The 288,358-nt window shown below is 27.1% G+C and overlaps 10 protein-coding genes across 10 annotated transcripts; 5 read left to right on the top strand and 5 right to left on the bottom strand.

Annotated features, from left to right (window-relative positions):
* The first annotated feature begins 28,614 nt into the window (after positions 1–28,614).
* LOC132925176 (uncharacterized) lies at positions 28,615–29,252 on the top strand. The gene is made up of 2 exons (XM_060989594.1): positions 28,615–28,861; positions 28,930–29,252. Exons 1-2 carry the CDS (start codon positions 28,615–28,617, stop codon positions 29,250–29,252), a joined length of 570 nt encoding a protein of 189 aa, XP_060845577.1.
* Positions 29,253–34,675: 5,423 nt separating this feature from the next.
* On the bottom strand, positions 34,676–38,281 carry LOC132917728 (uncharacterized). Its single transcript, XM_060978608.1, has 6 exons — positions 37,423–38,281; positions 36,769–36,862; positions 36,489–36,588; positions 36,037–36,162; positions 35,496–35,654; positions 34,676–34,944 (listed from the first exon to the last, which is right to left on the bottom strand). The coding sequence occupies exons 1-6, from the start codon at positions 38,162–38,164 to the stop codon at positions 34,879–34,881; spliced, it is 1,287 nt and encodes a 428-aa protein (XP_060834591.1). The 5' UTR covers positions 38,165–38,281; the 3' UTR covers positions 34,676–34,878.
* Positions 38,282–42,607: 4,326 nt separating this feature from the next.
* LOC132925166 (uncharacterized) lies at positions 42,608–46,317 on the top strand. The gene is made up of 6 exons (XM_060989589.1): positions 42,608–43,355; positions 44,000–44,096; positions 44,646–44,745; positions 45,231–45,356; positions 45,787–45,945; positions 46,252–46,317. The coding sequence occupies exons 1-6, from the start codon at positions 42,608–42,610 to the stop codon at positions 46,315–46,317; spliced, it is 1,296 nt and encodes a 431-aa protein (XP_060845572.1).
* A 4,500-nt stretch (positions 46,318–50,817) lies between these two features.
* On the bottom strand, positions 50,818–54,943 carry LOC132925160 (uncharacterized; the record flags this gene model as incomplete). The annotated part of the gene is made up of 6 exons (XM_060989582.1): positions 54,112–54,943; positions 53,475–53,571; positions 52,862–52,961; positions 52,383–52,508; positions 51,840–51,998; positions 50,818–50,868 (listed from the first exon to the last, which is right to left on the bottom strand). Coding segments are annotated over exons 1-6 (1,278 nt in total), but the record flags the coding sequence as incomplete, so codon positions are not given.
* A 25,901-nt stretch (positions 54,944–80,844) lies between these two features.
* LOC132918705 (uncharacterized protein CG43867) lies at positions 80,845–170,452 on the bottom strand. Its single transcript, XM_060980127.1, is given in 24 exon segments — positions 80,845–81,850; positions 81,913–82,140; positions 82,223–82,352; positions 82,475–82,608; positions 82,669–82,908; positions 82,983–83,138; positions 83,221–83,398; positions 83,457–83,515; positions 83,517–83,750; positions 85,515–85,688; positions 85,762–85,874; positions 85,943–86,048; positions 86,145–86,312; positions 86,393–86,554; positions 86,629–86,793; positions 87,003–87,271; positions 87,364–87,601; positions 88,404–88,690; positions 89,302–89,522; positions 89,878–90,146; positions 90,223–90,330; positions 104,712–104,774; positions 153,853–154,083; positions 169,968–170,452. Coding segments are annotated over 23 exon segments (4,059 nt in total). The 5' UTR covers positions 154,039–154,083; positions 169,968–170,452; the 3' UTR covers positions 80,845–81,679.
* LOC132932164 (polyprenol reductase-like) lies at positions 110,010–111,083 on the top strand. Its single transcript, XM_060998403.1, has one exon. It carries the CDS (start codon positions 110,120–110,122, stop codon positions 111,017–111,019), a length of 900 nt encoding a protein of 299 aa, XP_060854386.1. The 5' UTR covers positions 110,010–110,119; the 3' UTR covers positions 111,020–111,083.
* An 8,714-nt stretch (positions 170,453–179,166) lies between the features above and the next one.
* LOC132919028 (tRNA (32-2'-O)-methyltransferase regulator THADA) lies at positions 179,167–189,036 on the bottom strand. Its single transcript, XM_060980384.1, has 24 exons — positions 188,539–189,036; positions 188,392–188,462; positions 188,182–188,303; positions 187,885–188,109; positions 187,176–187,407; positions 186,960–187,123; positions 186,681–186,886; positions 186,438–186,610; positions 186,109–186,290; positions 185,820–185,973; positions 185,556–185,711; positions 185,152–185,487; positions 184,950–185,074; positions 184,249–184,407; positions 184,004–184,131; positions 183,655–183,904; positions 182,226–182,349; positions 181,924–182,157; positions 181,489–181,749; positions 181,180–181,368; positions 180,376–181,083; positions 180,155–180,308; positions 179,856–180,079; positions 179,167–179,791 (listed from the first exon to the last, which is right to left on the bottom strand). Exons 1-24 carry the CDS (start codon positions 188,651–188,653, stop codon positions 179,498–179,500), a joined length of 4,986 nt encoding a protein of 1,661 aa, XP_060836367.1. The 5' UTR covers positions 188,654–189,036; the 3' UTR covers positions 179,167–179,497.
* Positions 189,037–189,124: 88 nt separating this feature from the next.
* Positions 189,125–191,949, bottom strand: LOC132919047 (major royal jelly protein 1-like). Its single transcript, XM_060980402.1, has one exon. It carries the CDS (start codon positions 191,872–191,874, stop codon positions 190,699–190,701), a length of 1,176 nt encoding a protein of 391 aa, XP_060836385.1. The 5' UTR covers positions 191,875–191,949; the 3' UTR covers positions 189,125–190,698.
* A 3,966-nt stretch (positions 191,950–195,915) lies between these two features.
* Positions 195,916–203,762, top strand: LOC132919038 (gamma-aminobutyric acid type B receptor subunit 1). The gene is made up of 14 exons (XM_060980393.1): positions 195,916–196,271; positions 196,925–197,059; positions 198,345–198,515; positions 198,581–198,797; positions 198,876–199,027; positions 199,826–199,958; positions 200,025–200,152; positions 200,210–200,351; positions 200,514–200,664; positions 200,754–200,997; positions 201,064–201,271; positions 202,029–202,285; positions 202,338–202,475; positions 203,127–203,762. Exons 1-14 carry the CDS (start codon positions 196,044–196,046, stop codon positions 203,385–203,387), a joined length of 2,565 nt encoding a protein of 854 aa, XP_060836376.1. The 5' UTR covers positions 195,916–196,043; the 3' UTR covers positions 203,388–203,762.
* A 23,827-nt stretch (positions 203,763–227,589) lies between these two features.
* Positions 227,590–229,504, top strand: LOC132925151 (piggyBac transposable element-derived protein 4-like). Its single transcript, XM_060989575.1, has 3 exons — positions 227,590–228,139; positions 228,276–228,375; positions 228,484–229,504. The coding sequence occupies exons 1-3, from the start codon at positions 227,590–227,592 to the stop codon at positions 229,502–229,504; spliced, it is 1,671 nt and encodes a 556-aa protein (XP_060845558.1).
* Positions 229,505–288,358: the final 58,854 nt, after the last annotated feature.

Below are 288,358 nucleotides of genomic sequence, written 5' to 3'. Positions count from 1 at the left end.
TTGTATTTCATTCGCCTACAACAGTACTACATAATGTACGTTCAACAATATAAACATATATCAGTGATGTAGCCAGAAGCGAATGGTGGGCCGCAAACTTTCCAGAAGTTTAAGGACAATATTTAAAATACGTTTAGTGTTCTGTGATTGAATTTCGAATGACGTAGGCCGTAGTGGTTACGCCCATGTGTATTAAAATTATAGTTTTTATAAAGATTGCAACAAAATTTTAAAATATTAAACATCTACGCCATAATTATAAAAAACTTTTAAGGAATCCTAATTAAGTCTTTTCTGTATAACAAAATACCAGCTTCTTATGAAAAAATAATCAAAATCCTGCAGGTTACGTCACTTAGTTAATAGTTATGTACCTTATTTATAACTTACAACTTGTTGTATATATCGTGAATAAGTAATACAAGTTATTACTAATAACCTAATAACCAATTCAACATTATAATATCTAAGAATATTTTTGATTAGCAGAGCCAAACTCTCAAACATAATAATTGCAACGAAATTAGGTCATGCCCAGGCGAGCATGCACAGTAAATAACTACTTACTGATAGATACTGATAAAATTAATGAAAATCACGCAAGACTCACATAATATGCCGGTGGGCATTAGTTTCAATTTTAAAACGTTGTAAGCATTTTTCCTTCGTTTTTTCTTGGGGGAAAGAGTACTTAAAAGTAAATTTGTGAAAAAAGTGAACATTTTGTTTTTGTAGAGACTGGTATTTTTGTTGAAAAAAACATTAATTTTTATTTTTATTGAACGAACCTAAAAAAATATACAAACAAATTATTAGTATTTAGTACTTATTAATACATTCATTAAATGGATATATAACGAATATATGATAATAGTTATTAATTTATAGATTTATATATTTATTATTTATCCAGTCTAAAACACTTCATAAATATATTTTTTGTTTTAGCGAGTTCTTTGATAAGAATAAAATACATAATACATAAAAATAATCGTTTTGTATGAATGATACAGTTATATTTAAAGTTTAATAAGATAAATAATCGTTGTGGTGAAATATTTGCTTGGATATAAAATTATATAATAACAAACACAAATCAGTGTGTGAATTTGAGTAAAAGTATTTAAATACTTTTTTTTTTAATATTTTCAGCATAAAAGTATTAATTTAAATATTTGAAATGTTTTTTTGAGACACTGCCACAATAAGTATACAAATACTCCAAATGTACAATAATTGACGTATGAATAGAACATGTATAAGTACTTCAGATTTGTACTAATTTATCAAAATTTTCAATAATTAACAATAAGTGTCGAACGGATGCTTGCACCCCTGCATATTATGTTTTCATATTTAAGTACAACGACGTAACGATCAAAATTTTGGTCACGCCATTGAAATAACACTTAATTATTTTGCTTAAAAATGACATTGAACCACAATCGACCAAAATCTAAAATTGAAGGAAACGTGTGTGAAGCAGAAGCATCGAGATCGTGTAATCCGAGATGAAATAATGATATCATTTCGGCAGCCCTCCGTATAAGGAGTGTTTGCAGTGTTTGCACACGTTTTTCGAATTACGTATAAGTAAGTATAGTAGTAGCACCATATCAGGTAGACGGGAAATAAATCTTTGAAATATTATTGGAAATGTTGGAAAAACACGTATGGAGTTTTATTCGAATTTCTCATCACGTAGGGACGCCAATAGTTCACGAGTACGCGTAAATGTACAAACGAACACAATGCGGTCTGTTATTAACACACTGAACTATAATGATATATATATAATGTAATACCACAGTACGGCAGCTGTCCCAAGAAATACGAACAATATTGCATCATTAGGTAGTGCATTTTAAATTTTTTTTTTTTTTCGTTTTACTAGAATATTATAATAATGATTATTGTTATTATCGAACTAATGGAAGTATATTTGGATCATCGACCACAGTCGTATAAATCATACTGTTATGTACACTAATATATACACAGGAAGATTTACTGATCATGATAAATCCCCCCTCCCCGTTTTTACTTTAATAACGAATTCATTTGAATAACAATTTTTGGAATTTTAAGTACACTTTCAGGACTATATTTCTATTTTTTCAAATGAGAATCAAATTTATTATTGTAAATTGTGAAGCAGATTTTTTTTTAAATGTTGATGCGCTATAACGATAATAGCTTCCGCGAGTTGTCAAGATATATACATTATAGGTAATGGTACTAAAAATTGCTTTATTAAACTATAAAGTTGATGAATATTTAATCTAATAAAAATATAAAATTTTCATTAATTAATCAATAACAATTCCTGCGATTTTAAAATCATCATGAACCTAAAATTATCTTTAGTATGTAAGTAGGTATAATAAAAAACTACTTTTTCGAATTTTAATTGAAAAAGATAAATAGAAATTTAAAAAAAAACCAATATAATATATATACAAGAACAAACATAAATATAATAAAAATGTTGAGTTTAATGTTTTTATAATAACAAAATAATTTAGCTATTACTATGTAACTAAAAAAAATTAAATTTAAAATGTTGAGCTATTTTTTTCAAGCGCTCCAATAAATTATAACTTAATCATATATGAGCCTTTGTTGCATTTCTTTTAATCATAATATATTGTAGGGCTATACTATTATTATCTTATATAATACTTCGATTATTCATTTTTAATAAGATACGTTTGTCAATTTTACTTCGATTAGTTCGATTAAAAACCTACACGTTTGATCAAAAAAAAAAAAATGGACTATTAAATATTCGACCATACTATGTTTTTTCAGTTTTTTGACTAAAAATAATTCAATCACATGACATCATATCGATCACTAAACCTTCGACCAAATGGTTCGCACCGATTATATAATAGTAGATAGTAATAAAGTACGTGCAGCTCATATGGAGTACTATTTGTTCGGCTGTTGATGAAAAATATATAGCTCTTTATTTTCTATTAATGTGTGTTTCGCCTATAGGCGTTTGATGACGGTGGCAGAAGAATAAATCACCCGCCTCTGCCATTTTCAAAGTGTCACTGAGTCAGTCGAATGTCAAGAAACAATTTATATACCCGAATTAATAGATAATAGTCAAATAGTTTTATATAATATCTAAGTCTTTGTCTTTGTATTATAATTGTAATTGGTTAGTATATTAATCGGAGCGCCGGTAAATCAATGACACAGTAGCAGTGACAGCGACAATGGCAGTAGTGACGAATCCGGACGACACGTTCGGGAAGCTGCAACTCGTAACACACACGGTGTTGGTAATATCTTTCACTGATCTTTCGGATACATTTATATATTTTATGTAAACAAAGGGAGAAAAAAATAGAGAGAGTGAAAAACCCATAATATGCAATTTACTTTTATATAAAAGTATATATACGTATAACAACTGCTCATTAAACAGATGAAACGATTATATGCGTGGTCAACTTAAATAACATTTTTCAAATAATATCCGATTATCAGTAGGTACTGTTATAACATTTAATTGTATAATATCTTAAGTTTATCTGCATCTTACAACAGCCTTTGCAGTGCGCAGTTCGCGAGAAACACATTTATGGTGTTACAGCTTATAATACATTATACATTATAATATTATTATATTACTGGAAATAGAATACATCGTCTGCACGAGGGTAACACGACGAAGACGTGTGAACGACACTTTATTAAATTTGTCAACTAAAAGGTTAGGGGTTTTATAAATACATTTGATGTAATAACTAGTTTAAAAACAACAATTTAAAATGTATATTTCGTAAATTTTAGAAAAAAAGTGCAGGTTTCTTAATATTAGATTCTGAGTGGAGCGATGAGTATATTGATTTTACAATCAAATGTAACACATTCGTTATAGCGAATGACTCGACACTGTACATCAAAACGGTACCGGTTTTTTAAAGTTGATTTTGTTGTAACACGATATGTAAATTACTTAATTAATATATTACTTATAAATTCGATTGTATTATATTGCACTTTATAATTATAAATAATAACTACATTTTAATTTATCATTGGACAAATTAATTTCCTATATAGGTAGTAATACCATTGATAATAATAAGCTATATGCTGTATGAACCAAGTTAAGCGTGGACGAAGTGACTAAGCTCTCTTTAGCGGTTTGTCTTGTACCCCAAAGCCAATGGAACATTTTGTACTGTTTAGTGTTAGTTGAAATAATGGTTAAACTTCATCAATATTTAAGTATAATAATATAAACATATAAATAAATATTATACTATATTAACTTAAACATGTATATTTATATAATATTTTACACACTAGTCGTAATTACTTTAAATAAATCAACTTAATTGTTATCGAAAATACGGTTTTATTATGTTAACAAACCACAATATAATAACGTTAGGTAGTATCTGTTATACAAAAAAAATTTACATGTTGCAACATTAAATACTAACATTTCGAAAAAATAATGGTATTTATATATTTATATACAGGGTGTAACTCGTCTATTTGACATTATTGCATTTGCACTATTATTGAATTTGTCAAATAGATGAGTTGCACCCTGCATATATATATATATATAAAAAATATAACAATGTATAAACGATTTAAATAATTAATGTAAAAAAATATAGGAAATATTTCAAAAATTGAAAGTTAGACATATGATGTTCAAAAATACAAAAATGTACATTAAAATAATATATATATAAAAAAATAATAATAATTCTGGTTATAAAAATAATGTGGATTCAATACAGTAATAGAATAATATTAAATGTTTAAAAAATGTTTGTAGTTTTATAGCTACAAATAAAAATAAAAATAAAAAATTATAGCAATATGAGAGAATAAAAATAATTTACATTTCAAAATATATGTAAAATAATCAATCACGTAACAAGTATTTATTAAGAAAAAATAAATAAATCCAATAAATTATCATGTGAAAAAAATTATGTATATATAAATACATATTATATTAGTTCGTATTTGTATGGGTATGTGTAATAGTTCATAACTCAAAGAAAAAGTAATCTATAAATCTACAAAACTATAAAATTTATAGACTTGAACATGAAAGTTGCAAACAAATTTAGAAATCAAATAAATTTGGTTTGATAGTGAAAATTGGGAAAAACATAGAATAATATTACTCTGGTCTTCTTGATCTATGGTAGATAATATACAGAAATACAAAAAGACAATTTGATATCATAAATAAAAAAAAATATAAAAACACATATTCAGCGTTATTTGTCGACTCGTTGGTATATATTATATTATAATTTATACATCGGCTATAACCATGATAGTATATCTATTTATACTGAGCAATAAACTTAATAGGTGAAAGCGTGATTTTCCGAGTTATAATAATTATTATTTTTATTTATTTATTTTATTTATAATTTGTGTTACATCTTACACGGCACAATAAGCAACTAAGCAAGCATGATAATTTATGTACATTTAAATTTGTAACTGTGAATAATATGAGGAGGGAGGCTATTCAGTGATGGAACCCAGTGTAAAAATTATTTGCATTTAAAAATACATATAAAATAATTAATCACAATGATATTGAAAAAAAAATAAATCCGATAAAATTGTTATATTTAAAATTATGTGAAAAAAAATGATGTATAATAACATACAATATGTTAATTTCAATATTTGGTGGAAAAAAAACAAGTTTCTACGATTATTATTTTTTAATCAATATACATTCATCACTCTACTCAGAATCTTTTATTTTCCTATTTATCAATGTTAAATATTACAATAGTTAGTTTTTCAAAAGCATATTCATGATGTCTGTGTTGTCATTCATCATTTAAAAAAGTGCTGTTTCCTGCGTTCTATTTATATTTTCAAACTAAAATAACTTTTAACAGTTTAAAATTGCCCATTTTGAAAAGAAATGTATTATGCAAATTATTGTACTATCATTTATTCTTATAAAGAAGAACTAAACAATTTATTTTTATACGATAGATTGATTGGTATGAAATCCAAACTAATACTGACAACGAAAATGTTGTTTTATTCGCAACCGAACGTAAGTATAAACATTCAACAGACATCTCCTGGACAACGAACAAATTATGCAATATGAGTTATATAATCAACCTATTTTTTTTTCAATGGAGAAAATATAAAATATACATACATGATACTTCATATGAAATTTTCTTTGTCTTCAATTTTTACAAATTTTGAAAATACAATACGTCACATATTATCACAATGATACGATTACGTATATACTTTATATAATTTATTGGTATGTATTTGCAATTGTTCGATTATTGACAATTACAGTTTGTTTAATTTTTATAGATACGTTTTTCTGTCGGAGACAACACATGTGGGCATGCGGCTGTGCAAGCGTCTTCTTATGTATTAATAGATATTCAAAATTCTTGACATTTTTTCGTTATATTATGTTGATAACAATTTCGTTGGGTAATCATTGCTTTCACTGGTGTAACGTTCAAGTTTTTATTATCAAGCTAAATATATTACAAGTCAAATAATATTATTTATAGTTGAGTAAGTAATAATTTTAAGTTTGTAGATAACCGTGTAGTCCGTACAACAATATACTGCAGCGATAACCATTGATAACGGCAATAACAATAGAATACGCAGTATCTTTTAATTATGTGTTTTATAAACCTGGCAATACTTTTTTTTGCGTATAAGCTCTTGAAATGTAAAATTATTGATTTCGAAGAACTTTTATAAAGTTCATTATGTGTACCTACTGAATATCTATACCAATAAACATACCTTCATATTTTACTATTATAATATACACGTATGTGTTAAAAGACCACTGCAAAATAGCATTATTGTATAATAATTATGTGTAATTATATATTGTATATATGTGCCCGAGTGCTGAATTTTATAAACTTTAAAATTATTATAGATATATCCGATATATGTTTATGATGACGCAAGTTACCTACTTAAATATTATAAATATTATATTATATACTGATAATATTATATTAAATACAACAAAATTGCTCTATAAAAATTATACAATTATAATTATTACGTTCATACGGAATAATAATAAAAACAAAAATACCGTTGAAAAAAAAAAGTCCCGTGATAATAATAATTTCACTACGTCGGCGCTATATTATAAACATAATTATATAGGGCGCAAACGCGTGTATCTTAAACGCCATCGAAATTTTATTAAACTACAAAATATACTACAACATTGTGAAAAAAAAAACGAAATGTTCAGTGGACAGGTCCCGCGAGCAATTATATTAGATCATGATTTCGTTTTGCTATTAGCAGAGTAGATAAGTCGTGTATAATAATAATATTATTGTTACGCGTCATTTTATAATTAAGTTTTATATGAAAATATATATACTAGTGTTTTTAGGGCATATTTAAAAGCTAACGTTCCTGCCAATAAAAATAATACATTTACGAGTACTGAAATATTTTCACAGTAATGGCAAAACAGTACATTTTTTAAACATTTAGAATCTTTTTTAACACTTCTCTGACAGTCTACAAAAATATAATGTTATTCGCACAATATGTTACTTTCTGTAAACATTTTATTTACCGCAATTGTACGTCGGCTTAAAATAATATTATCTATAAATATTAAACACAAATTGTCTCACTTTTGTAATGCGCAATATTTCTACTGTTAATTTTTCGTCAATAGTGTTTAGGTTATGTGTAATATGTTAAATACATTTTTTTTTTGCGTATTTAATATTAAGCGAAATTGCTGGAATTTTATTTTTTTTTATTTTACAACGCAATTATATGGTTTTAATAATAATTCCGAAATGTTATTATAATAATGTAGAAATAACAGTCATTGTTATACATTTATAACTCCAATATAGTTCTAGTTTTCCAAAAAATAATATTGTATATTTTATATAAATTTCATTTTACGTTCACGTGATATTCCGTTGTTAAAATAATTAAACATAACATTATTTATGATTTGCATAATATTACTGCAGGGTGGAATAAAATTTTTTTTGGGAAAAATGTATTAAGAAAATATTTTTCATTTAAGGACCGACTTTCATAAAAATTCAATTAATATGAAAATGATCAAAAATTCTTATGAATTATCTACATTAAACGTATAAAATAGATTCTAACAAAGAGACCTAACCGTGTGAAATCGATTGCGCATATTACCATAATGCAGTTTCGACAATGTTATAATACATATTCTTCAACGTCAAATTGTAATATTCATTATATGCGTGTTACTACAATAAGTATAATACGCTCATAGTTTCTATCTTAAAAAATTATTGAAGATTGCATACGTACGTTATAAAAATTATATAATATCAATATTAGTAAACACTAATGGTGTATTTTCAGTGTTATTATTTTGTCCAATCAATATGGTCATAAAATTATAAATACTCGGCTACCAAAGAACTATATATTTATAATATAATATTATGCTACTATTTTTTCTCTATATAAAAACTATTAATGTACGTAAATATTGTGGTGAATTGTAAATACTAATAATTCTGAAATATTTATATATGTGGCTATAGTTAAATACCATAAAACAAACAAAATGATAATGTAGCCTTATTGATTACAATTTTACGTTTTTATTATCAATGTTATTTGTGGTTTGATGATAAACATTTTTGAAACTAAGTTTTATTCGTTTTTTTCGAATAAATAGTTTATTTCGAGTAAGTCCAAACTCAAAATATATGTAGGCACTTTGTGTTTTTGTCGTACATGGTACTTACTACTTTTCATAAAATTCTTTAATTGTATTAGCTGTAAAATTTATTTTTCCTGTTAAATAATATATATGAATTATATGAGGGGAAATAATATGTGTTACACAATATCGGATAAAGCACGTCAATAAAAAAATCATAAAAAAAGAAGTTTATTAGATTGGTGACTTTACTACTATTACTACTACTACTACTACTACTACTACTACTACTACTACTACTACTACTAATATTAAATAATAATAATAACAAGTGTCTTAATTTTTTTTTTAATATTTAAGAACTTGTATACGGTATACCACTTATTTAAAAATAAATAATCCCAATAAAAATTGAACAGCCTGAATTCAAATATGCTTTAGTGTATCTATTTAACAATCTCAACTCTCAATATACATATTTTGTTTAATTTAAAATTATTATTGGCTTAAATGTGCTAAGAAAAGTAATAAAGATATATTTCAACTTCTGAAAAAAATGATAAAATGTGCATATTATAATGTTTTTATATTTTTACACTCTTGACCCCTATTTTTTTTATACTTTTAACATTGGAATAAGATAAAATGTTGCACATAGTTTGAGTTAAGATAACAAAAAGTGGTTGACTATAAATATGTTTTAATTCAATTTTTAATCAATTTAATTTATTAATAATGTATCAGTCAAAAAAATAAAATATTTATACCCGAAGAAAAATCTTTATAAACTTAAAATGTTAGTTTACATAAAAGACATTAAAAATGTTGATTTTTTTTGTACTAAGTAACACACTCGCTCCTGTTTACTGTATACACAACTGTTTGTATTGGCTGTTTTTACACTAATCCCGCGAAAATGGCTATAGAATATATAGCTGCGTGCACAAGCACCGTGAATAACTGCAGAAACATTGATTGATTTCCGATTAACTCACTGTGAGCCATAATCACAAGATCGTAATATAGAAGAGGTATTTTCAATCAGATATAGGCGTGTTATTTACAATGTATGCATTTATATATATATATATGAATAGGTCAAGTTTTCCTACATCAAACTATTACTGCGCCCTATATTTTAACCTGTCCAAGAGTACCGAATTTCGACGTCACTATTTCAACACTCGCTGGTTTTGCAAATTGATTGACAAGAGTATCCACACGTGAACATTATAAAATGGCCGTATATGTTATGAAAAATCTGGTCGTTAAGTCACAGCTTTTTGAATCAGCCTGCAATTTGACTTATGTTCTGAACTCACACAAAATAATCAGCAATATGTTGTACAAATTATAGGGACGAATATAAATGTAAATTCCTTTTTGTCTCGAATGTCTAAAAAAATTATTTTACAAAATTTTGCACAAAATTCGTTTCATAACTCGAATAGTGAATGCTATGCACGGCTAACAAAATTAAATTTTCACCATGTGTATGCAGAAATATAATATATAGGTATTTTAGGGTGTCCCTTATTTATCAATAGGGTTCGGATTTGTAGGCAAAAGCCTTTTTTTTAATAACGATGATAGAAAAATATTTTTTACATAAAAATGTGTGTCATTTAATATTGAAGACGATGGATGTATTTTTCTTTTTGCCTATTTACTGATAAATGCTTTTTTTTGGTTTTTATACTTATTAATGAGCATTCTTGATTTATAAATGCCTTTTTTGTGTTCAATTTTAAATTGGTTTGATAGTTTTATACACAACATGCATCTTAATGGTATAAAATATAAATCGATAAGATCTTTTGAAGACGGTACATTGTCGTTTGTCAATTATTTTTAATGGGTTTTTTTATCGGCGATGTTTATCAATATCGCTAAATACTTTATTGAGTATTTGGTATGGTCAGTTAGTTTAAAATTTATAAAAGTACCTATACTACCTTTTTATAGATAATATGTTCATAATGCATTGGTACTAGATTCGAAATTGTTTGTCAGTCCACATTTATTTTTTAATACAAACTATAGTTACAATATACAAAGATACAAACTATTTAATTTTTTACTATATTTTGTAATTGCTCTTTTTTTAAATTAAATGCTTTTTTTAAATTTTATATGTTTTTTTTTTATTAATTATATTGCATTGAAATCCGAACTCTATTTATCAATATCAATATTTCTTCAGTCTCGCATTATAAATGTGTATAAATAGTGAAACTTCTGAATAGCAGACACTCGACATCACTAACATTTTTTTCTGCTATTCAGATATGTCCGTTATTTAAAAGTGTCCTCTATTCAGAGGGGGTACATTTTTGTAATTCATAAAAGTGTAAACATTGAATGTTTAAAAGGAAAATATATGTACTATGTTAAATTTAATTATAGTTAGTGTTATATTTTAATTTTCTAATGATCTATGTAATAATGTATGTATAATAATAAAAATGTACATATATTTTAAAAAATTCAATCCATAAACTCAAGTAATCTGTTTAGCTTTTTCCTGTATTGATGGACCCAAAATATCTAAACTTTCCCCCCAAACTTTACTTAACCAGACCAAATTTTTTTTATCAATCACATTTCCTTAATTTTGTTAATTTGCATTCGTTATTTTCATTTTAAGCTCCATTTAATCTTTATAAGACAAAATATCTACAATCTGTGTTTCCTTACATGAACTGATGGCTCTAGTTTTACCCTAATTTTGTTTTATTTATACATTTATATGATATATATATATATATTAAATCTGCAGCAGATATATGTTTATTAGCCTACTTTTAAATAAGATACAGGTTAATTTTTAAAACTAAATAACATTATTTACAATTTTCGACTTAAGTTTATATTATGAAAAAATAAATATCTAGCTTCTATATTTTCTTCGTCAAGTGCATGTTGGAGTGAGGTCGGGTTAATAATAATATATTGCATGCTATATATTTATATTTTGATATTTACCGACTTAAGTAGGTACCATAGAGCACAAACATAAAAAAGATTTATATAATATATAGAAAATATATTAAACAAAATAATTTTTAACATAGGCACATAAGAATTTGTTTAATAATTTTGTATAAAATACAATTGAAAAAAAAGTTTTTTCATAATAATACAATGTAAATAACATATTTTCGTTGATATTAAATATTGCAATGTATAATGTTGAGTTTACCCATCGGTTATCTGGTAGGATGGGGGAAAAGGACAGAACCTCCTTCAGCTTTGTCAGCGTTACGTAATTGCAATATTTTCAAGTGTTGTACTCTAGTTGAGGCATTGCAATCGCCATCTGAGAAAAAAAAGACTATAAATTAGTAATTTAGTATTGTTTTATACTTTTATATAATGATGAACTAATATATACATCGGAATATTATGATATTACGTTGGTGTGCTAAAATTTCGAAAATATCGCACAAAACATGAATACTCGACGATTTTGAGCTTATGTTATCTATTTATTCTTTGAAACTATTTTCACTGTTTTACGGTATCTGCAGAAAGCTAAAATGATTCTGAGTGATAAAAACTGATATATTATAATATTATATAAATATTAAATATATTTAACTATAATAATTGAATACTAATAATATATGAATGTTATAAATGCAATATTTTCGGAAAAATTATTCCAACCAAACCGTAATATTAAAAGTAAAATAAATGACTTTAATAGTCATTAATTATCAAAAACCAAATGTATATACTATTGGACGCATAACTTAATATTGTTCGATTTTTTTATTTTTATACGAGTTTGATGAAATAAATTTTAATACTTACATTAACTGTTTCAATGATTTTATAGACGGGCCTAAAATTATAGAATATAAAATAAATACTGATGAACATGTCATATTTAACAAAAACATTAATGTAAAACAAGATCCTGTTATTATTTATGTCCTTAATATTTCGTTACATGACGTTTAATATTATGTCAAAACTTGTGAAAAGAGTTTTAAAAGATATTTATTTTTCCTGATTACATTTAGCGTGTGAGTCTCGTGGTATTTAAACACAATATTATACTTTTAAGGCAATTGTAATTTGGTGTTGGATATTTTTATATTAATTTTTTCATTACGAGATACCAAAAAAATAAACCGCGACAGGTGTGTAGTCAAATTGCCTATGCAAGCAGCCGTATTATTATCATATAATTTTATTTCGTCGAGGAGACGTATAATACGAGTATATTATTATTATTATTCTACTACCAAATAAGCTTCATCAATGCGAGTTACTATTGGTCATATTTTCGCAATAAAAACAATGAAGTTTAATTTAATGGCCTAAGTTCACGAACTTCATCTTCGATTTACCGGTAATATATGTAATTTAAAAACATCTCAATAAAATAAATGTCCTTACCTTTTATTACTTAAAAACAATAATTTTACTTTTTTCCCACTTTTATTAATATAATATAACTATATTAACACATTGAGAGATACGATATTTTTAATATTATACCATAGTTATTCAAATATTTACATATAGGATATTGGAAAATTAACTATGATAATCACAGTGAATAGGTATATGATTTACTACTAAAGGTGATAGAAATTTAAGATGTTTTTTATTTAATTTCAGGCGATTTAAATATATTTTTGAAATGTATTTAAGTCGTGAAATATTTTAAATATTAGATTTTTATACCTTTACCAGGTAAGGTAAGTCATATTTATAAAAGCAAATTTATATTTTATCCAAATAAATTAAATTAATTATCTTTCTTAATTTTAATATAATATTTAAATTATATGTAGCAAAAATAACAGTCTTAAGATGAATAATGTATGATTTGTGTGTTTTTTAATCGTGGATGACGACGCACTTTTCATTACATCGGTGTTAAATCGTTTTCATAATAATATTATTCACATTTAATTGTCTTAACTTAGTTAGGTTAGATTAGAGTTAAATTTATTTAAATAAAATATGTATTAAATATTAATATGTATTCATATTTCCACAACATCTGAAAATTAATACTAAAATTCACATCATAATATTTGTTATGTCTAAGCTAAGTTACATCATATCAACTTACTAAATTAATAAACTGCCAAACGTGATCAAAACAAAACATTCTACGCATATTATATCTTATCCTTAGTATAAATCTTACATACTATGTATATTTAAAAAATAATTTTATAGATTTAAGAACAGCTTATGATAAATATTTTATGGATTTTATATTAATCATTTTATCGACCATTATCATTTATATCGTGTATACAGGTGACGCAAAAAATGAAAACAGACTACTAAAATCGATACATTTATTGTTCAGCCACCTTCGATCTAAAATTAATCATATTTGCTTTTTATACGATTTACCAAAACTGATAAAATTGTGTAGTAATCATTCACTGCCTATTATAAAAGAAATAATATAAATAAATAAATATTTTCGAAAAAAAATTGTTACATTTTAATTCATATAATATGAATTATGATCTATGGACAAGATATTGTAATAAATCGTTAGGTTAGGTAAGTTTATTTTAACATACTATTATATTGTTAAAAATATGTAAATTAGTAGTTGTTTTCATATTACTACTCAGTAGAATTTCTGTAGAGTCAGAGGTTTCTTTTCAGATTTTCTTATAGAAATATTAAATAATAATAAAAACATACTTCCAACATTAATTTTATAAACATTTATGAATATTTATTATTGTTTCGAATGTCTATTTTATAATATTTATTACTTCTTTACCTTCAATTTTCAATGCTATATAATCATTATTCCGACCTATATTATTATACAAATGCAACTTTTATAATTATATAGTAAAAAAATGTATAGAATTTTTTATTTTTTATTTTGAATGATGCATTTTTATTGGTCTTATGATAAATAAAATATACGGAATTTCGATAAAATTTAATAAAATACGTGTTGTGTGTTTCATTCCATAACAATAAATTTACAGCACCCAAGTGATATTGTTGCGTGCCGCAACCGGTGTGGTTTTTCAACGATTGTACCACGCGTCCACGTCACCAACCAGCCGGGTTAACCGCCACCTATTTACAAGACAATCGACGAGCGATGAACACATACAACTCATCAAAGCGTTAGGGTTCGAAAACCGATTTATTTCGAGTTTCGGCGAATACATAAGTAAGTTTTACGTACTATTTGTATAAACTAATTATTTTTCCAAACTCATTTTATCATTATTATTTGTGTTTTCGTATGCTATAGCATACATGCCAAAAACACGAAAAAGAAAGTTCAAAATTACACAGTTAATACAATTAAACGGCTTTATTGTCTTATAACTTATCAATAGAATTTTCTATCGACAAATAATCTACTTCGCAGTTGTAAGTTGTAACGGACTTCCTATGTATTTTCACATTTTGTAGTCTCACATTTGTATTCTTATGTAAACTGTATACTCGTGTAATATTGTATTTAAAATGGAACTTACGCAAAAACGTTTTTAAATTTAAATTTAAATTTAAATATAATTCCAAAATAAGTGGTTATTCGACATGGATTTGCTCAAAGAAAACATGCAGAGCCAAATTGGTCGTAAACAACAAAAATATTACTCTACAAGAAAAATCATTTTTGGTACATAATCTATAGCTATACTTTAATATATATATCTAATTAAATGATTAATGTATATGTGTTAACGTATCGGTTATTATGTACAAATAGTATATATATATATTATATTATATAATATACAAAATAAATCGTCGCAGTTTGTATAATGTATCTTATCGGTTTTGTCGCAGATTGTATAATGTCAATTTTTTTGGCGCAGTTTACAAATCGACTTTTAGAAAAGATGTAATTTTGTCACAGTTTACCATCTCCCAAATTGTTAATATCGAATGTATTAATATTTTGAAAGTCGAATTTTACCAATTTTGAATTTTCTATTTTCTTAAATTTGTTAATATTGTATTAAACAAAATTCCTAAATCCATTTTTCATTTGAACCGTTGAAAATATTTAGGACAAACTGTTGAAATCTTGCGATTTTTTTTTGAATTGTATTTAATTGTATTATTAAGGTAGTTTTTAGTTTTTAATTTAGAGTCAATTTCGTTATTATTATTTATTTTAGTTTTTAATAATTATAGGGAATTACAGTGTTCTACCTTCAAATAAATTAACAGTCTTTAAACTATAACACAAGTTTCACAATTTATGTAGCCAACATGCATTGTAATAAATGTAATTTTGTTAATTCTTCAAACTTGAAAACAACCACAAATACCTATACACTAACGCACTATAAACTGTTGAAATATAATTGAATTTAACGAATCATAGTATCACAGGTTTAAAAATGTTTTAATGGATAATTCTTCAATTTTACATTTTATTTATTAAAGAAAGATTCAATAATATTCGCATTGTACAGCAGTAATTGGGCTGAAATGGATATGAAATATAAAAAAATGATATTATTTATATTGAAAATGAATAATGCTAACAACAAAAAGGTAAAATTTACAAGTACAAAAATTATAAACTTGGAAATGTTTTCTAAGGTGAGTACATACTAATATAGTTATTATTTTACCATTATATTAGTATTTATAATTTTAGTTTTATTATAATGTCTACGTTATCATATATTATATCAACTATTTTATACTTCAATCATATCATAATATTTATCATATAAATATTTCAAGTTTCTACAATTAACAAATTTTAAAAACAACAAAATAATAAAAATTATTGGATTTAAAAATAAATTATGTTAGAATATTAAAAACTTAGAAAAAATAATGTGGTTGTATATTTTTTTAATATTTTTGAAAAATGTACAAAGAACTATATACCTAATAAATTATAAAAACTATGGTTTTGATAAAATTGAAAACAACAATGTGCATATTTTTTTTAAATTATCGAATCATTATAGTTTATTATGAATTGCTAATAGAAAAATCAATTTTGTTGAAAATAAGTACTTATTAATGTGCATTTTTTATTTATTTCAGACAGTGGGTAATTGTTATAAAATTATTTCGGTTTTAATAAATCAGATTAAAATAAAGAATGAATAATGAATATGGAAATGTTGTTCCTTTAAGTTTTACCTTGACGTTGATCTAATTATTAGATTTATCTAGTTATATCTGTTATCTATATTAATTGTGGAAAGGTTGTCGGTACTGAGACTACTACCTTTACCCTCCCACCACCTGTATTCAGCCTGACAGACAATCAGTTACGCAGGAGCCGTCGAGCAAACGATCCGTCATTGTTCCTGACATATGTGTAGTTTATTTGTATATGTTATTTTCTAATGTGTAAAGAATATCGTGAAACAGTGTTATACAATTTAATAAAGCGTTCAAATGATAATATAATTTTATCAGCGTTAAATTTGTTAAACATTTTATACGTAAAAAGTATATAACATAATATCTAAACGAATCTTAATAAATATCTATACATTTAATTATATTATAAGACTAAATTACTCATTATTAATAAGATAATATTATAATTAATATTGAATGAATTATTATGAAATATAATAATTTACGTAAATTTGACTATAATAATTGTCAAAATAGTTATGGGTACTTACTTTATTTATATGATTTTGTCTTTAATAATTTAAATTCAATTTGATAAATAAAAATAATTAAAATGTTAGTATTACTGAATACATTACAATATTGAAATTCGTTATAAAATAATAATATATTGTATTTTTCTAGTATTTTAGAGATTTCTCATGGGAATAACTAATTATTATTATATAACAAATAAATAAACTATTTCTGTTAAGTATAAAAATATATAAGCTTATTGATTGAAAATGATGTTCATCACATTTATTTTATTTCAAATGATGGTGCCTAAAACAATATTTATATATGTATATATTTAGTTTTATATTAAAGGATTTACCTAAAAAAAAAACAACAAAATGCATTTATTTATTATATTACTAGTTGTAGCCGCACGGCGTCACCTGTGAAATGAATTGCAAGTCAAATATCTTTTAGATTTTTATTTTTAAATAATAATATGTATTCAACGAAAACAAATTATATTGCCTCTTACCAATAGGAAAAATGATACTTATTGCTAATTTTTATATCTGAGGGTATAATAGGCACCATACCCGTTACTATTATGCACTCGATCTATAAACTTCTCAATTTTGGATTTGTAGTCTTATACTCTCTTTAGCCTTTTTACTCGTACAAAAAATAAATAATAAAAAAATCGGGAAAAAAATGTTATAACAATGCAGAAATCAAGCACAGAACTTATACCGAGGTTTGAACTCGAGATAATCTCTATTAAATCATATTAAAGTATCGTTGCGCAAGAAGATTTTCAATACAAAGTAGTCATTTCATTGCTTTTTAAATAGCGATAATATAGCCTATGTCTCCGAGGCACAAATTTGATTGTATCATAGAAATTGTATTAATCAAGTTATACGAATAAATTATATACCTACACATAAACCTTCCTCGGTTGATTGCCTATCTGACAATGAAAACCGCATTGAAATCCATTAAATGTTTCGGAGTTTATCACGAACAAAAAAAGCTTCTTCATTTCATACTATGCATTGATATTTTATTCAAGTTTTCGAATAAATCGTTTATTTTGAGGAAGTACCAACTCAAAATGTTTTAGGCACTTTGTGTTTTTTTCGTACATTTCATAAAATGATTAGATTATATTAGATGTAAAATTAATTTTCCCTGTCAAATAATATATAAATATATAATATAATGTACAGAAAAAGGGTGTTGCATAATATCGGAGAACCACGTCAATAAAAAAATAGTTTTATTAGTTTGGCGTTCATACTAATAATAATAATAAATATCTTTAATTTTTTTTTTTTTTTAATATTTAAGAACTTGTCTATTATTTGTTTCAAAATAAATAAGTCGATTAAAAATTGGAAAGTATGAATACAAAGGTGCTGTAGTCTACCTAATTACCAATTTTGAAATACAAATTTTATTTGATTTAAAATTATTATTGGCTTGAATGTGCTAAGAAATGTAATAAAGATATATTTCAACTTCTGAAAAAAATTAGAAAATGTGCATATTTTAATGTTTTTATATTTTTTAAACTCTTGCCCCTTTTTTTTTATACATTGGAAATAAAATAAAATGCTGCACATAATTTGAGATAAGATAACGAAAAAGTGGGTGATTTTTTAATTTCAATTTTTAACCGATTAAATTTATTACATATTATAACGCATCAGTCAACTTAAAAATAATTAATACCCAAAGAAAAATCATTGTAAGCCTAAAATGTTAGTTAACACAAAAAAAAATGTTGATTTTTTTTGTATTTTAATAAGTAAAACACACTCACTCCTGTTTACTATATACACAACTGTTTGTACTAGCTGTTTTTCATTGATCCCATGAAAATGGCTATAGAATGACTGCAGAAAAATTGATTAATTTCCGCCTTTCCAGTTAATTTCACTGCGAATCATAATCGCATAATCTTAATAATATAGAAGCGACATTTTCAATCAGATATAGACGTGTCATTCACAATGTATGTATTTATATATATATATATATATATATATATGGGTTAAGTTTTTCTTTATCTAACTATTACCGCACCCGATATTTTAACCTGTCCATGGTAGGACAGAAAGGAGAACCGAAATTCGACGTCACATTTAACACACGCTGCTTTTGCAAATTTATCGATAAGAATATCCCACACGTAAACTTTATAAAATGGCCGTATTATATTATGTTATGATAAATCTGGTCATTTAGTCACAGCTTCTCAAATCAGTCTGCAATCTGGCTTATATTTTGAACTCGAACACAAAGTTACGAGCTATATGTTGTACAAATTAGGGATGGATGTAAATGTAAATTGCATTTTGTTCTGAATGCCTAAAAACATCATTTGTCAAGCACAAAATTAATTTCATAACTCAGAGAACTTAAAAAAAAAACTTTTATTTTTTTATTTTGGGTCATTTTTTATGTGTTTTATTAGAATAGATAACATATGATAACAATGTATACAATCCATCATATGCCTAAACTATTCCACTAAAAAATTATTTATTTTGCTTCCTCAAATTATTTTTTATTGCGTATTATGATTTTACCTATATTATGTAGGTACCGGACAAAAATGGTGGTAACTGTACATCTGAAAAATGAAATTTTCATAACGTGCAGGCAATAGGGTGTCCTTTATCTATCAATATCAATATTATATACAATATATTATATGGTGATATTAAATATTTTTTCTCTAACTCATTATTAATATTAATAGATTTATAATAAGAAATAATATTAATAGTTAAAATTGACGAAAACACATTATGAGTATAATATATAATAATAGGTATGGTTTATTTATCATCAAAGTTAATTTATAATCTAAACAGAGAACAATTATTGTTCTAGATTCTGAAAAAAGATTTATATATATATATATAGAAAGAGAGATAGAAAAGTGTCTGAGTTAAATTAGTTAAAATATAGAACTTTTATATTACTTTAAATAATATGCTCTGCGTGCATTAGTATACACAAATATATTATATACATATGTATTATATGTGTATATTATAGCTTATATATAAGACATGAAATATATATATACAGGGGTTTTTTTAAAAAAAAAGAACATTCATTTTATCGAAAAATGTTAATGTTTTTTAGGAGTTTAGGAGTATATATTTTATAACATAATTTGAAGTAAAAGAATAAAAAAAATAATTAAAATAATATCTTGTATACTTTTTACTATTCTTTATTGTTATTATTTTTTTTTAAGTTTTTACCTTTTCAAATAACGGTATACATTTTTTATTGTATATAACAAATCAAAATATTTTATAAAGACTTTCGATTAATAAAAATCGAATTTCGAAAGACCTAATCAATTAGTTATAACGTATAATCATAAATCTTAGACTAATTAAATATCACACCAAATAGGTATCTATAATATTCGATATTTAATACATACCTCAGTTATTGTTAATGATAGATTAATGCTAATAATTTTGCAGTTGTCGGTCATTACTCATTACGAGACCCGTGTTCTAGCAAAAGTACCTACTATAAAGTTATTTTTTATGAATTACCTTTGATGCATATTGATTTAGAAGATTGAAAAACAATTTTCATAGGGCCATCATGACTCACAATTAGTACGCATATATTACAGCGACCTCATCCCTTTCAGAAACACCCTATATAATGTATGTTTTTATAGTATTAAAAAAAATGTAGTTACATTTTTGAGTTATTTATAAATTGATTATTATGATATAAATACAACAAATTTTAATAATTGAATATTGATAGTAAGTAATGCAATATGTTCTGAAAAATTATATCAAACGTAATATTGTAAGTAAAATTAATGAATTTAATAGTTATTTATCAAAAAAGCTACATGCATTTGCTGTTAGACGCGTAATATACTGTTCGATTTTTATTTTTACGCGAGGTTAATGAACGATGAACCAAATTGTATGCTTATAAAGTTATAATAATAATCACTTCAATAATATTAGGGAGAACTAGAGAAATAGAATATATAGTAAATATCTAATAACATATCTATCAAATTTCCTAAAATCATTCATGTAAAACAATATCCTGTTATTAATAATTGAAAATATTAATTTACTAGCAATTATTATATCATTTTATAAATTCGTATACAACTCAGTAAAAAAGTTGTAAAAGATATTTATTTTTTATTATTACATTTAGCGTGTGAGTTTCATGGTAGTTGAACACAATATTATATTTTTAAAGGTGAGTTACGCTGGCATCCGCAGGTTGGAATAAATACTCAAAACCGGTACAAAAATTTGTAATATAATTTGTACGAATTTGTAATCGTATTTTGGAAATTTGTACACCCCCCCAAATGGGGGAAAAACACTTTTTCATCTCGGATGCTAGCGTAACGTTACTCCAGCATCCGCATTCATGATTTTTATCTTAGACACTCAAAACCGGTACAAAAATTTGTAATATAATTTGTACGAATTTGTAATCGTATTTTGGAAATTTGTACACCCCCCCAAATGGGGGAAAAACACTTTTTCATCTCGGATGCCAGCGTAACGTTACTCCAGCATCCGCATTCATGATTTTTATCTTAGACACTCAAAACCGGTACAAAAATTTGTAATATAATTTGTACGAATTTGTAATCGTATTTTGGAAATTTGTACACCCCCCCAAATGGGGGAAAAACACTTTTTCATCTCGGATGCCAGCGTAACGTTACTCCAGCATCCGCATTCATGATTTTTATCTTAGACACTCAAAACCGGTACAAAAATTTGTAATATAATTTGTACGAATTTGTAATCGTATTTTGGAAATTTGTACACCCCCCCAAATGGGGGAAAAACACTTTTTCATCTCGGATGCCAGCGTAACGTTACTCCAGCATCCGCATTCATGATTTTTATCTTAGACACTCAAAACCGGTACAAAAATTTGTAATATAATTTGTACGAATTTGTAATCGTATTTTGGAAATTTGTACACCCCCCCAAATGGGGGAAAAACACTTTTTCATCTCGGATGCCAGCGTAACGTTACTCCAGCATCCGCATTCATGATTTTTATCTTAGACACTCAAAACCGGTACAAAAATTTGTAATATAATTTGTACGAATTTGTAATCGTATTTTGGAAATTTGTACACCCCCCCAAATGGGGGGAAAAACACTTTTTCATCTCGGATGCCAGCGTAACGTTACTCCAGCATCCGCATTCATGATTTTTATCTTAGACACTCAAAACCGGTACAAAAATTTGTAATATAATTTGTACGAATTTGTAATCGTATTTTGGAAATTTGTACACCCCCCCAAATGGGGGAAAAACACTTTTTCATCTCGGATGCCAGCGTAACGTTACTCCAGCATCCGCATTCATGATTTTTATCTTAGACACTCAAAACCGGTACAAAAATTTGTAATATAATTTGTACGAATTTGTAATCGTATTTTGGAAATTTGTATTCCATTCTAACCTATAGATCTAGACAAAAACTGATTGTAATAATACGTTACCTATTTAAAAAATAGTAGAGGTACACCTTCCTAACATGTGCAAAATCAACATTTAACGTCGGGCGCCAGCGTGACGTTATTTCATCAACCGTAGAGCTGTAGTATATAATCATGATTTATTTCCAAATAATTTTAAATTATACAACAAATGTATTTGTATTTTTACATATTATTACGTACAATATTCCTTATTGATATACTTAGAGATAATTTAAGCAAATAAGCAATGCTGGTAGAGTTTCTTCATTTTTTAAGCTTGTTTAATTTTAATTAGTTTCTAAAGTAGTAACTCAGTTATATCATATTAATATAATTGTATTCTTTGTAATATTTTTATGTATAATTGTTAATCATAATATACTATTTTATTTTGTTTATTTAAAAAAATATAAATATGATAAATATCGTGCAGTTTTTATTTTAACTGTATGGTAATAGTTAAGTTTATGTTGTGGTTATTCACGTGCGACGTGCAGCAGATATTTTGTTGGTTTTTCCTAATTTTGACGGGCGTCATCGTAGCGACCATCTCTATTATTTATTGTTATATATATATAATATATAATATATATATATATATAGACCATCCTCTATTGTTATAAATAGCTATTTTGGTCTATATAATATAAATTAAAAATAATTTTGTAATAATATGATTTCTGATGATTACCGATTAGTATTTTATACGATCATTTGTCGTTTGGATTTCTCCGTGATCAGATTTCCTGATTTCCGAGTTTTTATTTTGCTTAATTCAATTATTTATAATAATATTCAATTTCACCGTCGTTATAATGGTAAGTACCTATTATTAATCATCATAATATAATGTTATAATATATTATAATTACCTTGGGTGAAACTACGGGTAAATACTAGTAATACTGACTAACAATTTTTACATTTTATATATTTTAATAATTATTTAGGCATTATAAATAATATATTTAAATTTACATGTAAACGTATACCTACATCTGTACATTTTATATAATATAATATCAATATTATCATATAGTATATACTATATTTATATAGGTACAAATGAGGATTATAATATAATTATAATATTATAATATTATAATAAAAATATTAAAAAATAAAAAAATATAAATAAAAAATAAAAAATAAAAATATTATTATTTATTTTTTTTTTATTTTTATTAAAATATTATTATAATAATATTATTATATTATAATATTATTATATATACTAATATTTTATTATTATATAACGTACCTAATAAAATGATTTTTTTTTTTAAATAACTAATAGCATACCTATTTATTTAAAATGAATAACTTTATTTTTCGCATATAAAATTTGTGAAATTTTTCGTTTAAATGTTTCTTACCTACTACACGATTATTATACCGCTCGTACCTATTAGAAGTGTAAGAATATGTGGAATTTAAATAATTTCTTAAATTTAAAAATTGTACATACTACACAATATGAACATAATAATTAATAATAACATTGATCTATGCCTAGACTATCTTCTATTTCATATTTTAAAATATGTCGTTAGTGATATTAAATTAATAAATGTTTTATATGTGTAGGCAGGTAGAAAACCAAAAGTCGATCCATCTGTTGTTGATAAAGAAGTTTTAAAAAATAAAAATGAAATTTTCGATGGTAAAAGTAAGTAAAACAATTATTACCTATACTGTTAACAAATATTATTATAATGAAATCAACACAATAGAATTCCTAAAAGCAACTAAATTAATGAATTTACTTTAAGATAAAATATCAATATTGTAAATTATATATATATATGTATTATTTTTTATGTAACGCTAATGGCCTCAGCTGTCGAAGCGGAAATTAAAAAATTTCAAGATCAATAACAAAAAAAAAATATATATTATTATTTCTAACAAATATCTTGTAGAGTAAATACAATTTTTTCGAAGTAAAATACTTTGTATTTTTACGTTTCAATAAAATTGTGTATTATAAAAAGAATTACCAATCTTTTTGTTTTTTTTGAGTAAGGTAGTTATAATTAGGGTCAGATTTAGGGATTACTATATTAGGTAACTATATTTTTCTTACAATTTTAGTGATTAAAGTCTGTCAATTTTGATTTTGTGGGTATATATGGTTCTCTTAAGAAAAGTGTAAAATGTTCATAGGTAGTATATTTCAAACTAAATCTGACACCTTTGCCTAAATCAGACGAGTTTAAGATGGTTTTCTTTAAACGCTTTGTTAATAAATTAAACGTTTACGCCATCATTTGAAATTGGAATTATTTGAAACAAATCAAATATTTACTTGAACATATTGATGAACATTGTCGGTGCCTATTTGTTGTCAGTAAAATTATGTTTTAATCTAGATATTGCTGGTGTTAACGCAGAAGTGTGGCGAAGAATAGCGTCCAGTGTAAGTGAAGGGATTCAAGATGTTGTTACACCAGGATCAATACGTATTCGTGTTACTCGTAATGGTGGAAATATACTAAATATTCTTGGTATTTTACCTGCTAATAAAACAGATGTAAACTCCCCCCACACAGTAAAAAGTAAGTACATATATACATTTTATATACCTAGTTTACATAATAATTCGATTTAGCTTAGAATCATTATAAACTTTATTCTAATTATAATTTTTAGAACATTATGGTATTAACTCTACAACATATTATGATACATCTTCTTCTGATGAAAATAATTTAAATTCTAATAACTATGAAAAATGTATTTTTGATATAACATTTTCTGTCGATGAATGGAAATTAATTCAACCTCGTCAAACAGTGCATTGCGAAAAGAGAGGTTATAGAACTTATAATATACTTACTCCGTATGAATGGAGCAATGTGATCCAACAACACTTTTTTTTACATACAAGATTACCTTGTTGTCTTAAATTTCAAAAAAGGCCGGTGGTCAGCTTTTCTGGTATCGTTTTTCTTACCATACAAGGACAATGTTCAGAATGTAATTCATCATTTAACGGAAGGATAGATTCAGTACCAGCAGCAGATACTCGGTTAGTATAAACCTATTTCATATACTTGTCTTAATATAATATAAGTTATTATTTCATATTATATTTTACAACTATTATTAATAATTTAGAGTAGTTATGAAATGCGTATACAGTGGAAATTTTAATGGAGATCATTTTAAAAAACGGAGACTTATGGGTGCGGAAAAAGAACGTGCTTTAAACGCATTGCTGAGTCAGCGAATGGATCCGTCGATTTATACTCGAAATCAAGCAAATGTTTTAATGAAAGAAGGTAATTATGATATTATATAATATATTATTATAGTACCTACTATTGATATTTTTGGGCAGCATTTATTTAAATAAACATTATACTGTAGATTCTAAAAAATGTGTATAACGTGTACAATTCTTAACCTTATACCTTTGTAAATAAACTAATCCAATTTTAACAAAATTATTTTATTTTATTTTTCAATTTTAAAGGTGACAGTATCCCTGCTCAAATACCTAATGTCAATGCTTTAAGAGCTCTTAAGCACAGAGCAGCATCAGCAACTAGATTTCACAGTGATCCAATTAAAGCATTAGAATTAATGAAAGACAATAGTACATTTTCAACATCCATTCATGGTATTGGTCTAGATAAATTTTTTATTCATTTTTGGAGCCCGTTACAATTACAAATATATAAACAGTATTATAACCAAAATAGTACACCTACAATTTCATTTGATGCTACAGGTGGATGTTGCCGAAAAATTAAAAGAAATAAAACTGGTCCTATATTTTTGTATGAAGGTGTTATAAATTTAAATAATAAAAATTTTACTGCCTTTTCGATGCTATCAGAAGAACATGACAATTTGGCAATATTTATGTGGCTTAAAAGATGGTTAAAATGTAATGTCAAACCTCCAAAAGTAGTAATCAGTGACCAATCTTTAGCACTGATGTCTGGTCTAGTACAAGCATTTACTCAATACTCATCTCTTGACAGATATCTGAATGCATGTTTCTCTCTGGTGGTTAAAAACGAAGACATAGAAATACCTTTATGCTATATAAGAAACGATATAAATCATTTTATACATCTTGTGACTCAATGGGGCCCAATAAAAAATTCTATTTATCCTAGCACAAAACAAACTATTACTCGAACTATGGGACTACTCGTTCTCTGTACATCAATTAAAGATGCCGAAAAGATTTTAGAAGCATTATTCGATGTCATTTTAAGTAAATTTGATGGAAATATAGAGGGGATGAATACGTGGACACCTTGTTATAAAGCCAAGCGTTATTTACAATCATTAGTAACAACCAGTGTTATAGATTTAGTAGAATCTGATGAGTGTAATGAACCAGATCCAAACAATACAACTAGCAGCATTGATGAATATAATACTGATGATGAAAATACATCTAACACCAATACGACTTTCAAAGATTGGGCACAAAGTATTGCTGATAAATCTAGATCAAAAGTTAAAGATGTAAAGGGAATTTCCGATAATGCACAATATCTACTTGCACTCGAACCTATCCTTATAAGAACATTTAAATTATTTCCTTGTTGGTCCGATATAATGAGACAACATTTTGGATTTGGAGAAGAAACTGCGTCTAGTAGCAGGATTGAGAGTAATTTTAATCATATAAAAAATCGTGTGTTCAAAAATAGTCATTTGCCCCTGAGAGTAGATTCATTTGTAGAAGAACTGATTTTATATTATAGAGGCGATCATCTTTTATTACAAGGAGAAAACGATAATAAAACGATAAAGTCACTCGATCAACGCTCACGTAGTAATAATGATAATAACACATATTATGATAATCAAAATAATGTAAGCTTATCCCATTCAATTAATAATGATGACTTAATGGCTTATGAAGATGATTTCTTGATAATAAGCGATACTAATTTTATGAATCAAAATGATATCAGCTTATCTCACAGCCATACTGATAATGACTTGAACACATACTCGAATGACAATGAGCTCTACGATAATTTTAAGTCTAACGAGCATAGTGATGCTACTGCCAATTCTACTGATGATTCATCATTATCTTCATGTATTTCTATTGACGTAAACGAGCACCAAACAAATAATAAAAGTTCAATTTTTGATACTGATTTAAAAAATATTCAATGCCAACTTTGCAGAAATGGAGATATCCCAACAGGTCTTTACAAGTGTATACAGTGTAAAAAAGCTGTTCATTTATTTGGTTGCTCCATTAGAATTCCTAACACGGATGAAGGTTATGGAGAACCAAGAATTTGTCTCGATTGTGATAAAAAAAATTCAACTATAGCTGAAAATAAAGCAACAGAAAGTTGGAATAGAAAAAGAAAACTACAAAATTCACGATCTTCGCGTTCCTATCTTGTTCGACAACCAGGATTTGAATTATTAGACCTCAATAAAAAGGGAAATATAACTTCAATTATACTTTTGAAAAATGGGAATTCTCTACTTAGCAAACCAATTATGGTACCCGATCATGGAAAGTTAATTATAAGCAATACTTGTTCGGTTGATTCGATATTGTCACTCTTAGCAACATCAGCTGCAGACAGTGGGGTTTATCGAAAATATTTAAGCGACTTAAGTTCATCAAATTTGACTTCAAATATAGCATTGCAAATGATTACTGAAAAAAAAGTTAAACAAATTTATTATAATCGAGCATTACTTTTGCTACAATTTTTCGCAAATAAAGTTGAAACTTTAGTAGGTGGTCTTAAATCGATTGATACAACTGATACTGCTGCATCCATGGCAAATAAAATGATGAGTGAAATGCCTTCATTTATAAAAACTAGTAAATGTAACCACAATTTTTGTTCTGTACCTGTGTTAAAAGTCACATCTACACAGCTTTCATTAAATGTGTACGATGGTCGAATAAATATAGCAAATGATCTGCAAGAATATATAAAGGACTCTGAAGAAAATTGCTCTTTCTGTGGAAATAAAAGAAGTATAACAGTGGAATCTACAACACATATAATTATCGAATTGAACTCGATTCCTTCAGGTAAATATTATTAGCTTGAACCAAAAAAAATTTATAAATATTTTATGTAATAAAATGCTTTTATTTAGATCTAGAAGCATCAACTAGCACGGGAAATATTGAGAGTGTTCCACTTCATTTAATAAAACAAAACTACGCACGTCCAATTACATCTAAATTAGATGATTTGGAAAAATTTGTAAAAGTTGGAGATAAAATATTCAAATTAAGAGGAGTAGTAAGTTTTTATGGTGGAGACAGGAGAGGATTGCGAAATGCCATGGGACACTATACAGCATCTGCTTTCAAAGAAAACTGTAAATGGGAAACATATGATGACACAAAAATCAAAGTCCAAAACACACGCTTATCGAGTGAAAATGATGTAGAATTATTGTTTTTTACGGTTTAATTATCATTACTTTTACAGTTGTATTTAATTTACAGATTGGTTTTTTTTTGATTTATTAGTTTATTTAAAAGGTTTTTAAAAGCAGAGAAGCATATGTAAAATTTAATTCAAGTTTATAATTTTCAGTTCATTTAAAAGATTTTATAACCAAATAATCTAATACTATTTATTATTATCTTTTTTTTTATTATGAAAATGTTTACTGTTAATTTTAAGATTGATCTCTACTATTTTTTAAATAGGTAACGTATTATTACAATCAGTTTTTGTCTAGATCTATAGGTTAGAATGGAATACAAATTTCCAAAATACGATTACAAATTCGTACAAATTATATTACAAATTTTTGTACCGGTTTTGAGTGTCTAAGATAAAAATCATGAATGCGGATGCTGGAGTAACGTTACGCTGGCATCCGAGATGAAAAAGTGTTTTTCCCCCATTTGGGGGGGTGTACAAATTTCCAAAATACGATTACAAATTCGTACAAATTATATTACAAATTTTTGTACCGGTTTTGAGTGTCTAAGATAAAAATCATGAATGCGGATGCTGGAGTAACGTTACGCTGGCATCCGAGATGAAAAAGTGTTTTTCCCCCATTTGGGGGGGTGTACAAATTTCCAAAATACGATTACAAATTCGTACAAATTATATTACAAATTTTGGAACCGGTTTTGAGTATTTATTCCAACCTGCGGATGCCAGCGTAACTAACCTTATTTTTAAGTCATTGTAATTTGGTGTTGGATATATTTTTTATATTAATTTTCTCACTATGAGATACAAATAAAATAATAATAATAAACGGACGACAGGTGTGTAGTCAAATTGCCTATGCAGGGAGCCGTGTTATTATCATAATATAATTTTATTTCGTTGAGGAGACGAATACATAATATATTATATTATTATTATTAATCTACTGGCAAATAAGCTTCAAAACAAATTACTACTAATCATATTATATTTTTTAAAAGGTAACAATAGAGTTTATAGTTTTATGGCCCAAATCCATTTCGATTTATAGGTATTATAATATGTATTTTCATAATACCTCAATAAATCGCCTTACCTCTTGTTACTTAAAAACAATTATTTTATTTTTTTCCAACTATCATCAATTTAATAACCACATGTTGAGATTACGATATTTCGGATATTAAATTATAGTTATTGCAATGCTTATAAATGCATACGATGTTTGTATACTTAAAACCCATGAAAAATAATCGAATAAATGATGATTTAATAGTACTCATGATTGAAATTTTAGTTTTTTTTTGTCATTAAATTTTAAATGATCTAATGGCCTTTTAGATTTTGAGGTATGTAAGTCTTAAAATAGTTCATTTTAGATTTTTATCCTTGGTTTAGGTTAAAATAAAGTCATTTTTCTAAAAGCACACAAAATACAATTTATATTTTGTCCAAATGTATTGTATGAGTAATTTATCTTCCTTTGTTTTAATATAATATTTAAATTTAATGTAACAGAAACAATAATGGTAAGATGTATTGTTTGGAGTAACTAAAGAGGATAGAATAATATTCACAAAAATGATGTGTTGGTGTGTTCATTAATCGCGAATTCGCGAATGTCGTCGCACGTTTCATTACATCAGTTTTAAATCGTTATTATATTTCTATTCACATCCAATAATCTTAGTTTAGTTGTATCAATTATCTAAATTTGAAACATTATATAATTCATACTTCTATAATATCTAAGTATTAATATACTTGCAAGTGAACATTTTCAAAAGTTGGTTTATTGTGTGAAACAAAGAAATTATGTATATTAAATAATAATAATAATAATTAATAACCAATACGGATCCAATTAATATTACAAGTGATAAATTAAAAAAATATCAAAAACGTATAGTGCATATTTTTGCATATTTACTATGAATATTTTCTGTGTTTAATCAATATATTATTTCTAATCAACTATAACCGATCATGTTCAAAAGAAGAAAAAATATTTTTCAATATTTCATTGAAATATTTTAAAAGAGTGAAATTTGCAATTTTGAAATGTTTCAATTTAAACATTTCAAGTGAAATATTTCAAATTTAGAACCATAGTTGCATCATTAACTTAATCAATTAATAAACTAAAAGTATGATAATTATAAATTAATAAACAATACATAATATGTATGTTATATATTATATAAATTAAAACATTAGATCTTATAATTAATAAGAATCTTACAATTATTCTTGTATACTATCTATTTAAAATATATTTATACATATTATATTATAAGAATTACTAATAAATAAGTTTGTATTAAATTTAAAATTTTTTATGAATATTATATATTAATCATTTTAAAGAATAGTTATCACGTGCATTGTATACAGATAAAAAAAAAAAATTAAAACAATTAAATGTAAAAACAATACATTTATCACTCCGTCCATTATCTAAAAATAAATTGATAGCGCTTACATGATATTTTTGCGTACTGCATTCATCGTGCTTTTTAACAGTTGTACCACGTGACCAACCAGCCGAGGGAAACGCCACTTATTTACAAAACCATCGATGGACACTTAACTCATCAAAGAGTAAGGGTTCAAGAACCGAACTATTTCAAGTGTCGGTAGATATATATATATATATATATATATTAAGTACGTATTCACGTGCTATTTGCGCCAACTAATTATTTATCCAAACTCGTTGTATTATTATTTGTGTTTTTGTATGCTCACTATAGTATACACGCCAAAAACACGAAAAAAAAGTTCAAATTAACACAAAATAAATACGATTAAACGGTTTTATTGTTTTATAACTTATTATTAATACAATATTTTATGTTAGACAAATTGTCTCTTTCGCAATTGTGACCGTCTTCTAATGCTTTTTCACGTTCTGCAGTACGATTGTTTGATATGTTTATGTAAACTATTAAGTTGACATTACTTATTACAACAAACAAGTTTAACGTTCAACTTAAATAAACATTGTATTTCATTTTTTTTTTTTTAGTTTCAGCATCGTAGTAGCATCATTGACCTCTAATAATAAGTCTGAAAGTATGATTTTTACAACACTATTATGGGTAATAAACATATTGTGTATATACGTTTAGTATTTGTGTATATTTTTTGCAACCACTTATAATACTTAAAAATAAGAGAATATAGAATGTAAATATTAAAAAACCTAAAACAAGAACGAATAGGACCAATATCTGGGTGATTTTTCGTTACACTTATTAGTGCTGGAGAATATAATCAATAATCATCTACTAAATACAAAGTTAAATTCACGCTATTACGTTTCTCCCGATCTCCGGATAGCTCTCGAAGTCTTGTACTAGATAATTTGATAAAGTACGTCGTATGAGAAAATGTGTATACAAACTACACAGTATAATATTTATATGAAACATATAACAATAATGCACTTTACCTGGTTCGCGGATGTATATATGTTACGGATAATGTAGAATACCGGCAATGTGGTATTTCCCAGGCAATGTGCACTGTGAATATAAACATTGATCATTAATTTTATTAAATTGTAATATATAACTCATATTTTAAAACAATTAAATTTTATAATACAAATCATATTTTTATATTATTTATGAAATAACAAAAAAAAAATAATAATAATGACATATATTATTGTTATTATAAATTTAATTCCATTCCATAAAATTTAAAAATAAAAAATGAATATAAATATATAATTTAACTACGCATATCATTTTACTCAATTATCTTCTGCAATTATTTGCATAATTAATTTGTCAGTTCCTAGTACTGACATATTTCTTCAGTAATTTTGAATCTATTTCCTTCTCTAGCTTTATTTTAAATGATTAATTATTTCAAAATATATTGATATACTAAAAAAAGTATATTTGCCTTTTTTTTTTTGTATAAATGTTCATTAAATTTAGATTCTATTTTTAAAAGGATTAACAGCTAAAGAAAATCGCATTGATTTAATACTATATACAGTATAATACACGTGTGAAGTAGTTTCTTGTAAAATACAAAGACCCAACTTGTCAGTTGAAAATATCAATTATTGTTCATATATTATTAACTGAATTTAATAAGATATCAAATACTTTTATCATTTCTTTACGATACTAAAATATTATGGAAAAACTATAATTTTTAAATAGCTTAATAATAAAATTAAGTTTATATAGCGTGTTTCAAGAGTTTTATAGTTTATTATAAACATTTATAGAATTAAATTTACAATAAAAATAAAACAATAATATTTGTTAACTTTTTTTTGTTATTACATAAAATATTATATTATTAAGATTAATAATAAACAATAATTGTTTTAAAATATGCTTAATAATATATTGAAATCTTATAAAATAAATTATCTCTAGTTTATAAGTTAAAAATCATTCGTTTGTAATCGCATATCACATTGTCTAGCATTTCATATTTCCTGTAACATGAGTAACGTAGTCGGGGGTGACCCGTTAAGTATAAAATATTCAGTGAAGAAGTAAGTTTCTTTTGAATCTGTGTTAATCGGAGCTCGGGAGCAGAAGGCATTTAGGATTTTAATAATACAAATAAATTAAGATCGATTCAATAATAGTTAATACATAAAAGTTTATTCATACTTACAAAACAGTTTACTAAAATGTAGGGCTGTCTTGGAGTCCCGGTGAGCGTGATGGTCATCGCGGAGAACTGACGTTATCGTACATATTGGGTTTGGGCCATAGCCTTACAATATACCGAATGTGGCACAAAGCTAGAAGGGGGACTTAATATCTAGATCAGAATGTATATAAAGTGTATAATATATATGTTACAATAATGTACATATTATGTTTATTAACTATAAATAATGATGTAACGATTGTTACATATGTGTATTGTATTGTATTGTAAAGCGACACAATTTTTTTTAACACGTATTCATATAAAACTCTGATTTAGCTAGTTAAAAAATGGAGTTCAGTGGTCGCCCACAGGATCCGATATTGAGAGGTGTTGCTAGTGCGATGTGCATAGCGCACGCACTAGTAAGGACACAGTCGGCTAAGATGGATGTGTAGATCTATAATAAAAATACTTGAAAGGATAGAATAATATTCGTGAATTGGTGTGTTGGTGTATTCTTTGATTCGATGTTAAATCATTTTTATATTTTTATTCATATTCAACTGTTTCAATTTGGTTGTTTCATTTATCTAGTTTATACTTATTGTAAAGTTCACACTAATAAATAAAATATCTATCAATTATTACTAAAATACATGTCATTGTATTGTGCCTAAGCTAAGTTTCATCATTGACATACAAAATTATTAAACAATAAGTGTGATGATTACAAAACAATATAGGCATCTACTACAAATGTATTATATTCTATCCTTAATGAGAATCGTACATATTATTGTCTATTTAAAAATATTGTATACATATATAATATAAGTATAACTTATGCAGGGTTGTATATTACATTTAAAAAGAAAATTGTTTGTTATGTATATATGTTAATCATTGAAATGACTATACTTATCATGTATACAAGTGATACTAAAAAAAAAATAATAATTAAAACATACTTCAATGTAAAATCTATACATGATGCTCATCCGATCAGGATCTAAAATCAATTATATTTGCTTTTCATATAATTTACCAAAACTGATAAAATTGTGTAGCAATCACTCACTGTCTATAAATAAAACAAATAATGAAATAACACAAATTAATAAATATTTTCGAAATTTTTTTTATATTTTACTTCATAAAAGACCTAAGAACACGATATTGTAACAAATCCTTATACTCGAGTTATTATCATTATTTAATATTTTTAACATACTATATAATAGTTAAAACTATATTATAAATTAGTAATTGTTTTCATACTACAACTCAGGTTGTTTAATTTAACCCAAGGTTTCTCCTCAGATTTTTTTTATAGTAATATTAAATAATAACAAAATCATACTGTAAACATTTAGAGTTCAAATTTTGAGGAAATTTAATAACCATATATAACTTTGTATAAAATTATATTATATCACTATTATTGTATTCAAAATATATTCATAGTATACAAATGAAATACGTATTAAGCTATAATTTTCTCAAATGTAAAATTCATTATTATTTAAATCAATAAGTAAGAAATTATTTTAATTGTAGAACACAAATTTCATATAATTACATTTATCAAATATTTTATTATATTAATTAAATAAATTGAATATCTGCACTCACTTTAAAAAACATTTCTAAGTTTACAACTTTTGTTCTAGTAAATCGTAACTTTTTATAGTTAGCATTATTCATCTGCATCGTTAATAATATCAATTTTTTACACGCCATATTCATATCGGTCCAATTACTGCTGTATAGTGCGAATATAACTGAATCTTTCTTTAAATTAAAAAGTAAAATTATTAAAAATATTAAAAACCTATAAATATGCGACTTCAAATACAATTTGTTTATTCTAATAACTATTCCATAATCTTTTTATATAGCACGTATTTAATGTGGATAATTAACCAAATTTTTTATTTAACAAAGTATGCAAACAACATACATTGCGAAGAAAAACAGTTTATTTTTTTGATACATGCCTTTTATAAATACAATTATTAAATGCAAATAATCCTTTGAATTAAATTTAAATTTATTCAATTTTTTTTGTTCATTTAAATGAAATAGTTGTATTAAATATTATAAAAATGTCAAAAACGTCAAACCTAAATAACAACCAATACATAATTCTAAAAAAATAATGCATTTAAATTACTTGCTTGTGTAATTTGTCAAATAAATAACACACCATAAATATTTGAAACATTAATGCTGGAATTGAGCACATCATTTTTTTTAATACAATATCCGAAGCCTCAAATCTATCATTATTGTCAAAACTCTGAAATCATTTTATCCAGATAAGATAATTATTTCAAAAATACTACACATGAATTTCAGTGCATTTAATACCTATTAAGTTTATTTTGTTTGCAAATGTAATGATATGCGTACTTTATAAACTAGAGTAATTTAAAAAATAAGAACGTGTTGTTTTTATAATACATTATGTGGTAACAATAATTAAGTTTACAATAATTAAAAATATGTCTTTAAGATTCTCAATCACCTAAATAACTAAAATAACTATACAAGAGTATTATTAAATGATACTAAATTTGTTTAACCATTGCATTCAATTCTAAATATTAGTTATTTATTTTTTACCATTATGAAAATAAACCATACTACGATGAGTGAAAATGACGAAAAAAAAATTTGTAACAACATTATTTTTCCAAATAAATTTAAAAAATCTTCATATTTCCTGAAAAATACAAAACAATGACAGAGCCATGTTAAGTCATTTAGCTTGGTAAAAGGATGAACATATTATTTGGTAATCAGAGATAACAATTCGGAACATCCTTATCCAAAATTAGAATCATTTCAATTGAAATATAATACTAGTTAATAATAATTATTTAAAAAAAAATGTATTTCTTACTTCATAACTGTCTGATGATCCAATATAATTGTTTTTAATTCATCATATATTAAATAGTGTTCGTTATATACCTTTCTTTTTTCATCTGCATAATCTACAAAAAAAAAAAAAATAAGTGTATACACTACGTATGTTTTTACTGATTGCGTGTTTAAACATCAATGAGTATGAGTGCATTTATGAACTTTAAAAAGTCTGAGAAGAAAAACTTAGTTATCAAAAATTACAGTTTCATAATATAAAGACAAATGAAATATTTACAAGATATTCAATCGAGTACATAATATTATAATATAAAAATAATAGATGAGTATAGTTAAATCGTTTAAAATGTACAATAATATGTTACTGTAAACAATTAAACATTTAAATATAAAATAAAAGATTTAGAGTTAGTCATTAGTAAAGTTTCGAATATCGCTTGTGATAACAAAGAAGATCTGAAGTTCAAGATTTACTAATATTATTTTCACATTTAGAACGTTTTATGAACTTCACAAAGTACCTATCAACTTTTCGTCTTGTCGAGTATCAAAAAAAAAAAAAAAAATATGTTAAGTTAATAACAATACATTTAAATGTATTGTATGTGTACAATTTATTTCTGTGCCCGACACGTACCATACGCGTGAATCAAAAGTCGTAGATACTCACCAATCGATAAATCATGTTTGCGAATCGATTTGTGTCCTACAGATTCGAACGCAGAGCAAATCATTTGTATTTGACCGCAAATGGCAAAGCACACGGTAACCAAAAGAATATCGTACACGATGAATAACATTGTCAGCAATATGACGAACAACGCTTCGACGATGTAAAACGCGAAATAGTTAGCGTTGTACGTTTCGTCGGATACGATCAAATATAAATTCATAACGTTCTGTCGGTAATTGCCCACCAGTCCGTCGTAATTTTTCATCGGAATTATGTCTTCGCGGAATATCAGCGTGCTGATCTCGTAGATGACCGTCGATGACCCGTACATACTCGTCAACACGGCCGTGTACCACACCGTGTGCACTCGCCAACGGTCCAGTACGTGTCTGTTCCGCGGGTTGAATGCCGTAAAACCGTACCACGTGATCGACAAACAGCTCCATAAGTCGTTGGAGTAGTGGACCACGGTCCATATCTTGTAGATACTGAACATCGCGGTTTGCGCTTTCCAAAAATAGTCTACGCTTATGGGCATGTTGTTCGTCCAATAGTACACACCGCTGACGTTCAATGTCGTCGAAATCACACACAAGTAGAGCGCAATGAATGCGACGACAACGTGGTAGACGTTTTGACCGCGAAATTTTCTAGTTTCGGGATTTAAAATTTGATATAAACCTATAAGTTTGGCCAACCGAATGTTGAACATGTAGTTATTCTCGTCCAGATCGTCCATCGCAGAATGGCAAGTAGCAGTAAACTTATTTAGAAAAATTGGTAATATTTAGCTTTCGGTCGTCTGTTGATAATTTATTAGTATATTAATTTATTCGTCACTTTTAATTGAATTATATTAAACATTATACATGTTATACCCAAACAAACATTTCAATATACGGACACGTGAGTGGCAAGACCGCCGATGTCCGCCGATAGTATGAATTAGACTAGGACAATAACACATCGTTTTATTTTACTGGAAGCTCGCCGATTAACTAATTTATTAATAATAATAGCACATATATTATAATGTTTATTGGTATATAAACAATAATTATCGTCACGCAATTAAATACCTACGGACTACCATTTAATATTTCATAGCACTTTCTACCCTTCGATGTTCAGTGCTATATATACTTTAATAGACTTGCGATCGACCTCCGAGATTTTCTAGGTTGTCGCGATCGACCAAAAAAAAAAAAAAAAAGGTTTTCAATGTGTGTTACAGTTCTTTTATTCGATATCTCTGTATAATCTCGTTTTATTTATTGCTTTTTTCTAAATATAATTTTTTATATTCCTGGGATATACAAAAATATACAAATTTACAAAAAAAAAAAAAAATATTTTAATTTTTTTCTGAAAAAAATTCAAAATTTTATGAAAATGGGAAAAGGTGTCGCGATCGACTCAAATTCATCTCGCGATCGACTGGTTGGCCACCCCTGCTATATATTACATATTATACAACCATTAAAAACCCATATTATATTATACAAATGTAATATTTTCTATAATTATACAGTATAAAAAAAGCTATACAATTTTGAAATTTTAACTAAGAATTATGCATTTATATGCATTCGATAACAATTTATTGATAGCGCTAAAATGATATTGTTGCAGGACGATCTGTAGTGATTTTTCAACTCAACGATTGTACCACGCCACCAACTAGCCGAGGGAAACGGCACAAAAATATATACAAAATCATCATGAATTGATGAGTACCTAACTCATCAAAGGGCAAAGGTTCGAGAACCGAATTATTTCGAGTTTCAACTGATACATACGTATTTCCCATGTTATTTGGATTAACTAATTCGAACGTATTATCTTATCAATAGGGCTAGGATTTATATGCATTTGCATGTTTTTTTCTTAAGTCCAAATTTAATGGTTGTCCACGATTTGGCTTATTCTCGTTTAAATAGAACCAAATTGTTTTTGCATATTTTTGCATATTTTGAATACTATGCATATAATTGCATATTTATAGATTTTTGGGATTTTGATTTTTTTTAACTTAAATTTTCAAATTTTTATTATTTATTGTTAATTTTATATGTTGTTTTTTTCATAAAATCGATAGTTTTTGGTTTATCCATCGAGTTATTGTAAATATAGAGTATAAATATTATCTATCTAAGATATTGATATTAATTTAACTCCAGGACAAATCGCGTTATTTAAATATGCACCAATAACCTCGTGTGATGTAGAAAGGAGTTTTAGTCAGTATAAATCTATTTTACGTTCAAATCGCCGGATGTTCGTATTTGAAAATTATTGAAACAACACATCATAGAAGCATGTAATAATAATATAATATAAACTAATATTTATTGTAAATATGATTATATAAACTTTAATGTAATAATAATAAATTTTGAATTATGATAAAAAATAATATTCTAGAAATAATAAAAATTTGTTTTTGCATATTTTGGTAAATAAAATGCATATTTTACAATATTTTATTGCATATAAATCCTAGCCCTACTTATCAGTTACCATTATTTTGTGTTATGTACTTTGCTCATTTGGTAGGCATACACGCCGATAACACGAAATTAAAGAAAATACAAAATTACACACTTAATACAATTCAATGATTTTATTGTCCCATAAGTTATTAATTATAGTTTTCTGTGACTAATTATCTCCTTCTTAGGTGTAACGGTCTTCTCGCGTTCTTTTACATTTTGCAATATCAAGTACACTGTTTTGTGTATCATAAATATAAATATTTTTGAAAATATATTAAATATAAATATTTGAGTTGAAGAATACATAAGATATACTGATAAATACATTTTTTATTTTAATAATTTACGATAAATTAGTATAAATATGTAGAAACCACGACAATATATGTGATTGTAGTTAAATGTTACACATTTATTTCATAATAATATAATCTGTATTTTAGATCCAGTTTTATAGTAATACAAAAATTATTTTTTATAGACATTTTAAGTTCTAATTTAGACAAAATTACTTATTTAAACGATAAATTAAAAAATAATTTTTGTTGGAACTTAAACTTTTATGTATTTTACACTGAATACCTAATGTACATAAGAGTGTTATTAACTTACCTACCTTCTTTAGTTTCAATTTTATTGTCATCGCTATAAACTGTGACACTTTCACCAGTGTTCCCTTTAAATTTTGTTTTTGTGCTTTTTGCAGTCATTATTATGCTTTTTATAGTTCAAAAAACTATATTGGCCTTAATTACTTATTAAAATTATTTAGATTGTACCTATGTTTGCCTTTATTTTTATTGAAGGTAACTATTCAACTATTCAGACTGTTATTTGGGATAAAAGAGCCATAGGCATTACTTATAACTATTAACATTGTTGTAATTATTGTGTGGATTATAATCGCATATATTATTAAATATTTTGATTGAATTATTTTCAAAATGTTTATTTTATGTTAATATCAACCTTAGAGATCTGAGTTACCTTACTTAAGTAAAATACTTAATTCTTCATATATATAAATGAATAGATTTATCGTGTACCGATAAAATATAAGAATGATAATGTATAGTAATGTATAGGTAGTAAAATTTAAATAATACGAGTGTTACGAACCCTGGTTATTTTTAAGTAAGTATTGCAAAGTAAGTATTGTCCTAAGATGACCGTCTGAGTGCGTATCGCCAGTATTTGTATCCCAACCATGTACTTGTATTCATTATTTAGTAAAACGTAATAAATAATCTAATGTGTAGCATCGAAGATGCAATAAAAATAAAGTATTAAATAAATAAATTTAATCAGTTAACTTTAGTCCTCAATTATTTCTCGAATCCTAAGAATTCTCAAAATATATCTGTTTCCATTCCAAAGACAGACCTAAACACCTTGGTTGGACCAAGCCAAGAGGAAATACAACACGAGGGTTACTTATCTTGGTATAGTGTGCCGATGTGCCGTAAATGTGGGTTTTTGCTAATGATTACCGTGGAGTCTTTTTTACTGTCGTTTTTATCTGTTCGTGTCGTACACTCCTGCCAAATATACAACGGTCGTCATTATATACCACGGCACGTTTTGGAAACCCTTAAGTCAGCATTCGGCACTACTCGTCATTTCTCACACTCAGCATAAAACCATGCCCTACACTTACGTATATAATAACCAATGTACGATATCGATAGATGGCGATCGTTACATAAGTCAGTAACATACAATGCAACACGCGTTCAATAATACTGTCTTGATCAAATGGAATAACCTCACTCAACACACAGCCCGAATCACCTTACACTAACCACCTAGTACCCATCCGCTCACCAAACTTTTCAAAGAAGGTTGTTATTTCCACTAGACTTTTCAAACTAGAGTACGACACCACTGCACGTCATACTATAATATGCATCAACTTTATCTGTTTATTTATGTATCTACCTACAATTAAAATTGTTGAGTTTTAAAACTACGACTTAAGTTTAAAAGTGCATCTAATCCATAATTTGACAACTGCAATATAATTGCCTACTAAGCTTATAATTATAAAAGTTTCAATTGCACAATATAGAATTTTTTCGAATATGAAGAACGTAGTACGAAAAATAAAAACGTAAATGACTACAACATTTATGATGGAAATTTAATTGATCAACAATTATTATTTTACATGTTTAATAGTCACGCATATATAGTATTAAAAATTTAATCAATTGAAGAGCCACATATAAAAGTAAATTGCATGTTGCCTGAATCCATTTCAATTGTGCAGTTAACGGCGATAGGTGGACAACATTACTTCCACCTACGTTGAGAACGTATTTCATATTAAAGTTTATAAAAATCTACTTTTTTTTATTATTATTGTTATTTTAATAGATATACAAAGACATTCAATGATTTTCGACAAGTACGTTTTCTAAATATTATAAATTATGTAAAATTAGTGTTTGATAACAATGTATACAATGTTTATAGGTACAACTATAAATAATGTACTAATACGAAACAAAGGTAAAAAGATTTTCTTTAATGGTGTGTGTGGTTGGGGGTATCTATAACTTCTAAATATTTAATAGAATTCGCTTAAAAGTGACGCGTAATTAAACAATTGACAAAAGACAACCGAAAGATATTTATTTTATAAATTAATTTCATTACTCGGTGTTCTGCATAAAAAACAAATCATGATGACGACGGACGTTCGAGACGAGAAGTACCATATTTTCAATATTAGGTTGGCCAAATTTACTGGTTTATATCAAATGCTGGATCCCAGAACCACAAAATGTCTAGGTCGAAACGTCTATCACATCGCTTTGGCGTTAATTTTGATGTATTTATGCGCCGTTTCGTTAATGTCCACTGTTAGCTGTTTGTACTATTGGACGGACAATATGTCCATATGCCTGGAAGATCTCTGGAAAGTGGAAACCGCGCTGTTCATAATCTACAAGATGTGGATCGTCATCCACCACTCGAACGACATATGGAACTGTTTGTCGATCACGTGGTACGGTTTCACGTCGTTCGGCTTCCGGGAGAGGCACATACTGGATCGTTGGCGAAAACGTTCGATGAGGTTCTCGGCCTTGTTTGCCATCACGTATTTGATTTGTCTGGCCATTTTCGCGGGCTGCACACAGGCGTTCCGTAACAAAATAACACCGGTCAAAAACCGCGACGGTTCGGTCGGGTATTACCGACAGAATATTATGAATTTCTACATAATTGTATCCGACGAGACGTACAACGCGTATTATAATACGTTTTGCTTTGCCGAAGCGCTGTTCACCGTCTCTCTAGCAATGTTATTCCTCATATTTGATATCCTTCTGGTTACACTGTGCTTTGCTATTTGCGGTCAAATGCAAATAATCAACGCTACGTTCGAATCGGTCGGACATAAGTCGATTCGTGATTCTCATTCCCCAATTGGTGAGTACGACTTTCGTTTACGTAAAAATATCTCTGAAATAATATCTCCTAATCGAATTTATAAAATCAATGGCAATTATAACTCACCACCGATCTTTTAGGATTACTTTGATTAAAATGATTTATTATTAAAGTATATCATAAATGCATTATTGATTATAAAAAAATATAAGCAGTTATCTACTATTTGTAGTTGTACCATACGTTACAATTATAAATATTCTTTATATTTATACTGGACTAAATATTTAAAATACATAATACAGTAATAAATATTTGTATTCTAATTAAAAATCAATGTTTAATGTATTTAGGAAATAGCACAGACTTCTAAACTCAGCATAGGATAGTTATGTTTTAATTGAAAATTTAAATCACAACAAATATTTATTCAAAAAAATTCCAAACCGATTGCAGTAAAAATCAAGTTTGTTTTTATATACGTATTATTGATTTCTGTGATTTTTTCCAACTTAATGTAAGACATATTCCGAGAAACTTGCTTTTACAATTTGCTAATATAACTAAATTTCTGAGATTTAAGTATTAAAATATGTCGTATGTTACTTAATGTATTTTTTTGACCAACTGACAACATTTCTAATTTCATTCAAAAGTTTAACAATTATTTTGTTTACTTATAGATAATACTGTGATTAAAAACAAAAAGATAACTGACAAACATGATTTAACATATGATGATTTAAAAACAATTATTATGGATCACCAAAAAATTATGAAGTAATAAGAGTTAATTATATTTTTTATTATAAATTATCATGAAATATTCTATTATTTTAATGCATGCATATCACATAGCTAACAGTATTTTTTTGAACCAATACTGTAAAAACATTGAAGGTATTTGCATAAATACATTCAAAGCAAAATAAGTGTTTGCGAAAAAAATCTTGAAATTCGGATTTGAAGGTAGAATTTTACAGTCTAATGAAGATAATAACATAAATGATTTGTTTACAGTTTTCATTTATAAACTACATTATGATAAATTAAGTATAATACAGCTTTCAAGATTTGTGAAAATTTATAATGTAAACTTTACAATTCTAAAAAGCATTATATTATATTAAAAACTACTTATAAAGTTATATAAAATATATTAACTGTGAATGAAAAAGTAACACGAATAGCGTCCAAGACGCAATTCATTCAAAAATGTACGTTCACCTGTAATTGCTACGTAATTCGTGGACGCCTAATTATATTGTTATTGCCTGAAGTTGGCTGGATGGATCTTTCAAATGTTTTTATCCATTTTTTTTTTTTTAGGAAATATGAAGATTTTTTAGCTCTATTTGGAAAAGCAATGCTGGTACAAATTTTTGTTTCATCATTATCACTCATCTTGATATGGTTTATTTTCATAATGGTAAAGAACTACATATTATTACTTATATTTGATTACAATTGTTATATCAATTAAATATGATCAATTTTACTCTTAATCAATTGTTTAGGTAATTTAGATTATTAGAACAATTATTAATAATTTACAATTTTTTTAAATTCAAAACTTTATATTTCCTGTTCCGTTTACAAATTATCAAAGAAAATAAAATTCTAATAATATATAGTCATCAGAACAATATGAATAGTACTACTATGGTATGAAACCTATGAAAGAATACGTTATTTCAGGACATTATTTTATCGCCTTAATAATAAATGCATATAATGCTATAATATATTTTAAAAATAACATATTTCGTTAATTGTTATAGTTGATAAAGTTAATAAAATAGATTATTAAATCATATTATGATACATCGTTTCAAATGGTCTATTTTCCTACAAAATACATATAACTAAGTGATGAGAAAATGATGTAATTATTTTGACTAATTATTTTTTTAGATTTTATCCGGCGAGGATAGATTTGTGGCTTCGGAAATTACAACAATAAAAATGGTATCTCTAATTCCTTCATTCTCATTTCAAATATTTATGGTGTGTTATTTGTTTGGAAGTTTACACAACCAAGTAATTTGAAATACATTATTATTTGTAATATTATATATTTGTTGTTCGATCAGGCTTGGACGTCTTATGAATTGTTATGGAATTGATCATGTTTTTTTCTTTAAAATTGTGTACATTTGATATTTACATTAAATAATTCAATCATTTTATGTACAAAAATTGCAATGTAATATTAATGCACCTGTATACTACTATTTGATTAATAAAAAACACAATTTGATTAAATATTTATTTCACAATTTATGTAGCCAACATGCATTGTAATAAATGTAATTTTGTTAATTCTTCAAACTTGAAAACAACCACAAATACCTATATACTAACGCACTATAAACTGTTGAAATATAATTGAATTTAACGAATCATAGTATCACAGGTTTAAAAATGTTTTAATGGATAATTTTTGTATTTTACTTTTTATTTATTAAAGAAGGATTCGATAATATTCGCATTGTACTGCAGTAATTGGACTGAAATGGATATGAAATGTAAAAAAATGATATTATTTATAATGAAAATGAATAATGCTAACTACAAAAAGTTAAAATTTACAAGTACAAAAATTATAAACTTGGAAATGTTTTTTAAAGTGAGTACATACTAATATAGTTATTATTTTACCAAAAATTATAAATTTCCAATCGAACGCATTCACAGAATTTGTACCAAAGTATTCCATGATTGATCAATAACTATTTGATTAAAATAATTATTAATATTTATAATTTAGTTTCATTATACATTATAATATCTACGCGTTATCTTATTATATTAAATATTCTATACTTCTATCATATCATCTATATATCACTGGAGTTCTTTAAGAACTATTAATAAAAAAAACCAATTTTATCGAAAATAAGTATTAATAATGTGTATTTTTTATTTATTTCAGACAATGGGTAATTGTTATACAGTTATTTCGGTTTTAATAAATCAGATTAAAACAAGGAGTGAATAATGAATATTATGGAAAAGTTGTTAGTTTAAGTTTTACTTAGATATTACTCTAATTATTAGATTGATTTAGTTACATCTAAACGAATCTTAATACATTAAGTTTTATTACAAGTCTAAATTACTCAAGGTTAATAAAATAATATTTAAGTTAACATTAAATAGATAATTATAAAAATTTAATAATTTACGTAAATTTAAATATAAATGATCAAAATAATAACAATACTTACCTAGTACTTGTATTATTTTGTTCTTTAATGACTTCAATTCAATTAAAAAAAAAAAAATTCTAAATAATTAGAATTACTGAATATATTACAATATTATATAATTCGTTACAAAAGAATTAAAAAATATTTTACTAAATACATTATACAATTACTGTTCTAAGAATTTTTCTAGTATTTTACAAATTGTTTGTGGGAAAAACAATAACAAATTCAAAATTATATACCAAATAAATAAACTATTTTTGTTAAGTATAAAAATGATTACGTTTATATTTTATTGAAAAAAAAAACCATGTTTATTTTAATTCAAAAGATAGTACCTATTCATTTAGATACCTATTTATGTTTTGTTTTATAATGAAGGCTTTACTGTAAACAAATAAATTAAGACACAAATAAAAAAAATTATATAATTTTCTTTATTATAATATTATGTAGTTATATAGTTTTAAAAATTATACACATATCTCTGGTCTCACTGTGTTAGCCAAACGCATGCAGTGAGTGAGATATTTATTAAATATTTTGTAAGTGTTTTATTAAGCATAGTTAATATTAGTATAGGTTATATATCTATGAATAGTTTGTTGATATATTTATTTTAATTTAATAATTAATTAGGTCAACGATGTAACGTGGCTGTAGCATCGAAGGGAAAATAATGTATATTCTACTATACGTTTTTAAATATTATAATTTAAAACTTGTAGTATTGTTGACAATTTATTTAAAAATTACATCAATGAGGCAAATAATATACTGAGATAGCAAAATGAGAAACAAATTGAATGTAATTTCGTCTGACTGCTTTTAATGTCTTCTTTGTTTAAGTCATATTATTCCCGAATTGTACACAGTGGCATTATAAACTACCAAAATAAACCAGATATCTAGTTAAAATCTTACTTAAAATAATTTTATAATTAAGAAATATTTTTATTTTCCAATGTTAGATAATATTTGTTTTTATGATTATAATAGGCGTTATTATCTATCATATTGTATTGTTGTTTACAATATTGTAAGTTAAATAACTAATAAAGCACCTTGCATTCAATTTTTAAATCTTAAGTATATAAAAAAAACTATATGAATTCCTAACTACAAAATAATATATTTACTATAAAAAAATATTGTAACTATAAATTTTCAATATTTTTTAGTTGAAAAATGATCGATTACTGAGAACCGTTGTATTAAATGTTTAAACATTTCTACCCAGCAAAAAATTTTTAATCAACAACGTTTATAAATTTGAATAATTTTTACGTCTATAAATAACTTAAAAATAGTTGAAATATTCTGATGATTTTATCATAAACAAAATACAATAATATAAACATCTGGTGAAAATTTCAAGAACGGATGGCTTTTGTTTTCGAGTTACATCAAAACAACAAAATTAATTTTATCGAAAATTGGATTTACGTAAAAATTCGTGTTTTTCTTTATTTTTTTGTTTATTTATCCTAATTATAAAATTATATAGCTCATAAACTACAGGTTCGAATTTTGATTTGTATATATCGAAATACTTCAAAAAATATTATTCTTCAGAATATTAAATTTAAAATGTATGTTATCATCCAAAAAAGTAAAAACTTAAAAATTATAACGAAAATAATATTCAAAATTAATGTTTTTTTCGACTGAAAAATGTGTAAAAAAATACTTTCAAATGCGTTAATACATTTTAATATTATGAGTGTGTTTGTCAATCACGTGGGGTTTAATAAACCCCAACATACTGATATACAGTTTATATCATACCAATAAATCTGATTAAAATGTAACTGATCTTAAAACTGTTTTTCACTGCATATATTATTAAATATTCTAATTGATCTAATTAATTTAACTTAACCTTGAAGATTTATACTACAACCAATAGAGCTGAGGATGTTATTGCTTATTGGTACACTATAAATTACCGAAAATTAAAAAAATACCAGTATACGGGATTTTCAATGCTTTAGAATACCGTAATATTATGATTAGGTAATTTCTGTTGTTATAAAAAATACTGTGCCACGGTAAAACACAGTAGATAAGTTTAAACAGTTTAAATCATAAATGGACAATAGTCGGCTGTCCTGCTTTGTAAATTATATGCTGGGCCATAGCCCATAACTGTTAAAAGGTTGAGAAGTTGAAGAGAATAAGAATTAGAATATTTTTCATCTTAACTAGTAGAATCTTTATGTCTTTTAGAATAGGTTACATTATTTGCAGTTCTTCTTCCTATAATAATCCACGATATAGACATTTGTAGAAGTCCTAAAATAAAACGTATTTTGCTGATCTAATTTTTTTACAGGAGGTCACATTATATTTTAAATAGTGATTATTATTATTATTATTTTGTACTTTAATTTACACTATATCGTGTGGAATATTTCACGTACATGAGCAAAAATTATTTTCGTTCAGCCGAGCCTCGAGCAATGTTTAAATTATATTATTACTACTGCGAACTTAGATACTATTTTAATTCATGTTATCATAACATAATGAACACCATAGACATACTAATGTTTATAATAATCACGGATCAATGTATCAGGTATAAATACGACAAGAATGATTCTGTATATTTTATACACAGATTACAATATTATTGTATTGTATATTATGGCAAATATAATATTCTTATAATATAATATACTGTAATGAACAATGCAGTAATGTACCTATTTTGCCTAAACAATACGCCGGGCAACGCTTGTTGTTGGCCCGAAGTTTATTATACGATATTATTAATATGTTTAATAAACGTATCATTACGATTGATATTTTCAATGATTTTTGGAATTTTCTTTAACTTACATAGATGAATAGATAGGTATAAAATATTTTCAATTTTATATAGTTATTCAATTTTATTAAAAGTTATTTTCAGGCGATACAAATTTGAATTAAAAACGTTTATTGTTAATATGTATAATATATTGTGTTAAACAATTTTTTCGAGAAGCAGGCTTTGAACAAGTTCAAAATATTGTTGATCGCCGTATGCAAGTAAATAGGGGTACAGTTAAAAATGTATCGTGTTTCGATTCAATGTAAATATAAGAAACCCATTTTGTAATAAATCTTGAATATATTAAACTTGACAAAAAAATGTTTTTAAATTGAATTTTATTTCAATTTGTAAACTTGGCCAAGAATTTTTTTTGGTAAAAATGTTTGACGTGTAAAGTCGGCCCGAATAAAAATAAACATATCATTTTTTTTATAGTTTATAATATTTTTGAGAACCATTTAGAATTATTCAGAGGATATCACGAGGAGACTACTCTCATTAACTTCCAAAAATTATTTTCATTTTCATATTAGTATTTATGGTATAAAATTCGTTATAACATAAAAAATTTTGTAAAAATATAGATAAAATGTTTCAATGTTGGATCTAATTTGAGTATTCAGTACAAAAATATAAGTAAAATATATTTATGTAAAAATGTAAGTGTAAAAATATAAGTAAAATTGTAATGTAATAATGTAAGGTTATAATTCAACATATTCACTCACCGATATTTCCTTATTTTTATATTTTGTAAGTTTCAAAATTATCGGGCCAAGTTTACAACCAACCTTTTTTGTTATCATAAATATCTTGTTGCTTAATCTTTTCCAATTTATTGACAATGTCAAAATATCGTGTGTACCTATTTTATTTGCACAAGTTCAAATTGTATAAGTCACTCTCCCTAAAATTTGTCTAGGGTGTATTTGATACTTGAGAACTCAATACAAAATTTAATTTTGAATCAATGTATAATAATATAGATGTTATAATTTGTTATTTTATAAAATAAATATCTATATAACATTATAATATTATATGTAAAGATCTGTAATTGATTAAGGTTCTAAGTTATTTACTTTATTAATAGTAATAATATACTTAAACGTAATACAATATTCTGTCATTAATTGCCATTTACTGACCACGAAAAAAAGATAGTGATGAAAAATACGTGATAGTAAATATTATCGTAGACCACAGAAAACGTTCTCGTCAATGATCCAGTATATAATTGTCCTGGTGGGTATTGTTAAAGGCATTATCATATTATCGTATAACAATTAAATAATATTGGATACTGGGTGATTTAAACCTTTTGAAAACATTTTTCACTGGATTAAAGGTTATTAAAAAACTATTTATTAAGATTCTTTCAGATGAAAATTTAATAATTAGAGCAATTAAAATAAAAGTAAACTAAATTAAAAAAAAAAAAAGCACAAACAAAAATTATTCAGTTTGGTTTTAAACAATTTATTAAAACTGATACAACTGTGTAGCAATTTCTCAATGTCTGTAACAAAATAAATATTAAAGATTAATAATTATTTACAAACATAATATTATTTATAAATCACAGATTTTGAGCGGAGAAATTTTTCTTTTCCACTATCATCTTTTGGGACGATTAAAATTCTTAGAGTTTCAACTACAATAATAATTCTGGTAGAAAAATAAATGGTGTTTATATTTTAGAGGATCAAAAGCAAAAAATTCCTAGTACTTTTTTGATAATTAGTAAAAATTAGAAAAAAAAAGTTGAATTTTTATGCAAAACTTGTAGTAGTAGTTATTCAAAAGCCAATGACAGTAGATATTCAATATGTTCGCCATTTGTTTACATTATATATTAACGTTTTTTTTATACATGATAATATAAGTGTTAAAATATTTTGGCTCTTTTTTTTAAAATTTAATTTTATTAATATCGATAAAAGATTTTTCTCTGAGTTAAAAATCTTGAAAATTTTATATAAGAGAGTCCAGTATAATTTAAAAACGTTAAAAGGGCACATTTATTTTATAAGCGTTTGAAGAAGATTTTTTGTAAACAATTTAATTATTTTGTAGTAATTATTCAAAAAATTTTATGTAATAACCTCTAATATTTTAAATATTTAGGTTCATTTTTTTTTATTGAATATTTTTACATTTAACTATATTACTGTAGTAAAATAAATATAATATAAAAATATTTTTTCATACATTTTGACAAACTGTCTCCACTCAGAATTATTTTTTGTATGCAATGGTTATTACAATAATATCACATCCATTACAGTAATCTACTCAATTATGAGGTTAAATTTACTTATTCTATTCCTGGGAATAATATTTAACTAATCGTCCACAAAACAGTCATTAAATTAATAATTATTTTTATCAATGAGTTAGGGAATATGATTGTATACTAGTTCCATAAATGCATTAAAAATAATTTTATATTTATTATAATTAAATAATATGAATAATAAGAATACTTACTTTAAGAAACATATCCAAATTTACAACTTTTTTTTTAGTGAATCTAAACTTTTTATAGTAAACATTATTCATCTGCATTGTTAATAATATCAATTTTTTACACTTCATATTCATTTCGGTCCAATTACTGCTGTACAATGCAAATATTACTGAATCTTTCTTCAAAAAAAAAAAAAAAAGTAAAATATAAAGAATATTAAAAACCTTAATACAAAATCTATAAAAACATAAAAACCTATAATTATGTAATTCATTGAATCTGATATTTTTTATATAGCCTGTGTTCAACGGTGATAATTAATCGAATTTTATACTTAACTAACTACCTAATTACTGAATAATTAATATTTAATCTATAGGTATGTGTTAAATTTCTTTAAAACATATTTATTATGTTGGTATTACAATTGAACTATTCAATGCAAATTTCAACTCTATTAACTTAAAAACAAATTTCTGTATTAGACGTTATAAAAATCTTACTACGTACATTTCTGATCTACAACTATTATTATAATAAAAAAATAATTAATTTAAAATTACTTGACTGTGTAAATTTGCAAATAAATAACATGCCATGTATATCTGAAATGTAAATGAAGGAATAAGGGAAACCATTTTTATTGTTGTAACATCTGAAGTTACCAATCTATCGTCACCAAATAAATTCTGAAATAATTTTAGTCTAAATAAGTTTATTACATCATAACTTAATTTATAAATTTTAAGCACATGCAAGCTTCTTCAAATTTAATATTATATAATTTATTCTGTTTAGAAAATAATATACAATAGACAAAACGAAATGATTAATTATATTATACCTGAACTTCTTAAACAATACATTTTATTATCTTAATTAACTAAAATGAATAAAAAAAAAACGCGGTATTTAATTTATAAAACATAAATTAAAAAGCAAATATAAATGTTTGGATTTAAAATATATCATAATTTATTATAATATCATTCACAACATACACAATTCTGATTAAATCTAAGTATTAGGTAATTTTTTTTACCAATATGAAAAAAAACCAAATGATGATAAGCGACATCGATGAAATAACAAATTGTGACAACATTACTCGTTGAAATAGAGTTAATAATTCTTCAAATTTCCTATAAAAATAATAAACAATGGCAAAACCATGGTTAAGCAAAAGTGATTAGCTGTGATTAGCGTGGTTAATTAAAGCATTCATTATGTATTAAATATTATAATAATTATTAATTAAATGTTGGCATTCTTTAATTTAATTTTAAAACAAAGGAGCACAGCAAAGATTCCTCCATTGAAAACACTTTACACGGCAATGAAGTGGATTTTCAATTAAAATTCAATAAATACCGACAAGGTATTCAGATTATGAGCTTAAAATAAATTAAATACGAGATAATTTTACTTTTTTATGTAATCGTTAAATAAGTTTGGAAAATATTTTTTTAGTAGTTTTAAAATAATATCTACAATTATTGTAGATTTTTAATTTTATAAAATTCATTATGTATCCTTATAACCACGGTATCGTTGTAAATATTTAATAATAAATATTTATTTACTTCAGATTTTTTTATAGATGAAAAGTTATAATATATCTCGACGAAGAATATGAAAATAAAATTATTTCTTACTTCATAACTGCTTGGTGATCCATTATAATTGTTTTTAATTCATCATAATAGATTAAATCATAATCAATAGAAACCTTATTGTTTTCATCCATACAATCTACAAGTAAACAAAATAACTGTTATGTTCACTTAAACTCTTCAAATGTATTTTATAACTTAACGAGTTATTTTTTTTTTAATAACATTAATATATACATTTAATTAAAATCGCGTTAAGGTAATTTCTATTTGATATAAACCTCATGGATTTAAAATAAATTAAGTTTCGTAAAAATTATTTATGTTATAAAAATATAAATATTAATATTTTTTGAAAGAAATTATTGCCTACGTTAGAATATGTGATTACTAAATTGTAGATTGTAAAATTGATAAAAACTCTATTTCAATAGGGTTAAAATATAGATACATACATTTCTATAAAATTATTTTAAAAATAAAATAATATTTAACTGTAATCTTAACTTTCATTTTTCTACATTAACTTAACTTTATATGAGCTTGAAAAATGAGTTAACTTGCCGAGCTTTGAAAATTACTATGCGTCTATATGCGTATACATTTTTGAACACAATGCGTACAACGTAGGTATACAATATATATTATGCAATGTCCATACCCAAAATGCCGTACTCACCGACGGAAGAATTGGGGCCGCTTGGCGATTCATATCCGACCGATTCAAACGCAGAGCAAATCATTTGCATCTGACAGCACAGAGCAAAGCACAGCGTAACCAGAAGGATGTCGAATACGAGAAACAATATTGTCAGCAGTACGACGGAAAACGATTCGACGAAATAAAACGCGTAATAGTGCGCGTTGTACGTTTCGTCGGACACGATTAAATACAAGTTCAAAATATTCTGACGGTAATACCCGACGGATCCGTCGTGATTTTTCACCGGCAACACGTCTTTGCGGAACGCCAAGGAACTGCACAAGAAAAACGCCAGCGACGTCAAATACATGACGGTCAGCGTGTTCGTGAACCACACGGAAAGTTCTCGCCAGCGGTACAGTATGTGTCCGTACCGGACGCTGAACGACGTGAACCCGTACCGCGTGACCGACAGACAGTTCCACACGTCGTCCGACCGGTAGACGGCGATCCACATCTTGTAGAAGACGAACAACCCGGTCTGCGCTTTCCAGAAATAGTCTACGCTTATGATGGCCACGTTGTCCGTCCAATAATACACGCCGCTGACGTTCAACATCACCGAAACGGCGCACAAGTACAGCACGGCGAGTGCCACGACAATGTGATAGACGTTTTGACCGCGACACTTAACGGTTTCGGGATCCAAAATCTGATATAAACCAATACGCTTGACCAACCGAATGTTTAAAACGTGGTTATCCTCGTCCAGGATGACCATCGCGGTATATAAATATAATGTTAATATATTTTACTGACGATAGAACAGTCGTATTATGTAATACTAATATATATTGTATATTTTCGGTTATTTTCGGTTATTTGATTTGTTCACAAAACATATAGCGTCACTTGTATTGATTGAACGCGATGCAGTAGGTATACCTTTAAAAAAAAAATATGTTATTCTTGTTATATTATTTTCATAAACATTGTCGTGAAATGCTTACTCGGAATCGGTACGTGTAATATTGTCCACCCATCGCTGTTCATTTGAGTAGTAAGTCCTACCTATTCCTCGTGTGTGATGTGAACTATAAGGATATCCATTTTAATAGGCGACCCTTTAATAGAATACCATATTAATAATATATAAGCAAAACGATTGAACGTTTATAATAATTATGGCCATGTAATTAATCATGTATAATATTCTCCATATTCCTTTACCTTTTAATTTTCATTACCAACTGGCCATATCATTATTAGGTATATTATATACGATACCATCATATAGGCAACATCAACTTTTATAATATATATTATTGATTATGCAATATGCATTATTTATTCAAGATTGAACTAGTAGAATATTTTTTTAAAATTTTAAATTATTCTTAATTGTTGTAGACAAATTCCGTTACCTATAGTTAAAAGTCAATCTTTTTTTATTTTTAAATTTTAAAAGTTACACAAGTTAAATTTGAAAAAATAAGTTCCTACACACGATCTACACTGTGCGTTACAGAAGGTCTTGAAGTGAATCTTCATAGAGTAAGTCACTGTAACCAAATTCTATATTACCACACTACCACATGCATATTTTATATTGATTATTGATTACCTATTAGATACTAATTAAACTATATAATATATATAAATATATTAGTTATTAGAAATATTTTAATTGTATTTAATGTTAAAAAACACAAACCATTTCCTAAATAATAAACCAATTTATTTAATTTCAATATAATTTCAAAATATCATACGTTAATTTTCATTAATAATAACACTATAATTTATATTATAAGATATAAAATATAATCTAAAATGTTATAATATATTGCGAACCTAAATTGGTATCTAATCAATATTTTCAAGATAATTTAGAAATAGTAAGATCTTAAAAACCCATGTCCACGTGCATAATATTTTAGTTTTAAAATAATAAATACATATAATTAAATTTGATAAAACACTGGTCTAAAATCGCTTATTGTTACCTGACTTGACTTTGTGGTAGACAACCTCATTGGATGAAAATGCATGACAGTTTAAGACAAGATCCCATATAAGTATTTCTTATAACTGTATAATAAACATACACTATTAAATATTATACATGAGCACATTTTTACTACTGATGTAAAATAAAATATATCTACTTTAAATATATTATAGCAGGTAGATATACGCTAAGCTTTTAATTAAATTCTCTTAATAATATTATAGACGATAATAGTGCTCAAACAGACACAGATCTAGGGGGTGGTAAGGGGCTTACCCCCCTCCACTTTTGAAATTGTATTTTATTTATATAACCAATAGTTCATACGTGATACGTATTAAAATTTAAAATCTATACATTTGAGATTTAAATAAAAAATTTAATTTGTTAATATTATCATAAAATCTTATTAATAATGTTATTTATAAATAGAGCGCGGATTTATATGCCCTAAAAACCTACCAAATATGCGTTAAAAAATCTTAAATATGCATTAATATATGCACTAAAATGTTTAAATATGCATGCATAAAAATAATATGCACCAAAAATTACATGTATTTTCCATAAAATAATAATAATTTATTATTATAATAATTAATTTAAATTATTACATTTGTTGTAAAAATAATTTTTTTTAATTTCTTGATTCCTTAAATTATAATCTATTATGTAATAAAATTATAATTGTATTTATTCTGAAAATATGTAGACCTCTCATTTCACTGTTTTCGATTTTTAGATCCACATCTATACACAAACACACCTTTACACCTTTAAAATAAATTTATTATACTCTTGTGTCTTTGAAATAACTATCTAGATTGATATACCTACATTATTTACATATAACTAAAATTATTTAAAACACTTGTTTATAGTTAGATAATTTTTCAACGACGATTATTTTTCTCAATAAAACCATTGTGTTATGACGTTATGTATAATATAAGTACAATTTACATTTATAAATGTATGCATACGTGGAAATAAATAATTACATAATATTTAAATATTCACACCAAATTATTATTTGTTATACAGATTTTTTTTTTTAAAGGTAACACAAAATATATTAGCCTAGTGACTTCAGGTTAATAGGGGTTTTTACAAATTCATACGAACTCGTTGCTTTTTTTTGCTCACATTGAAGAATTTGCTTATATATTTGGTATTAATGGGGGAGGACTCGCAACACGTTCGTGCGTTATTCATTATACGAAATCGTTGCTCCACGGTAAAATAATACTCAAACGCTCAGTGGTTTATTTTTATATATATACATATATATATCATAACAAAATATAATATAACTTATAAATAATAATAATATACTTGTGCAACAGGATTTATAATAGGTAATATTATATATACACAGCTAGCATAAAAGGGATTCGGTTTTTTTGATGATGTTATATACACCAAAAGCCATCCTTTCCCGCCGTATTAAGCCGATGAAGGCCACACAACATTTTTTTCTTGTGTGTTTTCTCGACCTACTATTATATTTGATAATTAATTATTATTAATAATTAAAGGTTTAAAATAATTATTAACAAGAAATTATATACTATGTCATTGCCCTTTTGTCTTAAATTCTTAGAACTATAAACCTATATCGTGTTCAGAGCTATCATATTATGCAACTACAACTTTAGTAATTATATACAATACCTATGTATTGTGTGTTATTAATGACGAAGGACTTCTTCTTTTAAATTGTAGACATATTTTTTTTTTTTTAAAAAAGGTGCACTTGGACAGGTAAGGAATATATAATATTTATACGCGTCCCGGTCACTGATATAAAATGCGCGCCTACGGCACCAACTAGAATGTGTGTGTGTGTGTGTGTGTGTGTGAGTTCGGTTAACAGTAGTTGAATAATGAACCATGCAAATTAAGATATGCTATAATATGTGTATAATGTATATATGAAATGTAAAGTCTGTATTTACAAACTATAAAAAGTAGCAAATATTATTTGTTAAAAATGGGTTTGTATTTTTGGGTTAAATCTAAATAAATGATAACCTTTAATATTGACAATAACAATATACGGCCCTTCTAGTCCAACTTCAATATAAAAGAAAAAATAATAAAGAAAAATGTAATGCAACTATTTTAGCTGGTAACAATAATAATAATAATAATAATAATAATAAATGTCAAAATAAATAGTTAAGCGTGTGAAATAAATTTAATGAAATAAAAAGAACAGAAAAATAGAATAAACCATAGACACTGAACCGTACAGATAAAGTTGTATTAAATCGCCTTAGAATTGGTCATACGCATTGTACACTCGTTCATCTTATGAAAAAAAGCACCATGAATATGCCAAGTATGCGGCTATTCTACATATATTAAACATATATTCATGAAATGTCGAGACACAAAAAGCCTGATAAATATACGACATACCTGAACACCTGAACTAATTCAATTTTCCAGACGAAGATACTATGAAAAAAATATAATATTTTTACCAATAATATTAACCTGTACAAATTTAGTTTAAATTTAATTAAAGTAAAAATGTCTTTTTAAAAAACTTGTTCCACAAACCAAATGTCCTAATGCTATACATTAGGTGTCGAGTGGATCCTTGTATTAAATTTGAATTCAATATAATTGTATACAAAAAACGATTCTGAATGGAGACAGTCTATCAATCTATTACCAAGCATATTTATTTTAATGATATTATTACTAAAGTAATTTATTTTAGTTTTAGTTTACATTAGGTAGATTCAATTTTTCCCAAAAATACTGCGTTTATTATATTATTAATATTTAATTATTATAATAATATATATTTATACCATATTATATATTGTTATTAATTTTTGAGTTAATTTACTTTTAACTAAAAATACCGTAAAACAATGTGAATAGAATCATAAACCATAGTATTATTAAGATAATATCTTAAAATCATTCGATATATTTTAAAAACGTCATTGTCTACAGTGCCTTAATAAGTTCTTAATACATATATACATACAAGTTTAAAGTCCACGAACAATCTTTTTGAGTTTTAACAAAATAATTAACATCGTTGTCCTAGGTTAAATTTGTTATTACTTCCACATTTAAATTAAAAATATATAGAAAAAAAATTTGTGTTTATATATTTTTTAGATTTTTTAACCATACTAAGAACTATTTATGAGGAACATTTTATTACATTTTCATATTAAAGCTATAAACATTATAAAGATTTAATTACAAAATACTTTTAATTTAAAAATGTTTATAATTTTGAAAATGCTGCAAACATTTTAACTTTAAATTAATATAAAAAAACAGTGCTATGTACTTTTATAATTTTTATATAAAAACAAAAACAACTTATGTGGGATTTTTAATCAACTTATAAATAAAAAATATATAAAATTTATCAAGCCTATAAATACTATAAAAAAATATTTTGAAAATTTATCTATGTATAGAAAATGATAATGATAATATTTAATTAAACTTCCAAATATTTACAAATCTTGATTTTCTAATAATTATAACAAAAATACTAAATCAATTTCGTAGAAAATAGATTTTGCGTAACAATTTCCAGTTTTTCTTCATTTTTTGTTTTTAGTTTTGAATAATATTAGAAATTTTTAATTTTGATCTTTTTAAAGTACCAATTAAATCTAATTTATAGTCCAAAACTATATTGAGAGTTGAAAATCGAAGTATTTTATTGTGTAAAAAAAAACATATATCGTTGAAAAATCAATACATTCTTCGCTCAGCTCAGAATCTAAAATTATAATGGAACAGTATTAAGAATTCACAATATGTCGGGTCGTATATTGGCCAGCAATTATCTTTAGGTATCATTACATAGTAAAAATTAACAATTATGTCTAGAACAGTCGGATATATAATGAATAAAATCTCAATAATATTATAATAGAATATAATAATAATCATAGACCATAGCGATTAGCGCACAGTGCACACGTATAAAATAAATGAGCCGTGATGATTTGCGCACATTTAAAATAATAAAATATTATAGGGTGGCATCCTTTGTTATCAAAACGGTATTAGAGATGAATATTAATACAATAATTTTATTATTGTCACACAGCATATAGGACATTCAATATGAAAATAGTTTATAATACCTAAGTTAAAAAAGTAGTAATAATAATTCGTAATTAATACTTTTAATAAAAAGTAGTAATAATAATAATAATTCGTGAGTGGCAATTATACACTTTCTAGTCTCTGATATTGATTTCACCGTATTATTATAAATTATTAACGACATCCAAATTATTGTGTGCCGCAAACAATACCTAACCCCGTGTCGATGTTCACGTGTCTTAGTATCTAATAATAAATTACTAGTTGTGTGACCATAATAATAGTCATATTTTTGTCAAGTTTTCCAATCGTATTATTTAAACTAGAAGTCTGTTAGAGTCTTAAAATAATCACTGTAAAACGATATAAGCAGACAATGTGTTGATGCATGTCATATTATGATGTGATTCTATCATAAATAGTATAAACTTTTTCTATGTTATCAATAGTCAAACTTTGAAAAACAACACTATAAACGACACTACAGCAGACGTTGTCTACTAACATGTTAATAAAACTTTCAGTATGTCTTAAGAAAAGTTCATAAATTATTAATGGATTTTATGTAAGTTATTATAATGAAAATACAAAAACCACTGCTAATGTTTGAGTTTCATTTAGAGGCACATAATATATAATACCTCCAGACACTTTGTTGTAAAATACATTTTTTGCTTTTCCATATTATAGTCGTGCAACTCACATTATATAAAATCTTAATTACTAAAATATAATATGTTTTATTATTATGTATAAATTGCACTATTGTGTAATATACGAGAATAATGGAAATAGCATTGTGTGTGAAAAAGAAGAGTTTCATCACCTTGTGAATTATGTGTTCAAGATTATACGATTTTATCACTATTATTTTGGTCGGTTCGAGGGCATAAAATAATATTACGCGCACCCAGTTACCAAACGCTTCGTACACCCATCTAATACCTATGAATATCCAATGAGCTACTGGCAACCCTTTGTTTTTTAGTGGTGTATAATAGCTAAACTAGATGTATTTCGAAAGGTTGGTGAACTATGAAGTTAATACACGCAACCAAACAGAAAGATGATACAAAATGATGGGACTAAGAGTTGTAATTTAAAAATTATAAACTATATCAATACTATAAATTCAAATCATTCTCATTTCTCAGTAATATAGAGAAAATTATCCACTGATAGCCAGTTTTGGCATACCAATCTTAAAATAAAAATAATTGTAACTACTCACACTAAGTACACAGAATAACAAAAGTGTATTAATTTTATATTCAAACGCGTGTTTAAGGCTATCGGAGTCAGTTATTAGTTAAAAGAAATAAATTCAAGCAATTTATAGTTACGTTAAGCGGGCGTTTATTTGATAAGCCGTTGATACCGAAAATCAAAACATTTAAAACCAAATAAATTTGACGATGATTAAAAATGACTTTACAGTAAAAATGATCATGTCCATAGTACAATAGTATTGCCAGATTTTGAATTTTATTATTAATCAAAAAAGAAAAATTTAATTCACGGGTTTAATTTGGAGTTTGAATTAACCTTTTGATAATTTTTGAAAGTTTTCTGATGTTTGTTTTAAATACACTTATAGTGTTAATAAACTTTTTAACTTTACACTCTGTAAACTAAGAAGTTATTTAATATTTACCCGACAACGTTGTCTTACGATGATATATGTATAACAATGAATGAGTTTTAAGTGTTGATTGTGAAGTTAGCTCTACAAACATTTTGGTTGAAAAACTTATAAACTTGTTTCCAACAAATGTCCAACAATATCCAACAATTGCGTATGACTATTGTTGGTTAAGTTATAAGACCTTGTTTTACATATGTATAGTTCTGATTGTTCTATACATTTAGTTGGTATTACAAACTTTAAAGTTAAATGATTTTTAAAAAAGCATCAAACAAATTCCAACGTACGTCCAACAACATTTAACAAGTCCGAGAATATTTTGTGAAATTATTTTAGGTTGATGTTGGTTTTAGCGTAGAATTAATATTATTGTTTATCCATAATAATTGTATCAGCTACTTGTTTTATAAATATGTTTTTGTATTTAATTAACACCTAAACACATTATATGATCTTAAGACATAGTGTTTTTAGGTTGAAAAATAACGTCAATAAACAAGAATGAAAAAAAATATATATTTAGTAATATAGTATCGAATCATTTATTAAACATTTATAAATAAGTAACCAGGATTCCCTTAAAGGAAAAATAGGTTGACCCAACTCTCATATTTTATTTATGTCTTGTCAATAATAATAGGTTTTGACTTAAAAAAATTTAGAAAAAACGTCTTCCACAAATGCAAATGTCTCTGTACTGTTTAAATAATGAGTTTAGTACACTTTCTGGGGCCTTGAAATTGACAAAAAAAAAATTAGCTTGCGTATCTGGAACACCGGATTAAAATATCTAAAAATGTTATAAATTATACTTACCTAGATAATACTATTTTTTATAAAGAATGATTTACCAGTCGTACTCACTCCTATTTTTAATTTAGTAACAAATATATTCAAATTTTTTAAATATATGTAAAATCTTTATTTTCAAAGTCTTGGGATTTTTTATACTACTTAAAGAGTTTCTAGTGATAAATGTGATGATTCGTGTACATGCAATAGTTACGATAAAATAACAGTACTGTTAATACTTAACGATGAAATGCAATTGAGTGTCCTTTAAAAAATAGTTATGTTAATAAAAATACTAAATAAAATGGATAAGTGTTGCGTTTTAAAAGACCGCGTTTTCATATAGGTACACGTGCAAGTATAATAAAAAGTAAAAATACGTCAATAAAGCGATTCACGCGATATTATGTTGTTAATAATATTTTTTACCATTATTATGATGTCGAAACAATACATAAAAAGGTTGACTCCTGTAAAACCTAGCGAACGTGCTCACAATATATTGGAAACTAAACTAAGTAATAAAGTTAAAATAATTAATAATACCTTAAATGTTTTTCACGTGTAATATTGGTGGTAGTGACGGCTGCTGCGTTAGTAATATTCGACAGTTCAATCTAAATTTAATGTTCATAATAAATAATAATTAATAATTATAGCAATAATAAAATAATACTACTACTAATAGGTATATGTTTTACATATAATTATTACCTACCAAATAATATTGAACAACACTTTTTACATGAGGAAATCATTACCACTGTGGTTCATGAACCGTTTAATTATTATTAAACTCTCTGAAATCATAAAAATCTTCGTCACCTGCAGATACTTTAAATTTAATATCGAGAAATTATGTCATTTATGCTTTTACAACAGTAATATTTTTTTACGTTTAAACTTTAGTTAATAATTATTTCGTAGAATCTAAACTATAACGGTTGTAAATAAATGGCTATAAGTGGTTTATACGCAGCTATTATTAAATCATTTTATACTGATTGCAGTAGCTATAACCATAGGTTTTAATACTGCGATACACCAAGTCTCTGTCTTCTTTCTTCGGTATTGTTTTAATAATTAATTTGTTTCTATGATTCATTCAATTTTATCATGATGTCAATGTCATACAAATTTATTTTACAAGTTATTAATATTAAAACAGTGCAATAAATATGGATTGACATAAATTTAAATTTAAATTTAAATAAAACTTAGTCTACTGTATAATCTACAATAAGCAATCATGTAATATGTCAAATGTGAGTTGCTATTAATATATTATTAATATATATAAGAAATAATGATATAGAAATGATAAGCAAATATACAGGATTTAAATCCATATTCAAAATGTAACTAGAAAATATAAATATGTTTAACAAAGTTTTAAGGAATTTATTATGTCTATGAATAATATAAATCAGGTGTATGTGGTATCTGTAGTAAAAGTAGTCTTATAGGAGGTGCAATATTATGGAAGTTGGTTTTATTTAATTCTGAGATGTGGTCGTCACAGGTTAAACGTTTGTCTAGGTAAGTCCAAGATATTTTACCTAATTTATTTTCTTTTGAACTTCTGCGGACTCATTTTAATTACCTATTCTACAACACAATATTGGTTTATTTGACATTAAATAGAGTGCTACGCAGAGTTCGGCAAAATGTTTTATTCATTATATTTAAATATTAAATTTTATAACAGATTTGAAATTGCTATTTCAAATAGTGAATGATATAAAATATTTCATACATTTTTTTTAAAGTGTTTAAATTATAAAATATAAAATACAATATAAATACAAGTATAGCAAATTATATTATGTCATCTATATTGGCAATACAATTTAGCTCATATATACGACTTTAATAATGTAGACACAGAACACTTGAAACGTCAGAATAATTTAGGTTATTAAGAAATCAAAGGTAACTATTTACAATAAATATAGACTTATGATATTTATTTATAAATACATTGCAAAATGTAAATGTAATCTCAGTAAAATCAATAAGCAGAAGGTTACTTTGTAATTATTATAATCAATATCTAAACTATATTGAACCCTAAATTACACGCATTAAAAATATTCACGAGATTCTACACACACGGTTTTTTGACGGCGTATTGAAATATATCATTATTAAAACTCAATAAATTGAAATAATCATTATTTTATTTCTCTTAAATAAATAAAAATTTAAAATTGTCAAATACTTTTATTGATACTTAATATAAACAATTAAACTTTCATATGAATGTAATTACATATAAGGTTATATCACAGTATGACACGCTCATAGTCTTTATAGGCCGGTTTTTAATAGATAATGAACTTTTCAACCTTTTTAAAGTACAGGCATTACATTTTATACAATTGGGAGTTGTATCTAATTTAAGTTTATCATTTAATTAGAAGGTACCTAGGTTGGTTTGGATTAATATTTTGTATTTTTAAAGCAATGGACGAAATTCTAAAAACTCGGTCTTTCTGACCGTGAAGCGTGTGCTCTAGGGTTAAAAAAAAATGTTAATTAGTAACGTAACTATAGTCAATAATCAATATATATGTATACATTAGTAAAAAAATAATATTAAATAAAAGGGGTTAAAAATCATTATACTAGCTGGTCGATAAGAATGATGAACGTACTCGCTGGCTACTCGTAATAAACAATTTTTATTTTTGTTATGACTCAAAATTGACTGAGATGCTTGATGAAATCATAGCTGAGTTAGCTGACCACCGTCAAGGTGAAGTAGTAACTTCGATAAAATTGTATATTATATTTCGTTACAGTCATAAGAAGTATCAAATATTTTATTCTGCAATACGTGCTTAATCTATCGAGTATTTCATAAAAAATGTCTTTGATAAATACTCAATACATTAAAATAATACTTTTGAAACATATCTATACAATATGTAACTATATTATGTGTCTCATAGTATTATACATTATATGTATATCATACATGTTTTACATATTTAGTTTAATAGTTACCTCTAGCATGTGGCTAATCAAATATAATATTAAGAATTATATAAATATAATATAATAATAATAAATTACAATAAAAAATTCTTAACAGCAAGTAATTTACATGATTAATTACTAATAATATGATATTACTTTTAAAAAGATATTATTTTTAAAAGGAAACAAACCTTATAAAAACAAAATAAATGATTAAGCAAATTATTATAAATTCTATTGCTCGTAAAATAAAGTATTCTTGCATAATACTCGTATTGTATATATATATATATATATATATATACACTTCTCAAATAGTTAATAATATAAATAATTGAATAATTCAGTGGTCACTTGGAGATAACTGTCAAAAGTATAAAAATAAATAAACTTAAAAATAATGATGAGACAAACACGATTACCGCTATTATTAAAGTTGTATTCATTATTAACAAATAAATACAAATAATGAATATTTTAATAGATTTTAACCATTAACATTAATTTTTTGTATATGTTTTTTTTTTAAATTAAAAAAGCTAAAATTTTAACTAAATTGAATATTTTAATGATTATATGGTTATAGTTATATATTTATTTGTAATTAATTAAAAAATTATTATTTGAAGAATCCATTTCACGTATTACCTATAATTATTATAATATATATACTATACGCAGTACGCACTAAAATATTAAAATTTCAAGCTAATTATTATGCGACAAACCTATTCACATATTGATCTACGGAGTATGTTGTTGAGTTATAAGTTAATAATAACTAGTTATAATACAATAATTACTATATTTATGTAACTAATTACTATAGTAGTATAGAAAATAAAAATACCTATTATATTATTTATATTCGGGGTAGACCATAATATCTGCTGATTGCTATGGGGAAATTGCAGAATTATCATTGTATACCTAAAAACAATTAATCATGATAATTATTTCAGACGAGTCTTATGTGGAGCTCATTTCTCAATGATGAATTTATTTTATATCTACCTAACGTGTAAAAAATGTTACAGCTTTATGAAAAATAAAGAACATTGAGTTACGATTTTTTTTTTTTGATTTTATTCAGCGAAGACAGAATAATAGTTACAAATAAATCATATAAATATATTGTTATTTGTTATGATATACATATTCTAAGTCAAATCCTCAGTGAACAATAAAACGACTTATCACATTCAAAAACGATTTGGTTGTTTTAAATTCTCGAGAGTTTTTGTAGTATAAATTCAAATGCACGAGTTTTATGTGGTTACCTTTAACGAGCGGCAATGTAAGCGATGGCTTAAAAATCACATACACGAGAAATGCAAAACAAATAGCAGAGTTTTTTAGACAAAGAATGATCGGATTTTACGGTGTATATTATATATATTGTTGCATTGTTGTCAAGTATTAAAATCATCGGGTAATATAATATCATAGTGTGTGTTCATTGAGTACACACTTATCTATTATTCTTTGAGCAATCTAAAATTAAACCAAAATGTATCAAGACGTAATTTAAGTTAGTAGAGTAACCCGACATTCAAATAAAAAGGACAAATTTTGCTTAAAAAACTTCAGTTATATGAAAATTGGTTATGGTGATGTATGATGGTTGCAATAAATTAGAAATACTTTTTAATAATTAATCGATTTCGATGTAGTTATACCAAGCCACATTTAAAGACGACATGCCAATCTAATCAAATTCATATTAAAAATATGTATAGACAAATTATAAATTAAGAATATTGTCTGATTAAGAATATAACTATAGATAGAATTAATATATATTTTATTTATTTTAGCTTATAAAATTGTATACGTATATACTCGTACATATAAATATGATATCATTACGTAAGATTTAAAATAGCCTTATTAATGTATATAAATTTCAACGAAATTAAAATTTTAAGAGTTAATGGAAAACAAATGTTATTTAACTGATGAAAAAATGTTAGCTGTACAAAATTATTAAAACACTTAAACTAATAGTCAAAATAATGACTTATAAATTTAATTGTATAAAAAATCACACATAATACATACCTAAGTATAGGTAATTATAAACTATAATTATACAGGTACAAAAATAAATAGTTATAAACATATGTGTTCAATTTCCTAATATTACCTACATAATTTAATGTTTGCAATAATTGTATTATACATTATATCATTTAACGAAATAAAAAAATACAAATAGAAATGCAATCAATTATTGGATTATTTAACTAGGTCTTTCTGCCATTATATGAGGGCAAGACTATAAATTATGTATAAAAATATGTACCTATATAAAATATTAAAAACAGCGCATTTCATTCTGCATTATCTACAACCAATAAATTCCTGGAATCACCCAGAATTTAATAAAGAAAGTTGTTATTTATAGCAGTAAAACGGGGGAAAATATAATAAATTTAAAGAGTATAACCCTTAATTAAAAATAGTTTAAAAATCCACAAAATTTTAGTACTAAATGTTAATTTGTACAACTTTTTATTAAATTAGGCCAACGATATTACTGCAATAGCTAGTAATGATATATATTTTTATAACATAGAAAATAGTTTTTCTAACTTTTTTGGGAGTGAAAAATGCTACAAAGTGATGTTCAGCCAATTCTAAATAATTTGCAGCTGGTAGAATATTGCCAAACACAGCGCCATCGAAACAATATTATTTTAAATGAAAATTTAAAAACTTCAATCAAGTACGAAATATATTAATACATTATTGAAATACTTATTCGTTTTATACTTCACAAGACACCAATAAATTTATATTGACAACGTTCGGGAAGTATCTAATTGCAGTAGGATGTCATCCGATCGTGATTTTTCATCGAAATGCTTATGCCACCATGTGAAACCGAGTGTGCTATTAAGCTGGTTATACACTACGCATTTTAGACGCTATCGTATCCGTTTTAAGGTTACAGAAAATAACGGCTTAGGTTAGGCTGAAAATATTAAATTGTACATATAGTACATTATATGTTCTATACGTACCTAAATTATAAATAGTTAGTAAAGTTAGTTACGTGTATATACATTATACATTATACCTACCTATATTTTTCACAATTGTAACAATTTTTTTGGTTGATAACGCAGAATTCCTATTTAATTATATAAAAATGTATTTAAAAATCATTGTTCATCTGAGGAAAAATTAAAATGTTTTATATTTGTTAAAACTATGATATTATAAATATATTATTTAGTCTATTGAATACCTAATTATTAATTTAGAATTATTAAATTATATTTTAAAAATGAATTATTAAATCATTAAACAAGTTCAAGTCTTTCTCTCTCTCTCTCTCTCACTATAAATAAATATTTCATTTCGAGCCCAAAAATAAATTTTAAAACTTTAGTGTTAAAGTATGACTACAGTATAATTTAATTATATGGTAATCGTAAGTTATGAGCTTATGACATCGAAGTCGTTACGGTTTTGATCAACAATTTGATATATAAATAGTAAATAAATATAAAAATATAAATTGATAAGGTTTTTCAGCATATATTCCTCGTTAAGAATTCATTTTTCGTAGCAATTGTTTATAATATTGATGGAAAAGTACGTATAAACCTAGTTAATTTGTATCTATTCGTCTTTTTTCAATAAATATATCTGGTGTTAAGTAAATTAAATAACCTTTAATGTTACATTGCTAACCTGAATACCTGATTAAAGCAAATTTAATATAGTATCATCCTAACACTTCCCGGTAACTCACTATGAAAAATCACACCCATACCTAATAATACATGCATAATAATATGTTTACCTACAACATTTTAAAAACAAAAAAATGTTATTTAATAAGACATCAGTATAATTTTTAAATGTAGTAATTTAATCATTTAATTTTTTGAAATTATGAATATAACTCAATAATTTACAATTTATATACAGGTATAATGTATAAAAGATTTCCAAGTTTATCATTCGCAAACGTCAAAATATTTGTTTAACTTTTAACCTAATGTTATGAGTATTGTAATATCGCATCATGGATTCGAGCTTTTTACTATGATTATATCGTATATTTTCATGTTTAGCTTCCTCAAGTATATAAATGTTATGTGTGCCTCTACTACCTACCATGGTCTATGACCTATGCGTAAACGTAATTTATTTTGTATATACCATTAAATATTTACTACGAATAATTTGGGTATAAGTATAATAACTAAATATAGCCATAGGTGCCTAACATCCATTTGAGGTATAAAAAAAATTATTTTATTAATTCTAATCAATTTATACATTTTAGTCTGCTGAACCCAATTTAGATTGTAAATATAAATTGAATAAATACTGACAAATGAACTATACAATATCATAAATTATGATGCATAGTAAATGCATTGGTGTATAACATACTTATATCTATATTCAGTGAAAAATAATTAATAATGGTTTAGTCTAGGAAAATCATTCATTTGACATGAGTAAATTAATATACCATACGCATATTAAGGCTTCTGAAATTGAAAATTTCACTTGTCATAAAATATTTTAATGAAATCTTAATAAATATACAGGTATATTTTTTATATACATACCTTAATATAGATATTATTAGTATATTAGTTATTAATTATATGTCATAATAAACCGTAATGATTTATTAACGTTGACAACTTTGTAATGATATTTCATATACATATATTTTATTATATTCATATTTTATTACAGCTAGTATTTATATTTTACTATGATTAATTATTTATTAAATACTTATATATATAATATATAATATATCCTAGATGGCTTGAAACATGAGTCGTTTAACATTCATTCTGTACTATCATGGCTATAGAATTTACTATATTTTGAATATTTGACAACATTTATAATAATTATAATTATTATTATTCTTCGACCTGCTACATAATTGTGTGTCTCGTTTCATCGCTTGATCCGTGCGTATTGCTATCAGATCATCGGTAAAGTAAAATATATTATATTAATATTTTAATTCAATATATTCGTTAAATATTGTACTTGACATAACTAAATGTCTAATATTAGTAACATCGAAATTCTCTCATATCTCCCCGGTTGGTATTAATCAGCCACTGTTTCACCTATCTATACACTACACATATTCAAGGACATACTCAGTACTCTGAAAAATGTATAAGTTATTTATCGTAATTATTATAAACATATTATATATATAAGTACCGTTACTGTATACATTCATTAATATATTTTTAAAAGCCGTATGGCATTTTTATTAGTAAAAATAAAATTAAATAAATAAAATAAAAATACGTCGTATTTTGTTAGAAGTTGTGAATTGTTTTGTAAAAAATAAAAGGTAGTAACGCGTGAAATATTATATATAAATAAATATAAATAATACATATATTATAATAAGTATGTATATACCAATAACATTTTTTAAAGAAGTTGGAAAACTGCTGTTGACAGTGTCTTTAACAGGCACGCGACACGGTTCGACTGGTACAAAAGGATTTAATTTAAAAATATAAAATGTTTTGAATCGCATTATTGTATTGCATAATAGGTACATCCCAAACACACGTCATGTCACTAGGAAATGGGTATAATATGATTATCATACAAATGCGCAAGTTTCTGACAGATTTATCTCGACTGGACGTACCTACCTATATTATGTAAAAAAACGTGAATCTGAAGGTCAAACAATGAGTGCACAATACAAACAATGAATAGTACTAACAATGAGAATATTAGTGATTCTATGAAGAGGTTTGTCCATCAATAATCTTCCATTGAGAATTATTGTTTTAAAAACCGCTTTTTAGAATCATTAAATTTATTAAAATATTGTTTAGCTTTGAAAAAATATGTAGGTACCTCTACAACTTATACTAAATTTAAATTTAACTTGTTCTTAAGATGTCGGGCTTAGAATTAATTGGTTATTTTAAATACGAGTTAAAATATACAAAGAAGAAAAAAATAAGCTTGGGAATCCTATAGTAAAAATAAAAATATTAGAAATAAATGGGGAATTTAATTATGATAAGTAGGTAATGTATATTTGAAAAACACTACTAAATACGTAAAATAGAAAGGTTCTTCTTAATTTCATATTCATAAAATATGAATCATAGATCTATTTATACACCTATTTTTAAAATACGAAAATTTAATATAATTCTTGGGAATCGCCAAAAATATTTATTTTAAAATATAATACAGTTATTTTGAAAATATTTATACACAAATGTAATCAAAACATTTTCAAAATATTACATACCAAATATTATTTTCAATTTTCCATCCTATATTTTGAACATATTTAAGCTATCGATTTCTATAATATTATTAAAATTATTAAATATGAAATAGAATTCATTCAAAAACGACAAGATTTATTTCATACATTGTTAGAAAATTATATTAAAAATTTATCAGATCTATCCATCATATCTGCAGGAAACTGAAATTCTACTTGTTTTTACTTGAAATAATTAATCATACTTAATATCATATAATGTTAACAATTTTTTTCAGTTTAAGTAGCAACATTTTTTTTTTTTTTTTTTTGGTAATGTCTCTGTTACACTCTGTATATGAGTAATTAAATAATAATTGTACACCGACAAGGCTACAACTGATTTTTTCAGTTATTATAATAAGTAGAATAATATTATTTAAATTATTTTAAAAAAAATTACTAAGAAAAAAATATCTAAAAAAAAAAAATACAAACACAATTAGTCCTTCAAAAAAACATTTTATTCCTATGAAATTAATTATTTTTATTAGAATAATCACTAATTTAAATATAGTTATTCAAAAATAATAAATTACTAACTCTTATAGTTGTGTATGAAAAATAAATAAAAATAATAAATATATTAAGTAAGTACATATTATTGTGTAAAATTATTATTGTATTTACTTATTAACTGAATACAATGTTATGGTTACGTAGTTTTGATAACAATTATAGTCATAGCTCGATTTATTGATTGAAATTTAAATCATATAATAGTTACTAAACAATTTAATATTTCTAAATCTTTACGTATAATATGTGTTCCCAAAATTTTAAAATTCTATAATTTATAACTGGCGGAAAAACGAATGACGTTTTTTCTAATTTGACGGATACCGGTGACGTCCATGTACAATATACCTACACGCAGTATACATATTTACAGACGTACGTATTTTAATGTACTACTTATATTAACATTAACTCTTAAAGTTATATTTTTTTTACATTTTTAAGTTTTTTTTACATAACTTCTCATAGTTTCCCGATTTTGTTTATAATATTATAGTCTCATTTAATGTAAAAAAATACTACGTTACATCACGACATTGTTTTTGCTATCTGCGATAAGTGCAAGTATCGGCGCTCTGTCTGCGGTGGTGTTATTGTTATAGTTATTATTACGAATAAAAATAATAATTATAGCTTATAAATAAATTCCTCCTATACAGGCCATATTCGCCCGTATAAATCTACAAGTACATTTCGTATGGCAAATATTAATACAATTCCATGAGCATGTAAGCTTATTTTAACTTTGCCATCAAAAACCAGTGCACAATGCCAACTTCTTACTTTCCCCGTAACATATAAAACTGTTGGTGTCCGTGTATATTGTGTATACTTACTAAGTCAGCGCGCAGTCTTCTAGTCAAATATAAAACTGTTGTCTGAATAAATTATCCACAAAACTAAATACATAACTTGTGAATAATATAACATATATTTTAATATAATAATATTTTATGTAGCTATTATAGATCTAGCGCGATGCTAGAGTGTAGCGACTAGCGACTATTACGCGATACCGAGTGTTTGATTTCTATTTATTTCAATTATATCAATCAACGAAGTTTCGTATGCACAATTTTGTTTACGTTTTGTACGCTGAACCTATTTTGAAAGAAAGCACAATTACTTATAAATGTTCGTTACATAATGACAATATATAAATAATATTACTGCCGTACACTATAGACCAGTGGTTGGCAACCTTTTTAGATTCCTGGGCCACGTTCACAAATTAAAAAGAGTTCGCAGGTCTGACAAAAAATAAGTAATTTGTAATTTGCGTTATGTCACTACCAAACACTGCATTTTACACGATTGCCTATATATCTATTATTATTACACCAACCTGGCTGGCGGCTGCTACCAGCAATAATGTAAGTTTCAATAAATTTGAATTTCCCAAAATATGGTATACCTACATGTTACAAAATAGTTATTTTTTCAATAGTTATAATTGATTTTAAGCGATTTAAATCTTCAAACAACACATTATTATTTAACATTCTTCTTCGAAAGACTTTCAACTAGAAATATCCGTTCAACTGGCTATATATGTGCTTGGCAAATGTGGTATACTTACACCAAATGTCGGGTTAAATCAGCTGCAGATCGTAGTCTGTTGAAACACATCGATTAGATATTATAATATTGTATAATATCATCATTATCGTGTTGCTCTACGCATAAATGTATTCAAATTGTCTATACAATACGCCGGACAAGTCTAGTATTGTGTTATACAATAATAATCATATAGGTACACATAATATATTATAATGTATTATTATTATCCTTTTTTTTTTTTTTGTAACTGCTTATAGTCGTAATATATTATATAATACCTATATACAAATCAATCGAGCGCCGGTGTGACCGACCAATTACACGCTCACGAGTTGATTGTAATTGCTGTTGACCACCGCCTCGCACTGGTCGTTTAAGTCTATAATAACCGGCGTCGTTGAAAGTTTTCGTGGGTCCAAAGTTGCTGACGTCCGTGTTCCTAGGTTTATCATTCACTATAAATTAACACGTAGTGTGTATAAATAAATAACATCATATTCATTTCAAAATGTATAATGAAAAAAATGTCTTTTTTGAAGAAATATTACTACTTTTGTAGTAATGTTTTGTAGGCACACTTCACCATACCATTGCTACGCCATTGTCTATAATTATTTAATACTCACAGTAATATAGTAGTTAGTACTATTTATTATTATCGTATGTTGGCTATAGAAGACATAATATAAAACGTAAACTATTTATTCATATTTTATATAATAATTTATAATAAATAGTAATAAAATAATATGTTGGCTAAATAACGTTTGTTATTAATTTTCTTTTAATAAATATAAGGAACTAATAAACATTAAACATTAAACTGTTTATTTTTACAAATACTGTATACGATTTATAGTATTTGTTTCTTATTATTGTTTTTAATTTTTTATTTCATTTAAAAAACTTTTAAATAATAAACATTACTTTTTATATTTAAAAATAATCTTTTTGTTTCTTCAATTACTGTTCTTATTTTCAATTTATAAAAGTTTTCCACGACTCTTTTTAACTTTTCTTCGTTCAAATATAATGTTTTTTTTCTATACATAAATAATTAGATCCAGAATATTTGTATGTACCTACCTCAATGGGCTTCGACAACTTTGGGCTATTCAAGTCGCGAGGAGTTACTGAACCAAAATATATTAAGAGTTAAAGAAATGGAGACTAAATATTAGACTTGCACAGACATAATACATGGTTGTATGATTTTGATATTAAAATTCAGCGATCCAATTTTGTCCAATCCGACCCTGATTCTTGGTCAGTACAGCTAAGTAAAAGGTACCTAATTCAAGTAAGATAATTTGATGCGTTTCGTAAATATATGTATAGGTATAACTGCATAGTGTATAAGTATATAAACTTATTAAATTATTTTTAGTATTTATTGTAGTATATAATAATATATAAATAAGTTAATTGCTTTAAACTTATTTTACACATTTACGGATATAGGATCACTTGTGATTGGGGCAGATGATAATTGAGCGACTAGAGGATTTTGGTGATTTAGTAGATTGGAATAAAAATTGTTCGTATCACATCATACCCGTATTATACCGCTTAGGTACACCTACCTATAATATTATTCTTATTTTATTATTTTATTTAGTTGTCATTATCACTTACCACTTAATCATCAAACACATCGACTATCGCCGGCCGGAAATACACACACGCGTACACATTACCCGCTTTTTTATATGTAGTATAATGTTGATTCAGTTCGCGAAAGAGCGGGAATCGCATTTTAAAATTGTAAATTCTTTGTTGAGCTAAATTATATTGTATAATTATTGCTACATAGTTGGTTTAAGTTGTTTTATATCTTTTAAATTATTAATACATTCATATTAATATGATTATTATGTGTGTGTAAATTCCACAGGATTTATCGTATTTTTATAAGTTGTATCCAATTATCACCTCTATACTAGTAAAATGACTATTATACGTAATATACTAATATGTATATTATTTTGTGCGTGAGTTTTAAAAATAATATTATGTAGCTATGTAGGATCAGACAGTTCAGATGAACATTCTGTAATCCGTAAAATACTTATACATCATTTGGTGAGTAATATTTATTTATTTCAGTTGTAAAATTATAGACTAACAACCCTAGAATATTGTAATTTTATTAGTTCAGCTCAAATAGCAGTTTGTCTAATCAGAATATTTCAATAAAATATTATTATATCATAAAAAGTTATATATTTATTATAGAATAGAATATAGAGTATAGGTACCTAAAATAGGAAATATAATAATTTAAGAATTAGGAAAGTGTTGAATTTAAATAATAATAAAATATAATACATCTTTTATGTAACGTAATACATTTTTTTCATATGGCAATTTTTGTTATAATACATTTTATTTCACGAACACAAAAACTTGCAATGTATGCATTAAATATGTTAATAATTATAATAATAATTTATAGTCGCGCGTACATTTTTTGTTATTAATGATTTAAAATGGCTGTTATTATTAAATTAAAACGTACAATTTATAATTTCTGTATTTTAATTCCGTCAAATTATAATTTCAAGGAATAAAAACGGGTGACCCGCAAAAATGTTTTGCCTATTCCATACCTTAAACCCATTTATACAGAACCTTACACATTCTACTCGCATAGTGAACCCGGTTATGAATGCAAAACCTATAAACTACCACATTTTTACCCGGTTTTGAACGCAAAACCCACAACTCATCAACTCATAAACGATTTGCCCCACTTTTGTACCTCACACACTTAGCCCACAAACAATTTTACACATTACAGATACAAAACTCATAAACAATAGCATCCGGTTTTGAACGCAAAACCCGTAACCTATAACATTTTTACCCGGTTTTGAACGCAAAACCCACAACTCATAAAAGATTTGCCTCACTTTTGTACCTCACACACCTAGCCCACAAACAATTTTACCCATTACAGATACAAAACTCACAAACAATAGCATCCGGTTTTGAATGCAAAACCTATAAACCACCACATTTTTACCCGGTTTTGAACGCAAAACCCACAACTTATAAACGATTTGCCCCACTTTTGTGTCTCACACACCTAGCCTACAAACAATTTTACACATTACAGATACAAAACTCACAAACAATAGCATCCGGTTTTGAATGCAAAACCTATAAACCACCACATTTTTACCCGGTTTTGAACGCAAAACCCACAACTCATCAACTCATAAACGATTTGCCCCACTTTTGTACCTCACACACTTAGCCCACAAACAATTTTACCTATTACAGATACAAAACTCACAAACAATAGCATCCGGTTTTGAATGCAAAACCTATAAACCACCACATTTTTACCCGGTTTCGAACGAAAAACCCACAACTTATAAACGATTTGCCCCACTTTTGTGCCTCACACACCTAGCCCACAAACAATTTTACACATTACAGATACAAAACTCACAAACAATAGCATCCGGTTTTGAATGCAAAACCTATAAACCACCACATTTTTACCCGGTTTTGAACGCAAAACCCACAACTTATAAACGATTTGCCCCACTTTTGTGCCTCACACACCTAGCCCACAAACAATTTTACACATTACAGATACAAAACTCACAAACAATAGCATCCGGTTTTGAACGCAAAACCCGTAACCCATAAAATTTTTACCCGGTTTTGAACGCAAAATCCAATAAATAGGTATAGGTACCCAAAAAATTATTAACCTATTATGACTCCTTGAACTTATAATTTGATGTGACTAATATTCACTCAGCGCTTACAACATCACTTATTTCTTTAGAGAAGCTAAGCAACGCATTTAAATTCAACACTATAGTAAGCTAGAATGAGCGAATGCGTTCTACGAAAATACTAAAATACATTTAATATGTCAACACCTTAGAATTCGCTATTGATTTATTATTATATTACCACTATATTATGTATAACAGTATAACTATAACTTATATTGATGTATAAGATAAATTTAATACGCAAGGAAGTATGCAGTTATCATTCTGGCTATCTGTATTAACTATTAGGTATAATCAATTGACGTTCGCACGTTCTGGCTTACAATGTGGATTAGGCCTACTGGGGACACCACAATAAAAAAAACGCGCCTCGTGTAATACCTCATAAACAACATAGACGATTTATATGATGTAATAATTGTATGTCGTTTAACAATAAAGGTGGTGTGGAAAATTACACAACACTACCATTCATCATAGTATCTTACCCAAGGTATTTATTTACTACCAATTAAATAATTATTTATATAGATAGAGAGGCGATAATTAATTTTGACGTTTTTCATAGTTTTAACAAATCAATGGTCTTGAAACATACGTAATTGTAGTTTATTATTTTATCGATATCGTTTTTTATTTCTTTGATTGTTTCAAATCACATTATATACTTTTGGTTTAATTTATATTTTTTAGTGTAATTTTACTTATAAAAACCGTTGTATAAAATGTATTTTGATCTAAGTTTTAAATACTAGACAGTACCTATAGAAGCATATTATAACATTTTTATTCTAGGTCATGTACCTACCGGTTTTAGGTGTTCCTTTTCTTTATTTAAACAATTCGAGGCATATATTACCACATTTTTCATTTATTTTTAAAATAGGTTATAATAAGACCTATATAGGTACATACATACAGCTGCTGTTTAATTATCTATAAATACTGAGTAATAGTGTGAGGATTCTAAAAGGTGACCACCGATTAGGTTATATACCATGAACATTTTATAAATTTCAATCATATAAATATATTACTATATTATATTTATAAAATTCTTTATTTTATATTAAAGTCATTTATTTTACTTTTATTAGGTACCTTTTATTACATTAGGAAGATTTAATTTTTCCAAAAACATTACACCTATACAATATTAAAATTGACACGGTTACGGCGGTAGGTGCTCGGTGAATCCGCGGTTAGCCGGTCAGGATAAAAGAGCATTACGAATTTCACTACGGTGTATTTTTATTGATGATAAACAACAACGGTATACAATAGCTAGTTGTCAAATGTTACTATGTCAGGAGTTGACGACATCAAAGAGAATACGCAATAATGCTTTACGGCGTTTACGTGGTCTTACGACTAGGCGACGTAGGCGTGGGGGGAGAGTCAACGGTGTTGTGTTGTCGTTGCCCGTGGTGGCGGTAGACCGGTCGCTGCGGGCCTGTACTTTGTACTGACGACCGTTGCGTACCGCGTCAAAATTGAAAATAATAAACAACGAATATGGTACCTTATCATTGTTATTAATTTTAAGAATACCCTATTGCAGCGGTTCCCAAGCTTTTTTTTCCGCGGTGCCTTTTTTTGGACCCAATTTAGCCAGGGTGCCCTGCTGTGAATAATACGAAAGACAGAACAAAAAAAAATACTCATTGATAACTAATTTTACGTAGACCACGGTGCCCTTAGGAAGTGCTCGCGGTGTACAGTTTGGGAACCGCTGCCCTATTGTAATGACCGAGGCATTTTATATTATTATTAAATTCTTATCAAAATATTTATATTTTAATAGATACCTATATCTACTCAAAACTTTACTTATTATAATATGGATAGGTCCAGATAGGCCTAACTTGATAATATAATAATATTTTTTCATTTATTTTAAAATTCTACAAAACTATCCACTAAAGGTGCACTTCTATAATGTTAAGACTTATAATAGGTAAATTATTTGAAAGGTAGAAACATGTTACCTCCACTTTATTTTTTTTTATATTCAATAGGTAAACATTTATGTCACCCCATGATCAACTAATTAGTTAATCACGTGTCACCCATCATTCCCTATTAAAAAAAAACCTCCATTGTCATTATTGATTTAATGTAGTAAATACAGCTGTTGAGTTGTAGGTATGCATATATTATGCAGACATAAATCCTATTGAACATGTTTATGATGACTGTAGTGTGGATAACTAAACAAACTTACTTCTTAAATATTTATCTATAAAGTTGGGTTTTTGAATTGTGATATGATTTTATTACCGAGTCACATTAATTTTTTGACATAGCCAATTAGAGAAAATGTATAGATTTAAGTGTATTCATTGTGTTCAATAATAGGTACTTTTCTTTAACTCAATAATATTTCATAGTAATTTTAAACAACTAAATATTAAGAGATCATTTTAGCAGATAAAAATCTTAGTAAATGTTTCACTAACAGTTTTAATAGCATACGATAGGAACTATTAAAGAAAAAAATCACCTCCTCCCCAAACCTCCATCAAATTATGTCACTAACAGCAGTTTACATAACCTAGAGAGCTAGAAGTTGTAGTATAGTATCAACATTATCATTGTGTTAGCATTGAAATAAAAACTAATTATTTATTCACAAAATAATTATGAATTATAAATTATAGCATAATTATGTTAATAACATTTGGAGCATAAAATAAATTTGGAATTCTAGATTTAGATAATTGTTTATACATTAATCTGGCCCTAAATATACATCATTATATATATATATATGAATAAAACATGACACAATGGATTTAAAGAGTCTACAAGTGTACCATACAAATTATATTTACACTTAGACTAAGACTAAATATGTTGTCATCCACTCTCACAGTATTAATGATCATTTAAATTTAAAAGTAAAATACCTGATTACTGAGCCCATGGCCTCTAATGGTCATTATTATTCTATGGCTATGTTCAATGGATGAATGTATACATTATAAATTGTCTGTAGTTAATTAATGCACTATTATATTCTTCAATTGCAATTTTTTACTGAAATTCCGTATTAGTTCATAGGTAATATTTTGATAAAACATAAAAGTACAAAAACCAATAACACAACCTTTTCGTTTATTAGAGTAAAAATGTGATGTTAAGTCTGTTAAGCACAAAAAACAAAACAAAAAAGTTTTATTTTCATTTAAAATCTTGTAAAAAAAAAAAACAATTAGATAGGTACAATATTCTTTGGATTGAAATGTACTCGTGAATATCCATAGTTAAAAATCAAAATTAGTTTGGCAGATAAAAATAAATAAGAATAAAAATAAAACAGTAAAATTATTTTTAAGGAGGCATTCAAAATAATAAATTGAACACATTTTTCATCAGACTCCAATTTGTATAAATTCGAATTGTAACAAATTATCAAATTAAAGTTAATTAATCGTTACAGGATAAAATGGTGTTTAATGATGAATATACATGCTAAATGGGGTTGAAAACCCTGCTAACAATGGCAGTCAGTTATCAATGGCCACATAAGTACCTCATCGAGAAAATATAATTATTTTTTTTTATTTTATTTTTTTTTTAACAATATTAATTGGATTTTGTACAACCACTTGGTAACATAATTTTTAGGCTAATTTTATATAATATTATAACACCTAAAGTTACTAGTCTTTTTGCATTCGTGCGTTATTCAACGAGTATTTGCTAAAAATTAAACTTTGTAAATTGATGGCATTGTTAGCCTAAATTAAAATACTTAAATAAAAAAAATAATTATGTTGTATTAGCATTAAATTAAAACTGTAAATAATGAAATGTATTTCATTTTGTAGTAATGTAATAGGTATATTGTTATATTATATGGCCGAAGTGCAAGCACAACGATTAATATAGTGTGGCACATAATAATTCAAATACTATGTATACATTTATTGTCATGAGTCTATACGCTTCTTAATTTGTGAATCGTTTCTATGCAATTGATGATCTGGAGTAGCTTTTAATATGTCAGGCTGCATGTTACGACTCAGTGTACCGCTAAGTGATGCGCTGTTTTGAGTTAATGCATTCATGTAGTCAGCAATCAACAATGTTATTTCAAGGATCTGTCAAATATTTATGAAGCACTTATTAGAAAGAAATTTGCATTTAAAAGCTTTAAATTTACCTTTGGCTTGCTCAGAGAAAACAAAAGTTTATGGGATTCTATGATAGCAGAGTCAGACGCTATAACCAACATAAAATCATCCTGACAACCACCAAATGTCAGAACTTGCCCAAACATATATGTTTCAATGAGTTGCATTGAACGCAATTCCAACAGACTTATGCTGTCTTCAGATACAGCTAACCATACAATAGTACCTGGCAGCACAGTATTTTCTCCATGCTTCATCTGTTAGAAAAAAATTTAAGCATGAATAGTAATAGAACAATAGTAATCTATTCAGTAGTAATTTATATCATTTAACACTCACTTTGGCTTGGAAAAGAGTACATCCAAAATATGGCCACTTTCTTGTACAAGTCAAGTATATCCTAACGCAATCAACTAAATTCCTTCCTTTTAGAGACATCCATTTTTCTTGAAGACCAGTTTGAAGGTGCCTAATATGTATAATGATAATGATTACAATTTATTTGAATATACAAATTGTTATTAAATTATTTCAACGTTTATAGTTGTAAAGTAATTACAAAAAAATTATTTAATTATTTATTTTACATACTTTATTGCTTCTTGGGAAGCCCCGTCACGGTATCGGAATGGATAAAATTTATCAAGTGCTTGAAGTACTTGTAATTCTTTAGTAGTACCACCACTACCGCGATTTTTATCACAATAGAATTCACCAAAATCGATCTAAATTCAAAGCAGTAAATTATATCATTGTTTGAAAAATATTAATTTGTTGTGAAATACCTGTGCCATCAAAGCAGCCAACTCTAATGCAAGCTCTTTGGTAAGAGGGAATCGGCCTTGGACCACTTGTTGATTTACTTGATAGCAAAGCAACAACCTCTCACGGTCAGATTCCTTCTTCACAAATGATTTGAAGTACAGCCTGTTCTTGAAGATGAGTCGAATGACTCTAGTATTTTCAAATTTTCCAGAACCCTTTTCACGCAATGCCGTTTCCCATTTAGAAATAACATCACACAACTATAAAATTAAAATAAATTTTATATTTATTACTTCACCAAGCTAACCAAGCTATTTTTTTAATTGTAGCTAACCTTTGCTTGCGATTCAATATAGTGTTCTAAATCTTTTTCAATAGGATCGTCGCTAAACAATGTGAAACCTGAATGTTGACTATCTCGGCACCCTGTTTCTTGATTAAGTGTGCACAAAAACTCTTCAATAGTAGTTGATCCATCAAAACCAACAACCTTCAAAACCAAAATAATAAATAATATGATATCGAGGCAATAAAAATGCTTCATTGTTTTATTATAAGCAGTTTTTCTGTACCTGGTAGGTTCCATTTAGCATATGGACAGGTATGGAGTGTGGCAATGAGTGGTGATAAGGATTTTTCAATAAAATTGATAGTACTTCCATTCTGGATGGTTTCACTTCTCGCGTTCCATTCAATATTGTTCGTTCAAGCGCACGTTCACAGTATGCAGCGTACTTTCCACATTCAGTCCTAAAAAAAAAAAATAGTCTTAATCATTCCACACAACTATTATTAAATTATTTCATACTTGTTATCAATATTGCGTTTTAAATGCAACTTGAGGAACCAAAGGAGTTTGGTGTTTTTTTGGTACATATAGAGACACAGCGAGCGCCAACAATTGCCAACCTTGGACAAACACATAGGTGGGAGGATTGGCTTTGCAGTGGTCTAGTAATGATGATGTGGCTGGGCTTGATGGTGCTGTCATGCTGTGGTTTGGTGATCCGGGCACTACTGACTGGGTTGTGCTGATAGTAGGTGACGAAGCCAGGGCAGCATCACACGTGAACAGCGACTGTGTGGCGCACAATAAAAGTTGCTGAAAAAACAGTGGACACGCGGTGCCTAAATGCCTAAACCTCTCAACTCGTGTATGTTTGCCATAATAATATAGCCCCCTCCACAATTTAAGAAATAACCCACAAACTGCAGCTTTTGTTTGAGTAAGTTATCACAATTTTTGGTCTGATTACATATTAAACAATATGTATTTTGAAATCATGCTGTTACATGCACAATATTAATAAAAAAAATACAGGATATTGCAAATAAACTGTTAAACAGAGCAAAATAAAAGTACAAAATACAAATCACGTTTTATGATTTAAATTAATATTCTAATGCTTTAATATCAGGAAAAAAAAAAATAAGGGTTTGAAACAGGTTAAGAATTGTTTGACAAGTGGTATAAATAAACTGAGTTAATATATTGCATCATTAAATATTTAAATAATAAATTGTTAAAATAAAATATAATATACAAATATTATTTCAAATTAATTTTGCTATAACAACTCAAACTAGTTAACTGTGAATTGTGATATAAACTACATAGGACAATAACAGTTCAAAACATTTGCAACAGCACATTGAAAATAAAATATTGATTAATTTCTTGTCACACAACTTATCTTTAAAATAGTTATTATTATGTTTTATTAATTTTTTTATAACTTTTATTATTATTTTTCATATTAAACATCTGCTATATAATTTAATGGTAATGTTTCCGCTTAAAGTTTAAAAACATCCTGTATCTATAATTTTATAATCAAACCAGTTTCAAAACCTTATGATAGAAATATCAGAATAAGTACAGACATTTTATGAGTGGACACCACGTATGCAATGTTTTTTGTTTAATTATAATGATGGTTAACTGCAGAAATAATATAATAGCTATGCTGAATTACATAAATAATCCATTTAATTAATGAATAGTAAGCTATTAAGCTTTTAAATATGATTTAGTGGTCCATTAAATTAATCATTTTTTTATACAATCTGGCATTAATTACATAACTAAAATTGTAAACGTTTGATTTAAAAATTATTTGATCAACCAGATTATGAGAGATATTTTAAAATGATAGAAAATCATTAGAAATTATTATATTTAAAGCTTTATTTTTAGCCTTGGAGTAAGACTGCAATCTACAGTAGCCATCATTAAAAAAATACATAGCAAATAAACATACACTGAGTAGTTAAAAATAAGTAAATAATAATCACAATAAAAGCTAGGATTTAAAAAAACAGTCAATGAACACAATATAATATTCATTGTAATATTATATATATTTCTTAAGTTAAGAGGACATCACATCCACATGACGTGTTGTTTTCGTCATACAAACATACAACAAAGCAAATTTTACTTTCATAAATATCTATTTTATTTTATTTTTTTTTAAATTAGAATTAACCTATTTTAAATAATATAAAGGTAATAAGATGCACAGCTTCTTAGAAGCTTTTATTGATATTTAAATTACAAAACAAGTTGTGAGCATTTAAAAATTATATTCTTTGATATTCCCCAGATAATAGTCTTAGTTTTAAATTTTAAAAACAACTGAGTAAAATGGATTATTGTGAATGTAAAATTTTCTATATTGTACGTTTGCAAAAGGGAGACATTATGTATGGCTCGTGTTTTGTATGGTGTTTACAAAAATTATAAATTAAATAATTGTCTATTCGAAATATTTAAATAATAATTTGTGATCATATGACTGTTTTTTTAATTTAAAAAAAAGCAATGGGAAGGGGAACTTACACGATGCCGCAGTTTGGAGAATACCTGGACTCCGTGTTTATGGGAAGCATGTCTAGACGTCTGCTTAACTAAAGCACACAATAACTCTGCCTGCAGTTCCCAGTTGTCCAAGCATAATTGTAATGCATTTTGTGCTAATACCACATGATAATCAATACCAGCGTTTTCAATGGCTACTGACATAAATAATTGACAACTCTAAAAGAAATGAAAAATCATAAAATAATGTTAAAAAAATGGCATGGATATTGGATTATTTATTTGAACATACCTTGAATAATTTAATGGCTTCATATTGTAAAGATTCAATAGATAGAGTAGTCAATGGTGAGCTAATTGCTTCCTTGGAGTGCAAAAGAGTTGGATGTTTCCATAATACACAATCTAAAATAAGTTATATATTATAAATAATATATTTTTGTTCTAGTTTTAGTTAATAACAATTAATTTACTTGGATCTCCCGATGCTTCCATTAGTTTTTGAATAAGCTGTTCAAATTGTGATCCAGATTGCGATCCACTTCCCGAAACTACAGTAAGATGGTATAACCAAGAATCCTGTAATCAGAACATTTAGAAACATGTTGATAATAATTAAATAATTTAACAGATAAAAAATAAATACAACATATACATGATTATTTATAAACAAACCTTTTCTTGTTTAGAAGACATCAGTAAATAAGTTGGAGGACCTTGATGTGATGGGTGTAAAGCTATTGTTGGCGGCTGATTGGAATCTCGTTCTTCACTATCAGAGTCTGAAACATGATCAACGGTTTCTACACGGCAATCACGCATGTTGATTTGTCCAAATGCACTCTAAAACATTTTAAAAATGGTGTAAAATATTTAAACAATTAAACAAAACTTTTAATAGTAACTATATTAATAGTATTTACCGTATCTGTTGAGGATTTGAAATATAAAAATGTCTTTCCTACGAGTACACACCAACACCGTTTAGCATGTCCATTTCTCACTTTAGTTAACCATCCTTGAATAGTCGGTTTATTGTTTTCGTTGTTCAGTAACAACTTGGTAGCATTGTGTCTTTGAACGTTCTTTATTAAATGCAATAAACACAGATTAATAATCATTATGAAAACCAAGATTAAAAAAATAAAAAATAAATTACTTGTAAAACTTTAACCCAATCTTCCATGGCAGCAATTGAATCTGCTGTTAGGTAAAATGTCTTTTTGGTTGTCGATATTTCGAACGTAGCAGCACCATCAGCTCGGGTTATTCGACATAAATCGTCGATTGTGATTTCACGTTGTGGTTTGCGCGCTATATCATTCTGTAACGAAAAATTCAATTCACAAACTTTAAATCAAACTTCATTAAAGGTTACACGGATATACATAATTCAAACTAAGAGACGGCTACCTAACTATTATAATCAAATACACAATTTAAAGATAAACGAAACTACAATATAATCGAAAATCGGAATACGTTTATAATTAAATTTCATAAATGATACAGTCGTTGGGTATAATTGTTTACCTGTGTTTTCCAATAACGAAGTTTGCCATTGCTGAGAACGAAGAATCGTCGTCTCCACGTCTTCAACTTGCCACCGAGCTTGGCCAAATGTCCAGATTTGTCGAGTATACCCGTTTTGGCACATCTACTCGGACTATCTGCGACAACTGCAGCACCGTTCAAGTTCAACCTAAGCACCAATGACGACCATTCCGTCGAATCTTCACCACATGACATCGCATCAGGTGGGATCGCGTAGTCGTCCGATATGCCCGACTCCATCGAAGTATCTGTGGAAAACACGGAATATTATTAATTATTAGCCATAAGTACTACCCTTCCATAAGATATCTAGGCATTAAATATAGAACCAAACTCGTACTTTTCGATGGCGACCCGGAGGAGTTGTGTTTGATCGGTGAAAACGTCGACGCGGTCTTGTGACTCTTACTGGGACTGGAACTGGACAAAGAGGTGTCAGTATTGTCAGTGCTACTACTGTTTGTGATTCTAGTGGCCACGCTGTGCGTGTTTGCTGTGTTAGTGTGCTCCCCTTCGCCGTCACTAGAGTCGTCTGACGAGTCACCGGTAAATGGGCTGGACCTGATTTGACTGGCTCTCTGCACACACAAACCATAACATAAGCCAAACAATTGATCGCAAAAAACTAATGCATTTTTAAATAAGTAAGTAACTTGTAAATTATTGTATCTCCTCTCCCCTCCACCAATCAATAAAAAAAAATCGGTATTAAAAGTACTTGGTCTGGGTCAATTGTAGAAAAGTTTTTTATTTTGTATTATTTTAATAATTATCGATCTTTAACACATTTCCAAGTTAACCATAAGTACATTTTTGTTGACCACAGACCAACTATCACAAGCATACCGTTGAACAATTGTGGAAGTCACCAAAAATGAGAAACGAAAGGCACTTCAGAACTAATAGTTCAATGCTTATCAGTTTATCACCTATCTTTCTTAATTTATTTGTATGCATAAAGATCCGATAAAAAACTTGTCTCTTCGATAAAATATTAAAATTATTATAATTCACTACCAATCAGGCACGTAAATAGGTGCTTATTTATTTATTTTTTTTTTTTTTGAGGGGGGGGGGGAATTAATCCTTTTCAGAATAGTTGAGGCTTAAAAAATGTTTCTTTTATTAATTATAAGTTACTAAAATGCAATTTTTGGATGGGGTCGCTCCTATCGCCCCTCTAAATTACGTGCCTGAAATCAGCTGATAACACTATACCGTTGAAGAGTAACTTGTTTATAGATTTAGGTGACCTATTTTTATTTTAAATTTATGTTTTATGTTTTTTTATATAAATACGAGTATTTAAATATTATATTTCCTTATTTTATTTTAGGAATGGATTAATATAACACAAGTTCTATATGAATTTATACTCACGCCTTTGACAGTGGCATACACCGGAACGCTTATATCACAATAACCTTGCGACGTTACCACTCGGGTTGGATGTACAACGGCAGCAGCCGTCATGGTCGGTTCCGTGGGCGCCGCCGAAAGGCCTTCGTTGGCCACTTGGTAGATTCGAGATTCCCAGGATGGGAACCTATGCAAAGGCGGCGTCGGGGGCTTGTTGCACGCCTTGTCCCATGGCAATTTTTCTCGGCTCGGCGTGTAAATCTCCGCGTAGTCGTGGGCGATGTCTGACTCGATACACACGGATTTCGCTATAAACATCAAATTTTCAAAATAGGTATTGCTTGTTACTGTGATAATATATTGTTACTTAATACATACAATTGTGCTAACAGTAGTCACAACTCACAGGGACACCGATAGTGGCGCCAAGTGTGTCTTACCCATAAAAACAAAAGTATTCTTAATCAACATACATCAAAACCATTCTAACACATAATGTCGGGCATTCATGAGCCCACATATAGCCACTTTAAGTTGGACCTATCTACACACATTAACTGGCTCCCCTGCGAGATTTGTATGACAAATTCACGATCCGCTACTATATAAAAATATATATTATGCTTTTCAGACAACTTTGGCAGTTGATAATATTTAAAATTTAGTGTTGGAAGTTATTTAGTAATTACTACTACCAATTAAAGCATAATGGGTTTTAATATTATACCTGTAGATAATAAAATTGAATTTTTTGTTTTTATCTCATTATTATAATATGCATAATAGCGCAAATCGGCCCCAACACTTTTGGACACCACCACAGTAATATGTGCATAGTTGGTACTGTCGATAGTGACAAACATGACAAGTGTGTGAACGTAATAAATATACTATATCAAATCGTATTTTATGGACTCACGTCTAATCGCGGCGTTGAGGTTGAGCGAATCGGTGGCGGTGGTTAGATCATTGACTAACTGTTCGTGGACAGGCATGTCTGGTCCATCGACAGACTCGATAGTCGGTACTTGGACACAGGCGGACATGTGCCGCCGGTGCGTTCGTTGCGACCGTTCGGGTGTCCGGTTCTTTTGGTGCCGGTCTACCTGGGCGTAAACCGGTTCGTTGTCGGACAGGGCGCTATATACGTGAAAAACAGGCGGTATTATAATATTGTACTAACAACCAGGTATGACACAGGGATCATCAATCAATATTCTTGAAGGGCCATTTTAGGAATTCAAGAAGTTTTATTATTATTATTTTTTTGGGGGGAGGTGTATTAAAAATCCAAAGAATAAGAATAGGCAAAAAAAAATTAAATTAAAATAAATGAAAACCTTATTTTTGAAAATCCTTTCAAAAAGATATAAATTAAAAATATATGTTTTATTTTCGGGCTAAATAAAGTTTGTCCCTTAGATTAGATGATCTCTGATAATATGGCATATCATATTATTATTTAGTTATTTAGTAGCGGACGTTTTTCACTCACTGTGTAGAACCAGTGCTATTTGCCCTGTGTAAAGACGATGTGCTGCTGCGCGGTGACGACGATCCGGCACAAGCACTCACAGCCATTTTGTCGGCGCTCAGTTGAGCCATGTGCCGCCTGAGCAGCTCAAGCTGCTGGTTGCACTTGTGGTTCTGCTCTCTGAGGTGCTGGTTCTGAGCCTCTAGGTCTCTTAGTTTGTTGGTCACCCATTCCTTGATGCGCGCCGCTTTGGCTTCAACCATTTTAGCATCTTGAAGCCTCAGCTGACGCTATATAAACACACATTATCATCAGCATACGTCATTATAATCATATATTAATATATTATTAAATTTTGATCCATACCTGTTCCTCAACCTGCGTCGCCAGCTTGCTAATGGCTTGTTCTTTTTCCGCCTGATCAGGTTGATGAGTAGTCCATTCGGCTTGTAGCCGTTCCTCCATAACACGCACCTGCAAGCAAAAGAATTCGAATTACTATGATTGTAAAAAAAAAAAAAAAATGAATACAATAAAATTTTTCTTAAAATTCACACCATCCCATCCAACGAAAACTCTGATAATAGAATGTGATGTATAATAGGTAGCAATACTAGGTACCTGCACCAGTAGTAGAGTTCATTGGCTGCAATAACGCTGATTACTGTATCATAAACATACACGGCAAGAGGTCAGACCGAAATGACGAATATTGTGTATAATAAAAATATTAGGTATTAAAAACGATGACGAAGCTGACTCATGCATACGAAGTGGCGGCGACACAATGCACTGTATAGACTAGCCGTCTGGCGTGCGTTTTACCCTCCCCACCGTAGCCGCAGTTCCCATGCACACTTCACACACCCTAACCAGGTCAATACAAATAGGGGGGTACACTGCACACACACAATGTCACAATGGATCAGGGTCATACACCCCTCGCGTCCTATATATATCTAGTATATATTATACGCGTGTATATCGATTTGCTGAGTAACAAAATGATAATGTGTGCGTATATATATATATATGTTTATTCATAGTTAAATCGGGGTTTATGATTTTGTTGTTTTTGATTAACTTTCCCAGAAAAAACTACAGTGATTTTATACCTACAATAATACGCATTGTAACACTCTAAAATCGGTACGGAGTGCAGTCAGAACTATGTGTAGTAATATACATAACTTGCAGCAGATCGTTTTTGGAGACAGAAGAAATAGTATTAGATACTTTAAATGTCCATGACCAATAATATGGAAAACTAATAACTAATATAAAATGTATATGTTGTATGTAGTATGTATATATACATATAAAATAGTGTATAAAATCGTGTCGTGTACGCGATTACTCGTCGAGGATTAGCCACGCGCACGATGCCTTAGCGACTGTACTTTTTTTTTTTAATATATTCACTCGTTTATGTACATAAAATATACATACAATAAGACAGTAAAAACCCGATATTGCATAACATTATCGATTTTACTATACATATACACACGCATACACGTTAAAATATCGAACGTTTTGTCGCCGTAACATGATCCAGTGTAAAAATATAAGCACCCACTCCGCTGTTGTATAGCTGCTGCAGAGCGGGTAAAACGGTAAAGCGGAAGACGCATGTAAAAGTGTATATATCTGCTATAATACTATACGGTGCATGCGTCCAACTTGCAGAAGATCCGTTCTTAATGAAAAAAATATATTAATGTTTATGGTAGCCGTGTGTACAAAAAAAAACGTATAAACACTACCTATATATTTGGACGTGCGCCAGTGCATTATTTTTTTCATCGCGACGACGCCAAACTACTGACCACGCGTTCGCCGTTCGTATTGCATTTGCCGTTACTCTTTACGAGTGCAGACGGTACACAATTGTAACCGAACGGTGTTCTTCAGCGTCGTCGTCCAGTTGGAACGACGCGTGTTTTATTGTTTTACATACACACGTAATACAGGCACTATACCTACATGTAGTTTAGCTGCAGGTTTAGCTAAATTATAGTATTTTCCTGTTTGAACTTTTCCGTTTTTCACGCGATTTCCGGTTTTGATATTTTATAATATAATAACGATATATCGACGATAGACCACCGCTAACCATGGATTCCCGAGTACCCGAAATGGACGTGCTATCCCATGGCTCGCGGGTATTTAAAATTACAACGTTATATATTACATATATATATATGGGTACGAAATAGTACATGCACGCGGTAAGTCATGTGTTATTGCAATTATGAATATGTTTCGATATATATAGTTTGTGTGTGTGTGTGTGTGTGAGTGATATTCCTGCTGCAGAAGTATATAGTACCTGTCGTCATCGCGGCGCGTGTAGGTAAATCACAAAAAATTCGCCTACCTTATCCTTTCGTGCGGTGGTGGTGGTGGCGGCGGCGATGACGTATTTCTGTCGGTAACCGAACGACGTCAGAGCGGGACGAGGCGTGCGACCGCGTCCGGCGATCGGACATGGGAACAAATCGAGCGCTGCCGTCGGGGGCGGCGACGGTCGCGGTAGACGCGCACACACGACGCGAAAGTATGGGATAAATACCGGAAAAAAAAACAAACAGTACGCGCGCGATAAGAGAGCCCGACAGAGATATCACATGATATGTACATCGTAACAGTACAATACAACGTTTTCGGGGGGTTGGCGCGCAGGCGCGAGCCACAGAGCGGCGCATATCGCGTGTGCGGGAGAGTGGCGGCTGTGTGGAACATGTGACCGGACGCGGAAAGGGGTGGCCGCCCCGGGTGTGCGACGCGCTAGTACGCGGGGCGATGGATGGGAGGTGAACGAGAGGAATTAAAAAATCAATGCCCCCCTCGAAAACCCGCCACGTTGCCAACGGCAACACGCGCGCCGTCTGTGCCAAAACCATACGCAATATTGGGCTATTACTATTACTATCATTATTATTGTTATTATTATAGTTTTATATGGTATAAATGGTATAATATATAATATAAAATAATTTAGCATTGCACTTACAAAATTTAACGTATACACCTACACGCACAAGCACGTCTTACTTATGCATGTAACATAGGTCCTCGCATTTGTGTGTGTGTGTGTATTACCTACGTATATGACATATATATCAACACTTCCGCACGTGTTTGCGTTGTCGGGTAATATAATACCACATAATACAGTATATCCATATTATCTATGTACCTATAGAATAGCGATTTGTGTCCGGTAATTTTTATTGGGTACGCGAGTCGTGGGCCACAAGTTGTGGCTTGTACTTATTTCTAGGATTACACAACTCGTGTCCGGTATAGTCTTTTTCGTCGGAACTCCTCGATATTATGAAATTAATTTTGTTCATATTTGTTCTTGGAAATATACAGTTTGGTCAAATCGTGAAAAATATTTTTAGTTTATAATATAAGTCAGTAAATATAGGCAATATAGATACAATAAAATCGTAGGTAGTATGACATATAATTAACAACATGTATAAAACATTTAATATTGAACTATACAGGTAGTAAGTATTTATATGTTCATAGGCACTTTTCAGTAGGGAGATTTTAAAAGTTTAAGTGGGGGATTATCCCGCTCGAGCCAATGTTTTTTCTGTGTAACACGAAAAAAACGCTGATTTTTAAAAAACTATAATGTATATGTTCACATCACTTTTCAGCAGGGAGATTTAAAAGTTCAAGCAGAAATATCCTTCTCAACACCATTTATTTTTCCCGTGTACCACAAAATTATAATAATTCTGAAATTACATTCTTACAAAAAACTTTTTTCAAAATTATTATCATTTTGTGTTTGACTGAAAAATAAATAGTGTAGAAGCAGATATTTCTCCTTAAACTTTCAAAATCTCTCTACTGAAAAGTGCTGTGAAGATATATAGACATACAAATATATACTACTTACACACGCAAAAAAAATTTATTTTATATATCGTAAAAAGTCGGGCATTTTTTTTTCTAAGAAAATCGGGTTATAGAATATGAGAATCGGTTTTCCAAAATGAAAAAATGGGCAAGGTATTCTTTAGGTTCACTACTTTCTAAACCAAAAGAAGTTGAAAATACATTAATGTTAAGAATATCTTGCGATGTATCAAATTATGTAAAAATTCTAAAATTTATTTAATGGATAACTCATGTTTATGAAATACTATTAGGTATATGTTTTCGTCAGGACGCGATTTGTGTCTCCATATTTGTTCACCGGAACATCACAACTTGTTAACTGCGGTATATCTATAGATACGAAGAGGTATAATGTTTGCGCCCTCCACTAATCTAATTTTCGGGCTCGTTACTATTATCGTGTGTAATCGCTACCCTTTCATGTAGATGTGGTGTAATAAACAACAATATTACGTCAAATACCGAACGGTTTAAAATCGTCTCTTTGCCCTAATGCCATGTATTATAATTTATAATCTTCGTACAAAATACACAATACCGTCGCGTAAAATACGTGATTATAGGCAGGCCCAGCTATAGGGGCCTATATATAATATAATATATATTATGTAAATAGATCTATATGTAAGTTTTATTTATAAAGTTTCCCCGACATAATAGTCATCTAAACTTATTGTTAATACGAAATGGACATTTTTAACTTTTGCAAAACAGTTGACAATACGGGATCTTATATAATAAATATAAATACGAGATGATAAATGCGTACTAACTGTACTATAAAACGCTATACGACGCGGACATCGAGTTTCTGAGTAGAAATCAGAATGATCACATCCCGGTTATACGAGAAAACGGGAATATTATTGTTATTTTTGTTCACAGTGTTATAAAATAATCAGACATGCATATTATACATTCGGAGGATAAGAAATAGCTTATTTTTCATCCGACTCGGTAGTGTATATAATATACATATCATAAGAAAAGTCGAAATCACGACCCCTGCTGCAACGATGATCAACGGGGTGTAAGTTCAGTAGAATAATACTATACAATATACATATAGACCATATAGTACAATCACACGCAGCGAATCAGTGCTTTCCTCCTCCTCCTCCTCCACGACAATCAAAAGTCGATGGACCATCGCGTAAATCATTTTGTCGTCGGAACCGATTGCTATAGATACGAGTATTGATGCAGAGTAGCCAATGCGCGACCAGGTGTCTACGCGTTTCATACAATCGTGGGTGAAAGCACTGAAGTTTGCGTGTAGAGGCCGCTGCAGTGTTGGTTTAAAGTCGATCGTTGTATATTATATTCGCACTATACGCCGTCATCATATTATATAAAAAAAGATCTTTTAATAGTCATATACGTATAGTCACGGTCGTGACGTACTGTGGAAGGTTTGTGCATATGACGTGTGTATGTATATATGTAGGAGGAGGGGTGCGATGGGATATAATGCATTTATTGAGATAATGATAAATCGCAACTATATACCTAGTGTAATGTCTTTTTTTTTAATTTGTTAATTAGTTTTTTCGACAAGAATATCTCGGGAGACATCGGATTTCCAGCAAACCGATAACGACGAGATGATGACCGACGTAAATTACACAGGTGGCCATATATGTATATATGGTATATTTGTATACAATACACCTAATACACACAGCTACACGTAATTCGTTTTTCGCCGAGTGACAGCCGCCGTCGTCAAAACTGCGCGAATCGATAAATGATGGAAGAACAAAATGTAAATGCGATTTTATTACAAAAAAAAAAAACCCAACAAACCCCTTTTCATCCCAATTGCTGTCGAGTGTAGTATGTAGGTATATATATATTTGCATATAATTATTTATGGATTTCACACAATAAAGTGTAAAGACTTTTTTTAATACTATATAGATAGGCGGGTATAACACTGTTTACATATGTTTTATTTATTTCACCAAACAAAAGGATTCGATGCAATGCATCCCATTTTAGAAAATCTAAAGGTTACGTGAAAAGTACACCGCGGTATACATATCATAACCGATGCTAATTGCCAATTATATCTCGATAACTATTATATAAACGTGATCACGCATTCGTATCAGAAACGTTTTTAGGAAATCTGGGCGATTGCCCCGGATAGTGCTGTTTTATGTACTTATACAAAATAATTGCGTTTATAACAGTTGGAACTATAAATGTTTATATAATAGGTACCTACTTATATGGCAATTATTTAATATTGTAACTTTGATTCGAAATTATTTTATAATAATTTAAAATTAATATTTAATACATACCAATACATTATTTTGTCTATAACTTACAAGTTACATATTGATTATTGAAATTTGATAAATAAACATATTTTTTTCTTTGTTGTTGAGTCTGTTTTGAATATTAAAATATTTGACACGAAATAAAATTTATATTTATTTATATTGCTAATACAAACTGACATTTATATATTAGGTATATACAGATTACAGATATGTTAAACGTTTAACACGCGTGGAATAAATGTATAGAATAAGCATCACCGACCCACTGGGTTACGAAAATTCATCATACGTATATAATAAATAACGTCAATAACGGTCGTATAAGTACATGTCCATGTCTATTTCTACAAGGAACGACACATAATATTATTGTGAATAATACACGTACATAATATAATATATTTTACATGCGTATTATACTTGATTGACTGCCGCCATCGGCTTCATGACCTCGTAATTGTCGGGAAACGAGCTATGCAAAAATGTCGGACCGAAAACCACGAACCAGCGTGCAAATAAATATACGCTGTGTGTACGGGGACACCGTCGGACAATTTGGACACGTCCCGATAGAATTTCACCGCACTGAAAACCACTAGATATTTCAATACGCATTCGCGGGTTATGAATATTATGACGTGAAAACGCGGTTTGGTCGAAACGCAGGTTGGCCGATGACGGGAAATATCGCGGCCTCCCCCGTTTATAATGTGAATGAACACGCGGTCACCGAATTTATACTACGATCGATATGTTAAAACTAAACCATGTGATTTACGATATTCGCAAACGGGAAACCACGATATTTTCCGTTTGTCAGTCTAAATGGAAAACGTTTGGCCATCATCATATTACCGACCGTTTACTCTACCTCCGATGTCTCGAACAAACTGTTTTAGCGTCGCCATTCCTTAGTGCGTGAAGTGCCCCGTACGATGTGACGACATTCCGGTGAAACGAGTCTCGTTTACGGATATTTGCGAGTCTCATTACATCCGGTCCGACCAAAAACGTCGCACGTTTCCTGATGATTACGAACCACAGAGCTGTGAGTTAAGATAAGACACGTAGCTACTTTTAGTACATCACTCATCTAAATGTATATTGTTCGCAGGTTTCTCATCGTAATAATATTATGACGATGCTTCTACGATCGTTTTTTTTAAATTTATTGCAGTATAATATTAAATATTATTATTCACTGAAATATTGTAGTATAATCAGTGTATAATGGGTTATATTACACAGATTCATAAAATCCAAATAATATCTCGATTAAATATCCGCGTGATAACAACATTTTGGAATACGTGATTGTAATTCGTAATCTACTGACATTGGAATGGAAAACACATTTACGTCGTACATAGGTTACCTTTAATAATAATTAAGGTTGGTTTTTTCGTTTAATTTGTATAAATGATGAAGTAAATTTGTATACACCGCAGCAAAATTATTGTTTTATATTGATTTAAATGTGCAGTACACACTACAATAGTGACTACCCGCCCGGTGTTTGTTAATATAATAATATAGTCTCATCTATACTATATTATGCATATTATTTTCCTCACCATTCAACTACCTTTATAAAATGTCAAATACTCGACATTTCCGTATAATGCAAATTTATCAACACAAGTATACGATACATTGATGATGTATGAATAATGCCATACATATTATGTATGTTTGGGTAACTCCTACTGTACAATTGCGTGAATGCAAATGTCGATTGAAATTGTAGTGACATTTAAATTAAGAATTTATACGCAACCAATATATTATATATAAAGGAGTACCTAACTAAGAAATAATTTTAAAAGCTAATACGTTCGTATACCTATATTTATCATGGGTTATTAATAGTTATTTATTTTATATTTCATCAAGAAAAGAAAGGCAGATTAAAGAAATTGATCGGGTTCTTTCTCATGTGCAGTAGTTTTTTTTAAGTTTTATAATAATTTAGATGATACAATTGAAAGAAATGATATTAGCTAGGTTATCATTGTACTCGAGTAGACATTTTTTACAAACGAACATCAAAGCTTTTTCGTAGGTACTATAAACGTTGACAAGATAGTTTTGAGTTAAAAATTAAAATAAAATGTTTTAGAATATCTCATCTTACATTATTTGAAGTCGTAATAAAACCATATACCTATATATTATATTTTTATTATTATTAAACCAAATTATTAATTATTCATAAATTAAATATATAATCATTGTTTAATTCATAGTTTAAAATATCAAACTGCAGATAATTATATGCATCAGTTTAAAAAACTAATAAGTGTTATTATTATGAGACATCCCTAAAGAGTTTGTTTTAATATTTGCATTTCTCTATAAGGAAAAAAAGAGACTATAAGATTTAGAAAGGGGTTATTTTCGGGTCAACAGTCTGTAATCGAAATGACTTAAATTTAATACCCTTCGTTATTTTCGGCTAATTTACAATTCCCTCTATACATTTAGAATCTCACTCGGTGTTCAGTGTATAATTTAACAACCTTTCACAACTGTAATAAAAGCTTTAACCAATTTAATTAACAATTAAATCTTTAAAGAATGAATTTCAGTTTGTATATACTATAGTGAAACAAGAATAAGAATTCAAATTCAAATTCAAATTTAAATGTAAAATGTAATTAATTTATTATTATACTTGCTTTAATTGATACAATTTTTTTTTTCAAAAACATTTCGTTTAGTTTCATAGATATATTATCTCGAAGATATTACACTATAAAAGATAACATTTCAAAAAAACTCTAAAATAAATAAAATTCCATTTCTACTAACACTTACTATACATAAGGAGGAACCACGAAAATATGACACCACGGTGTTTCTTCAGTTGAACAAAAAAAAAAAAAAATTAATTCCACCCTTATTTGGTTTTGGGTTTCAACAAAATAGAAATAGTATACGATTTTTTTTGTGTGTAATAAAATATTATCTAACAATGCACGAGAAACTATCACAACATAAAACATATACAAAAAGGTTTTGATTGAGATCAAATGATAAAAAAAAAATATTGAGTTTTTGTAATTTATGGGATCATAAATAAATCTATACCAATATATAAATAAAATCGAATACAATGTGTTAAGTCGAATTAGGTAGAAATACCCGAAATAATTTCAAACGATACCATAATACTCGTATATATGTATGTATAGGTACATAAACCACGTATAATGTAAATTAAAAATGTTAAAATTGACTATAAACAAATATAATACGACACAGCCAATATGTATTTTGTGTCATTGTATACATTATACATAATCATACGAAATTAAAATAATACTCATAGTTTATATTTGTAATGTCTTGCACTTTCTACAATTTTTTAATAAAACAGGTAAGAATATAATAATTAATAAGTAATATATATATATATATGTATATATTGATATACCATACACAAATAATTTATCACTGATCTACGATTAGATAGGTAACTTTACGAAATACAGCAGAAACGATTATTCCCTTACTTTCTCTAATTTTTAATCGGTGTTTATTAAAATTGTTTTAGTTGATTATGCATATACATAAATATATGTATATTTTTTATGTTTTAAATTTCTATACATTTTTTTTTTATAAAATAATAAAATTTAAAACCATAGAAAATTAATTTTTAGTCAAGAATTTTTTTTTAATGAAATGGTTTTTTTCTATAGCCCAATAAGTGTTGAAATTGTTCGAGTTTAATGTTAAGGCGTTAGTTTTTCAAATTATTTTTTTTTAGAAAATTGCAAAACATATCTGAATAGTTAACATAAAAGGTAATTTGTTAAAATGATTAATTTATCGATGGATTTTATGGAAACATGTAACGTAGTATATTTGCACTAAAAAAAAATCTTTGCCAACGATTAAAACTTGTATACTATTAACACTGCAGATTAAAATCTAAAAACTAAAATTTATTGACGCATTCTAAGTGAAATTATTTTAATAAAATATTATAGTAAATATCACTAAAAAGTAGGTACCTATATACAATGTATCTATCTGTATAATTTAGAGAAGGTATAGGTCAATATCATATACATGTAATATAAGTGTTATTCTATAGCTAATACAGGGAAATAGGAAATCACCGCGATAGTCTCACTACGTATATGGAATGGAAGTCGCGGTTTTAATTAGGAATGTCCGATGTTCCAATTTAACAAGTAAGTTCCATACAGTTACTCAAATTCTATTATTTAATTATTTAAAAAAAACTTAAGGAACTGTGAAACTAAGCTTATACTTTACGTATGCCTATTAAATAATAGATAATGGTGTTATAAAGTTAAATGACTATTTTTGAATTTAACCATAGTGACAAATTGATTTAGCTGCAGAATAATTATACGTACCTACCAACATAATTTGAATTTCATAACTGAACATATAAAATAAACATTAATATATAATATATTATACTCGTATATTATTGTATTTGTTCGTTTTGCAATAATAATAATGAATAAATGATGGGCAGAAAATAAATTATTTATATGGCCAATTATTGAAACATATGAGGATGAAATGGTATTTTAAAATCCGATTAGGTACTATATGGCAGTACAGAATCTGCTAGTATTGCGTTCAGATTGCGTCCAGACAGTCTTATAATGAGCCAATCAATGAAATGTCATCAAACTGTAATTACAGCAGAATATGGTCAGATGCAGGGTTTATAGCCCGAGGGGATTGAGGGTAGGAGCAGAGCTTTATATAGAATTATGCATGGGATAGAGTTTATATTTAAATTAAATACAAAAACGGTAGCATGCGACATATATAAAAATTTATACAGAGGCATTATTATTACAAATAATATGAACCTGCAGAGAAGCGAAATAGAATACGATAACAAATTGTTTGGTAAAAGTTTATTTTTTTTTTATTTTTATTATTTTTGTTAAAGCATTCAAATGTCTTTTCCCTTTAAACTAAGTATTGTTTACTTAAAGTTCGCATATTTCATATTCTCGGGTAACAAGCACAATATTTTTTATTCTCGCTATGAATGCAATTTAAAAATGCGTACTGTATAAGTATAAGCTAGCTATATAATTATAATTTTATATAATATCTGCAAACTATAAAAATAAATGAAGAATATTACAGTATAGTAAAAGAAAAATATATTAAATAATATATTCAGACATTTTTTTCTCCATAGATAATTCCGACGGACACCCGCGGTAAATAAAAATGTCTTAACCGTCAACACAATGAGAAACCGTATAATATTATAATCGCCGTATGACCTAGATCGTAAAATATTATTTATTTTTAATAATGTAGGTATAATCTTATAGTCGATATGCTGTGAGTGGCACGTGACAAGCATCTCACACTATTATGGTATCCCACCAATTAATGACGACATCGTATTATTATGTTAAACTGTCACATGTCGAGGTAATGCGGTGATATTGACTGCAACAGATATTATAAGTTGAAAATTACCAATTAAGGGTAACCTGTAACAATACAGATGGATGCGAGTTCTATAATATTGTTTTATCAGCCACTGCAATTCACGCGAAAATTGTACTACTGTAATAATATTTTGTTTATATACTATCATACGATACACAAAAACTTCCCTTAAAATAAATTCTTGCCTCTATATAGCGGACAACATTTTGACAACCGACAGTGCAGGTAGAGGTTTCACTGTACATGTTTACATTAAAATATTCGGCGCATACCTATAGATATAAATATTAAATATATGTATATTATTATTATTATTATTAAATATCGTATCCATTATTTAAGAGTCTACACTTATTATTTTGAAAAGTTATAAAAATTTTTGAAATATGAATTACATTCCGTAATTTTTTTTTAATTTAATAACTATGTTTTCTACTTTTTCAATGAAATTTTTTATTTCATATTATTCCGAAGCAAAATATTTTTCAGAGTTTTTCAATACATTTAATAAAAACCAGTAGTTTATTACGGTTATTGGTATTGTTAAGTTTAATAAAGTAATATAACTAATAAATTTAATAATCTGTACATTTTGCAATAAGGTAAATAAAATAACACCGAAACATCATATTATAGTATTTATATATTATACTATACATTTATATTATATAATACATTAAAAGTCATAATATAAGAATAAATAAAATTTATGAATAGTTGTAATAATATAATTTCGTGATACACATAATATCTCTTTAACTACCTAACTAACTATTGTTTTTAAAAATTCATAAAATTAAATTACTAATGGAAATTATTTGGATATAGGTATCTAGATATCGATTTGAAGCTTTTTATTTGTAAGATTATTTAATTAAATTCTAATTTAAAAAAATTAGTTTTATGTGTTTTAACTAACTAAATATTATACCTATGAGTCTTACTATTATTATGTTTAATATTAAAAAAAGTAATTTGAATATATCGATTAAAGTAAGTAATAAATATTTATAAATCTAGATAGGTATACGAAATTTTAAAGTTATGATATTTCCTTTAAACTTATTTAAGTATATTATTGCAGTGATAAATAATGTATAAACTCCTAACGTTTGCTTACGTAGGTAGTCTTTATATCCATTATAGCTCCATAACGATTTTATGTAACAATTACTATTAATTGTGTAATGTATTTGTTTATGTTTATTAGCCATTAGTAATTTTTTTAATTATATAAACCATAGGAGATTGAACACTTTTAAACATTCATATAAAATTCATGTTATATGTTATATTTAGTAGGTATTGATATAACATTTTAAATTTTAAATACACTGTGTACCTTTCATAATAAATATTATATGAGTAAGGGTTATATATCCATTTATTCAACGACTCGTAAACAATATTAATGAATCATGTTAGCAAAACATAGTTTTTGAGTTACATAGCATAATTAAATGCATTGAAAAAATCCGGTAAAAAATTAATTAGTCTTATTTAGTACACGCATTTTACAAAGACTTTTTCTTTAAAAAAACAATCCAGATTGTAGAACACGATTTAAATTATCGTATAATGTGTACTTTATGCACAACATCATATTGAAAAACTATCTTATTCTATTTTGTAATTAATAAACGAACCGATTATAAGATTCATACAAAATAAATAGACGAACACGGAGTATCTTTAGACTGAAATCGGGTCGAGATCGCTAAGCGATACGTGATCGTAATAAATATCATATACGGTATTACGGTGTCAATGGAATCGGTTCTTATATATTCATGTGAATGTATTATATATAGCAATGTGTAGCGACGACCTAGTAACCTGAAAATGAGAGTTTAGTAGCAGATAATAATATAATGGACGATATATATATATATGTATAATATAAAGTGTGATATAACTATACTCGTCGTCAATCGCCCATAAACTGCAGTGCTTACGTTTGATGGAAAACTAAGATATTATAACTGGCGGTGTCCATCATCAATTATATATATATATATATAATTCCATGATCTGCTACGGCTTACCATTTTGAAAACGATAGTTTTGTAACTAATAATAATATATAATAATGTTGTACAACTATATATATATATCCGGAGAGAAAGAGTGAGGAGGTAGTATTGATTTTATAATAAACTTATATTGTGACCAATCCAGATAACATTTTTCTTTTTTAGAGTTCCGTGTAATAATAAATTGTTGAGGTTGCGTTATAATATATTAACATTATTAGGTATTATACACATTTTTGTATATATTTTTTTTAACCAATGATTTGCCCTACAAACTATCATAGAAAATCGTATTTTGAAAAACAATCAATTAAAATAATAATAATATAGTCATAACGTTTGTTTAGTTTTACTCGTATGTTTTATTTTCGACTTGTTTATTCTAGTTTATTATACCTATCAGAAATTGCAACACACAATAATAATAGTAATATGAACATTCTAATATTAAACTTTATCCTATATACGCTGTTATTTTACCGAGTAGAAATAATATTTGGTTTGTATATTTGACATGTGGAAACGTTGAGGGACGATATATATAGATATATTTCGGGAATGTCGACCTAACTATAACATGTACCGACGGCCCACGTCGCCGTATATTATGGAATTAAATAAATATCGTATGTACTCCAGGCTATAGTTGCACGAATCGAACGTAATATAATTAATAACTACAGGTACATATTGGATGTTTTCGACATCAATTGTATACCCACCGAATATAATACCGCCGGTAAAATATAATAAATCGCTGTCTCGCAAACCTACCCAAAGATAATATATTTGGTTTACCCGTTACATATTATAATTATATATGAAATACTATAGCCGGGAACATAAAATTATAAAAGACTAAAATTGTATCACCAATATTAATTATATTTAATATGATACATGATGAGCATAATATGGGTATTTGGCCGCGAAAAAATGTGGAATCTAAGCACCCTTCCCCTTTCTCGCAACATATTTAAATCCAATAACACGTGAACAGTTTGTGCGTTTACTTTAAATTGAATTCGTTTGATAATGAAACATATTACAATATATGCAAGTTAAGTTAGGTATACATCGATAATATAGTTTAACACTTTGTCTGTTTATTAGAGTAATCAAGTTTGACTGCGTTACTCACTTTTCCTTCCGCTTCCACGGCCCTTGTTTCCGCTTCCAGCACACGTTTTTCCAACTCCGACAACTGAAAACAACAATAACAAATATTATATTTTTTTTCTATAAAAACAGCATCAATAGGTATATATCATATTAATTATATAATAGCTAACGAAATATTATTATGTTCGTGTGTAACAAAACACAATGAAAAATTGAATTTATTTTACTTCTCAGATTCCTTAAACCTATATACCGTAATTTATACGTTTTTATTGTATGGAAAATAATACCCAATATATTATAAATAAGGGTTTGAACCTATTGGGTTATGTTAGATTTTGAGTATCTATGAAAAACATTTTTACTTGTTACCAACAATATAATATATATATTATAGCCTATAGGTACGAACAAAACACGAAAACCCATTACACGATTTCTTAAAAACTAGAGCGCAGTGGTTGGTAGCTGTCGTGTGTCACACGTCAAACAATCATTAACTCGGAAAATAAATTCAAAGAAAATTGCACTCATAGCGATGACAAAGCGTCAAAGCATGACTACACAAAGTATATGTACTCATAGGTTCATATAATAATATTGACATAAAAATTTATATATGTACAAATATTTCCATTGTTATAAATATTGGTTTGAAGATTGAATATAAATAATAAACAATCAATCGTTTATAATATTTAATAAATCATTTTCATAAAAAATGAATTAAATTCAGTAGTAAAATGAAAAATATTGTTTAATAAAGAAAGATATGAAAAAATAGATAGAGCTTAATTCATCTATACATTGTCATTTATAATTATATTTTAATTGAAAGGGCATCATGTTAATAAAATTGAAACTGCTGTAAATTAAGTATTTTTAAGGACATAGTATTATATAAATTAATATTGCTGTCAATAAGAAATATCTATTTTTAAATGACAATTGTTTAGAATTGATAACGGATGTGTAATTGTTTTAAGAAATTTACCACAGAAAGACTTCAAAAACTTCGGGAAAATTAATTTTTTTTAATGGAATACATAAACGTTGTAATACACACAATAATAATGTCTTGAAAATAACTCGACTGAAAACTTTCATTATAAAATAACTCTACTCGAACAAAAACATTATTCATAAAATAATATATAAAAAGTTTAAAAAATAATGCCTCTTCTTCCCTAAAAGATTGAAGCGTGTAAATTAAACTTTTTCTCGATAAACATCTACTTATTCGAAGTAAATAAAGTAAAAAGTCGTCTACTAAGATGAATAAAATTACGTTAATAATATAAATATACATATTTGTAGATGCAGAATAATAAAATACAAAAAGTGTAAATCTTGAATAACTTAAATAAAAATATTAAAGGTACGTAAACGTTTCGAATTTGTTATGAGATTACAGATAAAAACTGCGGCGGAATATAACACAGTTTAAAATTGATGTTTCGATGTGAGTTTCAAAAAAAAAAAACTTCCAGTCCTGCATCCCGTGTAGACCAATATACTATTGATACACGCACACTCGTAGTTCTTCAATATTGATTATTATTTTTAACATTAGTTTATTATAGCTCGCAGGGAGGATTCTCATTAATAACGCGCTTAATGAACAAAGTAAAAGGTTTAGGTGAAAAAAAAATTAAATCAACTATAAATATATTAGTACAATATTATACGACGTAACAAACGCAAGGGAGATATTTTGGTTATAACCAGTAATATATTATACAATTAATTACCATTATATTATGTTAATAGTTAACATAATAATATTATATTATATTATATTATATTATACGGATTTGAGTGATTCAAAGTGTATAAGATTCCTATGCATTTGAAAAAGTTATATACGAAATAATAAATAATAGTGCAATATCATTACAATTATCACTTAAAATGGAAACAAAAAAAGGTTTCTGCTAAGTGTCTCCCTGCAAACAATACACATTAATGATGTATCTACCGTCAAACGTATATGTAATATAATATACTTTCGTATCAGATGAGAAGGAGTGGGGGCGATCGTTGTAAGCGCGCTATGTAATATTATGTTTATAGTTTCGCCGCGGATGCGTTTACACCACCAGACAACATATAATAATAAATGCGTATAGCGTCGTTTCGACACACATCGTTTAACCGGAAGATGGGGTTGGTGTATTGCATACAAATCTTGAATAAAAAAAATAATAATATCCTATTTGTTTTTTATTTTTAAATTTTACTTTTAGCTTTTGTCCGATTCCTTTAAAATATATTAGAAAAGTTAAGTCACTATTCTATCATATGGACAATTACAATATCATAATTATCATGTGTAATACGACTCGGTAAAACGATAAAGCTTAACGATTAAGACGGTGTCTCTCAAGTCTTGAATAATCTAACATATAAGTGTACATCTAATGCAGATATTTTTGTATATAAATATTATGTACAAACACATATTGTGAGGGGAGTTACTATATAGTTTTGAAATATATTTTTCCTCTGATGAAACATATTGAACTAGGGACTGGTCGTATTTTGGATACGCGTAGAACGGCGACTGGCAAGTAAACACTACGGTCTATATAATAACGTATTTGTTTCGTTAATTTGCGTTCCTATTATTATTTTTTTTTCTCGTTCTATTTTTTATACTCTTCCGAGACAGATGCAATACACAAAAAATAAACATCCACTCGGTTTCATTCAGCGTTGCTAATTGGACCACCGAAAATAAAATATTACCCTTCGCGTCGCGAGCAAGCTCATATATATATAGGTATATATATGAAGTTAAAAAAAACCCCCGAGTGGTTCTATATAATTTAATTGTCAGTTTTTCGTCGCTTTTCGGCAGCATTTTCTATCTAGTGTGCGGTGACGGAATTAAAAACGAAAAATACAAAAAAAAATTAATAAAAACTACACGCGGATAACAGGGACGTTTAAATGATGCTGTACTCGCTAAATTTCCAGTACACCGGACGACGGCATCCGTTTTTTTTTTTTTTAAATACAAATTAACAGTAAAAAATCACGTCCAAAAGAGTCACGGAGCACCGTTCGGCACACCAACATATGCCGGGATGATGAGGAAAGTATAAGGTATATTATATTATACGTAAAGAAAAACGTGTGTCAAAAATAAGAAATTAGTACGGGACTGTATATTATATACAATTATATATATATATATAACATTGTGGCGATGATGTGGCAACGCGTTAGAGAGAGAGAGAGAGAGAGAGAGAGAGAGAGAGAGAGAGCGAGATATGAAGGTAGACACACCGTATATATGTGTTTATGGGGGATGGGACGCTCCGAGGAAAACGAAAAAATACACACACACAAAATGATAAATTACTAGGCGATTTTGGGCTATTTGCCAGAGTTTTTCACTACCGTCCGAGATAGACGGCCGCTCTATAAACACATTGTTATTTTTAGTTTATACCTGCAGTACGCGCTATACATAATAATACGTTTTTACTTTTTGAGAATCTATTCTGCTGTGTCGGTATGATCACCGCGAAAACGATTTAATAATCATCAGACATGTATAGGTATATAACAATATATAGGTTAGGTACACACTGATATACTATAATATATATTATTATAATATACACCAGGAGTTGTGCAAGGAAACGGATTTCCTTAAAACAGGTCGTCGTACAAGCGACTCGACGTTTTGATTTCCCCTTCGACTTCCGCCGCCGACGGATCGATTGCCATATCGTGCACCACCGCGGCATACCATTATAATATAATTATACTAAGGTAGTGCACGCGTGTGGTGCGTAAACTGTTCCCATACACATCACACTCGTATGATTGTTGTGTCGTTGACACGGAGGACACGGACACGATTCATCGGAACAAACGCTTTTTGTTCGATGGGAACGATGTCGTGTGGGAAATCAACTACATAATATTATAAAACTATATATATAAGCTCAAAGCCAGTGTCAAGATCCGATTGAACCTAACTGCACGGTATTTATATATTATTATACAGCGTGATTTCCTGCTCTTGTATAACGTGTACGGGGAAAATAAAAGAAATTCGTTGGCAGCTTACCCTGTATAATACCATCGTATGTACCTAACATGTACAAGCTACACAAAAGTGGACGTCTTAAAAAAATTCTAAGATATTGTTCGCGGGGGCTAACAAATTTTAAATTGATGACACCATATTTTATATATATAAGTATATTTTAAATATATAGTGTGAACAATTTAAAACAACCATGGTTTTGTATTTGTTAAGCATAATTACCTACATTATATCTTGGTAAAAAAATTGTATAAATGTGAAAAAAATATATACAATTAATAATTTTATTTTATTTGAATATTATATTAAAATTAAAACTGACAATTGACTTACATACTATGCAACAAAAATGACCTGTATATCATTATTATAAATAACCGAACTTCAATAGGTATACTTCAATTTATAGTTATGTTGCTTATTATTTATACTTGTAGCTGTAGGTCGGTAAACTAATTGTTATAGTTTAGTAAAGAAGCTATTTTTTGTAATAAATCATTTGAGCGATGAGTGATGACCGCTTAGTTTTATTTTTATAAATATTGTTCAAACAGTAAACTAAAAAGTACATATTACTATAGTATTATGTTAAAGTTACTAAAACCACTGTCAACAAACTAAATTTATAAGTATGGTATACAGAGTATTGTAAAATTAAAGTCTATAAACTATAAAATCATACCTATACACTTTTGTAGTAAATCTGACATTTATATCTATCCTTATAGCAATATCGTATAATACAGTTAATCCTACTTTTTTTTATAGATCAAATAACTATTTTGTTTTTTCCGTGCATTTATCCAATAAGACCGCTGTGCAGGTATACTACATAACCTAACCCCGATCGGTGTATTACACATGAACTGTAATTAAAATATATTTATTTCAATATGATTTAAGGTTGCAACCATATAATACACAACATTATAATAACTCATTTACTCCGCCACGAGTATAGGTAGTCGGTTCAAATTGCACTTCAATCTACATAATAGGGTATGGGTACCTAATTACAACGAATTAGTGTGGTATTTGTATGGTTTTAATAATAAGACAAGAATAATTACACCCCGACACGTGTGGGTAAGTGTGCGCGCGACCTTGGCACGGACGACGAAAATAAACTCGCCGCGACGATTAACTCTAAAGGGGGACGACGACGGGGGGATCGAGAAAATTAAGACTGAGAAACGCAATAGGAGTAATCGGTGTCCGCCGTAGTGTATGACAATACGGTAGTGGTGGTGGTGGTGGTAGAAGCAGAGTGTCGCGCGTATAAGAACGAAAAACCGGGCGGGTACCGCAAGCGTATATCGGCCGTGGTCGTCGCACGCGTATAGTCTCACCCGCGCCGCATCAACATGGACGCCGTAAACGCCATGTTCGTCGGCATGACGTTCACGTTCGTGGCCGTGCCGCTGCTGCTCAAGTCGGTGGACCCGACCCAGTTGCCGGCCGCCGTGGCCCGGTTGTACGCGTACGGCAAGATCACGGGCGGCGCGCGGCCGTCCGGCGTGCTCAGCGTGCCCAAACGGTGGTACAAGCACTTTTACGCGTTCTCGTTGGCGCTGTCGCTGGCGGCGGCTCTGGCGCTGTCGGACGCGTACGCGACGGGCGCGCCGTGGCCGTCCGGCGCCGCGTGGTGCCGCCGGTGGCTGTGGGACCCGGTCCGGCGGCCGGAACCGTCGTACAGCGCGGCCGCCGCGTCCGTGGCCGTCGGCATGTTCGTGCTGCAGTGCGCCCGGCGGACGTACGAGACGTACCGCGTGAACGTGTTCTCGGACACGGCGGTCGGGCTGTGGTACTACGCGTCGGGTTACATGCACTACGTGGGGGCCATCGTCACCGTGCTGGCCGAGGCGCCGGCCGTAACCGGATCGGCGGGGCGACCGTCCAGCGGCTGGGAGCCAGTTCGGTTGGCCGGGGCTCTGTTGGTGTTCGCCTGGGCGTACAGCGAACAGTGGCGGGCCAACGTGGCGCTGGCCGGGGCCCGGAAGCGCGGCGGCCAGGTGGTCACGCACGAGCACGTCGTGGTCACCGGCGGCCTATTCGACCTGGTGTCCAGTCCGCAGATGCTCACCGAGGTGGTCATGTACGGCGCCTGGTACGCCGTGCTGTGGGGCGGCAGCGGATGGAAGTACGTGATCGCGTTCGTCTGGGGCAATCAGTTCGAGATAGCGCTCATCAGCCACCGATGGTACCAGGACAAGTTCCGGGACTACCCCCGAGCAAGGAAAGCCATCATACCGTACGTGCTGTGATCGCAGTTGCACACGGTCGTGGCGGGAATATTGTTCGCTTATTATAATTGCATAGAATATGAAATATATATATATACGAGTCTGTGTTGTATAATATAAATACGTTTCGTTATTGTTTTTTACGTTTGCGTTTTTCCTTGTTGTATTTTTCCATAAACATATACCTACTGTAATGTATACAATATATGTATAAAAGGACGGATAAATGGGGAATTGGACAGATAGATAGAGTAAGATAGTGGAATATTATAAAGGGAACCATGTTTCTAGTCGAGTGTGTAATTATGAACTCTGATTATTATATTATATTGTTACGTACAAATACGATACGGAGAATATCTATCATCGTTGGCCTGGGGCAATCAGTAGCTCATCAGCTACCCTGGTACCGGCATGACAAGTTCCGGGACTTTCCACGAGAAAGGAAAGCCACCATATCGTACGTGCTGTGATTGCAGTTGCCTAATCGTGTCTACATCACACTTTGTATGTTTAGAGTTAAATGTATAATAATATAATATTTGGGTGTAGAGGTACACGTAAAATGTGTACCTATTATTTAATATAAATACGTTTCGTTGGTTTTGACGTGTATTTTTTTTTAATTTTATTCCATTACACATTGAAATAATACGATATATAGCGTATATCGTCGTTCGGATAGAAAGGCATTAGATATTTTTTATTTCCATAAATTTTCATTTTCTAAATACAACGGTAAGTATATATCTGTACATATGAAACGCATTCCAAGGTACACCCGAAATATTATTATTATTATTATTATGCACAGCGAAACGAATAAAAAATGAATATATCATTTACAACATAACGTATTATTGTTGAGATGCATGATGGGCGACGTTGAGTTTATTTCGTATGAGAGAAAACACTTTTTCGGAATATAATAGCTTATTCTCGTTATTGGATAGAAAAAACCTCTCGCTCGAGGTTACGTTCGAATACACAGTCGTAATGAAATTGTGCGTACAAATGCAATTTTTACGAACGGTCAACAAATCGACGGCACGCAGTTAACAGTAAAGTAATAATTATATACATTACTGCAAATATAAATACACTGCAGACTGCCGATAAACTACGGCATATAATTTAACAATTAAATCCGCAGACTACCCGAAAACAAACACAATTCCCCCACCAAACATACGACGTGGAAAATATTAATATTACGATGGCGTTTACACAGAGCGCACCGCTGCCGCCGTCGGCGACAGCTTTTTGGAATTCCATTACGCGCTCATAACGAATAGCTTTTTACATTTTAATAAATTACGTTTTAATCATTTTTGCTGTTTTATTTACCGTTTGGTTATTTTTTCGCGTGGATATATTGTTACGGAGTTTTGTTGATTTTTCGCGACGTCGTTCAATTTTATACGAATGTATATAATATTATAATATGTATATATATACTATACGTATTATAACGATGGCGAACTGAACATAATATTAAAACAGCGGCAAACGAGATATAATAATAATATCTACCGCGTTAGCCCAGTCTGTCGTATTTGTCTGGCCCTACTTTTATACTCTAAATTGATATATATAAAGTCATTTTTTCCTAAGTAAGACTACACTCATATTTTCTCGGTCAATTTATTACTTCTTCATTTTTTTCGGAAGAATAAAAATGTTTTTAAATAACTTGAAGTATGCACTATTATTCATAATTAAAACATGGTTTTTTGCAAAATTGTTTACTACAGTACTTTTAAACATAATACATTTTTAGGTTCCATAAATATTTTTAATGATAATTCACATTTTAAACTATTCATATTCTATAGCAAAATATTTTTATTTTCAGGTAGATCACAACTATTTTAAATACCAATAAATGCAATTTAAATATTTAATACCATTCAGTAAATATAGGTAGTTTATTATAATTAGCATAACCTAATATTTTTATGAACGGAGCGTGATTCGTGATAGCAACAATAAGCAATAGTACCAGCTAGTATTACTTTGACACTCCATCTTTATAGACTTTTAATTTATAAAATAAATTCGGGATTCCCAATATTTTTTTACTCGTAGCTTAGCACACTTATTTAACTTAAGTTTCTACATGACATTGGCACCCTTTTATAAGTCAAAGCATGACTAAATATGTGAAGCCATCGCTGTATTTTGAGTTAACAATTTATTTTTAGTTTAAATAATATTTTTTGGTAGGTACCTCTGTAAAGATTCTACGATTATCCAAAGCACCTACGGAGCATACTTTGAGACCTACTATATATATATCAATATTTTTAGCAAAATTTATAATTTCAAAATAGAAAATAAAAAAAATACTGTAGAAAAAAAAAGTTTTATTATTTTTTGTAAAATTGAAGTACATGTAATTATAGGTTCCTATTTAAAATTGTTCTTAAATACTAACACTGACTAAGAATATGAGCGATGTATTGGGTTAAAAGTCCTGTATTAAATATATAATATTTATTTGTTTTCCCAAAAAAAGTCTCATTTCATATTAAACTTCAATGACGTGTCTCGTTGGGAACGTAAACTGACAACGCGCGGTGTTGTCAAATTTTGCAAACCGTCGTCGTACCCATCACCGCCGTACAACAAAATATAATATAATATAAACATAAAAAAAGGTTCACACATGACAGCGGTTGCGTAGAAGTGTATTTTGAAACGTGTAAAAAAAATAATAATAAATCCTATATATGCTAAGTTACCACTTTTTGGGTTTGAAATCAACAAAAGACTTTATTACCTATTTAAAAACGTGAAGTTTAAAAAATTCGATAATAAAAAAGGACCTATAAAAAAATTAATTATTTTTTTTTTAGATATACACATGAATTTAATATATAAACACAATACTTAACAATTGACAGTATTTTTTATGAACACAAATTCTGATAGTTAAAAATACAATATATTAACTCCCCTTTTTTGTATTTGTATCCAATACATAAATTACCATTTTATCGTAAAAAAAGGTTTATACGAATTAATCAAGTGTGCGTGAATAATTAAGTTTTACAAAGATTTTAGCTTATTTTCGTCTAAACTTCAATTAATTATTAATCGCAATAAAGTATTTTCAAAACTGATTAAAAAAAAAAAATGCATATAATATATAATGTATAATATACATTATACATATTACAATATTATATTATAGTACTTATAAGTACTGTTATAGAAATTAAAGCACATCGTTGTTTGTTACATGTAACTAAAATAATAGCACAAAAATTAATTACAATATTTCTTCATGTAAAACATAATAATATATTTATATATTATTTGATACTTAAGTGACGATCGTATCTAAATAAACCAGAGATGGCAAACGCAGGTTAGGTATATTTTTAGAAATTGTATTTTCGTATAGAATATGGCATATTAGTATATTACATTTACAGTGAAATTTCGATAAATCAAAATAAATGCCGTTCTCTTGCGAAAACCTTGATTACTCGAAAGAAAAACTATAGATAACTCGAACTTTCTTCTAGAGGTGTTTCGAATATACACGGATAATGATGGATAATTTTTTTAAAACTCCAAGTTTAAGTAAGATAAAAAATTATGTATTGTAAAATTGTAACACTATACATACCTTTTGTTATATATTTTTATTTGTTTTCATTATTTAATATCATTTAATAATAACAATACACACTGCAATTATAATATTTATATACTATATAATAAATAAAAACTATAAAACGTACAACATTTTAAAAAGCTTTAATTCAAATTTGTTTCTTAAAATCTTGATAACCCAAAAACCTTATTAAATCAAAATGCTCAATAAGTCAAAAAAAAATGCATTTCACTTGAATTACAACCAACGTTCCACTGTACCTATATTTTATATATTATTATATCAATGTTTCTATTTCAGTACATTATTAACTATTCGTTGATCATTTTTAAAGTAAAGTTGTAATGGAGGTGTACCTTACCTTTAAAAAGAATTTTTTTAAGTCGACTTTTTGAATAAAATATTTACTACCGGTCGATCACTACCAAAAAAATCATACTATCCTTTTGCTGTAAACGATAAAATATTTATATAGATATATAAGAATAAAACCATATTCTAACATTATTTATTCTTATCTACTTCTCAGAGAATGCGGACAGACTTTCAAATTTATACATATACCTACGGTACGGTAATCGAATAGTCAACACCGATTTGTTGATACGCTTCTATAAGAAATTGTCATCGCAATGTAACGGTTACGATAAAAAAAAAAGATAATCTACATTACACCTTCTAAATTCGAGTGCTTTTCTGAAGAAAAAAAATAAGGACTACTATTATGGGTGAATGGTTTTTTCTTTTCCTTTGCGTTTAGCCGGCATGTCTCGAGAGGCCCATTGGTATTTACGAGAATGGGGAGGATTTGAATACGCATTCCAGAAAACATAACTTATTATTACTGTTACTGGAAAAAAAAATCGGTTATGCGACCGAAAAAAACTTTGTCACCGAATATTTCGATTATAAACGCTATACCATTTAATATACACTCACATATGTAGGTATGCGTACTATGCGTGAGCAAATAAAAGAATAAAAAATATTCATTTTTCTCTTTCTTTATATGAGATCGGAGAAAACCGTCAACTCCAGAGTTTATACTAGGTAGTTGGATTGATACTTACACAACATACTATAATATATATACGTACTGCAGGTTGATTCACCAATCACGTTCAACACTATTTTTTTCCTTTAGTAAATTATTGATTTATTCAAATTCAGATTTATGGAATCTTATAAGGACCTTGTATTTTCAAATGCTTAAGACTTTTTTACACTGTTATTAAGGAATGTCTTGTGGCGTGATAAAAAATTATTTTTTTCATATAAGAACAAAACCTTTTTCTAGTAAATCGGAAAAATAATAATTTAATTTAATAAAATGTCCATGGTTATCGAAATCAAAATTCGAACAATTAGTTTCTGAGTTGTTAAAACTAGTTAATTATAGGTATTAATGAAAATAGGTCTTAAAAATAGTTTTATAAAAATTTGAAATATACCTGTACAAGTATAATTATATTTTTAAATGTTATTAGATTATTATTAATAGCTGTAATTTTCATATTATCATATATTTCGAACCTTTATTGTTTGGATATATAAACTTTAGAAGTAAAAAATAAGAACTCAAAAACTATATATATAAAAAAAAAAGAATATTATTTTTATCACCATATGACTCTTCTTATTTTAAATACATATTTAAGTATTTAAAAATATGATCCTTTTACATAGGTACTCTACCTACTTAAAAATTCAAAAATCAGAACTTGAATATAAATTCATTATTTAAGCAACAAACATAGAGATTAACATATGCTTGGTGAAATATATCATGTATAATTATATGCTTATGCTAAAATACTTAAATATAATCCAGAAACAACGCGCTTGTAGTATGTTACATAAAGATAAAGCGAATCATAGATCGAAAACAAATGCTTTTGCAATTAAAATAATGTTGAAGTATTTTCTCAATGATGACGTTCCTCTTGGGTAAACTTGTCCAAGAACAACTTTCTAACGAAGCATCTATCTGTATAAGTTTTCGATTATACCTATATAAAGTTTAGATTGATTATTTAACATGGTATATAACAGCAGTGTATGCGAATTTCCAATATTTACTCATTTAGGTACTTCAATCAATGTCAAAATAAATTAATTTTCAAAACTCCAATATCATCAAACATACATTTTCATTTTTTATACATAAAAACCACAGAGGATGAGAGAAAAAAATACTGGAGTCATTACAGCTTATGCTTGTACCGCGAGCACAAAACGAGTGAATACAAATTAGTAAATTTGTGTAATCGCCTGAAAATTTAATCAAGCACCTAAGCAAAGTATAATTAAAACACAGGTACCAGTTATACAGTTTAAAAAAATAAAAATAAAAAAAGAAGAAGAACGCATAAAACGTATTTTAATTACAGTTTATGTAGGTACACATTGTACGATAAACTTTTATGAAGATTACTACATTTAGAAATTAAACGTTGAGATAGAGTGTAATGGGTTATTTTACAACGGTTTTTATTATTTTTGTAACGACGCACAGAGTTCACTTCTGTCATTTGAAAATTATTCTCTATGAATATTACTCATTACCATAATAATACGATTACATTGTGCATAAGTGACAATTGATAGACCTGTACTTAAAAACGAATACAAACCAAACAACTAAACATATTATACAGTCGTAACTGTGACTCCTCCAAACTAAAATAGTTCAACAAAAATATAATATGTACGTCGCACTGCACGTTTACACGACACAGCATTTACAATGCGTATATTAAATACCTACATGGATACGATTTCTAGTACGAATTATTAGAATATTTATAAATTATTATTATTATATTTACTCAACTGAAATAAAACTGAAGCATATAATGGAAAACTTTATATTTTCAATTATATTAAAACAAGTTTAAATAAATTCATTTTTGTTTAGTCTCGTTTATACAAGAACAACGGTGTATGTAATACTAGATGATTAAGTAAAGAACTGCAATGTTTAACAAACTGCGAGTCACTAGATATACTATGATAAAGTAAAACGCTTTTGGAGTTTCACTAATTAAAAATACTTCTCAGAATATTCTTTTGCACAAATTAAAACAAAAAACGGACACATCTAGCAAGAAGTATTTAAAAAAAAATTAAGTCTGCTAAGAGACATTTTTTTGAAACATAAAACAACGATGATTAAAAACGATATTTACTACAATAAACAATAATATGCGATCATCACGTGTCTTTTTCGAATCGCAGCTAAATCGCCTGCGGTCTGTTGCTGACCGTAATATTATTCCAAATAACCATTTTCGTCCATATAAAATGTTTCGTTCGCACGCATGCACAATCACTCTCACTCTCTCTCTCTCACACGCACACTCTTTCTCTCTTTTAAACGAAAAACAAACACGTCTTGTAATAATATTTACAAGACCTTTGCCATACCTATATCACAGCACCGTTGCCGACGGTTAACAAATGCTGTTTGTTTATGATACATTTCGATTGTTGTATTTTTCTTTTCGTCGAGCATAGAGTTTTCGCCTATGTAATAAAAAATAAAATAAAAATAATAATAATATATCAACGCGTCTCTTGGCATATATATATATACGAAAGTCCCATTATAGAACGCGACGCGCTCGCAATAATATCATCAGCTCAGGTGTTTTAGTTTGAAAAGCCGCAAAATAATAACAATAATAAGAAAAATAGAGACCAAAAAGACGAAATATAATATTATATAATATAATACACGACTGTACCACAATCGCGATGACGTATATCGCCATGACCGTATAATAGTAATAATATTACGGGCGCGGACTACTGTCGCATCCGAACACACATATTGTATATTTTATATAATATGTATATGTAATATGTATATATAAAAGATTTTGTCACACGCGCGCGCTACAGCCGGTACAGCGTTGACGCCATTCTGGTATTTATAGATCCGGACGACACGCGCGAGTATATAGCGATATATATATGTATTATATCTACTTCCGGCTAAGACTAAAACCGACATCACATATTATTATTCTGGGCGTTAAGTAGTGTTGTATACCAGACTATAGACGGTAACAGTAATATATATATTATATTATATTATGCGGGGTTTATCTAAAAATGCAATTCAATTGCTACAATTATAGCAGAAACAAATCATAAGAAGATATTCACTGTAAAAATATATCTTAATATAAAATCAAGAGCGAAAATGTTTAATGAAAAAAAAATATATAAGAATTATGAATGGATGTTAAAAAGATAAGACAATTAAATGAAAAATCATATATATGCTTAAGATGCAAAAATCCGTTACCTATTCTAAAAATGTCTTTGTTAAAAAAAAATAACAGATCGATACCTATTTTTATCAAAAAAAAACCATATTAACACAATCATGATGATTGTAACCTCATCAAAATAATCATTGATTACTTAATTATTGCACTATAGTATGTTTTTTTTCGTTTTACTGTATTAAAACATAAATAAACTTATATAATTGTAACTTTCTATCGACACCACAACCACAAACTATGTTTAAATAAGAAGATAGATATTATTTTAAATTGTTCAGATAAGGAATTATTTGATTAAAAATAAAAATAAAAAATATAAAGTTATAATGGAACATAAAGTCCACAGATTCTAGGTACTATATCGTTAAAGTGTCATTACCAACGGTCGAAAGAAAATAATATATATATATATATAATACATAAATGAACATACGCATGTGAATAAAATACAATTTATTAAAATGCAATTGTTTCCTTCTTTTCACGAGGACAATAATGCCTAAATTATAATTAGTACTCGTATATTACGTATTGTACATTTGTATGTAGATGAATCATAAATCACCCAGATAGATTAAACAAATTTGGTGGAGCAAATGGGAGTTTTTCAAGGGAATGGAGCATTATCTAGATTCTAGAAATCTATTATCATCGTAATGTAGAAAATAAAATGTTTATATTATCTATTTATTTATAATTTAAAGACACTAAAATAATGTAAATATAGTGTAAAGAGAGATGTTTATATCGTAAATTGAACTTAAGAATAAATAATATACCGACCTTAATATACAATATAATAAAATTAACTACAATTTTAAAATATGATGATAAAGTGAAGTATTTATAATTCAAAATTTACACTTAAACTCTAAAATTTAAATTCACTATCAAAATTGAAGTCAAAATCATCAAGATTATAACAAACCCAAAGTATACGAATCTTGTTGTCTAATAACCAGTTACATGAACAGAAATCAAAATAATAAACCGCAAACCGTTGGTATAAAAATTATCATACATTAAATTTAAAACTATTAAAGTTTGAGTTTTTATTTTGACATTTGACACGCTTCAGCTAAAGGGGAAGGTCATGATCAATAGTCCACCATACTTACATTTTTCATCGAACTAGTTTTCTGATTGCGAATTTCAAATGAATCGGTGTTTTTACTCGATATACTTATTTTTATTATTTTTGGCAGAAACTCGACTATAAAATTCTACACAAACGCATAATTATAATTAAATGACAGTTGACATTATCCGTGTTAAACCAACACGGTCTTTGATGTTACTTAATTGTTCGTTACTTATAGACGGGATAAAAACGTATGTACTGCATTAGAGCAAAATTCGTATACACGGAAAGACTAGAAATAAAAAATTCTGTTTGTTTTGTTTTATATTATTTTAGCTTATAACTTGTGTATGAGGTATTTTATGCGTACATGTTAACATACATTAACGATTTACATAAACTCTTGTCGTAACTATTACTACTGTTTACAACTATAAATATATTATATACGCATAATTTATGAAATCTTTACTAAAATATATACAATTAACGTAGATTGGAGGAATAAATATTATATTTAATTTGTCATATTTATATTTATTTTTATTTTATAAAACAAAAATAATTGAAAAAAGCCCAGGCACATTATATATATATATATTAAATTCGAAGCACGATAAATAAGATAAGTTATTATGAAATGTTTTATGTGAATTTGTCATTTTATTAATTTTACTCAATGGTAGATGCGATCTGCAGTTGACATGCACATTTCGTGAAATAATAAAAAAAAAAAGAGAGAGAGAAATTATAGCAAACAACCGCGATTATAATATAATATATATATATATATCGATTAAATATTGTTTTATAAATATTTTTCGACATGAACGCCGTCACCACCATGCTGTAATGCGTTTATAAAAAGTTTTGAAAATTCTAACGTCGAAACACTGCAGAACCAACACGCACAAACGTGTAATGTAGACCCGCTCAGCTATAGCTGTGTTATAATATAATATATACTTTACGGACGGCGTTCGACAGTTGTTCGAAATGTCAAAAGTATACTACACCTATATAGTAGCGGCGAAATAAATATGACGAACGGCAGCTGTTGCGAATAAGGATTAGAGGTTAATTTTGCTAATGGCATTGTGTGCGTTCTATAAATCCCGTTGCACGCGGGCTTGGTTGGCGCGATTGAAATCCAAAAGATGTAAGTCCTACCCGGGTGTGTGTGTAAACGAAAAAGTGTGCGGTTGCTATGGAAATTGCGAAGATCCGGAAAGGTTGGATCAACGCGAACGTATAAAAGGGTGTTGCGGAAAGGATGGTATATAACTATATTATTATTATTATAACACTGCACGCTGATGACGGACTCGGGACCAATATAATAATATTATGTAATAACACGTAGATGTGTAGTGTTCGATGTTCAACAGGTAAGTTATTTCCAGAATATTCTGAAACGTCACTTGCATTATATGTCCTGTCGGAGACCGTTGCCAAAATCCATGAGAAAATTGTTGTTGTAATAACATAAAAAAAAACAAAAATTAGGTTCAGCAGAGGCACACAATATATATTTATAATAATAAATGATATACTGTTCGTTTTTGTTTGGCCAGACTTCAAATGTTAACGACTAAAACGAATTGTGAACTTTCTTAAGGAACAGTGTGACTTCGAAAGTGTAATTTATATAATTTTACGTTCAAACATTTTCCAAGTGACTAGAACACGTATTAACGAATAAAATACGACTATTTCAACAACCGAATAAACTATTTAATGATATAATAATAATATAATAAATTTAATATTATATGATATAATATGATATGATATAATTTACTAAAAAGGGTGACTAGAAGAAATATAAAACGCAATATATTTCAAAAATCAATAAAAAAAAATTATAAAATAACTTGTTCATAAATGATGAAATTAAATTTAAAAAAATACAAAAAAATAAAAACTATTGGATGGATTAACGGGATAGACACCTTTTGATAATAACCAAATATAGTACCTATACTGTATTAGAATAGTTGTTATACACAATATAAAAGGAAACTATAGGACGTTGATAAACATCATTTTAGAGATTTAAAACAGAAAAAAAATATACAACGAGAAAATAATTTTAAATTCTTACCGGTATATAGCATATATTTGTGTACAAAAGTTAATTAAAAAAAGAACTTGGCGTAGTTCGTGTTTATCGATACAACAGGACCGTAAATAAATGCGTTGAACGTATTTTTCGTTAAATTTTGTCGCCAGACATAAAAGCTTTTGCAAAACATCCGAGGGTATCCTCCCTCCTCTATTGATTCAGAGCCTTTTGTAGATGGGAGAAGTAGTCGGGTAGAGGTGAGTTGAAAAAACACACACACACCAAAGTATACCAAGGACAATCTTCATTTAATCAAGTTTTCGCCCGAATTCAAGCTTTCAATTTCTGAACGGGTGTTTATCAAACGAAAACGTTTCATATAAGTATATAAATACAGAAATAATTATAAATTAATATAATTCCTACAATGAACGAGCTTTAAAAAAAATATATACAACGAAGGTTTTAGGAAGAGAAAGAAGAACATAATAACCACTGACTTAACACAGTGGGGCTTGGTATATAGGCAGCGTCTCGAAATATTTTCATAGCACCCACCAAATATTCACATATTAGATATAATGCTCCAAAAATATTTTTTTTAAAAGCTGATTAATTGACAAATAACAAGTATTCTGAATGAGTTGACTGTTTCCCAAATTTAGTTATCTATAGTATTGAAAGAAATGTAGTCAATTTATAAAATAATGACGATTTATTAGAAATACGTTTAAAAAATAAAAAATTTTAATTTGTTAATTAATAATATAAATATAAAATTATTATAGTAAAGGGTGATGAGGCACATGATAAATACACAAATAGAATAATAAATAGAAATCAATGAATAAGGAAATAGCCCAACCACTCTCATAAAAAAAAAAAAAAAAAATTGGTCCTAGTATTACTTATGGACTTATGGTGATAATAGGAGGTACCTATATGTATTGCAATGTATCTGATCGATGTCATCTTTCGTACAAAACAAACATTAATTTGTCAAAGCTGAGTTCAATTATAACTGAAATTTTATTTACGGTGTACGGAGTACGCAAACGCAAGGGACGATAAAACAACAAATAAGAACTTTACAGTTCAAAACAGTTTTGACGGTTTATCCCATAAATCGTGCACACCAGTGTCGTCGAAACAAGATAAAACGAGTGCAAAGAAAAATTGTGATAAAATTTACGTAAGATAAATGACACACAGCAATGGAACATTTTAAGAAAACTATGTATGCAACATATACCTATACATTTTATAACATATCTACATTATTATATATAGTAACTGGTAACTGGTTTTCAATCATTATACTTAAGCCATATTATCGATTAATTTAATACGACATAAATTATGTAGTATATAGGTAAAAGTTTATTATACATTCAACACTATACGATTATAATACGGCGACAACAATGTATAATAATCATTAAATCCTAAAAAATGTTGCCAATAACGAATACAAAGACATATAATAATAATAATAACTGTTTATGTGTAATCATCAAAAACGTAAAAAGTAAAATACAAATTTTAAACAATATATTACATGATCATTTTTTTTTTTAATTTCTCTAAATACACTTTAATTCAATACGTTCACTAAGTTACACAAACCAAAAAAAAAATAAGTAGTATTTTTATAACGCACGTGGGATATATACTGAATAAAATGCAAACACGTTTATAATATATAATTATACAAGTAAACACATATAATAGATATATAGATAGAAATTAGAAATATAATACGCATTTATTCTGATTTGTACATCGGCAAACGTTACGATCAACGAATTGTATTGCACAAAATGCATTTATGAAAATTACATACACTACTTATCTACTATTTCCAACACATGCAACCACGGTGATATAATATCAAATTAAATTACATATCGATCATTCTGCGCGTTAATTCAATCACCCGCACAAAACCACACACGCACGCCTATTCGAATCAGTCATAATAAAATGTTACCAGCGTATACAAATAGTCCGGAATGCCACCCCCCAGAGTGAGTTGTGAGGGATGGCACTGTTCTGAAATTGGGGACTGTGCGGAAGTGGAAAAACAACACTCAAATTATACTCAAATATATTATATACATGTTTTTATCACCCGTCCCCATAGGGACGATCAGTCATAATGACCATCGCTAAACAATGGCGAATTTAACGATTATATAATATTTTATGTGTATATATACTTGTACAATGTACAAACGTTATGTATGGCATGCCAAATTTGTATCATTTCTCCGGAACAATATATATATATATATTGCATTGAGAAAACTCGTCGGCTTGGAATTATCTATTGGAAGTTATTCTGACCGCGGTTTAAACGTATACATACACGCTGTAGAAACGCAGACGCAGCAATTTCAAAACAGTTAAATCACCACTAAGTTTCAGTGTATAGGTATATTGAATTCCAGCGTTAGATACGTATATTATCATATAAAATTGAAAACGCGGCTATACAGCACGGATTACTGCTTAGTTTTTAATAGTGTTCACAATACGTCCAAAACAAACTTTGAAACATAAACTCACGATCGAGTAATTAAATTTATTCTTTTGTGCGAAAACCATCGACAACGAATTGATACCATCCGCCTATCGACGTGTAACGACTTCACAAAATTATGATTTCTTTTGTCTGCTGCCCCAAGAGAGGGATGATAGCGGGCTTTCACGGTGTGTGTATGTGTATTTATACATATATGTGGCCGTGTAACACGGAAAATCCGAAATTCACTCGGCACATCCAATATAATATCAGCTCCTCTCTGTCTATCCCTTCTCTTCTCTCCTCGCTTACACTCTTACGCGTCTACTCCACTCCTTCCTCGATAAAAGCTCTACGTTTATTGTACGCGTGTGGAAAACAAAAGCTATCGTACGAGTGCCACTACCTACCGTCCTCCCTACGCCAATACGCAATGCGATGGGGATTATTTATATCCCGTGTAAAACACGACTTTCCTTCTAAGGGATTATTGCTATTGTGGCAAAGCAATACGACGAACAGAAAAAAAATAATAACAAGTATATGTATATACATATCTATATAGAGGTATATAAGTACGAATGTAAGTATAAATCATACAGTGACGATTTCAGTGTGTAAATCAAGTGGCGTGCAATTGTAGTTAAGGGTCCTTCATATCCGCAGTAATGTACGAAACCCACGGAAGAACGTTTGCATGCAGAACTACTATATAGGTACCTGCAGAAACAGCTATTTGAAATATACGCCTCTCTTATGAGAAATGTATTTAAATGAGTAAATGCTTATATTAAATTATACATATATTAATATTAAGTATAAATCCATAAGTATATAACAATAGTGCGTATAGTTTAGTTATTATTAATAATAATAATAAATACCTAAAACTATTCCAAATTTAAATATTAAATCAATAAAATTGTCCTCAATCGGTGATTTTAGGTGAATACAATAACCAGCTTATGATAAGCTGCTTATCTAATAATGCATTTTTACATATTTGCATCAGCCATTTTACATGATTTCAGTCGACATAAGTATAATATAAATGATTTAATACGGTATTTTTTATTATGATTACATTTCTTCGTTTAATTACCACTCATTCAAATTATAATTTACAGATAGTTGCATCAACGGACTGGAAATTTTGTAAGTATACACGTAGTTTATTCGATAAAAATAAAAAAAATATATTTATCGCAAAGATATACCATTCCCATACAATATAAATAAATATAACATTATTGACCAAGTATTTTATATTTAATTTAAAATACAAAATTAAATTTAAGATTAACTGGCAGACATTTAAAAGATTAAATGTATAATATATAAATAATGATTCAAATATTGAAAACAACAGTGAATGATTAATAAATCATACTGTTGTTTATTCTATTACTTTGCGCCTGTATTTTAAAGATAAGTATAATTTAAACGTGAGCACCAATATTTACTTGTACGATTGCTCTTCTAATTTTATTTTTCGAGCAACTGCACAGCAAAAAAACAAACAAAAATAAAAAAAATGATTCGGCAACACGATTACTAAGACGTGACAGAATATATACACAGTAGTTTTGCATTTTATATTTTTTTAACTATATTATGTATGTCATATAAATTGTTAATTTGATAATTTCTTGATAATCACAAATTTTCATGACGGTATAGTTATTATATAAGATTTGCATGTTTATTATCTTTTACGCCTAAACTTTATGTTGTAATATTCGATTATCGTTGTTTAAAAAAAAAAAAAACGAATTACATAAAGTTTATCGGTATAATACCATGGTGGGATTAAGAATAAAACGATGCCTCAAGATTTGATGATTAAAAATACGGCGTCGTATCTACCGTAAAAACTTTACGACAAAATACTGGGTTATAATAATACTCATAATATGGTTGCAGTTTGGTTTTGAAGTATCTATCGCCCAAAACAGGCACGGGGGGAGGGTCGATGTTTCATTTTTTTTTTTTTACTTCTGCCGTTGAAAACTTTATCGTTCGAAAAGTTTTACAAACGCGCACACCTTTATGCAGAGACGCGATGCCGACAAACGGTAAGACGCGATACACGGCTTTTGAGTAAATATGATTTAATATGCCATCGAGTGGTGTTCAAAATTGACATGTATAGATATAATAATATATACATACATATTTACAATCGACGATGGTAGCGATATTTGAAGGGTACGACGTGTACGTAAAATATCGAGCGAGCTCGAGGAGCGAAACGAAGATGCATATTATACAGAGTGGGCTAGTAAAACAACCGATTTTAAGTATAATTTTTCTCGATAAAAGCTTAAAATAATAAATTTGTTAGGATTTATAGTTTTTGATAAACTGACTGAAAAAAAAAATTGAGAAAAGTTACAAGCATATATTTACAAAAAGTGGTAAACCGTATAGTAAAAAATGCACGAGGAAAATTATAAGAAGAGTGCTCAAGACAAAATTAATCAATTACATGGTCATATTTTGTGGAAATAATTTTTTTTTATATAAACAGCAAACAGCATATTATTTAGTATGCTAATAATTATTATTAGTTTTTTTTTTATAATTTAATTTTTAAATTTTAGTGTACCACTCTGTAGATATGTATATACAGTATACACACAAACTATCGAAACGCTCGGTGTATACACTTTTTGTTGCCAAAACGCTGTGCAAAGCTATTGTGTTGTACACTTGCACTCGAACGACGGTCCCTTCGGGGAGAGTGTATGCGACGGATAGGTAGTTTTTGTTTGCTTACACTCTCTGCAGTTGGTTTTCAATTCCTGTCGGTCGGGTATGATAACAACAAGAATATATATGTTTGTGAGAAGATGGAGGTGAGCAGCTAGGGAGGAAACCGCAACAACACTTGACGGTTTCGAATAGTCAATAACGTATGTCCACCGCATATGGCGAAACTAGAGCTCTATTTATGGGTAGGCTAAATTGATATCAGTGACTCGTGAGGGCTTTGCCCCTACACCAATAATATTGATTATTAACATTAACATAAAAAACTGGTTAGGCTAAGCCCATCCAAACTTCCCATAGTTGCGCCCATGCCACCGCAGCGTCTCCTCTTACCTTAAGAAACAGTAGCTGATCTTCTGCGGATGACTCATCGTGTTCGTCAGCTGCAGCGACATTGCAGGGCACGACTACTGTGCCACTGCAGCTTTCGCTATCATTATCCGTGATATTTGCGCTCGACATCGCACTAATAATCGTCACCACCACCAACACCACGACGAGGCCACGCAATCCGTCATCGAGGATTCGGTGGCGGAAGCTGCAGCGCAACGGTTCTTTCAAACGCACGTTCAATACGACAACATGTTATAATATTAGTTTTGGCCAACCAAAAAGAACTATATTTTATAAGTTATTATTAAAATGTTTACACACTCTCAGATGAACGACCTTGGCCAAGATGCTTCATACCATTATTATTTTTATTTTATAGAGAAACGTCTTGGATATAATATACGAGTATATATATATATATATATATACACGCGATTATATTATGGTAAACATTATGCGTCACGATTAATTATTAAACAAAAACTCAAAGTTGCAACAAAAAGATAAAAAAAAAAAAAAAAATGAAATAAAAAAGAAGCAAAGTAGGTGTATACGTTGCTGAAGCGCAGCTGGTCGAATAATAAATTACACAAAATTAGTTTAAATTATTCATTTATAAGTATATAGAGTTTCTATTGAATGACTACAAATTACTTTTTTTTCTCTTTTAAATATTAGAAATTTAGAACTAAAGAAATAAAACCACGTGCAGTTCATGCTTGGTAAACATAGTTTTAAAATAACACTAATACAATATCAACATACTATTATGTTGTAATAATTTCGATTCCCGTTGTTATTAACACATAATAATATAACAGTATTAAGTTCCAAATTTCTAAAATTTTGAAGCTATAATAATATGTATGCGCATAGTAGATATACGCATATAGTAGGTATAAAGTTATTTATACAACGAATATATATATATAAAAAAAAAAATACAATAAAAAAATGAAAACAAGGACTGTACCAATATTTATTTTCTATTTATTCCACATAAAACAATACATACGATGAATTTAAAAAAGTTTTTTAGCATCCTAAAAGAAACATACAACAAACCGTATCATAAAACATTTCATAAGATAAATAATCTAAAGATTTACGCGTTTGAGAAACGATTCAGAGAGAAAAATTACAAAGAGACGTGTCCGAAAGAAAATTCACATACCTATCTAAGTTTATTTCAACCTTTTTTTCCCAGTAGATTTAAAAAATATACCATGCACTCAATAATACAAAAAAAATAAATAACGTCAACAGTCAACATTGATAATCGATTGTGAGTTGCAATTTAAAGAAAAAAAAATTTCTATATAATATACAGGCATTGGACCATTTTCAAACGAATTTTAAACTTTTACATCTAAGTAATTTTATTAATCTAATTTTGACATTTAAATGTAAAATGAAAAATATTTTACAAGGGACTGAAAATAATTTATAAAACTACAAAGTTTCTATATTAATATTAAAACCATTATTCAACAAAAGAGTATAAAAATTATGTGAACACACAACGCATTTTTAATACTACCATGACGTGCGTATAATTGATCAACTCGATTTTATTTAAAGCATCAATTCATTTGGACGAATTTTATTGCACAACTATTGTCATATTACTGAGTTTCTGACAGGTATAAAACATTTTAATATATTATATCAGAAAAAACAATTAATATTTTAACAACGATTAAAAACGTTTAAATAATATATACCATACACATAAAACATACGTTTGGTGAAATATTATTATTATTTTTTTCTTTTTAACAAAGGCTTTAACATATATAAACATTAATATATTATAATCGTATTTGACCCATATAAAAAAAAATAGATATTTCAACTTTATAGACCTACGTCATAAAACGAGCTATCCACGTGTAATATGTGCGTGTACAAAAACTTAAGTTTGGCATTTAACATTTATATTTTAATTGACATTTCCGTAGTAAAGAAACAATAGTCAAACACGTAAAGAACGAAAAAAATAACACTAAATTATTAGCAAGTTTAATTCGTAAAAAATATTCAAAACAAATTACTGCTGTTTGTGCTGAATTCCAAATAAGGTAGACACTATAATTATACGAACGCGATGATGATTAGAGAACACGATGGACGGATTTAACAATACGTTCGGTAATTGTGTTTTCTTAGAAAAAAAATGAGAAAGAGCAGGGAGCGGAAAATCTTGTTTAAGAGACATTAGTCCAAGGTGTCACCCTCACCGATCCACCACAACCAACACTGTCATTTATATATAGATATAAGCAGAGAGAGAAAGAAAAGAAAAGAGGAAAATGTTCGGTTCGTTTCTCCGATTGTTTTTCACGTCACGACCGGTGAAAGGGAAGAGTAGACAGGAGGCGAAATATGGTGTCCGTTCAAAGTGGATTACTGCACCGCATCGACCAATTTCGCTGTCTATTTATCAAACAGCTGGTCTTTCTGTATATATATATATATATATTACACGTATACTGTGAACAGCACGTCGATGCAACGGCAGAATACTATAATGAAACGAGGGGTAGTTTTCCGGTGTTTTTTAATCCTCACGCAGATACGTGCGTGTATCTCTCTATATAATATAATATACACACACAAGCAAATATATTGAGTTTGTAAGGGTAAATACGCACGTAAAAGTATAAATGGACGTATACGATGCGTACGGACATACACCCTTTCGGAATGCAATCGTCGCATATATATATATGTATATATAAGGCAAATATATATAAATACAATACAATATTTCGAGAGTTGTACATACAGGGCACGCGGTACGTGGAATACTCTTTCGCGGCTTAGCGCCTTTTATTAAGTAAACTGCCTTCCCTCCTCCGTAATGGACGCGGAAGTCCTACTGCTGCAGGGTAGAAAAACATGGACTCGATCGGTGCACGAAACAGCTAGCGGATGGATATATACCGAAAGGTCACAACGCGTTGTTTGCCAAACGCCAAGTGTTCGCACGTGGACCGCATACAAATTAGGACTTTTGCAACAGTCCCGCGCTGCCGACGTCCCGACCTCGACGCAAAGGTGCACAGGACGGGATAGAGGATAGGCATAGTGGGCGAATAAGGGATGAAATGACCGTCGCGTGTTGGACGTGCGTTAAGCTCATTGAAAACGGACGGACCACTGCCGAATCATCAGTGTGCGAGCGACCTGCAACGCGTCTTAAATGAAACTCGCGGTAAACACGGTGATAATGATATTACCCACCGAAATTGAACGACCGTTACCGGCAGCAGTGACGATGAACGCGGACCGTATACTGTTCCAATTAAAAGAAGGTCGTAACCTACCTCGTACTACACGCCCGTAACTATATACCCTATATACAATATTATGCTACTATATATAATATATAATATAATACATACTACACAATTCAAGTAGGTACGGTTCGCTTTACTTCTACTATACAATGTTTGCTGAAGGTACTCCAAAAACAGCGCGTTATGTTTGAACGTTTTAATAGTAAGGTATACACAAAACTCGTTGCAGGTTTACGATACACGTCTTTCTTTGTTTTACACTCAATTATATACGACTTGCTAGGTAGTCATGTTGCTATAACTTCACTTGCAGCACTCTTCATCGTATTCAGGTAAACACTAGCTATACCTCGTAGTCATAATTATTATACGTACAATACATTTTTTGTTCAACGCATTAACTGTATGCACTTAATGCGTCAGCGATGCGACCAATATTCGAGTTATGGAAATTTAAGTGTTTAAATATTAACCAGAGATTTTTCTGAAAAGGAAAAAATGACGATGTACCGAGACAAAATAAATATGAAATCACTTAATTTCGTAATATTATATATTATACAAAAAAATTAAATGATTGAAAAATAAGTTTAACAAATACATATAAATAAAACAACTGTAGATTAACACAAAAGTATATACAAACAGAACAATAGAAAATAAGCATCGATATAAGTAATAAACATATAATAATTAACTATGGATATATTAGATAAATAGATATATAAAGGTATCAAATTATAATATACTTAAATTTCTATAGAAAATTGTATATATGTTTTAAAATAATTACAAAGCTTTTAAATATGTTTTAATAATTATAAGTTACAACAAACTTTTAAAATAAGTTTTTTAGGCATGGTGATAAATTAAAAACATAAGAAATTGCCATCATCGATCAATATGAAACTTACGCTTCGAAAAAAATCAAATAAGATAATAAAATTATTCAAAAACATTAAGTTAAACAATATTATTATCCACATACACATCTAATATTTCATTCCATATTTTTTGTTATTTGAAAATTTCATCACATTAATAATGTTGCTTTAGTGATACCGACATTTTACGTATATATTAGCTTAGGTTACAATACGTATAATCATTGTTATCATTATTATTATTATTGTCGTAATAATGGTTAATTACATTTTCGTACGAAAAACACACGGGAGCAGGTGAATTGCCTATATGAGACGCCGCGGTATAACCAACCCACAGTATCAACGGTTACAATATTCCAAATTTATATTATATTATATTCCTCACACAATGTACCATCCAATATACCCACCACTGGGCACAGTTCTAAAACTACTGATTTTATTAACCCGCCACTAAATATAAGAACATTTTTGTCACATCATATACATTTCGGTTGGTCTTTATTTCAACATCGAATACCAGATTATTTATCTATCTCCACAACTCTCGATAATTACAAACGTACTATAATGACATCAAAAAAATAATATTAGCAGCATAATGCTAAAAAAATTTTTTTAATATTAATTAAGATCAAATATAATAAATATATATATATTAATTAGATATATTTTAACACATTAACTAATACAATTACTGAAATTTAAATAATATAGATAATAGATGAGAATCAAAATTTGATTAAATAATTATAGCCATTAACACTAACATAATATTATAAATTACCGAAAATAAACGTAAATTAAATAAAAGTTAGTTAATAACTGCGATTATAATAAATAATAAGTGTATTATGTTAAAAATTCAAAAATATAATATATATATATAATATAGGTAATATACTACTATCACATACAAAAACAATTTATGAACATTTAACGTTGACTTATTTTTTTTAACAACGCCTATATTAAAATTAAAAAATATGGTTGAATTATGTACCAATAAAAACCAATAGTTATTAACAATAATGGTTAGGTTGCAGCTATTGATTTTTAATCCCTTCTGTGAAAAATAATCCAGAGCAAATAAAAATTAAATATACACAACACATGTATAAATTCATCAAACATAAATTTATTTCCACGTTGACAAAACTACTATTTCTTTCAACCGTTTACGATTTTACAGATTTAGAGTTTTAGTATCAAATGTGTGTATCAACTTACTTCTATCACACTTCGCACACTATTTACAATGCACACAGTCATAGTAGGAAATTCAATACATCAGACAACGTTAATTAAACTCGGAAAATCGTAAAATTTTTTTACAGCACAAAACTTTTATCAGTGCAGAAAAACCCTTTGGTTCTTTGGGTAATAAACTCCCATACGACAGTCTAACCATAAATCAATGCATCCCCTAGAAACCCGTATAAAGACCCTAAGGCTAACCCAGTGAAAGGATACTTTTATCATCCTATTATCTCAGAAGTTCTTTTAGTTATTTACCGAAAAAAAATTATAAAAAATAAAATAAAATCTAAACATGAACAATTTCATTTTTTCGTTTTACCGTACAAGTATATAAAATGTACAAACTTAATTATAACCATTATTTACTTTAAATCACTAACTTCATTATTCTAAAAAGTATTAGTATTTATGAATAAAAAAAATGAATGTATAGATGCATATAATATTAATGTCTGCCGAGTATTTGGTATAAAACTTGAGAATTAACTTTATATAAACTTACAATAAGAGATTTTGTGTTCTTAAAAAATTATATAATACATATTGAAACAATATTATGCACCAATTTGTGTACAAATTGACATTTAGTTTTAATTGTTTTATCAATTCACATGTATTTTAATTGCAACATTATAAACGAGACAATACGTTAATTTAAGATATACGTTAAGATATTTTTGATTTATCAAAATCATGAATAATTAACTATACGAGTATTAAAAGCAACACATTAAAAAAATATATATATTTGTAAAAGTAGCATATATAATTATACAAGTATTTAATATTTTTTTTTAAGAATAAGTAAAAAAATATAAAATAAAAAAGGATTGACCAGAATAATAATTTAGTCTATTTGTAACGATAAATTTAAATTTCGGATGACCTAATTATTTTCTGAGGCATGTAAATATATTATGACTAATAATAATTGAAGTACCTATATATCATGTTTGTATTAAATTAATTGTACTGTATCAAAACTTCAATATGTTACTATAAATATAATAATATGTACTTACTTACTAACCTATGTTTTCAATTTATATGGCAAATAAAAATTACATACAGACAGAGTATCCATAGTATCGTTTTTTTGGGATGAAATAAAAAAATCGCATTTTCAATTCAGTTTAATTTTCATAAAAACAATGAGCTAATGTGTTATTAAAATGCAATACGTCAAATAGTCTTTTTAAAATACAATAAAATAAATAATTTTATAATATTGATTTTTAGGAGAAAAATTATTTTAGTTTCTAATCAAAACTTACAGGGAACAATTAATTTACCATCAAATGAGTTTGGTATGGGCTTTTTGTTTTTACTATGTTTAAATAATTTTATATAGGACCTTTAATTTTAAAAGTATATTAAAATTCATCATTTATTATCTTGTATAAATTACCTTTAAATATATCACTTATTTATTGTGCTCTAGAGAAGTGAATACTGTGCCTATATCTATAACATCTTTCACAAATATAAATCATCTACTTTTGTTGCATAACCAACTTGCTAATGTAAAAAAAAAAAATTCTATAATATATGTCTGGCAAAATATTTTTTGGCGTAACACGATTCTAGGTCGAGTATATAAAGGGATGGAAAATAGGGAGGTTGAACATTAATTTTTCAATTTGAAGTTAACATCGGAGCTAAAAATACACTATTTCTGTACACAAGCTTTTTATAAGATTGGATATTTATCACGTATTCAAGTATGTACAAACGCGAATAAAAAATTGAGAAAAACTTTTTGCAGCCATGGTGTATAATACATACCGATTTAGAGACATAGTAATGTTAAATAAAATGTGTCAAAACAAAACAATACATCATAAGTCACAATAGGTTTATATTTGTAACCTAAATTATAATATAGTGTATGTAGTAAATTGTATGTATAGTGTATACATTTCAATGAAACACCAACAGTAAAAAAAAACTGTATTCACACATGACGTTATAGTTGTTAAGTCATAGCTGGATAATATACGACATACATAAACGTTGCACCTATACGTAAACAAAATAATATATATTATATACATTATTGTTACACAAAGTATAATATAATACAATGGTTATTTCAATTCATCAATTTTTAACAAAATCACGACGAGAAATCGTTTTCAGTCGGGTTTAAGTCCGAAAAGACAAAAGATAAATAACAAAAAAAAAAAACAATAGTGTAATTTATTTCTCCTTAGGGCCAAATAACCCAAGTGGAAAACAACACGAAAACAGTAATAAACGTAAGTCTTTTAGAAAGGAAACGTTTGTCACTTTTTAAAAGCTCTCTTAATGATATCGTTAATAGAACTATAAGTGCACTATTAAGTCATTATAAATAGGTATCACTATTGATACGATACCAACTACGTATTCATTATGGAATTAATAATCGATAGTCATATTGTATGTAACTTTTGGACATTTAACTAGGTACGTTTTATTGTGTAAATGTGTATATTAAATTGGTTATATAATATCAATTTAAGATTAGATATTTTCATATAATATATCTCATTCACAAAATATTAACCAAACACGATAAAAAACAAATCTATATACAATGAAAACAATAAATACACCAGTAGACAGAAACGAGATCTGGAAGGTCTTGAATACAAAGAGGAAATTAAGATTTTGTTGTTTTAAACAAATTTCGTCGACGCGCATGATATTTTTATTATAATATATTGAAATATGTATAAAAATATTTTACAGTCTTGTCATACTTAAAAAAAAAAATAGTAGAAGCATAATACTATTTTATCGATTTCTTTGAAGTCTATAATGAGTCGCAAGGATAGTTTTTTATGTTTTGGTGAAAGTTTCAAAAATAACCGAAAACTCACAGTTAACAGGGTGGATACAATTCAAGTCGTTTATACAGTCTAAAAGTTTTTTGGGCACGTGTTAAATTAATTAACTGCCGTTTTTAGCCTTCAGGCTTTTGAAAGCAAAGGAAAAGTTCGTTCAATCATAGTTCTTGTTTTCGCTCACAGCATTTTTATATACTTACACCGTCGTCAAATAACAACTCACACACCAATATATAACTTGTTTGCGAACATTTGCGGGGTTGATATTCTGATGAAAATGTGTACGGCCTACTAACTGAGAGATGACCGACGGCTTAACTGGAATGGACTACCGTTGTGTTCACTCAACCGCGTCTGTATTCGCAATAGGCTTTTAGAAATGACCGAAGGCGACTATTTTACACAAAATATATTTACAGTTTTACACGCTACGTTCCGAGATTGGATTTAGGTGAGTATCATTACTGCTGATAATAATATTATATCCTTTACAATTTTAGGAGTATGATGTCTTAAATAACCGATTAAATAAATAAAAAATATATACATATATATTATATAAAACATATTAAATAATTCATTAATAATTATTTTAATTTTTAAAACATGAAATACTGTTTAATAACATTAATATAGATAATAAAATTAATGTATTTGCACACTCTTATATTCTTAACATCATTTATTTTAATACAAGTTGAAAAGGAATCTACTTAAATGTAAAATAATAATGACTCATTGACATTATGTTAACTGCCTAACTATACTTGTCTAAGTGACACTTTTACAAAATAATTCAAAAAGGAAAACAATATGTGTATAAAATACATCCGAAGGTAGAAATCCAAATGTAAATTAAATTATGTAGACGCATGCGCTTATGCTACGACCTAAAAACATAACGTCTTACGCGGATCTTTTGAAACGTTAAACCACAGCCAAGAAAACCGTATACAACTTACCATGAGGTTCACAAACATTTATATTTTCAGCTAAGATCACGTAGACAAGTCAGCGAGTTAATTTCTCCTGAGACTGATTCCGGTCAAAGACCTGACGGATTCAATTTCCCACAAATCTCAGACTTTTAATGAAAATACTACATGATTTTTATTTATAAGAATAATTTATTTTTAATAATGATCAAAATAGGTATATACTGATTAATAAAAAATTATATTGATACGTATTGGTCGGAAATTATGTACTAAAACATTGCGATAATTATTTCAATACATTTTGGTGAAAACAAATTGTTTTAAAATTAAATTTTTTTTATTCAAACAAGAAAGACAAATTTAATTAAACTATAAAAAAGTCGGTACTACTTTCATACTTTAATCTACATCTGTAATTTTATATTCTGAATTTTTGTTCATCGAAGTATACAAATGTAAAAATTGCCTAGCCTAATCTAATTTATATATATATATATATATATAAAGCGTAGCGTAGGTACATTCTATACATATATTATATCTATATAAAGTAAAAACCAAATTATTTATTTAAAAAAAGAGTAATAATATTTAACTAGTCTTTCGCAATAAACTACAGTTTAAAACTTTTAATTTTAAATAAATAAAAAATTAATTTAAACTCTATGCAAACTATTTGTTAATAATGTTAAGTGTAAAAAACAAAAATGTAATTATTTCTCTAAAAATAATAAAAAAAAGTTTAATGTTATTTATAAGTCTATAAAAAACTGCTTTTTGATTTCAATATAATTTTTAAATATTTACATAACATCATATATTTTTATACGGGTTTTATTAGTAATTATTAGTAATTGTATTATTTTAACGAATGTATAATATATGGTCACACGAAAAGCATCTTGACAAAGGTAATATTAATTTAAAAGTCTACAAAATGAAATAAATAACTATTTGTTAATTTTACCAGATATTCATGTTTTGAAGATAGTGGTTGCCCCATGATAGCGTAGTTATAATGTCAAACAGTGATTAAATAATGTATTTTATAATTACAAGTCATATTGATAACAATAATACAATCTCATATTTATAAACACTCAAACTGCGATTTCATTCATGAATAGTCATAAAAGTAAAAACTAAAAAATACGAGAATTTACGTTGTACGACGACACCACACGCTTAAGTACGGGCGAACGACTGCGGCCGTTTCGGGACTGTGACGTTTTAGCGGTTGCCTGTCTGTCTGCGTGGACGGCGCAAAATCCGCGCCGCTCAGTTTCCGCCCACTATACCTCTTTTTCCTCTCCTCTATCACAAAAACCTCCCAGTGTACATATAAATAAATGTTTAGAACGAAAACCTTCACAGTTATTACTATCATTTAAATATCATCACAGACTGGTTTTTTTAGTTTAATATAAAAAATAAAAATGTTTCTATAATTGGCATGTATTATAATATTATGATGCCAAATATGAACCCACGTGTTCAACTACCTATTAATACGTAATAAATAATAATATATTATTTAAAGAAAAATTTCATAAAATTAACTATTATGATTATATTTTTAAAATAATAATAATAATAATATACAAACGTCATTAAAGTTTTAATATACCTAATCACTTCAATTATTAATTATGAATATATATTCTCAATTAAATCATTTATTATACCACACTAGATTTCAATAAATATTTAACTATAATGCTATTAATTAAAAAAAATATTACTTACATTAGATTCAAATTAATTTTTAATATTTCTAAAAACTATAGTTAGTTATAACGATATATATATTTTTTAAATATTTGATCTTATTTTAATATTGTAATGCCTGCAAGTACAGTGAATATCTACACGTTTTATTCCTGAATTTAAATTTTAACACGAGTAATTAAATATTCATAAATAGGTATTTTGTACTTGTATAGTTGTATAACATAATTTATATAACAGACCTTACTAAATTGAATAGCTATGACATATAATCCTCACTAATTATTAGGTACAAAAATAAATACTAAATATTAGTTCCGCAATCATTTAAATTTAATATAAATATAAAAAATATGATAAAAAATTAAATATACATTTTTGTAAATTAATTCTATAATATTTAGATAATACTATTTTTCTCAGTCATAGACACTTTGAAGATAAAGAAAAATATAATAATTCAGTATAAGTCGTTATACATCATTTTATAAAAAACTTTGGAATAAAAAAACTATTTAAAATAAATACGAGCCACGGGGTATCATCATAGCCAACAAAAGATATGGTTAAGTTATTTTTAAGGCAGAAGGAAACATGAACTCCATATTTCCACTAGTGAAAAGTTATTTTTTCAGATATGTAAAACTATCTATACATTTTATATCATATACTTTCTGAAAATGAGAACTATAAGAGTAAATAGCTATTGTACTAGAGTAACGTTAAGGTTCAAACATTAATTTTAGTGTCATTATTGTTAATTCAACCATAACAATGGTATAGAATTTAATTATTTAATTTTAGTTTATAGATTTATTTTTTAGTTATACATCAATAAAATAATAAAATAAGTAATTAGATATAACGATTAAAAATATGTAAGAATAAAGAAATAACTAAGTTTATTATTTTTTAATGATTTACTGTTTATATAAAAAAAAAAAAATATTAAATGTGTAAGTAAATTATACTTTTATTTTATTTATTTTTTTGTACTATTAAAAACATATATTAGTTACAAAAGCATAATGCCTATCATAATTGACATACAAAATAAATACAATGAAGTTAATTTCAGTTTAAACAAAATTAATTATTTGAACCAAAAGTAATATTAAATATTATTCAAAATATTAAAATTCAATTCAAGGTAGCTAAAATAAGGTTGATAGTATTTAGAAGTTCAAAGTAAAATAAAACTTCGCAAAATTAAAATTAATTTTCATGATAAAAAAAATATTGTATATGAAATTTTAATGCAGTACAGTAACCAAATAATATTTTGAACAAATATATTTATTTAAAATTCAATAATTATATATATACATATATCATAGTAAAATAATCAACTATTTTTGATCGGTAAACATTTACGAACAGTTGTTAATAGTCAGTATGCATATCAAATACATTATAATTTATTTCAACTTAAGTTTTTAGTATCTCTTTCTGTAATATAGCTAATTTTAGTTCAGCAGAACCCATCCTGTGTTGTTAGCTCTAATATGATAATGAAATAATTTATTACCAAACTTTCGTTTAAGAATATCATCTAGCACAGATAAAAGCGCTGTTTTTAATTCGCCAACATCCTCTGAAGTTAACTTTAAGACAATTAGCTGCCAAAATATGTACGTGAACGTATACGGAAAAATTAAAATTAATAACACACTTAATAAATTAATTATAGGCCATAATATATAAAATCATATGAATAGCTACTACAATTTTTTTTTTAAATCTCAGCATACAACTCAATACTTAGGTAGTAAAATTCTATAAATTTACACATTAGTTAAAAAGTAATGATTATCAAAGAATAATCCTATTATAAGTAGATACTTATATTTAGTCTCGTTCTTGTTTTAAAGATCTATTAACATATCTAATATTACAAAAATGAAAACCAACATTTCTTTTGCTTAGATTGCAAAGAAAACATATAAACATGTATGTTCGTCTTTTATGATAATTTATGAAAAATCACAACCTTTCAACAAACACGTTAAAACGTGTACACGCAAAGAATATTTATGTTTACAAAACGTTACCAGAAAACTAATATTGATGCAATGCAAAAGAACCATACTATCATGTAATGCAATAGCCGATTCAGTTTGGTACAACGACCCGTATAGAAGTTTTACAAACACGCAATGTGTCTGGCCTCACGATTTGCGGAAGCTTGGCATTCAATTAAAAGTAATTATTTTAATTTTACGTAGGTCTACTGGTAACTATCGTTTCATTTGCACTAGTTAAGTCCAATAAAATCGACTAGGTTAAGTATACAATTTTACAAAATTGGCTTAGTGCGTCAACTTAGAAGCAATTTATTACGTTTACTAATAAAATGTTTAATAAAGCAATATTGTAGGTACAATATGTTTATGTTGATCAAAACAAATTTATGATAGAACACGTAAATATTCAATCAAAATAAATTATAAACAGATTTTGAAGAAGTAGAAAAAACTTTAAGCCAAAAAGTTTACCATTAATCTTTTTTTTAATTATGCTATTAACTATGATATTATCAATTTTATTTAATTTTTTTTATTTTATACTTGAACGATAATATAAACCTACTAACTAATTAACATATCGATAATAATATCGATTTTAATATGTAAAATATTATTCAGTATTTTAAAAATATCGTCTTTTTTAAATTAAAATGTTATACTGCAAATCATTGGTGCGCTCCAAAATTTATAATATTTAGACCGTCCATCAGAATGGACTGCAATAAACTTTCTATACATTACATAGCGCTTTATATGTATGTGCTGCAACAGCATAATGTCACTGCTACGGAATACCATGGGAGTTGAGGTATTATCAAAATGATTTATTAAAGGCACTACTAGTAGTAACTTTTGGTAGGTTCTGGTTATAGTTTTTTTTCTTTTCCCCTCTATTATGTTTTATAGTTCCATATAAATCAACCAATCATATACGCATTACTCCGCCTGTGGCCCAAGAATAAGATTTTATCAATAAAACATTTTTAATAATAGTTTTTTAATTGATCATAATAAGTTATTATTAGGTTATAATTATTATTAGTATCATAAATGTCAATCAAAAATTGATTTTATCCGTTTACTAAAAATTAAAAAATATTAGTATACTAATATAGTACTACTATAGTAGTTAAGCTATTTTAAAGAAATGAGTTTTAAAGGAAAACCATTATCTGATATAAGAGCGATATTAAAATAGTATTATACTTTTATATTACAATAAATTACCATTATTCTAAACAGATTAAAAAATAATAACGATTATTTACCTTACCGAATACTACATTATTGATCAATGATGAAGTAGTAATATTAAATTACATTAAAACTAATAAATAATATACAGTTCAGCATACAATTGTTTGTGGTATATTTCATTTTTATTACTATTACGATAAATTTTAAAATGTTCTGTTGTTGTATAACACCGCTTGTTATTATGTGCACACACTTTTTCACAATTAAGATGAAATGCCCGTCAGTCTATTGACAGATGATTGCGAGCGTGGCTTTTTGTTCGAGGGGACGAATTGGTAATGAGAAATAATGAAGACGGATTCCTAGTGGAAAATCGGTAGTAGTTAATCCATTAGGCCGACTATGGTTTTTCTTGAAATAACGATGTTTAAATTCAATCTTCTGCGTGTATCTTTTAAAACATTCAGTCACATCAATCTTCCGAATGACGCGGCTTTCTAACAAAAGTCTCAAATCCTATCAACAACCAAGCAAAGCATGATGTTGGCCGATGAGTTGTAACAATTGTATGACTATAATAGTTAAATAATAATATTATACTATTATTACGATACATACGGTATAGTTACTATAAACCAAAAATCCTTATAATTTACATCTAGCAATACTATAATGGAATATAACCATTATTATACAATATAATCGGAGTAATCAATTGAAATAAGAACAATTCTAGTAAGTAATAAGAAAATTAACATTGAAGCATAATATACAAAAAAATACATGAAAATATTTTATCTATTCATACAACAAAGCTATTGCTCTTAAACATTAATACAGAAATAAAAAAAAGTAAAAAAAAATAAAAGATTAGATTAAATATTATACATAATAAGAGACTATGCATATAAACATCAAAAAATGAAATTATTAATTTACTACGTTATTTTTAAAAAATCTACTAAATGTAGAATGTTTTAAGAACTGTTTAAGATAGAAAAACCATTTAACATAGCATAATTATTGGGATTTCTTGAGCTGGACATATTGAAACACAATATAGGTTAGGTATAGTATACATAAACACTATACATAACTATAAAAACCCAAAACAAACATACAAAATATAAAGTCCATTTTTCAATAATATCAAAACAAATTGTTTAGTTTGCAAAAGTTAATTTAAAAATTACATTTTTCTATAAGCATAGAAACACTATCAAAAATTAAAAAAAAACAGCAAATATAAGTACCTACAATATATAATATTATGTCGTTGACATAATGACATCTAAGATATATTAACAACCTGAACCAATTTAATATTTTCGAAATTTCAAAACACGAAAAAATACTTTTCTAATTTAATCTATTTAAAAAAAAAAAAAAAACTTAACATACTATAACAACTAACAATACCATTATATTGTTGCATATTCTACAATAAAAACAATCTCAAATACATGATAGTAACTATAATAAAATTGTATACTTTATGTCAGCTCATATATTTACTTATTAAAACCACTTAATTCTTTTTATACATTAAAATGCTGTTACTAAATTTAAAAATTATACATTATGTTATACTAATAATGTATAAACATAAAATTAATCTCTAACATGCATCTGAACTAATGACAGTCTGGGATTAAAATTGAGATTTCTAACAGCTGTGCCTTCAATTTTTAAGTCCCCACTCTTTTAAAACAATAATAAGAAAATTATTAAAACACTTGCATTTATAAGAAATGTGATACACTCGTTAGATTTACAAAGAAAAATAAGGAAAATATATTTTAAAAAGAAAAATTAAAAATACATATAAACTATCTGTTACACAGCAAAACGAAAAATTACATGAATTTAATAACACAGATATAATAAAATCGAATTCAATATTTATTTTACATTAACAATATGCTATAAGTTATATTATTACGTATATTTAAATTTATAGTATAAAGAAACATAAAACTATATCGTATTTTAACATTAAGCTGTTTATGTATTACAATAATATAAACACTTATGAAAAGAAACTAACAGATATGACAAACTTTGATTGTATAATCTTATTAAACATTTTGGAATGAATCCAAGTTATTGAACTCGGGAATTTTATAAAAAAAACTATCATTTATGAAAATCCAACATAAATTCTCTATGCGTATTACGTGTTACAAAATAATAATTAATATGTTAACCATATTCAAGCAGTTTATTGAATACAGTTATGTTATTAAAACTAATAATAAACACTTCTATTGAGAGCTTTAGGTATACTAAAAAGATTTTATTTTATTAAATAAATACTATATTTAATACTGAACTGCTGATATTGCATATTGTTAAATAATTAATGACTAATTAAGATAAGATTATATAGTTTAATAACTCATCGTGTTATTAATGTTTTTGATTAAACTGTTGTATTTTAAAGTTCAATACCATTAAATAAGCAAAAATGGGTATCTAAAAAAAAATGTCAATTGTAAAAATGTTTTTTATACAAGACATAACAATTTTATTTATAATAATATTATGGTTTCTAGTAAGAACATAATTTTAGTTTATGGATATAAAATATAGTTTGGCTTGTACTTTATAGTGTCAATAAATATTACACAATACTGCGTTTTCTTTCATAGTTTGAACTCTGATTATATCAAGTTAAAGAAAATGTGTCAACAACTTTTATAAAACTTACGCAAACTATTTTGTGAAAAATATGACATCTTTTTTTTACAGTTATACTCAAAGTTGTGTATTTTTTTAATTCGAGTTTTTCAAATCATCGCAAACAATAGCTCACAAAAAACTATAAATTTTCAAAAACAAAGGGTAAGCAATAATTTTTGCACATTTTTACACTTCTATAAATCGACGCCTAAAGCCAATAAGTCCGTCGATAGCCATAAATATCACCATTTCGCGGTACTCAGAAAACGAATGTATATATATATATATATATATATTATACGTGATATCAAAGCACGCGCAGTGTTCGTATACTTTCGTTTTGAAAACACTTAACAAGAAAAACTTCTCAAAACGTAGGGAAGAACCAGATGGGTTTTATCGACTTGTACTAACGTACGAGGAAAATGTATGTGAATTTATAATAACCAATAGAAGTTATTCACCTACAAGAAATAAAGTATATAAAAAAAACAAAGATGAGAGAACAGTTGGGCTGTCACCGAGTGTGGAATATATTGTAATATTATGTGCATTTTTGGAAGACTTCCAAGTAACTGAAAGAATACACATCATCCATATGCCAGTTATGCATATCCGACAGGATGCAAGAGAATCGTACAAAGTAGCAACCGACGAGTACGATATATTTTATGATTAAACAAATACACGGTATACTAATTATGTTGATTTTCACAACACACAAAACAAAACGTTTTTTGAACTATTTATTATCAGTTGCATAGAGAAAATCCAATGTTCATAAACTAAAGAAAATCCAATTTAGTCTTTATTCTTAATTTAATACAAACGTCAAATAATTTAAACTCTAGCTATTTCCAATATAAAACTTTTTAATTACTTTCTAACATTAAAACTAACAATAGCTCATAATTTATTGGAAAACTCTATAAAAAAGTATTATTCAATAAGTTATAAGCGTTTAAATATGTAATGAAGTATTAATAATCAATTAAAACAATTAGTTATTAGGTACTATAACTACACAATAATAATTAAGTTTTTAATTCTTTTGTGAACTCACAAAAAATAACTATTTCCCAATAAATACAAAAATGTATTCGAAATCATATTCAAACAATTAGCATTTACAACTAGATAATTAATTAAAACAATTATTAATACAATGTTATAGTACATAAAATAATATTATAATAATTTATTATTAATTATTAATTAAAATATAATTATGTTATTATAATTTTTGTTTGCATTTTAATTTTAATATGGTTTCATATATATTATAATGTTTTATTAAAAATGTATTATTTATTGAATGTTAAAAATATACTTTAAAAAAGAAGCTATTGATTTTACAATAGTGGGTTTTTGCACTGAACATTTTGGAGCGGTAAAAATCCCAAAATTCCATCAGTCAACCAGAAAATGAATAGGTACACAATATACAAAAAAAAGTAACTTTTCACCTTTTTCAAAGGCGAAAGGTTTTTTAAAAAAATAAAGAAAAGAACAGAGAATAATAAAAAAAAAATAAACAATAAAATCTTGACTGATTACCGACATTAACAGTATAGGTAGTAAAAGGTAGAAATTAAATTAAATTATTTTTGAAATTTGAATATCTTAAATCGTGTATAATTGTAATATTTATAATATTTTTATTTGCATAAAACTCTTTTACGATCGTTTATTAATATAATTTATTAATTTATATTAAAATATATAAATGTTTACAAGTTCATTTTAACGAATCATAAGGGTGAATATTTTGAAAGTAATTTCATATTATAGTACCCGATCCCTATGACTACGTATGTTCAACTGAGTTTTGGGTACTGTAAACTTTCACCCCTTTAATCCTATGACTGCACCCAAGGTTTGCTGCCATTATACAACCTTCATGCAGGCTAGTAATTAATAGACGACATTTTGGACTCCAAGATAATGTCCCTTTGGTACGCATTGCAGGCGTTGTTGATGTTTTTCCTCCTTTAGTCTTTACCCCAGAGGGCTCACAAATACAAGACCAAAGTTTAACACACACAATCAAACTAACCATACTTATAAAATCTTACAGAAAATATTTACAAATAAAAGGATTATAGTAAATACATTTTTTTTTTAATATATTAAGTCATTGATGGAATATAGTATAGAAAAGACAATGACAATTAATAATGGCATAATAAATACCATTGTATCATGTAAATTCCACTCGAACGATATTTTCAACTCCCTGCAATTTTATGTCGTTTACTTTAAGAAACGTGCTTTTTGTTTACATTTTGGAAATAACCTAATTTTTCTAAGCATACTAACGTCATAAAATTAAATGAACTCATTATAAATCCTCGTCATTTCTAACAATTCTCAACAACTATGGGAAATTAATATCTGAACAAAATTAAGCAAATTTCACAATATTAAAATAATAAAATTATATTAATTTATACCAATAGACAATATTTTGCACGTATTGACAACGCTCTAAAAAATATTAAATACAATTAATAAGTATTATAAATCAAAATTTAAAAATCCAAAAGTAGATTCCAAATTAACTTCAATTAAATAAACTAGTATAGGTACTCAAATTATAATATTTACACAATTTTAGATTATTGAAAAAAATACGTAACTTTATACTGCTATAGGTAGCATATCGAAATATAGGGTATATTATACATTAGTTATGTATAAAAATAAATTTAAAACATACTAGGTATTTAAATTTAAAATAAATAAATTATTTGTTTTTATTAATAATCACATAATTCTACATTAAATTGTTTTATAAAAATAAACTTATATTCATTATTGAGTGTATCGTAGTAGTTTAATTAAACAGATAGATAATGAATATAATGAAAAAGTAAAAAACACATGTTGTAGTGTTTACCATACATATTTTAAACGACAAACATATTTTAATATAAAATCTCGATCTAGTTTTTTTTTTATCTATTATACTTGGGATCTTGCTCGGGGTCTCACCCATCGGGATAAATGTCAATTCATATTAGGTTTACTATTTGTTCACGTTGTTCGGTGTAACTTAAATGAATAAGCCAATAAGTGTATAACATTTACCGGAATGATAGAAATTGACCTAACAAGGTAAATCGCATTACTGTTATTGAAAATCGTTCCCTAGTGGTTAGCAATCAAAACTGAATTGAAACAAACGTGTTTAAGAGAAAATAAAACATATCACATAGACACTAAATCGTAGGTTACCGGTCTTGAACTATGCGTTTTCTAGAAGCATTTTATCTAAATTAGTCAAAAGTATAAAATAAAAAATAAATATAGTAGGCATTACTACCCTTATATTCTTTCTTTCTTTACGCTGCGATTTGTCTAACCCCGAAACCCTAAAAAAATACACATACACGCGCGTACGCTAAGCACCACCTTCATCTACAGGATCGAAGCCAGTCATTTGTTCTTCCGTTTTTTATGAGGTCTTGTAGGGGCTTTACGTATGCCCCAAGGGATTCAAGAACTGTCACGTTTATGCAACAAGACAAGTCCTAAATCTAACTTGACGCTACCTGGGTATATACACACTTTTTGGTTACGTGTATTTGTTCAAAAAATTATTTCACAAAAAATTTATAAAAAAATCTAATATATGATCAAAACATTTTTTAAAATAAATATATTAATTATACTTATTTTACCTATTACAAACTTACGAAAGATAAATTTAAGAACAAATAAAAATATAATACTTTCAATATGTAATTACTTAGTTCAAAATGTTTCTATACACTCATATACTTACCTACATATATAATTATACAAATAAATGATTTAGACTAGCATAATCAATTATAAAAAATATGATAGACCTACCAGATATAATTATACGATAGTTGAATAGTTCAAAAACTAGACTAGAAATAAATAAAATTAGTTAAATCGTAAAGAGTATATAATAAAAAAAAGACGCCAGACGTTAATAAAAGCGAACAGTATATATACTTTGGCAAAATTCCAAACTGTTTGAGGAGATTGTTAATCCCCCAGGTGCACAGTGCACAGATGATGTCTAAATCCGTACATAAGTCGAGTTTTCCAGGACATATTTACTTACTAGAATATCCATTTTTATTAAAATGTATAGTGATCTTTAAAAATATATTTCAGAATATTTTTATAAAAGGAAACAGAAGTTTAAAGCTCAATAAATGAATTTTATTTTAAAAATAACATGTACAATTAATTATTTAAAAAAAAAAATTGATAGGTTTTGTTGATTCAATGACACTGTTTATATATTTTTAGCTGCTGGTTTTTATTATTGGTTTGACAATATTATTTAGATAATTAATACCTAATAACATTTTCGTTAAATCAAATCAACAACAACATACAACTTCACAATATTTTAATTACATTTTTAAAGAACTAAACAATTGTTATTTTTCTAGTTTTATAGCCAGATAAAATAAATTATACAAGCTTGAAAATAAATGAGTATTTTAATTATAAGCAATGTAATTCTGTTAAAAGTATAAACTCTGGAGAAAAAATAGAAATGCGCCTACTGGATTTTCAGACGCAATCACTTTTATAATCATAAATGTATTAAAAGAAACCTAAGTGAGAATATGCATAAAAGTTAAAAGGATACTAAAGTCAACGAAAACGGTTAAAAGCACTATTGAACGGGAGGTGCAAGAAGCCAAATCGAGATAAATGGTTCCCAAGAGACGAATTGTACAACAAAGTAGAGACACCAGGTATGATGCGAAATTAAATAAAAAATAAGTCCCTAGTGGTGTTTTCTTATCGCCAGCTACGAAAGTTATTTTTGCATAATGTGCGAGACTATTCATACATATTTTTGTATTCGAATCTATACACATGAAAAAAGATGTGTTTTTATTCATAAAAAGACAATGTTCCACCTTAAAATAAATTATGCTAAAATATAAGAGGTATCAAAAACATCATATTATTATCTACACAAAGTTTAAAAAAATGTATAAAATACAAATGCCTAAATAAGTTATAAATATACTATACCTAATACAAAATATTTTTTAAAAATAGCTATGGTCTATACTAAGAATAAATGTGTAAATGTGTTAGAACAATTATAAAATTATATTAACAATATAGTAATTAGAAGTCTAATTTATTTTATATAATAAAAAGCTATATTTATATGGAATATTTGTATTATAATATAATTTAAATATATTAAATACTACGAAAAAAAATTGTTTTCTTGATGTTAGTTAACAAATTTAACTTTTATTTAGACTGATAATATAATATATAACCGTAATAATTATATACAAAACAATGACTAATAAAGTAAATATACCGTGACACTTACACGAACTACAAAATAACTCTACAAACTTTAAGAGCGCGGATATGTTTAATTAACATGGGAGGTTAAATTATCGTTTTAGTTAAGAGTAAAATGTATTCTGCTAAAACTTATTTTTTGGATAATGGAATAGCTATTTATAAAATAAAACACTGGTAGGTATAATAAGATAGCAAAGTAACAATCTTTAAACAATTATATCTTAAGTAATAATCACAATAAATATACAGATAATTTTTATAAAACATCTACATATACAAAGCATGAAACTAGAATAATATATTTTTTAAATATTTGTATGATGTATTAATAGTCTATAGAAAGTATAGGAAAATACAATCTTCAATAATATTAAAATAAATGAATAAGAAATATCAATTATACATAAATATGTATAAATCAAAAATAAAATTTAGGGTTTAATACCAACAAATACTTAAGAGTATATCCAATGGATTATTAACTGCAAGTGTATTAGGTATTAATAAAAAATACAATATTAATGCAACATCATACTAAATTGAAAATCATTAACACATACAAACACGTCGTGGAGTTTGTAGGCATAATAAAATAAACACGCACACATAAGAAAATAGAGAAAATCACAATTTAACCAGAGCGGCACTTGGTTCACCATCCCTTTACATAATTCTATTGTCCAACAGCAACACGATTACCTAATAGTACTACATAATAGTAGTATTCGCTTCTTTTGCTGATTTCTAGTAATATTTCAAAAGAAATCCATTGGTCGTAATGAATTTCCCATTTTCCACTGCCCTAACCACTAGTCCCCTTTATAAAAGCATGAACAAAATAATGTCCACGAGAAATTGTTGCTCATCATAGCGGTGACATGTAATAAGCGCGACGCGTACAACTAGTCGCCTCGGGGAAAGTTTTGCAGCTCTCTGTTTTAATGGCTATCTAAGGATACATACCTAGCGTAGTAGGAACAAATATCCCGCTGTAAACGACCCTCGGGATATTTACTGTTATCGTTTAAGTCCAATACATTACATCAAAACTAATCAACAGCCCGGGGAGACCAACGATGGCTGTAGCTATTATTGTATAACTATCTATTACATCTTTAGTGGTTAAACATTAGCAGTATAATAGCGAAATTATAAACACAATAATGGTATTCAATTTAATTTTTCTGAAGTTTAAAATCAACAACATTTTACATTAAATATATAGTACTAGATATATATTATATAATTATGTAGTAAATTATATGTATATATATATATATAAACTTCAAAAATATATATGAAATATAATTCTCTCAATATTTTATTTTTACATTTAAACACAACACGGAATTCAAATTTAATCATATGAACAATTACTTATTTTTTAGCATTGAAATATCAATCTATTAAATCAAACTTAATTTATTACAAATTACAATTAATAAACTATAAAAAAAACTAATAACCTTAAAACACCAATTTCGGTAAAAAATAAAATTATGTAAACATACTATGACTTATATTTGTACATTGATAAATAGAATTTTATTTTTGATGTATAAATGTTGGTGACCAACCTAAAACATTCAATAGTATTATACAAGAAGAAAAAGTAGACCCTATCAACAATACGTGATAGAACGGAAGTTGGAGAGTAATAAAATTCAAACTTAAATGAAATACCATTTAATATACCATATATTATTATCATACACCCTAAGGGTATCTGAATTACCCTCACAATCCAACCCCAATGAATTTATTATTTTTTTTAATGTCACCAAATTAAAAGTATTTGTATTTTACCATTTGCTTATACGTATAATATGTATGTAGATAAAACAAAAAATATATAAATACCTATCGTTGCCAAATCTAAAATTAATAATATATTATTTACAAAGGAATATCCATTTGTTAATATGTCTATAAAATGTTTAGATATTTGTGAAAACATTTCTTGGAAATAATATAAAACTAGCTTTCAAAATATTACGACATATAAAAATATTAAATTAAGTATATTTTAGTCTCCAAAAATTTATAACTGATCAACAATCATTGTCATATGTGCATAAAAGTGATTTTGACATCACAATGATTGTACTCTTAAATCTCAAATGTTTTATTGTATAATTTTTTTACTAATAAGTGGATTGCCATAGGTTATAAAAAAAAATAATCATATATTCTCCTAGATTTCACAAAGATGTTTGTATGTGATTTTAATGTATATACATATATTTATATTCAGTAATACATAGAAATAACTCGATAAATTGATTTTTATGTGAGTTATAATACTTGTATATGAAGAAGTCGTACCAATGTAACAACTTTGCAATTGTCAAATGAGAGATTTAAGATACATATCTAAATACAATCGTTAAGAAATTAGCATCATCATACCCTAAAAGTCCCAATGAATCCTAACCAATTTTAATAATCCATTAAAATGGAACGCTACCCTTATTAGTTATTGGATACCTAATAATTACTATAATTTAACTGTATAACACGATCTCGTTAAGAATAATACTATTGTTCTGTATTATATGCCATTGCGTGATTTATATTTATTATTTTATCGATGTCAGATCTGCGACTGAAGCTATCATTATTTCCATATTATATGCTTCATTAAAGTTATTTAAGTTGTACAAAGTCAAATATTATGATTAAATAATTTATCAATAAAATATAAATAAAATTAAGCACCTATATTTTTCTAAGCTAAAAATGACTTAACTTTAAATTGCAAATGAAGTAAGAAAGTTGTTTAACTTGTTTTACTGTAACTATACAATGGCAATCGTATTAAAAACTTTGTATACGACAATTCCATTACATACAATATATACCTACTGGACAATTCGTTTATCAAATAATTTATCCGTTGCACAACAGTGAAGTTTTGAACTACATTTAGCCAATAGTCGTACTAGGGAAATAAGAGTTAGTACTTTAGTACTATGATGATAAGCTACGCATATTTGAATAATAGTTATAAAAGTTTTGAATGTCAAAAAAAATATGTTTAAAACTATAAAAACTATTTAGGTTTTTACCATTAATAACCTCAAATGGTACGTAAATAAAGTCTTTAGTTATATTTTTTTGTAAACTTTATAGATTATTTTATACTTCACAAATCTATTTTTTGTTTTTTTTTAACACATAATAATACTCGCACAATTATAATCATAACACTATAACTCATACATATATATGTATGTATGTATCTATAATAATTAAATTTAATTAAAGGTTTAAAAAATATCTATACAAAACTTTTTCTAAAAATATTATTATTATTTTATTTTTATTTTTTAAATGACGATCAAAATCTTCAGAGGTCTTCTAACCTTGATCGAGGCAAGAAAATATATACTGACGTTTTAATCCATCAAAAAATAAATAAATAAATAACTGACTAAAATCTACACAACATGAGCATTACATAACATGATTGATGCTATACCGCTCTCCGAGGTAAAAAAATCGTCCATTATTAAAAAATAAAAACAGTATCTTCATTCATCCAATAAAAAATGAAACAGCAAGGCTAATAGAAATTTCACAGTAAATTAGATAAAATTGTATTTATTGCAAATACTTTGAATAGAGTATAACACATATAATAAGTAAGTGGGAAATCGTTATTTGTTTGTTTTAGTTGTTATGCTTTACAAACTTTTCTTTGTTCTTGGCAGCCCTAACAAAATCGAAGAAGGTCCCTTTACCACGATAGTCTCAAGAGAATATCGAAATGGTTAAAACCTTCTACATACATTTTACGTCTTTTCGATATAAAACACGGAGAAAATCCTTTTTGCAGAAGATGAATACAAAAATAAATTATAGCCAGAAACGTTTTATGATTTAAACAATAAATTTGTCGATTTGTTCTATATAACTATATAGGGCTGTTTACGCTTTCATTTTCAATTATCTTCTACTCTATATTAGTTAAACTAACCTCGTATTTACTGATGTGTTTGACAGTATCGCCATTCTGCATCAATGACGGATCGATGTACCACCGCAACTCATCGACCTTATGCCGCCATTCGTCCTCGCTGTTCTCTGCTGCTGAACTACTCCACGACGACCGAACCGACGTAGACGAACAGTCGGACAAACCACACAATGGATCAGCTTCCATCTTTAAGCTTTAACTACCGCAGTCGGAGATAGTAATTTTGAGCATCTATAATAAATTGTAATTCATATAATATTTACCGAGAATAAGGAGAAAATACTAAAAAAAAAACAAGTAAATCGCTCTACTATATATCCTATAGTAATAGTTACGAGTGTACTTTGACATTTAAAAGGTCAAATATGTAAAAATTTGAATTCATTGACAAATCTCGAAGTACTTTTCTTAGCCTAGTGTTTACATATGAAAATATTTTATAATTGTATCATAAAGTATTTTTTTATTCTTTTAGTCCCTAGTACAGTATTATGTTGAATTAATTTTGAAAAAGTCACATATTATATTATTAAATTATAAATCAATACCACAGAATGACGTAAACAGATTTGTGGCATAAACAGCTTAAAATTATTCTAGTTTTTAAAACAAATATAAAAAATTATTTAACATTATGCTAACTTCCAGGTTTCTAAACATAATTTATAAATCACAAAATAAATTAAAAGTTACATTAACAATTAGTGGTTTTTTCAGATTGAATCTTCTAAAAAAATAAACACAATTTACATCTAAACAGCGCGGTGTAAATATGTAATAAGTATATATAACTGCAGGCTATAATTTATATATTTGTTTATTAATCAAAAATACAACTTCAATTTCACAGAGCATATTTTTTTAAATTTTATTTTTTCGTTCATAATATTATACATACTATAAAATACAAAATAATAGTATAAATCTAGATATCAATATAATATTATAAAATCAATAATGGTATTACCTAGTATCTATCTAATTATGGAAATGCAAGATGACTCATATAAATAGTTCAATAATTAATACAGCCTACATAAACAAAATATAAATTTTAAGTTATACATGTCGAATTAGGTAAGAAATATTTAATAAATAATCTATGATAAAAAAAAATATTAATTTTTGAACATTTTGATACAACAGTATTAACCTAACTACAAAATATATTACATTGTAATTAATATAGTAATTATTTACTTTTTTTAAAAAAATACCATATTTAATAGCAAATTACATTAAGTAAATTCCATTTATCTGCATAATGCAGTTGAATATTATGACTAACTGTACTTAAATAAATCATGTAAAATGAATTTCGAATCCCCTCTATGATATACAGGACCAACTTTCAAACGAAGGGTCTTGAATTCGAGACGAAAAGAGGGAATGACAATAGGGTAGTTTGACAATGAAAAATATCGTGGTTTCAGTGAAAATTAACCAACGCTACCAATAACCACAGTACACCAAAGTAAGCAAGAGATCAATGGGACATTGATTGGGAATGACAAATGCGTTCTCCTACATATTTGGTTAAATTCTCATCGTTAATTATAATAGCATTGAAAAGATCGATACATTAACATTTAGACAAAAACAAAGTTACATAGTAATGAGGTGACGAATATTATGTGGTCGTATAAGTAGACACAACAATTATGTAAAGACAATTGTTATTTAAATTTGTATCTAATATTTATAATTTTAAATACATATTTAATCTAATTATATTTCATTATATACATATATATATATATATCACACTTAACAATTTTCTAACATAAATAAACGGAAATATAAATGTAAAAAATTACAAAACATTTTTTATTTAATGTGATATATACCAATGTATAGTTAACGATATAGTATATTAGTGTACAGTGTACACGTTGCACTTGTATTTAGGTAGGTTATCATTTTCTAATTTACTATAATTATTTATTGAAATTAATTTTTAGGTATAATACGTATATACTTGATAAAATAAATAGGCAGTATAAATAAATAACATTCAAAATAAATTTAAATTGTATACGAGCTTATCTGACACTAAATTATTAATTTTTAAATACCTATTAACTATCCATATAAATAAAATAATAAATATCATCAGCAGTCAATAATGATTATAGCGTACAAGATTTTATTATTTTTTCTTCCTATATGGTTAATATGTATTAGCGTTACTTTCCTTAGCTAAATTAATGCATTAATGTTATGAAACTAATATTAACTCAACAATTTGTAAAAGTATAATTACTTGAAAGTAATATAGACCTTAAAAAGTCACAAATGTAATAAAGAAAAATATGATACAAATCACATTTTTAGCAATTACTACTTTAAACAAATAAATTAAAGGTACATACAAAATGTAGTAATAAAAAAAAGTATAGTTAAATTTTGTTATGTTATATATAAAATATACAAATCGCCTAAGCCCAGTAATTAACTATAATGCATTTGCATATATTAGATGTTTACACGTTAAAAATTGTATCTTTAGACAATATTCTGCAACATATAAAATACAAAAATTGTGATTAAACTGGAACTAATTATCTAATAAAAATGAAATTTGCGTTTCGAGCTGTAGCCAGTAGATTAGGTTACTCAGTCATCACTCACTCGCACTCGCGTCACTTATATTATGTCTAAATACTTATATTATAATACAATGACAATAAATTGATTAAATAACTCAAAAACATGTTTAAAAGCTCGCGATATTTCATAAAAATAAGGTAAGGGAAAAAAAATTCTAAGTATATTAATTTAATATTAGTTAAAAGTTTAAACCTTCTAATAATACAACACAAACTATACTTTGAATTACAAGATGACATTAAATTAAAAAAGTAGATCTAAAAAATAATAATAATAATAAATTATTACAGTACTATTAAACGCCGTGAGGTGTTAAAAACATATTTCACTAAAATAATGCATTTTGCTCTAATTCATTTTATAAACATCAATCACAAAAAATAGTCAAAATCATATTTTTCTATTTTTAAATGTATGTGTAAACAGTTTATATCGTATGAATAAGATTGTGATAAATACATTTTTAATCAATTTAACGAAAAACATAAATGATTTTGAATTTAATATTAATTATTTAATGCTATTTCAGAAATTTAAAGTTTAAATTATACAACAAGTGTTTGACATGTATGTATATTGTATATACTCATCGTATGTTTGATATAAATGAGAGGGCCTAAAAACCATATATAATATCAACTAGAGCAGTGTTTCCCAACTCCTTTTACTCGTGAAACCTTTGGAGGAGCTTGAACATTTTGTGGAACCCACATATAATTTTTGGAGCTTTTCTATATTCAAATCATAGTTCAAATCAAAAATATTATTAATAAATATATATTTTCCCAAATATCTTACGGAACCCTTGGCACTGGCTGACGGAACCCTTAGGTTCCGCGGAACACCAGTTGAGAAACACTAAACTAGAGTATAGTTTAAAAATATATAAACGACTTTTCCACGATTGTGTTAAAGAAAAACTCAACTATTTGTCTAAAACAAGAACTTATAAAAATAAAGTATAACTCAATAGTTATCAAGGTAATTAAATAAAATATACGTATTTTACATAACATTATTATAGTATGGCCCTACAAGTGACTTGTATTATGTATATAGATACTACAATCTAATCAGAGAAATCGTTAAATTAACAATGCATCACATACTACAAAATTGTGTATAAACTAATTATCTTGTCACCCAAGTCGATAAAATGCTACCATAAATTAATTTAGACAAACCCGTGGCGACGAGAAGATAAGCAAAAGAGAATGTACATTCAATGCGTTAGCGCCTTTATAGTAATGATAAAAGGTAAGGCTACACGAACCGCTGTGCTTTTCAAGCTAAAGAGTAGAGGTAGTAGGGTTATAACTGCCGAAATATCCGGAATCTCGACCCGAGCGACGGCAACGGCAGCGGTGGTCACATAAAAGATATGAGAAGGAGGGCGTCACGTCCGTATCGTCCTCGCATGTTTAATATTCATGAGAGTTTTCTGCCGTTTTATCGCCCTCTTAGTGCAAATATTCGTCGCCTAAACACACACGTAATAATAATAATACAGCACAACCGTCATAAAAAGCTCTAACCACCTGGAACGATATTGCACGTTTGCGTTTGACGTATATAATATTATATACAAATGTACGTGCGTATATATTTAGGCACTATAAATATTTTATACATATAAAAGAAATACAGACGGCTGTATGGAAGCTTGACGCTTTCGAGAAAAATCTTAACTTTTTCATGTACTACGCTAATCTTACAACTGATATCTGAAAGTAGAAATTTAATTTAATTTACTACGACTGCATTTATAAATCAGAAAACGTTAGTTCTTTCAGATATTGCATAAGTTATATGAGAAACAGATACCGAGTGATTATTTATCAAACACTCATTATTTTCAAAAAATATTTATAGATTTGGAAATAATAAGTGTTTTTTAATAAATTTATATATATATATTGGAGGTTAAGAATTTTTATTTTATATAGTTTATTATTATTCAATCATTAAAGTAAAAATTATCGCATTCAATACATTTTTAAATATTTCTATATTAGCTTTAATCTAAGACATTATAAACCATACAAAAGTCAAGAATTCAAGAGCAACAACAATCACAGATATAACAGTCAGCTAGCAAAAACTGTTCAATAATAGTTAGGTAAATTAATAATTATAAATCAATTATAAAAATTAATTCAGAAATAACTTTAATTAAAGCTAAAAATATTGCTATAACTATATTTTAATATTGATTGAAAAATCCAAATTTAAAAACCATTTAATACATATTTATTATATAATATATACCTAGGTGCATACTTAAAGTATCATTTATACAATAATATATTATAATTATCAAACAATTAATCAAAAACTGCAAGATCTTAAATATAATTTTAAATTTACTTTTTGATAGTCGTAAAATGTCAACAAGAAATTCGAAATGTCTTCAATTAAGTTAAAAATAATTACTAGGTACTAATTTATTCTCAACAAAAAATACTGGCCAAAAGTCAAAATGTACTCGGTCGTCCCATTTGTCCTTCACTAATTTATTTGAATATTTTTTATGGTCGGCAGTTATTATAGTAAACAACTATAATATGTAATGTAAATAGATAAACGTAGTTAAAATTTAATTATAATAAAAATACCTAGTACTTTAAATTAACACTATAGACCTGCATAAACCAATAGCATCTGAAATGTTAACTGTTATGTATTTTCGACATTCATTAATTGTTAAATTAACAACTTTAATTAAGTAGAAAATTTGAATATTTAAATTTTTTATCAATATTTTAGATCGATTTTGTCAAATACTGGCTTTGTGAAGAATTTCTGTCTTTCCTTATTTTTTTCTCATGAATTTTTTACTTTTGACCCGCCCCGGCCCACTAAAGTACAAATTAGATCTTATTTTTAACTAGAAATCGCTTTTAACGTAAAAAATTCATGCATTTTTACTATCCCGAAGATAAAATAAAGTTTTAATAACAGAAACAAAATATAAAAAAATAACAAATCATTACATTAAATCAATACATTCATTGCTTTACTCAGAATCTAAAATTATCCAAAAAAAATTTAATATTTTTTTTATTTACATTTTTAGATAAATATTCTCCTTTAAATGGTAAAATTTAAAAGTACCTATATAACCGTATTAAGACGAAACTACGATATATACATTATGTAAATAGTGCGTCATTAGAAACAAAATAATAAGAATAATATTACAACGAATTGCGTGTACTTATATAAAAAAAAAAAACGAATACTCTTCAAAATAATGAAATTAATAAATGTATATCACTAAAATAATCATCATGTATATTGTATAATATATAAATAATGTAATAAACCTATACATGTAGATATTGATAATTTTTAAATATTTAAATAATTAAAATTAATTATATTATCTTAGTCAAAACGATTTGAATCTAATAATCTAATCTACCTACTGAACTTAATATTGTGTTAAAATAATTAACGTAATATTCACAAACATCTTTAATTTATACTGTATTCCCGTGGGTCAAAATTGAAATATGTCAAATGACAATTTGTCCTTAGTAAGTGTAATTTGCTCCATAACAGAACAACGAAATCAAGCCAAAAACGTTATAAATGCGCTCTACATTGCCAGACGTAAACATATATATGACCTTTAACCCATTGGCCATTACGAATAAGCTCATTTAAACGGGAATTCCAAATTACCGAAACTAAGACAAAATTATACACACGTAACTAAGGATTTAAGTAAATCCAAACCACGGATACGGCGTTAAAATAAATCACCCAAAGCTTAATAGGTAATTGTAATGCTAATAGAGGGTATTTGTGTATATTGTACTACGTAAAATATCAGGACAGCAGCCTCAATTTTATATAAAATGAAAATACTAAATTAAATTAAATTATGTTATACAACGTACCGTGTTGTATGAAGTTATATTTATAAAGTAACAAATTCAAAAGAAAACATTGGTAACAAGTTTTCCATTGGTTTTAAAAGTAATTATTTATTATATTCTATAATTATACGTTATGCACTTAATATAATATTAAAAATTACATTCATTGACATATCAAATGATTTCTTAAATAACATTTAAATTATGTTTAGCAAATAAACATATGATGAGTTATTAACAAACGAGTAGATACACATTAATTATTATAGAGCCTAATACTAATATGTCACTTATTACGACTTGCCATACTTTACTTATACTGCATAAATATTTTTTTAGATGGTAAAATTACAACTAATTGTTTTACAAGAAATATACATAAACATAATCATTATTTATTTCATTAAGTCATTATATTCTACTCGCATAATATTCGTGATAATAATTTGTTTGCCCTGCCCATTAGCTTTAAAATATCTCAAGAGCATTATTAATTACAATTTATGTTACTGTGGGTAGTCAATAAAAAACGAATTCGTGACAAAACAAAATTAAACGTAGGCCGATTGAATGTATAATTATTCGTATTACTTACTCATCTTTATATACATCAATAATGTTGCAAACAAAATATAAATTAAAGATATTTAAAGATGACTGTTATTTATTACATTATTTTAGTTTTTAATAATTAATTACTAAAATCATTATTAAATAAAAATTTAAAAATAAAAGATTAAAACAAAAATAACGGTTAAAATTAATACTGTACTTATATCTGTTTTTGCCGAATCCTAAGAGTGTGATAAATGATTATATTATTATAATATTTACATCAATTATTTAATCAGTTTTTAAAAAATCTTATCAAAATAAAAATGTTAAATTTAAAGTATAATATGTTAAAGTAGAATATTTAAAGAGGGACAAAAGAAACAATTACACTAGGCCCTAGTGACTAGGAGACAACATTTTAGGAATGACTAATTTTAACAACAATATTTGGAATATTGTGTATTACATAATGGCATATTTTTATTATACATGGGAGTAGAAATTTTTCCCTGAATTGCTAATAACTTTTAAATGCATCACCAATTAATAATACATTAAAAATAAACACAAAAACAAATACGAGTAGTCCGAGTAGATAATTAATTTAAGTTACTTAATAAAAAGTAAAATGTATTACAAGATAGGTTGCCACCAGAATTAAATAAACTTATAATTTTAACATTTATAAAAAGAACAGATTGTAAATAATTGTAATTTAAATATAGTCAGATAATAAACTCATAGTCCATTGCTTAAAAAAAAAAACAATTATTTATAATATTGTTTTAAATATAGCAGTAAAAAAAAAATGAGCAAATAAGTAACTGCTCTGCAGTACTGTAGTTGGAGTCAATGTGTACCTTGTCATCATTGAATAGGTCACTGTAATAGAAATGTTAAAATATGTATTCAATAATAAATTATTACGTATGAAAAATGATTCAAAGCAGAGACCGTTAGCTTATATTAATTAATTTGTTTTATCATAATATATTGCGATTATAGTAATTTTATAATTAAACAAATTAATATCTGGAAATCTCTATTCTATATTATACATAATATATTAAAATAATATATATATATATATATAAATATCAAAATGTATTTTGTCATTTATTTTTATTTCAATAAAAACAACTTGTGTGACTAAATTTTATTTAAAATATCAAAAAAAAAATTAAATTGTCAACAATTACTAAAAAAAAGTCGATAATTTAAAATACCTATAAATAGTTCATAAAACTGCAAATATTTTTAAAACCAAAAATATAATAAAAATTAAATAATTTAATAAATTATATTTTTGGTAAATATAAAAACAAATATCAAAAATGCTGAAATTAACATTTGGTGAAAATGACAAATATCTATGACTATCCGTTTTTAACTGAAGTAAAACAAAATAAGAAAATCAATTTACCAAAAACTGATTTTTAGCTATCAATTATCAATTCTAAATATTTAACCAAATTAACCGAAAACGCGCGCGTATGATACGCGACCATGTGAAACGGGCCTAAGTACTCGTATTATATTATTTCAATGATTGTTTTATTTTATTTTGCCAATAATGCTTTTATAAAATAGTATTCCAATAATTTCGTGCGACCTTAATTTATTTATAGACTGAAAATTTAATCTAGTTAATACCTACTTTTCTAGAGAAGTAATTTTCTTAAAATTTTTACTCTTATACATTTATTCAAGTATTAACGAAATTACCAAAAAATTTCGAAAAAAAGTTGAACAAAATAGGTATATATTAACAGAATTTTGAATTACTTTGTTGTATACTAATAAATAATACTACTTTCTAAAGGGACGAATAAAAAATTATACATATACTCGTAATAATACTCTGCGTCGAGGCGATCAACAAAAATAAGTGACCAACACCTAATGTTTTTGTATTCTATATTCTAACGCAGCTTAATTTTTTAATTAACCGTAAACAATACTAAATAAAAAAAAAAAACATTTTTCTTTGTGTAGGTATATCAGAATATTCTACCAACTTATAAAAAAATAGTTTAAAGAAGTTTTATTTATTCTTTAGTTTAATAAAAACAGTCACGCACTCAGAATAAATTAAAACAATAAACAAATCAAAAATATATTTTTGTTTTAATATAAATACCATTTTTACTGTTAACAATATTCTAAGAAATACTACAAAAACTTTTATAAGTATTTTATTAAAAACAATGATTAATACCCCAATCAGTGCTTAACACCAGCCTTCCTTGATTGTATACTTCGGTTGCCAATATTTAAAAATGTTTTCAAACTGTACAATTTTCAAAGTATATAACTCAAAATTTGTAAGAATTAGAGTAAAATCATATTAGTTTTAATATCTAACGTAAAAATGTATGTTACACAAATAATGCATATGTATGTTGTGTCTTAGGTACATATTATTATCTATGAAACTAGGAATAAGAAAAAACAATAAAAACGTGCCACGCTGAACAAAAATATAACTACATAATCAAGAAAAAAACCATTTGATTTAACGTTACGTTATGAGCTGATTGGATTTACAAAATATATATTATAGCATAAAAAGTGCATAACATTTTTGAACTTTGATTCTTTATGGCTGGTTTTTGTTTAATATTCAAATCTTTTTACTCTTTTACAACCATAGCTTTTAACGAACGACATAAAACATTTATACTTAGACTGAAGGGTTCGTGATAGAGATTGGCCTAGGGCCAAAATAAGGAAATAGTCCCATCTCTAAGCTTCTAGAATAAGGGTTATACTAGGTGAATTATTTATATAGAATCGTCAGTGAGTTCAGAAGATAGTGGTGTTGTACGGAAAAACATTTAGAAAAAGAGCATTATTTAATGACATTTTAATGGCCGTAATGTCAAAATCTAAAAAAAATCGGGGCAACTTTGTGATCACGATATTTTGATTTGAATTGTATAAGTATCTCTCGGCATCTACTTCCACTTTATGTACTAGCATAGTAAAATATAGTGAAGGGATAGTTATAAAGTTTATTTGATTTTTATGTAACTAGTACTATTAAGTTTTGATGACTTAATGTACACTTAGTTTTTAATATTTACAAACATAAGTAAGAAATCAATTAACTAAATAGAAAATAAATATGACTTAATAATAAGTTTTCACGTTACGTAGCAAATTTAACGAAATTTAAATAAACCGGAGATTAACTTGTTCATATGGTAAAATTTATGATTCAGATTATCTCATCATAAATTTAACACTAATAAGTTGGATTTATTAAATTTTAATTAAATTCAACGAATTATTGTATGAAAAAAAATTTGAACTAAAAATATAAAATATAAACAAAAAAATGTCAAATTTTTAAACTGCTGTAAGAACATACTTATGAAAAACTTAATATTAGATTGTCAAACTCAAAATTTAAAATATTATCAAACCTAAACTGAAAATAAAATTAAACAAATTTAAAAATTATTATGATTCTGAATGCATTTTAAAAATGTTATTGGGTACAAAAGATTATAATACAAGTGATTCAGAAAATATTAAGTTAATAGATTAATATATTTTGAATCACAAAAAATAACTAACGTTATATTATTTTTTCTTTTAAGTATTAATATCTAATAATATTAAAATAATTAATTATATCAAAATTTAATTTTCAAATTCTCATAAATAACGTGACTACTTATTTTTGATATTTTTAAATCACTGTAAGAAAAAATGTTGAGGAACCCGTATTAAACTTTCAAAGTGACTAGAAAAATCTACGGTTTCTAGAAACCCTCAATTACCTATTTTACTATTTTAGTATTTTTACTCTGCGCCAAAATGAATTTAGAAAAAACCATTCCACTTATGACAATAAAAGAATTAATCGAAGAAGCTACAAGCATATAAAAACAAGCAGTTGTTATATCTTGTTGGTCTCAATATCACAAAAGTACCTGGACGAGGCACAGCATGTAATGTAAACTCAACAGAGATCTAGTAATAATTTAGTTATATCCAAAAATGTATAATTAACTAATACTTTCAAAAGTGAATAATTTTAACTAAATAATTTTCACAAAAAAAAAAAACAAATCAAAGAAAAATCCAAATAAATCATAACAATAAAAATATGATTGAATGATTTGAAAATTCTCCCTCCACATAGTCTTCACACATAAAATCCTTTAAGATATTTACTAATAGGGTCGGTAGTAAAAATATAGTAACATACAAATTGGGGTAGTGAGTCTTATACTATCAAAATATAGTAATCAACAATAGGTATAACAAAAACTTAATTAAGGATATAAATTGCAGTATAACACAGCTTCTAACACCATACTAAGACCTAATGAATCATACTATAAAACAGTTAGGGCTATGGTCATATAATAGTGGACTCGAGAATAGCCCTATTAAAAGTATTTTTTAGTAGCGGGTGAACCTACCCTATATTTTAAAAAAACAAAGATGCCACAATGTGTATGCTGCGTATTCATATCCATAGTTTTATTCTACCTCAAATAATACAATTTTAGAAATACATCGTCATCTATATATAAGTATATACACCTATAGACAATATATATTTATTTAAAACTGTAAGAGAATCTCATAAAAATATTTATAAAATATATAAAGATGCAATTTCAAGTGAAGTAGGGGGAAAACATCCACAGTAAAAACAACTAATACACATCGTGGATTAAACGTGTAATCTAGATACCAGCCCCTATTTACGCGGCACAAGCAGTGATCCTGAAAATAATACTGGTGTACTACCCTGAAAATCATCATTCATATAATTTTTGACAATTCTAAAAACACAAATAGGAATCCAAAATATGTGACGCCATAGCAGAAAGTCTAGATTCCAATTCCATGGACAGATATATGTAATATAATCCCGTTTTTTATAAAGATCCAAATAATAAATAAACCCGCTTCTAGTATTTACTTAAGAAGTTCTATTAATTATATATAATTATAATATTATAATCTAAATATATTACAACAGATATAATATAGATCTATAATAAACCATTTAAAATATTACAGTTATTGATATAATTACATTTTATTATATAAATAGTAATAGGGTAGATCTCGATTCTCGATTAAAAGGTACTGTTATTATTATCTCGATTATCAGTTATCACAATTATTCATTAGGTATTTCCGGAGGTATTTCTTATTATTATCACTCCGTGTAAATATAATATGTGCATATTATACATAACCATATACAAAATACAACATTAAATTCATAATTTTGTTTACAGTACTAAAATTATTTCAAGATTATTTTATATTTTTCCATTTATGTGTAGATAAACATCACTTAAAAATAAAATCATGTAATTACAATAATATAGCGCAATAGATGACCCATTTGTTGAAACGAATTAACGATTAAATTTACATGTAGTTAGGGAGATCCCGAATATTTTGAAAATTTTACTAGATGAGCATAAAAGATGCTATTATACGTATTTGATAAAAATCTAATATATATAATTATTTTTTATATTAGTCTTTTCTAAATGTCAACAAAAAATGAAGTAATCTTTTGATTAAAAATTATTTCGAGTAAATATTCCAGCTTTCCTTCTAATTTTTGTTAGTTTTTCCTGATAAGTTATTAAAAAAAAAGTACAAGGAATTACCTATTTTATGGTTTTAAACCATGTAGACCAAAGAAGATTAAAAATGCAAACAAAAACCATCCTCAATGTTAGATTGGTACAAATTATTTTCTCCTTATTATTACATATAACTTATAACAAACACAACAAAAATACTTAATTATCATTGTAAAGCCAATACATACATACATTCATCACTCCATTTAGAATCTAAAACTATATTTTGAATACTCCTAAAAAAAATGGGAAGTTATAACAAATAGGTATATAGACATATGAATGTTGGGTTTGGATACACATTTCACTTTGCCCACGTCTACAAAACTAAGTATTAAATTTAAAAGTAGGTAATAATAAATCATTAAATTAAACAAAATATACAACTAAGTTAACCCACACTCATTTACAAGAATGTTCAGTTTGGTATTTCGATAGATTATAACATACAACATATAGGTACCGATTGAAATTTATAAATGTGAATATGTGATATTTAAAATAGACTTGAAGACTGGAATATTGTAATATTTTATAAAAGTACAAAGTATTTTTGATATTAAAAAATTTAACAAACTATAATTTATTGACATACTAAAGTAATAAATACATCCAAATTCTAAAAATATGTTTTTAAAAAAATAATAAATTTTAGCTACTAAATAATATTTTTATATAAAATTAATAATAAGCCTGAAGTGACCAAACGAATACATTTTTTTAATAGACATAAAAAGTAATGAAAAAAAATTACACAATATTATATCAGCATAAAATAAGTATTCTGTGTAAAATTCTAACAAGAAAACATTTTCATTTTCCAAAATTTACATAGATACTTGATAGAAAAAATTATAAAATGAACATAAATTAAAAAATTAATAATAATAAATACTTATTGTAGGTAGGTACTAATATTGTTTTCTATGGTTGAGCAGTATACTGTAATATTAATTTACAAATGTCAATTATTTTCAATATTAGAAACATTTAAGATTCTTATTTTTCAAAAAACATTTTGTTAGTTTAAAATGAGTTTTTTACAATTTTTCTAAATGCATATAAAAAATACTGAATACTTAAATATTTTTAATACATACTACCGATTATAAGAGGCACAAAGTATATGACTTGAAATACATTTTCTTCCTGAATAGTAGTTTACAGACAGTAAAAAAAATCCCTCAAAAAATTCATTATTATAAAAACTACCAATAGCTTTCTCATTTTAAATTTAAATTTCAAAATATAAAAGCTATTTAAATACTAAATTGGAACCTATCTAAAAGTAAAACTGACATTTAATATTGTTTTCTGTTGTTGATTATTTATTTATGATCAATGGCAATTGAATACCTATTATCATGCATATATAATTCAATTTTTTAAACTCAAGTATGCTAATAATAAACTAAAGATAATGCTAATATTAAATAATAATTTAGTATTTCAGTGGTAATATAAACTATTAAATACCAAAGTTTATAATTGTTATCTTTTATAGATGAAGCGCATAATACTCTGATACCTACTTGTTAATAGATACTCAAATATGAAGACAATAATTCTGTTTATGCTTATAAATTATAAGTTATACAAGGTCATAGATTTAGAATTAAAGAGGTAAATAGGTATTAAAATTGAGATACTGTTTTTTTAGTGTTGTAGGTATAGGTACATATTATAAAATATATTATACACCAAAAAAGGAAGTAAATGATAACCATACCTTATTCTAGCCTATGCAGGCAATAAAATAATCAAGTGAGATAAGAAGCAGCCAGTATGTCTGACTTAATATAAGCATTCAAGCATATTATGGGAGTGTTGATAGACCAAGAAAAGACTAATTATGATTAGAAATGTTTGGGATAGTGGAGATGAATTGTATTCCAAGAAAGAATTTAATAAGGTATCTTTTTAAGGGTGTTCCTCTTTCAGCCAAAACTTACAATTACGTTTTTGCCAGTATAGTTTTATTTAAAATTTACAATTTACCTATTAAAACAACTAAATTGAACAATTTAAAAATAATTATATCCATAGATGTGATTTTTAATTATCAAATACAATCTATCGTACAACTGTGTGAAAAATATAATAGCTTCATGAATAATATGTAAAAATTAATATTTCCGATTTCATTAGTTAAATAAAAATTTATTATAGCCATTAGACATATAATTCATACATATTAATAATTATGATAATAAAAATAGCAAAAATGTCTATGAATATGTAAAAAATTAAGATTAAGTCTTTTTTTTTATAATTATACAATATTTTTTTAACAATTTTCAATGCAAGTTTAATTATTTTATAGTAGTCTTTTGGAAATAAAGATAAACCAGAGTTGTCACTTATATAATATAATATTAATTTAAAATTAAATATAAAATTGTAAGGTTTGATTATTATAATTGTAAATTTTAAAGAAAACTGTACTAACCAAAAAAAGATAATGGCCAAAAAGAAACACTGATCAAAAAGGGAAGGTTACGCTTTGGCCGAAAAAGGCGATGCCCTCTTTTAACAAATACTACCTACATGATTAAAAATATGTTAGAACCAATGTAAAAAATAGGAACTGTATAAATAGCAAAATTAAGATTCATCTGAAAGTTGGAAATAAATGTTATTTTGCTATATAACATATTTCAAATTTGAATCACACTGGCTAGAAATACTCCAAGAAAACCAAAAATAAGCTATGTAAGTAATACGAACAAATAATATATTATGCATATTGCATATAAAATAATAAGACAAGTGTTAGTATTTGTACCAGTCTGGAATGTAGTAACTAGTAGGTATACTAACAATAACAATATTGTGAATTATCACTATTAGTAAATAATGTTCCAATAATCGTGCAATTGCTGTAGGTATATTAATGAAGTAATGTCTAATATTATACTTAACTACCTACTAGTGGTATGTATACATAATTTATAAACAAAAATGTTACTGCAAAAAGTGATAGACAAAGAAAGGTACCTAAATAATTTCTTCCCTATATAAATTAATTTTTACATACCATGCAATTTTTCAATGGCATTTACCAATCAAATGACAAGTGAAAGTCTCAAAATCACCCAATTAGGTGGTATCTATTGTGCATGAAGTCTATAAGTGGTCTTTATCAGTATATAACTAAATTTGATGTAAACTGATCTTTTTCTGAAAGTAATCAGTATACCAATGCCGTATACGCGAATTACCCATATACAAGTCACAGAAACACAATGCCTATGTATACAAGGCTTTTGAAATAGCACATACCTATTATTATTATTATTACATAGTATTATAATGGTGTGCACCGTAAGTAAAACAATACTCTCAGACAAGGCTTTTAACGTAGGTTGCGGGCACCGAAAGAATGTTGTTTTAAATACTATATGGCAAAAAGTGAAGTGTTTCATTTTTTACTCACCACGAGCAATATTCGGGAACACTCGGACCCCTTGCAGAGCCGACCGGTCGTCCAAATCCAATAACTCGACGAGCGGCGCGAAAAGACTGGGTTATCATTGAGGACGAGTTATAACGACACGGACGACCGAGAAAGTATAGTCGAACGCACTACGACATCGACAGCTATAATATTATGACGAATGTTTCGGTCCTGTCGATTCGAATCGAAAAGAAAACGAGAGAAGAAGAGTAAAAAAAAAGAAAGAACGACCGGCAAGAAGAGAAGATGACGACGACGACGACGAGGACGCCACGACGGACTGATCGCGACGCGCACGGTGCACGGACCGAACGGCGAAACGGTTGCGGGAACCGGACCGAACTTGTACTGTGGTACTGTAGCCGCGAACCCGTTACGTTTTGGTACGACAGTGCGTGGTAATAATATTGTGTTGTGTTTCAGTGTTTGTGCGGTGCGTTGGGTGAGCCGCCAGAGCAGAGCGCAGCGCCACCAGTACCGGCCACCGCCACCGCCGGAGCAGCAGCAGCTGTGAAACAGGTTACGACGGGCAAACAAGTGGTTATCAAAGAGTGGATGACGATGACGTCACCGCCGCCGCCGTCACCGCGACGGTTGAGGAGACGGACGGACGGACAGACCGACCCACGCCGCCGTCGTCCAGTGCAGCCACTATTTAGTATTTGGCCGCCGCCGCCGTTGGGGACTCGCACGTGTACGTAATAATATTATTTTCTTGATTTCTTCTACGCTGGCCTTTTATTTTTTAACGACTTGGTAAATTCAATATTATAACAATGTTATTGTTAGCACGATTAGGCGGTAAGCGTTCGCACAGGGTGTGCTGGGTATGCGGGCTTACAAGTTATAATGCTTATATAATATCATCCTGTAGGACGATTCATTTTTTGGAGGAAAAGAGATGTTTTTAAACCTGTTCGATTCATTTTTTTCATAACATATTATAATTATACGCACACTAAGTCCCAAAACAACGTTTTTGAGAAAGATAAAATTTCAAAATTTGTAGATACAATATGATCACGTCTTAATTGTGAGACAAGGATTATCATAAAACTATATATCCTTTTTACTTTTCATAAAGGTATCTAACGCTCCTCTTTAAAAATGTTTTTATTTTCTACATAATAGGTGAAGCAGTGATAGGTAATAAAAGAATGTATTGTAATTTGTAATTAATAAATTAACTTTTGAACAAGACGCCACACCCACCGTTGTCACCGTTTTACAAACGTATAACATGGCAAATTTTTGTTTAGTAAAATTCTGTGTGTAGTGTGTTTAACAATGAAATGACCTATTATATCAAACTTATAGGTAAGAACATTGTCTGTGTTCTCTCGTCAGTTTTTTACAGTATTTTAATTTCCAAACGAATTGTGAGTATATAAGATATTTATATTTAAAAATGCTCATGATTCTCCTAAAAATTGAAATATCGCTTAAAACCGACAAGAGAACACAGATAATGTTCTTACCTATAAGTTTAATAATAGGTCATTTCACTCTAATATTAAGCTACAAAATGTATTCTACTGAATAAAAATTTGCCATGTAGTATGTTTGTAAAACGAAGGCACCATGTGCGGGTGTGGAGTCCTCTTGAGGCAATAACTTAGATAATTTATTTAGACATTTTTATTTTTGGAGAGCACATTTTATATCAGCCGTACACACAGCGACCAAAGCCTGCGCACGCCTATGAATGTTTCTTATTATAGTTAGGTATTACAAATTAGTAATTAGTATGCATACGCGTGATGCGGATACTGTCATCATCGTAATATATTATTATTGTCGTTTGTCTCCAACAGTATTATTTGATTAGTCGTGTTTTCACTGTAAAACATTGGTGTAAACATAAGAATTGATTACAATCTAACGTGAACGGCTTCCATTTTTCCAAAAATTCCTTTTATCGTATCCTGTAAAAATATACAGCCAAATTATTCCGCCAATAAGCCATTTATCATATTGTATTATATTGTGGATAGACAGGCATTGTCATGTTTTGCTAGTATTCCACAAATTGTTTTATAATATAATGCGTAAATAAGAAAAAAATACCAATTTTATTTTTTTATAGGTACTTCAATATTTATTATTTACTACTTTTTGTGTTGACAACTACGTCATACGATTCTAAGACAATAAATCGAGTACAACAAATATCACAATAGGTACACATTAGGGAAATATTTTTGATTGTTTGAACACACGTTTATAAAGCTTTTATATGTGGGTTTATGTGATTAATGTGAGAAAATCAACAACTGGTATTGTATTAATTTGATCAATAATTTATTAATTTTAATTAATTTTAAAAATGTGTTGGTAATTTTAAATGCACGTAATAGAATTGTTATAAAAAATAGATGCATCTAATATTATATTATATTATAGCAAGGTTTATAAAATTACGATTTACAACCTACCAGATACTGGATAATTTTGTCATGGCCCGCGAACTTTTTAAATCCTAGAATCACATTTGCACGGTAAACGGACCGAAACGCCCTTGCCGTTTCATTCCCATCAAAAATTGATTTTATGGACGAAACGTCCCAGGAAATTATTAATAGAACTTTAGTCCCAAGTAATTGTTAATCATACGACGTTTGGTCGCCGGCATATTTTGATTTTGACAAAAAATGTGATCATTTGTTCCTAGATACATCGATAAAAGAACAGTTCATCTCCGTCAAAAAGTTGAGTTTAAGGACGTTTAATCTGCAGCAAATATTACGATACGACTTTAATAACTGTCCCTGTCGGAAATAATTAATTCTTCTGTCTTCCATGTATATTAACTACAAGTTCTTATGGACAAAAAGCGTTGTCAAAGTATATGTAGATTGTAGGTACCTATACATATTAATATATTATATATATTAACATTATAAAAATATAAGCTATATATCACTATATATTAGGCTACAATATTATATGTTTATATTTATATCTACATAGCTATATTTATACCTATAGGAGTCAATACGATAATATCAGCAACACTACAAGTAGTGGTTCATAAAATACCTATTAAATAAAAAATATTTCTTAACCAATTTATGAAGTAGTAAGTACAATGAACAAAAAGTAACAGGGACATCATTTAGGAAGAGGTAGAATATGCTTTATTCCCTATTATATTCTACGTCTTATTGGTCTGCAATAAAGGTTATAAACGCGCCAACAGTTGATAAAAATTAATATTTGAAATAAATTACTTAAACCATGCATACATACATAAATTATAAATGTAAATTTAATATGATGAAGAAAATTCAATCAGACAATACAAAAATGAACCTCCTTAAATTTTTCACCCCTATAAAAAAACTCAAATTATGTCACTGAAGTAGCTACCTATAATTACAGCGTATATATATAGTACAAATATATTCAGTATTTTTTAATCTTTAATTTTAGTAAGTATTAGGTACTATAGATATTTTGAATGATTATTTTTTTTAACTGATATTTAAATGTATACCTACCTATAGGTAGTATAAATAAGAATATTAGTAATATTCTACTTACCTATTAAGATTGTCTGCAATGCAAAATATCAAAATATTCACGCATTTATTATAAATGTTATATAATACTAAATTACAAGTAAATATTTATACTTTTGATTAATGCAAACTCTAATAAGTCTGATGGTAGGTAGATAAACCGCTATACACCTATACATCATTCTACATTTTTACATGAATTTAAAATTATGAAAAAGGAGTTTCCGTTTCTGAAACTAAATAAAAATTACCAAGTGCACGACAGTCAACAAAAGATGTTATTTTATGAAAATTTCTAGTTAATTAATTGTATTCAAAAAGTAAAATAAAAAATTGAATCACCCTCTACAAATTGTTGAGACTATTTGCGTGAGTCACGCTATAGTTGTATTTAAACATTAATAATAAAAAAGAAATATTCAGCTACAAAAGCCCCATAATATAGTCGATTGTAGATCATATAATATATTATATTTCTAAAAAGAAAGGGGCTGAACGTTGAAGCAATATTGCCTCAGTCGACCATTTCAATAAACAAAATCCGTCACTTGGACCCCCGGCCGTTAAATTCTAAAACGTGACACTGAATACGAATAAAACTAATGTCCGCACCACATGTGCATCACGCACGACAACTAAATGATAAATGGAGTTAGATAAAAAATTTACATTTATAACTTACCCGAAACGGATCTTCTTTATTTTGTCATCTGTTGTTTGCCGTTACTGATAGTATATATATATATTATAATTGTATATTATATAACATTTGTACAATTACAATTATTTTAATTTGCGTATAAAGATACTCAATTTGACATAATATTACATTAAACATAGTAGGGGTTATTAAAATACATATCATTTCATCGACAACTGCAGAAACAATTAACAAAGTACTACTTATCACCAATAAAAAATGTTAAGCTAAGTACCTATATAAATGTTAAAATTAATCATAAAAATAGTTTTATATATTTCTATAGTACTGAAAATAGGTGTTATTTAATCAATAGTAGTGGGTATTAAGTACATCCGTTTACATATTATAAAATATACAAGAAAAGAAGGTAGGTAAGTAAGTAGTGAATATCAATCTTCTGTACATTAGGTGTCGAGTGGATCACTTTTATAGGTGTGTTAAATTTGAATTTAATGATATTTCATTGTATACGAAAAACGATTCTGAGCGGAAACGGTCTATCAACCTACATTACCAAGTGATAATATTATTGTGTATACTGTATAGTAATATTCATAATAATATAAAATACATAAAAGTTTAAGTTCATATGAATAATGTTTAAATTATATTAAAATAATTAACATATTGTTATTTATCGTTTAAATAAGCAATTTTGTCCAAACTGGAACTTAAAATGTCTTTTAGATAATTATATTTGCATATCTTTTAGATATTATTATGGTCCCAATAAATTTCCAATAAGAACTAAACTACTAAACTACTTAGAATAATCTTGCAATACATTTTTATAACTTAGAAGTAACCTACAAGAAGAAAAGATTTTATACATTTTTAACTACAAAATAAATTTGTAATTTTTTGCGATTTTGACAAATTTCGTCAAACTTCTAACTTCGAATGCACATAAAAAATAAAATATCAAATTTGTGTTTATATATCTTTATTCTTTATACATTTTTTTATTTTTTACAATATTTTAATTTTTATTATAAATATATAAATATAAAAATATCTTTTATGGTATCTTTTATTATATTTTTAAGCATTGCTAACCAGCAAATATAATTTTTAAACATTTATAAAAAAAAAAAACTAAAATAATTAAAAATTTCTTATGTTTATTAACAGCTCAAAAATATTTTAAAAATTTTTATTATCAATAGAAAACGATAATATAAACATTTAGTAAAAATTTCAAGTATCTATACGGTTATTGTTTTTCGAGTTACATAAAAAAAACAAAATCAATTTTGTCAAAAATTAGATTTGTGTAAAAATCCATGTTTTTCCTAAATTTGTTGTTGTTTTTTTCCAACTATAAAAATAAGTGGTACTGGGAATTTTTAATTTTACCTCTTTAAAGTACAAAGGAGATCCAATTTCATATTCAAAATCACCCCCATTTTTGAAAATCTAAGTATTTTTTTTTCGACAACTTATCGCGCTATCATACAAAAAAAACATGATAAAATCAACATATTCATCACTCCACTCAGAATCTATAAACCTGTAAAAGTCACTATCTACTATGTATAAGTTTTGAGAGTACATTGTATATATTTGTGTATACATTGTATATTCACTCATTTCACTCAACGATAAATGGTACAAGTTGAACTTTATATTTTTTCAAAAACATAACATATATTGTTTATTATACCTATAACTATAACCTGTAGGCTGTAATTATAATTTATAAATAAAAAAAATTAAAGTTTTTCGTGAGTTAACTATAATCAAAATGTATAAATGTTGAACAGTAAAAAGTTTAATAAAAAAACCTATGACACAGTATGGATCTTGCTTAATTTATATACATATATTGACGAGCATCAACAATTATAGATTGTCATTAAGGATAATCTACGCAAGGCCTTTGATTTTATGTAGTAGATATATTTATTAATCATCATAACATTCATAATTAATCCTGCACGGCACGGCATTATAGTGCGTTACCCGTGAATAATTAAATCATGCATGATTAGTGGATATACCCTTTCTTATACTCCGTTAAATTTAAACTTCACATATTTTTACGCATTCATTTTGGTAATTTTTATCTAATATAAGCTATACAGTTCTAGAATTAAATCTAGTTTTTAATATTATCTATAATACAATAACTATTAACTATTTTATTTTCTGAAACTTTTTATATTATATATACAGAGAGTTTCTTTTATCATTAAACGCTCATTATTTCAATTTCTTTTTTTTCAATATATTTTGTTTTTTGTTTTTCTCAAACTGTATGAAATTTTTATTTTTGCCCTTTTCTTTAATAGTGAAACCAATACAAACTTTTGATTTTCAAATGGTAACTTATATTTAAAATGTATTAAATTAATAGGGCTATTTTTTTTATGAATTTTAACGTTCAAATTATTATTTTTCGTTAATTTTTTTTAGCGAGATATAGCTTTTAAAAGTTGGGTTTTTGGTTTTTATAATACTTTTCTTGTTTCTGAAGACCAGTAGTCATATGGGTAAGGGTAATAATAGATAATAATAAGAGGTACACATTTTCATGTGTAATAAACTCGTTATCGACTATCGATGCAGTGATGAACTTTGTACCTGTAGTACCAACGCCTCACATCCGTAATAACTAACCTATAGGGTGAATACGGAACACCTAAAAACCTCAAATCACCTGACTTCGAGCAGCTATAACTCACTAACGATTAAATGAAAAATAATAATTTTAACGTTTAAATTCATAAAAAAAACCCTACTATTTTATGACATTTTATATTGGTTCTCATTTGAAAATCAAAAGTTGATAGTGATTTCATTATTAAAATATAAAGGGTGAAAAAAAAATATAAAAATGTTACATATAGTTTTAGAAAAGCATAAAACTAAAAATGTTGAAAAAAAAATCGAAAAAGTCAACATTTTTTGAAATAATGAGTGTTTATTGATAAAAGAATCACTCTGTATGTAAATTATATAAACAAAAAAATATTCGTTTTTCGTACCTAAGCCAATATAAATCCATGTGTAAGCCTCACTTTAAAAATTAGGCTCCGAGAAGCATATCTTTGAGTTTAGAATCACCTAAGTACCTATACAACATTTCAGGAGTATGAGTGTGATAGACTTGGCTGTATAACGCTTATAGGTGCACACTACACATAGACACACTATTACACTAACACAAACATTGCCTTTTATTAATATAGAAGATTAGTATACCTAATACAGTACACTCTCGTTAATCCGGCCGTGTGATAATACGCAGCTATATTTTATTTTATTTTTTTGTATGTTTACTTAAGTGATTACAAGAAAGAATCTAAAAAGCATCATTTCAAACAAAAGAATAAAAGATGATAATTTTTTAAACCTTTTCCATAAAAAGATTAATTCGACACAAGAATAAATTAGTATGTATAATAATATGTATCATTAATTTGTTTTAATAAAATAAGGTTTTTCAATAAGTAAAAATGCGTTTTTATGTGAACCTCCATTAATCCGACGTTTTTGTTAATCCAGTTGTTCTTTGGTCTGATATCTGCCGGATTACCGAGTCTACTATTTTAGTAGGTACCTATATTTATTATTTTTATTCATAAGATAAAAATATTATTTCAGAATACACGACACGACACGGTGATTTTTAAGTTTTTAACCCTCCTTATTTAAGTGGAAATATGTCAACTAGATCAACGTGTAGTAATAATATGTCGTGTATTCATGATCCATGGCGGTCCTATGTAAGACGACTGTTGTGGTCAATATCATACCTATATCAAACATATTATACCAAACCCAGATTACTATAAAACCACGAAAACGTCTTACGCAGCATATAGCGATAAATGGAAAAAAAAATAATAAAAACTATTGCTAAACCCGTAGTAGAAATTTAGTGGTTGGGGGGGGGGGGCAAGAGGGTGACATTTCCGCCCCCACCCAATGGAAATTGTTCGAGAAGTAAAAATCATATAGACATATTTATATATATTATGGATCGCGCATTCTACACGTGTACACGCCCTGCTTTGGGTTGCAAGAGTCAATATTGTTATAGAAAGAGATAGTCAATACCTGTGCATATTATAATGGACCTAAAGTGCGATGCTATCGTTTCCTAAAAATGTGGCTGTCTTTGTTGTTGGTCTTTTCTCTCCCTCTCGCTGTTAATGGGTTATAGCCGGTATAGATGATGACCTTTAAGTCGTACCGTATATTTTTCTATAAATTTCGACCCCCGGACCTTTATTTCTGTGATCAGTCCATTTCTTCATGAGTCTATGGGAAAAACGATACATTTACCCGGTCACCCAACACCAGAAAACAACAAAGGCGTTACTCGTTGCAGATGGCATCAATAAAAAAAATTAATGGTTCACGATTGTACTTTGTACAATTTTGTTTTGTCAATCACAGTTTTTACAGTTTGCATTATTATTATTATTTTTTTTTTAAATATTTAGCTTCTACTTACTTTCTTGTATTCCGAGGGTTACCTATTTTTTAGGCTACGAAAATCGGAACGGCTATTTAGCTATATACTGCTATACACGCCGTGAACATGGTCAACGTATTCTGGACGATAACAGCAGCGCCATCTACAGGTGTTGTATTGGACTTCGACGTGTGCGCATTGAACACCAGCGATTGTCGCTGGATGATGCTGCAGTGTACAATTTTTGTTCATAATTTTATTCTCAGATTTTAGTTATGGATTTCCAAGCCAATCAACCCACATTAATATTTAATTGATAATTATCATAATATAGACTACTGATTTATAACTTGACTTTTTATCAATCGCTAATAAGTAATAAGTGTTTCTGCTTATTCTGCATTTATATTTTTCCAAAAAAATGCTGCATACAAAAAGGAGAAATTCACATCACAATGCTTTTATGAAAGATTGGGTCACCGGTTTCATATGACAGAGAGGTTGATGGATAACATTATAACATTGGTCTCATAGTTTGTCAAAAAGATGTACTTTTTTTGCACAAATCTGTATTTATATTGTATATAACCAATAATCATACTAGATTGTAAATTGTTGGTCAGCAACAATATTATTGTGTAAATATTACACAATTAGGAAAAATAACAATTAAAAAACAGTTACAGGTTACACACACCATAATGACTTAACACTAGAAATTCGTCAATAGAATCCGAAATGAAAATAAAATATATCAAAATCTCTGCATCATATCGATGTTAACATTTTTTTTTTTTTGTGTTAACCAATATTCAATTTTTAAAACAAAATAACTAGTATTTATTATATTTATTGGACGGTTTTAATTGGTTAGTTTAAAACTAATGGGTTTGCTTATGAGTTTGCTGGTTATTGAATACACGTTTTTAGAGTAAGTTATGAAATCCCCAATCGTCTTTAAATTTAGAACTGTTGGCTTATCATTAAAATCAGTTGTCCATTCTTCAATTATCCATTCTTGTAGATGATTACTCATTTCCAAATTAATTGACTGAGGGTTGATATTTGTTAGATAAATTATTATTTTAAGTGCCAAAGCTCTTCGAATTGTATGTTCCTTAAATTCACTAGTGTCTCCACCATCAAACACTTGTCCCTATCAAAGAAAAAAAATTAATTTATAACACTAAATAATTTATTGAAAATAATAATATATTTACTTCTGGACGATCTTGATATAATTCTACATCCAAATAAGACCAATATATTAAAGCTATGAGAACAGCAGATGGAAATTGTTCAAAGTGTTCTGTAAATTTGTCAAATAATAACTCAAATGATTTTGTGCAGTTTGTATCTTTATTCACCAAACTCCACACATGATTTCTTACTTCTTCATTGTTATCTTCAGAATAATGTATCATTATATTCCATAGCTTGAGAACTATGAGCAAAGCCAATTAAAAATGTGTTATATACAATTGTATTAATGTTGAGCAACTTTAGTAAGTTCACTTACAAACAATGGCGTTAGAATTATTTCTAATAAGTAAATCATAATGATCAACAATTATGTCAAGGCAAGCATTTTTGCACTCATCAGATCGTTGGTCGCAGTATATATTGTCAAATAAGTATGTTAATTTTTCTATCACTGATTGATCTAAAGATTTCTAAAAATAATTTTTATTATAAATCAAGTAAATAGTAAAGAAAAGTAATAATTTTTATATTACTTACTTGAGTATACAAATATTCATTTATACATAATAATGCTTGGGCAATTTCAGAGTCTTTTCTAGTATTGAACAATTTTGAAATAAAATTGTCAATTGAATCATACATTTTGAAATATATGTCTAGAACTGAAGTAAATTTTGACAAAACAAAATATTTCATATCAATTGATGAGTCTATTAAAGTGCACTGTTGACAGACTAACTCCATAAGACTTTTGTTAGCTATTAGTTGGTTTGCTAAAACTTTGCGATCCCAATAGAGATTTTTAAAATGATCTAAATCATCACAAATTTCAACAGGTTTTTCAGATAAAATAATACCTAAAATTTTAAATACTGTTTCACAGTGCACTGTATTATTCATAATATTGTATACAACTATTGAAAAATCAGTTTGAGCTTTTAGGCTGATTGCAAATAACAATAATGTAGCACTTTCCAAATATTTTGATTGTCCGATGGCTTTAGTCTGAACTGATTTTGTAATTGATTCCAAGACAAGTGTACAAAATTGTTTAACAGAATCATTATACTGTAAATTATCAAGTTGAAGCCATAAACATGTAATACATCTTAAGAAAACTTCTTGTACGATAAAAGAACAATTAGTAAACTGGTCATAGTTCATTATAAGATCTTCAGTTAATGAAACTAATTTATCAAAATCATCTAATGCAAGTTTTGGTAGATTTTTAACCAAGCTAAACATCTAAAATCAAATTAATTTTATTATTAAAAAATGTAAATAAATTATGTATATTCTATTAACATTGGTTAATAAGTATAAGTAAATATTTTAAATTACCTGTAATAAAAGTCCATGTGTTGTATTTTCTTTTGAACGTTTCATAATTAATTCATTGTATGTTATGTAAAGATGATCAATTAATTTATTTTGTGTAACTTGAGGTGCAATTGATATTGCAGCTAACATTCTAGTTTTCATAACTGGACTTTGAGCGCATTTAAATATATACGGAATGTAAATGGCCAACTTAAAAATAATTAATTTTAATTGTTAATTAATCAACTGTATAATATACAATGATTTGTAAATGAAATGTTTGTATTATTTTAATATAACAAATAACTCATAATCAAAATTTAAATTTACCTGGAAAATACAATCAGTAGCTTCATTAAGTGTTGGATATAGTCTAGCAAGTATTAATAATGTCGGATATAATGAAGGCCTCATGTCCATTGGTGAAAATTTTTTGAATTCATTTAAAAATGTATCATATAACTCTGGATACCTTTGAAAGAATTCTCGACCGGTCATACGATTTTTCCAAGATATTTCAGTAGATGATCGTGGAACACCAAATACACGATTAACTAATGCACTAAGTAATAATGTAGAAGAATTACGAATCTATAAAAATGTAAATGTTTTTTAAAAATTTATTAGCATAAATAAATAGATAAGTTCCAAAGACTTAACAAATTGGTTAGGCTAGACTATCCAATAAAAAGGTTGACTTAAGTATGGAATAACTTTTTTAAATATCAAAGATAGTGTAATTATGATCATAAATATTATACTTACTGGCCACGATGATGAGTTAAATAATACTATAGATATATCAATTGCTCTAGATACAAAAGGACCAACTAGATCTCCTAACTGTGAACATCTAAATAATGCTCTTAAAACATTCAGAGCATGAACCACTCCAACTTTTAAATCTTCATTTATATTCTTATTTTCACACATACTTATCAATGTTTCCATAGTATAATTAACATTTTTTCGTTTATCATGGTTTGTACAGATTAGTGCCTAGAAAATAATTAAGATATTATTATATAAAAATGAATTAAAATTATTATTTTACAAAAAATACTTACTTGAATGATAAATGGCATTCCAGCACTTCTTCTTGTAACACAGAATGATTCATCCAATCCAGTTTTAATCTCAGTTAACACATCTTCAAGATATTTTAGAGGAATTTTGTGTAACGTAGGAGACCTAAACAAAATAAACCAAATATAAGTCTCTTAATTTAATGATGTGAACAATTGTTTTGATAATATGTATATATATATAGAGTGAGTTCATTTTAATTTTATCACATTGGTGTTGATCATTTGGATTCTATAAAATACACTTAATAAATTATTATGTTTAAAATAAAATATAACATTAATTTATTAACCCTTTATTGTTTAATGAAAATGTTAAATAACTAATTTTAAAGCTAAAATAAAAACACTTTCTTTTTAAATATAATTATAGACAGATAAATTACTAGCTTGCTGTAAATATTTTTATATTTTTATATTGACATTTTGTTTATTTTATTTTTATTTTGAGGGGAAAAGCCAAAATTAGTTTAATGTAGACTAGAACATTTTTAAGTTAATGTAGGTTCTCATTGCAAATATGTTTAAAAATTATCAAAATGAATAAATAATTATTTTATTCTTTTATTGATCAATTTTTTCCATTTCTTGAGATGTTAGTAAATAATATGAATAATTATAATTTATAATTACACTGAAGAACACAATGTTAATATTAAATATTAAAAGTATAAAAAAAATTGTATATTAATTGTTAGACACATACATTAATTAGCTTTTAACTATTTAAAACCATGAAAGTAATTCAATTATCCAATACATGATGGTCAAATAAAATGTAAATTTAATATAAGAAGCATAAGTTTAGGTAAAGTTTTTTCTTTTTTATTCCAACAAACAGTGGATTCTATTTAGTAGTCAGATTGTGAAACTCATTATAATACATATAATATATATAACAATTCATCAAGAAAGTTCTCCCATATTTTTTTTTATTTAATGATGAGTTTATTTAAATTCTGATGTGGAGAATTTTTAAGGGCCATATTTTCAAATACTTTCATTTTTTATAACAATAAAAAATCAGCGCTTTGTGTCAACACCAACAATTCATTTTTTTCAAATAATATAATAATCTTTTCATTTTGTACATTTTTAATCAGATAAATTTGTGAAAATATTTTTGTATCTAAATTGAAATTCAAACGAGCATTTTTAGATGGTAAATGATTCTGGTTCTCATTTAAAAACAATTTGAATTTGAATAAATGTATTATTAAGGGAAAACATTGAGGATGACATGGTTAGTGAATCATTGAGTATATTATAATATGTTAGAAAATGTAATGAGTTAAAAATTATCTTAAATTATAGTAATAAAACAAATAATTAGTTTTTAGTATTAATTGTTTTATTTTTTTTTTAAATAATATAACTATAATATATATATATTTTAGTAGTTTATACATACTTCCACATGATAGAGCAAACTTTTAAGTATGCAACATATATTTGTTCAAATGCACCTCGGTGTTTAGTTTCAGAAAGTAATAAAGTTAAGCATGAACATATTTTTGTTATCAGAGCATTGCTTAAGTTCGAATCTTGTGTTTCAATAATACTGACTATATCTGCCAATAATAATGATGATTCTTTTGTCGTACGCCAGCAACAAAGTAGAACCATTTGTGAAGTCACTTGACAATCATTTTGATATAAATCTATATTTTTAAATATTTATTTATCAACTTTTATATTTTACATTTTGTAACATTAGGTTTGATGGATAAAAATAATAAATATATGAAACTGTACTTTACCGTCCATTGGAATAATACCCTCAGGAGATGAATCATTTACAACAAAAGATACAAGTTTTATACATTTTAAACAAGTTGTTGATAAGTTTTCTATGAAAGTAGTCCAACTATCCTTAAAACAATGATTCCTGCAAAAATATTTATTATAATAACTACACTCGAATAAACTTATATAATATAATTTTATAAAAATGATTTTATCATTTTAATTTATTTAAAAATTTTAGAAGTAAAAGAAAACTTACTGCCAATTAAGAGTATTTAGTAAATGTCTTATAGTGTGAATTAATCCATACATTGGTCCTTTTGCTGATGCCAAAGTAAGATTTTCTTCAGCTAGCTCAATTTCTTTTTTAAGGTTGTCCAGTAAATCCAATATAATAGAATATGTACTTTTTTCATGACTAGAATATTATGATATATCATTGAGTTCAAATTTAAAATACATTCACAATAGTCATACACTCGACACCTAATGTATAGCCGATTGGTATTTTGTATTATTATTTATGCATTTTCAATCATATTTGATCAATAATATTTATTTTATAATTAATTATTATATTTATTAATACTAGAGCACTATTTAAGATTCTATGGTAATTACCCAAATAAGGTTGGTTACAATTATATTTATAAAGGCAAAAGTTGAAAAATTTAATTTTTTGGGAGTAATTTGGATTTTGCCCGGTTGTTTTGAGGGTTTCCCGATTTCAACTTTTGCCCGTAACATAATATATGTTATGCAGAAAATATATTTTTACAAAATATGTCATAATGTATTAAAATAAATCAATCAACCAAAAATAAAATGAAGAAAATACTGTAAAAACAGTTAAGCCATTACACACTTGGAATTTTGTAATACACACAATGTTGTCCCCGGTTAAAAGTAAAATAAATAATAAAAGATAACAATTAATTATTTTAATAGTTTTAAACTCACTTTGTATTTTGTTTCAAAAATATAATTACTTCTAATAAATATCCTGCTGTAATAGAATCAGGTGGGCTAGTACTAGATGCTAATATTTTAGATGTTTTCAACATATCTTCAATTATTATATTATTCTATAAGAAAACAAAAATCAATATATTTCATCAATCATGAATTTTATTTTAAACATGAGTTACTATTAAGTAATTACCACTTTGATTAATTCTTGGCTGTTGTAAGTTAATATATCTTTAGCTAATATTTTATTTTGTTCATATGTATCCCATAAACAATTTAAAACTACAGAGAAATTGTTTGATTCATTAAGTCCTATAATACCAGTTGGGAGAAGATATGTTTGAATAAGACGTAATGACTCAAGAGCAAAATTGCGCCTGAAAAAATTAGCATCAGGAAAAAGGTTTTGAAAACAAAAATTTGAGAACCAATGTTGAAAATCTGTGTAGTATTTAAGTAATTTTGAATTTAAAGATTCATCATTTCTAACTGAAACAGAAAATTGACTTTCATTCATTCTTATAAGTGTCTGAAATCAAAAATAAAACAAATCTTATTAAATATTCCATAGTTTTAAATGTTTTATATTTTACTAACTTTTTTAACAAAGCTCAAATTTGTTTGTCTAACAGATGCCTTTTCAGTTTTAATATTATAAATAATAAAGTATTTCATTAATTCCAACTCTTTATCTGTGAATGGTTGAGTTTTTTTTTGACAATCCAAAATAAGATTTACAGCAATAAAACGGACCTAAATAAAATAATATTATGATCATCAATAAACATTACTAAACATCAAATAGACAGTAGACTAGTAATAAGTATACTAATTAGATTTTAAAAATAACTTCTAATGTACATTTTCATCATTATTATGAAGAGCTTTTTTTAATGTTTCAATATTCGTCTGACTCATCCAATTTCTGTCATCATTATTTGTTAAGTAATTTTTTTTTTCTATGTTGAAACAAATTAAATATATTTTTAATGATAACTCATTTTGATTACTTAAACTGAAACATACAACACAACAATATATTAATAATTATTCAACTATAAAAAGTACAATTATTTATACATTTTTACAATCCATACAATTTATTTACATAGAAAAATTAATTTTTTAAAGTAATAATACATAAACTTACTCATATATATGTTTTGAAACATCTGGATTTAGTTCAACAGCCTTAGTAATAATTTGTTCAAAATATTTTATATCTAATTTATCTGTTTTCTTGAATAATGGATGCAACCAATAGTCAAACCAAAGTTTATTTTCAGTTATTGTATAATGGTTCAACATCAAATTTATAAAAACTGTTACAGCCTGTAAATAATTATTTTACATTTTAAATAACTAAATAATTTTATGTTTTACAGTAAATCACTGTTTGATATTTTTAATTAAACATAATTATTAGAAAAAAAATTATAATCTAGAAATGTGATTTATTTTTAAAATACTTTTACTCACTGAATTGTTAGAAGTCATTAAATCTATTAAAGTTTCAGAAATATTAGGTAAATATTTAATAATTGATCCAGAATCAACTTTATCTGATATAATTGATAAAACAACAAAAAATGCTTTGGAATTTTTATCACATGTAGATAAACGTTTCAATACATTATCTAATATATGCTCATCTAAAAGTAAAATAAAATTTTTTTTAAATGTATCATTGGAGAACTAAATATTGTATATACTTGGAAATACCTTTCATTTTTATTATATTTATCATGGCGTCTCTAGCAGAATGCCTTACACCATCTATAAAATGATCCAGGCGTATCCAAAGAAAAGTGATTAATCTTTCAATTTGCTCTTTTTCTAAATTAATTTCACTTTTGGTACATAATCGTTTTAAAAATATAACCAACACTCGGCTTGAAGATATTATAATACTGCTATCATTCAAATTTCTTGAAACAATTAAAAGTATGTATAGGTGTAACAAAATATTAAGTGTAAATAATTAAAAAAATTACTGAATACCTATTACTGGTTTCCATTATAATATCATATAAATTAGAACAAATTGATTTTTCACTGCCTGGTTCAATCATTCTTAATTCTTCACCAGTGAAAGTATTTAATATTGCCACACAAAATCCTAACTTAATCAAATCTGATCGCGTTGAAAGTTTATCCAAACACATCTAAAACAAAAGATCTTATTATTATATTTCTTTTGTAAATGCATTATTTTACCTTCCAGCATTCAAGAGTAGATTTATTTTTGATATGTGAGTATACTATTGAAAGGCAACAGTTAAAAAGAGTTTCCATAGGTAATTGATCACTATCTAATAAATCCATAAAACATGCATTAAAATGTATAGTCTCAGGAAATACATTTTTTTTATAAGCTGTTAGAAAAAAGCGAAAACTTTCATGAATACATCTGATAGCTGATATTTTTTGTGTAGGACAGCTTTCACAACTAAAATATAAATTAAATTAATCATAAATATTGTTTAGATAAACATAAATCTTAAATTAACAATTAACATTTAATTTTTACTTAACAGTAGTTTAAAAATATAAATTAAATACTATATTGGGTGAACAAAATTTTTTATTTCTTTGTAATTTTTTTCAACTAGTAGAATATTAAGTATTATAATGTTTCTTATGAAAACGACAATATTATTTAAATATTCATTTCTGAATAACCTCGTGTATTAAATTATTAAATATTAAAAAAGAATATAGTCCCTACTTTAAATGTATCTATTTGTATATTTTATTGGCTAGTAAAAATATTTTATATTTATAGTTAAGTAAGAATAGCACATGAGGTTGTCTTTTGTCTATACAGTTTTAGTTGGTAGAAATTAAAGGTATATATTTTTTGTTTTTATCAATGTAAATTATCAAGACTGTTCTATAATATATTCAATAAGAAATGCTTACTTACACTAATATTTCATATGATTGACGTAGATTAAGTTCAAAAAATACCATAACTTTGTCAATGCAATTTAAAATAAAATCTGGAAATTTTTCACAACATTCATTTAATGTTTTTAAGAAATATTCTGTTTCAGATAAATTCTGCTTATTTTCCATTTTTGAAATAAACTGACATGAAATAGCAATTGATAATTCTGATCGCCATAGAACTGGACATGTTTTTAAGCATCTGAAAAAATTAAATATTAAATATCCATAACACATCATGTCAATACAATCAAAAAATAAATATAATATTCACTTTGTAACAGTTTGTTTCACTGCATCATCAATACAATGTTCGGTATATATTTTAGCTAGAAATGTTAAGAAGTTGTCAACCAATTCCTTGTTACATTTATCTGAATAACATATCTTGCATACCTAAAGTTACAAAAAAAAAAATTGTATTAAGTCCCCAATACAAATTTAATGAGCAACAATAATTATATTGTTAGGTAATAATAATTACGTGTTGAATGATGTTGATGAGCGAATGAGAATTTATATTACTTATAGAAGCATCATATTCTTGACGGAGCCCTGGAAAATTAATACCCGATTGATTGTTTTATTTATTTTTACTAGTATTTTATGTTGGTTTGTTAATTTATTCTACCTGTGGCTTCTAAAATATTCTTCAACTCATTGATTAGACTTGGATGACAGACATCTGGTCGGTAATTGAGTTGTGAAAAATCTCGTTTTACACTCTTTAGGTTTAACGCACTCATAGCTTTGTTTAATTTAATTCGAATTCAAATAATAATAAATATTACCGGTGTAATATAATATATCGTGTACGGTGTACCTATCTCGGTACCGCGGTGCACATGCCATACACATATTCTTATCTACATGTGCATTAGTACTTTAGTAGTATTTATGAATATATTTTATAATCACGTGATATCACATTATCACTTAAACGGTTATGATAATAAAACAATGTTTTTTAAATTCAAACTTATTTTTACTTTACACTCCGGAGATGCTCCACATACTGCATTATTATATGTCTATATATAGTAGTAAATAGTAGTATTACTACCTACTACATTATGGATTTCTATAATTATAGTTTTTTCTCAATGCTAATACGTGTTCAATATAATATTATATCTACCAGATTGAGTGGCGGAAATAAGGAAAAAGGTCTAGTTCGCAAACATTACAAATGGTTCAATTAAATAATTACACATAGGTAGGTTAACATTTTTGTTTTTTAATCAATATTTAAATTATTTAACATTTAATTAGGTGCTGGTGCCTGCAAATAAAATTGTAACTAAGTAGCTCTATTCTATTTCTATAGGTACGATTAAAATATTCATTTTGAAAGAGAACTTAGAAAATTGTAGATTAAACGATTACTTACAAGAAGGCTTTAATCCTTAAAAATCTCAATTTATACATCTCTCAATATAGTTACTTAACTATAAAGTTACACATATTTTTCCACAAAATAATAACCCAACTAAGAATTATCGTAGGTGAAATTTAGTGAAATTTAAAAAGAAAATATTTTTTGATGGCAATGGGATAATCCGATAATCATCACATCATGATTCATGGTGGTGTTCATGGTGGTTAAAGACTTAAAATGTTAATGTATATTTAAAATAAATAAATAATTACGAATTTGAATATAATAAGTTACATATTTAATGTATAATACCTATAGTTAAAAAAAAAAATAGTGCCAGATTTACATTTGTTTTCTTTCTTTTTAGCAATTACACCGCATGGAACAAACACTGAGCAGAAGCCGGAATTAATGTGAGAATTAATTGTACCAGGTAATTTTTAGAATTCAGAGATTTAAAGTGAACTAAAAATAATAGTTTTGAAATCCAAAGATCTTTAAATTGTTGAGAACTGGAACCGAATTTACATATATTAATATCAAAATAACTGGAACTAAAAATAGAGCCCAAGAACCCGTATTATTAATTCAAAATATCTGTTGTTACATTGTATGATGATACATTAAAAAAATAATGTATTTTTATATTTTTTGTCCATATCTTTGTGACCATTTTTCAAGAATGAGAAGTGCTTTGACAAACTAATATAATTTGTGTTTAATAATTTAATTTTTGCGAAATCTTAACTCTTAAGATTTAAATAACTATTTATATTTAATATTATTTATATATTATTTTGATTTTATATGTATAAAATATAATAGTATTTTATGTATGTACCTATAAACAATTTAATAGTTTAGTGCTTAAAAATACTAAACAAAAAATATTCGGAACCGTTATGTACCGATTTTAATCAAAACCCTAATTTAAGCAGTTTCTAAAATCAGAACCAAAAAAACCAATTAAGAAAAAAAAACCTAAAGAAGCAGTTCCTTATTTAGATTGACAATACGTAGATATTGTTAAAACAATAAACTTAATAAACTCTCTTTATCATGTAGAATAATAGTTTTATATCGGATTTTTAGCTAAAATATTTTATTTTTACCTACTTTACTATAATAAATAAAAAATCTGAATTCTAATTTTAAGAAAAAAATTTTCATGTGGTACCGTAATTGATCTTATATTATATTAATGAATTATTTACCTATACCTATCTAATTAATTAGATCAATTCATAGTTCCTACTTATTTAATAATAATGGAATATAACGCTACAAAATTATTATACATTTATTTAAAAGTGGATTGATACTTCACTTTAATTTATTACAATTTACAACTTGTACTAATGACTATCCTGTATAGGTAGTTGTTACATTAAAAAAATTGTTTTAATTAGTGTGTTACATTTCTACGATATATTTTAATAATATAATTAGAGTTAAAAGATAAATAGAAGTAGCAATTTTGGAATCGGCAGAGTTGGTATTATTTGGGAGTGTATTATTGTTTACATACGTTTGTAAATGTTGAAGTGCGAAGGCTGTTGTACCACAAAATCTTTTAAATATTTTAATGTTCATTCTCCTCGAACTTGACCCATCTAGGAAATCTCTGAATGCCGAGGTAGTGATCCACAAGTATCCGTTTGAATCAAATGCGAAACTTGAAATCCAATCGAATCTCACTTCTTGTATGTACAAATCTTTGATTTCGAAACTGTTTTTCAAAGTGTTCCAGGCAATTACTTTTCTAGTCAAACCTAGATACAAGTTCCCAGTCGTATCCATGATCATAGCAGTCGATGTGTCTGTTTTGAGTCCTTGGTTGTTAACGTAATGACTTATGTCGTTGATGAAAGGCGCATCGAATACACTCAATGGAATTGTAAATAGACTGTCCATTTCTACGGTGGTGAAGTATAACATATTATCAATTGGAGATATAGTTAAAAGTGCTTCGTTATAGTCTTTAACGCTGGACAATAATTTACATTGAAATTTTTGAAAAAATCCTAGGTCATAATTATAAACAATAAACCCAGAATTGGGACCTATATCAGCTATTATAACAGTGAGTGATTTCAAATCGATTGAAATGCCACTAAGTATACTTTGATTAGTGTACATGCTGCTCGGTATCACCGCTGATCGTATCATTCTACCCGTGTTTATGTCCAGTATAAGCAATTTCGGATCGCAGGTGTAATCGGGTTCTTCTAGATCGTAAACCTTACCCACGTCTAACATCCATAAGTGACCTAAATGATCAATTTCGATTTCCTTGATGTTTTGCATCCCAATACAACTACCAACTTTTTGAAGACTTAAAGACGGAAATGGTTGTATAGTACCTCTGTTACTTTTGCATAATGTGGCCAGAACCCCTGGCTTAAACCTGGGTATGGCCATGTACAATGTGTTGTTCCAAATTTTCATTCTGTGCACAAGATTGTTTTCTGGAATATAGGAATGTTCCGTTTCATGAATTGACAAATCTATTTTGTCCCACTGATATACCACGTTTAACTCACATAAACAAACGCTTAAATAAATATTGATTATTAGATATATTATCATTTTGGTTTAAAAGTAATCGTGCGACTGAAGAACTTATAATAGCTAACAAAATGTATACAAGTGTTAGGAGTTTTAACAAAATGTAATTACCACATTCATTTATATTATTTAATATTCTCCAATAACATAGTCGACGGTTATCTGCATATTCAGTTTCAAAAATTCAAAACACAATCACTTCACATAATGGTTGAGTAATTATTCAATGCCACATTATCGAGTGGCATGTACAAAACTACTATTGTTGGTAGATACATACGAGTATTTGCACAATAATACTATAATGATTTAGTGACCATAAATGGACGTAGACCACTATACTATATAATTAGTAGGTCAAATATTTTTCATAGTATTAATACAGGGATTTAAATATTACGATATTGGTATATACCTATAGTTACCTAAAATTAGAATTTACTAGTTACTGTATTGATATTAAATCAAAATTGTTGATAATAATTATTATTTATTTATTTATTCTTTCAAATAAATAGATATTACAACGTCATAATATTTAACAAAATTTAATACAGAATTATTCTAGAACACTAAAATTTCTCGAATTTAAAAATATATTTATTATAATGCCACGATAAAAAATTATTAATTAAATTAAAATAATACTTAGAAAAATATTTTTTTCATAACATCATTATAAATTACTAACTATATAACATAAATAAAAAAATCAGCTTTTAAAAATAATTTCTGTAAAAATACCTAATTTTTAAATAATAAAAAATTAAACAAAATAGGATTAAAGGAATTTTAAATAGGTATTATTAATTTAAAATGAACTAATAATGCTCGTAAATTATACAAAAAAATTAAAAATATTTAAAATAATATTCATAGCTCACGCTAAAATTAAAATATTTTGAAAAAGATGGCTTGTAAGATTGGCATTTTACCTAAAATATACTTAAATGATTGAAAAGTTATATTTTATATAACATTTATACAGTTATGAAACTATGTACGTAAATGCAGTTCAATTATATACATGCTAATGCATTTGTTATTTAAAATTAAATTTTGTATACAATTTTTTTCATATCTTATTATAAGGAAAATTATATAAATATATAAAATAAACATAGTTCAATAGTTTAAAGTTGTTGGTGATTTAAATAAGATTGTATATGTATATAATTTACACATTATAATATATTTCAAACATTGAAAGTAACCTGTTGACCTATACTAGCATATTATAATAGATTTATACATAAATTAGTCATATTGTTTTAGGCGATATAGAAAAGCGTATGATACTATACATGCGGATTTCATGATCTGCTGTTGTTAGGTTAAGCCTAATATGTGAAACGTACTGTGGGACTGTGGGAAAGTAATAACCAATAAGTTTATATAATAATTGGAGTTAGAAACAAATAATTTCGTGGTATCGTACGGTAGAACCTACTTAAACATGTACATTTTATATTATACAAGATTATATAATAATATATAACATGTCTTATACCGTTGATGTGGTCGTCTCGAATACTTTTTTAATAATAAATACTACATAGTAAAAATACATTTAATTATAAAAAAGGTAGACAAGTGGACACCACTTTGCTATACATTATGTATTTATGTGTCAAATTTGAAGTTAATGATGTATCATGGTAAACGAAAAATGATTCTGAGAGGAAACGGTCTATCAGCCTATAGATCTATAAATCAGTATAATCATTGCTCCGTTTAAAATCTAAAAATCAAATATTATGTTCCTTGGCCATAAATTTATTGATTTTAAAACGATGTGTGTATTTATCAAGACAGAATAAATATTCAGCATCAGTTTTTGATTAAATATTTTTTTTTTTGTAATTTATAATATATAAAATATAAATAACCGTAGATGGTATATGGCTACTTGAAATGTTTAGTGCATTAAAACTGTACATTATATAATTTTTTTAAAAATATTTTTCCTTTTTTAAACTATATATTGATAGAAAATTAGAATTTTCAACTTCTTTTTTTCAATTAATATTAATAATAACCTACATATTATAGTATTAATATAATATTACTCCGGCCTTTACCTATAAGTGATATACTGATAATTTATAAATAAAGTGATATATTTATATTATTATTTTTTTTTATTATTTATAACCCCAATTGGATCGTTTGTCACATTAAATCTAAGTAATATTCAATAAAAATAGATACCTACTAATACGAATATACCTAACTAATATATTTAAAAATTTGGTATTCGACGAGTTGATGTTCTCGATGCATTTCGAAACTACTCAATTGATTTTGATGAAATTATGATCAATGTGTGTAATTTTTTTCCGCCATAAGATAGGATATTTTTTTATGCCGGTTAATGACTTCTTTATTATGTTTAGGGCTGTGCGATTATTTAATAGATTATTCGAACAATAGATTATTTTTAACGAATGATACATAATCGTTTAATTGATTAAAAAAAAGCATCTCTTGGCGGGACAGTTATGTAAAATTGATAAGTCATCTATACACCAAATCAGAAATCCAAAAATTGTTTTTATCCTTATGCTAAATGTTAGCATTGTTAGCATTATAGGCAACCAAACTTAATACCGGATGCATTTTGTACGGGCGACAAAGTACACTGGAACAGCTAGTAGTTATATAAATAAATTATAAAAAAATCATAGAAATAGAGGTTAACATCATAGTAACATACCGTTTTCTTTATCATTGAATTAAAATTAATACATCTAATATAGGTAAATACTAACCTACTCAATGATACACGAAGTACATTCATATATTAATAAAATATTCTGTACAATAGAGCAAGTTCATAGATTTTTTTTCATTTGCAAGCTTGTCGTAGTCTATTTATTTGAGTTTGTAAGTGAAACAGTAATATAACTACTATAATCTAATAATTTATTATGAACTATATGAAATGCCCACATAATATTGCTTAATACATAATTTGCATTATTTTTCAACAGTAATGAAAAAAATGTGTGAAATCAGAAATGTATTTTACATTTTAATTGTTTGCTCAGGTACCTAATATATTGTTATTTAGATATTTTTTTTTAAAGATAAATAATAAATATTTTAATTCCATTAATTGGTTAAATTGTCGAAGATAATGTCCTTGCGCATTCTCTTTAATTTATTATTGTTTATAGAAACTCCCTACCTCTATTCACTTTTAAACAGAGTTATATTGTTTTTAATTTCACCAACGAGCAACGATTATTAATATTGAAAGACATCGGTTAACACGAACTATTGTAATATTATAAATGCTAACCTTTTCAAATATCGTAACATACTAGGAGTAGGTATAATAATATTTCACATATAATTTGATATTAGTGTAAATCATTTCATAGTCCAGTACCTATTCATCAAATTTAAATTACATTATGAGTTATAACCTTACAATTGTTTTTAGAATGGTTGATATTAATGTATATACCTTAATATATTATAGTGTATTTAAAATTATATAATAAAGTTATTACTAATAACTTTAATAAAAAAAAATAAAAGTAATAAATTCTCATAAGTTAATGATTGGAGAAGTCATACATTTTGATCTTTTAATTCTAAATAATTTATTCTTTTATTCTAAATCTCATATTATATTTATATATCAATAGTATAATATAAATGTAAAGTAGTACTTTTCCGGAAGCGTGTTTATTTATCATTAGACATTTTTAGTTAATGAATACAACTAACGCTAATTTTTGTTGAACATCATAAATATGTATAGAAGAAAAAATGCATTATGATTAGAGTAAGGGATTTGATATTAATCGTTATATTGTTTAAAATGTTTGCGTATAATTTAATATTAATAATACCTTATCATTCACATTTTACATTTGCACCTATTGAAATGATGAAATACCTTTACCTATATTTACTGTTATAGTTATTCTAAACAATCATTTAGCATAAAAAGTAAAGAATATAAATTATTTCTTCCATTTTACCACATGTTAAGGGTGACAGCATGGAGACCAGCGCTCCACGGACCTTGCGAAAATCAATACCAAAGTCCTTACCCCGGTAAAATCCACTGACACGGAGTGGGACATCTGACCGAACTCGACGTTATGGCTTTTGCATTTTAATATAACACCGTTATGTAGACAAATAGGTTTATTATTTGTTTACTTGTCGGCTAAATGATTCGATTTGCGATAATCGTGTTTGTGCTGTTAACCGATGTTCCGTTTTCACTACAAGAGGAAGATAATGTATTACACATCGGCGGTATATTCCCGATCGGCGGCAAAGGCGGATGGCAAGGAGGTCAAGCTTGTGAGCCTGCGGTTAGGCTAGCTTTGGAAGATGTGAACAAGAATAGTATTCTATCCGGATATCAATTGAAATTGCATTGGAATGATAGCGAGGTAAGTTCTTACCAAATATTTTGTGTTAGGAATATTCACTCATACAGTTATCAAAACAATATTATACTTATAATCTTAAAAAGGTTCATGTTCAATAGGAATAAATATTTTGATTTGAAAAATTATGTATTTATTATTCAATGTTTTTTAGTTTTATTGATTAACAACTCGAGTGTATAATTTGTATTTATATCTGAAGTTATAGATTTAAATAGTTATAAGTATTACATTTAAAATACAAAAAATTAACAAAATAGAATTATAAAACAATTCATTTTCTAACAAACTATTATAATTAATGTATTCTAAAAGTTTTTATAAACAAATTACACGCTTAATGCAATACTCATTATATTATATTTAAAAAGACTAAGTTTTACTTCTAATTAGTCCTTAGTCTATACTATCGTATAAATATAAAATCTAAACAAATACTGTGCATTTTTTTTCTATATTAAAATAATATTTGAAGTGAATTTTTTTTCTTTTGTTAATGTTAATGTTAATTTTTTTTTTTTTTATTGAATATAATTTAACTTTGGCTACATCGACCAAGAGTTATATTACACTGATTCATTTATAATGTTAATTGTATGTGCGTATATGCGTAATTTAATAAAAACAAAATAAAGTGGCAATTTTTTGTTTTATAGTGTGATCCAGGACTTGGTGCATCGGTCATGTATGATCTCCTCTATAACAAACCTCAAAAACTAATGTTATTAGCAGGATGTAGTACTGTATGCACAACTGTTGCTGAAGCCGCAAAAATGTGGAATTTAGTTGTAGTAAGTAAAAACAGCAAATTAATATATAATTAATATACAAAATATATATATTTTATATCAGTGAAGTTTAACTAACATTTTTTATAGTGATAAAACGATAAATTTAGTTATTATATATTAAACTTCTACAATTCATATAAATATATCATATATAAAGATATATCATATTTACTTAAAGTAAAATATATATATATATATAACTTGTAGGATTTAAAATGAAAAATAATTTTGCAGATCTAATATGCGTGTAACATAAAAAATTTTTTTGTACTATAAATTTATGTAATACATTATTGAAGGAGATTTAGCTGGTTTTACGAAAAAAAATGTATAAAAACGTTGAGCTATAAAGTGTTTAAATTATTTTGTATATTCATAATGTACCTATATATATATTATATATTTATTAAACTTTTTTTGTCAAGAAAAAGAACGTGACCAAAGTTTACTTTATATATATTAGAATATATAAACCTAGTATATCTATATTTAATAGTTCACAATCAAATTTAATATCCAGGGGCGCAATTTCAATGAAAAAACTGAAGGTGCTGAAGCTCCTCTATCTTTTTTTAAAATGTTATCTTGAGGTTATGGATACCTGTTACAATTAAAATCTAAATTAACATGAAAAAATTTGATGGTACTAATTTCAAAATTGGGGGTATTAAAAACACTCAAGCCCCCCCCAAATTGCGTCTATGTTAATATCACTAATACAGCAATAATAAATTAAATGTAAAAAATAGTTTTTTTTAATACATCTTTGAAGTGCAACATTTTTTATTAAGTAATTGGTGTTGCCATTCGTTTGTTTTGGATTCAGAGTTTTATCTTTGAAAGTTTGAAATAATAATTTTAGAAAATTATATTTTTATAATACAGATAGGTACAGATAGATTATTGTAGTAAAAATCATAATTTAATTAATCGTATTCAAATAATTCTGAAAGACGTATATGTTTTTAAATAATTTACATATTATATTTTACACTTATTAAAACAAACTAAATGGAGTCGTAGATCACTACACTTATGTGGTACATGATTTAAATTATAATTTTATGTAAGTTAACTTAATTTAATTAAGTTTTTGCTTTAATTATATAGGTATATGATTAGAAAAGTATCATCATTTGTTGACGTCCATATCGTTTACATCAATTATTTCACTATTTTTATAAAACATTGACTTTCTTAAATTGTTTTTCAATAGTTTGTACCTTATTATTGTAATATATATATATTTATTTTGTACATATATTCACTATAATATTTTTTTCAGTTATGTTATGGTGCCAGTTCGCCAGCATTGTCAGATCGAAATCGTTTCCCCACACTGTTTAGAACGCATCCTTCAGCTACTGTTCATAGTCCAACTAGAATCACGTTAATGAAAAAGTTCGAATGGTATAGAATAGCTATTCTTCAGCAAACCGAAGAAGTGTTTATTTCTGTATGTATTTAAAAAAAGTATATTTGTTGTATATTTGGAAATGTAAATTAAAATGTTATCTACAGACAGTGGAGGATATTGAGACTCGATGCAAACAAAATGGCATTGAAATAATTACTAGGCAAAGTTTTGTTAGTGATCCAGCTGATGCTGTTAAAAACTTGCGCAGACAAGACGCCAGGATCATTGTTGGCTTATTTTACGTCGTTGCTGCTAGAAAAGTATTATGTGAGATGTATAAACAGCAGTTATACGGAAAAGCTTATGTGTGGTTTTTTATTGGTAAGCACTTTGAATTATTTAAAATTACTTAATACATAAATTATGCAATTTAAATATTTGTTTGTAAATAATATCTAGGTTGGTATAAAGACAACTGGTTTGAAGTAAATTTGGAAGAAGAAGGAATCCAATGTACAAAACAAGAAATGAGAATTGCAGCTGAAGGTCATATTACCACCGAAGCTCTTATGTGGAATCAAAATATTAACCAAAAGACTATTTCCGGAATGGTAGTATTTTCTTTTTTAAATAACGCTCGTGCCAGTATATTTAAAATATGTTTGTTATTGGGTTAATTAAAATTTAAAAATTAATAAAAATGTAAATGTAAACTACGTAAAAATATTCTTCAAGTGAAGATATAAGAGCAAATATATTATGTTATGAAAAAAATTAATAATATTATTTTATTTAGTTATTAAAGATCTTATAAATTGATCAATATTGAATAAAATGTAATGTTTAATAAAAAATAGTTTGTTGATGTAAATTAACAAATACAAAATATATTAGGTATGTCTTGTGGATTTTGATATAAATTAAATATAAATAAACTTTTGCATATAAATTTACTATTTACATAAGAAAAAATTAATTTTGGATCTACTTTATTCAATCTACTTATTTGTACCTAGTTTAAATAAATCTAACGAGACATTAAACTGTTTTACTAATTTATTATGAATTTACTGAGCTTGGCACCATATAAAACTAAGCATATTATTATTATTTATTATAATTTATAATACAAGTTCAAAATTCTATTTATCAGGGGTCGACAACCATTTTCAAAGGGGGCCCGGATGATTTGAAGAAAAAAACATTTTTAGGTCCAGAAAAACCTTTTTTTTTGTTTATCAAAGTTATTTTAAGTCTATACAGAGATAAATAATGAAAACAATATTAGCATTAAAGTAAAATATTTTTGTTAGTTTATTTATTTTCTCGTCGTAGTTCAGAATCGGACCACGGCTATTTATAATATATATTGAAAATAATAAATACAATATTTTTTATTATTGTTTTAGACTTCTGAAGACTTTCGTAAGAGGCTAGAAAATGTTTTAAGATCAGGCGGTTATGCAATTGATCGGCATCGTTATCCTGAAGGTTATCAAGAAGCGCCGTTAGCATACGATGCTGTCTGGGCTGTAGCATTGGGTATTGAATAAAATTACAAACTATTATTTTGGTTTAATAACTAAAATATTTATTTTGAAACACTAGCTTTTAATAAAACAATGAGTATCCTGGAAAAACAAGGAAAATCAATTACCAGTTTTAATTACAACAATAAAGAAATTGCTGATCATATATATTCAGCTATAAATTCAACTCAGTTTCTTGGGATATCAGTGAGTTTTCAAATAAAAATACATAAAAAAAAATCTATAATTAAAAAACTATTTTAGGGCTGGGTAGCTTTTAGTTCACAAGGTGACCGTATAGCATTAACGCAGATTGAACAAGTTATTGAAGGAAAATACGTTAAGCTTGGTTACTATGACACACAGGCTGATAATTTAACATGGTTCGATAAAGAGAAATGGATAGGTGAGTATTATAAATGTACCTTTTTCACGTTAGTCAATTTAATATTTATGAAATTTTAAATATTCATACTCGTATATGCAACAATAACATTTAGTTTAATAATTCACTTTTACTTTTAATTTTTGAACCCATCACGTTAATGCATTTTTATATTTTAAATAGGTGGAAAAGTTCCGCAAGACAGAACTGTGATTCGCCGTGTATTGCGCACGTTATCGATCCCATTATTGATATGCATGTGGGTAATCACAACTATTGGGATACTTGGTGCAGTTAGTCTTATTATATTTAATGTTCTAAATCATCATAGAAGGTATGTCCCAAATGAAAATCAATTTTTTAAAGTCTATAAAATATAATATTGATTAATATTATTCATTATTTTTATTAACAATGTTTCAGGGTTATCGCTCAATCATATCCAGCTTGCAATACAATTATGTTGTCCGGTTGCGTATTGAGCTTGAGCAGTATTTATTTATTTGGCTTGGACGGTCAGATTATATCACCAGCGGTTTTTCCAAACATATGCCAAATAAAAACCTGGGTGTTGTCAATTGGATTTACTTTGGGTTACGGAGCTATGTATAGTAAGGTGTGGAGAGTGCACAGACTGCACACGAGTCAAAAGAAAAATGCAATTAGGGTAATATTAATATTAATATTTATAGTTTTATTTTATCCTTATTAATTTGATAACTTCCAATTCTAGAAAGCTTTGCAGCCGTGGAAAATGTATTCGATTGTAATATTTTTACTGGCTGTCGATGTTGCAATTCTATTCATATGGCAGTGTATGGATCCATTGAAGCGCGATATACAAGTATTTCCTATGGAAAATCCTTTAAATAGCAACGATGACGTAAAAATAAGACCAGAACTAGAGCACTGTAAGAGTGAAAATCACAATTTTTGGCTAAGTAAGTTTTAAGTCTACATAGTATTTAACATTTTTGTATATTTTATAAATTTATAATTATTAAATTTTAATAATATATATAACAACATCGTTATATTATAAATAGAAATCGATAAGTAAATATGATAATAATTTTTTATCTATTTGTCCAAATAGTTTTTTATTTCATATTTGTGATGGATGATATCACATTGGCGTTCTCCTGTAAAATATTAAATATCACGAGAAGGAGGTTAGAATTAATTGGAATATTTCAAAATAACTTTATTAGTACTTAATCATTGTAGACATTAAATAAGGATAATGGAGATCTATAAGATCCTTAAACATTTTCGTTTAAGCAAAACTAAAAGTTGTACCATTAAATTTTTTAAGTTTTTTTCCGTGTTTATAGTAATTGATTTGATTAATTTGTGGAGTAGTTTTAATCCTTTTAGAATAAGGTACCTATATAATTTAGTAAAATGAGTACATAAATGTGTGAAGTTTTATAATAAGCGTATTTATTGTTATTGTGATTTACATATTGTTTGGATCTCATATGTATATAAATATATAATATTAATACTAATTTTTTGGTTAAAAGTTAAAATGTGTTCTTAAAATATCATTTGGTTAATTATATTGTGTTATTTAAATGCCTTCACCAAAATAGGTTTCTGTTTCATTAATCTTAATTATTCTTTTTTTAAACATCAGTTTAAAAAAAGAATAAAAATATCAATATTTTATATTTCATTTCTTGATTTTTTTTTTAGGTCTAACATTAAGCTACAAAGGATTGCTTTTACTCTTCGGACTTTTTGTCTCGTATGAAACCAGAAGTGTCAAATTGAGACAAATAAATGATTCGCGGTACGTCGGAATGTCAATTTACAATGTGGTTGTTACGTGCTTGATAACTACACCCGTGATTATGGTGACGGCATCACAGCAAGATGCTAGTTTCGCTTTTGTAGCGTTATCTGTTATTTTCTGCTGCTTCCTTTCAATGGCCCTAATATTCGTACCAAAAGTAAGCAATAATAAAAATTAAACTGTGGCAGATAATTAACAGGAAATTTTAGGTTATCGAAGTTATTCGGGATCCTCATGATAAACCGGAATCTAAATATAACCCTGATGCTGGAATGTCAAAAGAAGACGAAGATAAGTATAAGAGACTTATTGAAGAAAATAAACAACTTGCAGCTAAAATAAAAGAGGTACCTTTATTAATAATTAACGTAATATTACATTTTAATTCTTTGATTGTTATAAGCAAAATAAATAAATTTTAAAACTAAGGCTAAAGTGCTCAAATTTTTGTATTGTGTATTTTTTTTTATAAAATATATATATTAATTATTGAATATTAATGGATGAATATAGTTTCAGAACATATTAAAGTTAAAATGTTATACGTTGATATATTTTATATTATAACTAATAAATCTAAGATTTAATTAACTAAATATTTTTAGCTAAATAAATAAATATAAATTACAATGCTTAATTAATTAGATTATAAATAAAAAAATGACAGAAAAAAGTTTTCAAGCAAAAACTATGTCAGTGTATACTACCTAGTTTGATATACGTTATACGTATATATATATATATATATATATATAATATTATATGTACATTTACAAGAAATAAAAACAAAGAAATACGTATACTAAAATCATTTTAATAAACTGTTAGTTCTTATTTTGTTTCTTGAATATAGTATATTGTTGTATTGTTATTATTTTTAAAATTTGTATTAAATTAATCAATTTAACTTATTTAAATGGGTTCGCCATTTAACTGCTGTAATCAATTTTATAGTTATTATTATAAATATAATAAATATATTTTTTTTTTTTTTTTAGAAAGAAGAGCGATTAAAACAACTTAAGTCTGACCTATTCAGTTTAAGGGGCGATACTGATAAGACTGAGCTAAAATGGAACGATGAGTCGCAGTTAACCGAACACTCGTTCTTATCGCAGTCGGTAAATAAAGATACTTTAATTGTAGCTGATTTCATAACTGGCGAAGGTACATCGGACTCAGCGTTCATTGCTGGTACGGCCACTTCTTATTCTAGAGCTAGTGCTTCAGATATGGAATTCTCTGAGTCTTACTTGTGAATTCTTAGATGATATATTTACAATAATATGCTTGAAAACAATCGACCAACAAACAATTTAATCATTTTACTTCATACAGGGTGACTAAAAAAGCTGTTTCTTCAAAAAATAATTTTAAAAATCTTTAAATAAAAGATATAATAACGATACAATCATCATAATTAACAAAATGGTACTTAATAATATACTATATAATAATATATAAATATTATAGCAGTATGTATGAGGAAAACGATTTTCAATTATTTATAAATATTACTTGAACGTTTTAAACAGTGAATATTCAAATACATATAAATACATTTAATTAACACAATACTTGTATTAGCTTATTAGCTTATTTTAATTCCAGTACACTAAGGTCAGTGAAATTCATTCAAAAACAGAGTTTAACGAAATTAATATTTACAGATTAACAATTTGGCGTAAAGTAGTTTTTGAAGATCACTTTATTTATGTTTTAAAATTGAATTCAACGGGAATCCTTTTAACGAAACTTTATTTCAACATCATTGATGATTATTGTTTCACCACAATAAATTATCGATTCTGGTATACGATTTCCACCGTTACAGCGTAAGTTGTATTTCAGAATATTAAAATACAAATTAATTATTATACTCAATTTTTCATAACATCCTTTATGAGATTTAAATGTTATCTGGGTTTTTATTTATTCGATCTTTTATACTATTTTACTTTGTACATCTTATATAATTTTAATATTTTTTTATGGTTCAATAATGTTTTTAGAGTTTAAACTACTTACTTATCCATGATTAAATATTTTAGATAAAGATGTATTTATTTTAAAGAGAAGTTGTCATAAAATTAAATGCATTTTTTTTACAATATCATGAGTGTGATTCACTATAAATACCAAAAATTATCAGGTTTCTATATTACTTAAATATTTGAAGTGGTTGTACTAGATTTACTTTGAACGCCAGTGTAAAGTTATTCTTTCTTAACTTAGTAAACTTTCTATACACATTACTCATATAATCGTATTATACCCAATATTAAAATTTAAACAATAAATAATTTACTTTATCATTGTAAAAATAAAATATAAATCAGCTTACAAACATTTAAATCATTAAAATTATTTTTGTTCACTTTATGGACAGTAAATACTATATATATACAGAATACATATTACTTTTATTATAAGTGAGTTGTATCTATGTTTACATTTTAAAGAACCAATATTGATGAATTGTTGTGCATTTATATAATTATTTCATTCAAATTCACTATAAATCATTCAGCATTGAATTTTTACTGATATAAATTAAATCATATTATCACTTTGTGTGTTAATTATGCAAAACATATCTGATTACTTTCATAAAATGTTACCATGTTAAAATTAAACGGTTTGTTGTCCACTAGATATTATAAAAATATATGAATAATAATCATTTTTTCTGTAAAAAAAATACTTTGTTACAAATATTAATCAACTGTAGTATTGAAATGTGATTATTATTAAAAAAAAATCAAATCCTACAAAAACTATACGGGTTTATTATTTTGTTTTTAAAACTACTGTTTTGCGTAGCTATCAAGAATTGACGAGAACAGTCAAATGTAACCTACAGAATGAGGAGCAGGACACCATCGTTAACGCATTATTTGACTCTACAATTAGACGAAAACGAATTTTACATAATTTAAATAAACACCATCTGCTGTAAAAGTTAATACATTTTGGTTCATGATATTTTGTTTTCATTTAAATTTTTTTTCTTGATTATTAAATGGATAACATCCTACCTGTATTTAGAGGGATAATGTATTAAGTGTTATTCATTAGATGTTTTGTTTTTTGATAAATGAGAATTTTCTAATCGGGAGGTGTGATTTTTTTTAACAGAACAGATGTAATTTTTTTGACAATGTATGCATATTGAGTAAGTCTCAGTGATGTAGAAATGGTAGAATAAGGTAAACAGCTGTTGTGGGTGATATTATCACCACTTATTAATTATTTTAATTTAAACGTAAGTATGGTACTTAATTATATAATACAAACTCTACGTTAAAGCATTCCTATTAATTATTTATAGTATAACGTATGATATGTTAAGTTTTCTCTTATCATAATAAAGCTATCTTTATTTTTTTCTTTAAAAATCGTATTTAATAATTTTTTTAAATTTTGAAAACACATTCATTATTTAGATTATTTAATGATTGAAAATGATTGCAAAACATTTATAGTGCACACTGTTTTTTATCACAATACATTAGTTATCCTATCAATTCCTATATCATTCAAACGTAATGTTTGTATTATTATTTTTTAAACCATTTGTGGTTTGATATTTATATTGTGTTGAACGTGTCAATCAAGTTTCAGCAATCGACAAGTAAGTATCCTATACCAAACTCGCATACTCGTTTATTACAATTTTAAATTATTTCGTTTCTAAAAATTTTTATTATAAAGTAATAGAGGTTTAGCCCAGGATTCTACTTTCTAAATCTTTTAATAGCATATTGAGGTTTATCAAACTCTTAAAAAATCTATTTAAATGTAAATAGCTATAATATTTATACAATATAAATAATGTAGACCTTCTTAATATATTAAATAAAATTATATCAGCGACCGTTATTTCATTTTAACTTTTGATATATGAAAATTACGTATATAGTTGCTCACCGTTAATATATCTATATATTATATTATAGACTATATATATTATGTTTTTGAATATTTTATTTTTAATAAACAATGTTATATACATTTTTCAGTTTTCAATATTTTTTTATTTTTTTTGTATGGATTCAAACAATAAACAGAGTTATTTTCCAATAAAATTATAGTCTAAGAAAAATTCGATTGATCACAAAAATACGTAGATAAATAAAGTAATATGTCGACGAATAAAATGTAAATAATGTAAAAAAAACCTGAATTATTCGTAAAACTGAAGATGTAAATTTATCAATAACATATCATAGTAATTTATATATTGTAAACTTAACTTTAAATTATCTTATAAAATCCACGTTATATATATATCAATTTAAATATTTTAGGATTGTATAAATAAGAATAGAAATTAATTTTAGATCAATATTATCAGATCTATTTACCTACTCACTAGGTAATTATTATAAAAGTGGAAAAAAATTTTGAATAATCACAATTAGTGATTAATTATTGTACATTATTTTTTACTGAAGGAAAAGGTTATTATATTTGTATTGTCCTTCTTCCAAACTATAATAAAATAAATGACCTCAGTATATATAAGAATACAATAATAAAAATAAAAATGTTGTTTAATGTACATTAACAAACTAATATGCATATAGTGTATAAATAAATATACATACAACACATATTATATAATAACATAAACTCCATGTATATTATAAATAATATTATATAATTATTGAATATAAATTGATTATTGGTACTCATAATTTATATTTATTAACCTAGTTCTACGAATCTGTGCGGGTTCTATAATGGTTGATGTTTGAAGTTTAAATAGTTATATGATAATTGTTATTTTTTGTCGTTATTACCTATTATAATATTATTTTTAATTTAAATAAATCATTGATTTTATTTATGTCATTACGACTTTGAGAATAAATTTAAAAGATTTCTGAATTATATGAAGAAATGTCATTGTAAATAATGAATTGTCTAGAAATTCAAGTAGTTATTATGCTCCGAGTACTTTGCAAGTATAAATAAATTCATGAATAATAACAATAATAATAATATTAATAATAATAATTGTTTTCTTAGCATTGTGGTGGACAAACTTTATACATCATCTGTCGTAAGAAAGTAAAAATCATGACGCTACTCGTTTTTAATAAACAAAATACAGAGCATTTTGTTTTGGAATGAGATTAGAACGTTGGGAATATCATGCATAATACTGTTGAAATATTCAAGCCTAAAATAAGAATGTTTCCCTGAAGCAACATGTTTGCATATTATTATATTATTTTAAAATATGTGCCTGCTATGACTAGCAGATGTCACGAGGAATTGGAATATCATTATAATTATTATGAGACCTAAGTCGGTGTTATAAACTTGGTCAGAATAGTTATATATGAATTCATTAAATTCTGAATAAATCATCGTATGAAACACCTCTTTCCACTACTTGGCTGTAACATACCTTACCTTCATACCTCACCAACAACAAAATATATAGATTGTAGAATGTAGATATTAACTATAAGTATAGATTGTTATGAACATGTGTTTGTGATAGTAAATTAATATTAAAATATAAAAAAATACATTGTGTATTTTATTTATTTTTAATATTTCTCACCCTTTTCATGACTATATATTTTTCTCTATTAGCGTATCCTTAAATGCTCCTATTCTTTCCTCTCACCGTCTTGATACGGATATCTCCTCAATACTAAATGGTTCTATCGATACTACTTATCTTCTTTCATCCATCTCTTTTCGTGTTCTTGTCTACACAACAAGATACTACGTCCCTACTAACTACAACCATCCTAGACCCAGAACGCTTCGCCTATTTAACAACACCTAATTTTATAATTTTCATGTATTATATTACCAAAAATTTTTTATTATTATCTTAGTTTTATTTACCACATTACACATTTAGCTTATCGTCGTACTCAGGGGCGTTTTTAGTGGGAGTTGAATGGGACAGTCGCCCTTCCCATATAGCATTTTCCCTTCAATTTTTCGTAATTTTATATCATTATAATTAAAACGTAGGTTAGGTATAATTTGTGTGGATATATATGTATAATATAAATAATATACATACATAATATATGAAGTCTGCTCTCTCTCCCTCTATAAAAGCCATTGGTTATACCTTGTATGTGTATCTATATGTAATAATCATATCGATTATACCTAATATACATGAAAAATGTTGTTTTAATCTGTTTTTTTTACTATTGTTTACTATTATCTATTTTTATAGTACATACTAAAGTACTTATGAACATACTGTGCACTATAGTAATAACTATATGTTCAATAAGCTATATATATATATATATATATTACTAAACTTTGAAATTGTCGTTTGGCGTTAATTAATTCAATAAATAAATAAAATATGCGTTTTAATCGTTTTAGTTTGATTATTTTTGATAGTACGAATGTTACAGTGAAAACGGAGTGATATCATATAACTGATTAATTAAAATATTGGTACGTAGTCAGAGGGTGAACAAATAAGTACAAAATATCTAAAGTGAATTGTCGGAGTCGGACTTATATTGTCTATAATTACCTCGCGTATCCGGGACTAGATCATAGATGGATCATGAATCACGGATATAAAGATTATCAAACAAGACTTATGACTTAAATTGTTAGTTAGGTATTTCTATGTATTATGTTATTAAATAAATAGTAACATAAATACTAATTGATGTCCATAATATAGAGGACTGCCGTGTATTATACAATGAGATGGATTTCACAATACTAATCACTGTTTTCGAAAAGAACTGGCCGATATTTTAATTGTATGGTACAGTGTAGGGCAGCCATACTCAACCTTTCTTTTATTTGGCACACATAAAATATTTTAAAATATTACGCGGGCCGCGCGCAAGTCGAAATGAATAGAACGGAAATTTAAAAAAAAAATAAAAATAAATTTATATATTGTTTATATTTGTATAACATTTGAAAATGTATTATAAAAAAAATTAAATTAAATATTTATTCTAAATTAGTGTGAATTTTAATATTGAGATAGCTATCCTTAAATCCATAATCATCCTTATCGCAAGTGCGTGTGACATACTTTGATTGTTTTGTTATATTTTATATTTATAATAATATTAGTTTTGAAATTTATATGTTTTTATCAATTCAATGAGTTCGGTTCGGGCTACATATAAATCGTTGGAGGGCCGCAGGTTGAGTATCGCTGGTGTAGGGAATCTTGACCTTGCTTAGACCATACACAAGAAAAGGAGTTTGTGTGTGTGTGTGTGTGTGTGTGGTGGGCGTTAACGTCGATCAATGGACTTGGACCCATGGAACAGGAGAACACTATCGCATGATCGTTGTCGATTATAAAAATAAATAAATTAAATACACGTATTTAAAGTGTTCCAGTGTTTCATTCACTTTGTTCGTCACATATTTAAAGTCAAGATTGAAGATCTACTGCTAAAATGTAATAATAATGGTAGGCATATACTATAAATTAATTTTAAAATCATGCGAAAATCTCTTTATTCTCTTCAAATAAATAATACATTTTGACGATTTATAAATTAACCATTTGAAACAAATAAATATAATTGAGACATTTTAAATAGGTATAATATTGTATATACATTATACATTTATGAAATTAGAATACATAGGTAGATACATAAATTATTTATACATTCAAGATCTGTACAAAAAAAAAATTAGAAGTTAAAAATTCAAAATATTTAAAATTCTATTCACTCAAATTTATATCATAAAATAAACATAAATATGAATATTTATACATTATATTTGGAACCTTTTCAAAATATTTATTGTGGTATATGAAAATTAATTCCGAACATAATACATCCTACTGGTGATTGTTAATTTACAAAAAGACCACACATAGTTATTACATAATCCGAATCATATATATTTTTTTTCAGCTGTTGTACTCATATTTATGCATTTTTATTGCTTTTTTAAAATATTGTTTTTTGCTTCCAATATTTAAATTTCAGCATAGCCCATTAGAACTCAATTGTAAAATATTGTGAATATAAATAAAAGAGTGATGCTTTATAAAGGATGAGTCACTGGATTTCTATTACTTATTTATATAACTTAATCAAACCACTTTTTTTTTTAATATTAATTATAAACAAATACTAATAACGCATTTATTTATAATTTAATACACACTTACCTATTTAAATATATTTGGTATTACTATCGTAAATAAGTAATTTTCTGAGATGATCATTATTTTTATTTCTTCATAATATTTATATTTAAATTACTAATGTCAAAAAAGTTGAATATTAATAGTTGACTGTTTAGCATTAGCAGATGTTACTCATTCTTATAATATACAATTTATACCGAACATATAAAAACATCCAGGATACTATAAATTAAATTTTAACATTTTGTTTTAGTATTTGTTTTCATTAATTTTAATTCTTGACTTGAATTTGTACATAATTTATAATATTATTACAAGATAAATCATAAAAAAAGTTGAGTGGTTTAGAAAGATATTTAGATATACTTAGCGTGGTTTAAACAAATTTGATAATATTATGTTATACGTTGTTTAGATTTTAAGAACATTTCATTCGAATTTCGAGACTATTCAATTATTTTAAAACCCAAGTGTATATTACTTCGAATAACGTGTCCACAAATAATGTTTTAAAAATAAAAATAACCATTAACCGGGTTAATGATTATTGTCTTGTAAGTTGAAAAAAAAATGCACCACTCTCACCCCAAGGGAGAGAGCTGGTTTCAGCTGGTAAGTTCGGCGAACATAACTTTTGTCGGCGACCCGTTATTATGTTGTATATCAGTATATGTACATTATACAATGCACACACACACTCACTCACCAAGCCATCCACCCACCCATACAAACACCGTTCTCGAAACAAAACGTCACCGGCATTATGTATAATAATATTAATATTATAATGTTTAACGAATTGCCCGGCGATTTATTGTGTATTATATTGTATTAACCGCGCGCGCTGGGCAGAACGTCGTCCGCAGAAACGCGCGTATACAGAAATCCGCCCGGCGTCCTGCAGGACGAGCGCGCCAGTTGTTTATCATGCAAATTGTGACCAGTAAACAATGGCCGCTCACAATATCGGTTTGGGGAAATTACTACTACTACAACTACTGCTACTGATGACGCCGATGCTGCGAAAGAGTGGGTGGACCAGAGAGCACGGCGAGCGGTAACGCCGCGCACCCATTGTCCGTCGCACAGGACGAAAGAGAGAGAGAGAGAGAGAGAGTGAGTGAGAAAAAGGGGAGAGATGTGCCGCTGCTGCAGTCTTCACGTAATATCATTATAATTATTGTTATATTCATATACATATTTCGGCATGTAAATTTTCGTCGCTGAAGCTTCGGAAACCGTTCCAAATACGACCCACTCGGCCGAGGTTTATCACCTTAAAATTTAATACCCTTTCTTCTCTCTTATACGCCTTTTCACGTCGTCCTCGTCGCCGTCACAAGTGTATAATCGTCTAGTAATTTATATGCACCGCCGCGTAGTTCACGCAACCCGTTGTGTGCATATAGATAGAGATGCAATCCCGGAAGGACGGAAGTCACGAACTCGGACTCTGTACAACGTACAAACACACATACAAACAAACACGCACAAAGTGGTTTTTGAGAAAATTAATAATTAACAGCGTTTGTCGTTAGCAGTGTGTATAATAAGCACGAATATAGAGAATAATGAAATTTATCGTTTTTGCCCCAAAAAATCATGACGTATAATAATGTAATAGGTATATGTATCTGTTAATAAAATCCAACGAGTTGTTTCAGTAGTTGTTAATGTAAACATTTAATCAAAAAGTAAACATATTATACTTTTTTCATTATAACAAACACATAAATACATAATATATGTGTACATTAAACAATTTACATTATATAGGTACGCCATGTATAAATAATTGTTTAGAATTTAAATTAAAACGTGTACTTATACAACAACGTTGTATACATACTAAATAGGAGATCGGTACGATTCGTTCGGGGTGAAACATATTTTTGCAACGTTTAGCGCGGAAAACATCATTTATTCTCTATAAATTTAATAACGAAATACACTATTCGCTCATAGTTTTAATTGTATTCCACAGTCCCGTTAACACATTGCATAATAGTAATATAGATTTAAATTAAAACGAAAAAATAAGTTGGATCCGACGAACAGCGAGTGTCTGATATCACAGATGATGCGCGTTATAAATTATAATATAATAGTCACAAGCAATTTATCAAAACTAAATAATTAATAATATTTACGATCATTGCCATTTAAATAATTCACTACCATGAAATAAACTAAAAATGTTGTGATTTCCTATTTTATATTATGTTGCTATACTCAAATTTGTTTTAATAGTACTGTGGGGAACAAAAAATGTAAATTTCAACAATATAAATAAACATTTTTTTCTTTATTTCAGACGACCCATTTTTTTAATGTAAATTTTAACTCTTAACAACTTTGAAAATCCATGCGTACTCTTAAATCAACTTAAAAATACAGTTTTTATCACCATTAATAAAACTGATGGAAATTAGTGTTTTAATGTACCTATGTTTTTTAAACTGGTGATTTTGTTAGCTAAATACCTATATTAGATATTGATTATTTTTACTTCACTTAATACAGTAATTTAAATCTTATTAAATTAATTAATCTTAATATTGTATGATAATATTAGCTTAAATTTATTTACAGAAGCAAAAAATCCAATAATAATGAAATAAAACAAACTTTTTTCGTTAAAATTAATAATGCAATTTAACGTTATGGAAGTATTAATTATAAAATGTACCACATAAATAATATTTAAAATACAATTAACGGGAAGAATTATTGTTGGTAATAGTTAAACAATAAACAGTTTTTAAGACCATTCTGATGATTTAATATAAATCTTAAAACTATAAAAAATATTAATATCTTTATGTTTCAGGTAACTAACTTAAAAATTTTAAATGTATTAAACTTCTTTCTGCAGTGCTATATACTTTTAGTACACCAACCTTAGTTCAGATAACTTTATCAATGTGACGTGACGCATGATAGTTAAATTGATAATAACTTTTAATTCGGTCTCTATCTGCTGCCAAGCTGATAGAACTAAAACGAGTTTTCAGTTACCGATGGCTCTCTTGGTATTTTTGGTTTACAGTATTTATTGAACGGCGTAATGTATAGGCAATATAGGTACACGATTACGAACAATATTTTCAAACGTCTCTAATAAGAATAATAACGATTACAAATATAATAATATATTATGATTCTTTGTACTATATATATTTACGTAAATTCTAATCTACGAAGTGCTGTTCTACGACCTGTATACCTAAACAATTTTAAGTAATTCTAAAAAAAAAAAAAATCAAGTGGTGTTAATTCTGATAAATCATATAATAATATGACATTTATAATAATTTGAACAGTTTTCGACTTAAATAGGTGAAGTACCATCTTGTTAACAAACTCATCGACAATATTATCCGTGAACTTTGTGCGGTTAAATTGTTCCACTTATTAAAGGCACAAAGTCATAATATTAAACAATTAAACACAGCTATTACAACATTAATTAATAGTTAACAGTTTAATAATATACATAATATATATAAATTTATATATAATTCGAATACTACGGTATATTTACTATTGACTACTAAGAAAGAAGTATTAATATGTTATATATATATTAATGATTTCATTCGACTGGTCGACTTCAATTTTTTATTTTTAGCTAACATTTAACCTAGCTAATACCTATGTATTTAAATAGATATTAGAATCTGAAAATGTATGAGATAACAAAAAAGTTTGTGAAACAAATATTTTGAAAAGTAGGTGGTGCTCGAGTAGGCATATAATAAAATATTAATTCAATATGTAAATTCTTTTTAGTTCGTTATTATCTTCGAAAATATTCATCACAATGGACTGATAAATATTGTAAGAGTTTTTAGAGACATTTTGCGTTTGTGTTTTATGTTCTACAATATTAACGGGTTTTTCCTAAAATACAGAGTCTCTCTGGTAGTTTATTGTCCATAAAAAGCATGGCAACACTATTTGTCGTGACGCCAGCAGCATAACTTTTACATTTTTCTCATAACGAATACATAACTTTTATGTGAATGAAAAAAATAAAATATAAATATAAGCAATTCGAGTTCTATTACGTTCCATACATTATTCGAGCGCAGTATGTACAGAAGTATAGGTACTATGGTGCAATATCGTTACTTAAAATTTAGGTAGTAATAATTTATCGTCAACACATGTTCGGAACGTTGAAAAGTAATATCGCTGAGAAATTCGTTAAGATTGGTTGGTTTTTTATTAGCTTGTTAATATCATAATATATATATAATACATGGATGTATAGGATTACATACCCGTCCTGTATAATACCGTGGTATATTTTTTTCACCGGATGGTTGGAAGAGAAATAGACGATAATAAGGGAACGAGGGATGCTGCTTGCGGTCATGAGGAAGAGACCGGAAGAGGATATGGGTTCTGTTTTATAACCTCCTTTTATTATCGCTAAATTCTCATGTGGTAATCCTCGGTATTTCGTTCCTTTGTTTTCTACAGGTAATACGCGCTCGCAACATAATATTGTTGTTGTTGAAATACGATAAAAACGGTTGGTTCAATTAAATAGAATATATAGGAGGTAGGTAGGTGTACGGCTACCTAGTAAATATAAATACGGCGGATTACACGCCGAAGTGGTCGAACGAATACAAAGTTCTACGGCGTACTTCATTGTCCGTAGGTATTTTTAATCGAGTAAGTATAAATACCTAACTCACCCTACATGGCCGGGTTCAAGAACGACCATCGCGCGTACACTTATATTTTTACATGACGATAAAATGATTTTCCCTGTAATCCTCGAATTGTATAATTTCAAACGGAACGTCAATAACAGGAGTATATCGATGTCCTCGAAACAGTGGCGTGCGGGGAAAGGAGCGTACCGCGTATACGTAAATAGGTTTAAACTCGCGGCTATAAATCCTCTAAGACCAATTTGGTCAAACCGATTTTCGTTCGTTTATTTCGACGGGTCGTCCGTTAGGCACTGTGATGTATACAACCGTCCACGTCCGCGGCACGTAGGGCGCGACTATATAATCATTTTATAATATACGTCATTTATACGACGTTCGCGCACATTCGCACCGAAACCGCAGCCTGCACTAGTGGCGTATTTTAGTTTTCAATAGATGGGCTGCAAACGTTTCGACCAGTCCTCATTAAATCGAAAAAAACCACTCGCCAACGATCCACTAACCTTATCTAATCTCAATGAACTAATAAATTGCCAATGTACATAATTTTCTTACAAATATATTATTATAAGCTTTTAAATAAATTTATTAGTCACCTCTACCTTAGTGGCGTTATTTTAGATTTTTCGGTAAATACAGAAATTTCACTGAAAAAATTAAAAGTATAAAATATCGTACTATATATCAGTGAATTTTTGTAGATTACGGATACATTATTGTTTTGTTTTTAGAATTTTCACATACTATAGTGCTGCAATGAAAAAAAGTAATTTTATAAATAAGTTATATCAGAATATATGGCATTTTAATATTATTTTTGTCGTATAAACAACCTACAAACCTTTTTAAATAGGTACGTATATACTAATCTATAATATAATATATGAATATCGCGCGTTTTCCGTTTGATAGTATAAAAATACATAATATAGCCAGTTATATTCCTTTATGCAGAAAAATACTCACACATACACACACACACATATATATATATATATACAATAATAAAAATTAATAAATATTTTTACAATAATATCTTGGTATTCACACAAAATGCTTCATTAAAATTATAATGATAATTATGTTTTTTTACTAACAACCGGTCGATTGTGTTGCATTTAAAATCGGATGATTGGACACTATATATTCGGGGCTTTGTACACGCATGGTAAAATCTAACAACGTCGACGACACATAAGTCCAATCGTCCCCGCATCGATACGTACGTAAAATATGCTTTCGGAATGCGAGAAGGGGTGTTTTACTTTTTGAAAATGATATACTGCAAACGTAATAATGTTCATACGTTTCATCAAAATATCAACAATCTTATAACACTTTTTTTTCTACGATATTATACGACAGGATTTAAGTATGATAAAAAAAAAAATCACAGAATTCAGTCTACGACGACTGTATACTTTGGGTTCGCAATAATCTGTAACCGTGAAAAACCCCAAACACTATTTCGGGTGTTACGGAGTGACGATGGTGTGGGTGGGGGGGGTGCAAGAACACCCGAAACGCCACCCCGCGTACGCGCGTGGTGCCTGTCACCCCCGGCAATGTTAAACACTCGAATAATCTGCTCCGTCCGACCGCCCCTTTCTCCCGTATACATATATATATACGTACACCGGCAACCCTCGTCACCATTCCGCCCGCGACACGGTCGACTCGCACAGAGGTGTTTGTGTTATTAATCTACTTTGTTCACGCGGTCGTCCATTATATTATAAATATATGTAACGCACGCACGCACGCACGCACGCGTCTCGCGCCCTCATTCACAGTTTAATGTTTCTCTTGTTAAAACAAACTGCGGACGCCCAGTGTTTTAATTGGCCGCGTTAATTATTACGACACGGTTTCTTATGCGATCTCTCCGGGACATTCGCGGGGGCCAGGCCCGGGCGTGCTCTGCCGCGGCTGCTGCTTATAGCGAGGCGAAAACGAGCGACGGGGAGGGGCGCGCGTCGTCGTCGTCGTGCGTGTGGCATTCGGCCCGGTTAATGATCACCGCCGCGCGCTTTTTGAGTATAAATTATAATACGTATATTGTATATACATATTATAATGTTTATACCTATGTATATAATACGTCACGGGCGGTAGCTTTTTGCGATTGCTTCGCCCACCACCGCCGGCAGATGCACCTGTGTATCGTTTTTGACGTTATTTGAATAATGCGGTAATTATTACGGCCTCCGCGCCAAAAGTGTTCGTAAGAAAATTTAATTTTACGGTCGTCGGTAAAACGGATATAGCTGAAGTCTGCAGTACGATATAATAATAATTGTACGGGTGACAAAATATATTATTGTTTGATATACATAAAGTCATTGTAATATTTGTATAATCACAATATTATATATTGTACATTGTACACAATATAATGTCGTTATTGCCCGTTTGCGTACATTAGCACACCGCACTTGTGCGTGAGTAGATTCTAGATCAAAATATCCATGTATTTATAATGGTCAAAATATCCACGAAAGAAATATCTAAATTAAAAAATGTATAAGTGTTTTTTTTTTTTATTAAATATTTTTAATTTAAATAGTAAGTAAATAAATAATAACAAGTCAAATGCTGAACAGACATTTTAAAATATCATTATAGTCGATAGATTTCAATTTTCTAATAAAATAAGCAATTCTAATATTTCATAAATATCGTTGTATTCCTCGTGTATTTATATTAATGTATTTTTTCTACTCTTGGTTTTGATTTATAATCGAACAGTACTAAATCCACACTGGGCTATTTTATCTTGTCTACTGTATTTTTGCATTTATGTTCAATTATTTGTGTTTTTTATGATTAACCTAAATCATTATTAAGCCAATTTTATTGTATAATTAATTTTTTTCTTAATGATAATAATTACTTAGTAAGTTAGAAAAAAATGTATTCTATTGGTATCAAAATATACGAAGCAAAATAACGTACATTTTCCAAAAATTCTAAATAATAATATAATAAAACAAGGTTTTAAACATATTCATGTTTATAAATATGGATTGCTTCAAGTTTTGAGCCCCTTTAATAGAAAGTTACTATATTTCACACACGTAACATATTTTATACACCGTGAGTTGAACTTTATTAACTTTGATTATATGATTACATTATTATTATTATTAATTATAAGTCAATACCGATATACAATTTTTAGAGGAAAAATTATTTTAGTTGTTTGAATATTGAATATTTTTACCCGAATACTGTATGTGTGTGGTAAGGTTAACTTATTTGTTTATTTAAATTTAGAATCTTAATACCTTTTAATGATATATTGAATAAGGAAAAACTTACGTAAATTTATTCATTATTTCAAATATTAATAAAAAAAAATAGCTTCATTGCTCTAGTCAGAAAATAAAATTGTATTATACAAATACTTATTATTTAATTAGTGAGGGAGTGGATGTAACTATGTAAGTAAATGTTGACCACTTGAGAAAAATTTTGGCGATTATTTGACCGCCTTAATTGTGTAATCCTAGCTACGTGCCTAGTGTTAACAAGTTAACAAATCACTCTTTTTCATAGTCGATAAGTATCAGCTAATACAAAAAGATTTTTCTTATATATTTTCTAATAAATTGTAGGTATTATAATTCTTTATTGGTTTTGCCTTATAATGAATTACCTCATAATATACATAAAATATATTCGACAGATATATAACGAATGAGAAGATTTACATTCATAATATGTTTTAAATGGCCTCAATAAGAGTATAACCGTGCACTTTTTGTTTTCTCTCTTTTATATATGCGTAACATAGAGATTTTGCGTTCTGTCAAAACAACCATGTGACGTTTGCTTAAGTATTAAAGTAAATTGACTTTTTATCAAATTTGAAGATAAGAACATTATCTGTGTTTGAACGTTGTGTTTTTACGATATTTTAATTTTTATGATAAATGTTTAAATTATTAAAATCTAAAAATGCTCTTATCTGACTTCAATATAAAAATATAACGTATAAACAGAGATAACGATCTTAAATTTAAGATTGATAATAAGTCGATTCATTCTGATTTTAAAGTAACAACATGTAGTTGGTTTCGCTAAACGTACATTTTCCATGTTGCGCGTGGATTAGAGACAGAAAAGAAATAATGTGCTAAAATTGTATACTCTTCTACTGTTTTAAACTAGCATCAAATTGTTCAGTAGAGAGATATTTTTCAGTTCTGAAAAGAATTGAGTCATTTGTAAGATGTAAATTAACCGAACAACGTTTCAACTTTTTATTAATAATTACAATTGTAGGTAAGCAATATTATATTTATGTTATTTATCAAGTGAATAAATAGTTCTCTTATTAATTATGATAGGCGAATGATTATTACCATATTTTACAGGTGCCTACAGGTGATAAATTATTAAATTATTATCGTACTATTTTGTGTCTAAATTTTAATTACCGTTATTCTTTGTTTTAACATTTTCAGGGAATTCGTAAAGAATTTATCAAAACCTCTCGTGACTAAAAGTGCCGAAATAAAAAAAAAAGAGCTACCCTTTATTTCTGTGAAAGTTGATCAAACGAACGTGACTAACCCAAGGGTCAACAAGTCATAATTGAAAATTGCGCAACTAATGCTTCACTGGCCGTACATGGGTTTTACAATAATATGTTTCGTTATCATATTACCTTTTTTATCTTGTAAAAACATTTTGGCAAACGTGTTGTATTAAAAAATAAAAAGTTTATGTGTCTAGAAACTTATTAGTTATTTGTTTATTTTATTTTTAATTTGGTTATAAAACTTTAAAAATTATAAAAAAAACATTATGTTTATTACAGGCAAGTACGCAGGATTCCTAAATGAAGAGGTTTATGAAAAAAAAATTTGTTTTACAAAGAAGTATTATATTTAAATTATTTTTTAAGTAGGTATATGAAAAGTATTGATTAATTATGGCCTTTTGATCGTATCGTACATTAGACTTTTTTCTGGTTCTAGAGTCTTGTAGAAGTAAATTGTCTTTTAATTTGATAAAACCAATATTTTTTAATGAACTGAAAACCAAAAAAAAAAAAAAGGCAATGCGTTGTGGAGGAGAGTTAACCCTTGAGCCAGGGTCTGTTTTATTAATCTGTTATAATATTATAAAATAACTTCTAAACTTGAATAATGTTGATGTACTATTTTACTTGGTGAAAATGTGTCTAACAATAATGGTTTATGCTTTAACTTTTATAAAATTATGCTTAACACGTTCCACAGTGTTTGAGATAATTTCGACATCATTCGTTGTTTTTTTTTTATTGTTACTACACATTGTTATAATTCTTAGTCGTCGACGTAAACTAAACGAAATAATAATATCTTGTATACTTTTTAAACTATTTAAATTAAAACTATCGTTGATGATAATATCAATTTAACCAAACGAAGTTGTTTGTAATTTAATTAAAAATACGAGCAAAATAAAATATATTCAACTTAAATGTTGTTGCTTGCGTTTACGTTTTAAGTATCGCGTAGATCACGATAGAAAGAATGTACGCTGTTTGTTATTATATAATAATATATTGTAGTTATTAGAGCATATAATATTAAAATATTAAAACACATCATCCACGCTCGACAAGATTGTACAATAATATTATATTATCTACATAAAAAAATATATATATATAAATATATTTTGTTTGTTGTTGTTTGTCCGTAACGTTTGAATTAATAATAATATCATATAAACGGAAATCCGTTTGCATGGCTGAAGAAAAAAAACAACGTACACCGTGATTATAATAATATTATATACGACGGTGAGTACTACACCACTCCACCCACAACATCTCGACTATAAATAAATAAAATAGTATAAAATATGGACTGGCAGTGGAGTTCGCAAAAATTCTGTACGTCGTGATTCCGCCGTCCCGCCGCCGCCGGTGAACGAGATTATACGATATCTGCAGCTGGACAGGGTTTCAACACTTACAGCATCGCACATTTAATTATTAATAATCCATATTATATAGGGTGTCTGGTATACATAACGCCGAATCGGTAGCGCAATACATTGTTTTCAAAAATTAATTTTTTATTGTAATTATTTTCAGTCACATCTCAGATTTAAGTGTGAAGAACAACATATAATATATGATCACCTAAAAAGGTGTGGCATTTAAACGGTCATCTTGTTGGTCGGGGTAATTTTTCATTGATGATGACGAGGGAGCTTCCGCTACTTTGGACGATGATAGTTATGGAAGCATGCTTTCTGAATGACCTTGACCTATTTTAGTCGATAGGAAACTTTTGACAATGTTTGGTGGTTCCGTTAAGATGGGGAAACTTGTCGCGCCTCTCGCGAAACACTGCGGACTGTATTGTAACAAAAAAAAAAAAAAAAAATAAACGACCGATCGTATACCATTTCATTTCGTGACAATCATGTACGGCCCGCCAGATTTTAAGACCTTACGCCGTCCGATTTCTTCTTGTGGGGCTATCTGAATTCGTAAGTGTGCGCAAATAAACTCCGAACGATTCCGGAATTAAATTGATAAATCGAAAGTGATGTTAATGATAAGTATTCGAACGTCTAAGGGCGAGTCATCGGGAACTTCAATGCCTTCAAAACTTCAATCCCACGCTTCCTTAGATGGTCATATACCAGGTGTCATTTTCACACTTAATTTTACGTAATATAATTACAGTAAAGAAACGTAAGTGTTTTATTTTGTTTTATAATTTTTCATTGTATACCGGTATCCCTGTATTGTATAAATACATCTGTACTATAGTGAATTCCGAAATTTTTGACGCAGTCACGTTCTGATCACCCGAAACGCGGAATACCACCGCATATAAGGTTGTCCGACGACGCGGCTGCGGATGACTCGGACCGTAGGGCGACCACATTGATGAGTATTTAATTTGCAGAAGGTATACATAACGCGAGATCGATTAGGAACATTTAAATCGTCCACGTTATTTTATTGTATATACAGGATGATCCATTAATGGACCCAATATAATTTCAGTTTTTTTATGATTTTAACAGAAAATTGTTTTTTGTCATTTTAAATACCTATACAACTATATTATAATATTTAAATTACGTATTAAACAAAATATCTATACATTTCATCATTTTTAATCATTGCGATAATACAAATTTTTTACACAGCAATGCATAATTTTGTAGATCCAAAATATATTTATGTAGAAGTAAAATAATTTTATGTTTACAATTTTTTATCACGTAATTAGTTGAATAAATAATGAAACTGTTTAAATTTTTGAAGCATTTAGTTTATACAAAAACTTGGACAGTTATGTTTGTTTTTGGAACTTGTATAATCCAAAGTCATTAATCATCTAATCTATTGTGTCAACAGCATCCTTAGTGCAACTCTAAAGTGACACTAGTTCAAGTTTTTGTATTTAACAATCTTAATATCTTTCATGTTTAGTTTTCCACGAGTGTACATCGGAATCTCGAAATGTACCTACCAAACTCCATTATAATTAATATGTGGTTTATGACATGCTATTAATTAAACGTATAATGTTTTTTTGTTTATTCTTTTATAATATTATATAATATCAAATAATAGAAATCTTACATTTCTATTGTATTTTTATTAAAACATTGTACCTACAGTACAAAATTGTTAATGTAATTTTTTTAATTATATACATAAATTTAAAAAATATCAAATGTTTTTTTTTTCATTTATTATAACTTAAAATGTTTCAACACACTGGGTGTTATTACAAGTATTTTGACAATTTTAAAATTTATAAGTAACATATTTAATATTAAATGTAAAATTATATGATGAATAATATTGATATCTATCATAAATTAGAATAATAGAGGTAATTAACTACCTATCTATAAATAAAATATATACCTGCATAGGTGATTCACCAAGCATGCTTATCCCCATTTGCTCTTTAATAATGAATTTATTCAAATTCTTTAGAATTTTTAAATACATTGAAAGACCAACATTTTAAAGTCTTAAGTTTTTTTTGTGCTAGGTTCTTAAGGAGCACTATAAACATCTGTTTTTCAAATAAGAATCCTCTTTTTTTACTGTGAAGTATTGAATGCATTTTTTTTACAAATTATAAATATTAATGGATTAATTATTAAAATTTACAAATTATCATAGGACCCCTTAATAGATCTTGAATAACTGAATTATTGAAGAAAATAAGCTTAGTGAATCATCTCAATTGTATATTATATTATTTGACATTTTCGTTAATTGAAATAAATTGGATAACAATTCTATTATTCATTAGTATTCATAATTTAATATTGCTATTAAATCTTCGAGGACTTTATAAAAAAATTAACTATAATATTATTATAGAAATAGTAGGTAACAACGTAATACATATAAAAATATTGTGATGTATTACATAATAAATATAGATTTTCGTTCCGTGTTTATATATTATGTTATTTATGTTTATATTATTTTATGCCTTTATTTTTATTTATAATATTTTCAATATTACATTTTTATCATATTACACTGTGCTCTAATAGTATTCATATATCTACTGTACATGAACGTATTATATAGAAAATTCCCGGTTTTTCAAAAAAATGTCAGCACATGATAAAATATTAATAAATAATAATACCGACATTTATTGTAATACATTTCAATGTGTCTCTGCGCTATATTCAAAAACCGTTTATCATAAATGATAATGTCCGCGGTACTAATAAATTTAACAATGACATGACGGAACGTATGATTCCAACCTGACCGGTTGATATCCAAGGATAGTGGTTCAGTCAAATCATTTCTTCATTTTGATTGTGGTTATTGATCGATAAGACTTTTTTTTTTAAATTAAAACAAATTTTTATTTATTTTTATTATTTAATTATGAACGCTTGTCTGTGTATTATATTATTATATGTATACAGTTTATTATTCAATGTACCACGCGCATTTATCTTTATATATTTTTTCTTATCGAGTAAATTGAAGGCGCCGAATTTGTTGGTTTTATATTATGCTAAATAATCATCTACTTTAAATAAATAAAATAACGTTTCGGGATTTGAATACTTTCAAATATTGTTTGGACACACTAATCCATTTATCGAAGCGTGGCGGGTATATTTGAACCATGCAAATCACAGAGAAATCCTGCAGGTTGTATAGTTAGGATGGTGACCGAATAATATTAAAAGAATATGTTTTCCACCATTACAATTGTATTACATTTGTATAAAAGTATAATTCGTTAATGTTATAAAACCTATTAGTAGACAATGTATGAATGTATGAAATGTTTAATATGCAGTTCCACGATTGTACTACAATATGTGTAATGTGTATATACTTTTAATTGTATTATTGTCTTTAAGAGAAACAATATATAGTTTTTTACCAACAACAAGGTTGTGTAATTAAAATTAAAAATCTATAACGATACTAAAATGTAAAGTACCAGAGTGCCGTAAACACTCCAAATATTTTCTTATATATCATCTAAAAAGATATTTAATAAAATAAAAACATATAATAGAGCTGGATTTTATATTAATTTAAGCAAATTCGCCATAATTTAACAAATGAATAATTTCTTAATCTTCTAATTCGTATTCGTATAGGAAAGTCGTTTATGAATCATGATAAAATAATGACGGAAAAAAAATATTTTTATATAATCATCTTATATAGTTATTATTTTTATAATTTTATTTTCTTCATTTTATCGGGAATTTTGAATTTAACGGTATAAAAATACCAATAATCACTCCCTCCCATTAATTGCATTAGTACTTATAAATATTCAAATAATATTACTTTATCCGTTTCATTTGGTTCAAAATCTTTATGAGTTTAATTACAATTGAAAATGACCATATTATAATAATTGTGATGGTGCTATGACGTGAAAATAAATTAAATGTTTAAATTTATCATCTCGTTAGTCACCAAGTATTGCTTATTTGTCCTAGTCCATTAAACATTTGACAATCTACAATGATATAGTTTTAAAACATTTCTTATATGTACTGATAGCATTTTTCTTGAATTTAAAAGTACATAATATATTCATGATATACATAACATTTGTTAATTTATTTAGACAATGATGAATATAACTGCAGTGAAATATTATTCGATTTTAAAATAGCTGAAATAGTAATATTTACCAGGAAAAAAATGACCAAAGTCGACGAAGAAATTCAACTTATTATAGGTAATAGGTTTGGGGTAAGAAAAAAAAATTACCTTCAAAGACATGTCATTGATCTGCCGAAAAATGTTATTTCGTATACCATAAGAGATCCGAAACAACGCCATACATGTTTATATTTTATATGACGTGACGTGCTATTCTTATGTTGTTGCCTAAATTATGTAACCATTTATGATACTGATGTAGTGATGTCGATTTAAATATAAAAAAAAAAAAAAATCGATGAAATTTTTCATTGCCACTGCTCCTATATTATAATGGATTCGCTTCAAACATTTTCTGCAGGCTATGAAAATGCTGTCCTTGAGAAAAGGTCAATTTTCTGTTATCGTTCGTCACGTTATAAATATTGATTGTTGTGTATTTACGAGAGTATAAGTTATTCGTAACGAACGGTAAACAAATACTATCTGTAATTGATTTTTCCGAAACGCTGTACAACCATTTCTGTATAAAAGGAACAAAAACACCACGACACTCCCGAAAGTTTATGCCAGTCGAAGATTAGTATATTATGTTGAAATAACGGCATATTGTGGTGGCATTTACTGTTTGAGGTGTATTATTATTGTTATTTTTAATCCTAAATCGATTTTTTATTGCTGCGCATCATAAAAACAATTTTAAACTCATTTTAAAAGGTCAAATATCGGACACGAAGTATAATTTATTATATAATCTCGTTTTCCTAGACGTTTGGTGATTACTTCGACACAGAAAATAGGAACTTAGTGGTTTATGCAGACTCGCGGATGTATAGATCGTTACATATACTTACGACGAATGCGAAGAGCGCGAAAGCCTGATTCTATTATATACCTACATGACTGTTCATGTCACGTGGACGATCGTACCGGTGTGAATTTTATCAAAAACACAAACACAACAATAAGTTTTCGTTTCGTTTATAGAATTAAAGAGTCGGTAAATAGAAAAGATGGGAAAATATTTCACGAATTCTAAACACACAAACGACGCAAACGGTTGTCAAACGAATGCTTTGCAGCGTATCACACTATCACCACATCATGGAAACATTTCTGGGTTTCATATTATCGCGACAATTTCGTTCGAAATACATTATTATTTTAGAATAATATAAACAACAGACAGACTTGCATACGATTAGGAAATTACCGTTTTTGTTCATAATGTGCAATTTTATTTATATAGCTATTATATTATAGAGTATAGACCGAATTTTATAGTATAGCCAGCCCCGCGAGAGTCTAGACGAACTTTTGTTGATATTTTATACACTAACGTAATGGAATTACTTAGAGCTACTAATATAAATAGAATGGGTTAGTTAATAAACAAAATTGTATCATTCATTTTATTTAACGTTGGTGGACCACATATAGGCGGTCAGCTACTACGTTTTAATCAACTCGCCAAAGTCAACATTAATTTGATTCTAAATAACAGGCTAAGGCCGTTACCGACCGAAATTGCGTTTGTAATTACAATCAAATAGGTGCCATAAAATCGATTTCACTGCATGTGGTCATGACTTATCGGTGGCCAATTCTTTGAAAAGTGAAATTTATCAAAGAGAAAAGTATATATGGCTTATGTTTTTTGATAATATTCAGCGATGATTTTAAAACTAACATAAGCTTATACTTTTGCACTACTAAATAAAATATTTACATTTTATTAAAGTATTAAAGAGTGAAATTTGTGATTCGTATAATTGTTTATTTACATATAGTACTTTAAAATGTTGTGGACATGAAAATATAATAAAATAAATCTTTGTATGAAACGGAATGTTAAGTATTGTCAAGAAAATAACTTTCTTCAAGCATAACTTTAAATCCGCTATAATGCCTTAAAGAAGGAAAAAACTTAAACCAAGTTATATTTTTTGTTTTATTATTATTTTATTTTTTGAAGATATATCTTAATGCTTGGGGAAAACAATTTTCATTTTGCTGCGAGCTACGAGTGAACCGTTCATGCGAAATTAAATCTGCTTAAAAAAATGACGAAGAACAGCTCGTTTAGATGAGACCCTACACAATTTTTTAATTCTTAAAAGTTCAGTGGTTTTTCATAACATTGTTTTTGTCATCACCCTCTTCATAAAAAAAAAAAAACTAAATTGACTGCTGATATTTATTGTGCATGCCAAATATAAGCGTATAAACAAATATTGTTACCAGTTAACCTTCTATCGGTCGCGCGGGGTAAATAATCTCCCAGTCTAAATATAAACATCAGTAAAACTTTCCCACGATAACGTGCCTACGTTATATCTTGTATAGCTGTTGATAACATGTTTATCTGAATTTATGATTCGACCAAAGCTTATTTTAGTGAATCAGTTAGTTTTAACCGTTGATTGTGTCGTTTTTGGAAATTATTTACCCCGTGCGACCAATTATTATTTTTTTTATACAACATGGACGAATTCCAACGGCGACGTATTCAACAAATGTTAGATGATGCTAGTGATGAGGAAATCTGGGGTGATATTTCTAGTGATGAAAATGAAGATGCTGAACAATCACAAGTTTCGAATCACGATACAGACACGGAACAGTCGGGATACTCGGATGAAGATAATGGTATTACACGCGATACTATTGATGTTTGTGATGAAAAAAGTTATCATGAATCTGATGACGACTTACCTTTGGCTATGCGGTTGGTCGATTCGTATTATGGTAAAGATGGTACTAAATGGAACCGTGAAAAACCACTTCAGATAAGACGAGCCTATGCACAGAATGTTCTTACCGAGAAATCAGGTGTAAAAGAAACTTCGAGACAAGCGAAAACTATAGTAGATTCGTGGTATATTTTTTTTCCAAAATCTATGTTGGAAATTATAGTCAAATATACGAACGTATACATCCAAAAGGTACGACCAAATTTTACGAGGGAACGAGATGCTTCTGACACAAATATTGCAGAAATAAAAGCTGTCATTGGAATTCTTTATATGATAGGTAAATATAATAAATATATATAATATATAATTATAATATATTTATATTATATATATTATTATAAAATATTATAATTATATCATATTATATTTGCCATATTATTTTTATTTCAATTTTTTTGTGTATGTATACTTAGGTGCTATAAAATGTGGACACCGAAGTTCGGAAGATTTATGGAAAAAGGATGGAACAGGGGCAGAACTATTTTCGTGCGTAATGTCAGAACGAAGATTCCGGTTTATACTCCGTTGCATTAGATTTGATGACGTTCGAGGTCGAAGTGAACGACATAAAATTGATAAAATAACACATATACGGACAATATTTGAAATGTTTGTGAGCAGTTGTAAAACGGCCTACTCCATGTCTGAATATACCTGCATCGACGAAAAATTACAAGCGTTCCGTGGAAAATGTTCATTTCGTCAATACATACCGAGTAAGCCAGCAAAATATGGAATAAAAATATTTGCCCTCTGCGACAATTTAAATTTTTACACAGGAAATCTTGAAATTTATGCTGGTACACAACCTGATGGGCCGTTCAAAGTTGATAATGGTGCCGCTAGTGTTGTCAAACGGTTAATTCAACCGATTTCAAAAACTGGTAGAAATGTAACTACTGACAACTGGTTTACCAGTGTTGAGTTAGCTAACGATTTACAAAAAACACATAAACTTTCACTACTAGGTACTTTACGGAAAAATAAAAGACAGATCCCCCCCGAGTTTACTCAAACAAAACACCGAATTATAACATCTTCGTACTTTGCATTTAGTAAAAATCAAACGTTGGTTTCATACATGCCGAAAAAAAATAAAATTGTTTTAGTTCTTTCAACAATGCATTTTGATAAAGCAATTGATACAAATACGAATGAAGCAAGAAAGCCGGAAATAATTACTTTATATAATGCCACCAAAGGCGCCGTCGATAACATGGATCGCATGACGGAAAATTATACAGTAGCTAGGAAAAGTTTCCGATGGCCATTGACAGTATTTTATTCTATGCTAAACATCGGAGGTGTCAATGCTCAAATAATATATCAAGAAAACTGCCCAAATAACAAAAAGACACGTCTTGATTTTTTGAAATGTTTATCTCGAGAATTGATGAAGGAGCATATGGAATATCGCTGCACTATCATATCATTACCAAAGGAAATAAAAAATAAAATTGTAAAATATGGATTTCATGTAAATGCTACAGAGGAAATTCAACGAATTCGACAATCAGGGAGATGTTCTTTTTGTGACAGAAATAAGGATCGAAAGACAACAAAAGTATGCACAAATTGTGCAAGACTTATTTGCCGTGATCATCTCATAGAAATGTGTCCAAGCTGCTGTGAAGAAATGTAAATAAAACAAGAATATATATAAAATTAATATTATAATTTAATTTAATTTGAAAAAAAAAACACAATTTTGGATTTAAATATTAAAATGTACTTAATGTATAATTTTAAATAAATAAATACGGTTGTTCATCAAAATACATACATTTTGGAAAATTTTTACCCCGCGCGACCAAATATGAAAAAAAAACCGCGCGACCGATAGAAGGTTAAAGTAAGTTAGGTATTATAAATACACATAACTTCTAAATAGTTAATTTTAAACGAGCTTATATCAACACACATAGGGTGGCGATAAAGCTGGTATAAAAATTAACTATTTAGAAGTTGGTATCACATTAACTTATAATTTTAGTATAATGTTATTAAAAAGTTCTCTTCCAATTACTTAAAATATTATGATAATATGATAACTAACAAACAACTTAAAAGCTGTTATTTAAATTACTTTCCATAAAAATATTTGTTTTAACTTTTAAATGCTGTTAATTCTGGCTTAAATAAAAACTGATTTTTTATTTATTCAGCTTAAATTTCATATAACTATCATTGTAGTCTTAAAATAATCTTTATACTCATCGTGTTATCGCTATTCATATTTGGTTTATTTCTTAAGCACTATTATTTCAGTATAATCCAATTAATAAATTGATTCGCGTTAATATTGTTGAAAATAGTGTTATTTAAAATGTTTGAGACTTTAAATTTTAAATATCCATTTATTTTCAAAAATACTTTTTCTCAGGTAATACTTGTCATTTATCGTACTTTATATATTTCACGGGCATTTATCGTAGTTGGTAAATAGTTTCGAGAGTTAAATTTTCAAATTTGCTTCCATCTGACAATATGATAAACACTTTAAACAAATAAATTAAATAACCCGAATTCAGATATTATAATATCATACGCACCGCTATACCAAAGGAAGAGCAACTCGTCAGATCTTATTATATCATTATTGTCGAGTACCTTCCCGTACGATAACCGTTGCCGTCGGCATTGTGTGTTAACGTTCGATGTTAGCTCGGAAAATATTTTCTCAACGTAGAAACATGATCGGCCGAGCAAAGTGACCGGCGCGGCGTCACGTAATCACAGACACACGATTTAAGGGCATGGGGGGGGGCGAGAGTTGCACACCCATATAATTATATACTTTTGCACTCGTCTGCGGTGGTGGTGACGATTCAAGTCCATACGATATATTATACGCGCACACACACACACACGCATAATATGCGATATTTCAAAATTATACATAATATATACATATACAATATATACGGGCACGGGCAGTCATATAAAATATTATGTTAAACGTCGATGGGAGTACGGTGATGTGGGAGAGACGTGACGACGACGACGGTCTTTTGCCGAGTGCGTCCGTGGAAAAATATGTGCGTGACCCGACTACGATGAAGCGGGCGACGTTATTTATTTTGCGAAGAATTCGCGTCGAGGTCGTCGTCGTCGCCGTCGAGCGTATATAGTAGATGGCGGCACGACGAGGTGAAACGGTTTTAATGGATGGATGGTGAATATAAAGCAGCAGCGGCAGAACCTTCGGACTCGTCGTATGGGGGCGGTGGTGGTGGTGGTGGTGGTCTCGGGTGGAGGCAAAACGGCGAAAATAAAGAAAAGCCGCTCGTCCGCGTTCGCTCGCACGCATTGTTCTCTATATACAGTATGTATATACATATACATATATATATATATATATATATATATATATAAAGGCAGATGGCACCTACCCTGCTGCACTATGACAACACGTTCGCGCCGCGGCGGTCTGATCCGGGATGACGAGGGCCAATCTATCCCTCTCACCCTCTCACCCTCTCCCTCGATCTCACTCGCTTGTTTTCTCCCGCTAGCCACCGCCAAAGGTCGGATGAGCTTTTAGTTGGGTGTGGTTAGGTGTGGTAAATATATATATATATATATATAAGTTAGGTGCCGGTCGGTGGTATACAAGTATATAATCGCTGCCGGTACAGCTATACTACGTGATGACCCGGATTTCTCTTTGGGTCCGTCATTGCGTGAATTCGCAGTCAACTCTTGCCCCTACCCTAACTTCAACACCAGAGTTTCTCTCTCGTATGTTCGACGATTCCGCCGCCACCACCGATAACATATTTACTGACGATATTATTCACCATAATATCGATATAGTATTACTCAGTCATTTAATACATAATAATATATAGTTATGGCGGTGTTGATCCGTGTTTAGATCAAGTACTTATAAGTAACACCAGAGAGACGAAGGGCTGAAAAACGGTTCGAGTATTAAAATAAAGTGGACACTACTACAGTGGTGATAATGTGGTTATAATGGTATACATAAATTACGACATCGTATAACTATTGCTTTATACACGTCACTATACATTTCTGTCTCTCCTTCTTTTTCTTTCCTTTGTTTGTTTGTTTGTTTGTCTGTTTACCTGATTCTAGTAGATTCTAAAGTATTGAAAGGGTTAATACTTGAAAAGGCTACCTTTTAACACACAATGTCGATTAAAAAATTCATAATATATTGTATCAGCTTAAACATATTAAAATGTATTATCATTTATTTGTTATATAATAATTTGTTGTCACTACACACACACACACACACACACACACACACACACACACACACACACACACACACACACACACACACACACACACACACACACACACACACACACACACACACACACACACACACACACACACACACACACACACAAACACACACACACACACACACACACACACATATTATATATACATAGTGTAACAGGACTATTTAACAAATATAGTAATGGAAGTTTGTCAAATAGTCTTGTTACACCTTATATACACGATAATAGTACATTCGTAATTAAATAGCCAACTTCGAAGAACATACGTTGTTGAAAGCTGCCAGACTTAGTTATAAGTCATCATTTATTATACAACAAGACTGTTGAACTAATCGATCTATAATAGTAAAGCTGAGGTCACAACTTTGACTTTGACGTGAAACTTTTCTCAATTCAACAAACATTTCAGTAATAATATTTTTTTTATCAAAACCATTTTTTTATGTTCTGTCTCGTAAATTAGTTCATTAGTATTTTCTAGGGTTTTGTCATTACTTCCTAATGACCGTTTACCGATTTAAAAAAATATGTATCATGCGCAATATTTTAAATATCTTCTATATTATGCATATATGTATACTCCTCCAATGTAATACACTTTAAAACATATCTAAACATATTTTAAAAATATAAGCATAAATTGTGTGATTTTGTGTTGATAATAGATTTATGTTTTTTCTGTAAGAATTTTATTTTAGTAACTATCATAACATTTTAAATGGTACGTTAAACGTTATTTTAAATTCTCAGTGGAGCGATAAATGTATTGATTTTACAATGATGTTTTTAGTTTGTTGTCACTTTTTTGAAGCAAACAAATTAATTTGATTTTTAATTTTTTCCGTGGTATATGGTGAGAAATTACATTTAGTTGGTACTTAAAGAATTAAAAATTAAAAAAATCCTAGTATAGTCAAAAAATAATTGGGGAAAAAAATAAAGAAAAACGGGAAGTGTTATACAAAACCAGTTTTCAACAAAATTGATTTTGTTATTTTTTTTATAATTAAAAAACAAAATACCGTATTTGTATCATAATTTTCTATGAGTAGAATAATTTTTAATATACTTGGACTAATTGTGAGCTATTTGTAGACAACTGGAATTTTGTTTGTATTTGTCTTATTTTTAAATGTTTATAAAAAAAATATTCACTTTTCGAATAGCTTGATAATTTAATACAAGGTTCCAGATAAGTTTATATAAATATAAATAAAAAAATGTTGAGCATAAATCCCCATAAAAATTTATAAGAGCGTTTGAAGTTAGAAATTCGCCAAAATTGGTAAATTATTTACAAAATATATGAATCATTTAAAATTTCAATCGAAAATTTAAAATTGAATACAAGGTTATTTATAAATTTTCTATCTATATTTAAAATAAAATTTCTATCAGAAAATCAAATTAGTTTTTATGAGCGTTTGAAGTTTGAATTTTTTACAACATTGTATATTCACCCGTAAAATAATTATTTATCCTCAAACAATATTTGTTATTTTATCGTAATTCAAAAACGAAAAACCGTAAATACATGAAATAAACACCAAATGTTTATCATATATTCTAAGTACAATTTTATATATGTATATAAATAAAAATATTAAAAATACAGTCACAATTTTTTTTTTTTTTTTTTTAAGACATTTTAAATTTAATTGGAAATTAAATATTTTATATTTTAAAAATTAAATTTAATATATTGTTAATTAACAATAGATTACGAGATGATGAATATTTTATTAAAATGTAATAACATTATTCTAGGAAACTTTTATGGATACTATGAATATTACTAAACACACAGTGACATTTTTAAAATAGTATGTAAATTAATTTTGGGTTATACTTGTTTATACTAATTATAAACCTTTTCATATTATTTAACGGTAAGTTGGTATGGTATTGACTTAAAAATTATTTAATAAGACATAATAATATTATGGTATGAAAATACACTATTATAATAATGTAATAAATACAATGTTTTCGTTAAAAATAAAATCAACCTATCGTAATACTTATAGTAAAATAAATTACTTTAATAGCAATATAAAAAAAAAAACTTAACATGAAATATATTTATAGTGATATAGGATGACAGACCGTCTCCTCTCAGAATCGTTTTTCGTATACATTGATACATTATTGAATTCAAATTTAACACATCCATTACAATGACTTACTGATACCTACTGTACACCACAGCGGTAATCACTTGCCCCTGTTTTTTTACTTATTTATTAATCATTTTTTTATCGGACGATTTAAGTTTATGGTTTTATGATTTTTTTTAAATATTTATTTGTTTTTTCACTACATCTAAAGAGGTAATACAATTTTGAAGTTTTAAATATTATGTATATTGTAATTCTTATTTGATTAGCTGTCAATATTGCTTATAAGTAACTTTCTTTGTTTCTAATTAGTGTTGTAACTAACCATCTTACTCGTAAAGCTTTTAGTTTCCTAAGAACGGCCGTGAACTTCGAGAAAGTTCTATTCATCAATTCTAAGTAATACGGTAAAATTACACAAAACAAAGTAATCATGTCGTATTACAAAAACCAGTTAAGCGTGTTAAAACTAAAGTTGATTTATCTCAATGATTAAATGAAAATAGACAATTATGACAGTCATGCATACACTTCTATCAGTAAATTGTAAAAATAAAAAAAGAAGAATTAACTCGGATGACTTGTTTTCAACTGAAAATGGTTTTATAAAACAGCGTGCAATGAATAATGAGCTATATCTACATTCTACATACATCAACAAATGCAATAAAAATATAAAACAACATGAATAGGGAGAGATTGAAAATTATGGACAATATTATTTTCCTTTTAATATAATTATGAAATAATCTAAATAAAAAAAAAAAAAAACACAAACGCACTTGTAAATTTAATACCATAATAATATCATCCGAAAGTACGAAACACCGTAAACTACAACCGTGAAAGAATGATGTACTATTATTTGATATACGAAGTAGGTATTTTAGATTCGTAAGAATTATTGTTAACCCATTCTTTAGAGTCGCATCAGTCGGGTAGAATATTATTGCTTAACCATCGTCACATGACGATAGAGTGTAAAACATCATTTTTCACAGACTATAACAAGAAGTTTGTACATTAAAGTTTATAACCACTCGTACACATTTTTATAAACTATAGCGCAGATCGTTAAAACTTTACCAAACAATTCAGACATAGGCTCTAAAATTTGTTTGAATTTGTTCGTCATAGATGCTTATATATTATATCCATTAAACTTATACGAATTCAATTTGCAATTTAATCGAGGTCTAGTTCAGTTCGTACCTGCTTGGATGCTTCCTATACAACTTTTGTACAATTGACAACCTCGTTTACACAAATTATCTCACCCGCAAACACCAGCCGTAAAAATAACATTTATTATTTTAAATACATTTATGATTTCGCGTCAAAACACAAGAATATATGTATACACTTTTTTATCGCGATAATATTAAATCATATTTTTTATCTTCACAAACTAACTGAATAAAACTTTTAACTAAATAAAATGCAATTAACTTAATACATTTTCGTTTTAAACAAATTATTATCATTAACGCGCTTATATACAAAACTTTTGTACGCGGCTTACTTTAAATGTAAGCATTAAATTACGAGCTGATAAAAAATGTACATAGAATTTTCAAATCTCCAATGCAATTATTTTTGTAATTTTCATGGAGAATTGTAAAACGAGACATTTTTTATAGTCAATTTTATTTCATGCACAAATCTGTGTGGCAAACAATAATACTTTTGTGTTACATTTAAGCATCGAATAATGCATAATTTTGAACTGATATTTGAACGTAAAAGATAATACAATTTATGGTTTAAACATTTAAAGTTAAGTACCTATAGTTTATTTATACTATGTAAAGTTGGAAGTACGAGCCGGGTTCTTGATGTCGTAACCCTATTCACACGGCCATTGATTTTAAATGGACAATCTACCCAGTCGAAAAGTAGAAAAGGTACTTGAACAGTGTTATAAAACATTTTGAAACAAATAGGTAGGAAAAAAAGTAAAAGTATAAAAGAAATCACTAAAAAAAACTTTGCTGTGTATAGCTCTTATTTTTTTTCCGGGTCATTTGTCTGAAGAACAGTCGGAGAGTCTTCCCCACATGGCAAAGTTGTTTTTCAACTTGCATGAACTTGTCGTTAAGCACTGTCATGGCAGAAAATCTACTGATGTCGTTAACGGTCAAAACTTTGGTCATCTCCTAAATAAGATTTACATAGTATGTGTGGGCAGTAGCCAACATTATTTCATTGTATTTAATATTTATTTTTACGATTATAGTTCTTATAGGCATAAATATTAACATTTAAATTTAAAATAGTTATCCCATAAAACAAGTTTTTATAGCTATATGATTGTTTAAAAACATTAATTTTCAAAGAATTTGAAATCTAAAAATATATTATAATAAAACTTGTAAAATGAACATATACAATTTTATTATTAGTAGTATTGTTATATGCATGTATTTATGTATTTTTGTACTTGATAATCAATTAAGTATCTACAAACAAAATAAAAGTTTTAATTTTTTTAAGAATTTTTACATAATTTGATATCATAATACAACAATTAACAATAGTTCTCATCGTTTTAATTTTTTTGATTTTTACTTTTTTACAGTCACAGTAAGACCAGTAGTTATACATTTACGATCTCATACCTATTATTAAGTAGAATATTTTTCTGATTATTTATATGTATATAATTTGAAGTTCAAACAAGTATAGAATTTTCGTTATCAAAATTTAGATGAGCGAAATTGAGTGGTAAAGCAGAGGTACTCCGTAAATGTTGGTCTACTACTCACTCGTCGTAACTTTAAACACTATATTGTATTTACTGTTCAAATAAACACACTGTATAGTCTGATTGTAAATATAATACTGTTCTTATTTGTTTGTTGTGGTAGTATCGACGACGATAAAAACAAAAATAATAGCTTACTGCCTAAATCGCTGTACAATAAAATCTCGATTAACCGTCTAAAACGGGACTAGGAGAGTGGACGGATAAAATAATGAAATAATTTTAATATGTATAATTATAAAATGTATAGGTATACTAATTTTAATTTCATACGTATAACGTAATGTTATGATTAAGTAAAATAATTTGAAAATATTAATTTAGTTTGTTTATAATATGTATTTAGAGCTTTTTTCATGGAAATTATTTTATTTTTCTACAAGTACATGTATATCTATAATACAGGTATGCAGGCATCCAATATTCTATTTTTAATTTACGATACCATTATGACAGTGGGTAACAACAGAAGTTGACAGATGAGAGAGTGACAGATAACGGTGATGTTTCTATACTTAGTATACTTAAAAGTTACAATGTATAATAATATATTAGTGTGTGCGACGATCGATTCTGTGTATAGGTAATAAGTGCTCCTAATAATTCTTTCACACGTACTTTTATATTTTTAATTTCATTTTCCGAAACAGGATATTTTTTTAAGTACTTCAAACTACCTATAGTTAATTATTTATAAGTATTTTAAGTTATGACAAACGAGTAGTGAATCGACATTTTTGGGAGGTACCCCTGTGCACTAAATTCTGTTTATCTAAACTTTAAATACGTATAACTAATTAACTACAGTCTTTCGAAATTTGATTATTATGTATCGGAATACTTCAAACAATATTATTCTACTTTGAATAATGAAATTAAATAGTTATTTTGTCATTCAAATTAACAAAAAAACTAAAATGATAACAAATACTAAAATAATATATATATTTTTTTAAATATTGTTTTGCGTTAAATTATATAAAAAATGTTTTTAAAAAAAATTTAAATTTAAAAATAATGTGTGTAAACATTTAAATAACTGTCCTTGTATACTAACCATTATTTTTTAAATTATGTTGATTTCTAGTTGAAACAATATATTATATCTAATTTATATAACATTTTCCTAGCCAATTAGCTAAAAATATATTTAATTCTTAAACGCTTTATCATGACTTATATTATAATAAATATAGATTTTAAATATATGTAGTTTGTAGACTTGTAGTACGTACTAAAAATAAATTAATCATTTTATTAATCAAATAAAACTCAAGTTATCTTGACGTTCTCACAAGAGAAACAAAGTTTTGAACTACAGTTTAATTTTTGCAATCAGATTTTGACAGAAAATCATACCTACAAATTACGATTACCACTCATGTTAACGCCAAGAATAAATAAAACAACATCGTAATATATTATAAGCACTAATACGGAGAAAAACTATACATTTACAAATATAATTGAAACGTTACTAAAAGAGCTATATTCTATACCACGCTAAAGAAAAAAAAAAATCAAAAGAAAAATTAAACAACCAGCAACCCACCTCAATAATGTAGTGTACTGGTGATACTATTTTTTAATGTTTTATAAAAGATCAACCAATTACCAAAGATATCATACATTTTCTATATGCTAATGATCTAGCAGTAGTTATATTATAAAGAAGTTGCTTAGGATATACATATGTGACAATTAAAAAATCATTAGTGATATTAACCAAATAGTATGAACAGAGCCATTTAAAAACTCAATCTCAAATCTCAATCATAATAAATCTTTACACTTATCAGCATATTAATAATCGAGAGTCAAAATAAAGAATGAACATTAATAAAGAAAAAGTTAAAATAGAATACTCTGATTAGCCCTCTATTAATCAGGTGCAAAATACGCTTTTTCAGTGTGGAAATAGTCAACACATTCCAAAGGAGTGAATGTGGCCTTTTACAACATAAAGATAATAATTAATGTATGTAATCTACACCAGTAGAAGAAAACACAATTCGAGTGGGATTGCCTCTCTATGTGCAAAAAGAGAAGTAGCGACAACGGCAGAAAGAAAAAAGTAGACACATTACTACAGCCACCTTATGTTTATAGAAATACTAATTGATAGTTAACTAAAATTTAAAAACCATTTATCAGAACAAGTGAAATCGTCATAGAATTTCCACTACTAGCGAGATTAAGGATGTGGCTAGAATGAGTCACCGAGAGAGATAAAAATATAATATTGGGTCACCCAACGGGATAAAACTCAATTAGGTGTACATGGAAGATAATTATCAAAATACGATCGAAAGTGTTATAGAATACAGAAACGTACTTAAATGGAAATTAGAATTAGACGTGGTTTACGAAAATTAAGAAGTACAAATACTGATCCTTCAGATTTTGACATTGATTATCGGAGTGCACTGCAATGGTACTTAGTAAGAGAAGAAACGTAGAAGTTTTAGGACAACATTTAATATATAATGCAATAAAAATGTCTAATGTCTGTGAGAAGAAAATCATCCAAATTTAAACACCTATCAAAATGAAGAGACTATTGTAATAAATACAAAATATCATATTTTATTATTTATACCTAATTATTACATAACATAATATATGAGCAGATTGTAAAATTATACATTTTTATATTGTTTTAAAACATTTTACAATAAAATAAAAACAAATATAATTGGGATATTAAACATAATATTTATAAATACAAAATAACGTTCTAATATGTTCGTAATTTCTAAAGTATCGTGTAGTTATTAATTCTTATATAAAATATTTTTGTTGGAAATGTAAATTTTAAATAATAATTATTAAACTAGAAAATATATAACATTGCATGACTAGTGTATGTAAACTTCAAACAAATATTTATATTAAGTTTAAAACTAAGCCTTTGAAACAAATCAATTTCATTAAAAAAATAAAATACTGCATTGTCCATGAATATTAAATATTATTAAGATAGCAGTAGGAAAACTGAGAGTTTCTGATTATATTTTTTTTTCAATCTATTAAAACAATTATGTTTTTTTATTAAAATTATAATTATTTTAATAACTATCGTCCCCTCGAGATTTTTTTTAGGACTTGCAACTTTTTAAGAGATATTGAAATTCTTTTGTATCATATTATACTTTTTAAAAGCCCCCGGGGACCAAAATAAGAATCGAACTGGAGCTCGTTATAAAACGTTTTTAAACGATAATGTAACAATGGGAGCGACGTCGGTGGCATTTCACTGGCAGGAAATTTTATTGTGCTATAATAAAATACAAATATATCCTTTTTTATGACATTTATGGCGTTTCGCGATCAGTTTTTGTCAAAACAATAGTCTCGCGTGTCAAAATAGTATGTGAGATAATCGAGTCGGCGGACAAACGTTAAGAGAGCCGGCTCCACAAACGGTGGGTAGGCAAAGGGGCGGAAGTAACATTTATTATTCACAAGCCATGAATTTTCAATTATGTCGTCAGTGCTACAAGGGAAAGTTTATTTCCAGGTCCAAAAACTCTGATATAGAAGTCAAGGAAACAAAATCATTTTATTATTTCCAGTACTAACTGAATGAATAATGTCATTCGAGTAAAGCGATTCGAAAAAAAACTTTTGCCGTGTTATTCGTATAAATGAGAAATACCGTAAATATATTGATTTATGATTGCATCACGATGTACTCACATAGATGAAACTACGAATCAGGCCAGTCAGGCTATAGGCTTTCCTAACGCTAACAAGTGAGCATATATTATATAAAAAATTGTACTTGAAAACAATTTAAAATACCGTGTACGATTAGTTTCTAAATTCTTATATCTGGTGTAATTATTAATAAATTATAAGACAATTTAAGAATATATTTTTAAAATATTTTATTAATATCAACAAATGAAAATTATTTTTAGGTGCCAATTTTTATTTCTATTTAATTGAATTATTTCAATAGGATGCACTATGTTAGATAAGGTAAATATTTGTAAAATATGTTTCGTTAAATAAACGCATATTTTTAGAAATAAATAATATCAAGAACGGTGGTGGTCGATGTCAATAGGCCGTTTTTTTATTACGGCAACACATTATCTGCAGTGCAAATAGGGTCTTCAGTTATTATTGGTATACCTATTTACTTTGAATTCAACGTAAGCTTAAATATTATATTGATGCAATATGACTAGGTATTATATACAAAAAGTTTTTTGTATAAGTGCTTATACAAAAAACAATTCTCAGTATATTAATTAAATATTAATAGGTATTAATAGGTTTTTATAACAAAGCATACATACTTAAATTTATTTTTTTGAAGAGAGCAGGGGAATTTTTAAAATATGTTAAAACCTTATAAAAATGTCTAGTTTCGTCTATGTGTAGGTATATATAAATAGATATTGAGTATAAATGTATAATACTTATTGTCATTAACCTTTATATAACATGGTAACAACTGTCAGTTTTTTTATTTATTGAAATATCATTTGGTCCGTTATTTATCCCTACAATTTCAACGATTCTTATTGATTAGTAACATATTATTTTTTTATGTATGATCATAAGGTTTTTTGGCTTTAAAAAAAATGATCAAGATGTATATTATTATAGCTTATACTCTACCGGAAATTCATTCATATTTACATAACTTAAAGTTGTTACAAAACAATTATATTTTTTACTTTTTCCTTTTTAGTTATTTTTTTTGAATGAAAGTATTTTATATTCTTATTTAAAATATTATTTTGTGTATTTTTATATATTAAAATCAATTAGTAATAACTAACATGAATTTAAAGTAGAAAAAGTGGACAGACATATTAAGAGGTGCCCGGTTAGGTTCCAATCATCTAAATTGTAAATACTTATAACTCATAATTTATTTATTTCTAATCAAGTGTTCTTCCATGAAAGAATATTACTTGCTATATATTTTATTGTAATTAAGAACAAAAATCAAAATATCTATGTTGTTACGGATTAGTTAAATCTGTTGTTTATAATTGATGGTAAAACTTGTAAAATACAATTTATATTCGAGTTTTGCACTATATATTTATTAGTAATTTGAATTGATCTTACTTGATTCGATTCATTCTTAAATTGAAAATAATGAAATTAAAAATCTATTATAGGTACCTAATTATTAAGGTAAACTAATTATTTCGACCTTCAACCCACATTTTATTATTATGTCATATTTGTTTCTGTATTCTTAAATAAAATGCATGTATGCAAATAATTTCTAAAATTTCTTAACTTATATTAAATAGAACAAATTATTAAAAAACGTGGACTTAATTATTCAAAAGAATTTCGCCGTATAATTTATTCCTGGTGTTTGGTAATTGTCGACATGCACTAAAAAATTTAGAATTTTAGACTCAGTAATATTGCATATTCGATATTTAAAAAAAAAATTTACAACTTGTATTTTAGTAAAAAATATTTTCGATCTACGCGTACTCGATTTTATCATACTTTTATAAGAACCAAAGCAGGGTTTGGAATCAATAAAAAACAATTTACCTTTTAATAATTTATCCCTGGCTATAAAATAACAATAGTTTTAAGTATGGGTACTGTGAAGACTGCGATGGAATAATCATAAACCATTATAGTTTGCTACAATGACTTAAAATCAGTGAAATTAAAATTGACAAGATGAATCGGTAGATTTTTTTTTTGTTACATTATTAAACGTTTGATTTTTATCAATTGACTCATACTGAATAGCCACTGGTTTCTCATGACTTGCTAATCTAGTTACCTAACGATATTATATTATCAAGTTTACCCATGTCATACAATAATATATTATCGCTAAAGTCTTTATCATAAATCACATACAGTTAATTTCGTTAAGTAATGGTGTATGAATTAAACTTTAACATTAAATATTACCTTTGTAAAATTAATACATTTAAATTTTGATAATTTTTTTATTAAATATTATTCATGCTTATATTATATATATTAATAATGTTATTTATATCAGTAGCATACTATAATTTCTTCCTTCACAACGGATTTGTACTTATCACCGCGGTAAACACAACTCGATCATGTTTGAATGTCCCACTAAAAAATGCGATTTCATAGTATATAATACCATCAATATTTATGCTTCATACAAAAATATTTACCATATACACAAAGTATTTTTTTATGCTTAATGAATAAATTATAAATTATTAAATAAGACATAATTAATAATTTATACTTCCAAGTTAAAAGTTAAAAAGTTTATTCAGTTACTAATGAACCAAGCTTAGTTTTACTCTCTCAATTCCATGTGTTCTTTTATAAATTTAAACAAAGATTAATTTTTATGAAGAGGTTGGAAAAAATTAAAAATGTACTCATGATTAATATTTTTAATTAATTGTCTAACATATATGATAATGTGTAAACAGTAAATATTGTTGCATAAATGAACATTTTACGGTCAATGACAGTGTAATTCATCTTTATTGTATAAGCTGAAAAATTAAGACTTTTGAACTGAACATGGTGGAAATACTAAGAGAAAATGTGAAAACCCGCTGTAAAAAAATATGATATTATATACTACTCGTATCGATGATTATAGTCATTTTAATAATACTCATTATAATTTAAAATTTAAATTAAAATAACGAGATATATTTTCCTTATATACTTAGATATGTAAATATGTTATATATTTTCATTTTATAATTACGATTAAGTACATATTGTTTTAATTAATAACAATAAATATTTAATAAGTAAACCTAGAAAATAAGGCTTACCTTATAAAAATTAAAAATATTTACGGTAATGTTGGAGAAAATTTAATTTTCTTTCTGCAACTATAATTTTGCTGTCATAAGGCCACTTTACCGTAACTCTACTTTTGTCAAAATTGTTTTTATTTTTGTTTATCAGTAGATGATGATAGAGTTAATTTAATATTAAAATGTACACGTTATTATTATAACTTATTTAAACATCTAAAATAACACATATTCATCACATTGATATATTAAAAAGTATTTTACAGTATCTCCAAATAAAAGTACACTTACTGATTTTTGTACTCAATTCATATAAGCCAATATGAAGTAAGTATATTAAAAATCTTAAAAAGTTACATTACTAGTTAAATTACTGAATGATTGTTATATTTAATATTTAAATATAAGTGAGTTTGAGAGTTTAATTGGTTTTAGAATTATTAATAATTGTTTTATAGTAAATTATTTTATTTTTATTACTAATATTTTTTAAATTGTATGAAGTACAGATTGGTAACAATCATAAACAAATTATGATATTTTAATTTTTTTGGTAAGTTGCTGTCTGCGTCTCTCACTCGTTGATGAAACTTATTTTCTCTCTTTACGCGCAGTCCACATTTTTATATGTCTAGCGAAAAATTTGGTTTTATAAGACGTTTAACTATTATGCAGACATATTTTCTGTTAATACCAACCGAGTGGAAGTCTAGTTTTTACCGTGATATGTAGACTATAGGTAGTTATTCGCACACAAATTATGATACTCTCGACTTCTCTACTATTTAGACATTTAGAATTACAATGAAAAACGATTTATTTACCTTACGTGAACTGTCATGGAAGTGGAATATTGCCAGATGCCCATATAATTATTTACTTTTCAAAATACACTTTGTAAAAATAAAATAAAATCTATTTTTCCTAACTATGCTTACAGTATGCATGTAGACATGTAGTGTATACTTGAAAATAACGTTGAATCCGTTAGTGAGTGGTTGTAATATAATGTATGTAACGCCAACGTGTATTTATGAAATTAAATATCTGGGGATCCATTTAACATAAGACACTCATTATTTTAGAAAATATTAAAGTTTTTGAAAATATTTCTTTTCTTTTAAATCAAATTGTTCTAAAAAAAATATATATTCTTTACTATTTTTATCATTTACGTTTTCTATGACAACATGCATTTGTTAAACCTTATTCATTTCCTTTTTTTCATTTTTTCAATGTATATAAAAAAATTTCGGACAAGTAGTTTATGATTTATAAGTATTTGATGTTTAGATGAGTGGAATTGAGTGGTACAAGTAGTGTTAGTATAAGGTACGCCGTAAAATGTTGAACCATTACTCAGCTTATTTAAATTTTAAATACTTAATACATTTTATAACTAATAAGCTACTTGTCAAAAATTTGATTTTTATATATAAAAATACTCAGAATAATATAATGTTTCAGAATATTAAATTAAAAATATATGTTTTCAATGACAACTTGTAATTAAAAAGCTAAAAACTTAACAATTAAAGCAATGAAAACAAAATATAAAATATTTTTTACAAAAATGAGATTTTATATAAACTTAAAATTATATAAAAGAAATATTTTCAAAAATGCTATTGTCTTTTAAAATCTTAAGTGTCTTAAGTTAAGTATAATTCTCCGTAAAATCAACGAAAACATGGTGATTTAACGATCATTCTCACTTCTCTCACATTTTACTGGGTAAAATACGAGTATAAAACTTTTTTTTTAAATAAAACTAATGACGGTTTTGTTTTAATTGCTGATGTATCTAATCATCATTTGAACTAATTGTTTCTGAGTTATTAATTTAATAATATTTATAATATACTAAGAAGAATAACAATTAAAAATTATTTTACAAACATATAAAACATATTATGCAATATTATCAGCTTAATATCGTTTATCGTTATATGAATATTTTTATAAATTATAAAATGTTAATCGATTAATTATTATATTAATATATAAATATTATACTTTAAGTTTCAAATCATCGTAGCTCCCATATCTTTCAAATCCATTATTATAATTTTTCTTCCTTATTTTTTAAAACACAAAGTTTAAAAGACTCAAATTATTATCGTCCAAATTTAAATTTAGATACATCAACATTTTGAAAATAAATCTGACTAACAATTTACAGACAAAAATGGCGAATATTATTTGAAAAATAAGTCTATATTTTCGTATTCCTGGAATGATATAACAATCTAAGTGTTGTAATATTGACCTTATAAGCTTATTTAAATATTCCAAAAAACAGAATTCAGATACATTTGTTGTTAAAATAAAAAATGGAGATGAGTATGCTTGATGAATCACTTAACTAAGGTTGAAGCTACAATATTTCAAAGTTTTTTTTAGATTGCACATAATAATACCGTTGAAAAATAATTGTTTATATAGTTAGTAACATGTCATTGATACAATGGAAAGAGAGTATTGTCAATTGGTTTATATACAATAAACATACCTATTCAAACGGATAAATTTTTCGCGTGGCTTAATTTTGACTCAAATAGTTATAAAGTTCTAAACAAAAAAAGTTTCTGAACGGAGTGGTGTACAAAGTATTTTGAGTTTTTAATAAAGTTGCCAAAATTTTGTTTACCGTGTAAAAACTTTTATAAACTTTTCTACATTGTTCTTTCAGGAAAAGTAAATTGTCTAGCTTTATTTTTATAACCTACACCCTACATAATATTCTTGCAGTGTACTTAAATATATACAGTTATTATTATTATTCGTTAGAAAAATTAACACTTTAATGCTATAATTATTATAGTTACATTTCTAAAAAATCTAAGAAAAAAAATTATTTTTATGAATATTCTCCATACGTAATATGTTAGAAATGCAATAATTAATTTGCATGTACCGAGTGTTTATATCATTTGATTAGGAACTTTAAACTCAATATCAAAGTTCATAAGCATTTGTATAATAAGTATCTTAAAAGTTTAGTAAACGATATTTTAGAATTCTACCACATTCTTCTAAAAAATTATAATTTAAAATTTAAACACATGCTCATGTCTCACATAAAATAATCTTAAAACCTCGACTCTAGTCGATATAACTGTTACGTTATAACTGACAGTGCTCTTAGACAAAAAAGCAACTAGAAAATAAATCACTATCTTGAATACGGGAACTTAACTAGTAAACTTGATGTTTTTTAAATATAAATTAATTATAATTTAATTTCTTTTTTAGAAGTTCTCTAAACACCTGGTATTATATGAAAATGTATAGGTACCATTATAACAATAATAATCAGTAACTTATATTATATTACTTACTTATATCCTCATAGACATTCTAGATATTGCCAATATTTTACTGTTATATGTACTAGTAAGTATTAATTATTACTTATCTAATGAACCACTGAGGAATCTTATGACAAATGACATGTGGCTGTGCCACCATGAATCCTATTATTTGTATTTTTAATGTTGTAAATTATATTTGTTTAAATATTACACCTGTCTACTATTATTTTTGTTATAAAGAGTTTATTTGCTTTTTGGTGAAGAGAAAGAAGAATACTGTTTTTATATATAACTATAGGTTATTAGGTTCATATAGAAACTAATAACTATTAATTTAATTGCAGCTACTTTACTTTTTAAAAATTAAATTATATTCTTGTATTTAATGGTTAAACCCTTGCAAATTATAAATAAATATTTTATTATTAATATAATACTAGCTATTATAGGTATGTAATACATATATAAGCATGCGCAGACTTTAATTTCCGGTCGAGCCTGGAAGAATTAGTGCCCCAATACTTGGACAGTGTACCTAATTTTTTTTAACACATTTACATACTACTAATTGTAAGTTCAAAATTGTATAATATTTTTATACCTATACAAATAGAATCAAGTTGTATATGCACACAACATTAACGTGCTAGACATAGGTACTTGTATATTTTTTAAGTTAAAAATAAAATTACATAACTATTATATTAATACATAATATACCTAAATACCTAATGCATATTTGTATATGCAACTATACATATAAACTTAATAGGTAATACCTATATAATGTGTAATTATGTAATAATTGATAAATTAATTTTCCTATTTCCCATAGGCGATAGGCCATTTTCTATTATACTATAGAGTATAGACTAGTACTTCTATAGTCGAACTACGTACATATTTTGACATTTTGTGCACAATGTTTTAGTCAGAAAATAAATCAATAAAAATTATGTAGTGATACACAAATATTTTTAATTTTATTTCACTATTACGACTAATGAAATTTTTAGGATCTTCACGAATATAATGATAGAGTCAAATATAATATACACAAATTTGAAATTTTACTATGCCCCTAAAAAGATTCCGGTCGAGCTGAGGCTCGTCCGGCTCGCTCCGTGCGCACGCCTATGAATACATATTATAAGCAGTTAGCAGCTGATAATCAATTTCCGAATAATATTTATAATAATAATATATAATATAATATATAATAATATATTGTATATGATAATTATTTATTTGATTGATATCATAATATTATAAACATATTTATACTTTCAAATTTTAATTTATTTACCAATGTTATTTTATCTACATTTGCTTGTTTTATCATGGTAAAACGAATACTAAATGCAGATTTGATTGAATATTTAACTGTTTAATAAACACAATTATAACTATAAAATATTGTATTGTATACTTCAAATAACTGAGTGGGAATTATATGATAGAATTTATCATAAATTCCAGTCGATTTTTCAACCAGCCAACATATATATAGGAAACGTGACAAAAGATTCAACATGTTAAATTTATTGCGTTCGGCTTTATATAAGGAAATAAATATGAAATAACTTTATATTACATTTACGTAAAATATTCAGCCTGTGTTATATAGTGTTGACGATTCGAGTGTTGGTGGTGTGGTAAGTGTTGGTCCCGAATCCTACCTCTATAAATACCGACCGACCGTCTAATACTTATGCGGCTTCTGATTGGTTGTTGTTTTTGACTTTGACGTTCAATAATAGCATGTCTACCCTATGCCCTGTTTTTATACATGTGATTTCTATGGTAGTCGTAGTAAACAAACCGCCTGTCGTTGTCGATCGACGTCCCATTCTCATTTCTCATCCATTATTACCGCTTTGTCCCGTTACAAGATCTTGATGAATGTAATATTTTGATTGTTATATTTACGACCATGCACGTATAGTATTATTGATTGATAAAGTATAATGTAATTATATGTAATTTATAACTATTGTCTAACCTATGAATAATGTTTCATTAATAGATTTAATGTGAAAATACGTTAAATTATATCACAATGGGTATCACCGAACTATTCAATAGATAAATAACTGCATCTACCTACATATTATTTAAATAAATTACATAGTTTTTCATGAATAATCTAAAAAAAATAATTTGGTGGATTATCTAACAAGGATGCTAAATTAAATTTATTAAATGTATTATTACCACTATTCATATCGCTAATACAAAAAATCAGAGTAATTTTGATGAACATTTAATTAAACGTTGTATGGTCGATACATGTTCAGAACTATTTGATAATGAATACGTCTCAAAAATAAAAACATTTTTTTGTCTAAAAAATTTGTTTAAAATTTCACCAACTAATTGGGAAGATATTTCATTTTTATAAAGTAATATTTGGATATCTTTAGCAACTAATTTTATTTTGTCAGTTTTTTCATTTTCGTAATTTGGTATTTTTTTTTTCAATTAGACGGAAAAAAAGGTAGATGAAATAATTCTAATGTATTTTGTGAAAAACGTGTTTTTAGGTAATCTATAACATTATCCAATAAATAAATGAATATTGTGATTGTGATTTATTAATTTATTTAAAAATATTGTGTTTTTGTAATATAGAAACATGTAATAAGATTATAAGAATAATATTTTTCTGAGGCAAGTTTTGATATTATTTTATTGAAAATAAAAGTTAAATATAGTATCAGTGACATATATGTATATTGAATAATATTATAATAATTTTCACCAGCCTCTTTGGGGGGGGGGGGGGCATTGCTTCCATAGTCTTCCTTGTATACTCCCTTGGATTTAAGACATATTATATTGTATCAAAGTAGATTTTAATAGCGTTTTCAGTAAATTAAGAAAGTATATAGGTGATGAATATAACTGTAAATTTAGTTTACTAAAATATTGTATGAGATAAATAACGCGTTTTTGTTTTTTTTTTTAAATTTATAGCACAATACAAACCTTGGTTTTATAAATTATTTCTAATTTATTATTAATTCCTTCGTCGTTTTACATAGCTGCAGTATCTGTTATGTTATAATAATGAATGACTTTAAAAACTTTCAAATAAATCCTATTGTGTTTATTATTTCATTTTCCACAAATGGCATCGTCATAGCCACGCGGTGGCAAATAATACAAATTCTGATTTGTTTGCTCAAAATTCACATCATCAGAAATACCCGCTGTAGTAATATAATCTGATGAAGACTCGACAACGTTATATTGTGTGTATATATATATATATATATATAAGTACTTGTCAGTTGTCACAACGTCGTACACATTTGCATGCAGCGGCGTGATGCATCCATAAACTCTGAAGTAGCCGAACCAAGTGGGCGCAGGTCGTAAGAACTTCGTCCATCAGAATTTAATAAATTCAAATTCCGGCGAGCGGTGAGCGGTATGCTAATAATAATATTTTAGACGGAGGGGGAAAAGGGTTTTATAATGCATTCGGCAAACTGTGCGCTGGGCGGCAACAGGTGCAGGACGGGACGAGAGCTGCGATATGGTATTGCAATCGTTATGCCGACACGCAGTTCGCATAGGGAATAGTTATTATAACACGCCATACCTACGTAACAACATCTCGTCGAATATTTTAGGCTACCTAATTCGAGGTGTACAGTCAATAGTCATGCGGATCGCATCATATCCAAAATTATAGATCGGAAAAAATCCCACAAATGTTTACTGAACTATTAACAATGAACACGTACACCTACGAATAATATATATATATATATATATATATATATATTATATTTGTATTCTCTTTGTGTCCATTGATTGGAAATGCGAGTTGTAGGTAGTAGGTACCTATTATACTCGTAGATTACAGAGCGGACCATGCGGTGACATTAAATTGCCATTTTCGGATCGGAAGTCGATTGTCGGTCAGGCACGGATTCGTTGATCGTCCTTTATCTGAGGTTGGAAAACGGATGACGTATCGTTCGGGAGATTTACAATAATGACCGACGAAGACCAGTCGGAGACAGCAGTAATAAGAAAATCGTAACGGAAATTAAATGGCGTATTGCCGTTAGCCGTTCGGAGATTAAGGTGAGGATTCAGTTTTTTCCCCGTTCTATATTAAACGATATTACAACGATACAGTTTAATCTGCATAATGGATGGTACCTGCGGAAGGACTAATCTGTTTTTTTTGTCTCTGCAAGGGCGAATTAAAAAACACAAATCTGCACATACATTGCGATGTTATTATACACAGACAACCGACAAGTCTATTACTATGATTTTTATCACTTGCAGTTCACTGTAATTGTACAATCCGCAGTAAACAGTGAGTTACGATCCATTGTAGGTACGCTCATTGTAAACAAAAAACAAATTAACGGTCTAATGTTAATTTCTTTTTTACGATTTAGATAGCTGTTTACGTGTTTATTGTGCATATATAAATACAAAACAGTTGTTTATCGCGTGCAAAAAAATCGCCATCGCTCAATATTATATGCACGCGGACGGGTGTGTGCGGGCCCGAGAAGTAATGGAACGATAGAATCGCCGATGGACGTATTACGCTCGTTGTCGGACAACTCACGAGACGACATTGCACATTTACCATCATATCAGTGGCGAGAAATAATAATCATTACGATTTAAACTAAACCGTTTAAAGATGCGACGTAGCGTTTACCCACCTACAGGAGCTAAAGTGCAAAGGCGTGCGCAGAATTTTGTGTCGGGTGCAGTATACGTTTTTATCAGGACCAACAGAAGCAATCCACTTATTTCCCTCGTTGTGATAGATATAAGAAAATATAGTAAATAAAAAGCAATAATATTCATACATGATAATAAAGTAATAGGACGTATTACTATATATACACATTTATCATATTAATATTAAACAAGGAATTGCTTAGGACTTATATAAAATAAAAATAATTAAATAATATTTGAATAACTAAACTATTTTATTCGTTTATACATTTTTTTTTTTTTGTTAATATTATTATAATATACTATACAAAATAATTAAGTATACTTACCACTGTTATTAAATTCAATAATATGTAATCTGTAATGCCAGTGGCGTACGCAGTTAGAATTAATTTATGGGAAGGGTGTTGCAATTTATAAATGTAAAAAAAAATGTTCATTTAAAATGTAATATTCTATAAAAGAAATCATTATATATGTATTATATATATGGGGGGAGGCCGGAGGGGTTAAACTTCACGCCACTGTGAAAAGCATAATATTATATACTATATATACCAGGGGTGGCCACAGCGAGGCTTGCGAGCCGCATGTGGCTCTTGAGTCAGTTTAATGCGGCTCTTGACATCAAGCTTAGAGTAAAACTATTAACTATTTTATACTTATTTTATAAACATCTCTTAACAATATGGCTTGTTTAGAATTAGCTTCATGAATACGCAGCTCCCAAATTAATTAAGATCAGTAGCCACTACTGCTGTATATAATTATACAATATCATTGATTATAAATACTATATAATATAGTCATATAGGTAAAAAAAATTGAAAAATATTATATTTATAGACTTATAGTAAAAGACCTATAATATAGGTATATAATGTATATTATATATTTATTATATTTACAACCGTCGAAAAACCAGATAAAAAATAAACAATAAACAGTGCATTGATGCGGATTATGGTTGAGGACACTGTAGTAGTCTACTACAATACTATTGCTATATATTATAGTAATATACTAATATCTATTTATCCGTGGTTGGGAAGTATATACACTCTAATAAATAAATACATAAACAAATTATTACATACACAAATACGAGCAAGGAATAAAATAATTGACTAAACAACTCCTTAAAAATAATACGTTTACATGAGTCTTGATTTATTAAATATTTATATTTTAATTTAATTTTTTTTTAATTATTCATTCTGTCTATGCTTTCAAATAAATATCTACCAGCTCACTAAATCCTAAATACATTTTCAGGTGCAGCGAAAGCAGCACTCACTGAATCCGTGCGCATGCCTACAAATTAAATACAATTGTTTCGGGAAGATTGCTATGAAATATTCTCCTTCGTGCACACCCGTTGGAGGGTTTTATTACTGAGAAAATTCTACAGGAATTACATTTTTCTGGTTGGATGAGCCACAAATCACTTACTGGTTAGTGGTTACCACTCAATCAGCCCGAGTTTCTTTCAAATTTCACGAAATTTATATATTAAAGTGATATTTTATTTACCGGAATTTCTTAGAAAATATTTCTAGTCCCTATACTGGCTATACCTATTAAAATAGTACTAATGATCAATTAGAAAAATTTAAATTTATATAACTATAAATTATTCGTTTATTTGTGAAAGGAGTTTAGTTGGGAAAGTAAAATTTCTGGGAAATTAAAAATAAAACTTTTTTGTATACGATTCTAGTTTAAAACAATAGTAAAAAATATTTAATTATTTATATTTTTTAAATATTTTTATTCTTATAAACTATATTTATTTAAATTTTTGAATATCAATTATTTGACCAATATAGTAGGAGCAGGTTTAATTTAACGAATTTAACCCTTTGCGTAAACAAATTGCTTACTTGACTGTTTTCATAAACAAAATTATACTATTTCATAAAGGTATATTTTGTGAAATAAAGCAATTTAAACCAAAAACACTTTACCAATATATTTACTATAGCTCTTATATAATAATATAATATTATAAATCATAAATAGCAACTTTTTTTATGACTTAAATTTAATTTAATTATTTAACACATTGTTAAATAGTTGAATCACCGTAATAAAATATAACTACCATACATAGTATGACTCTTATCAATGATATAAATCCGTCTTTAGCCACAGAAAATATTTATTAAAAAAATAATTGTAACTCATTGCCTTTCATAAATAAACGATTCACATACAACGTTGTCAGTATTGAAATAATTTGGGTTTACGGGAAATGGGAATTGTTGAGCGTTTATAATATATGTTATAGCCAACTTTTTATACGATGACTGTGCCATTAGTGGCCATCAGATAATAATGATTATTGGTGATGGTAGTGGCGCCACGGTTGATAAACACGAACGAGACAGCTACAATTGTATGTTTACACTCGTCAGTCGTCACTGCCCTATACTGATGATGGGCATGTTGATTGGTCCGTCGACTGTCGTACTCGCGGTCAGTTATAACTCAATAGTCAATAGTCCATATCGATTAATATCTTTTAGATTCGAAATCGTAAATTAGAATGGAATAGCGACGTGCGTTACTTGTGATGAGGTATGGACTACCAAGTATATTTTACATAAATAACTTTGTACGTCATAAAAAACAAACAACTATATTATTGACTAGGACAAGGAATTTATCGCAGTTTCCATCACGTTACATATTTTCAGTTGTGTTATCAACAGACTTTTTTTTTGTTTTTATGTGATCAATGGAGTAGACAATTCTTCTCTTTGGAAGGATATATACATCCTCTCACACACACACACACAAGCACACGCACATATACATTATACGTACATAATATATTGTCGTGCTTTGTACTGCACAGTCTGTAGTAGTAGGCACCTATAAGAAAAAATTACCTTGCAAATCGTTTACGATCGAAGTCATTTTTGACATTGTGTTACAAATATAATATAAAAACATATTTCCATACGTGATCAACGCAGAATGTCGAGAAAAGTAGGTATGGTAAATAATATATAATATATATATACAATAATATCATGGTCCATGTGTATTTTCACACACGATTCTGCAATTGTCTTGTACGGAGTGATAAATTTAACATAGCACATTGACATATAAAAAAAGAAAAACAGAAGATATTTTAAATTTATTTAATATAATTTAAAGTCGTTATAGTTGTTACAAATAACATTTTTGTAAAATACTATATTTATATTTAATTTTTTATAATTATTATTTTTGAAGTATTTTTCATATTTTAACTTTATATTCCAAAAGCAGAATATGACTCAGAGTATTTCTATTTATAAAAATCAAATTTTAACACGTAGTCAATAATATTATAAAAGTATTTAAAGTTTAGAGTAGTGATCTCACCAGCACTGAATAGGCAAGTTGTCGGCCAATCGAGATTTAAGATTACTAAGATTTGATTATAGTTACAGTAGTTACTGTATGGTTTAATAATCAATAATTCCAGTCAATTGTGTTTTTACTAATACTGTTTGTTCTAATTTATCACTATCATAAAAAAAATTAAATTATCACCAAACCCTCATAAATCAGCCAACCGAGCTTTTCTCGATAGTTGTCCATCCCAATCCGGGGAATGGTAAACTCCTACAAATGTAGTGTAATGTAGTATGAATTGATATTTAGAAATTATTTTTGTCTGTCTGTGACTAACTTTACTGCACAAAACGGTGAAAGACGCAAAAGATTCACTAGACTTAATTCAAACAATACACAGTTATACAGTTACGAGTGGACTACGATATCGGCAATAAACGCCAATTTGTTCGGAAATTTTCGATACAGACGAGATTAGCATGTTTTATCGTTATTTTTTGACAATATTAGATACCATATCGCTGATCTATTTAAAACATTTTGTACTGAAAGTGCCGATATGAACGTATAGTATAGTATATTATAATATGGATATAACCTAACCTTCGAGAATCATCATACAGCGTATAAATACGTTCTATTCAAGCGTTTGTTTGTTAAATACATATTTATTATTTTCAAGTTATGATAATTTTGAGCTTTTTGAGTTTTTCAACTTCAAAATTGTTAATTTAAGTAATATTACCCTATTTTTTAAACGGGAAAAATTTCTATGTAGGAGATTACAATATCTTTGATTTTCAGGTAAAGATTTTAAAAGGTATTAGTGTAGGAGTTTATATTTAATGATGATTCAAGTAAAAAGGTTATTCGTGTAGGAGTTTACATTTGGCCCTCAATCCGGGCCTGGAATCCGCAATAACATTTTATGCAATAGCTCTTTACAACTTTACCTAATGTTCATATAAAATTAAACACTTATAAAGTTATCTCATAAGATATTAGTCTAAAATTAAATTTGTATTGGTAATATATATATATATCAAAGCACTCCAAAAAGCATTCTGTGTTAAAATTTAAACATAAAAAATTTAAAAAATATTTGTTTTTTAATGACTTAAAATAATATAAATAAAAAAATGAATGTCTTACATTTAATGAACCACCCGGTATACAGAATACAGCAATATAATATAGAAATATACACGCACACACGGTGGCAGTATAAAATAATATTCATCTAGAGCTTGTACGACATAATATTTTCCTGTTATTTTGTATTGACTGTACAGTGTGAAAGTAAATATATCTATATGTATAATATACAAAATCGGCCGTCATGATGTACACACACACACACACACACACACACACACACACACTACACAAGTACAATAATATACATTGTAAGTACAGCAATTTAGGTTATTAGTTGTTTTTTTTTTATCATTATTGCCTGTTGGTACTTCACACCTTATAAAAATGAATAGTACTATATTACATCATATATGCACTATATACAGAGTGATTATTTTAACAGTGAACATTATGGTATAACATTTAGACGAATTACGTAGTGACTGATGAGTCAAAAATTGTTAGGTACTCCTGCTAAGGCACTCTTTTCGTTCATCTAAACTTTAATAACAAATTTATTATACTTGTTCTTAGTTTTAATTATAATAGGCATAGAAACTCTTGGAAGGATATTTTGATGCTATCGTTTAAAAAAGTAAAAACTTAAAACATGATAACGATAAGAAAACGGAAAAAATTATTTTTTTCAAAAATGTCATTTTACAATGACTATAAATTATGTAGAAAAAAAAATGTTTGAGATAAAAAGTTTTTACTGTTTAAAGTTTCACCCTGTATTTAGTTTAGTTGGAATTCATAAATTTTTGTTAATTTTTCACAATTTTAATAATATACAGTACCTATGTAAATTGATTTGAAATTTAGTAACTGTATTTTGAAAAATACTGAAGACATTGTAGTGCAGTTTTTTTAATATAATTAATATGATTGATAGCCTACCTTTTACAATGATCTGAAATAAAAAAAAGTCAAAAACCATTTTGAAAATTCGAAAATAACCATTTTGTAAGAGTTATATATTTGTAATATGAAGAAAAAAACAATTTTTAAATCGGTTGAATTTTGAATGAAAGAAAGAAACTTTTATTTCAAAGAATAAAACATAATATTATGATAAAATTGTATAGTTTTGATAACTATAATGTTTGATAATTCAAACCATAATAAAAGATAGGTACTCTACTCATTAAAATAATAAATAGTATTAAATTTGGGTTTTTATAATATTATTCAATATGTTCACTATACACTGCTAATTATATTCAAGTTAATTTTAACTTCATTGTGGTCTAAAATCTAAATCAAATATAGTCTTATCTGAAAAAAACGATTAAATATGTAGTATTTAAATTATAGTTGGCCTAAACATTTTTAAAAGTACCTAAATAATTATACTTTGATGAAGTTATTGATATAGTGATATGTGTCATTAATGGTATACCTATAATGTGAAAATTCTATTAGTGAATAATGCAGGTGTGTAACTTAATTTAACATTAGGTAGTTAGTGATAATTTTTATTTTATTTCACCTTATTAATTTAATAAAATGAAATTTACAATTCCTGAGTACGTGTAAATGGTATTTATTTATTGAAAAAATAACTAAAAATATATCAACGAGTTGCGTGTTCTTTATTATCTATGAAATTAGCAAATCAAAGTGTGAAAACCATAAAATTGTATTATAATATTATGTTGTATTTTTTGAAATAGAAGTTTTTTTCGTATTTTTTGTTGATAATACATTTTTAAAAAACTAACCATAATATTGTTTATGTATATTAATGCTGCGCATATTTTAAAACAAGAGCACGGTTCGAGAGAAAACGATCTTATATACCCAATTATCTTATAATATTCCAAATATATATATAAAAAAAACTAATTAATACCAAATCTATCGGCACAAAAATTTCATGATAAATTGAAAAATTGAAAAAATAATTAGAATTTTTAAAAATATTATAGAACTCTACGACAACAACTATAAAGCCCAAGACTATTATCAAAATTTAACTGGCGCAGACGATGCACCGCTCCAATAATCACATTAATAAAGTAATAATTAAATAATTATATAGTTCGATAAATTTAATTGGAATTCATTCAAACTTGCATTGTTTATCGTTCTATTCCAGAGTTTGAAAACAACATTTAATTACCTATACAACGTTCATTGACTTTCGGTCGAAAGTTTACTCGAACATTTTCTCAATTTTACTTATTTAATTTTCACTTGCATACCGTTTCGGGTATGCGGACACATTTAAAAATCTCTCCTGTAATTTGGAGAGGAAATAATAATAATTGGTCCTAGAGAAAATGCAATACACACATATATATATATGTATATATATGTATACACCAATAACACAACAGCTGGTATAAAAGTTCTTTGTCATTTAACCTTTAAAACTTTGCCACAATAATCACATTGTTAAAATGTACAAAACATGTGTATAGGAAACTAAATAAAAATACTTGCCATTTTGTTTTGTATGCGGACAGCCATGGGCCAGAGGAAAAAGTTTTTACATAATTTAGAGAGAGGACAAAGTAACGGGAGCCCGAGAGACCGTGACGTTTGAATTATGCTCCGGGAGACCCCTACAATAATAATTCGCAGAAAAAAATCAGTGTTGTTCGTTACACTCAGCTGGGTTATTTTTATCATAAAATACTGTCAACTTATGAGAGAAACCGAGTGAGATAAATATGTTATCAAAATTATTATGGGCAATGTCTTGAATATAATAATAATAATAATCATATAATATATATAAATGTGTATAAAAAAAACCATTTGTGCCGAATATTCTGTAAAAAGAACGTAGTAAAATTCTACACACGAACGGATGCTAAAACACTATTCGTATTACCGCTAAGGGCGTGAGTATTAGGGACATATCAAGGCCAGTCTTATCTGAAAAGATCTACACCAACATAGATCAAATAACGTTAAAAATATAAAAATAATTTTAATTTTCATGTGATATGGATTATGCTAATCGGAATAAAATATTTAATAAAATACAACAAAAAAAATGATAGTGTAAGTAACATGTATATTTTATTTAATTATTAAAACTATATTTTAATGTCTATAAAATAATATTGTATGATGGTGACTTGAAGATACTGTAGTGTGAATTTAGTTGATTTTACAGTTCAAATATCGAATTTAATAAATAGTAGTCAAATCTCTTGGATACCCCACTAATATAATTATCATAGAGTGATTGGCCAAACATGATCACTTCCATTTCTTTCTCATTAATAATGAATTTATTCAAATTATATATTTTTTAATTTTAAGTACACTACTACTTTAGAACTATGTTTTCAATTATTTTGATTTTTTTTTTTATAGTATTTAACAAATGTCACGTTATGATACAAACTTCCTTTTTTCAAATGTGAATCAACCTTTTTAACTACAAATTATTAAGCAGATTATTTTATGAAAATGTTAATGCATTTGAATCAGAATTTAATGAGTAGTCTTTGAGTTGTTATAATATCTATATACTAAGGATAATTTATAGTCCTTAAAAATGTTTTTTTTTTTTTAAATTAAATATAATACGTAATGTCTATCAATTATTATAGTATTCATTAATTATTATACGAAATTAATAATAATTATTAGTTTTTAAATAGTTTTGGTCACTATATGTTTAAAATCCATTATCATACGGTCTTAAAGTGTAAAATTAAGAAAACTAAAAAACTACTTTTTTTGAATTTCGATTCTCATATACATATATATTAGTATATTACTATATTAATATATTACATTATAGATTATATTGCATATTTTTGTCACATTTGCCCGTTTGGCATATTTTGGCATGCTACTATAATATTGTATAGTAAGTTATCCAACAACACTATACGGATTTACTAATATTCAATTGGACTGACCAGAACTTTGGACGTCCCTAAATGTAATTTACCTTCTCGGTATGCAGATTTAATATAAATTTGTGGTCCAAATCTTGTTAGGCGCCATTTTATATCGATAATGTCTATAAACTGATAATAAAAATCTTGTTACCTCCCATATATAGTGTCTTAATGTACTATGCTTATAAACAGGGTGATTTACAAAAAGTATATTACTCATCGGCTTATTCAAATTTAATGTTTTTGAACAGTATAAACAATGAAGTTCTAGGTAGCTACTTATAATCAAATTTTTTTTATCAAAATATCAAATTTAGATTCTGAGTAGAGTGATGTCGATGATGTTTTTTCTTATCTGTAATCACCTTTTAAAGCAGTAAAAATACTACGATTTTAAGCTTTAGGGGTGGTTTCTGATGGTAAATTGGATCTAGTTGATATTTGGAGGGGTCATAATATATTTAACATATAACTACGAAAAGAATACATTTTTAAAAAATCCAAGTACCTTTCAAGATAACTGAGAAAACAAAAATCGAGAATATACTTGTAATTTTCACCAAATATTGATATTCTATCATTTTTTATACAAATTATCATAATATCATTCTTAATTTATTTTAGATCTTTTGAACTGATTATAGAAATTTGAATTTTTTTGAATGCATTTGATTTAAATATTTCAACAAAATTCCTCAAATTCACGATAATTCATAAGTTATGAGTATCTTGTAGTAAAAAATTTCATTGAATGCAACGTTTTTTATAAGTAACTCATATTGAATTTAAAAAAAATCAACAATTATAATTAATTTTTGTATTCATTTTAAGTTCAAATTTAGACATGCAAAATTACATATTTTAATAATGAATTGCGATGTTAATTATTTAGTTATAATTAAAAAACATTATTCGTTGACACAAAACTTTTAGGTTTCTCAATATAATAATATATATTTTACAGTGACTCACTCGACATCTACAGTACTCATTTGTCCACCTTTATAGTATTATTTTTGTTTTATATTTAAATTATAATCTTGTATTTTATTTTTACATGAATCCATTTTTCGTTTCGTACTTTGATACCGATGAATAATGAAGTATAATATTTTGTTTGAAATTCGCAAATTTTAAGCTATATACGAATATTTAAAATGGAAATAAATAATTCAACTTTTAATCTTTAAGAAGAAATAAGAATTAGGATTATAAATCTTAAATGTGTTGCCTTATCTTATTGTTTTAATACATAAATATTTAACTTAAATAGTAATGTATCAACAAATTTGTGGATTTTCTACAGTTTCATTATTTTATATTCATATATAAACTAATTTTGTTAAAATATTTACAAGTATTCTTAAGTAAATTGTGTGGATTCTTTAGCGATTCTATAAAATATTAACAATAATTTATTTATCACGGAGACAATGTTCACTTTGATTAATTGTAGCATTATTATCACATAGAATATAGAGATGAGGTGACGATTGACGAACAGTGAATTCTATTTCACTACATATATAGTATATACTAACTGAAAATTGTATAGACACCATCCATTAATGTGTTAAATATCTATAGTGAATATACATCATTTAGCTCAATAACTGATATTATATCTATACTTTGAATTAGGTTTCCGTCTTGAAATACTTAATATACAGATGTAATTTAAATAAAATTGATTACCCTTTTAGAAACGTTTGTAGTTTACCTACCATTACAGGGATTACATTATAACGACAATAGTTAAGGGAATGGCTATTTCCGACAAGCCCACAATTTTCCGAAATAATTGTATCAATAATTTATATACCTATATTTAGTATTTATTATCAGAATTAAATACGACAGATTTATTTAGTAATATATTTCTTCTTTGATGGATTTATACATCTAAAAAAAAAATTACTTTTGATTAATTAATATAATATTACGTAGAGAGTAACTACATTAAAATATTAATAAATGTCTCTTGAATAATATTTTTATCGATAAGACATAAGTAGCAAGGTTACACGTCATTTACTTTCCATTTATTATTATTTAATAAATTCAGCATTTTTCATAAAAAAAAATGTAAATATTACATTTTCATATATGTTTTATTTAGTTATTATAGTTAACATTCAACATATTTTAAAAATATCTCAAATCGAATACTTCATTCATATATTTATATATTTGGAAATATTAATTTTTATTTTATTTGTATAATATATATACATTTTTTTTTATATAAAATATTTTATTAATTAAAATTGGACATAACTAACATAAATAATTGTATTACTTTAGTTATATTTTTATAAATTTAATGTAAGTAAATATTTGTTTCATTATAAATGTGTAGTCTACACAATGATGTGTATACTGTTACGAGCAATTAACATCGGGACAGATTTAAATTCGTCTTTTTTGTACAGTGATAAATTATGTCTGGAGTTTTATTTCCATTGCATTGTCGTTAATCCTTTGTATTTTTGTTTTAAATACCTACCTACTACATAACTCCTAATTTTCATTTTTGTTTTTGTTTTAAATATTTCTTTGTGCAACAATGTCCTTTTAGTTAAAGTATAATAATATACAATTCATATAACTCAAAAACGAATTACTTTAGATACTTGGAATTTTCAATAAATATTCATTTTAGCATTTTATATATACATTATGATACAATATTCAAAATATTTTGAACTTTTTATAGACATTTTCAATTTTTTTTTAATTTTGATCCTATACATATCAATAAAAAAAATGTTCCCAGGTCAAAAAAATATTATCATAATATAAGTCATAATAAATTCATATTAAAGTTATAATTACATATTTTATTTGTGATTAATTTTCAAGAGATTCTCCAAATACTATTTTAATATCTATATATTTGTTTACACCTATCATATTTTATAGTATACTTATTTTTGTACACGTACAAACGTAAACTATTATCGTCCATAACTTAGGCAAATTATTGTTGCTATAACCTTTTTCATAATTTACGCAATTAATTGCACATTTATACATAATTGCCATCATAACACGTCATATGACATGAATAATAAATAATATATACACACAGTATATTTATGGTTGTGTCATTTCTTCTAACAATACATTTTATATTTTTTGGTACCCATTACATTTGCTTGTATTGTCGGATTAGGCACTAATATTAATTACTCTTTGCGTTTATTTAAAATTCTTATTATTTTTGGTCCTTTCCGTATTTTGAAATTTAAATAAATAATTATATATTATACCTATTATAATTCAAAATATATTTTTTCTAGTGGAAACTCCAGTAACTATGTTTAATTATTATTAAATTAATTTTTTTATACGTTGTATAAACTATTAATAGGTATTTTATGGCTATTTTAACTTTTAATAATATGTTCTCATGGAAATCGAATTTATCAACAGTTCTTAATGAATTTTACAAATTTTGAAATAGTTACAATTCAAGAACGGAAATAAGGTAATTGAGTTACACATTTTATTTGTATGAGTATAAGTACTATCAGTACGTGTAGATGTGTTATGCGGGTGCGTGATTATTCGTTTATTTCTCATAATTGCTGTAAAACTCTTAAATTTTCAGTATTTTTTTTTTTTTTTTTTTTGTAATGGGAGTTTCTCAATGCACCTGTGGCTAGAAGTTAACAATGCTCTACATTTAATTAATTAAGTGCTAATGATAAGTCCTAAAAATGTTATTAAAAGTTATATTTTATTACGTTCAGCTGAGCTTTTTGCCCCTGTTGCTTTATATTAATATGGTAATTTGGGCTATATGCCATACTTAAAAATATGTCTTGGAAGACCCCGAGGACTTAATAAAAAAGTGGTATCGGTTTAAATTGTTATTATTTTGAATAAACTATATATACATATAGGTAGTAGAGTAAACAATGGCCGAATAAATTAAATTCCAATGTTCGAGATCGGTCTAAAATCCATTGGAATACCCCTCTGGCCTTTTTTGTTTTATATACTTTTTATTATGTAATCAGAAACTCCTTTCTAGTTTTTAATTAAATCAAACTTATTATGGCTATTCCAAGTTTTTGGCATAACATACAATATATAATAAATACAAATATTTTATTTATTTAGGCAATATTTGAGGGTGATGGATTTAAATTATTCATGGATGACAAATACTCATTTTTGTATGCCAATTTATATCACAGAATTAAAAGCCACAACGTTTTACTTTAATTTTATTTTTCTAATATAATCGTAAGCCATTGTCATCTATCACACATTTTCCTACCATATTTAACAACTAGTGTTGATAATTTTTTTTTTTAATATTTTAATAACAATTTATGCATTTTTATCTACACGCTTATAATAAATGTCTGAACTGTACTTGCAACTAAATTTTAATTTTGAAAAGAACGATAATTTAATCGTAAAAACGGTTTGATTTATAAGTCAATGGTATAAATAGGTAAGTAATATCTTAAAAATAATCTACATATTTTGAAAATTGTACTACGTATAGTAAAATTAATAATATAAAAATATTTAAGTCTGAACGAATGATGCTTTTAAATTATAACAAAATTAATAATTAATAATTATCGTTTAAATATGTAATTTTAAATTTTCAAGGCTTAGAAATAAAAAAGAATTTTTAATTAAAAAATAGTTTGCAATATTTTGTGATTTTAAATTTAACAATTTATAGATCCAAAAGTTTCAGAATACTGCTCTTATGAAGATAATAAATGCTCCATCCATTATATCAAATTACACATCAAGTACATAAAGCTATTTCAATAGAATTGGTGACAGATGAAACTGCATGATTCTATAAACGCTTTCACAATCATCTTTAAATCTGCCATAACAACCCACTCATCATAAATATATCCAGCCGAACCATACCTACAGGCAATCCTAGGTGTCATCTAAAAGAGGACTAGAGTTCTGACTTGTTATAAAATTTAAAAAAAAAATAGAAAGTAGATAAGTAGATAACTTAATAACTTTCAGTCAAGTATCGCTAATGGCTGACTTCTTACTTAAATAATGCGTTTTATTTTATCATCATAATAATATAATCATCGTACTGAAAAATATACATACCCAATAATTTATTATTATGAACATTTGAATAATACAAAATATTGTTGTAATTTGGAGTTTATAAGAACAATTCATTAAAATATTCTAGATATTTTGATATAATTCAAAAATTATTAATCGTGGAGTTTTGAAATATTCCATTATTGTTATAAAAATTATCACTTTTTAAACTCAATGCAATTTTTAAAATAACTGGACTAATAAATTTAAGCTAAATATTTGAAGTATTTGACATTTTTTAGTTTTCATTGTATATTAGTGTATTGATAAAAATATTTATGCTTGGCCAAAAATCTTGAAAATGTTATACAAGATTCTGTATAAGTCGTTCTTATTGCAACTTGTTAAATTATTTATACTATAAATGAATATGTATTTTTATTTAAATTGTAAATAAAAATGTTGACGAAACAAACTTAACCTAACGGAATGGTCAATTTTAAAAGTATGATGTTTTTCAGTTCTCTATTACAATATTATTATATTATATTTATCATATTCTTATTGGAATATTGCATTTTTAGTATAAACAAACAACAATGTTTAGCACATATGATAATATTATCAATTAAATATGACAATTGGATAAATTCATAAATCTAAATAAATCATACACTGAAATTAAGTTAACATAATCTTTTTTATTCGATAAAATATCTGTAAGCGTTAATAATATCTATTAAACCAACTTACGAACACTGTTGTGAAAATGCATTATATTAAACGTCCGGTACAAGTAAATAAGTGGTTAGGACTTAGATGTATAGCAAAATATAAATAAGTATGATCACGATTCGCATGTTATTACTATACTCATAACAGTCGTAACCTCGTAGCAATTTCTTATATCACCGTTCATCTGTATAATATGCGTAGAGTTTGCTATCTCGCATAGTAATTGGTTTTGTTCACGTTGCACAAAGTTGAGCGAGTACGAAAATTATTCATTTCTGTCTATCCATTTTATTATATCTATTAGGTAGATATGTACAATATACGATGTTCATGTAGGTATATTAATTTCTTGAAAATCGTTATGGATCTGTTTAGGTTTTATACATGAGTGAATCAATAAATATATTGGTTTTACGACGGTAGTGTGGTTCTTTTAGTTATTTATGTGATACCGCTACTTTTGAGGTAGAAGAAATATGCTCCAAAAGTTTCATGTCGCAACTTTTTTATCGGAAATTTTATCTAAATGGCACTTTAAACATGTTTTTCATTATTATTATTATTTTTCATTTTTATTTCTCTAAACATAAAGTTCTACTATCAAATAAATTAATTTAAATATATTTTGAAAATTTTAAGATTCATTACATTAGTACACATTTATTACTTTTTTATTTTATTAATTATTTTATTATTAAATTATAAACAACAATAAAAAAAAAATATGGTAAAAAGTGTACCTACGTGATGATACACCACCAATGAGCATAGCTTGTGTTTAGAGATGATGAGTTAAAAAATAATAATAATAATAATAATCAATTTATTTAAATCAACTTCATTTTCTAGTTAATTATTTGTAGTTATAAAATTATAGCATATTTTCATAAACTATAAAAAAAAAAATCATTTTTATATGGTTTTAGTATTTTAACTATTTTTAGAGTTTTTAGTATTTTTTTTTTAACAAATTGAACTACTTAGATTTTTAAATTTGTATCAACACTTTTTCAGGTAGCTGTCATTTTTGTTTCAACTTCTGATATTTTTTTTAATTGCTATAACTTGGTTCTCCTAAAAATGAAAATTTATGGAAATTATGTGTTAATCATGACTTCTTAAGTACCTGAAACTAGTTCCAACCAATTACCAAATCACTACCAGAAACCACTCTTAAAGTTTAAAATCTAAGTATTTTTTTTTATTGCTCCAAAAGGTGACAACAGATAAAAAAAAAATCAACACGTCTTTGTAAAATCAATACATTTATCGCTCCGCTCAGAATCTAAAATATGCTTACAGATTTGAAATCAATTTATTATTGATTATTGACTACTGTAGTCGTATCTTACGGAGTTTATACTATCAGCCTGCTCTTTGCCGATAATCACGTATCTGCTGAGTTTATAGGCGGTGAGTAACTCACTGTTGTAAGTACCTGCGTAATTGTATCGATAAAATATATTAAGTGTTATACTATTAAACAGACGAACACGATTAGAGATGCCCTCATCATATCGAAGGAAATGTGTCCATCATAGTAATCATATTACGTATACATGTACTTATATATATATATATTCATATACCGGTATCGACTATTTGAATATTGGATGTTATTAGTTATTAGTTTATTACAAAATAACTCCCTGTAGCCATCACCCCCCACTCTATCACGCTGTCTCGTCATATGGTTCGTAGTATTAATACAGATACATTAAACCCCTACGGTACATAATAACATATTGTTCAGTATCAGATTTCTTCTTATTAGATATTATTAAATTATATCGTATTGGTATCTATTTGAACGTGTATAGCTCTGGTAAGTATAGCCATACCAGACCGATATACCCACTGTATATACCACACATTAGATAATATTATAATAACAATAGAGCACAGTTAATTCATCAACGAATATTTGCTATAATATATAATAATAATGTAGACATCAACAAACCCTTCGCTCCGTTTAACACGTCGCCGCATCGACGCAGCGTATACCTGATATTACAATAATTTATAACGATAATAATAATATACTATCGGTATACACACATATAATATGTATAATAATATTATGTATAAATGTGTACGAGTATAATATCAGATCGAACACAAGTCGTGTGAACGTATAGTGGCGTGTGACGCGGTGGAGTGGGGAGACGAGCGAGAACTGTTTCTAAATTATGACATTTCAGTATTCGTATTCGAATTAGTGATCCGCTTGAATTAATTTCGCATTTTCGTACGCCTAATAGAAAATATCGATCTGGATATGTCTGTTGTTCGCACCTCTGTGTCTCGGGAAATCGTCAATTCGAGTAATACGCGCAGATGCCAAATGCAAATGACGGGTTTATATGCATGGAAGCCACTGAGTGGATGTAATCTGCAGGATTGCAGATTTGCAGGGAATTCGCGTATAATATGTGAGCCACAGTACAATATTACTTTGTAAATTATTTTACTTTTGAAGTATTAAATACTTTTTAGTTTAAATTACAAATCGATTTTTATAGCGATAATACGTATATCAGTGAAAAAACATTTTAATTTAAATTCGACCATCACATTATCATTTTCGTTATGTTTTTCATTAATTTAATTATTTCTTTGTATTTTTATATTAGCTATCCGTAATCGATCAATATACCTACATGCGATGTTTTATAATTTATTTAAATTTTAAATAAAAAATTATATTATTACATGGAAATGTACAGTTATAAATAATGTTATTTTTAATGTTTATTCGCAATAAAAATACTACAACGTATATAAAACTCTGAAAATAAAGTAATGAAACCTATTGACTGAAATGTTTTTAATATCGATTCGTTCCAAATAATAATTATTGAAGATCATTCATTTCTAATAAAATTGTATAAGTCGACTGGCATGTATTTATGATGTGCCTATACAGTTATTAAGTTACCTACATGGTTACAAAATTAATTGTAGTATTATAGTGTTTTATTTTTTCTGAAATATTAACTTGTTTTATTGCTTAATAGGTATTGTATTCCATGTATAATGTTAACCTAAATATTATTTATGTATTTAGTTATCATTGAATCGTAAATACATTCATAATTTATAACAAAATCAATTTCCATTTCTTCACAATATTCATATAAATGTAATATGACATAAATTTGATATATTTACAACAAAAATATAATAGGTATATAATAATTAATAATAATAATTTATTGATATCAATTAAATTAGACAACAGGCTTAAAAAATTGACGTTAAAATATAACGATTGAAAATAAGTTTCATATTTCTAGTCACTCTTATACCAATGGACACATATTTCAATTAAAAGCGATTTATTACTAATAAAACCTATCTATATTTTTTAGTATAAATATCATAAAACATTTGTTTTTAGTGTTTATTTTTTATTAATGAATACACGATTTACTAAATTAGGTACCTATACAAGACCGATTGTATAATAAATTACAATCATAATATAAACATGATGGTCTGTATATATTTGAAATGAATCAACAGCAACAAAAAAATAAATAAATATAAAATAAAAAATAGAATTCCATAAATTATATTTGAGCATTTTTCATTATTCGAACATTTGACAAAATGGTTTTTAAGCATAGATCGATGAAGTTAAGCAAGGTACTTATTATATTTTATTTTAATAACAAATAACAAACGATTAATTGACATGTTGGGTAATAAGCCAAGTTAAATAATATAATACAAATTATTATTATTTTTATGAATAAGAAAAAGATACGTCCAAATTAGTTTACAAAAGTTATTAATTTATAACTATTTTTTTTATTTATTTTTTACTTGTTTAAGTCAAGTTGTTATATTGATGAACTTCGGGAGAGATTAAGGTTTTGATTTTTGAAGTGTTAACAGTCTATCGAAATACAAATTTAATTCTGGTAGTTTGAACCAGGTCAATTGAACTAAATCGCCCCTTTTAGGGGTATATATTATTTTATACTGATCATTATCTGACGAGGATGTAACCCTACTCTTATTTATCATAAATATTGTGTCATCTAAAATGTTGTCAACATTGATATTACTTAATTATTTACAATCATTTTATGTTCTTGTATATGAATTAAATCCTGTTTACGTACACAAAACACCATGATTAGTGATTACTGTATAATGTTATAGTACAATTAAAACAGAGAAAACATTTAATAATTTAAGTTAAATATAAAAATACGTTTTGAACACTATAGAATTTAATTCAATAAACAATTACGCTGATGTCAGTGTATGTTAAATAATAGAGTACAATTAATAATGTAGTAGATAGAAACTAACATTCATATAAGTTTATTATTTATAAGGTACTTTTTTTTAGTTTATTTGAAGTTTTAATAATTTGTTTTTCGAAGTGATTATTAATTTGAATTTTTTTTTTATCTAAAAAATAAATTAAACATTTTTAAGGTTATACAAGGTTATAAATATCGATACTCAACCGTTATGTATGACGGTGTGAAACATTAAAAAAGGAGTCTACCCAGCTGACAAAACCCTTTCATTTTCATCATCAGAGATTTTCATTCGACAGGCGTGTGCACAATTCAAAAGCAATCGGGAAATTCCGCTTGAGTAACCTCTCTTGTTTGTTTCGCTTACTGTGGAAAACTGGCTTATAACTTATATAATAAAAAGGTTAGAACTTTTTGGAGGAGAAAAAGAAATATCAGTCCTCATGTTTTTCAAATAATATTTTTTATACATGTTGAAGATAAAACATATAATATCAAAATGAAAATAATGAATGTTGCTAAAAAAAAAAAAAAATTGAACACATTTAACAATTCATTCTATTCACACAAGTATGACAGAATAGCAATAAATTGTTGAGCTCTGTATGACATTTAGCATACCTCATATTATATTTGTTTTGTTTTTTTTTTATATATTTTTACGATATTAAAGTAATTGCTTAGTTCAATTTTTAGATGAATGAATTTTTAGGTAATTGATTAATTTCTAATTGAGTAATTGACCCAATAAACAGAAATAATCACATCTGGATTTTTAAATACTTACTAGCAATTTAATTTCATTCTCAGTTATAGACCATGTCACCATAAACAGGATGATAATAATTTTATTTTGTAAATAAATGTATACATAATATAACAAAACAAACAAGCAAACAGTTATATTATTATTTTGGTACCTATTTGACACAATGTAATATTACAAACAACTTACACCATTAAAAAAAATGCTATTATATACTATGGTAACTGGTAAGTAATAAATAATTAGAAGAAAAACACTTAAGGTAAATCTACTTTAATATTATGGATAAAATTGTTGAATCGTAATATTCAAATAAACAAGTTTTTAGTGCCTTTATTAACGGTAAGTTGGTCGTATTTAGAGGGTATTTTTATCATGGAATATCATATTGTTTGATATGATATACTGCTATTATACAATCTGATTTTTTTTAGAAAATACGAAACCGAAAGTATATTAATTTTAAAAATAGCATTCTTCGTCGTTGTTTAAGTTTGTTAATAATAAATGCACATTATACACCTTCTGAGATGATTCAATGCAGTTTATAAAATAAACAGTTGATTGAATAATTATGTAAATTTTGCACTTTTAATATAGTTCCTCAAATGTATAAACTTTTATTTGTCTTTGATAAAAAAAAAAATTACAAGGTTTACTATTGGATTCTACAAAATAGGTAGTATATAAAATAATATATTATGATTAATGACCGATGGTAATTTTCGATTTTAAAAGATATAATGTTTAATAATTGCCTTAACCTACAAAATAATAAAAAAATAAATAAACAAAAATCTCCCAAATCTAAATTCCCGCGAGACTAATTTCAGTAAATGAGATCCATTTGACCCTGACAGAATTGTAGTTACGATATGATTTAAAAATGATTAAATATTATTTAGGTTTGATTGGTGTTTAGTTGATTTGTGACTTTATTTTGTTTGTCATTTAATTTTGGAAGAATAAAAATATAATGGTTCAATATAATATTATAGTTTGTCCTATTGGGTAGGAAAATATTTAAAATGACAAATTAGAGAGAAAAAAAATGAAAATCTTTAACGTCAATATCGTATGTTTAATATGTATGAACGCAAGTACAAGAACAATTTGCATTATGAATGTATGGAAGTATTTTCAATTTCACGGTTCCATACATATTGAACAGCCTATAAAGGCTGATTCTACACTGTGTTTTAGTATTTAAGATTTCAATGCATATGAGCAATATGTGTGCAAAATAAAACAATAGCTCGCTCTTGCTGGCATTACAAGAGAATTATTGTATAGGTACAAAAAAATAAAAATAAATACGTCTTCTATACTAAATATTAATTTTTTATACACATAAGTTAATTACTATTAAATGTAAATTGAAGACTCGAAATAGTAGTCGCCTATTAACATTTAATTTATAACTCTCGAGAATTTCAATAACACTTAAAAATAATAATTTTACATTTTCCCATTCACTTTCATAATATTTAATATAAATAAACGCATACTTGTCTTATTATTAATTAATATATTTATTTTCTATAGCACGAAAATGGTCATAATTAATATTAATGACTTGTACCCTTTCAAACGCACACCATCCTTTTATTCTAAGATCTATTTCAATGCGTTTTAATATTTGATATCGTCGTCAATAATAACTATATCGTTTTTGTTTGTTTTGTTACCCAATATTGAATTGTTTATAATAAATTAAATTATCTCACGTTGTTTATTTTGTTTTTCTTTATTTATAAAAAGTTTATTAAAAAAATTATGGCACAGCACTTATGTAACTGAATTTTACAATTTATAAGTGTGGTTACATAAGGAAGCCAAATCACGTTGTTATTTTAACGAATCCATTTGTTACTGCAGTAGGACATAAGTGAACTTGTTAAAATGTGTAAGCTATAAATTGCACAATGGAAACAAGAGCTAACAATTTCCCGTGTCTACGTTAGATAAACCTTTCAACTAACAGTTTCCGTTTTATTCGGATCTATATATTATTATATTATAATATTATTTGATTTCCGTTAAGTAAGTATATGAAACACCTGAATCAGAAAGTAGAATTTAACATGGTTATTATAGACATAGGTACATTATAGATGTAATAATTAGAAAATCCACCTTTGGTAAAATTTAAGTGGATTTTATGTGTGAACTGAAATAATTATAGCTTTTGAGTTATTATATAGTATTCAGATTTTTGTATTTTGGAATTTTTTTTTTACATTTAAAAATAAATATAACAACAATTAATTGAAGTGCTAATCAGTTATTTGGGTACAATAAAAAGGGGGATTTACATAAAATAATAATGTTGCTTAGAATAATAAGACAAGTAATATTTATCATAATTACAACGTTTGTCCTGAATTCCTGACGGATGATGGCTACAAGGTACAAGTGTACAACACAAAACACATGGTAGATGATAACTTTGGGTAACGCGTGGTATAAATGATAACTTAGCCAGTTTCTGTTGCATTATAATTATTGATAAGTTATAAGTAATTATTTGAAATTTTAACTGTTTTGTGTATTTCAGTAATTATTTGTTTCATTTGATTTGTTATAATATTAGCGACAGTGTTGATTTTGTAACTGTTGATCAAAAAAGGTTATACGCATAATATCATATTTAATTTATAAATTTTGTTAGTTATATAAAACGTCAATATACCAGAATTCTTGAGCTAATATTTTATTTTTCAGTTTACACACACACATAATTATCCATTACACTCATCCATTTCACCAGTCATCACTACCACTCTTTAGTTTTGCTCGTCAATTTCGTCCACTTACAATGCATATTTACAGAAATTTGCTAAGGACTTATTCATTTACATACCGGGAAGTAATAATGCACGTAAATGTATTATTAAGGTATAGGTACCCTAATTGAAATTATGGGTAATTATGGGCACGCACACTAAAGGTAATCGTACCCGTCACACACACATATACTAATGTCCATTATATTGAATAGGTCATAATATGTTTGATGTGTCTCAGCCTTATAAACTATAGTTTGAGAAATATAAAAAAAAAACAGTTTTTATTATCTACCTATTGGGAACTCTTATTGCCAAATTGTAGTACTTTGAGCTATTTGTGTTATCAGAAATCATCGTACCGAAAGATATATGCAATAATACGATATTATTACGATATTACTCGTATAGTTTGACTTTATGGCAGAGAAATATTTGTCTTCTATACTTTTAACGCCATTATAACTATTTAAACACTATTTAAAACCTTAAAATACAAATGGTTGGCAAGTCAGTACCACTCAGCTGTATAGACGTATAGTAGATATTGAATGGGTCACTGATATGGAAGTGTTAAATTTTAATTCAATGGTTTATCATTATATACGAAAAACGGTTCTGAACGGAGACGATCTGTCAGCCTATAATATCACTATTTATATATTTTTATGATGATATGTTTTTTAATATTGTTGTTAAAGTAATTTATCTAACTATTAGTATTATGTTAGCTTGATTTAGTTTTTACCGACATTATTGCGTTTATGACTTATGATATTATTACTCGTAATTATTATAGCAATATATATTTTGTACTATTTAATAATATTGTTATTGACTTTTGAAATAAATACCAATTTATTGTATTAATAGATATTAATATACATAGTTTGAAAATGTCATTATGTAAAATTTATAATGTATTTTAAAATGTCTTAGTATCGGTGATTATTAATTTTAAAAATTACAACAATATATAACTAAAATTGTTAAACTATGTTAAAGTACACAATTTCATCCAATTTTGAATTTCAGATGCTTATAAAAAAAAATCGTGCCTATTTATCTTTGCTATTTTAAATTAGCTATAATAACAAGTTTTAGAAACCTTGCATTAAATTTTCAAGCTTTCAAGTGAGTTTTTTAATAACTTTGTTACAAAAAAAAAAAAAAAAAATATAGTAAAAATTTATTTTTTCCAAAACTGTTGTTTTGTAACGACTTAAAATTGTACAAAAGAAATATTTTCAAAAACATCGTTTTCTGAAATAATGAGTACCTTAATGGATCGCCTCGTAAATAAGTAACATATAAATTGGTTTCAATGACATTTAATTTTAATAATACAACAGTTAAATTACTTTTTCAACTATGTTCAACCGACAGCAGTTTCCTTTCCGTTTTTCACAAACATACAGAGTTTCTAGAATACCTAGATATAGTTGATATTGTTAACGTATTTTAATGTATTGGAACCAATAAAAAAAGTTGTATAATGTTAAGTAATTTTGATCAAGAACCAAATCGCACACATTATTTTGACCTGAGGACAAATTCCGTATTTCCTTTTAATCAAATGTTCCAAAGATTAATTTGTTAATAGAGTTGCAACTACGAAATTTAATGATTTACTTATTGTAAGCAGGCATCGCATATTATTCAATACGCGTTGATATGATATTATGATAAACACATCTATATCTCTTAGGAATGATGTTTGACATCGAGACGCTATTATTATCTCATTAAATCAAATATTATGTTAACGAAAGTAACAGTCCATAATATTTGTGTACCTGCCAAATTTTGAATTTTCACACACTCGAATCGATTTCTGGTTTTCATTTGTTTAGTTTTCTATAGACCAGCCCATAATGAGATAAGTCTCGTCTTCTATAAAGTATATTATAAAAATAATCATCAACTCCGATGAAGTTTTTCAAAGCCCATCCACAGCGTTCATTTTGATTAAAACTTAATTTGTTTAAGGCAAGTGATGAATACTGATTTAATAGGTATTGGAAAACACTGATGTATAAAACCAGACAAAAAGGTTTCAAATAGTTTTGAAAGCATTACTCAGAAAAAGTAAAATCCATTGCCACTTTATTACAAAATATATTTTAATTGTTTTAAAAATTTTAAATTATACTTAATATATCAGCAAACATTGCTATAGATTAATGATAAAAATATAAATGTTTAGGACGTTTAAGTGATTTATCTTTCACCTATATTATTGTACGTTCGATTTTCCGAGTGCATAGTCGACCAAAAATGAAAGACCACTAGTTATGTCACTATTCATTATGTGATTGTTGATAAACGAGTTTTATTTTTGATTTTATGAACTCCAAAAACCGTCATCGGGAAAATAATAAAATAAAAAACAAACCATTGTCTGCCGTACGGTTGCCCTCGTTGTATTATATAAAACGCGTCTATTATTAACATTATTAAAAATAAAAGCGACCGTCGTCGCCAGTCGCATTATTTCTATTTTAGCGGAACCGACAGAGTCCCGGGCACCGGCCAGTCGTTTTTGTCACAGATTTTGGGCACACAATAATAATAATAGTAATAGGTATAAGATATTATTGTTGTTGTACTCGGCGGTCGTTATCCGTCACCGGACGACAGCAGTAACCTACGCCCGAAAATAACAAGTCCTACTCGAAATTATTTCAAACTATGCGTTTGGTTGAAACAAAAGAACAAAACGATACCACTGAACTGAACTCTGAAGTCGTCGTATGTATTGCAGCCACGCGTCGGCTAAAAGTTACAATGTACGCCATAAGATATAATATGTTTGTTTCCACTCATTTAGGTAGAAAGGTATAACTGCAGTTAACGTTTCTACGCCAGCAGTTTGGGCTGTAGCTTTTTTCGTGGTTTTAAGAGCATAGAGATTACTCTGAAAACGTTTTGAGTTAGAGCAGATTCATATACAATATATTACGTACATATTATAATATGGCAACTTAAGACAATTTTAAATTTTAATGTTTTAAATTTTGTATTCATAATAATAATTTAAAAAAAAAAAATCAAAAACTTTCTTAACCCTAGAATACTTATAAAATATAATTGAATCATTCGAACTCAATAGATCTTGTATCTTCAACGTTATTTATTAATAATTTTTCATCATAATCGTGTAAATAGATATACCTAATTTATGATATTACAAATAATTTTACAAATATTACAAAATTATACATTTAATTTTTATTGTTATTGAATCGTTGATATTTTTAAAAATATCATAGTTAAAATAACAAATTTAAACAAGTAAGTTCGAAAAATTCTTAGTTGCGTTTTTAATTAATATTTAAACGTATTACAAACCTTTAAGTATCTACAGCGATCACGTGTTCATAATATAGTACGGTATTTTAAGAGTTCAAAAGTTGTTTTGATGTTTATATATTTTTTCCTCAAACAGCTTGTTCAGTGGGTAAATACGGTGTTGGAAGATCGATAGCGTTGAAAAAGAAGTAGTAAAAAAATGAGAAATCATTAAGGGTGATCGTAGCCGGAAATTTTGCACCATTTAGTGCACGGAACAACCAGCAGCTGATCTATCATTTTCCCCGTGACAGAAGAGATGCGATAATACTGTAATGGACTTTGCAAACTTTCCCTCGTTGCGCGTATGCTACGTATATACAGTGTATGAAAAAGACCGATGGTAAAAATATTAGCGTCGTTAAATTATCGATAAATGAACAGAAGAAAGAAAGTCCGGAAAATTTCTAGCATATTATTAAATTACTTAAGATACTAACTTTCTTGTGAGACCAATGGTTAATGCCATACATATATTTGTTTTTCTTTACCGACTAGTTTTTCTGTCACGGTAGTTTGACACAGGGGCTATACTTGTATAATAGGGGCGTCATGGTTAGGGGTCAGAACCCCCATGGTCTTTTTTTTTCGTTATGACATAATATTACGAAATAATACGTTTTAGAAAAAGTTTGAAAATATAATATTATTCATCTTTATAAGTTAACTCATTATAATAATACATGATACACGATACCTATACATAATGGAAATATAAAGATTTGATATAGTACAATAATAATATATTCCATTACAATATAAACATTAGCGTCACTTAGCATTTGATTATGAGGAAACTTGAGTACTTGAGTTTCACCTAAAAGTATTGTTTTTTTCACTAGAATAACCTTTTTTGGGCATTATGAATAGATAAAGCAAAATGGCCAATTTGTTATGCATATAGGTTAGGTTTTTTAACTGACTCCCCTCCTCACATATAACATACCTATGTATGTATTCACCTGCACTACTCCCCGATATCGTTTTAAATAATTGAATACAGGATTATATATATATATATGTATATTCATATTATATACATGTATTTAAAACGAATTCACTACAGTTTAATAACTATGAGTATACCGATAAAACGAATTGAACGAACGGTAGGAAAAAACTCGGTTTTCTGTATAATATGTTATAGTATTATACTATTACCTAATTATTGAATAGATCACAGTAATGAATGTGTTCAATTTGAATACAATTATAAAGCATTGTATACGAAAAACGTTTCTAAGCGACAACGATGTCAACCTCTATATATTTTATCAGGACAAAATATGATTTATTAATATTTTAAAGTTCTTAACGATTTTATTAGTAAAAGGTTAATTTATTGAACTATTTTTTACCAAAAACATTGCATGAATTACATCGGTTACGGCGTCATAAGCGGTTTACCTATTTACTTATCGGCAAATGTTTATAGGAATGCAAAAAACAAAACGAAAAATACTTACAAAGAATTTATAATATTATTATTTTTAGAAAATAGTTATATAAATATTTGGTAAAAATGTCAAGTATTTACGGTAATTTATTTTTGAATTACAGCCATATAAAATAAAATAATATCGATTATGTTGAAAACCGGTGTTGCGTAAATATTCACGTTTACCCGTATTTTTGTTTAAAATGCGATTCTATTTTCTAGCCAGAAGTCTCTCACAATGTTGAAGATTTAAGTATTTTTTTCTTCTATTTAAACTTTAAAGGGATACACTTTAGAGTTTAGATAAACACAAAGTAACAGTAAAATTACACATAATAATGTTAATATTAATATTATGTTCATCGCTTTACTAAGAATCTAAAAGCCATAATGATATAGTTTCATCAGATTAAATTTCACCTACACGTGTTTGGATTTTGCCGAACTTCGGTAACTTGAAAACACGCAAATCGAGTGCATTTCTATGAATTGTTATGAGTGCGTATTTTATAAATCTATCGTCTACGCAAACGCCAACAAACAACTTTTTCTATGCACAGTAACAGGGTGCAATCAACTCGAATGTGCACAATATTATGTCGTATTGTCGTACATATACATAATATGTTAAACCGATGATACGCCATGTTGTCGCTTTATCTGGTAATGTATAGAAGACGTCTCGCGTCCCTACAGTATGAATATGGTTAGGTTGAGCGCGTGACTGTGTGTGTGTGGGTGTATAGATATTTTAATAATAATTGTTCCATGATATATATATAGTATATACATTATATACACATCATGGAATTATGAATAGTATAATAGAAGATAGCGCGTTGTGTTCAAATACACAATATAATAGTAATATTTTATCAAGGTTATCAATCAGTCACTCGGCGTGTAAGCATCGTTTTGCCGAGTAACAGTTATTATTCTGAGATAAACGCGCAGACAACAAAACACGACCAATTATCACAGCAGGAAATCCTCTCCAGAGGTATTCCCCACACACATACACACACATATTATATACATTTACACATTTACATATTATACACACCGAGTATAAGATACACCCTCCAGCCCCACCACTCGTCGATAACCACCCTTAACTATAAAATATTATAATACTGCGCTCGCGCTGCAATCCGCTCTAACAACCCGAACAGCGGCAGATACCAACCAGGACAATGCACAGATAAAGCCGAAATAACTTCAGTTGACATGGGTACAGACGCCAACGACACAAAGCGTCCCTGTTACGTGTACAACAGCCTAAGACTGTGTCACTACTATTATACTTATGCATCCACAACCGCTCTACGGCTGCCTCGGCAGTAATATTGCTTGCTTTGTGCACGGCTTGAAGTACGATTTTTGAATATCTCGTTTTACGGTTCCGCGTATTTCCATTATTATCTCTATACTACAGTGCCACTGCAGTGCATCCAGGAAAACAGACGAATACCACCAACGCGATGTTGTGACGAGCTCTTTACACCGTATACCTGTCTTGACGATTACCGACGTATACAAGTCTGATGATGGTAAAATAACATGGAACCGTGACAGAACCAATATTATAATGTACGCCTAATCGTCGTAAATAATATATAATATATGTATTCTTTTAAGTTTATAATATACCGATATAAAAACAGTGTCGTTAGCGTTATCTATATTTCTATTCAATAGACAATATAATAGACTCTATTGATACACGTATATAGTTATTGCTTGAACTTGACAGACGCCGTGGTGATTTTATAATTTGGTACAAAAATTTCACAGAGGTTGTGTAGAATTTGAGCTTATATATGCTTTGGGATCTGTAACATTTGGTGTGAGTATGTTCGACTGTCACGGGAGTCGCAGAGAGGCTTGATCATGTCCGGTCAGCAGTCACGGGGTGCTTTTGTATTAAATATTTATAAATGTGTTCGGAATTTTGGAGTCTATCGTTATTCATCTTTTAGAAGGAGTTGAGATTGACTATTATACATGAAAAAAATACAAAAGGGGTTAAGTAAATAATCAAGGTTTTAAATAAAGTTATTAAAAAATTAAAAAATTCTTTGTTTACGGAGATTGTAATAATAATATATTTATGGTTTTTTTTTTATGATATATGACTCTAGAATTTATTGGAATATACAATTTCGACATTTTATTAGTATAAATCGTCAACAATATTTGTTAATAACCTTACCATCATTTTATGGTATGACTTCATCTATTTTGATCAATACTCAATTCATTCTTACCTATGATGTTGTATCTATTATTAATTAAAAACATAATTTTATTAAAATTATATATAAATTAAACCTTATTAACCATGAAATATCAGTTATATCTATTTAGATTAACGCAATCTACTATTTAAGTCACCTTAACTTTTTATGATAATAAATAGTATTGGAATTTTATTTACCCAATTGATATTTATCCACTTAAATCAAACATACTATATAAATCATATTAAAATGAGATAACTATTTAATACCGAGTGTTATAAATTGAAGAAGAAAATTGCTACTCTTAATCTATTTTTAACAAAAAGTAAATATTATTTATTAGAAATAAAATACGAAATTCGATTAAACCTCTTTTGACTACGCACGTAAGAATTGATATAACAGTTACAAAAACTACAGTGCAATTAATATTATTACACGAACCGTGTCGATAAGAGGTTAGGTAGTATTGTTGGCAAAGAATAGTATGTATAGCTTTAAATTCAGTTGCAGTTTTGTGGGGTAGGTTATAACTTATAACTTATAACTTTTGGTCAACAAGAACCTATACTAAATGGCGTATAATATAAAAACAAAATTTTACCACTAATAATGTGATTCATGATTCTTCATTAAGATCAAATTTATTTCCTGCATTAATCTCACTGATATTATATATTAATACAGTATAATGGCATTATTAAATTAATAAATTGTGTACCGTATTAAATTCTTTTATAAGATTAAAATTATTATATTATTATAGATAGTTACATCAAACTTTACGTATTGTGATAATTATATTTACTATAAAAATGTCCAATAATGCAAGACTTCCTCTAGTGCTATTTTTTATGAAAGGGGAAATTCGATTTATGTAAGTTATTGCCCATCTTTAAAAACCGTTTAGAAAAGCATAAAAAGTTGGTTGCTATAAATCTGATAAAAAGTATAAATAAATATAAACAGGACCATAAAGTGCTTGTTTTAAATATTTTAGATTTAGAATTTATACGTTTTTTTATATAATTTACCATGTTTCTAATCTAAAATTTTGATTTTAAAACTAAGGTTTTAAAATAACAATATTATAATAATTATTATATTTAAACCTCAACTTATCATTAAGCGGACAGCGGCATAATATGATGGTAATTAGTAAATAATATCACGGTGCTATAGTATATAACGATGAAACACTGAAGGTCGATTGTATGACGCATTAACATAAAATATGTGGTAAGATATTTTAACCGAAATTTTGTGGTTGTAAACATTTTAAAATTAAGAAAAATTTAAAAAAAGAGAACTATTGTTTTTAGATTAATATACTAAAATATTATATTAAAATTAGTCAAACAATTAAACATTACCAAAATTGTATTTAAATTTGTACTTAAATTTTGAATTAAGAATTAAACCAATTGATTTTCAAAACCATTTAATATTGATGCGAATCTTACATAATGTACACAGATATTTTACTGCATCCGAAGAATATATATGAGTACAATGTACATGTATACACATTATACATTATATATTCTGGAAAGTTCGTAATATTATAGCAAATACGCTTTCCATCAGATAACGCAGCTTCATCTACTATCTTATATTATAACTATTAAAAATCTGACACATTAATCACTCCCGTAAATCTCGTATAGTTTAATTTATGTTATTCCATTCTTTTAAATACCCAAGTATTATATTTTTTTTTCTGATATATATTACTGCATAAGACTATAATACGTTTAATTACAGTAAATAATACCGAAGAAACTAATAATTTCGTGATTTATTACTACATAACATACTTATATAATGTGTGTAAAGTACAAATTACGAGCTTTTGTACACACTAATACAATACGCAATAATTGTGGCACTTTTACGGTTAATTAAATTAAAATAATGAAATTAAAGAAATCGTAATAATTATAGAAGAAGTTAGCAGAGTTTTAAACAACATATACTACATAATTATAAATTTTTAAATTTGAAAAACATATAATATTAAAATACTATTACAATTTCGAGAATATTCTCAACTTGATAATTTAAATCAGAGTTGGTATATATACTAGCGGAAAATTGAATGTTTAATTTTAATATGAAAAGAAAAAGTATTTATATCTTTTCTATACCAAAACATAATACTTAAAACCTAATAATCATTTTCTCATATAATTTTTAAAAAAAAACCTGCTACTATTTTATTATTTATTTTATTATACTTACGTGTAACATACGATTTGATTTCATATTTATAAAATTTTACTTCAACAATCAAACACAACATATATCTATTAGTAATAAATAATTTAGAATACCAACATACTAATAATGCATTCATATTGTCATATTGAGAACTTATTACTTATTGCGTGTAATAATTGAGTTGTATACATTATTTTTCAAAAAAATATTTTATATTAATCTATTTACTGTTGGCGGCAGCGGGAAACATTGAGACATCGTAAAACTACGAACAATTAATTGTTTTGACTTAACCGCCACAACTCTGTATAAAACGTGCACTATAACATTATTACTCGTTACTTTACAAACGCTCATTTAAACTGTATGAGGTTGATGTTAAGAAAAATTCTAATTTTGATAATTTTTGACAAATCCTTCCTAAAATATAATATACACACATATCATAACACCTACGATAGCTGGGTAATGTAAAAAATAAAACCGAAACTAATTTAAATCAATACATTAATATTATACTATATTGATATGATAAATGTTAAAATAAAACAAGTATTCTACTAAGCCTATAATTAAATAAACATTATTTTTAAAACTTAATGTCTTGGATAACGTTATTATCGTATAGTCATTTATGGATAAATTATAATATAGATCATTAGTATTAGGATTTATAATTAAACCATCGATGACATGACCTTATTAGTTTTAACGTAGTCGTCTACATAATATGTATTGTAGACTATAGTCACATATCATGCTTACACGACGAGGTGAATTATGTGACGGAAGTGGAGGGACGGAGGATATCCATATAAATAATAGCTATGTTATTCTAGGTAATTCTATGTTGAATGTTTGGATAACACTTCACTTACTTCATATAATGTCAGTCATCACGGGAAATGTAGAAGATAACTATGAATCATTGAGAATATTTTCTTTTAAAATGCATAAAGTTGTGTATGAAATGACATAATAATTATATTACATCAAAAACGAACTGCAGATGAGATATTTGAAAAAATAACTAATGCAATAATTAAAAGTAAAAACATATTTATTTATAAAGTTTGACCAAGTAATGTTGGTGTTTGTATTTTAAAACGCAGCTGTTTACATTTACATTTTATTAAATCTTGTTTTTTAGATTGTACTCTTTGTACGTGCTTCGAACATTTTGACTCTTATAGGACTGTTCAGCTATTTTGAGACCGTAATAGGTATACTTGTTAGCTTACTGAACAAAAATATTCCCATAGGATTTTGGAAGTCAAACTAGATGAAGCAACCGGTCATTTAATTGAATTATATGTTTAATTAATTGTATATAATATTAATTTTTTAAGTAGAAAAAAAGCCATGCAAATTGTATTTAATTTTACAATAGTAGTAATTGTTGATATATTTTTAATTAAAACATCGTCAATATAGTAAACAAAAAACATAAATTTAAAAATAAATGATAACAATATACCATGTCATAATTATCGAAAATTAATTTTAATTTTAAATGGAACTATGAATGTATTGGATTTATAATCATAATGTAAAATATTTATTGATATTTTAATAATAATATTTACTATGATTAATAATTATATATATTTTTTAATATTATATACATAAAACATTCTAGTACCAGTCATTTCCTTAAAAAAATAACTCTAAGCGACATACTTAAAAGAAAATACTAATTCATAAAAAGAAAAAACAACTTGATCAATAACGAGAATTGAATAATCATAACTAGAATACTTAAAAAGATAACAATTGTGTTGATGAAAATTTGGAAATACTCTACTATTTAATTTATAATACAGCCATAAATATTTTCAAACAAAATATTTACTCAAAAAATAGTTTTTTTAGTTCTATGATGAATCAATTTATCAAATCTTTCAATAAACTAAATAAGAAACAACAAAACCACCATAAAAATTTTAAGCACTCAAATCATTTTTAAGATTTAATTGATTTAAAAATATAAAATGCACTATAGTAAGATATTTAATATAAAATAAATTTAAAAACATTGATTTACTTCACATTAACCATTTGTTTAAAAGAATCAGCTACTATAATTTTAAATAAAGTAAAAATGGTAAAATTAATCTCGGCTATTCTAATAAAAATCGTTCTATCAGAAAATGTAATACAATCCATACTGAACTAGATGAAAAAGTTCAGTCAATTGGTTAACAGTTTTATTTAAACAGTAATAACCCTGTGCTAAATTCAGATTTCCAAAAATAAAAATGAGTTTAAAAAAATGTAAAATACAGTGTCCCTTCGTTGATAAATCAAACCAGAGATAGATCTTAAACGAAGCTATTAAATTATTTGAATTTTTAACTTGGCATAATAATATGTCTCTTATATAGATAGGTACTTTGTTAGATCGAAACTCAGCTATTGTTCGGTTTTCTACAGAAACTCTTACCCAAACTTTTCTGAAATATGTTGACATAGTCTACAATGTAGGAGTAAGCTGTGTAAATAAACCATATCTAAATGTGTTCAATAATGAACTATATAACACTTTCCACTGAATCTTCTCAAATCTATATTGATACATCAAAAACTGAGGCTGGTGTAGGACCTTTTTTTCTATAAAAATACAATTCAAGTTTAAATTAAACAATTATAGCAATAGTCATCTACAGGTGTGTATCCAGGAGAGGAACTAAGGAAATTCATTCTCACTTTGAAATTTTTTTATTTATAATACCAAATAGTTCATACGTCTTAAAATCTATAAATTTAAAATATAAATACAATTGTTAGTATTTTTATCAAATCGTATCTGCAATGTTATCTAAGTATAGTTTATTATATGTACTAAAATTATAATTATATTTTTTCTAAAAAATTGTAGGCCCGCCTCTCATCATTTATGATTTCTAGATCCACGTCTGGGGGCATCTAAACAGCTAAATAATAAGTAAACTTTATTAAAAAAGATCGGCCATAATAATAGACAAATCTAAAATCTAAATCTGTTTCAACTAACTTAGTGCTATATTATCCAATTAAAAAAAAAAAAGTAGATACTAACTTATCGTTTGAATTAAACGATCTTATTCAATAAATATATATGTATGTTTCACACATAGACATCAGAACATTGTTATAAAAAAAGTAATGCATAGAAGATGACAAATAGAAGTTAAAAAAAACCATAAATAACACAAATACAACGAACAACTTTTTCATAAGCAGAAATATTTATGAATACGATATTAATTGAACACTGAATAACACAATCTTATGGAAAACTAATTATACAAAATAAAACACTGCTGAAGTCTGGTCAAACTATATTAGTATAAACCACGAGTAAGACATTTCACTAAATATGGCTCACCATTGATCAAACGATGGTTAATATCTGATGGCAAATACTGAAACTCCATTATGTCCATCGTTAATAACTTTGTCGTTGATGTTTAAAAATAAATATAGCGGCTCATGATTAAAGCAGTAAATACTAATAGAATAATTAATACGTAATATAATCAATACACACACACACACACACACACACACACACATATATATAATTCCATTCATAAACTGAACAACCGTATTACATTATATCGAGTACTATTTTTTTATTTCATACAGAATTTCTAAATGCATCATATTATATGTTATTTTTAAAATGGACAGACTTTGGGGAGATCATTGTAATTTGTATCGAATTAATACATGTTTAATATGTCACTAAAAACTTTTTGCTATAGAAAAAATGTAAAGCTAATTTTATTTTAACGAATATCATTGTCATCAGAAGCCAAAACTGTGAGTATAATATAAATAAAATAAAAACAACCACAGCCGTACTTATATGAAAAGCATAAAAAATACAACCCGTTTAAGAGTTTATGAGTTCCAACATAAGATGATCCGATCGATATTTCGTTTTAGAATAATATTATAATTTATAATTTGATTATGAATATGCATTATTGGGGTTCAAACGCAAAATTTCCATATCATGATAGAGATGACATTACGAATACAGCTGCGAGAGCACAATTTAATATAACCATAATTCTTATTGTTTTATGTGCACCTATATCCTATGTATAAAGACGATTAAAAACTATTGCTGTGTCGTTTGATTTTTTTTAATAAGCTCAAAATAAACACATATTTTATTTAAATTTGTTTCAGTGTACTTCTTATCTCGTCGGTACAAGTAGTTTGCTTAAAAATGCGATGGTTTTACATTAACTCAGTGGTGATGAAATTTATTCTATAGCAAACAGCGACAGTTAAAAAATAAAAAATAAATTAAGTATAATAATATGCATTTGACTTCAATAAATCGATGAAAACTATTTTTCGTCTAAGGTAAGACGTAGAAATTTCAAACGAAATTACGTATTATTTTACTTAGTTGCACAATACCAGTATAATACATCTGTCATTTTGAACTTTTGAATGATTTGTACTTGTTTCATTAAGTAATAATATAATCCATGATTCATGGATTATGAAATAAGTACAAAATAGTATAATACTTACATATTTAAAAACGTGTTATATTGTAATTAGTAGTCACAAATAACAATAACGAATATTATTATGATTTAAAAAACGTAAATTTATATACATTATTATTATTATTATTATTAATTTAATTTCAACTGAAATAATATATATATATATTTTTTTTTTTTAATTTAAGTTTATGTATAAATTTATAATATAATTATTATTAAAATAAGAAAGTTTTAATAAAAAATTGTTTATAAATACAAAAGTTGATCAAAATTTGTCTTGTGTAGTGCCAACTTATTTGTTAAATAATATTTGAGTAGGTACAATTAAAATAATGTTTTGTTCAATATTATGAAGTACTTACTCTCCAATTATGATTGTTATAACTTGTAAGTATCTATTACAACACTGATGTCTGATAATATATTCTAGGACATAAATGGGTATTACAGTTTTAATTATATCAATTTGCTTAGAGGACGATACTGCACGATACCCGCATGTGTTGTCTCCGTCTTACTAATGCAAAGCACGCAAAATTGTACGTTCAGTATAATCCATTTTTCTCTGTCAATTTTAACATTAGAGTGAATTATCTTAAGGCGAGTCTATTATTAAATTTAAATGTAAAAATATTATCCTGGTCCCGTGTTAGTTTTTTTTTTTTATTATTTTATTTTAATTTTAAGACAAGTTATAAGCATTTTAAAATTATTGTAAATTTATATTATTCACTTATTTCACATAGGTATGCATTTCTTTTACTAAATTTATTTTAATGACATAATGAAGAAAACATTA

This window comes from Rhopalosiphum padi, chromosome 1 (genome assembly GCF_020882245.1).
Source record: "Rhopalosiphum padi isolate XX-2018 chromosome 1, ASM2088224v1, whole genome shotgun sequence".
Classification (NCBI taxonomy): Eukaryota; Metazoa; Arthropoda; class Insecta; order Hemiptera; family Aphididae; genus Rhopalosiphum; species Rhopalosiphum padi.
The sequence above is the reverse complement of the archived record's forward strand: the minus strand, read 5'-3'. Positions and strand labels throughout refer to the sequence as shown.

What these genes read in the sequence shown, in the direction of transcription:
- LOC132919028 (XM_060980384.1), bottom strand. Translation starts at nt 188,653, where the DNA reads ATGAGTGCGTTAAACCTAAAGAGTGTAAAACGAGATTTTTCACAACTC. An exon ending in CTACTCTTGAATGCTGGAAG is followed by an intron (nt 187,124 to 187,175) that starts GTAAAATAATGC and finishes CTTTTGTTTTAG; the next exon opens with ATGTGTTTGGATAAACTTTC. An exon ending in GTTTCAAAACATATATATGA is followed by an intron (nt 185,974 to 186,108) that starts GTAAGTTTATGT and finishes TGTATGTTTCAG; the next exon opens with TTTAAGTAATCAAAATGAGT.
- LOC132925166 (XM_060989589.1), top strand. Translation starts at nt 42,608, where the DNA reads ATGACGACGGACGTTCGAGACGAGAAGTACCATATTTTCAATATTAGG. An exon ending in TATGGTTTATTTTCATAATG is followed by an intron (nt 44,746 to 45,230) that starts GTAAAGAACTAC and finishes TTATTTTTTTAG; the next exon opens with ATTTTATCCGGCGAGGATAG. An exon ending in ACTTGGAAATGTTTTTTAAA is followed by an intron (nt 45,946 to 46,251) that starts GTGAGTACATAC and finishes TATTTATTTCAG; the next exon opens with ACAATGGGTAATTGTTATAC.
- LOC132925151 (XM_060989575.1), top strand. Translation starts at nt 227,590, where the DNA reads ATGGACGAATTCCAACGGCGACGTATTCAACAAATGTTAGATGATGCT. An exon ending in TGGAATTCTTTATATGATAG is followed by an intron (nt 228,140 to 228,275) that starts GTAAATATAATA and finishes ATGTATACTTAG; the next exon opens with GTGCTATAAAATGTGGACAC. An exon ending in ATGTCAGAACGAAGATTCCG is followed by an intron (nt 228,376 to 228,483) that starts GTTTATACTCCG and finishes GTTTGTGAGCAG; the next exon opens with TTGTAAAACGGCCTACTCCA.
- LOC132925176 (XM_060989594.1), top strand. Translation starts at nt 28,615, where the DNA reads ATGAGTGAAATGCCTTCATTTATAAAAACTAGTAAATGTAACCACAAT. An exon ending in ATTGAACTCGATTCCTTCAG is followed by an intron (nt 28,862 to 28,929) that starts GTAAATATTATT and finishes GCTTTTATTTAG; the next exon opens with ATCTAGAAGCATCAACTAGC.
- LOC132919038 (XM_060980393.1), top strand. Translation starts at nt 196,044, where the DNA reads ATGATTCGATTTGCGATAATCGTGTTTGTGCTGTTAACCGATGTTCCG. An exon ending in AAAAGAAAAATGCAATTAGG is followed by an intron (nt 200,998 to 201,063) that starts GTAATATTAATA and finishes TTCCAATTCTAG; the next exon opens with AAAGCTTTGCAGCCGTGGAA. An exon ending in TTGCAGCTAAAATAAAAGAG is followed by an intron (nt 202,476 to 203,126) that starts GTACCTTTATTA and finishes TTTTTTTTTTAG; the next exon opens with AAAGAAGAGCGATTAAAACA.
- LOC132932164 (XM_060998403.1), top strand. Translation starts at nt 110,120, where the DNA reads ATGGACGCCGTAAACGCCATGTTCGTCGGCATGACGTTCACGTTCGTG.
- LOC132917728 (XM_060978608.1), bottom strand. Translation starts at nt 38,164, where the DNA reads ATGGACGATCTGGACGAGAATAACTACATGTTCAACATTCGGTTGGCC. An exon ending in CAAACATGATTTATCGATTG is followed by an intron (nt 36,863 to 37,422) that starts GTGAGTATCTAC and finishes TTTTTTTTGTAG; the next exon opens with ATTATGCAGATGAAAAAAGA. An exon ending in TATGGTTTATTTTCATAATG is followed by an intron (nt 36,163 to 36,488) that starts GTAAAAAATAAA and finishes AAATGATTTCAG; the next exon opens with AGTTTTGACAATAATGATAG.
- LOC132919047 (XM_060980402.1), bottom strand. Translation starts at nt 191,874, where the DNA reads ATGATAATATATCTAATAATCAATATTTATTTAAGCGTTTGTTTATGT.